This window comes from Cydia splendana, chromosome 1 (assembly GCF_910591565.1).
Source record: "Cydia splendana chromosome 1, ilCydSple1.2, whole genome shotgun sequence".
Classification (NCBI taxonomy): domain Eukaryota; kingdom Metazoa; phylum Arthropoda; class Insecta; order Lepidoptera; family Tortricidae; genus Cydia; species Cydia splendana.
This window is the reverse complement of record NC_085960.1, coordinates 33,150,473-33,409,612: the sequence shown is the minus strand read 5'-3', so window position 1 is coordinate 33,409,612 and position 259,140 is coordinate 33,150,473. Positions and strand designations below refer to the sequence as shown.

Genomic DNA, 259,140 nt, shown 5'->3' with positions numbered 1-259,140 from the left:
CTTAAGTTCTTATAAAACTGAATTTAATAATACCAACATCCATTGTGAAACAAACATTTTATCCTCGTTTATGTAATACTTGTAATTGATGTTTTTACTAAAATCATCATAGCTATCAAATTTTCCCAGCAAAACAACAAAGCACCAAAGTCATTACATAGTATAGGTTTGTTCATGGTAATATTATTAGGTATAATGGGGGTTCCGCGGCATGGGCCCCGGGACAATAACCGTTTCCTTGCCAATATTGCTTCCCGACCATCCCCTTTCTATTTAAGATCATCTGTTTACTTTTTAAAATCTCCATTGTGTTTCAATTTTCTTTTTACTGCTACATTATTAAAGGTATCTCTATCTTGGCATTACTTATTTAAATGTTCAATTGTGTTTGGTGCGAGACTTCAGTTATTAATTATTTTATATAATTTAACGTCAGGAATTTACCTACTAAAACACAGAAAAATTCTCTTGTATAATAAAATAACAAACATTAAAAATCTTGAAATACTAACGAAACAGCCGTTGTAAATAAACATGAACAAACCAATTTTAATTCTTAATTACCACGCCAGAACAACACCTGCTTTCCTACATTCTACGAAATATGTATTTATGTTAACAACATCACAAGCAATTAAGAATGGCAAGGGAAAATATGAATACTTACCGTTTTAACAGACAGGCTAAAATATTTAAAGACTCCCTAGGTATCTGAATGAATTAATGAATGAATGAATGTTTCGCTAACGCTTCGGTCAATAATAGGGCATTCAACTATTAACCCGTAAAGCGGTATAAATTTTATAGGTATCAGTGAAATACGAAAAATATTCCAAATATTCTCTTCTACGTAAATTTCGCATGATTGGTTCTGTTGCCATATTTCGCAAAAACGAATTTTGCGCACGCTAAGCAGCTGTATAAAGTACCAGTTTTTGAGTAACATTATTATTGCCCGCCCCTTCCATACTGCAGATGGAGATAAAGTTAACGACGCGAAGATAAAACGTTTCAACACGAAAACAGCCGTAGATTAAACCGTAATTGTCACTTTTACCGCGTTTTACACTTTATGTTTGATAAAAGGGAGTACAGAAGTCAATTTGTCATAAAGTTTGATTGCAAAGACGACCGGTCTGGCCTAGTGGGTAGTGACCCTGCCTGCTAAGCCGATGGTCCTGGGTTCGAATCCCAGTAAGGGCATTTATTTGTGTGATGAACACTAATATTTGTTCCTGAGTCATGGGTGTTTTCTATGTATATAAGTATGTATTTATCTATATAAGTATGTATATCGTCGCCTAGCACCCATAGTACAAGCTTTGCTTAGTTTGGGGCTAGGTTGATCTGTGTAAGATGTCCCCAATATTTATTTATTTATTTATTTATAAAAAACCGGGCAAGTGCGAGTCGGACTCGCGCACGAAGGGTTCCGTACCATAATGCAAAAAAAAAAAAACAAAAAAAAAGCAAAAAAAAAAACGGTCACCCATCCAAATACTGACCACTCCCGACGTTGCTTAACTTTGGTCAAAAATCACGTTTGTTGTATGGGAGCCCCATTTAAATCTTTATTTTATTCTGTTTTTAGTAAGTATTTGTTGTTATAGCGGCAACAGAAATACATCATCTGTGAAAATTTCAACTGTCTAGCTATCACGGTTCGTGAGATACAGCCTGGTGACAGACGGACGGACGGACGGACGGACGGACGGACGGACAGCGAAGTCTTAGTAATAGGGTCCCGTTTTACCCTTTGGGTACGGAACCCTAAAAAGTACCTACATTAAAATAATATAGTCTTGCGAACTAATTTTGTCAGTCCGCGGTATTCGGGGATTCCGAATGATAAAATAATTTTACAAATTTACCTTCTAGTGGGAATTGTCTTAGGATGTATGCTTGTATGTACCATTTTGTAATCTTGTGTGTTTTCCCCAGTAAAGAAAAAATAATGATATCCCATCAAATGCCATCAAAAACATAAATGTGAAATGTGAGCAGGGAGAGTACTAATTATATAAACAGTAATACCAAAATGAACAATTTATTTATTATCTATGTGTGTACTCCAGAACTGAATGTAAAAGTTTTATTTACGATTTTACGAATACATAAAATATTTTGATCTTTAAATATCGTGTGTTACTTAGCGGCACTTTGATGTATTAAAATCCATCGTGTGAAAAAAAATATTAGCGATTTTAAAGCCCACTGTGGCTTAAAACGTGAAAATGTTTTTAACAAGGCTTAAGTAAATATGGAAATATTTTTTCATGTTATTACATAACTAAAAAAAAAAATACCAATCAATACAATGTTATGGCGTATCCAGATTACTCAATTTTTTCGCCAACCTGATTCAATTGCCCGATCGAATCAGGAGGTGCGGACGCAAATACCAATTTGGCTCGCCGAATTCAACCGCCGATAATGACCGATATTACCGATAAAATGAGGTGCGGACGCAAGAATACCAATTTGTGAGGCCAGTATTTTCGTTCTGGGGCATTTTTTCAATTTAGAGGCCTCTAATATCACCATAAATCTAAAATTGGAGATTGACGCCAATTTCATTTCTGATCAAATCGACTGATTTGATCAGTCCCGTCTGGATACCACTTTAATTTTATTTAACCCTTTACCTACGGGTGTCAACCAGAGTTGCCAGTACGGCAACACCGCTGCAGTACGGGTGTCAACTATAGTTGATCGAAGTAATGGTCGTGTTAAACATTTTTAGGGTTCCGTACCCAAAGGGTAAAACGGGACCCTATTACTAAGACTCCGCTGTCCGTCCGTCCGTTCGTCCGTCCGTCCGTCCATCCGTCTGTCACCAGGCTGTATCTCACGAACCGTGATAGCTAGACAGTTGAAATTTTCACAGATGATGTATTTCTGTTGCCGCTATAACAACAAATACTAAAAATAGAATAAAATAAAGATTTAAGTGGGGCTCCCATACAACAAACGTGATCGTTGACCGAAGTTAAGCAACGTCGGGCGGGGTCAGTACTTGGATGGGTGACCGCTTTTTTTTTTGCCGTTTTTTGCATTATGGTACGGAACCCTTCGTGCGCGAGTCCGACTCGCACTTGCACGGGTTTTTTTTTCAATCAAAACGCTTGTGGCCTGGTAATAGCGATCACATTATGCACTGGGATCAGTATAGATACAAAGAAAAAAATATCATAATATTTCGGTAGATGGCTCTGACATAAACATAATTTTAAAATTACCGCTTTTTTGCTGGCAACTGGAGTTGACCCGTACTGCAGAGGTGCTAATAATTGAACTCAATATGGCGGACAATAGTGTTGTTTAAAATTTCATCGACTTGTTTTCGATATGAGAGTACGGCGTGGGAGTGTTATTTTTAGTGTTTTTACCGTTTTTGGTACAAATATTGGAATTTAAATGCCTAAATGGCCTCCTAAGCATAGTCAGTAAGTGATCCTGTCTACGAAGTCGGAGCCGTCGGAGGTCCTGGGTTCAAATCCTGGTAAGGGCATTCATTTGTGTGTTCATAACAGTTATTTGTTCCTGAGTTATAAATAATGTATTTAAGTATTTATACAAGTACATAACTATATATTTATATATATCGTCGTCTATTGCCCACATCACAAGCCATATTGAGCTTACGATTTGTGTAAGATTGAACCATAATATTTTTTATGTAAAGATAGTTTTAAGGCCGAATGTTTAAACACGTTGCGTTTTTTAACTTGAAAGCGTGTTTTCTTGCGGTGGTTGTTGGCTATTTTATATAGAAATCGATCCAGTAGTTTGAAAAGTACCTATCAGCTCTTTTCCAAAATGACGCAAGGCATTTTTGGTATAAAATGCAATTCGTTGGCAAATAGCGTAGGGGGGTTTAATTTTTTTTATTGAATGGTTATTTAAATATTTAGGTATTAGTTCTAGTTATAGTCTAAAGAAGCGATTTTACCACTAAATATTATGATAACTCCCCTCCAAAGATTTTTAGACAGCCATAACTGTTAGCTGCATAATGAACGCAGTGACATGTGCGCGAGAAGCACTTCGCAAACAGTATCTGAAGCACTTTAAGTGATTATTCAAATGTGGATCCCCCTCTGCAATTATGACATTTGATGTGCTCTTTGGCTAGGGCAAGAACAGCAGTTGAATAAATTTAGTCAATTTGACACGGACTTCTGTCGCCATATTTACCTGATCATAAGTAGGCCTTATAGCTTTGGCATTAAGGTTTAAAAAGGGGTAGGCAAATCAAGGTAAGTACAAACGAGGCGGAGGGGCGATGCCGATACTCGCGCCATAATCCACGCACCACAAGGGTTCCGTCACATTATTACAGACTATATAACGCTAACAGATATGCCACTCTACGAGTATTATGCATTATTATGTGCTTTGACGCTTTTATTGCATTTTTAATGTAATGAAAAAGTTTGTGTCTATCTGCGGCATCGAAGCTCTTAAACGGGTGAAGTGATTTGGATGTGGTGTTTTTTATTTGAAAGCAGGTTTTCTACCCGTGATTATTAGATATATTTTGTTAAAATGTTCATCCATTTCATTGGGCTGGGGTTTTTTATAGGAAATAAACATTTATCCTACAAAAAAAGTGTTGTCAGGCACTGAAACTTTTTCATAAATTAAAATACATACCTTTTCATCCGTTCCACTGGTGACCGCAGGGCTGACTCGTTCCTCGCTCAGCGCATTGGCATTGCCATCCAGCGAGGAAACGCGGCCAGTCAAGTGCCAACGGCATAGGGAAAATTAGTAGATATAATTTAGACCCCATAGGTTAAGATAGGTTTAGTTTAGTTTTAATCTGTATAAGTGTGTGATTATTGAGATTTTACAATCATCATCATCATCATAGGTATATATAAAATTGAAAAACCAGAACGGGATAAAAAACGTCGGAAGAAGCGAGATAGCGCCTTACAAATTTCAAAAAAAGTTTTTGACACGTTTCTCGAATACGACGCACGTACATATGATAAGAAAAAACTGTTCCAATCTATTATCTAAATATGAGAATAGAACTAGAGCATAAAAACTATTGCTTTCGATGCGTTTTTAATGTACAATAAGCAAAATAAATTTTCATAACAATCTTCATTTTACGACGATCGGCCATTTACGGCAACTCTCGGTTGGTTTCGTTTCGGTGGTGCTAAGTTCAAATAGTACTCTCTCTCATTACATCATTATTAACTCTTTATTTCATTTACGCGAGCGGAGCCGCGGGCCCGTCTAGTAAATAAATAATAACGTATCGCATTGCCCTGTATAGGTAATCTGTGATATAATTTCCCTCCAAAGCCCGTAATTGGGATACCGAACGCCACCCTCTGTATAACTATTGCGCTTTTATTAAGCTCACCATCTCACCAAAGGGATACTCATAATTTAATTATTTCCCCCAGATAACTTATTGCGAGTAGGCAAGAATTATTCCGTTGGTTGGTTTAATTGAAATGAAAGGTTTGCTCAGAGAAAAAGGGGGTTTAACATGCTCGCTTTTTTTTACTACAGTTATAACTATTAAATAAAAAAAACCGGCCAAGTGCGAGTCGGACTCGCGTTCCGAGGTTTCCGTACATTACCCAATTTTTAACAATGTATTTTTTATATGTGAGACGCGAGTGAATTGCCTTTAAAAACCCGTAGGGGTCGGATCAAAAACCAAGTAATTAGTCCGACTCACGCATGACTGCATATTTCTAATAGGTTTTCCTGTCATCTATAGGTAAAGAACTATTTTGTATATTTTTTTCAAAATTTTAGACCCAGTAGTTTCGGAGATAAAGGGGGGAATAGTCATTTTTGTCTATTTTCTTATATAACTTCTAAACTATTTATTTTAAAATTACAAAAAAAAATTTAGATTCTCAAAATGAGCTTTTTCATTTGATATGTTACACGATATAGTTTAAAAAACATTATTTTTTAATTTTCTCATTTACCTTCCAAAAGTGGCCTCCATGTTTAAAATTCATTTGTTTACGTAAGATGTCCGTCTTTGGGTCACGACTTTACATATGTGTACCAAATTACAACTTAATTGGTCCAGTACTTTTGAAGAAAATGGGCTGTGACAGACGGACAGACAGACGCACGAGGGATCCTATAAGGGTTCCGTTTTTTCCTTTTGAGGTACGAATACGGAACCCTAAAAAAAAAAAAAAAAAAAAAAAAAAAATTTTACACTAAAAATACGTGCCTTACATTTTCGAAAAGAGCTGATACTCTTCAAACTGCTGGGTCGATTTTTATCAATAATAGCTAAGAACCACCGCAAGGTAACTCGCTATCACGTAAAAAAAGTCCCATCGAAATCGGTCCATCCGTTTGGGAGCTATGATGCCACAGACATACATTGGCGTCAAAATATAACACCCCTCTTTTTGCGTTAAAAATAGACAAATACCTACAGTGAGTTCATACATTTTGGGGGTTAAAAATAGACAAATACAGTGAGTTCATACATTTATACCACTTGATACTTGCGTTTAGTGGCAAATGTATGAACACGCAATAAACACTATATTAATGTGTAAACAGGCCGCAAAGGAAGGAAGCTGCACTTGCCCCGCAGCCACACTTATCCGTATTGACTTTAATAAAGTTAAATTGCATGTTCAGATAATTCTGAGCGCTTTGGCCGCTCATATACTTATAAAAAAAAGATAAAAGATATTTATTTATTTATTCGTGACGTTCACAAAACATATAAACATATAAACATAGAAAAAATCACGAAATGCTGAGGTCCATTTCGTGATTTTTTCTTTTCTTGCTGTTGTTGTCTGTACATGTTCGTATATGTTTTGTGAACGTCACGAATAAATAAATAAATATCTTTTATCTTTTTTTTTATAATGTTAATATCCAAACGGTAATTCTCATCAATAAAAATTCTGCGGTCTAATTTCCGCGACCCATACAAAATGTATGAAACGAGTCGCGGCAATTAGAGGCAACCACAGAGATATTCTCAGATAATTACCCCAGAGAGGTAAATGGGGACTACGTTTGTATGGTAAGGCGGTTTCGGGGGGTCGTCCACTTTCCTCCTAACATATATATGCAATTAATTATGTTCCGGCAACCTTTAATAAATAATATAACAGAAGTTATCGGCATGTTCGGGACTAATTAGAAACTCAAGGGTCTGCTTAATAAAGTGGTATTACTTACATTATTTATTTCCGTATTATGTATATTCTTATTTCATTATTTCCATGGCATTTTTCCTTTTAGGTTATGCAACAGCCGTCATCAGATATAAGTATATGAGCGGCCAAAGTGCTCAGAATTATCTGAACATGCAATTTAACTTTATTAAAGTCAATACGGATAAGTGTGGCTGCGGGGCAAGTGCAGCTTCCTTCCTTTGCGGCCTGTTTACACATTAATATAGTGTTTATTGCGTGTTCATACATTTGCCACTAAACGCAAGTATCAAGTGGTATAAATGTATGAACTCACTGTATTTGTCTATTTTTAACCCCCAAAATGTATGAACTCACTGTAGGTATTTGTCTATTTTTAACGCAAAAAGAGGGGTGTTATATTTTGACGCCAATGTATGTCTGTGGCATCATAGCTCCCAAACGGATGGACCGATTTCGATGGGACTTTTTTTACGTGATAGCGAGTTACCTTGCGGTGGTTCTTAGCTATTATTGATAAAAATCGACCCAGCAGTTTGAAGAGTATCAGCTCTTTTCGAAAATGTAAGGCACGTATTTTTAGTGTAAAATTGTTTTTTTTTTTGACATAATGCGTAGGGTTTTTTTTTATTTTTAGGGTTCCGTATTCGTACCTCAAAAGGAAAAAACGGAACCCTTATAGGATCCCTCGTGCGTCTGTCTGTCCGTCTGTCACAGCCCATTTTCTTCAAAAGTACTGGACCAATTAAGTTGTAATTTGGTACACATATGTAAAGTCGTGACCCAAAGACGGACATCTTACGTAAACAAATGAATTTTAAACATGGAGGCCACTTTTGGAAGGTAAATGAGAAAATTAAAAAATCATGTTTTTTAAACTATATCGTGTAACATATCAAATGAAAAAGCTCATTTTGAGAATCTAAATTTTTTTTATGCTAGCTGTAAGGCCAAGCGCGCACTACGATTTTTTGTCGTGCGATTATTTTATTGCACGTATGTGTTCATATGTCAGTGCGCGCAAATACGACAAAAAATCGTATTTTTACGGAAACTTACGAAAGTGTCTTGCTATTTCAGTCAATCTCGGTACATGAAGTACTGACATTGAGTGAACTAGTATGGCAGATACGAATGATTCCGAGAAAATACGTTGGAAAACAATTATGCACTACATCCGTATATTCTCTTTGGCTGCTAGCGCCAGCGGCGACTGAAACTAAAACTGCCTGCAAGCAAGGCATAACCTAAAACCGGCCAAGTGCGAGTCGGACTCGCACACGAAGGGTTTCGCACCATTATCTATAAAAACGGCCACCCATCCAAGTACTGACCCCGCCCGACGTTGCTTAACTTCGGTCAAAAATCACGTTTGTTGTATGGGAGCCCCACTTAAATCTTTATTTTATTCTGTTTTTTAGTATTTGTTGTTATAGCGGTAACAGAAATACATCATCTGTGAAAATTTCAACTGTCTAGCTATCACGGTTCGTGAGATACAGCCTGGTGACAGACGAACGGACGGACGGACGGACCGACAGCGGAGTCTTAGTAGTAGGGTCCCGTTTTACCCTTTGGGTACGGAACCCTAAAAATGGTCTAGTCGCACCACGGGAAAACATAATCTGAAAGAAAATGGCCAAATCAATATTTAATTAGGAGTAACAAAACTCATTACCGAGAAAATATTTTACAATTTGCTGTATATCAATTATCAACCCCTTCGTTTGATTTTTTTTTTGAATTTTTAATTATTAATTAAAAGAGTCAGGAGAATATGATGGAATTTATTAGTCCTGACGCTTACCTATAATAATCGCAAAATTCCAATAAAGGGGCATAGCTATGGTTAACATTCTTCAATTTGCATATAATTTTTTTTGTCATGTAAATATCTCGGGCGGAAAATGGGAACTACGTTTGTATGGAAAAGCGGTCGGCCCGTTTTCTCTTATGGCCTCATTTTCGCAGTTTATCGGCCGAATATTTTGTTTCCTGGAGTTTTATTGGCTTCCGACTAGAGGTTACACCATTTACTATCGCATACAAGATAATATAAGATAAATATCTTATCTTATGTATACAAGGTGAGCCCGAATTACCCGAATAACTTTAACCAAAGATTACGCTGCCTCATTCGAGTAATAAAAGTTATATGTATAATGTATAACATGTAGACGCAAAACACTTAGTTAGTTTTCGAGATGTTCACTTTAAGGCACTGCACTGTACCCCTAGTGGGTTATATGGAATTTTGAGTTTCCAAAACATCCCGCTTGGCGCGCTGTTCAAAATCCCATACAAAAATAGACATAACGCAAACAAACGCATGTCACGCTATCGAATGAAATTTACACTAGGGGTTCTGTGTAGAAAAAAATAGTACCTAAACGAAATGTAATACCTACGTATTTTGTTTCAGGAAATTACTAAAATTAGAAGGAAACAAAAGATATGGCGCGCTGCGCGAAACTTGCGATGGAAGTTATGGCCGTCGGACGGGATTATATCATTTATCTCAATTACTCTGAAAATATACACCTACTTTTAGAATTTTTCTCGTTAGATCTACGGCTCTCAGCTAAATCACTAGCTGTTTTATACTAAAAGTATACTACTTTGGTATGCAGGGTAACGATATAACATTAAAAATAAATGAAAAATAGGCTTTTTTCCCGTTACTTTTCCTATCGAGCCAACTTTCAAAGGTTTGGTTAAAGTCGGCCCTTGCAAATATATAATTTAGATTTCGTGTGATTATTGTATGAAACGTAAAAGTTCAACACTATAAACATTTTCGTTAGCTCTCTCTTAACAGACTTCCAATAAGCTTTTGACCACATCACATACATACATACAAACTGCCTTAATACTCAACTTACCATAAATCCGTAGTTGCTCTGTTCCATACGGAGCGAATCCTAGGAACATCGATCGTTTGTTATCTTGGTTCCATAAGTTGTTCAAATATTAATTCATGTTGCAGTTGTAGGGATTTGTGTGTATAGGGTATTTGACTGTATTTAAAATAAATTATTTTACATCATGCATGAATAAAGCACTAGAAGGTTAATAGAGAAACGTACACAGCAGTTATTTTTAGACACAATCACTATTTTAAAACCCGTATAAAACTATAAAGAGTAGGTAATTTGATTGTGACGTCACATGCTAGTGTTTTATATAAATTCCATTGTACCAAAATCATTTTGACAGTTCGAAAAAAGAAACTGATTTGACTAGTAGTAGTCAAATACCCTATTGGGACCGTGCACGACGACAGCGCCACACTGCGATTGCAACTATAGGCGTATTATTGTTACAACTATTAAGCGAGAAGTAAGTAAACATTGTAATAATGTCAATGAAAACTACTGGACGGATTTTTATGCGGTGTTCACCTATGTATAGAGTGATTCTTGAGGGAGGTTAGTAATCGTAATCAGGAGTAATCGCAAATTAAAGTTCCATTTCGAGCCATATAACTTGTATGAAATGTCAAAGACGCTAACGACGTTAGTGCCAATTTTTACCACCGCAAGCGCTGCGATCGCTTTACTTACCCCCTGCACTTCGCACGGTGCCATGCAATACAGATGTAAATAGTGCATAATTGTTTTCCATCGTATTTTTACGGAAACTTACGAACGTGTTTAATTATTATGTAGTTTTTAGTATACTTATTAGACATGACTCAATTTTGAATTTTAATAATTAGTTTTAAATTAACATTATATACCAATTGACATTTTTGACATAAACTGTAAGCACCTAACATTTTTTTAAGCATGAATATTTAATTTTATTATTTTTAGTGACATATAATTTGATCATTTGCTATTGACGTTAGTAAAAATTATATAATGTTTACAACTATTTATTAATTTAAAATGAAATAAGATATTGTTAATGGTACCTACATACATACAAACTCAATCCTTAGATTTAAGAATATTGCCGTGCCCTACCAGGGCCCATGTGAAACATCTTTGTATTACCTATGTAACACCTGTGTACTTACCATGGATGCAATAAATATATGATGATGATGATGATGGTGTCTTGCTATTTCAGCCAGCATGACAAATACGAACGTATCCGAGAAAATACGATGGAAAACAATTATGCACTACATACAGATACTCGTACATACGGTTTTTCGTAATTTGGTACCTACGGTTTATTCTATCAAGTTGGTCTATCACCACAAATAGATTTCAATATGCTTTGTTTTTCCGAACAAAGAGGTTTTGCACTAAAATTCGGGAGCGAATCTCAAACAATCTTCGTCTGATATCTGAATTTACCATTTCTGTGAATTCGGTGTTAGACTCAAGCGGGAACATAAATAAAAGCAATTTCGTTGTCTACGGCACGCTAAAATAAACAATGGGTGAGACCCCTAAAAGACCCCTAAGCAATAATTACAGTAAAAAACTTTAGGGTGAATGCGGCTACAAGATGAGCATCCCTTTATCCCCCTGTTATTCGACTGTGCAATATAAACATACATAGTCATCTTTCTAAACTGCGAAGCGAAGGGGTTCCTTGTTTAATAAAAATATCGATGAATAAATATGAGAAAGTAGATTTATATACTTTTATTTTATATATTTCAACGTCAAAATACAACGTCAATATGAAAATAGGTGCCGTCAAGTTGTCTGTGTACATTTGGTACAGATGTAGGTAGTGCATAATTGTTTTCCATCGTATTTTCTCGGAAACGTTCGTATTTGTCGTGCTACTTCAGTCAACCTCAGTACTTTTTGTACCGAGACTGACTGAAATAGCAAGACACGTTCGTACGTTTCCGTCAAAATATGATGGAAAACAATTATGCACTAGATCTGTAAGTAGGTACTTACAGAGCCAATATCGTGAATAAGGCCAAGTTAAATGCTGTGTTAAAGATAAAGTAAAAAAGGTTTGCTTGTTTTAGTTGAATATCATCACTAACCTCAAAACTTCATTATGTAAAGTCGAGGCCACGCGAGTCCGGCGCCCCAGACGTGTGACGTATTCAAAATACGTCATAAATTATAGAACAGTACCCTTACCACGAGTTACTGACAGTACAACGCTGACACATACGCTAACGTCTAGACGTATATACCTAGTATATACTTAACTTACTCTCTATGCTTAATCTCGCTCGTACTGACATATTAGTGCGACTGTGCGAGCGAGATGTATAGAAAGTAAATTACGTAGATGTTAGCGTATATGTCAGTGTTGACACCGTCAGTGACTCGTGGTACGGGTACAGTTCGTATGCACTTGCCAAATACTCGTACTCACTTAAATTTTCATTCCGACGGTGGAAAGGCAAAACCTTTCAAGCGACACTTAGGTCTAAATTCAGTTATATAATATATAACATATTATTTCGTGGCCAGATCTTAGACTTGATCATTTCATGATGTGGCAATTATTTGATCAAATGATCGGATTGTGATATATATCATTGAATTACTTCCAATTTTATAATTAGGCATTTTCGTGAGAAGAGATCCAATAAACTTTTTTCTAAAATAGGTAAATTTAATGTTTTTTTTCTACTCATAATCACGAGCTCTTTCGATCCTATTAGAAGAAAAAAAAGAGACCCAGATTTTGTTTTTCCAATCCGTGTTCTATTGATAGGTGAAAACCGCATTAAAATCCGTTTTAGTTTTTGAGTTTATCGCGAACATCAGACAGACAGACTCGGCGGTGGACTTTGTTTTATAGGATGTAGTTACAACAAATATTATTTATTAGTAACTTTATTTCGTTGGTTTTTAATGGCAATATGAAAAAAAAATATTGAACATACAAATGCTTTGATTAATAAATAAACGAATGGAAAATTGAAATGCAATATACTAATTTCCAAAAACGAACTTTGCAAAGCTAACCAACGGTCTGAAGTACCACTCATTAACACTTTCGATGCCGGGCGCCCCGTTTCCAATACAAAATGAACACATACGTGTTATTGGCAGTGAATGTGTTAAGCAAATGTAGTGTAGTATAGAATGCTGACACATCCCTTAATAATTAAACTATCAAAACCGATGTTTTCTCAGACCGCCGAATTCGCATCGCACCATTCGCACCCTTCGTAGCCCTCCCCTAAACGACTCACGCTTGACTGGTCCATGGTCCATGTCTCGTTCTAAATAACCACAGCTGTGGTGTTAAAGTTAGCGGGTTCTACTCAGTAAAAGTCGAGGGCTGAACTTAGTTTAGTAATTAATTACAGCAATTAACAAACGAGGATCGTGTTTTTGTGTAGTTTCATATTTAAATCTAAAGTAAGGCTAACGTACCGAGATATAAATAAAACCAGCCAAGTGCGAGTCGGACTCGCGCACGAAGGGTTCCGTACCATTTCGCAAAAACGGCAAAAAAATCACGTTCGTTGTATGAGAGCCCCGCTTAATAATTATTTATTTTATTTTGTTTTTAGTATTTGTTGTTATAGCGGCAACAGAAATACATAATCTGTGAAAATTTCAACTGTCTAGGTCTATCACGGTTCATGAGTTACAGCCTGGTGACATACAGACGGACGGACAGATGGACAGACGGACAGCGGAGTCTTAGTAATAGGGTCCCGTTTTTACCCTTTGGGTGCGGAACCCTAAAAAACAATCTGAACTGAGGGTCTACTGTGAAAATGAAGCTTATTTTAAAAACTACGAACTCTAACTACTAGAAATAAAGTATAATTTTGCTAATGCTGTAATTCTGTAATGCGAATGACCAAAATCAGAATGTACCATAGAATATGTATTAGAATGGACCAAAAAATTTGAAGCGATAGATTAAAGGTTTCACTTTAAAAAATCTTTCGTTGTAGGTTTTTCCAGACCGCCTAGTCATCAAACCATCAAATCGCCAAACATCGGTGTTCCCCTAACGACTCACGCTTGACTAGTCCGTGTTTCGTATCTTTTCAATTTGGAAACACTCGCAGCGCGGGGAGCTGTTGATATTTCAGTGTGGATACCCATAGACTACTGCCGACGGACTCCGCTTTAGGAATATTACATTTTGTAATATTTATTTATTATTCTTGTTATCGCTGGCTGTTCACACTGCCGACGAGTACTATATGTAAAAAAAACCGGCCAAGTGCAAGTCGGACTCGCGCACGAAGGGTTCCGTACCATTACACAGAAAACGGCAAAAAAAAAAACACGTTTGTCGTATTTACTGCCCCACTTCAATATTTATATTATTTTGTTTTTAGTAGGTTTTTGTTGTTTTAGCGGCAACAGGAATACATCATCTGTGAAAATTTCTACTGTCTAGCTATCACGGTTCTTGAGTTATAGCCTAGTGACAGACAGATAGACAGACGGACGAACGGACAGACGGACAGCACGTCTTAGTAATAGGGTCCCATTTTTACCCTTTGGGTACGGAACCCTAATGAAAGGTTGATTACCCCAACACTTTTACCGTGCCAATTCCCCGTGCTGCATTTGTACCAATTATGAATTTAATGGCAAAAAGGATTTTTTGTAGAAAATTGTTTGATGTCTGGGGCAGGCCAACCATGAAGCAAGGTTTCCAAATCTACTAAATTCTACTACAAATACCTACCTTAATACCTAGACAATTGGCGTTATTCAAAAACGTCTGTCAATCTAACAAACGGTTGATAAGCATTTGTCCGTCCGTAATTTTGATATTTCTGTTTGTTAGAAAAACGAATCTATAATAATTTAACAGAGGTTTGTTTGTAAGAGGTTGTTAAGTTTTATGAATAAGGGTGTGGTCTATATTTAAATTCATTAAGGAGCGGTAGGTAAATACTGCCAGCAATCAGGCAGGGAAGTGATCTGTGAGCAGCCCGCGGGGAATAGAGGGCGACAAGGGACCCTCTGCTAGTGCGGCTAAACTATCTATTGCGTAGACGATCATTTGATAAAGAATATTACGAGGGTAGAGTTGCAGGTCATATATGCAGCAGGGAAGTGATCTGTGAGCAGCCCGCGGGGAATAGAGGGCGACAAGGGACCCTCTGCTAGTGCGGCTAAACTATCTATTGCGTAGGCCGTAGACGATCATTTGATGTTACAAGGGAAAAGTTGCAGGTCATATATGAATAATAATTTCGAATATTAATAATAAATAATAGATACCTATTATAGGACAATTTTACAAAGTTCGATCTAGTCCCACAGTAAACTCAATAAGGCTTATGCTGTGGATACTAGACTAGAAAAAGAATTTGCCCTCCCACAGAAAATGGACCAGCCAAATGAAACAGCCAAATTTTTTTTCGCGATTTAGGGGTTGGTCCCGTAGTAAAAGTTGCTCAGTATAATCCCAAAACCTCCCTGGCAACGGAAATGCACTTATTTGTTGGCACACTGGCACCGTCCCACCTCCAACGGACTACTGTAAAAGCGGGCGGAGCGGCGGAAAGCGCCGAAATTTTAAAACGTAACAAATATAAGAGCCTCGGTAGAGAGTACCATTTTGTACCATTTGGAGTTAAAACTCTTGGTCCATGGGGTCCCAGCGCGCATAAGTTGTTCGCAGAAATCGCGAAGCGTCTGGTTGACGTAACTGGTGACCGAAGAGCTGGCGGCTACCTCGCACAACGTATCAGCATTGCGATACAGCGAGGAAATGCTGCCAGTATCCTTGGTACAATGCCTCAAGGGCCTATTTTAGATTTAAGCTAGTTATTAATTTCGTTTAGTAGTACCACTGTATATATATTGTTTGTTGGCCACCCTGTATATTGAAAACATCGAAAACTCAGGAACAAGGATTTCTGATAAACATTAAACACACAAATAAACGCCGTCACCGGGATGCTAACCCGGGACCTCCTGCTTCGTAGGCAGGGTTACTACCGACTAGGCGAGGAGGTCCTCAATGGCACAATTTCACACGAATCAGCCTACTCTAGTGTCACAGTAAGCACAAAAGTTTAAAATTGTAGTATCACTCGCAACGTCTCTGCTTGATAAAAATTAGTTGAGTTAGTTGAGAGAAAGGTGATCCAATATTTGGCATAGTGTGCAATGTAGAGCAAATTTCAGGATGTCAATGGTGGTTACAGATGTAGAGCATAATTGTTTTCCTTCGTATTTTCTCGGAATTCTTCGTATTTGTACCTCAACCTCAGTACTTTTTGTACCGAGACTGACTGAAATAGCAAGACACGTTCGTACGTTTCCGTGATAATACGAAGGTAAATAATTATGCACTACATCTGTATGTCATAACCTGAAATAGATGTCATCCCATGTGGCCTACGGAATTTCGCTATAGCGAGAGAGATGGTGCTGCCACCTATGAACTAGGGACCAAATCAAATTATATTAATAAAATTTTTGATTAGTATTTTAGTATAGTACCTATATTAGTATTACTACGTAGTCACACTTCTATAATATAATGTGGTGGTTATGTCGACAAGACTGAGAAAAGATGACGTGATATCACAATGGCTTGTAATGATGATGATGATGATCAGAGATGTGACTTATTTGTAATACTTGTATTTAAAATGCAAATACAAAATGCAAAATACCTATTTTGTATTTTGTATTTAAATACCTTTTGAAGAAAACTATTTTGTATTTTACCTATTTTCTATTTGCAAAATACAAAATACTTTATAGTAGGTAATGTAGATAGGAGTTACAATCTCTTCTGATGTTACAATCCTGGCAACTCTTTCATTCTTTTAACATGGAACTGTTGAATCTGTCTAAACAGATTACACGTTACTAACAACGTCGCACATGACCACAAGCGTAGCGAGTGGTTAAAAAAGTGGGATCTTGAGTGTTGCGAGGGTTTCAAGGCACGAGAGGAAAACATACTTTTCTGCCCTGGTGTAACTAACACAAACGAGACGTTTTCATCACATTAACGAGAGGCATTATACTAGCTGTAACACATTACAAATCTAAATGCTTTAAAAATTGGCCGTTAAAAACCATCATCCGTACATCCTACCGGTTAATATGAGCAAACAACTAGAAATTTTCACTTTAGATAGAGGACTGATTTCAAAGAATAAAGAGAGTCTTTTCAACTCGGAAATTCCGAGTAATACTTTTTCATTCAGACTAGGTATTTACTACTCAGAGTACCTTTTATCAAAAAGTATTTGTATTTTTAAAAAGTATTTTGAAAATACCTATTTCGTATTTTGTATTTCAAATACAAATTCCAAAACTATTTTGTATTTTGCATTTGAAATAGTATATCAAGGAAGTATTTGTATTTTGTATTTAAATACTTTTTATAAAGTATTTTTCACATCTCTGATGATGATGCATTCCTGTTATCCCTCATTAGGGACATAGGGCTCGCAGAAGAATCCTCCATTTGTCACGATCCTGAGCGGCTTCTTCCAGCTCTTTCCAGCCGAGTCCAGTTGAGCCAGCCTCTTTCTCAACTGATCGCCGCCATGTAGTACAAGGCCTCCCCAATCAATCCCCCCAATGCATTGATGCAATGGTTCAATGGCTTGTGAATGTTCTCCAAATCATGAAAAGTCGATTAATAGTAGTAGTAGATTAATAGTAGATTAAGGTAGGTGCCTACAAAGTACAGCACCTATTTAAAATATTTCAATAACCAAGCCCCCCCTGGTATAATCCCGTAAATCGCGAAGTTTTATATACTTTCCTTTCCCGAATTTATAGAGATGAGGATCCTTTCATTTGCATCGAAAGTGGCTGATCTGGTATCCTTTACGGGCGATCACAAAAAATGTGCTCGCATTTACATTGATGTGTTGGAATATAATGTATTCATAAATTTCACTACCCTTTCCTAAGAAGAGAATGTGCAAATTAGCCGACGGGGCTGAGGCGCTGGAGCAAAAGTATGTCTAGAGTTAACGCATTCACTGCCAGGGGGCGTGGCCTAGGAACAAACTTATATGACGCTGAACGCACATGTGCGTTGGGGGCAGTGAATGTGTTAAAGCTGTTAGAGTCAAGAAAAGTCTGCAGCGACTTTGATAGCACACGCAGTGCAAGTGTTATTTTAAACGTCAAAGGGGTTGTGCACAAATCACGCGAGGTGTTTTCGGCTACTTTTTGACCCCCCCCCCCCCAACCCTTTGGTGATATTTGGTGAGGTTTTTGGCTACCCTCCCTCCCCCCACACAACCTCACATGTATTTTTTTTTTAATTTTCATTCGACCTAATTTTAAGATAAATAGTATTGTATATAGAAAATCTTGTGTATTTTTCTATTTTCGTTAAATAAACTCGCTATTTTGAAGTGCAGGGGGCCGATTTTTGAATTTCGACCGCTCGATTTCGTGTATTTCGTTTAATAATATCTCCACTAGTAGGCATTTAAATTCTACTAATAGAATTGAAAACGAGTGGTCAATACCACTCGATTCCTAATTTCTATCGCTTGTATTTCAAAAATTAGCATTTCGCCGTTTTCCACCGATTTTCGAGTGACGAAAATGAGCGATGGAAATTCAAAAATCGCCCCCCTGAGTGAAGATTTATGTTTAACGAAACCGAGAAAAAGTATCTACTCATGTGGTAGGTTTTTTAGTGTTCCGTACAAAACTTTGTTCACGGAACACTTATTTTTCTTAGTTTCGTTTACTGTAGAAAAATACACGTGAGGTTTCCTTATACCCCCCTCCCCCAACGTGACCTATCGTGGTTTTTTCGTGACCCCCCCTCCCCCTATCGAACCTCGTGTGATTTGTGCACAAGCCCAAACTTCTATGAAATTATGACGTATAAATAACACTTGCACTGCGTGGGCTATCAAAATCGTAGCAGACTTTTCTTGGTTTAGCTCTACATACTTTTACTCCAGCGCTTCAGCTCAACAAGGGTTGAGCGGAGCGGTTGTAAGTGCGTTGCTGGCCTTTAAGATGGAAATAAGCTCTTTTCTTGAAGGTTTGAAGGTCGTATTGGTCCGGAAATAATTATAAACGATAAATTATATTATACATTTCATCGACGTGATAAACATAGTCTCGTATATGATTTAATATTTCATTGCCACTACGTATAGTTTCTACTTTTTCTTCTTCAACAACACCGCTAGCTACAAGAAGAACTTCTTCTTGTAGCTGTAAGTAGCTGTGTTGTAGCTGCTTAATGGTATCGGAAGAATTTACAATTCTCTCTAAGTCGGTTAAGGTGTTGGGGTAAGACTGGAGGGTTATCCATAGCTGTCGAAGTACCATCCGACTCCATTTCGATTGACGCAGAGGGCAACCTAATAGTTTTGCCCTGGTTTTGTGTGTCTATCAGTGTTAACCCTAGACCCCTAAAATATTCGCAATCGTTCTAAGAAAAATAAGATGATAAGTAGCTTTTCCCCTGTTTTCTACGGAATGAAATATAAAGAAAAGGTTAAAAGAAGAAGAAGAAGTCTGTCTCACCCACACACCGGAGCGGCGGACGGATCCGTATAACTGCGATAACCGCGTAAGGCTTAAAATATTTCGAATTAGCATCATGCAGAATTTATATCCTGAATAGTAGGTTTGTTCTAAAACAATTCCGAAAGTTCCTAAATAGCTGTATAATAAAGTCTATTCAGAACAAACTAATTTAGCTGATTTAGCAGGTGCATTGGTTTAGTAGTATTGTTGTTTGTTGGTTCACATTTCTGTAGAATTAAACAATGCATATTAAATTATTTCATTAATATTCAATTATTAGAAAATACCATACATAGGTACACTACAATAATATGTACTGAACATAGCACGGGTCGCGCCGTTTTAGAAAATTGACTTTTAAAACAATGTTCGGCTCATTTGCTGAGCATTATATAAGTATTTATTATTTAAATAGCAACAATATCACAGCAAAAACTGTATTAAATTATTAATTTTTTTAAAGTGAAGTTTAAATAAACACCCGCACTTCCACAATATCGAATAAAACATTGAGCAATTGGCATTGACCCACCATCAGGTGTAAGGGCCGATGCGACCACAGAGAAGTAAAATTTAAAAAATTGCATTTATATTTATTAAATAAAGCATCTATACAAAAATAAAATTACTTTACACCTTAGGGCACTCTGTAGGGGCTGTTTTTTTCCATGGGCCATCCAACGTCCTATATCGGATCGGACAATGCGAAAACGCTCTAAAGGATGACTCACGCTAGACCGGGCCGTACCCGGGCCGATGCGTCCGACACGTCATTTTCTATGATCAGTGATCACGTGGTGCTTTCCATAGAAAACGAAGCGCCGGAAGCTCCGGCCCGGCCCCGGCCCGATCTAGCGTGAGTTACATATAAACTAGAATGCATCGTAAATTTGAATAAGGGTACATTGTACAAAATGGAGGATTTAAATCGAGCAGTGCTCCACTGTTAACTACCGTTTACTGTTATCAGAGGCTAGTGAATATAAAAGACATACAACGCCGCAATTTACAAGAATTTAGATGGGATGAAGAGTCTTTATATATTACTCTTTGATGTATGTATACCTCTTACTGCACACAAAAAAAATGTTTCGATAGAACTAAATGTACCAGTACGAATATACAGAGTGTCCCTAGCCATTGGACAAAGCCGAAATGTACATATGCATTAGGGTATTTAGAACCAGTATACAAAGTATCATAGCAATCGGTGTAGCGGTTACGAAGAAATTAAAAAAATACGATTTTTTTACTTTGGAGCAACCTGTATGTGTTAGTAGCTCCTGAGGTAATAAATAGTATGTAACCTTCTTCGACCGTTTTGATAATCTTTTTTATTTATGACATTAATAAGATTCTGACTTTTGACAAATGTCATCATTGCTCTACATTTTCAAACAAATTGTCAAAAGCACTGCCAACTGAAAATTTATTTTTTTATCTTTTGTTCTAATTAAAAAAATATTACCGTTAGAGCATTTCTTAGAAGTAACCCTACGTGGGATTTCAGGGTTTGTCCAATGGCTAAGGTCACGCTGTATATAGGTACATGTCTTTAACTGGAAGGCATTTTACTCGTGCTTCTTCTGTCGTCTACATGGCCTGTGTATCTAGTAATGGGGCATTCCAGAATGATATGGTTGATGGTCTGATCTGGGTACCCGCAGATACAGGCAAGGCAGTACAGGAGCTCCGTCCCCATTTGTACCAGTGGTGGCCGCAGTTGCCAACTCCTGTTCTTAGGCGGTTACACTAGCGCCACTGCTAAATAATCGTGATTATTTAAATTTAACGACAGGTATTTAAAAAGGGGGTCCGCTACGTACTGTATTGTGTATTTAAGTACCTTTTGAATGCATTAAACTAGTTTTTATGTTGCTGGATTCGTCAATCTATGCGTCCAAAGTTAAAACGGTCGTTTTTGTTTTCAGTTCCTAGATCGCTAGTGTGCACGTTGTGAGCTCTTAAGAGCGGACCACACCTGGCGGGGTTCCTTGAAACCTGCAGAGCAGAGAAGGGGTTCGCTTGGTTTCTGAGGGCTTCCCATTCTGCAGTCCATGCCCTGAGGGTACGGCTGGTCAGGGAATTTCCAATCATTAATGCAGGGGGGGTTTCGGGATTTAAGGCGTTTTCTTCCTAAGCCCTCGAGATCTTGGTAGGTCAGAACTACAGTGCGCTTTCGCTAAAACGCGTTAAAGGCATTTTTCTCGTTGCAGGTGCGCAAGGGCTGCTAAGAGCGGGATACCTTAAATTGGCCCAAACAGCATAGCGCCACCTACAAAAATGATGAGGCACACGAACCGCGGTGTTCTGTGGAGCTTGTCGGTCTTTTCTATTAACTAGCCTCATTTACCCAGTTCACAAAACGTTTGCCCTTATCTCCTATAACTTGACCCCTAACTTGGCAATAAGCAAACGTAGCTAGAGTCCAGAGCTTCAGACTTATTTTGGCGTAGCGAAGCGATCGGTAAGCTCCATAACTGTTGCGGTGCAAACTTTTTTGGCGCGTGCTCGGTTTCCAACGTTTATTTGCGGGTCGTAACGAAAGTTTAAGCCACTAGATTCAATTATTCAGCAACAATGTAGATTCGCCAAAACTATTAATTTTTAGCTGAATATTCGTGAGAGTCAATTTCTGTCATTGGCTTTCGTTTGGTCCTTACGATTTAAACGCGACACAGTGTACCTATTTATATTCGTTGAGGTCAGAGACATACTTTGCAAGGTAAGTCATCATGAGGCCTTAAGGAAATTGTAAAGAAACAAATGATATGGCGCGCCGCGTGACACTTGCGACGGTTAGGGTAGATATGGCCTTATTTACTTATTTACATTTTGAGACTAATTATTTTATCTTAAGGCGCTCTGATACTCGAGTTTTACGTTTTCAAGGGGGTGAAGCAGACGCAGCGATAGAATAGGCAGAGGGGCACCCCGCGCGCCCCGCCGCACGATTCCCGCACAACACATCTACTTCCTTATTCTGTCGCCATCCTAATTCTGGTTTGTTAGTTCCGAATTTTTTTCCGGAAATTTATATTGAATAAGGTTTATATATTGAAGAAATAAATAAAATTGACATTGATTATAGGCTAATTCGTATTTTGATGACTATTTAATGAAATTTACAATGGTGGTAAGTATAGATAATTATATGTAGGTATACAATACTATAGTATTCCACAGTAAAATAAATATCAATCATTTCTAATTACAGTTAATTCCACGTTGTTTTATCATTCATGTGATATAATAAGCTTTAGAAATCGATACTTTTGGGTTCAATTGGCGTAAAGGACATTTTGGCGAAAATGAGTTATATATACAGTTTTATTCAGAATTCCAAGCGCTTTCGTTCTGTATGGTTAAAATTTCAATATCTCTTTAAATGTTGCCATTTTTTTACTATGATTTTGGAAAAACATCTTAGCTCAGGGGGCGTAAATGACCAGTTATAAAATACATAGTATAGTAAAAGTAATTATTATAAATTGTTTTGATATACATAAATAAATAGATATAGATGGTAGGAACAGCAGTGATTCTGTTGAAGAAATTATAAACAAATAAAAAAAAATTGTTTTGTGGCTAAATTTTTTTGTAAGTACATTACGCCCTTTTTCTAATAAGACAACCATAAAAAAGAGGCGTAAAAGACACCCTTCTTAAAAACAGACGTGTTTTTTGGCGTAACGGACATGCTATTTTCGTACATAAGCATTGCATCATAAGTTCAAGCAATCAGTTCAAAAGAGCTCAAAAAGTTAAGAATAAGCCATATACAGACATCCGTTTACTCAAACAAACAAAAAGGTTTGATTTTTTTTCTCAAAACAAAACCGTTTTTTAGCTCTCCTAAAGATCGCGTTTTGTCTGTTAAACCCTTTGAGCCTACGGTAGTCGATGTGTACCGTAGTTGGTAACGAATACACCCCGAATTTAGAATAAAAAAGTCTGAGTATGTCACTTACGACCCCCTACTAAACAAGACTCACTAAATTATCAAAAATGTCATATTGTTTATCATTCGGACAATATTTTATTGAACTTGCCGAGTTTGTTAGTATGAATGTACTCGTAGCTATCTATGTACCTATGTTTATGTAACCTGAGAGATTTAACTAGTCTTCAAGTGTGGTTTCATTTAGATAGATTAACCACAATGACATTGTAGGACAAAAGTTAGATAATATCGATACCATTGATAAAATATGCTGCTGTCGATCGTCCTATAAGTTGTCAAACACAGTCCTTAATAATCCCCTATCCTCCTAAGGCCCAAGGTCCTACCCATAGCATTTATTCAGTTCGATGAAATTTAAATCATAATAATATTCAATTGGAACAGTCGTTCAATTTTCAATTTTTTTGTAATAATGGATATTCTTGTATAAGATGTATGTGAAAGCTTTTTAGTACTAGTATTTTTATTCAATAGCCTTACCACGACTTTGACACTGACATATTCGCTAACGTCTGCGTAACTTACTTTCTATACATCATCGAGTATCTTCTTTTAAAACGATTATGAAACAATTAAATAAACGAATTAATTTAAACCGATTTGGTCATTAAATATTAATTACTTCTTCGTCCAGATACGTTTCAAACTTTCTAAAGTGCTTGAAACGAAGTTTTTTTTTTATATCAACGAGTTATTGTAGCCGAGCTCATGCAATGATAGAAATAATTAAATTACACACAAACAACCACTTCCACTGATCAGGGACGAATAATAACAGGCATAACATACTCGTAACCCTGCGCCCGGTCAAGCTGCATCTCCGATGATAATCGGGATAGCGAGGCGATGGGCAGTCGCTTCGCTGATACACCTGCCTTGTTCTCCTAATCAACAAAAAATGCGAATCAGAAAGGTACAGAGTGTATTATGCACAGGCTAGTATGTTGTCGCAGGACTATAAGAGATTCCACTGCGAGTAAAATAACGATAGTTGCTGAAAAAACCTGAGCTGAGGTTTCTAAGTTAAAGGGCAAACATTACATTTTAGTAATAAAGGACCCATAAAACTATTTAATAATTTGGTATTATAGACCTTTACGCCCATGAATAAAGATAACTGCGGAAAAAACTCTTAGCGTAAATGCTTTCAAATTTAAGGACAAACATTAGGTACATTATAGTAATAAAGGTCCCAGGAAACTTTTTATTTGATATTATACACCGCTACGTCCATGCTATTTGTTTTGAATTTAGAGTTTAGATACTAATTTGTGGTAGTAAAAGTCCCAAATATTAGAAAAGTCCTGTACAACCTAGTTCGCTTCATATACTTATGGTAAACTCATTTTTAGGGCGGGTTGTAAAGGGCAAGTAAAATAATATCAATACTAAAATATGTCCTTTATGACCATCTTGACCATACGATATGAAAAATCATCAAGACAAATGAAGGGCTTAAAGGACGACAAAAGACATGTGAGTCATTTCCAACAATATTTATATTTAGCGGTAACCTTTGCGATAACATCTTTGAACATGTAATTTATAACTGGTCATTTACGGTCCCTGAGCTAAGGTGTTTTTACAAAATCATAGTAAAAAATTGGGTCGTAAAGGCAACTTTTTAGGAGATATCGCAATTTTAACTATGCAGAACGAAAGCGCTTGGAATTCTGAATAAAACTGTATATATAACTAATTTTCGCCAAAATGTCCTTTACGCCAATTGAACCCAAAGGTCGATACCTTATTATGAATGTCACAAGTTTTCCTAAAATAGTCAATATTTTTATATACCTATATACAGAATATTCTAATAAATGTATTGACAGTGCGCTGTTATTATGTCAATTTCATTAAATTTATCTCTAAGTGAGTTTATATGGTTCATTTTATACATACATACATATAATCACGCCTATTTCCCGGAGGGGTAGGCAGAGACCACGGATTTCCACTTACTACGATCCTGACATACCTCTTTCGCTTCCTTCACTTTCATAACATTCCTCATACACATCATTTTATATATTGTTCGAATAGCCCTCTTCTGCAGAACAAAAATTGTAAAATGGTATTTAGAGTTAGACGAAGAAAAGTCTGCAGCGGATTTGATAGCCCACGCAGTGCAAGTGTTATTTTAGACATCAAAATTCTATGAAATTATGACGTATAAATAACACTTGCACTGCGTGGGCTATCAAGATCGCTGCAGACTTTTCTTAGTTTAACTCTAGTAACTATTCGGTCGTGTCAATGTTACAATAGTATCTGAACGGTTGCTCCTTCTGTCTTATGACATAATGCTATGGCAGTTATGAAAATATACTGATCGAGTTGTTTTCACATCGGTTAGCTAACGAGTTTTGCTCACTGCAAAAGCTGCAGAACTCTGTCTATTCGAAAGAGCAGAAATATGGGGGCCCCACTGGAGTTTAGAATCTAGAGTTATACCATGAAAAACTGTAGGTACTATCAACCAATCGTAATATGGAGCGCTTTAAAAATTGGCAAGCGTCCGACCTCCAACGCGTCCCGCTCGGGACTGAGCGGCGAGCTGGCAGCGGGGGCGCGAGTAAATGGTGCCGTGAATTCGTAAATTTTGAGTTTAAAGTTATATGTGTTACGAAATTAACAATATTAAACCCGACGGACATTACATCATTACAGACGTTTATTTTGATGTGATTTTCAATACATCAAGAAGTATAATATTGAAATGAAATGAGTTCCTTGGAGCTTGGGACGGATGTTGGTGTGGGATGCTACCTGCGTAGACACACTGGCACCGTCCCACCTCCAACGGACTACTGTAAAAGCGGGCGGAGCGGCGGAAAGCGCCGAAATTCTAAAACGTAACAAATATAAGAGCCTCGGTAGAGAGTACCATTTGGAGTTAAAACTCTAGGTCCATGGGGTCCCAGCGCGCATAAGTTGTTCGCAGAAATCGCGAAGCGTCTGGTTGACGTAACTGGTGACCGAAGAGCTGGCGGCTACCTCGCACAACGTATCAGCATTGCGATACAGCGAGGAAATGCCGCCAGCATCCTTGGTACAATGCATCAAGGGCCTATTTTAGATTTAAGCTAGTTATTAATTTAGTTTAGTAGTACCACTGTATATATATTGTATGTAAATAAATGATTAAATTAATGAGTTTTAAGGTAGAAAATAAGGGTATGTTTGGATTATTTTTCTATCGAGCGAAGTTTGTCCAATTATATAACGCGTACCCCCCGACGTACTTACATAAAGGTCCCAAAAATAACATATATTTTTTTCACGTGTTTAATCTTTGCCGTTTCTTAATAAAATGGCATTAAAATTAAGAGGTTACCTCGCCTTAAATACTCTGAAAATTTATAATTCCGTTTAAAAATTTGCTCGTCAAATTCCTCGGCTGTTACACTAGCAATTTATACTAAAATAATACTGCTATGCTATGCAAGATAACGATATATAAAGATATAAAACTGAAAATAAATGCAGATTAAATAGACATGTTTTCTTGAAGTTTTTTCTATCAAACAGAGTTTAGGTAACCTTATAAAAGGTTTTGGTTAGGGTTTGGTGGCCTTTCAAATATAGTCTAGTTTTCGTGTGATTTTTTTCATGGCATTTGTAACGACGAATGTGTAAAATTCAATGTAAAAACTGCGTTATAGTTTTGCATTAGCCCCCTCAAAATCTTGCTAAAAATAATAATATTATTTTACGCATATTTACATGAGGAGCGACGTCTCTCGTAGCTGTAAAATAAAATAAGATAAGCAAAGTGGGATCGACATTTGCATTTGTCGCAGCTGAAATCGGGGATCGTGTCGTCGGCAACCTCTCGAGGATTGCTGCACGCTTTCAGACCAGATCTTGGAGCTAGGCGAGGTAAATATACGAGCATAATATCTAGATTGTGAACAATACTACGGGAACCAATCCCGCAACCCCAAAAAAGGGACATTTCTCACGTTTCGCCTGAATCTGTACGGCTACCACGAGCATGGCACTAACGTGACATTGACATATTTGTTGACGTCTGCGTAACTTACTTCTATACATCTCGCTCGCACTAATGAGCCAGTACGAGCGAGATGCATATAAAGTACTACCATAAGTTACGCACCACGGTATCGAATATGTCAGTGCCTAGCTCGTGGTAAGGGTGCTGTCCCCGGCCCTGATTTAAACTTTCCCGATTTTCGCACATTAAATATTTACTTTAACTTAACTTAACCGCGTATAGGTAATTAAACTTTAATATTACCTTCGACGTTTCGAGGATAGTATTATCCCCGTGGTCTCGGAGAAAGTCTGGCTAAAGCCGGATTTACATTTGTCTGTCGTGTTGTATCGTGACACATCAAAAAGACAATCGGTCTCATACATTTATTATGGCGTGTCTGACGTTGCGTGAATCACGACACGTCAGACAAATGTGAACGCAACCATATTAAATGTATGAAACCGATTGCCTTTCTGAAGCGTCACGACAGTTGTGTTGACAACGCAACACGACAGACAAATGTGTAGCCGGCTTAAAGTTGACACCGCCATCTTCTAGTTCTATTAGCTGCGCGAGTTTTTTGAACTAAGTACCCGCACTTGGTCTTGTGTATCCCATATTGGCCACAAGACAGGGATTTCCGTGAGAACTTCAAAATGGCAACGTCGTCCCGAGAATTCTTTTATGTGGTGTAAAGCGTAATATTGATAGCTTATTAAGCAGAAATGTAACGTGGAAGTATGCACCTAATGAAAAATTGTCTTGTAACGCGTTTAACCATTCCTTAGTCAACACCCAGGAATCCATCGTGATGGCTATTTGTAAAGTCCAGCTATCACTTTACTAAAAGCAACTACCGAACTACATCGCTCTACGCGCACACATTTGACCTTGGGAAAATTGTCATAAATTTGATGGAAGCAATTTGAAAAGCGGAAGAATCCACAAGACAGGCGCCACTGTCACTCATAAGTCACACAGCCAATTCATTTCAGTATATTTTTTCCCTATTACGAAAAGTGTTACTATTTTAGGGTCAATTTTTGAAGAGGGTGTTTATTCGACATTTGTATGGCAATTTTTTATTTTTGAAAAATCTGATTTATAATCATTGTTTTAGGAAGGGTTAACAACAAAAAATATACTGTACGAGGCACCTCTGTACTTTTTATAGTTAGCTAGATATGGACGTTTAAAAATCGACATTTGTATGGCACTATTTAGCAATCGGACCCGGGTATGTCCTAAAACTACTTCCAGGACCCGGGTATGTCCTTAAACTACGTCCAAGACCACCGGTGGACGGGCAGCAGCGTCCCTCAAATTCGGTGTATTCGACTGCGATCGCCAACCCGCCTGCCAAGCGTGGCGATTATGGCATACACCCCCCAAAGGGGGAGGCCTATGTTCAGCAGTGAACGTCTTATGGCTGAGATGATGATGATGATGATTTAGCAATTTGTAAGGCGTTTTTGACATGCACAAGGCATTTTTTCGACATTGTATAGCAGTATCAACATATATGACACTATTTATTATTTTTGTTGCATTATTTATAAGACCCTGACGACATTTGTATGGCACCTTCTCGACATCTGTATGACACTATATCGACATTCGACATTTGCCACAATCGACATTTTTACGGTCAAAATAGCCGTATAAATGTCGCCATACAAATGTCGCGACATGTCGCCAATAATATTTTTTAGCGATATTTCCTACACAATACAACCGATTCACTTATTTATTTTACTATATATTTTAACACTGTATTTGCAACTATTATTATAAAATAAACATTTTTATTTCAATTATGTACCAACGTATTAAGCGTCCATACAAATGTCATTGTAGTCGTACCAAAATATAACGAAAGATATTCTTACCTGTTTTTAAATAAATTAAACTGTTTCCGCGTCCACATTCGATGTCAATCGATGCCCAACTAACCGCACTATTACGTCGTAAATTTAATCTAACCGTTATTCAATAGACAAAGAAGATTATAGGGGGTATATTTAAGTCATAACAAAACAGGTGCCGCGCGGGACAGCGATAAAAAGGCTTCCCTTGTTTTATTAAATAACGCATTAATTTATCAATATGATTAAATCAATTCTCTAGAAAATGCTCTTTATAAAAATACAAAGCTGTTTATAATACGTTGCCTACATCCAAAGTTACGATTTTTGAAGCTTTCTTTAGCGGCGCTGAGCACTTTTAGAGATGGGGAAAAAATGTTAAACTCGAGACAGCGTAAGGCGTAACGCGTAAGGCGTCTCTCCTCTCTTTCTACCGCACGGCGAGAATGTATGCCTGAGCCTGCTGTTTCATGTAGGCGGCGCAGGGCGCTTGCGTGACTTTATGTTATGAGTGACGGACAATGTTATTCACCAAAGAATTTTAGTCATAACGTATCATAATCAGGTCAATTATTTAAAACTGGACTTTTATATTAAGCAATAAAGCTCAATGTTCTAATCTTGTACGGGCTGAAATACGAGGATCTCACAGTTACATTCTAACTTTATATCACTCCAATATAATTCAATAAAGCTACATCTTAATGAAATCGCTAATAAAAGTGAACTCTAGTACTGGTGAATAAAACTCAAAATATCATGACCAAATATATTTAGATGCGAGGTCTGCAAGGTAACTTTAAAATTTCTATTCGAATTTTAAACAATTAACGCTACAAATTTAAGTTCACTGGCCAGCAATTTCGGAACTAAAGTTTTTCAATAGAAAGGAGGATGGGTCAATTATACATAGTGCTGCAGACATTTTGGACTAGTCATTGAGTTTTCACTTCTGTCGGCACTCCCGGAGTGCAACCCGTTGTTTTTTTTAATTGCGCTATGCCGCCATTGGGACACGCGAAAAAGCGGCAAATTTCGCCGTTTTGGAACCAGAAATGCGATTTTGTCAGAAACAAATAATATTTTAGGTACAGTTGTGCATGATTTTTAAAGCTTATAATACATTGAATGAAAATATACATACCCAGTCTTTTAGTCCTATGGACTTCGAGTTTTAGCCGTGGGACAGCAAAACATGCCTATTTGAAAATTGACCCTTTAGATTCTTTTGAAGTGAAAACTTTTTTAGCGGCGCTGTGCACTTTTTGTGATGGGGAAAAAATGTTAAGCTCGTAACAGGTGTCACGTGACCGTAAGACGTAAGACGGACACGTGACCTGATCGAAAAACTGTTACAATGTCATTGAGTTTTTCTTTCTTGATTTAAATGCCATCTAGTGAGTTTCCCTCTAACTGGTACTAATATAACTCGAGTACTAACAGTGATGTGCTTAGGGGTTTCAAGTAATGCGACGAAATAACGCTAGATGGCGTTAACCTCAAATATACATAGTGCTGCAGACATTTTGCACTAGTAATTGAGTTTTCACTTCTGCCGGCACGGTTTTTCTATTAATTATTAAGGTTCCGTACCCCAAAAGGAAAAAATGGAACCCTTATAGGATCACTTTGTTATCCGTCCGTCTGTCCGTCTATCAAGACCCTTTAGCTATCTCGGGAACGGGTGGAGGTACAGTCTCTCGAAGCTGTAAATAAAATCAATCTTCTCAGTTAACGTGAAAAAAGATACGGCTGTTTATGCCGCAAATAACGTAGATTTCGACACTTTCAAGGGAAACAAAATTTATATGGTAGGTTCCTACATACTAGTTTCCCGTTGACCTAAAACTATGAAATTTGGCAAGTACCTAATATCGGCTTGCACTAAAAGTACCTACCTACAGGGTAAAATCTAAAAACTATAAATTTGTAAAAAATATAAAATAATAGCTACCTAAGTTAAATTTGTACGGAACCCTCGGTGGGCGAGTCCGACTCGCACTTGTCCGGTTTTTATTTTGCTGTATTAGATAAAGTCCTATTGTAAATCCCTTATTAAATATCCCATATCAGCCTGGGCACACTTCGCTTACTTAATCCCGAAAATTTCCGCCTACATTATCGAGATTTCAGCGTGTCACTTACGCATCCTGAAATAAATTGACGTGTCCTTACAGACACGAGGATGCCATTAGGTACGTTACGTTTTTAGGGTTCCGTACGCAAAAGGTAAAAACGGGACCCTATTACTAAGATTCCGCTGTCCGTCTGTCCATCCGTCTGTCCGTCTGTCTGTCACCGGGCTGTAACTCATGAACCACGATAGCTAGACAGTTGAAATTTTCACAGATGTAATCTTTTGCCGCTATAACAACAAATACTAAAAACAAAATAAAATAAATATTTAAGTGGGGCTCCCATACAACAAACGTAATTTTTTGTCGTTTTTTGCATAAATGTAAGGGGTTCCGTACCATATTCGTGCGCGAATCCGACTCGCACTTGGCCGGTTTTTTTATATTTATATGGTATATTGTTTTGTTTTGTGTGTTCTTTTATTGGATCATTTGAATTTGGAACATCTACTAACTGAATGACATATTAATTTCCGCTACCTCAAGGTTGTCTGGAACAGACCGAGCGATAAGACCGCCTGTTGTTATTTTCTATATGATTGAGGTATGTAGGTAGGGAGAGATTACACATTTGTGGGATTTTCGGGGTGATCGCCGCAGAAAAGTTTCACTTTCTCAGAAAATGGTTTTGAAAGAGCTTTCCAACAACATCCCACAGATGTGATGTGCTTTTTTTTTTCTAGTTTTTATTTTGTCACAAAGATACGAGTACTTTGCCAAATTTCAGCTTTCTAGTGCAAACTATCAAACGCAGTTTGAAATAGACCTACCATTAAAAAACTGTCGCACGTTGCCTCGCTCGTTGAAGCTCCTTGTTAAGCTGGGTCCAGACGGCTGTAACGTGTAACGTAATCCATCGTGTAATATAACACGAATTCTGCGTGTGGACGGCACTACGAGCATTACATCAGTCGCTCGTGCCGGCTTCATCGCGTGTCGGTTCTTAGCGCGCGTGCACACGTTCACGCTTATATTACACGTACTCTTACATTACACGTTACACCCGTCTGGATCCGGCTTTATGGAGTGAAACATATCCACCAATCTGATAAAATACCTACCTGAGTTGATAATTTAATATAAAAAATATCACAATAAGTGAAAATGCGATAAAAACTACTTTCAAGGCTGCAAGACGCCACTAAGTATCGCGCACATAACGGCCTGGCCACGACATTGGTCTAAGGCGATCGGCGGTAAGTCGCAAAAACAATAACCCGGCGACGCATAATGCATGCCACGAGCCTTGTCGCCGAGCGGCAACGCGCGCGGCGTGCACCGGGCGACCGGCGGCGGCGGCGAGCGGGGCGGCGCGCGACTCGAACATTAGTATCGGGCAGCGCGGGCGATGCCACGACTTTAGAGCGGCGCGATAGGCCTAGGCGGCGAGACGGATCGCGCGGTGCGATGCGGAACAAAACATTTTGTTTTTTTCTTCGAGCGACATGGACACGGAAGCGTTTATTATTGAAAATTTAAATCTACTTTCGCGTATTTAAGTATGTTGTAACGTCTCCACACTCATTCTCGTGTACTCGTTTTTTTTTGTGGGTGATTTCTATACACAATATATAAAATACTAAACTAGATGTAAATAAATTTGTCGTCCTATATTTAGCCCATGCACCCCTTCTCTTCTGTACAAGATGCTATTGACAAACAATTAAATATATTCTAGGCACTGAAGTGCCACTTTTGAAAATTTTAAATACGACTACGTCGCAGCCGCTCCTAGTCGCTGCCGCCGCTACTGAAAGTACGTGGCATGCCTGGCGGTCGCTCGCGTTTGCCGCGCCGCCGGCCGCCCCGCCAGTCGCCTTAAGCCCCCTCCAGACTATGCGCGAGAATCGCGGGCGAAGCCGCGAACGCTAGTGTGGCGTCGATTTCGCAGATTGTTCACGCCTTCGCGCCTTGTTCTCCGTTTTTTGTCGGTATTTCGGCCCGCGTCAAAGGAGACGCGAAGCGCGAACTTGCAAGACTCCACATTACACACAATTTTGGCTCTTCTGTGGCAAGATAAATATTAATTATATTACGATTATATTATATTAAGCAGCTATATTTTACGGTTTCACAAGAAAACAAAATGGAAAAACAGCGAAATCACGTATGATGCCATAGATAACTAACAGTTAAACTCGATCAGCTGATGCTTTTCCGCCATCTTGCCGCAAACCAAACTGCGAAATCGCCGTGAAGTGTGCGAGTGTGGAGTCATACGTCAACTTCGCGATATGTTCGCTTCGCGACGTCGCGCCGCGATTCACGCACATAGTCTGGAGGGGGCTTTAGAGACCAATGTCGTGGCCAGGCCGTAAAGGAGTGCAAGTTGTAAACAATCACCGCAAAGTCGGAAAACTTCACGAAATATCTTGGAAGTTCCCATTCTGAAATATGAAAATTTCGTTGCCCTTACAAACGTGATTTTTTAAAGATTTTAATAAATGTTGAACATTTATCAAAATGTCTAAAGCGTTTTAAGCATTTCAATAGTTTCAGTATTATGTTGAGTGATTTCTAGGAACCCGATTGCGAATATATTTATAATAATTAATTAAACTATAAATGCTCGTAGAATATTCGTGATATTATCGGAATAAAATGAATTTACATTTTTCAAGTTTAACGTGCAGCTTAAAAAACAGATATTTTGTTTATTTCATTTAAATACTTAAGTCTTCATTTATTTCAGTGCCTAAAATTATTTGAATATAATGTTTAAGGGAAAATAAACAGAGGTACCTATAATTTAATTTTAAATTTAACAATTAGGTAAGATTAGACTTCTTAGACAAGACAAATATTTGGGATCTAATTAAAGTACTAAGAAGCTAAATACTACTAAATAAGATTTTTCGATTAGGTAGGAGTAGGAGCCCTATTTAATTCAGATTTAGCATTATTTTTTGATTTTGTTGTGATACGACCTTGTAAATCGCTCACGCTGCTTGTTGCATGCGAAAAGAAGTGGAAGTCGTGCCCTGTTCACATCTATTCCAGTGTCATTCCAGTACATGCCAAGATGGCAATCGTTGATAAAAACGCCAATCGAAACTTATAATGTTTGGATAAAGTCACGTAACTTTTTGTGGTATCTCTCATCCCGATACATTTTTTCCTTTCGTTTGGTTTGTTAGCAATACACGCAACGGACGAACGGCTTTATATAGCAACTATATTTACACTACACTCTGGCGTTGTTGACATCAATAAAGGTTAGCTCACGTAAATTGGTGCACGATTCGCCGGACTCAAATCGAGCGGTGTGAAAATTACCTTTACAACTGCAAAATTAACCGGCTAATACAAATATGTTGTAACGGATTTCCGATATTTTGACACAGTTGCAAGTAGCATCGTCATTGCATCGTTGCCTTGGCAACTAATCACCATCGCCAACGCGTTTATTAGCCCTTGTTGAAGTGGAAATAATGATGACAGCAATGCCAAAAACAGCTTCTTTCAATTCTGTCGCCGGAAGGCACAAATTATTTTTTCAGAAATTGAGTACTTATATACTTCTTAGAAAGGCTAAGTGTCATAATCTCATAATGTCCAATTTTCAATCAAATGGTCATTTGAACATTCTTTCACATTAGAAATTTTTGACATTGTGACATCTGGCCATTAAAATAGGCAGTTAGGAATTATAAGTTTGACTTAATAACAAAAGGACATTACGACACCTAAACTTACTGGCAGTAGGGTACTGCGACTAAGGACGTTCTGACACTTGGAAATATATGCCCCTGATATTATATGGCACCTACCTATCTGTCGATAATAATTTTATTGTTGAGATAAAAGAGCTCATCCTTAGCGTAAAACTTGATATCGAGATCTGTAACTTGGTGACTAGCATACCATACCTATTCTACTCGTATTAGTAATCGCAGATCTAATTTAAGTGAAATATATCAAAAGCAATGAAAATGGGCACTTTATTTATATCTCCATAAAAGTACCTAATCTATTTTCAGTCGTATTGAGTCCAATAAGCGCCAATGAATAACGCTATGACAGCGCCAAATTGCCGCACATGAGTATTAATTTAGGTTTTAAAAGATAAATGCGCTTCGCTGCCAGTCCAGTAAATATTTCAACAAACGCAGCTAATAATAAAATTTAATACACACTTAATGCACTAATAATTATTGTGAGTTACTTTTATTCATAGGCATAAAAGCGTTTTCACATACCGATCCGATATCGGTCATGGTACCTGTTGAGGCCTAGGCTCCTTTCTAGTGGTGCAGGGATGCCTAAGTGGATCTTCAATGAAGACTTATTATTTTAACTTGTGTACAAGATATATTTGTAAAATTAAATTAAATGAATACAAGTAAGAGTTTATCGTTCAACGTATTTTGGAAGATTGCCGTTGGCTGCTGTCGGCGGACGTTATACAGGGTGGAAAGGCACGACGATCCTTCCCGGAAGTATTAGGTCGTTTAAGTGATACAGAGACTATTGGTAATGGTAAGAATCGTTAATTGAGTAAAAAATAAAAATTGCAAAAATACTACTTTTTAACTGTGGTGATAACCCTATAGCATGTGCACATGACGGCTAGATTAAGGATCTCCGTCGGGAAAGCTCGGGACTTTACACTTTTTTCCGATCGTTGACAGTATCGCAATGATGTATGAATGACGCATAAATGTCAAATAAATCAAATGCATGCAAAAATATTACAAACAATTTTATTACTTTCTTAGATAATTACTTTTTTCCAATATTTAATACTATCTTCTTTTCACATAGGGTGTTCAAATGTACCTCCGTGTATTACAACGCCGCCGCAGCCCGTACCCGAGTATGTCGATGCACATGCGATATAGTGTATGCTCTTCGTCATTTATCCTCCGCAGAAAGCACCAATTAGCCTTTGTCTCATTTCGTCCGCAGTTTCACATTCCGTTTGGTTTGGTACACCATATCTTTTACACAGCCCCACAAATTTAAATAGCCACGAGCATCTAACATTTTTATTTGAAGAATATGACATTCAATAAGTATAGTTCAATGAAAATTTAATTTCAAACATCAGACGTCTTGTCTATTTCCTACCACGCAAGAAGGTTTGTTAGTTTGGTATTGAAGAAGTATTTATTCTTGATTTATTCTTAGTATTTAATTTTTGCAAGTTCATTTGGTGCAACTAACACAACCTACTTGTTATTTTTAATTATTTTAGATAGTTTCCAATTATTCGAAAATAATTTTGTGAAACGTGTTAAGAAACTAAAACCTTTTTATCAGTCAAGGAAACCAGAGATATTTATAAGACGATTGCGTACTTTTGAGTGGTTGTCAATGTCACCATTTGAACTGTCGTTGTAAACAATGTTGTGGTTAGTATTATTAATATTAAGGAATAACATAACTATTTCATTCAAGTATTGAACAAGTGGAACCACTAAGAAAGCGAAAATCCTGCAATGATTCTTACCGTGCTGTAAGCAGACCTAAAAATGGTTAGATGGCAACAAATTAGCATAATTTCCTGTCGAATACTGATTGTTTACAAGTAAGTTCATTGACCCTGTCACCTGTTAGGGTTAGAACAAAGTAGTTTTTTGCGTGGATGTTTAAAAGGTCATAATTTAGAAACGGTTGCCCATATTAACATAGTTTCTATGGAGAAAATATAGAGCTTAGGCTAAACTATCTCCCATTTCCGGAAAGGATCGTCGTGCCTTTCCACCCTGTATACGCATCCGATCGTTGCCGATCTTCGAATTTCGGACGCAATCGGCCGTCCATGACGTCACATAAGATGCGTTCTGAACAGTACCTATATTATACGACCACAAAGAAATACCTACCTAAATTGTGAATAATGTCTTTTCACTCGTAAATCCAATGTATTCTTTGAAAACTGTAAGAAAGTTGCATTTTATCCACAAGAGTGCCACAGTAATTTGATACAATCAATCTTGAGTTGTTTCGTCGTGTTGGCCAGTAGAATTGACTTTTAAGTGATGATTTTGAGTGATAAAATATTTAAGAGCGTTTATTTGGTTTTATTTTTGTAATTATTTTAACAACTGAGAGCGCCCGTATTCGCCTACAAACTGTCTTCAGTTTGACGAAAATATTATACCGGGTGTGGTCTGTAACATGAGCAAAAAATTAAACTGTAGGCTGTACTCCTCATTTGTTCAGCGACTTTAAAAATAACTTGTGGTTAGATTTTTAATACACTTTAAAGTTTATTCTAAGACGCAATGTATTGCGAATTTTGTTATGTTTAAGGCGTGACAAGCAACGTCAATCACAATGATATGGCGTGGCGATGGCGTCCATTGAAGATAATATTTATTTTGTATGAAAAATAGGGAGTCTAAATACTTCATAATTTTTAAAAGTTGTTGAACAAAAGTGTCACCGTTTGAGGAGTATACAATCTATGTTTTAATTCTTTGCTCGTGTTACAGGCCACACCCGGTATAGGTACATAGCCCTAAGCTTTTTATAAATAAATAAAATGAAAAATTAAAAAAAAATGTTCGTTGTGATGGAACCAAAATTTAAAAAAGGCCTGTCTTTGGGTCTCATCTGCACCATGGAGATCTATTAATTAGCTCGACAGCGATATATTACTTAAGAGGCTGCTACACGGACGGTGAAGATTGATACGATTAATATTAGGATTTTAAATTGTGCGCTTAACTCTTCCTTTGCTGAATAAAAAACATCTAGGGCAAGCTGCGGTAAAAATAAAAGACGAACACAATGTAAACAGTAAATACTATTACCTGAATTATAGTACCTACACATTTTTTGAATCATAAGTGTTTAGTGCTTATTAATGGAAACTACTTAGTGCTTTTTAAATAAAATACTGAGTAATGTTCATGCAAATATAGGTAAATTTTTATTATTCAATATTGAGCTAAACATTTAAAATATTGAACACTCGATTCAAATAAAACGAGCAATAGCACTAATAGAGGTACATTATATATCACTGTATCACGTTACCGATAAAAAAAAATCACTTAAACCGAGATAAATTCGCAGAATATTACCTTTATTTGAATAAAAGGTCCGTTTATGAACTTTTCAATACACTATACATTTTAACTTTTTGTACAATTCGTTTTTTCCAATAGTACATGATATTTAAATTAAAACCTTATTGAAGACTGTTCCCGAAACCGCTAAAAGCGATGCACAATTTTATTAAAACAGAATGAATTTAAAGGGGATGAACGTCTAACATTTTCCTAATATCTTACAGGCCTTTTGTAAAATCTAAATTCTAATTAGTACCTACACATCTGATATCAAAGATTTTTATAAAGCGGCCGAATAACTATATATTTCATTATTATTCACAACGACGGGACTTAATCGCGTAATATATATATATTTTTTTAATGTTGTGCCTTATCCGCATTTTACTATAGGATACTTAACTACACCCTGTTAACAAAAAAAAATCACAAAAGTGTCATATAGCCAAAACTTTAGTGTTATGTCATACCTACATTGGAGGTTTAACATTTACCAACTCATAAAAAACGGATATGGCAATAATAAAAGTGCTTTTATTTCATGATTACCAATATATTCATAATATTTGGTACTAGGTATAAATAGTAAACATACGTGCCTAAATGATAAATAAGTTCAATATTTCCTAAATGTAAAGCTTCTCGATAATACATTTTTTGCTTTGTATCGCTCTCCTGCAAACCAATGTAAGTGTCGTAAGTATGGTACAAACTACAAACGTATTCTCACCCGATTACAACATGTATCCAGGATATAACCAAATTGAGAGCAGAGGCTTGCACATTAACGGTAATCGGTTTTACTAAGTTAATCGTATTGCATTTGTCAGGTTCATTAAAAGTTTAAAACAGATTTGCCCGGCTCTTAACAAGGGTATAATAAACAATCGGTTTTCAGAACTGCCGGACCATGTAAATAGGTACATATTAAACGTAAGTGGTATGGGAAAAACAGTTTTAACTTGGCATTTGGTGCCAAGGATATGGTGAACATTTGAATGAGTTTTCGAATTCATTCTGCCCATGAATTCGTCTGTATGGGATGATGAGCGGGCCTCAAACTACATAGGTATCAAAAGTCATGCTGGCGCTTACCTCTCCCAGCGTATATGTAGGTATAGGTATCGATGGCAACACAGAGGTAACGCGGCCAGCGTTATGGGCTCGACATTCTGGACAGGGTGTTCTTTTTATAACTTAGGTAGTAAGTAATACCTAATTTTAAGTACCAATCCCGGCCGACAGTCGAGCTTGTAGCCAACGTTCCAAATATAAATTTTGCACGACTCTAAGAACACAGACAATAACAAGAATAAGGTACCTAAAGGCTTGTAAAGGTGTTTGTGAACTCGGCCGTTCAGCCAGCATCAAATATGGCCAAAGTGGCCAAATATATCGGAACAGATGTTAACTTCTACCGTAACACGAACACACCTATTGTCATACTCAATGCCATCATCACCATTTGATTCTGAAATTCGACGCTAAACTCGCGTTTAAATAAAATGTTTCCCATTACTCCATTTTATGAATACTTACCAAAGCACCTTGTTATTTATCTGATAAATTGTAACTCGTTTGGGGATTCCATTCAGCAAATTGCAATAAACACAAATGAAAGGCATTCACACGTAAAATCAATTTATTTATACAATTCATAATATTTACAATTGATTTCGTATTCGTACAATACATGTAAGAGATTACATCAAATTGAATGTCTTGGATTTGTAAAATTACTTACTTAAATATAAAATATGGCTTATTTTCGTTCTTTGACGTTTATCGTAAAGTAAGTACTGTGGAACCTTAAAACTATTTATTTGTAAAAATATACAAAAAGCTAACTAATAAAAATAAGTAGATTCAATGTAGACTTTATAGTCGAAGAAATGAAGAAAGCAATTAACTATAATCGCTTAGTGCCACCCCACACTAGCGTCTCTCGAGCGTCGGCGTCCAGTCAACTCTATGGCCGCTGGTCGACGCAACGTTGACGCAACTGCGCAGCGACGCCATTTTCCATAGCGCTGACTAGACGCCGACGTTCAAAAGACGCTAGTGTGGGGTGGCCCTTATTTTTAGAGACGAGTAAGGTCAGATCAGATTTGATATAAAATATAAACTAGCGGTCACCGTATAAAATGTAAGGGTTATCTCTATAGTGATGCGTTTTTTCACTCTTTATTTAGACTTTAGAGGAATACAGTTCTGTATGAAGCTTAGCAGTCTTTATTCACTCGTCTCTAATATCGTGACTAATGCACGCAAAATATATAATGGCGTAAATTTTATAAATTATAACGTATTTGCGTTACTAACATTTGAATACAAAATTGGCGCGACGCCGTTTAAGTCAACCGGGATAATTACGACTATGGATTAAATTTGCGTTTTCTAAAAGTATAAGGTAATGGATAGATGCATTTTTAATGTGAACGCATTTAGTCCGTCTCGCTGTCGAAAGTTTGCCACGAATACAACTGCCAATACACTGATTTTATTTTTTTTATTTTTAAGAAAACGCACTTATGCCATATACGTTCGTACTTACCCTCGTTGAGCTTATAATAATTAATAAAATAACCTTATAAAGCACTCGCCTATAATACACCCACACGAATGTTTAATATAAAAATCAATTAATTGAGCTAAAGTTATTACAATGAATGCTATTAAACCCACACGGACTTTACGAACCCAGCATTATGCGTCAAAATTTAAAATGAGCGCAGATCTTATTAATAAGTTTAATAATAGGGATTATATAACTATAATAATACGTTAACACGTATTATGTGATAAATTAATTAATACAATACAGTACACATGATTGTGTTGTATAGAATAGGTAACACATAATAATATCGTGGCAAGATATGTGTATTAAGTTTCAACAATATGTCTAGTTGAAAATTAATTTAGAATCTTATTTACATTTACGATTTATACCGATAGTTATCTGTTTTCAGATCATAATTCATAGTTGTTTTTATTGATTACTTATTCGATGATTTCGTAAAGTAGAAGGTGGCGTTAGTGTGTAAATAAAATGTTACCATTTTAGGGTCCCGCTAGTAGAGTTAGACCAAGAAAAGTCTGCAGCGATTTTGATAACCAACGCAGTGCAAGTGTTATTTTAAACGTCAAATTTCTATGAAAATATAACGTATAAATAACACTTGTACTGCGTGGGCTATCAAAATCGCTGCAGACTTTTTTTAGTCTAACTCTATTGGACATTACAGTTTTTCTTTAGCAGGCAAAAATACGCACGGTCGAAAAGAGTTTATTGCCCAATTCACAAAGAGAATATCACTGGTTTATCTCATTTTATTATGATATTCAGCGTGAGTAATCAATATAGCTGTCAGCGCGGCATATCTTCAAATAGCAATTTTGGGCAATCTCTGACAAATAATCCCAGCGACATTTAAATTAAATTTTACAAGAAAGAAATGCCTACGCTGGTGGCTGTGAGGATTGAAATTAGAAATATACTTTGAATAACGACCCGCTTGGCATTCCTAAAGATTCACAGTACACAGTACCTACAGATGTAGTGCATAAATGTTTTAAATCGTATTTTCTCGGAAACGTTCGTATTTGTCGTGCTACGTCAGTCAACCTCAGTGTTTTTGTACCGACACTGACTGAAATAGCAAGACACGTTAGAACGTTTCCGTGAAAATACGATGGAAAATAATTATGCACTAGGTACATCTGTACAGTCGTCATCAGATATATTGGAGCGGCCAAGGTGTTCACAATATCTGAACACGCCTCTATTGTCAAGGTACTAGAGTAGAGTGCCTGTTCAGACATAATTTTAATTTTTGGGCACCTTGTCCGCTTCGTTATAGGTATCTGATGGTGAATGTGCCTAGTTGTGAGATATGAAATATATTTCATTTCGAAAAGTTGGTTAAAACTGGAATTAAATGAACAGTGATATTTTACGGGGATGTTAACATCAAATTACATATTTATATAATTAATACTTAATAATTGTATTTCCCAAAATAGCGTTGTATTAAATAATAAACTAAATACCGGTTAATTTAATGTAAAATATAATTGGTAGCTAAAGTCGGTTCCTAAATTGGCCACAAGGTCAGGCTACAACTGGGTCGGAGGCAGAGCGGGCTTTACAAACTTATTAACTAACTTCAATCCAGCCGTAAAATATTAATTAGTTCTAATTTACGCTTCACAGGCAAATTAAGCATTGGATTATTAACCCGTCAGTCATAAAACTTAGGAAACTTTTCTTAAATTATCTTTCTAATAAACATAATTCTGATTCGAATGACAAGGAATTCTAATGATAGAGACAAACTTGTTAGACTTGACACACTTTTATGAATAACGCCACGAAGTCTCTAAAGAGTATTAGATACTTATTGGTTTTAACAAAGAATGTCTTGAAATAATTGCTCAATGCAGCTGCCAATTCAAACACTACACAATCCAATCTGTTAAGTTTACATGATTCCCTTTCCACTACCGTAAATAAATTTTGTATAATTTGTATATTTGTGAATTACATTAGCTCGCTGTCTAACTTCATTATAATAAGACATTATTTGCTTTATTATGCTAAAGGACTCAGCCTTTGTCAGGATGGCCGAGTTGCAAATTGTGTTAAATTGATTGTATCCTCATACAAAGCATTCGTGTGGGTGAATATAGACGAAGTTAACGGTTTAGAATCGTCATAACTAGCTAATAATTTCAATAAAAATATACTTTATTTCACATTACATTTAAGGTGGGCCCATTTCTAATATTTAATGATGTGAAGTATTAAACAAATGATCCCTAGGAGGCATATGGGATGAAATAAGAATATTACGATGGGTAGAGCGTTGTCTAAAGTGAGCGACAACTTAGTGCCAAGTGTGTGACAACTTAGTGCCAAGTGAGTGACATGAAGGATTGTGAAAATGAGAATAGAATGATATCCAGAATTAGGTCATTATATTTAATCTTGTACTCTACACTTTTTTTCTAATTTAGGAATTTTTATGTTGAATAACGAACAGCAGAATATTCGATCCTAATAGAACTAAAAAGTGTATAATAAAATGGCCCAATTATGAATGAACCATTACAATACAAATCTTACACTTTTTATGAAATGAAGTTATTTTATTTACTTTATCAAATCTAATCAGTTTTGCGACAGGAGGGGCACAGAATAGCGTCGCGTGGCAACGCGTCACTCTTGACGTGTTCTATCGCTCACCGTGGACAACGCCTTAGATTAAAGGAGTGTTCACACAGCCGACGGGATGACGTGACGCTTGATGTGTTTGGGTTAAGTTAAACACTTGTTACCACACATCAGAGACCGACGTGTTAGCCACAAAGTATCTCTTATTCTAAGTACACATCTAAGGCATGAATGGTCATGTACTTGTACTGAATTCTAGTCCCAACCCCATATATTATGTGCGGCTATGTGCTCAGTCCTTTAATGGAAATGCTCTTTTTGGCACATATTTGGACAGAGGTAACACAATAATGAAATTATCAAATTGTGCTTGATATTTGTACTAAGTAATTATAATGAGCATTAATTTTACAGAGTACGTATCGAATCAACCTGTAATGTAATTAATTAAGTGCTTATGTCAATTGGTTGTTTGATGGCTAATGAGCAGTTAATGGCGTGAAACTTGTGCACATTATAAATAATTTGTGGATTTCTAAGGCTTATTTTACATATAAGTCGCCCAAGCCAATTAGATAATAATGCGTTAAGTGCTTGTAGCTTACAAAATATTGTATCACTGACGGATATGTCTAAGATATTTTAGAAAAAACTATCCCGTTCAAGTTGTCTAGTTGGCTTAGTAGAGTTATAGTGAGCCTATTAAAAACAGTTTAATTTAAATATTATATGTGTAAAAACTTGATACTCAGAATCGTTCCGCCCGATCAAGTTTTTCGTATATTATCAAGATCGAAAATGTTAGCGATTCTGAGTAAAAAAATACAAAATTTTGCAAATCGGTCATTTGCATGAGTGTCGGGCAACGTAAAATTCCAAAGGCAGTATGCAGCGACCGCAGGCCAGTTCAAACTTTTGCAGCAACTCCAGCTTTTGATAGCACGGAACTTGCGAGCGCTGCTGCTTAATTCACTTCATAATTGGACTTCCAGATTTTAAAAGTTAAAGTACTGTTTTAAACATATAACTTGGAACTCGTTGCATAATCTTAACGTATTTGACAAGCGCAAGTGAGTTAGTGCTTCCGTTTTAAAGTTGCAATAATGTATTATGATTGCGGGTGAACATGAGATCAAATTCCTAACGTACGTCTGAAGCGGCAATAACATTCTAGAATTTAATTTAACTACGTAAAAACTGGTTGAGACAGTATAAATAGTGCACATTTTAATATTACGTTAGTGGCAGTTTCTTGAGTACAAACTATAAAAAGTATATAAATATAATATCATTTTTAGCATCGCAGGTAGTCATTTTAATTCGCTACCTCCAGAAAAATAAGATGGCACTCAAGTTAAGATCAAACAAGAGTATTTAAATCAAATGACTAAGTTAAATTTATACACCAAAATGTTATTAAGTAGTCGGATTGACTCACTGAATAATATCAGAAAGTAGAATATTATTTTTAAACATAAACAAACACAAATTGAACATTGACAATCGATCATACATCGGATTCTAGGGGGCAAATTGTATGACTGATAGGGATCCCGTCATACAATTTGCCCCCTAGAATCCGATGTATGACATTAAACATATTTAAAATACAGCTGCCTCAATAGAGAATGACAAGAAGACTTATAATTACGCATTATATTTACACATGTGGAAATATGACTTTACACAGTTTAGATCAACGTATCCTAACAAGATCTTAGACGGAAATGAGACAAATAATTGGAAAACCTATCTATCGTTACAGCTATGACAGTCTTCACCTCGTGCGTCACATGACATCGAGACTGACGTCTTAATAAATTCAATAGTAAGCTCATTAACGCAATCTTAACATACCTTTTCTTAACTACGGCCCTGTCAGACGAGCGTGGGCCGCTCTGTTGTAATCCGTACCCACACTTTTATTTTATTTTAATGAAAATTGTACCTACGTAAATTGTCTGCCCTTTTTTTCTTCAATTAGCGTCAAAAGAACTCGAGATTCTAGGAAAAAAATACATATAATGTCCAAAATTAAAAAAAGTAAGGGTAACGGTTTAGAACGACCGACGCGACGCAGACCCCAAACTACACTAACTAGCCCACTTACTCTGATCATAACATTAACAACTTACAAACTAAATTATACCTATAATATCAGCTCCGCCATCTTCTAAAACTTGAAGATTTAACGGGAAATATACATCTGTAATTTAGATACTACGATAAAAGAAGGTAAATGTACAACCTCCGTTCAAGTGATGTATACTACAGACTGAGCCTGAATTATTCACAGGATTAACATTGTTTATGATGTGACCAACGCTTAATTACGTATTAATAATGAACGAGCGTGTACACAGGGTACCCGGGTACCCGAGAATGAGTTGGAATGGCTGACAGTCGGAATTAATCCCGTTGCGTCGACGATAGACACTTCAAAATTAAACAAGCAAACAGGTATCTTAAAGGTGCGTCCCCTAACCGCTTACGTACTACATAATAGTCACTAGTGCACGCAATAACTTGGCGTTCCTTTCGCTGTTTGCGAATGACGAGCGATCATTGACATGTATCTAAGGACGGGTCTTACGGGCAATAAGTATGGGGCCAGTACAGCGGTGTCACGCATACGAATTCGAGCAAATCGTGCAGTCTAACGCCACAACGCGATTCTTTGATGAGTTCGCATCGCGCGGGCGATTGGTCGGAACCTAAATATACCCTAAATGTTGCAACTTTAATGGGCTTTCGACGGCAACCATTCCACGCTCACCATTAAAATACCTATTTCATATGGCTTATCAGTCTCGTTTGATAGTAACACAGAAAGAGAAATTTGTTGCACGTTACGGCTTTGCTTTGTGGGGTGAATTACGTCAACCACGAACAGAAATTTCCTCCGATCCGAAATGCCTGTAAAGTTATTCGATTGTACGTATTTATTCGCTCAGAATAGATTTTGATAATAAATTTGTATTGAATTCACAACAAGCGATCGCCATATGAGGCGTCTTATCACAATTGACATAAATCACAATTGGGCATGTGGACACTACATTATAAAGCTCGTGAATAAAAAATCTGACACTACCAAAGGATTCGTGACACAACTGTGGGCCAGCGGGCTTGGACGGCAGTTACTTGCGAATTAAAGTTCACATCAACCCACGATTGTAGCATAAGTCCGGTGCTTACGTAGCTCCGGAGTCAAACAAATATTCGTCTGCAACTTAGTCGCGGACGAAGTTACGCGCTAATGCTAGTTAGGCTAATTCAGCGAATTGCCTCGACATTTGTGAAGCCCAGCGTTCATTCAAAGACACAAGTGATTATGTTGTTTTTGTATCCCAGATACCTACCAACAAGACTGTTCGATTGGCCAATCTAACTAATTTTAGTACAAAAGCTGACAAATTAGGTAGTAGATTGATCAAAAGAACAGTAATTTTAATATCCGAAACATAAAAACACAGCTTATCTCGTAAAAAGGTTTAACAATGATCATTTGACCAATTGGTATATGCGCCGTACAAAGCAGCTTTCATTTACCGTGAATGCTAGGCTTACAGCGGGCAGGGTCGCCATGTGCGGGTGGGGGCTACACGATGATCTCGCGGATGACGCGGCGCGCGCGCGAGTTGGGCGTGGAGTACCCGGACTCGAGGGACTCGTCGTAGCTGAGGGACAGGTGCGGCGGCTTGTCTTCACCGCCTGCTTCGCCGCCGTACGACTCTGGGAGGCCGCTCACCTCATGGTAAGGGGATTCTGAAAATAATACATAAGTTAAGCTCTTGTTTCTGCCGTATCAGAAACTGGAGAGAGATGGCATTCTTGCCATCCGAATAGTTACTCTACCAATAAAGGGTAGTAGTAGTAGTAGTAGAGCCATTTATTCCAATAAATATTACATTTAGTTTACATAATATACAATTATTATTATTATTTTATATAGATAGATTTAGTATTAATAATATTTTCGATTTAGATTATTGTTCCATGCATTAATATAATAGTTTAATTTTATAAGTAATTTAATTATTCTATTCTATTCTATTTCTTAATTATTTATTGAGATGTCCATTTGTGGACATAGGCCTCCTCCATCGTGTGCCATGTATTTCTGTCCGTGGCAATTCTCGTCCAGGCTACGCCAGCCACGGCCTCGATGTCGTCCCGCCCGATAAAGGGTAGAGTGCCTACTTTAATCTGTTATTGGTAATCATTTTGTTAGTACCCAGCGCATCTAACATGCTCCAATATAAGTACGAACGAGTTGCACAGGGCGAGTGATGTTAAATTGAGATCAAATTGACGTCAATTTGTAAATTCGATTACCTATGCCTCCTGAGCTCATAAATTCCGGATGAAGAATTTAAACATACATATATACCTACTCAAGGCTTCCATACCTACTAAGCAAGCAGGAAATTGAAATTAAATTATCATTTGTGTTTTAAATAGTTTTTGATGATCATTAACCACACTAACACTAACTCATCATCAACTGCAGCCACAAATTATTATCGTACATTAATTATTCTAGTTACAAACCCATTAAACTAATTTATTTAATGCGCATTTACCAAATCACTTTACTACCAAATATTATGAATTTATAAATTGTCTACTCAACATTTGGATTACCAAATACTAACTTAATTATTTTAAATTACAGCCCAAGTCAGATTTGTTTAATTTTCATTTCCACAAAGTAAATCTTGAAACCGAGTATTGATTTAAATGCTTTTAAATCAAACTAGTTGAATATTAAGAATGTTCCAAAAGCAGAAAATCATTTTGAGAAATGGTTGGATAAACTTCTAGAATAGTAATACGTTTCCTGTAAAATTTATGAATATTAATTACTTACTTAATAGTCTTTAGATTGACACGCTAAGCAAGAATTTATTTCCAGACTTTGGTCAATCAATTGAAGGGATGTTTACAAAAACAACATAACTGCTTAGAGCGGTTGAAACTTTTTTAAGAACATTGTTAATCGTTTCAGGTGTCAACCAGTGTAGTCAGTTATGTTGTTTTTGTAAACATTCCTTCAATTGTTACGTATCTTATTCTGATGAAATAAATTCGACATTCCATTGTATTTTGAATCTTTATATTGACAACTCAAAATTACAAACGGTAAATCGTTATTTTGTATCGATTGCCATAGTCAGCAATAAACACGTTTTTCTATTTCGTTCCAGTAACAGCTTTGACACTTCAGTCGAGCCGGATAACAACGCGCATGTTGTGAGCGTCAAGCTCGGAATTATGTCTGAGTCAGTTGTTAGCGAAATATCGGCTAGATCCTGCATTTCTCACAAAATACAGCTACGGATTTGTAGGACAAAGCTCGAAAACTCTAGAACGGTCCTGAAATTTAGTGTGTATGTTAGTTACTTTTTAATTTCCACGCCATTTGACATATGGGGACCTCGAGGAACCTAGGTTTAAGGTAATAACGCTAAATCTAGATTCAGCAATTATTTTCTCTGAGCTGTATTTTTTCGCAGAGGTATATAGGACGTTTTTTGTGTAGAATAAGCTTTAAATGTTGCCCTAGACCATATTCTCATAGAATGCCTAGATTCAGAGTACCCAAAAGACGAATTTCTTTAGTATGATAAACAGTGAGGATGTCCACAATGTTTATATCATACTAAAGAAATTCGTGCGTCCTTTTTTCATGTGAAAAAGGGACGTTTAATTAACATAGGTACATACCAAATTTCTGGACAGTTCTAGAGATTTGTCCTAGTTCAATTATGCTAATGTTGAACTAGCTAATTTTAAACGGATGTCATACGTCATTCCGAGGTATCTTCGAAAAAACATTCGCAATCGCAATAGGTTGCTCCGTTTTGCACACAAAATAGGCGCAATATTATGAGGTCGAGTTGCGGAAACCAAGCCGCGAAAACCTATTAGGTTGCATCTCTGCTCCATTTATTGCTTTCTAAAGAGACCTTAAGCCCTCACCTATATGCTGTTGCTTCTTAGGCTTGTGCACTTGCGCGTAGGGGTCCGAGCAGTACTCCTGGCGGCTCGGGTTCTGCGAGCGCAGGCAGTCGGCGGTCGGCGCGGGCAGCGGGTACGGCGCGTAGTCGTCCATGGCGCCGTAGCCGTGCGCGTCGTAGCCGTAGTGGCTCTGGCGGTCGAGCACCTGCGCGAAACAAATGACAATCGTTATTACTTTTATCTACACACATATCATAAATTCTCTATGATGCCTTCAAAATCTGTAAATAATGGCCCACATTACGATAAACTGTTTTGTTACAGCAAATTTCTTATCTGTGAAAATGTGGTAATAGCTTCATTACTATATCAAAATCGATTTGGTAATAAAATTCAAATTTCGAACAACTCTGAAAAAAAAAAGCAATTTGATTTGACCCCTATTCTAATATCAGTTGAGATGACGTTTTATTCGAAATCAAATGACAATTGCATACAATATTGACAAATCTCGCTTGTAAGTTGGTATCGGACGATATGGTAATCGACCCCGACTCTAGTTTGTCTCTGAATTAAAAAAAAAAACTACGGATGCGTGACATGCGTGAAAAAAGTTTTCATTTGCCGCCATTTGACGTACAGTTTATCTTTTAATTAGTGTGTAGTAAAAAATAATTTGATTTTGTTGTTTTTAAAGTAACTATAACAAAAGTTTCGTGTAAAATGTGCGATAAAGATATTTCGGAGACGCCACCTCATATCCGCGAGTTCCGCCAGAGAGGAAAGTGCCCCAATGTCGGTTGTAATATGAGGTTAGTGAATATATCATAGAAAGTTTATAATATGTGTGTAGATAAAGCAGTGTATGTAACTGTACATAATTAGGCATTAAAACACTCGTGTGATACTATTATGAAACTCATTTCATTCGTTTCATAAACCCACACTCGTATTTTAATGCCTTTCATTATGTAGCAGTCACATAAACTACTATTACACAGTACTTTGGCGGCAGGTTAAAAACTAGAGCAGAAGTGGTTGTTCTATAAAAGCATTAGATATGCCTCGGCTACGAACGCACGCTCGCCGATCGGCGTTATGTTAGGAGTAAGGAATTATTGTAACGTTACTACGCTCCAATATAAAAGAGTCGGGCGAAGCTCGACATACGGGGCACACTGGACCCCTTCGGCGCCCTCATACTAAAACAGAAGAGTAAACAGACGTAAGGGTCGCCGCTGCGCGCGCTTCAATTTAATAGAGTCGGGCAAAAGCCGACGTATAGTCCGACAAGAAATTCTAGAAAAATATTAAGGGCGCCACATGGCAACAATTTAGTATGGGAATATTTTAGTTCCATTTTATTTAATTTCTACTATTTTATTTACACACCTATCATAAACCCTCTATTGCCTCTATGATGCCTTCAAAATCCGTAAATAATGCCCCACATTACGATAAACTGTTTTGTTACAGTAAATTTCTTATCTGTGAAAATGTTGTCATTTGGTTAATGCATTCGAACATCTCTGAAAAAAAAAGCAATTTGGTTTGACCCTTATTCTAATATCAGTCGAGATGACGTTTTATTCGAAATCAAATGACAATTTGCATACAATATGGTCAAATCCCGCATGTTAGTTGGTATCGAGCGATATGGCAATCGACCCCGACTCTAGTTTGTCTCTGAATTGAAAAAAAAAAATACGGATGCTTGACGTGCGTGAAAAAGTTTTAATTTGCCGCCATTTGACGTACAGTTTATCTTTTAATTAGTTTGTAAGTAAAAAATAATTTGTTTTATTGTTTTTAAAGTAACTATAATAAAGGTTTCGTGGGTAGGGTGTACGGGTTCGCGCATATTACTTCGATCGTACTTCAATTGATGAAACAAAAAATAACACTCGTTCTCATTTTTGGTGCTTAAAGATGCTCGTCTTAATTAAAAACTAAGTGGGTACCCCCGCAGGTAATAGTGAAGATAGCAAAATTCAAAACTTCTCATAGACTGAGCTGCACCAAACTTGTGTTTTAACAGTTCAGAAACTTCCCGCTTATTTAAATATGTTTTAATCCGTCAAGTGTTGACAATTTAATTATTCAAGTTTAATTCAGATTCTATGTTAGCCGTTTAACAATTAAAGTTTCCTTGAAATTTAAAGTAAGGTGCAAATTCATAAGCAAGGGAGATACTAACAGCCGGTACTAGATCTATAATATCGTATATGTACATTTATTCAAATAATTTATTAGCTTACTGTGGGACGGTGTGGGTGTCGACCTGTGTAAAATTGTCCTGTAATATTTATTTATTTACTGTTCTGTGCAATGTGCATATAATTGATAATTTTAACAAACATTTGCAATTATGTATACCAAATTGTATTGTGTTTACCAACCGAGAGTATTATGGTTCGACTAAGCCGCTCTCGCGAGCCTGCCAAAGTTTCAAGCGTTCTAACAAAAGTGCCTATATAATAACGCAAAAACCTTATGCAGCTGCCTTTTCATCGTTCAAAGGTCTACTCAGTTTTCCAATACTTCTCTTACTCTCAATTTGCTAAAAGTCTAGTGCTAGAAATACAATCGAAAACTTTTCAGCGAGGAACATTAAGAAAGCATTAGCTCTAGAGAGTTGGGAATACAAATCTATATTATTTTAAAATACGAATATTGACTTTGTCTGTTTATTAACTTTACCTAGAGCTACCGCTGAGTTAATATACTTACTCAATATTCTATAGAGGATTCGGAGTCATAGGAAACTTTTTGAAGTGAAAACTTCTTTAGCGGCGCTGTGCACTTTTTGTGATGGGGAAAAAATGTTAAACTCGCGACAGATGACCTGATCGAAAAACTGTTACAATGTCATTGAGTTTTCACTTCTGCCGGCACTCCCAGAGTGCAACCCGTTGTTTTTTTTTTTCAGAAACAAACAGTCTTTTACAAAAAGAGAAAACACAGTTTTTCTTAAGTTTAGACCTAAAGTTTCATTAATATTTTTTAATATTTTGAAACAGCGAGTAAGTAATTAACAAATTACACTAAGATCAACACTACGAAACTTGTCCTAAAGGGGGTAAAATTTTGGTAAAATTGGAGGGGGTACAATTTTGGTAAAAGTGGAGGGGGTAAAATTGGGGTGTCATTTGGATGCGACCGCAGCAGCGTTGACACGGGCGATTGAATAGGATTATCGTCATGTTCTACGTTCTTTTTATTACCGTAGAGCGTTTTCACACTGTCCGATCCGATACCGGATGTCGGATACGACCACAAGATGTAAAAATTTAAATGCGCCTTTTAAATGAAACATGATTTAATTAATAATATGTTTCTGCCATGTTCAACTGTATAATTATTTGTTTTATAAATAACTTTTAAGCCCTTTAGAGCGTGTAAATTTAATATGGATAATTATTTAAAATAAAATCTCATCACTATTTGCGCAAACAAACATTTTCTCCATTTCAACACGTTACATTAAATTATTACAGTTTTTTTTTACTGGAGAAATGCGTTGTTTGCGGCAATATTATTAATTACTTTTATGAGTCAAATTAACATAAATTATTCGAAATTCGTATCTGATCAGAAATGTATGCCAGCATGAACTAATTATGCGGTAGATTTTATCGACATACACGTATAAGTAATTAAGATTTTAACTAATTTGACTTTGCCGCAAAATATGCATATTATAAGTAAGCATTTTATTGTAAACAAAACACTATCTATATCTAACCCTTTAATGGTGATGAAAAAAAAAACACGATTCAAGCCTCATCGTCATCGCCTCCTTAAAGTCCTAAAAATTCTACATAAGAAAAAAATACAAAAAGATGATGTCATTTTTGCCATTTGTTAACAAAGGGTTAATATAAAAAAATACAATGTTTATAATTTTATTATAGTCGAACTTCACTAAAAAAATATTATTTTGAAAATAAAGATAGTTTTTAATTATCCGATCCGATATCGGATGTCAGATAAGACTACAAAAAAGTATTTTTTTTAATATTTCATTGATTATTGTTTGTTGCTCAAAAGAAAGCGTTAACGCAAAGATAAAAGGGCTCGGTCATTTTATAGCAGCTGTTTTTCTCCAAGGGTCATCCCCATCCGATATCGGACCGTACAATGTGAAAACTCTCGTATTGGGTAAAAACAGTCGAACAAAAACGCACGAAGTCGCGGGCTAAGGCTAGTCTAATATACAGGGTGCCTTTGTTATCACTGACCAAACTGAGGGGTGAATATGTAGGTCATCCTGAACAACTTTTACTATGGGGCCAACCCCGAAATCGCGAATTAAAAATTAAATCTAAATCTATTGAGGTAGGTAAAACGTTAAACTCCGCGCTATCGCCAAATCTCCCGTCGCAAGTTTTGCGCGCCAAATCTTTTGTTCTTTCCTAATTTCCTGTTTGTACCCTGAAGTCTAAGAGCATTTAATAACTGGAGTCGCCTTTAAGAGCTTACCCCTCTGCCGAAAACCTTGCACAACTGTGCAAACTTTTGTATGGACTGACATGGCTATTTGTACGTTACGTAGAAATCATGTAGAAATAGCAATACATTTGACGTCCCCTGCCCCGCAAAAATTGGCAGACTGTTTTTTACAGAAAATGACAGCCATGACGTCTCCAGTTACTAAATGCTCTAAACCTGAAGTACATGTGTTTAAGTAAGAGAAAACAGTCATATACCTAGGTAATACGCGGTCTAGTAGGCGTAATATGTACCTATGTATACATATATCATTTGCAATCGTGTGGTGAGCAAAACATGAACCAGGTCCAGGTACTGACACATTAATGCTCTATATCGGTACAATATTCACTCAGATGCTATTTAATTAATTTGAACACGAAATCAGTCTTGTGGTTAACGAAAAGCGCGCGTGTTTGAGTTATAGGCAAATAGGTATCTGATTTGATTGATTTCGCCCGACCAAAATAGACTTAGGTACATATTATTAACTCTAAATGAGCAAGGAATTACTTATGAACGAGAAAGCTCCCACATTGGAATCAGAAAGCTGTCAATTAAATGATTTGCCAATAAAAGACCTGTAGCCGAGATAAATTGAGAGCAACTTACATAAATCCAGCAGCACCTTGGCGTACCACGTGGTGGTCTATGTATGATGATTGGGAAATCCTCTGCTTTATCGACAGCTGCATATATCCATAAGGGGCACTGGGTCACTAATTAGTCTCTGGTTGATTTTCACTTAAATCGCAGCGACGGGAACCGAAATATGAATTATTTTAATCGGAGCGCGGGTCGAACGCGGCCATTTAGTTTTGACGGCGGGTGAAGATCTTTTATCCTCGCTAGGTGGCGCGGTTGTGTCGCGCCGGAAGGGCTTTTGAGATAAATGCAGTTGCCAGTTCAAATATCTAGCTACTACACGAAAATATATTCTTTCCTAATTGTGTTGCTTTGTATGTAAGAAAAATACCTATTTAAATATGCATAGAAAGTAATTAATACTAATCTGTTCCTCTACGGAACATGCCGCTCACCTTAAAAGCACGTAGTGTCTTTTAAAAGAACATGCGAAAGTTCAACAAGATAAAGAAACTTATACCTAACTTAAATGCTAACATTAAAAGTCGTAACGATTGTAGAAATTATTCTAAGGGTAAGGGACAGACCTTAACTACGGGTCGTTTGAACAATGTGTTCCCACTTTTTAAAGTTACGACGCGAATAACGTGATCAGTGCCCGGATGGACAGCATGAACGCGCGCGAGTTTCCACTGTAACGGCGGCAAGTGGTCATCGCATACCACAACAACAGTGCCTTCACGGATGGCGGGACCGCGATCTTGAAGCCACTTTGTACTCTGCTGCAGTTGATGGAGATATTCACGACTCCATCTACGCCAGAAATGCTGGACAGCTTGTTGTACCCAGCGCCAGCGCGTAAGACGACTAGGGTTTTCGTCGATCAAAGAAACGCCCGGTAGGGCCGTTAAGGGCTCGCCGATTAAGAAATGAGCCGGCGTAAGAGGTAACGGATCGGAAGAGTCTGAACTTAACACGCAGAGAGGACGACTGTTAAGTACCGCTTCGATTTGACAGGTCAGCGTGTGCATAGAATCATATGTTTGCGTCTGTGTACCTATTACGCGATATAAATGGGTTTTGAAACTCTTAACAGCCGCTTCGAATAGTCCACCGAAATGGCTAGCATACGGTGGCTGAAAATGCCAAGTTAATCCTTGTTTTAAAGTTTGTTGGTTGAGAGCGCTCATGACCGAATCGTTACGTAAGAACGCGTATAATTCTTTAAGGTAATTATTACAACCAACAAAGTTACGTCCGCAATCGGTATATATATCTGTACAATATCCTCGGCGGGACGTGAAACGTCGCAACGCAGCTAAAAAACCTTCTGTGGAAAGTTCGGAAACTAATTCAAGATGTACAGCCTTAACGCTCATACATACGAAAACCGCAACATAACATTTTATTATTTTTGCATTACGAACTTTATTAGCGCGAACGTAAAATGGCCCGCAAAAATCGCACGAAGTTTTACTAAATACGCGCGCGGGGCGCAAGCGGACCGAGGGAAGCATGCCCATGCGAGGTTGCACGCGGGTAGGGCGTGCGCGGAAACATGGAATACAACGATGCACGCGTAGACGCACAATATCGCGACCTGAAATAATCCAATATCGCTGTAAGAGCGAGTTTTGCACGCACTGCGGACCGGCATGCAATTCGTGTATATGAGTATCGTCAATAATAAGATTTGTAAGAGGATGTCTTTTAGGTAAAATTAATTGATGTTTTGATTCATAAGGTAAAAATGATTTATGAATACGTCCGCCGACGCGTAATAATCCCTCACTATCTAGAATAGGCGCGAGACGCCGCAAACGTAAGGAAGGGGATTTATTTGACGAGATATTTTTTATGTCGTCTTCGAACACTTGTGACGTTCCACGGGAAAAGGTACCTTATGAGGGTTTCTAGTTTCGGAGATATGAAATGTTTTGTAAAGAGGTGAAAAAATGCTCAATTTTTTTTTATTGTGTGATCTGAAACCTTAATGCGTAACGTTTGTTTACCTGTTTTTATTTTTGTTATAAGTTAGTTATAAGCCTAGTAATGTCGTCTCAGAGTTTAGTAGAAAAGGTACCTTATGGAAAAAAGATTGAAAATTCCCAAAAAAACTAGTCAATACGGGAAAAGAAGTTTGGTAGAGAACTGTATTAGCATTCTGCAAAACTAATTTGATAATTTCAGTTCTGGTTGGGGCGCCTCGCAAATATTATAACCGTACATAGACCGACATCACAATCCAAGTAGCCTGCTATTATACCAAAGTTACTCTCGTCAAGTCTTTCTTAACTAGAATAATCTTCATTTGGTTTGGTCGCATGCAGTAAATCAGCCATTGGTTTGCTGAAAAATGCCAATACCCGACGCATTACCTTATGGAATATCTGAGGTCATTGAACCTCAATGCCGCTTATCTTCAATAGCAACCGAAATATATTATTGATAAGAAATAGACGATTTATACCAGGTTAACCCCAAAATATTATTAGTTTATCCTAACTGTTCCATCATCATCATCATGCCTCATCATGTAACTTAATCACAAGGTACCTTTTCATTACATACAAATTATTGGTCTTTTTTAAGATTATTATGACGAAGAACTAATTAAATTTGGGGCAGTTTAATGTAAATTAATATTTTCTATTCATAAAAGATAAACTGTAATATGATTGATACTTTGTAGTGATGTATTATTAGATTTATTTCCATAAGGTACCTTTTCGTAAATGTATGGAGCAAATACTGTTATTGTTATGTAAGTTTAAAGTGGCATAAGGGGTTAAATATAGTATTTAGTTGGGGTTTTAGGATTTATTTCATTTCAATGACAGAATTTCTTTCATATGTGCTCAGAAAAATTGATTGTGTGTCACATTAAAAGTAAAAATATTCAATTTTGTGATTTTATATGAAAAAGTCAGAAAATACATTTTCACCTCTAAATCGGTATTGTTTTTTGCTTAAACTGTCTGTCAGTGTCGTTTTCTAATAGATAAAATTTAAATCTTGAGAGCTCATTGCAATCAATCGTGAAAATGAAATAAAACTTTATTTTCAAGAGATTGGTTAGTATACACATAAATCAGTCGATATCAAAAGTTTCTATTTGCATTACAGAACAAGTCGCAATATTTTTTAAATCTCAAATATATAAGGTATTATTATTTGTAGTCAACTATGTAACTTACTTCAGGAACATAGTTTTTTAGGCGGCTAAACTTAAAACTTCTCTATCGTAAAGTTGCTCATTTCACAACATTATTTTCAAAAAATCATATCTCTGTAACTACGCAACCTAGAAGGTTGATCTTTTGTGTTATCGATAGCTTATCTATTGTAGATTACTGGGGTATGCATAACTCCATACCCGCCATAAGGTACCTTTGACCGTGGGACGTCACACTTGTTGTTGCGTAATCAATATAAGTCGCTTTAATGCAAAGTGGTACTCTGGTACGGTGATGTACTCAGGGAGCGTTTGTTTATGTTTTCTACATTTGTGGTAGAAACGAAATATTAATGCCGTGACGCGTACTAATTTACCTAGCGACGAAAATCGCGTAATAAGAGTATCATCGTCCGGGAAAGTAGGCAATGTGGAAACACATGCGCAATTAATATTTGTTGATTCAATTTTATTACGTTTTTCTTCCGTTGTGTTTACTACCGGTTTTTGTATAGGCCAGGAGTCGTGACTTTGTTGGAGCCATGTAGGACCATGGAACCACAAGTCATTTTGTACGAGCGCGGCGGGCAGCAGACCGCGCGACGCCGGGTCAACGCTGTTGTCAGCTGACGGGACGTGACGCCAGCATCTCGCCGGGACACGGGACAAAATCTCACTGGTGCGGTTAGAGACAAACGTTTTCCATTCGTGCGGGGGTGACTTAAGCCACGCGAGCGCGACGGAACTATCTGACCACGCGTACACTTGATCGGGGCGAATGCGATCACCGTAAATGCGCATTACTCTTTCTATCAATTTTGACAGGATCACGCATCCCATTAATTCCATTTTCGGAATAGTAAGGCAAATCCGAAGTGGAGCTACGCGGGTTCGAGCTATGACTAAATAAGTTTGAACCTTACCGGTATTGTCCGTAAGACGTATATAAACACAGGCGGCATACGCAATTTGACTTGCGTCTGCAAATCCGTGAATTTCGATTGAATCGAAGTCGTCAGTATTAAAAATATGACGAGGAAATGAAATTTGAGATAAGAGCGGGAGCTCGCTAACAAAACTCGTCCATGAGTTAACTATATCGATAGGGGCTTCGGAGTCCCAAGGAACCTTTGCTAACCATAGCAATTGAATTAAATGTTTGGCAAACAATGTCACCGGAGATAATAACCCGAGTGGGTCGTAAATTTTTGCAATTTCCGAGAGAATAGCCCGCTTCGTACAGGCCCGAGAAGTACTTTGTACTTTGAAACTAAATGAGTCTGATCCCGGATTCCATTGAAGTCCAAGGACTTTGACCCCTTTGTCATTTTCCATTTCGGCAAAATGAACATTTTCGCGCCGCTCACCATGAGAATCTGGGGATCGCGTAACAGCGAGAATAGCTGGCGAGTTACTTTGCCATTTACGTAATTCGAACCCGGCCGTGGCACAAATACCTATCAGCTCCTGCTGCAGAGCGAGAGCCTCGGCTGTGGTATCTGCACCGGTTACCACATCGTCAACAAAGACGTCATTGAGTAAGACTGGGGAGGCGCGCGGGAAACGCTCACCTTCGTCGTGAGCTAGCTGTTTAATTGTGCGCAAGGCGAGATAAGGGGAACTACTTATACCGAAGGTAACGGTACGAAGCCTATAATCGCGCAGAGGCTCCTCGGGCGATTGGCGCCAAAGGATGCGCTGAAAATCTCTATCACTTTCACGCACAAGAATATTGCGATACATCTGTTTGATGTCGGAACAAAATGCAATGTTATGCACTCTGAATTTTAGAAGAACGTCAACAATGTCTAAGTGTAACTTAGGACCTGTTAACAAAGTGTCATTTAACGCGTGTCCACTTGTCGTGCGACACCCAGCGTCGTAAACTACGCGTGTGCGTGTAGTTTCGGAAATTTTTGACACACAATGGTGGGGTATGTAATAACTCGCGCCAGCGGGGGGGTTATCGTCCGCGAGCTCCATGTGGTTGAGATCCACGTACTCCTGGAGGCAAGCGTGATAATCCGCCTTCAACTGGGGGTTACGTTCTAGACGGTATTCCAATTTATGGAATCGTGCTAGGGCAATTTGCCGAGACTCGCCGAGCGGCGGTGCATCGGGCTTGAATGGCAGAGCGACCACGTATCGCCCTGTTTCATCACGCGTATGCGTCTTTTGAAAAAAGGATTCGCATAGCTTTTCTTCGGGAGTGTAACTCCGCAACTCTGGTACTGACTCCAGCTCCCAAAACTTCTGAAGATTGTCGTTGTCAAACGACGTAAAGCAAGTATGGCGTGGAGTCGAAACATTGGAAGTAAAGTTCACTTTACCTCCTAGCAAATAACCAAACACACTATTAATTGCGGTGGGCGTGCCAGGTTTACCTCTGACAATGCCATCGCGAACAATATCCATGAAAATGTCCTCGCCGAGTATCATGTCGACCGGCTGAGGTTTGTGAAATTCAGGGTCGGCTAAAGCGAGTCCCTGCAAATGAGGCCAATCAGCGAGAGGTGCTAGTGGTACACTAGGCATTTGACGGGTTAACTTCGCCAGAATAGACGCCTCTAACGGAATGATTGGATTTTGTTTGCCCTTAGGCGAAATTGAGCACACGAAGGTACCCCTAGGTTCCAGCGGCAAGTCGCCGACACCGACCAGCGGTTCGCTAACATGTTGTCGCGGTAAATTGAGTCGTTGCATACACGATTCTGTAATCAGAGCTGCTTGTGAACCCCCATCTACCATACATCGAATCGTCGCAACTTTGTTGCCTTCGTAATAAAGGTCAACCAACGCTGTTGATAATAAAACCGTGCTAGGTTGTTTCCCTAAACTACCTAAACTCTGTTCATTCACGCCGTGAACTGCTGACGGGCTGCTAGGGCCGGGCTGCTCCGTAAGAGCGAGCGAGACGGCAACTGATTCCGTAGCTTCATTGATAATCGGCTGCGGAATGTTTGATTCTAAATGAATTAAAGTATGATGTCGTTTATTACACTTACGACATTTAAAACTTGATTTACAATTCCTTAAGTCGTGCCCGGGGCATAAACAATTGTAACATACATTATTTGTTTTAACAAATGCAAATCTATCTTTCACCGATAGGTCTAAAAATTCTAAACATTTATTGAGGGAATGCATTCCTTTACACTTCAAGCAAGCTCGAACCTTATTTGTATCGACATAAGGTCGACTTTGAGCTGACGCCGTACTTGTTGCAAAAACACGCTTGGGTGTTATTTGATTTGAATTTATATTTGTATTATTTTTACTACTTAAGGAATTGTTTCGAGTGGACTGTGTATGGGAAACTGAAATCATCTGTTCCGCTGAAAGTTCGCGTTCGAGGAAAGTAATTAGGCCCTGAACTTTAGGTATTTCGCCCGGGTTGGTTAAGGAACGTTCATATTCTTTTCGCGTATTCACGGGAATCTTACGTAATAATAAATTTAACAGAACGAAATCCCATTCCTTAACCGGAAAATCCATGACTTCGAGCGCCTTTATATTTTCGTGATAAACATTAAGTAAATTTCTCATGGCAACAGCTGATCGCGCGGAACAAATATCTATATCGAACAACTTATCTAGATGTTGTGATGCAATAATTAATGCGTTTATTGTCATAACGGGATTTTAGAATATCGAGCGCAATTGCATAATTACTTTCCGTTATGGGAATTGATTTAATTAAATTATGTGGCTCGTTTTTGACAGAAAGGAGCAAATACCTAAACTTCTCCGCATCCGTGTAGGCATTGTTATTGTGTACCAGCGATTGAAATAAATCGAAAAAGGCAGGCCAACCAGTCGGTTCGCCGTGAAATTCGGGAAGCGATAATTTTGGTAAATTTCGACGATCGTTGCTAAGCGTTTCGTTGGGGGTAAGCGCGCGGCTCGCGCGACGCCTTTCTACGTCTACCTCCTTTAGGTTATTTAAATGTGTAACTATCGCGTAATACAAGTCATTAAAATCGTTACGAACCTTAATATTGGCTTCTTTGTTGAAGCTTTGCAATTTAATTAACGCTTTTTCGATTTTAGTTTGAATCTTAGTAAACTTTCGCTGATGCACTGTTACATCTGTCGTTCTTGAACGAAATTGATCTGTATTTGTCGCTGCGAACTGTAACGTTCTCTTTAATTCGTCGAGAATTAGATCTCGTTCGAATATGTCTTGTGTAATACACGATGTGTCGGCTTCAGTATTGCCGTCTGTAGGGTTAGGAACCATTTTGCGAGACAAAGATGGCGACAATGACAATACTAAATTGAACTACAAACGTGTCTAAACGAAAAAACTGGGTACGAAATACCGCAAAAATCGCAAATACAAGAGCAACACAACCAGAGAAAGAAAAATCCGGATCGAACGGATCAAAAAACTATGTAGCCGAGATAAATTGAGAGCAACTTACATAAATCCAGCAGCACCTTGGCGTACCACGTGGTGGTCTATGTATGATGATTGGGAAATCCTCTGCTTTATCGACAGCTGCATATATCCATAAGGGGCACTGGGTCACTAATTAGTCTCTGGTTGATTTTCACTTAAATCGCAGCGACGGGAACCGAAATATGAATTATTTTAATCGGAGCGCGGGTCGAACGCGGCCATTTAGTTTTGACGGCGGGTGAAGATCTTTTATCCTCGCTAGGTGGCGCGGTTGTGTCGCGCCGGAAGGGCTTTTGAGATAAATGCAGTTGCCAGTTCAAATATCTAGCTACTACACGAAAATATATTCTTTCCTAATTGTGTTGCTTTGTATGTAAGAAAAATACCTATTTAAATATGCATAGAAAGTAATTAATACTAATCTGTTCCTCTACGGAACAAGACCTATACATCAATTCCTTCTTCCTCGCGTTATCCCGGCATTTTGCCACGGCTCATGGGAGCCTGGGGTCCGCTTAACAACTAATCCCAAGAATTGACGAAGACACTAGTTTTTACGAAAGCGACTGCCATCTGACCTTTCAACCCAGAGGGGAAACTAAGCCTTATTGGGATTAGTCCGGTTTCCTCACGATGTTTTCCTTCACCGAAAAGCAACTGGTAAAAATCAATGATATTTCGTACATAAGTTCCGAAAAACTCATTGGTACGAGCCGGGGTTTGAACCCGCGACCTCCGGATTGAAAGTCGCACGCTCTTACCGCTAGGCCACCAGCGTTTCCACTATACATCAATATTAAGACTAATTGGAGAGGATGAAGCCTAAAAAGTTATGATGCCTTAAACTTTAAAGCATCAAAACTTTTTAATGCTTTAATGAAAGCATCGATCATGATATTCATGATTATTGATTATGAGGTATCACTTACGAATTTTAAATTAGAACTGTGAAGCCAACTGAGGAGCTAGTTTTCAATGACACCCATCTTCTTAACCTTAATGAGTAGGTAACGGTCATATTGCTTACTTTATATACTTAAACTTGTTTAAGGTAGGTATCAATTTGTCGCTTACCGACAAACGAATTTTGCTTGTATCTTTATACGAATATCGTGTCAAATTTATGACAATCGACAAAGTGGTGCCTAAGCTCTGCGTAGATTGCACCTTTGTGGCACATACAGTAAACAAACCACATTTACACATGGTCTACCGCGAAACAAGAGAATCAAAATTTCGTTATCTAATCTCTCTATCACTCTTGCATATTCGAGCGATAAAGAGGCAGATAACTAAATTTCGATTTTCGCGTTTACCGGTAGGCCCTTGTTAACAAACCGCCTTGATGCATCAATGTCATATTTTATTGTCTGTGAAAACTTGTCAAAAAACAGTTTAAGGCACAGTATGTATAAGTTAGTCTATGAATTTACTGAGTCGGTAGTGCTGCACTCTGGCGGCAGAACATTGCAGTAATATCCCCTTTTTCAACGACAGCAGCACTACCATTCATTTTACTATGGAAATTGACAATAACACCGAGGCGTTTAGTACTAGTAGTGCAGCTCCGTTCAGAAATGGAATCTTACCCTATGATTGAAAATGAGGTTAAGTCAGATTTTTATTTTTCTGACGCTTCTTTTTTTGTAAAAAGTTATATATGGCGGATATTGGCAATTTGGCATAAAGGACTTAAGCGCCTTGATGGCACTTAAGACTATCGCAAGTAAGCTGTGATAATGACTCAATCAACGAAATCTTTTTAATCTTTATATTTTTTTAGCTCATATCGAGGTCTACAGCTCACACAACCATTATATTTAATTTACGGACCTGGTGAGGCGGGTGTGAGTGCATGGCGCCGTTGGCGGCGATCATCTTCATCTGCCACAGCGAGTCCTGTGAGTTGACGCTGCCACCGTTGTTGCTGTTGGTGTAGCTATTCTCTAAATAGCCCATGTTCCCTGAACACAAATATCTGTACTGACCTGGTGAGGCGGGTGTGAGGGCATGGCGCCGTTGGCGGCGGCCATCTTCATCTGCCACAGCGAGTCCTGCGAGTTGACGCTGCCACCGTTGTTGCTGTTGGTGTAGCTATTCTCTATGTAGCCCATGTTCACCCCTGAACACAAAAATGTAAGGTTAGAGTGGGACGCAAAAGTGTTAGCTAAACTATAAGTGTACCGGGTGAAAAGTACGAACGATTTTACTTAAAATGTCATAATTGTGACACTCAAAATATAATTTTGTAGTTAGATGACATGACTCTGCACTCTCTCTGCATGTCGTCATAGAAGACTTGCGCCATTAATAACTAGGTACAATTTGTTATTTTTTTTACTACTCGTAAGAGTTACTTTTGAGCCCGTTAACCGACAAAGTTATGGTGTCTACAGTAAAATTAAACGTCCAATAAAGACAACCAACAAATATAATTGAGTCGCTTAACTTAAAACTCGGATAAATTCATCTGGCAGATTATGCCATTTTGGTATTAAGAAAAGGTAGCTTATGGTAGATATTTGCTGAGAGGGTCGAATGGATTTACCCGAGTTTAAAGTTAAGCGACACAATTTGTATCCAATTTACTGATTTGATAAACTGGTTAAATCCATTGACATCTACTAACCGACTTTTTCGAATAATTATGCTTCTGCAAACTTTAACATGTGGTTATTTGAGAAATTATTCGACCGATCGAATTTAGTGATAGAATATCTTAGTGATAGGTAGGTACTACAAGATAGTGTGCGAAAGTCTTTCGTCCAGTTCCAACCGGTGTATATCATTATTACATAAAACAGATATCTATTGTTTCCCATAAAGTTTTAAGTCATAATGTATTGTTTGTCCGCATTTTTGTTAGTCATAATTTGTTTTTTTTTTTTTCAGAAGCGCGTTACTTTTCAGTGTTGCCATAAAACAAACCTAACCTAACTATAGGATAACCTTATGAAATCCTGAAAAGTTAACGGTTTCAGTTTTACATTATGACTTCAAACTTTATGTCAAACAAAGAGACCCTACATAAAACATTTAAAGGACAAAAGAGGACACGGGCATGCCAAGCTTTAATAAAAGGTACACACCTTTCCGTCTCACGGTGTCTGTGGCTAGTCCTCGGTAGCACAATGGAAAATACTTAATAAATGAACACATTCATTTAATTTAAAAACGATCTCCACAGACCATCTCAAACTAGACGGGGCACATAAGATAATCGAGGCCATCACACATAGGTAAAATTTTGTATGGGAGTGCGACAGCTCGTTTCTATTGCGACCACAAAGAAGAACTTATGTAATTATGAAATATTTACACTAATTAAGCTTAACCCTTTGACCACTAAAGACGTTAACTGACGCACGCGGCTACAGCCCAATATCAACCTTCGTGCATTCCGACAAGGTTCGACAAGGTTCCGACACGATCGGAGTGGCGTTGAAAGGGTTAAGGAATGTAACTGGGCTGTCATAGTATAAAGGGACCCACTGATTAACAGTCCGCCGGACTGTATCGGCCTGTCAATTAGAACAAACTTTTGACAGTTCCGAACAACTGACCGACCGATACCGTCCGGCGGACTGTTAATCAGTGGGCCCCTTAAAATGGTATAGAATACAACTCAGTTGTGCTACTCGAATCGTAGCATGTTACAAGTACAATTGCGCCTATGCGTGGTGACCTCGTGCTCTTTGTAAACGCTTCATAATGCGGCGTCTGTATCTGTGCTCTGTGACCCTCCCAAAGAAGTGTACGGAAGCGAAAGAGATTTGAGGCTTATTTATTATATTTGTCAAGGAAGTCACCGTGATCTAAATGTACTTTTCCAACTAGAGTGAATAGGCTACTGAATCAGTGAACCTCGTCTGTGACCTTGTTGACATTTGCGTTATTATTTGACATTTAGCGCAACCTTTTTATTGAAGGAAAGCATCGTGAGATTCGTGAGGAGCTCGGTGTACTGTCGTCTACACTTAAGAGGAAAGGGGTTGCCGCTCAAGAATTGAATTTTTAGTACGTTTGTATGGAGATACAAACGTACTAAAAATTCAATTCTTGAGCCTTATTGCAAAGGTATAAGACTCACCTAAGGTCAAATAAGAGTTGCAGTTAATATCAACCTTAGAGCATTTAATAAAGCGGAGTCGCGTTCGCGTTTAAGAGCTTGACCCCTCTGCCGAAAACCTTGCACAGTTGTGCAAACTTTTGTATCGGCTGACGTTTATCTGACATGGCTATTTGTACGTTACGTACAAATCATGTACAAATCTACAAATAGCCATACATTTGACGTGCCCCTCCCCCGCAAAAATCGGCAGACTGTTTTATACAGAAAATGACAGCTAAAGCGTCTCCAGTTACTTACTAAATGCTCTAAGATATTAACAAGGTACCGTTTCCCGTTTTAAAAGAAGGGATTCAATTTCGTAATAACTAGTGTTTACGGCAAAATTGTATGGTACAGTCAGCCCAATAATATCGTATGAAAAACGCACCAAAAGTAGGTATATGCCACCCTCGAATACTTTTCCAAATAGAAACATATCTCTACATTTCGCGCTCAAGAGTTAGTATCTGCCGCAGTCAATTTTTTTATACATATAGGTACATATATCTTTTTGTTAAGCGAATAGAAAATGGTAGATATTTTTGACGCTTACTCTGATACGTTACTTTTGATGCGGACTTGATCAACATTGCCTTCTATGCTATACCTAGCCGTTCTTGAAACACAAGTGATTGTCTACCAAACCCCTGTCTCAAGTTATTAATAATGGTTAGGTCCCATTAGCTATTATGATTCATTATGAATAAGGCATCAGCTGTTTGGCGGAAAATTACTATTACAACCAAAATTCACTAATTACTACCAAGTTAAGAGCCATATTAATAATAATAACTGCACGGCCGACTTCGGCCACGGCGACTGCTGTCAACTCCGATGAACCATATTGAACCGAACAAGGTCTATTTTACAAGCTTTTATTTAGTTTCACCTGACCGTTGTCTGTCTGTAATCAAATCTTGCAAGTTTAATTTGATCCACTTCCCGGTTTTCGATTGAGCTGAAATTTTGCATGCATGTATAAATCGGATGACAATGCAATATTATGGTACCATCGAGCTGATCTGATGATGGAGACAGGAGGTGGCCATAGGAACTCTGTGATGAAACAACGCAACCTAATTGAGTTAGGGGTTTTTAGAATCGTCTCGATGAGTATTAGCTGTCTGTCGTAAGAAAAGTACAGTCAGCGATAAAAGCTTGTACCAAAAATGAAATTTTTGCCAAAAACTTATTTGTTTAGTTTTTTTTTGCAATGCGCGAGTTTTTATTGTCAACTGACGATATCAGAATTATCATTTTACAATACAAGCTCGGCAAAGTAAGTGCTAGGCAATATCGATCAAGTTAACTTCAGTCAAAATGAGGAAGTACAAAAATACTTACAGTCAGTATTAGTCATGTTCTGCGGATGCGACTGCGGTGGCAGTTGCCCGTGAGGCATCGTCTGATGCGGCGCTAAATGATATCCGTAACCACTCTGCGACGCGTATACAGCACTCTTAGAATCTTCCATAGCTAGTGCTAGCTCCATAGAATGTTCTAGCGCCTTATTCTCCATCCCAGAACTAGGATAGTAAGGCGGGGGCGCCTGATTCTGAGGCGTCACCATCGCTGGTCTCATAGAATCCATCTCATAGTCTTTAGCTGTCTCCTTCTTGTTTTCGTTGCGTTTGCAACGGCAGAACACGAAGAGTAGACTTAGGAAGAGTAGGAAGACTAGGCAGGAGATGAGGATGGCGACGAGGGTAGCTGTGCTGAATGATGACGCTTCTTTGATGTAGGGTGGGCCGACTGTTGAGAGAAAAAGAAATATGTTAACGCGGTAGACAAGGTTTAGTTTTATACGTTGACTAGCCTATGCCTACGTAGGAGTTAATACCGCCTTACCACGAGTTTGACACTGAAATATTCTCTAAGGTCGGCGTAACTTACTTTCTATACACCTTGCAGCGATATGTATAGAAAGTACTTACTATACATACTATACATACTTACTTAAGTCTACGGGCCTTAGTTGCCTGATAATAAATGATATTTAATTTAATTTAATTTAACTAAGTATGCTTATAATTTATGAATTCATAGTATATTAATTAGTATTTATTTTGTAAATAGTAGGTAGTGATATCGTTTTAATTTTTATTTTATAAATCCTGCACCTAACAACCGTCTCTTTTTGGCCCAATGGTTGTCTGGTAGAGATGCCTTAAGGTATTAAGTCCGCCATTTTTACTTATATTTTTATGTGCAATAAAAATTTAAATAAATAAAAATAAATAAACAAAGTACCTACGAGTATACGTAAGGGTTAAAAAAATAACTTTCTTGTATAGTTGAAATTTTTTTATGAGCTCTCATAGTCCTAAACGACTATATGTCTTTTACGACTAAATATAGGTACTAAAGGTATGTACATACATGAGACAGCGTACCTATACATTTTTTTATACACGCGACTGAACCTGCGACCCCGTGCAGGAATTTCTCGTTTCTTTAACATATTACTAGATTAGTCAAAGCCCTGGCTTTAAAGTTGCACGGAGTCTTTAACGTTACGCTCCAACATCGTTAAAAAAATTTGTACAAAAGGCGAACTTAATGCCAGAAGGCATTCTCTACCAGTTAAGAGGGAGTTCACGTAAAATTGCAGTTTTTATCATGGGCTATGAAAAAAATCACTCGGAAACTAGACTAATAAGTATATTTGCAAGAGCAGACTCTAAGGAAAACCGTAAAAGATTGGCAAATTTTCATTCATTTTCAATTGTATTTCGTTACCCTGGATACAATAGCAGTATAATTTTAGTATAAAATAGCTAGTGATATAGCCGGCGGATTTGACAAGCAAAATTTTAAAAAGAAGTATACTTTCAGAGTTATTGGGGTAAAACATTAAAAACCGCGTGATCGTCGAATCTTCCTTTTCAAGTTTCGCGCGGCGCGGCGCGTTATAATTTTTTATACTTTCTAATTTCCTGGCTTTAAGCCCCCTCTTAACACCGCGCAATTGACAGAGACATTTAAAATTATTAACATACACTGTTACCTAAAGAGCGAAGTGCTAAAGTGCATCATATGAGCGTTTTAAGCCCGTCACAGAGGGAGCGATAATATATCGGCAGATATCTTAGAGTATCGCTAAGCACCACACACGCTAACGATACCAAAATATATATCGCTCTCTGCCTAGCATCTACGTCGTGAGAGAGACGAAATATACCAACATATATCGTAATATACCGAGCTATAACATCTTAAGGTATCTTAAGATGCATTGCGATAAGATATCGTTAGATAGGTAATTAGGTACCAAAATATATATTACAGCTTCGTGTGTGGGCTCTGTCAAATAGCACGTAATAGATATCGTAAGATGCCTTATCTTACGATATATGTGTTAGAATGTGTCTTCATAAACTAAATGAGTCTTTTTTTATAGGTATCTGCATAAACGCACGTGGAACAAGTTTAAATGTTTGAATAATATACAGCTTTTGTCCGCGTGCGTGATGCCGTCACATTATTTCGACCTTGCTGCTGAATAGACTAAATTTGTATCAGTGCTTATTCTCTTGACAATGTATATCGTATGAACTTCTCATAGTTTCATTTTACGCCCAGATCTAACAATATGCCGATATATTATCGCTTCGTCTGTGACGGGCTATACTGTAACTGTTTCTACTTGATCAAGCAGGATATACGCCCGGGAAGCTAGTAATTCTGTCAATAACAATTTATCGTGGTCTATGCGACCAATAACTCAAATAACACTATTACAATCGGAATGGATCAATGAATGCTAAATGGTCCGGAAGTCTGGATCTATTTCTAGAACCATTTAGCATTGAATTAATATCAAAGCTCAAACTGAAATTTGAATTTACTAACTAGTTTCTGGCCCGTCTTCGTTGTTAATTTCTCGTTGCATTTATCTAAATAGATAATAGAAAGAATAGAATGGTTTTAAATCGATAAGCAAGGTTCGGATTTTTCTCTTCTTTTGTAAGAAGGAATATTGTAACATACTTTCTGTGGACAGTGCAGTATACAGTATACCTATAATCTATATGTAAGTCTCTTAAAAACGTTACTAGCACAGTTAACGCAAAGCATTGTAAGTTATAGCCTGTCCGATTTCTAAGATCAAGTTCGCCATAGATTTGATATACAGCAAGCGTGATGGGCACCTTTGCGTCGGGAGCAATGCGGGGTGGGTTACTCGAATAGTTAATAAATACCTAGGTTTTTATAGTTTAGTTTAGGTTTAGTTTTTTTTATAGTTAAGTTTAGCTGTATGTCTTCTTATGTATTTGATAATGCATTTCTCTGTGTAGTTAGGATTTTTAAATTTTAGTTAGTTTTATACTTCATCCACAGTCTATAAAACAATACAGTCATTCGACGAACCCGTCTATAGCCTGTATCTTTAGATATTTAAATAAAAGTAAACAAACAATTTGTACATTTTCGGGTAGTTATCACATTTATTGGTTAACCGACCAATTACAAAACCGCCTGGATCAGTCATTGAACGGTCTGACTTTAACCTACATTATTTGATCATGTCATGTTTTCATCTACCCTCAATTAGCATAAGGAGCCATTTGAGGGTAGATTTTATTTACTTTTATTTAAATACCTAAAGATACAGAGTATAGGCAGGGTAATCGTGCTACTCTCGGTACTACTTACAGGGCTAGCGTGTCTAAGTGTAATAAGCCTTGGGCAGTTTTTGTGCTTCAACTATAGATAAAGCGTATTACCTAATGATTTTACGATAACATATCCTGGGAATATCTCTCCTTAACTTTTCACCTCCTAAGGGAATCTCACGAAAAATAAATTCTATACCGTCTAACTTAGGCGACTGTCAGACCGGCGGCGATCAACGAGAAGCGATGAGAATTTTTTTTTGGGGCAACTGCTTTTCATAGAAAAATAGGTACTTGCGAGTAATGTAACTCAGCGACTAATCCCTACTAATATTAGAAATGCGATAGTTAACTGTGTCTGTCTGCCTGTTAACTCTTCACGCCTCACGCCCGATTTAGAGGAAATTGGGTATGCAGATAGTGGGGGTTCGGGGAAGGACCAAGGATAGTGTTTATCATTCATCATCATTCCACGCAGACGAAGTCGCGGTCAGAAGCTAGTATTAAATATACTATTCTGTAAAACAATCAGTTATGTCAGATGCCAGAAACACCATCATGGTTGCGATGTATACGCAACCCCAGTGTCAGGGAGCCGCTTAATTCATACGGGATCAAAATGTACCCGTACGTTTCTTGCCAGAAAGTAATCAATCGCTAGTCGCTTCCTTGCCGCCGGTAGGACACCTGCTTTGCTCACGAGGGAATGTAATATGCATATTGCTAAGTGCTATAAACATGAAAACATACATCACCGCTGACAGCTGATAAAATGTATAGCAATTTCCATATTTAACGATAAATATACAAACATAATATGTGACGTCCCACGGTCAAAGGTACCTTATGGCGGGTATGGAGTTATGCATACCCCAGTAATCTACAATAAATAAGCTATCGATAACACAAAAGATCAACCTTCTAGGTTGCGTAGTTACAGAGATATGATTTTTTGAAAATAATGTTGTGAAATGAGCAACTTTACGATAGAGAAGTTTTAAGTTTAGCCGCCTAAAAAACTATGTTCCTGAAGTAAGTTACATAGTTGACTACAAATAATAATGCCTTATATATCTGAGATTAAAAAAATATTGCGACTTGTTCTGTAATGCAAATAGAAACTTTTGATATCGACTGATTTATGCTTAGAGGATATAACCAACGGAGACGCCATGTCTAAAATTTTCGGTACAAAATAGTCTGCCGTTTTTAGCGGGGGAGGGGCACATCAAATGTATAGGTACGTCATGTCAGATAAACGTCAGTCCATACATATGGTTGACATGTGGTTGACCATTGGCCGCCTATTTTCGACAGAGGGGAACGCCTGTTAATGGCGGCTCCATTGTTAATTACTCCGAGGATTTATGTGTATACTAACCAATCTCTTGAAAATAAAGTTTTATTTCATTTTCACGATTGATTGCAATGAGCTCTCAAGATTTAAATTTTATCTATTAGAAAACGACACTGACAGACAGTTTAAGCAAAAAACAATACCGATTTAGAGGTGAAAATGTATTTTCTGACTTTTTCATATAAAATCACAAAATTGAATATTTTTACTTTTAATGTGACACACAATCAATTTTTCTGAGCACATATGAAAGAAATTCTGTCATTCAAATGAAATAAATCCTAAAACCCCAACTAAATACTATATTTAACCCCTTATGCCACTTTAAACTTACATAACAATAACAGTATTTGCTCCATACATTTACGAAAAGGTACCTTATGGAAATAAATCTAATAATACATCACTACAAAATATCAATCATATTATAGTTTATCTTTTATGAATAGAAAATATTAATTTACATTAAACTGTCCCCAATTTAATTAGTTCTTCGTCATAATAATCTTAAAAAAGACCAATAATTTGTATGTAATGAAAAGGTACCTTGTGGTCAAGTTACATGATGAGGCATGATGATGATGGAACAGTTAGGATAAACTAATAATATTTTGGGGTTAAGATGGTATAAATCGTCTATTTCTTATCAATAATATATTTCGGTTGCTATTGAAGATAAGCGGCATTGAGGTTCAATGACCTCAGATATTCCATAAGGTAATGCGTCGGGTATTGGCATTTTTCAGCAAACCAATGGCTGATTTACTGCATGCGACCAAACCAAATGAAGATTATTTTAGTTAAGAAAGACTTGACGAGAGTAACTTTGGTATAATAGCAGTCTACTTGGATTTGTGATGTCGGTCTATGTACGGTTATAATATTTGCGAGGCGCCCCAACCAGAACTGAAATTATCAAATTAGTTTTGCAGAATGCTAATACAGTTCTCTACCAAACTTCTTTTCCCGTATTGACTAGTTTTTTTGGGAATTTTCAATCTTTTTTCCATAAGGTACCTTTTCTACTAAACTCTGAGACGACATTACTAGGCTTATAACTAACTTATAACAAAAATAAAAACAGGTAAACAAACGTTAGGCATTAAGGTTTCAGATCACACAATAAAAAAAAAATTGAGCATTTTTTCACCTCTTTACAAAATATTTAATATCTCCGAAACTAGAAACCCTCATAAGGTACCTTTTCCCGTGGAACGTCACATATATGTTACGTAGAATAAGCTTAAACATTTGATCACGTCTCAATTTCCACCCTGTATTCTGTAGAGTATATGTTTACAATACAATACTCTTTATTGCACACCTCACATATAAATGTACAGTTTACAATAAATGTACAGTAATTATAAACAAAGACAATAGAGGTAACAACAGGCGGTCTTATCGCTTAAGAGCGATCTCTTCCAGACAACCTTTGGGTATCTGCGACAACAGAATTAGAATAGTTTAGTTTTGTCTTTGACTTTTATGTTTTGTGCTTATGATTGAACAGATTAATAAATCATTCCTAGACCAAACTAGATATGGTTGTTGTTTACTTTACAAGCTTTTATTTAACTTGGAATCATTGTTTGTACATACCTAATATAAGTATGTTTGTTCGGGTCATATATTCGATTTAACTTACACGATAGAATAAATAATAGTAGGTACCACCCACCGTACAGAAAGGACACTTCGTACAAAACAGAAGTTTGACAGCGATTCATGGACGAATCATGCTAGGATAGTCCCTTTCTAATGTATGGCACTATCCCTTTCGGCTATTTAGGGTTAAATATCAAAATTCAAGTCATTGTTTTATCTGTGGTCGTGCAAGCAAAGCAACGTCAAGTTCTGCCAACGTCGGAGCAATGCTGAGCCGAACGGAGCCGAGAATGAAGAGTGTCTCCCACTCTCCCCACTGCTTACATATAAATGTAATAAGTTGGGTGACAATGCAATATTATGATATCATCGAGCTGTTGACTGGGGGGTGTCACTACGCAGTTTAGGTACATTTGGCCGGCGCACCTCCCGGGCAGGGCAGGCGTATGGCAGTGCAGGCCGCTCGGCTCGCACGATAGTCAAGAAACAATCCCGATTGATTGATAGTCAAGTGCCGCTCGCGCAAAGAAGATTCACGGTTCTTGCGCGGTTATAAGTTTCAATTTTGTTGCAGGCGGCGAGTATAGGTATAATTTTATACCTAAATCTGACTTCTGTGAAGGAGTGAACTTTCTGTACGGTAGTACTATTAGTTATTCTGTGCTGTTGATGGACACAGGAGGTGGCTATAGGAACTCTGTGATAAAACAATGCAACCTGATTGTGTTTGGGTTTGTTAGAATTGTCTCGATGAGTATTAGTTGTCTGTTGAAAGAAAAATACTATCAGCGATAAAAGCTTGTATCTAAAATATTTTTTTTTGACAAAAAACTTATTAAAATTCTAATATTACAACTTACTGTCAGCCTCAGTATAGTCACTGCAGACCTCCTGGTTGACCTGGAGGCACAGCTTGAGCCGCAGGCGAGGGTTCGGGTCCTCGGGCCGGGGGCCACGGGGGGCCGGGGACTCCAAGACGGCCTCTTGGGCCGTGGACGCGGCGCCGGACAGGCGGAGGGGTACTGTGTCTAGGACCTGGAAATACGAGAGCTATTAAGAACTAGACCGCAATATATTATTATTGTTGTATTATGGGCCTTTTTGAATGTCACATCAACCAGCAGTGATCTGATATTACGATAGTGTAAATGTAGATTTTCTAGTGACTTTTTTCTTTATTTCTCATTCTGTTTAATTATAATATTAAGTTTGAGTGATAACGTGTTAGAGTTCGCTAGGTATCATTAAAAAGTTCCTTGGGCTTTGGATGTAGGGATTTTTCCAATTAAAACTGTTAGTTAAAAATGTCACCGAAAGTTTAAAAACATGTTGTCACTAGCGTTTGAACAAAATTTTAACATAGGTTCCTAAAAACGCCTGATTAATGAGCTTAAGGATCATTAAGGAATTTATATCTTTGCAGTAGTTGAGTCCCTTCGTGTAAGGAACTGTTTGTGAATTGATCCCACCTGCCAATGATGGTTAGGCTGCATCGCCTCCGCGACTCCCACTAGCGGTAGGCAAGTGGGCCCGACGCTGAACGCCACGGTCCTGGAGCTCGGCTCGTAAGTGACCTGCTCTGGCGCGGGGATCTGGACCACCTTCGTGGTCACTGTCAGCTCGTTGGAGTAGTTGCTCTGTACCTTCGTGTAGGGAACTGTTTGTGAATGGAGCTCACCTGCCAATGATGGTTAGGCTGCATCGCCTCCGCGACTCCCACTAGCGGTAGGCAAGTGGGCCCGACGTTGAACGCCACGGTCCTGGAGCTCGGCTCGTAAGTGACCTGCTCTGGTGCGGGATCTTGTCTACCTTCGTGGTCACCGTCAGCTCGTTGGAGTAGTTGCTCTGTACCTTCGTGTAAGGAACTGTTTGTGAATGGAACTCACCTGCCAATGATGGTTAGGCTGCATCGCCTCCGCGACTCCCACTAGCGGTAGGCAAGTGGGCCCGACACTGAACGCCACAGTCCTGGAGCTCGGCTCGTAAGTGACCTGCTCTGGCGCGGGGATCTTGTCCACCTTCGTGGTCACCGTCAACTCGTTGGAGTAGTTGCTCTGTCCCTTCGTGTTTACGGCTTTCACCTGAAGCAAGAGGGAGATAAATGTTTGGAATATCATGTCTTAGCAAAGGAAGTAAGTAATTCTTCCCATAGCTTACATAAATCAATGTGGGAAAGACCGTCTATCAGGTAAGGCCGTCTATAAACTCTTTCGTCACTTCTAACGGTATAGGAGAAGGAGCGAAGCTCTTGCTTTCTGACTGTGTCTGAGCGACGTATGTATACAAATAGGTGAGTTTTTGCCCTATGATGTCCTTCGCAACCAAAAAAAAATATGACGGTCTTTCCCACATTGACCTTATAAATCTTATAATGCTTTCGACGATAAAGTAAGTTCCGCCTTCATCTAGGCAATGTTTGTATAAGAGATGGAAATTCAGGTAGATTGCACACGGCGTCTTTTTGCAGTCCAATCTTTGTTTATTTAGAAAATTTCTGTATAGCTAATATACTGTATCGTTACAGCAGAATACAATCTCGTTTTAATAATTCTTTGTCGACGTATGCCTTTTGCCTGTGACAGTCACAAGAAAAATGCGCACAGGGACCCCCTTACTCATAAAACATTACAAGTCTCAATTTTTTTTATTTTTATTTATCCCTTTCTTACAAATACATAAGTCAAAATGCTGATTAAGTGAAAAGAAGGCCTGTAGCGCGTTTATGAATAACGTCATAAGTATTTCAGGGGGTTACGTACACACACGCCGCGATTCGGGAAATGAATTAGAGATTCACTAGATGTGAAATAGTGAAGATATTTATCGTTACTATATCATATCTAGTTAATCTCTAATTCATTTCCCGAATCGCGCCGACAGGCTACACTTTTACTGCAGTTTGTGTTCCGCAATCCGCGACTAATGAAATCTTGCCCTCAGTTAGCTGCTAGAGCGATATACTTACAGGGCAATGTGATCCATATTTATTTATGTGGCCCATATTTAAGTGCGATGATGTAAAAATATGGCCCGATTCGAAACCCCCTTTACCAAAAGTAGCGAAAAAATCGCATTATTATAATCGTTGCAAAAAGTCGCCGCGTCCGTTCAGTGCACATACTCAAGCGTGTCCAAAACTTAGCAAACGAACACAAAACATTATCCTGATTGAAACGACTACCTCTTTCTATTTAGTATTGGATGAAAGAGACAGAACATTGTTGACTTGTTCCTGTGTATCGCCTCAGTTAGGAGAATGGTGAATGGCAAAAACAAAAGACGAATGAACAGCACGCTCAAATGGTTTACCTTGAAAGCATATGTCAGATGCTGTCGGTAGCGATATGGATGGAAAAGAAAATAAAATCGTTAATCACATACATCATCAGTGGCTGGGTCTCTAACATTACTAGTTATGGGTCTTTCCTGTGGACATCATAAACTAAACGAACACTAAAGACTAATTTTCTTGCTAGACCTAGATCATTTTCAGATTGCACGAGAAGCGATATCGGAATATCGGATGTCGGATGGAAGTAGTTAAAATGAAAGATATATGTGTTTTTCTGTATTTATTTATTCATTTAATAATCAATTACTAAAAACGATAAATAACGCAAAAAAGGCGGACTTGATGCCGCATGGCACTCTCCTGCAGCTGTTTTTCTCATACCTAAGCGCCTTCCGACATCTGATATCGGAAAGGCGCTTCCGATAATTTCAGCCATGTCGGAGCCCCCGCCAGCTGTCGGACCGATAATATTTATTTGTGTGCGTACCTATGTGTATGCATAATGAACCTACGCGGATGTGGGATCCTACATCCGATCTCGGATCGGACAATGTGAAAACGCTCTAATAGGCATGTTCCAACCATAGATGGTTGTAAGTACTTCTTAAAATTTGCATGACGAAACAAGTTAAAAGTTTACAGTAACAAACTAGCAACAGTCGCAACATTGACGCCCTTGGCCAATAACTATGAGTTACTCGTATATATGTAAAATTGTAAATTTTAGCTTAATAAAATCGGCCCCTAATATATTAATTTTATCATGATGAGGGGCCAACTGTACCTTTAATTATTTTATGTTTTCGAAATGATCCCTAATTCCATTTCACCCGGTATACTCGATACACCTACTTTCAGAAAAGTTGTAGAACTCTCCGATACCTATCATTCATAGTTAGGTACCCAGTTCGTTCCGTTTCGAGAATTTGACGAAAATACACACGGGGCACATTCGGCCCGTTTAGACGGCATTGATCAATTGGTTTCGAGTTCTTAACTTGTGTTTGACAGAGATCTATCGAAATTTTGACCTCGAGATTGTGATTTGTGATCATCAAAGCTATATTTGGATGGTGACTGCAGCTGGATTACTGCTGCGGCGCTAACGCGGGCGCTGTCATTGTCAACTTCTTTGATAAAAATGACATTTGATAATAGTAGAGCGGCCGCACAGGCTTTAGGTTAGTTTTCGTTCATGTCGTCTCGGATATGGGTCAATATGGTATCGATGCATTCAGTGTAATGTCCTGAACACAAATATATGAGGTGACAAGCGCGAAAGTGGTGGGGGTAGTTGCTGTGACGTTCTTTATTACGTACTAATTTTTTCTTTCTTTTAAACATACCATGTGGGGTACCAAATGAAAGGGCTTTGTGAGTAGATCAAATATACAACATACTGTTACATTTTCAGTACTCGGTCTAACTAATTATTAGAAAACGTTCAATAATTTCACAATCCACAGTTGACTTCGAACTGCTCTAAATTGAAAATGGCTGAATGGATTAGTCCAAAATACATTCCTACCAAATGACTGAATATCCTCTATATAATGTTAAAATTAATTAACCAGATATATTAAAAAATATGAAAAGTACATCAAGTTGAAAAAAAGTATAATTCTCTGTTACATTAAACCGCAACTATTATTCTTCTTCTTCTTCGACCTAGCGTTTTCCCGGCCTGGCGCCAGGGTCCGCTTTCCTGCTCAGTCTTCTCCACTTTGCCCGGTCTTCGGCATCCTCGGGTGTGAGATTGTTCTCCCCCATGTCCGCTGTCACGACGTCCAGCCAGCGTTTCTTAGGCCTACCGCGTGATCTAGGGCCTTGGACAGTGAGATTGAGGCATCTATTTCCGACGTAGTCTACCGGTCTGCGGCGTAAATGGCCATACCATCGGAGGCGACTTTCCTGCAACTTATCCGCTACATCACGGATTCCGAGGCTGCCACGGATGTGTTCGTTACGTATGCGATCTAGTCGCGTAACGCCACACATCCATCGCAACATCTTCATCTCCGTGACGTGAAGCTGCTGGACCGCAACTAACCGCAACTATTATTAAAACAAACAAAAAAACCCGACAGTTTACATATATTTTTGAAATGGTCTTTTCACTAGCTTTCATTTGGTATCCATATTGCTATAGTAGATAAGAAAAAAAAAACAATCCCCCCTCCCTTTTTACATTAGCGGACGCCATTTTTAAAACTTATATAGCCTACTACTCACTAGAGTCGCACCAAGAAAAGTCTGCAGCGGATTTGATAGCCCACGCAGTGTAAGTGTTATTTATACGTCATAATTTCATAGAAGTTTGACATTTAAAATGACACTTGCACTGCGTGGGCTATCAAAATCGCTGCAGACTTTTCACGGCCTGACTATACCACAATTCTGACGAATTCGCATTTATTTCGCAATATATAATATACTCGCAAAGTATGCGCATTTTACGGTAGATGAACTTTTGTTGACCTGTCTCGTTAACTAAGTATATATGTCGCAGTCGGATCGTATAATCCGCCGTATTACATTACGGCTAGCCGTTTTCAAAAACAGGGGCGTTTTGAAATGCGGCGGTTTAACGATTAGCCGGATTGAATGCGGCTGAATGAGAATCGGCCGGAATGTATTCGGCGCCATACGTTCTTCAACACGGCTAGCCGCAATGTAATACAGCGAGTCATTAGCCGCCGCTTTGACAGTTTTTAGTTCCCATTTTTAACACCCGTGGCGCTGCCTGACAAACGCTGGGGTGTCCATCAAATCTGGAGTTCGTCGGACTGTTTCTTTTCAAAAAACATTTCCTTCGTAACTTAACTAGACGGAGCCCCGCCTATTTCTGACCGGTTTGCCCTTTCGGGCATCTGAAGCTACCTAGTGAACCTAACCTACCTACCTATTGATTTAGTGAGACGTCCGTGAAAACATTACACTTTGGGCAAAAAAACGTAGGTAGGTAAGTAGGTTAGGTTCGTTAGGTAGCTTCAGATGCCCGAAGGGCAAACCGCCCAGAAATAGGAGCCCCGCTTGCGGGGCTCCGTCTATTTAAGTTGTGAAGGAAATGTTTTGGAAAAGAAACACATGTAGTGCGGTGGGACCATGGTAAAAATAAATTAAATTGCAAACATTGTCAAACTCCGGTTACGTAGGCGACCGAAAGAACTGGTCACTCTACAATCTAAAATAGTAGTACGATGCGGCTAAACGTAGGCCGCCTCATTGAAGAACGTATCGCAATGACAATCCGGCTAATCGTCGAACCGCCGCATTTCAAAACGCCCCTGTTTTTGAAAACGGCTAGCCGTAATGTAATACGGCGGATTATACGATCTGACTACGACATATACACAAATCAAACAAAATACCCTTGGTAATTTGGTTTCAATGGGGCAAGGATATTCATCATACATACAGTGTACGCTATGGCTATGCCCCGTAGGGCACGAATACGGAATTTCAGTCAAAGCGGGCCCCCAGATCACTTCATTAATAAACCCTATATTATTATATAGGGGGTATTCATTTGGTACCTACTAGCTTCTGCCAGTGACTTCGTCTGCGTAGGATGATGATGATCTACTCACAAAGCCCTATCATTTGGTACCCCAGCACACGGTATGTTTAAAAGAAAAAAGTAAATAACCTTGTCCTGCCGAATTTATGACGTCACAGTAACTACCCCCACCACTTTCGCACTTGTCATCTCATATATTTGTGTTCAGGACATCATACTGAATGCACTGATACCAAATATACCCATATCCGAGACGAAATGAGGGAAAATCGATTTCTAGAAGACTTTTCGAGAAAAGGCCAAGCCACTAGAAGGGCAAATATAAATTCATACGGAAACTAGACTATATTTCCGAGGGCAGACTTCAAGAAAAACCTTAAAAGGTTAAAGTTGCCTCGATAGAAAAGAATCACATAACATGTCTAATTTTCATTTGTTTTCAATTGTAAGTATATCGTTAACCTGCTTTCCATAGCAGTATAATTTTAGTATAAAATAGCTAGTGATATAGCCTAGTGATTCGACCAGCGAAATTTTAATCAGAAGTATACTTTCAAAGTTATTGAGATAAAACGTAAAAACCAGCGCGATCGTCAAATCAAGGTCAAATCTTTCTTCGCAAGTTTCGCGCGGCGCGCCGTCGTATGTTTTGTTCCCTTGTAATATCTTGGCTTAACACGCCCTCGACAACGCGGAGTCTAATAGCTACCTCTGTGCACGGGGCTAGCATATTTCTTCCGCTTTACCTAATCTTATAACTCTTTGTGCATTCTCTTGTTTACTCTAATAATACAGCCTTTTGATCCGGAAATAAAATACTATGATCCCCTTGACCGGACTGAACTGTTGTTGTGTGGCATTTAAGATTTTTAATCTATGTAGTATAAATAGTTTTGTGATGATTTTACTGTTGTTTTTAGTTTGCCTTTGAGGCCCAAGCTTTTAAAAATCTTATATTTCAAGTTACTTATTTAGGTATTTACATTATAAATACCAAAGATTACTTAATTGATAAAAAAAAAATGTATCTACAATATAGATTTGTTTTGGTGAGTTTCCGATATTTCGGAACAATTGCATTTGCTATCTGCAAATCTGCATGTCAGTTACTCCGTGAAGATGGTATGTGCATTTGTGCATGTGCAATTACGCCGAAATATCGGGAGCTCGCCAAAATACTTCGTTTTCAATAGTACGTATTTTTAATCTTTGTATTTGCTTACTGCGCAGTGTTTTGAAATAGTACATTATGTATTAAGGGCGGTAAACAAGAACTTACGAACGAGTGTGAATTGACACATGTTAGGACAGTTTTTCATCACTCGTTAGGAAAAAAACGGAAATAAATAAATTCTGCCTAATTTCGTACTTACTTTACAGTCCTAGGTTGAAATTTACAATTCAAATGAACCAAAAAGCTCGCTGTGAGCGAAATATCTATTTTTGTTTTTAAAGTAAGCTGGTAGATTGACTAATTACCACAATATTTCATATAAATTCATATTAATATGAAACCATTTACCTACTAATATTGCTGTCAACCATTGTTCGAATGAGAAATGTTCACACCGTACGCTGCATTATAGCGTCCTGTTTTATAAGTGTTGTTCTTCTTGCTCTTCTCAAAGTGACGCATTGACGCTGTAAACAGCGTAAGTGTAAGTACAGCCTGAGTGGACGCTCGAAGCGGAGCGTTCGGCGGGGCGTGCAGCTTGGCGTCGGGCTCACAAGTGATTTGAGGAGCGTTCCGCTCCTATACGTTTGCATTTGTTTAACATGCACGCCGCATGTCCAACTCGAGCGTCCACTCAGGCCTTACACAGGCGTCAACCATACGAGTAGACCTATATTGAACCAAGTTACATAGAGTAACTAGGATATGGAAAATATCTAAATAAGTGTCAACGTACCTTGAAAGAGTAAGAGTTGTGCTGATCCAACCTCGTCACATTGCACGGATTGGAGCGCCCGCAGTCATACTCCATCCAGTCCTGTGCCGCCGTGCGTTCAGCCACGCAATCCGAAGCCCCCGGGGCGCCCGGGGCTCCCACACGCCTGTATCTCACGAAGTACTTGGTACTTGACAGTCCCCCGTCGAATCCAGCCTCCCATTGAAGGGTCACGTAACTAGGGCCGATTTTTTTACTAGCGAGCGCTTTAGGCGTTTCGGGCGCGCCTTTAGGTTGTAATTTTATCTGTGGTCGCACGCTGCCTAGAGAGTTTTTGACGTTGCAGTAATAATCGCCATAGTCCTGTGGTTTAACATTTCTTATCTTTAGCACGCTGAAGTAGGAATCGTTGTTGTCTGTGCTAGTGTTTATTTCATAATGTCCGTCGGAAGACATTTGTAGTGGGGCCGTGTTTGAGCCGTAGAACCATTGGAATTCTGGCTTGGGATACGCTTGCACTCGGCATGAGATTTCGGCGACCTCTTTTACGTCGTATGCTACCTTTTTTTGTTGCTTGATGGGTATTGGTTCATCTGTTAGAAATAATCGCAACGATTAAATAAAAGCATATAAATTAATGGGTGGAATAAAAAGAGAGAAAGTTATTAAGTGTGTAAGAAAACATCGCTGATCTGACTTATGTATGACATCATAAAATAAAGAAATTAAGCTATTAATTCCTTCATATTTGTGAATGGGGTTGGCAACTGTCAAAGGTTTGCCTAGATGGCACCATCATAGCTTGCCCCTTTTTCTATGAGATTTGGCTTAAAGAGCTGGCATCCAGGGTATTAAAAAAACAAAAATTTGACACAATTCTAGGGATTGACGGGGCAAGCTATGATGGCGCCATCTGCTAAAAACTTCCACCGGCCAACCCCATTAGGTAGGTATCATCTGAACTAGAGCCCGATTCAGATATAATATTTTTTTACAGTTTTGATCTTATTTTGATACGACCTTGACGATCGCTCACGCTGATTGGTGCATGCGAAATGAAGTGAAACTCGTGCATGAGATGGGCGCCATACACCAAGACGGTCGTCAAGGTCGTATCAAAACCAGTTCAAAACCGTAACCAATTGTTAGTTTAGAATCGGCCTAATTCATTGCATTCTCGTCGTAGTATAGTTTGACAGTAACATAAATAGGCTTCAAATGCAATTATAAAGTTTAACATACAGTGACACAATGAAAAGTTTAGAGCGTGCAAGTTTCAGCATAACTAGATAATTAAAACTTACGCTCTATCCGCAGATGCATAGTGGACTCGACTTTCTTGACTTCGTTCTCGAACGTACACGAATATATCCCCCTATCCTCCGGCAGTAGGTCGTTAGTGCTCGGTCGCGTTTTTCCGTAGAATCTCAGCGTGCTCTGCACGTTGTAAACAGAGTTTCTGCCCTCTGTGATATCAGTTTTCACTTCGTACAAGTTCCCGTCGAGTTTAATTTCGGAGTTGTCTTTGTACCACTTGACGTTCGGGCGGGGTTTGCCGAGCGCGCTGCAAGTTACGGAGAAGTCTTGCTCGCCGGAGGGCTTGGTCATGTGGGGCTGGAGTTTGGCTTGGAATCTGGGGGGCTGGTGGACTTCGAGAGTTACGGAGGCGAGGTCGCCGTGGCCGAGCTCGTTGGTGGCCTGGCAGTGGTAGACGCCTTCGCTGCCGAGGTGCGCGCTCGGGATGGTGTATTTGTTGCCAGTGGCGAGCACTTGGGGCTTGGCGTCGGCAGAGTCGATGTCGCGGAACCAGCGGTATTGGGGCGCGGGCCAGCCGGGCGGACGCGCTATACAAGTGAGGGTGACACCAGCGCCCTCCTGTGCTACTGGTCGGTCGGGGCTGACGCGTGCGGGCCCGGGCTTGTGTCGCACCAGAACAGCTACAGACGCACTGCTGGCGCGCTCGACTCGCTTCCCATTGGTCGCGGAGATGACGTTGATGGCGCGGCAGACGTACGTGCCGGCCATGTCGGCGTTCACGCGCGTCAGCAATAAATCGTTGCCGTCCTGTTTGAAGTCAGGTTTGCCTTCCATGGTCCATTCTATCGATATGGGTTCGGGATTGGCGGACACTTCGCAATGGATCTTGACGGTGCCGCCCTCTTCAGCCTCAAAGGTTTTGGACTCGACGGTGACAGTGGGTGGATATAGGACGTCGACGAAGATTTCTCGCTCGCCGGAGCGCCCAAGCCCGTTGTCAGCGGAGCAGGAGTATTTGCCTGCGTCCTGCACGGTCACGCCCTGGATAGTGTGAGTGAAGGAGTTGGATATAAATTTGCCGTTCCTCATCCAGGTCACGGAGTTGACTTTCGGTTTGGCGTCAACTTTGCACTCCATGGTGGCGCTGCCGTCGAGTTCTACTCGCAGCGGATTTTCTGGGCCAACTTCGACTCGAGGGAAATCTGTAGACAAAAAAACATTTGGTTAAATATTGTTTGTTAGGACTTCAAAAATACTTACAGTAATTGAACCTCTCAGTTTGAAAGAACGCTTTTAGACGACCTTTAAATGCAGACATTTTCTTCACAGGTTTTACACATCTCATCGTTGATCGTCATTAAACTCATCAAAATAAATAATAAGTAGGTACCTAATCTAATCATAAAAGAACATCTTGACGAGTTTCAACTCGATGAGGTTGCATTTATTTTATAAAAAGAAAACTAACAAAATCGCAAAAGAAAATTGCGAATCACTTTACTTTCTACCCTAATTCTGTAAAGGATACATAATACATATTTACATATTTATAGAAATGGGCTTACGTACCGGCCACTAAGTACAATATTCTTATTGCTTTTTGATTATTCGTTTTGATAAAGGAGGTAACTGCGTGTAAGTGCCTAATAATAGCCGGCCATTTTAGTAATTCGTATGTTTTATACCGGGTGTGGCCTGTAACACGAGCAAAGAATTAAAACATAGATTGTACTCCTCAAACCGTGACACTTTTGTTCAACAACTTTTAAAAATTATGAACTATTTAGACTCCCTATTTTTCATACAAAATAAATATTATCTTCAATGGACGCCATCGCCATGCCATATCATTGTGATTGACGTTGCTTGTCACGCCTTAAACATAACAAAATTCGCAATACATTGCGTCTTAGAATAAACTTTAAAGTGTATTAAAAATCAAACCACAAGTTATTTTTAAAAGTCGCTGAACAAATGTTGGTCAGTATGAGGAGTACAGCCTACAGTTTAATTTTTTGCTCATGTTACAGGCCACACCCGGTATAGGTATTCTAATACTTATTTTGTTTTGTTTTATCATACACTTATGTATATGCTATCAGGTTATTTAAATAGGTAAGTATAGTCGTATCATCGAGAGCGTGGAATTGCATATGTAGTAGTATTGTTTGTTTACAGGCATTCTATATTTGAATTTTCTATTTTCTTGTACTATCAGCATACAACCACTACAAATGCAATTCCATCTTCTCGATAATTCAACTATAGTTTCTTATACACATGTTCAAACCATTTTATATTCATTGGTTTTTTAGTGTTGTAGCTTGTCTTAAAACAAAGTATGTACAATAGTTCATTTAAAGTTCCAGGGTAGTTATGTAAAAAATAACCTAGATTCGCTCTGGACCCACGTCCCTGTAAATTTTTCCGAGAAAATTTGTTTAACGTTAAAATATTATTATACATCACGGAAAAGTAACCACAAGCAAAATGAGTGCTTAAATAAGCGTGGAGGATGCTTAAAATATAATACACTTTTTTATATTTATAACTAAAAAGTGGTAAGTAGGTAGTTATTCAGAGTTATGGAATAAACTCACGTTTACGAGCGTGTATTTTGAGATTACCGCGTTATTTTAATGTAATACTTATTTTTCATAGTAGGTACTAATACTTCTTTATCATCATCATCATCAAAATTTAAGAGCATGGCTCTTGTCGGTGGAGTATGCGCCAGTTTTCACGGTCCTCGGCCAGGTTTTTTAGGTCCCTGTAAGACACGACATTTGCTTTTGCTTTTAGTAGAGGTATATTCACTTCTTTATAGAGGTATATTATTCTGACGAAAAGTTGCCCGAGTCCTTACTATACATACAATATTATAAATGAGAAAGTACTTTGTCTGTCCGTCTGTTAAGTACATCTTCATGCTTAAACCGGTGTACCGATTGAGATGAAATTTGGTAGGTATATAGATAGTTTGTTCATACACTGTCAACTGTCAACATTGCCATCTTGCATATTGTCAACTCGTTTGGAATGTTACGAGTATCTTAGGCTAGCGACCCGACCCGGCTTCGCACGGGTTACACAAAACCGTAACAAATTATACACCTAAACCTTCCTCAAGAATCACTATATTGATAAGTGAAAACCGCATGAAAATCCGTTTAGTAGTTTTCGAGTTTATCGCGAACATACATACACACAAACAGACAGACGCGGCGGGGGACTTTGTTTTATAAGGTGTAGTGAGCTACTTGATGAAGACATTATACGGCCTTGAACGTCAAAATATTGACGTTTGACGTCATAAAGGTATTGATGAAGAAATCTAAATTGACGAACTACTACTTACCTACCTACTATATTTACATTCATGTGCATGCTCGTTTAATAGCCTTTGTACCGGCATTGTTTAAAGAGGGTTCCTTATATGTAAATTTGACGTCATATTTATATAGGACAGAAAAATTCATAGGTAATTGTGTGTTTTTAGTTTTAAGATATATTTTGTAATAATATGTATGCTAGTTTTAAGGTACCTATTTATCTAAGGGCCAATATTTGCCTGAAAATAAAGTAAATAAATTCATTCTTTCGTTCATTCATACGGTGGTCTATTATAATTATATCAATTATATGACTCGTACGTTTATATAAATTAAATTTATTTAGTAAACTGTAAACACAATTATCGATGAAGTATGTAAATACACATTTAATTTGTAGTTGCAATAATTATATGGCTTTTCCGCAACAGAGGGAAAATAAATATACGCTCATTAATTACGAATACTTGGTAGTTTATCCCAATGGAAACTGGCATAAAATATGGAATATAATGCCATATTTCTTTCCCCGCATAAAGCGCATACTTATACATCGTGTTCACTGCAGATTTTAACTATCGCTACCGATGATGGCTAATTAGAGAAGTGCTGTATAAAGTTTATTCAACAACTGTTTTTAAGTTAACACATTCAATACCACTAAGTGCTACGGGTTACGCTCGTAGCGCGTAGCCACGGTTTCGTCGTATGTAGCGCGTAGTCGCTACGAACAGTGTACCCGACAGTCGGGTTCTTGGTGTTGAATGTGTTAATACTAAACCACATTTCAGATTATTTTATGATCGAATAACGCTATAGCCTGTATCTTTAGGTATTTAAATAAAAGTAAACAAACAATTTGTACATTTTCGGGTAGTTATCACATTTATTGGTTAACCGACCAATTACAAAACCGCCTGGATCAGTCATTGAACGGTCTGACTTTAACCTACATTATTTGATCATGTCATGTTTTCATCTACCCTCAACTAGCATAAGGAGCCATTTGAGGGTAGATTTTGTTTTTTAATTTTATTTAAATACCTAAAGATACAGAGTATAGTATGGTATCACTCAACTATGGTCCGGTACTACAACAAGATTAAGTTCAACACGTAATTAAGTAATATTAGCAATGAGCTATTTAGTTTTGTCAGCGTTTTTCCTTCCATTTATACAAATATTTAGCCATAGAACTAATTTATTCAAATAATAGTTCTACCTAAACAAAGTTATTTGAGTTAGTATATTTTGAACCATAGCTGCCGCGTTTGGACTTTGGATTATAGTTAGGTGATTTTACAGTAACGATTCTGAGTGAGGTTGTGAAATTAACCCAAAAGAGTCTAGATCTGTAGACGGATTTTTAAGTTTTTCTCTAAAACAGCGAGTGTTTAAAAATCTTAATTCCTATGCGTTCATCGCAGCATGTCTAAGTTTTGTCGGTCTACTCCATACCACGGTGTAGGATCAGAGAGTTTAGTAATAACATTACGAAATAGAACGCAACGTCCGAGAATAATTACGATTATCTTGTTTATATGAATCGAGCATTGCTAGTAATGGGATAAGGGCATTTCCCAGTTCCCATGTTACTGGGAATAAGGAGACTTAATAGACTAGACTCCATCTAACTTTACAGCGATTTGAATAGAACGAAGTGAGAGAGTGTCATTTTATTATAATAATTATGTTTTTTTTTCTATAACAGGGAGTTACATATGTATATTATAAACATCATAGTTTCATAGAAATTTGACATTAAAGATTGGCCTGTAAATTAAAAGCGGACGGAGCGGCGGAAAGCGCCGAAAAATTTAATCGTAATAAATATAAGAGCCTCGTTATACACATATTACGCCCGGAGGAGGTAAAGTCTCTCGAGACCAAAAGGATCCTGCAGCTATTCGAAGTTGCAGGGTTGGATCGAGAGTTGTAATAGGTGGCGATCACAATAGATCAGGAATGGTCGCAGTGATACATAGGCTTTGGAGCCTTATATAGCCCCTAATGAAGAAGAAGAAGAAGAAGAAGAAGAGCCTCGTTCCTTAGAGTACCATTTGGCGTTAAAACTCTAGGTCCACGGGGTCCCAGCGCGTCACTTGAAGAAATCGCGAAGCGTCTGTTTGGCGTAACTGTACGGTTACCATCAGTTTGTCACTGACATAAACGCCGTCGAGAACGTAATTTACTTTCTATACATCCCGTTTGCACTAATATGCGAGTGCAAGCGAGATGTATAGAAAGTAAATTACGTTCTCGACGGCGTTTACGTCAGTGACAAACTGATGGTAACCGTACTGGTGACCGAAGAGCTGGCGGCTACCTCGCACAACGTATAAGCATTGCGATACAGCGAGGAAATGCCAGCATACTTGGTACAATGCCTCAAGGGCCTATTTTAGATTTAAGACAGTTATTAATTTAGTACAGTTACAGTTTAAATATAAATGTAAATGGTGACTGAATAAATGCAAAGAATGAATTACGTACGTACTTACGTATATTAAAAGGGGAAATGGGGAAAAGTTTCACATCACTAAACACAGCCATGTGGCGATCGGGCGGATGTTTCCGTGTGCTACATATACACGCTCCTTACAATAATAAATCTGTAAATACCCGCGGATCAAGCTCCGAGCAGTTTACGGGTTATACTTTGGATTTCTCCTTTTATGTTTCGTAATAGTGCATTCAATTTTTTTTTATTATACACATATGATCCATTTATTTGTGTGATGAGCATAAATATTTGTTCCCGAGTCATGGGTGTTTTCTATGTATTTAAGTAAGTATTTGTAATAAAATCAATGCAAAACGCCGTGGCGCACTAGTGGCGAAAGACAGGGGAGGCCTTCCGAGCAGTGGGACACAATATAGGCTACAAAAAAAAAACTTCTATGTTAACGCAAAAAAAAAGTCGCAGCAAAAAAGTCTAAAATAGTTATTTGCGTGATAATCTGTGTATTTTTGAGTTCATTATTTTAATTGTACAAAAAATACCTAAAATATAGTATTTTTATCAGTTTTTATCAAATCTTAAACTTTATTTTAATTAAATCATTATTAAGAATTCATACTCGTAGGTACGGAGCTCGTACGCGGTTTGGAACGATGCGTTCTGAAGTTTTTCGGGGGTCTATAATAAACAGTCAATATACCGTTGAATGTCGTTTGAACTTTTTTTCGTCTGTTTCTTTTTGCTAACAGTGTGAAAGGGACAGAGATAATAGAACCCAAGTATTTCGAACTCGTTCATGTTGAAATGACATTTGACTATAAAGGTCACTTGAATGTCATTTTGTCTCACTCAGTGAGCAAAATCGCATTTTGCTCACTGTTTTTAAGAAGCATAGTACCCTTGTTCGAGCTGCTGAGGTGAAAACGTATATTTCGACACTCCCAAGGGAATCAAAATTTATAGGGTACTTCCCGTTGACCTAGAACTATGAAATTTGGAAAGAATTATCGTCATACACTACAAGTACAGTAAAAAATCTAAAAACTATTAATTAGTAAAAAATTAAATGTAAAATTTGCACGGAACCCTCGGTGGGCGAGTCCGACTCGTAATTGGCCGGTTTTTCCTTTAATATAAAAACACAAATTAATAATTCAATAAATAAAGGCTTGTAAAGTTTAACGGGTACGTAAGTGACTATGACTACATAATTTAGACCTTTCTCCCTTTGGATCAAATTTCCCCTGCAACTTTAAATGGAAACAACAAATAAACAGGAAGCCTACGCCTGTCCGTCATTTATTATACACAAGTTGTTTATTTGAGGATAGATGGGCATTTCATTAAGACTGCGACCCCGCCGTAATTTCCTTGACATGAAATTTTGGACTATAACTTACTTTAAAATGAACAAATACTGATTAAAATGAGGTGGATCGTGAACTGTCATCGTTTGACATACATAACCTCATAGTAACAAATCGTTTTGAAATTTCATAAATATACTAAAGAATAGCTGATTTGACTGGTTAGGCTTCTCGATCTTCTCTTCTTCTGTTTCGATTATGATCTTAGAAAAGCGGACAGACTATACACTAGTATATTAAAAATCACTATAATTTTGGAGTTCAATTTTCCCCAGTCTCCCACCAACTTTAAATAGAAACATACAAACAGGAAGCCAATTCTTATCCGGTCATTTATTATACACAAGTTATTTATTTAAGCATAGTTGGGCATTTCATCAGTCCGAGTTGTACATCAATCATGTCTGCGTCTGCAGGATACCGAGCGAAATTTATTTTATCTGAGGTTATTCGGCAATGCGTTGCGTTGGTGGATTTATATCGAACATGTATTGATCGGGTTATTTCATCTGATGGACCGGATTTTTGACATCAGCCGAAAGACGTCCACTGCTGGACAAAGGCCTTTATGGGGTAATATATTGTACGACATTTATGGGTACATTTCTGATTTTACTGTAAGTAAATGGAATAAAATGGAAGCTAAACTTTAAGAAAATATGGTTGCACTTGAGTATAGTGCGCTAAGTTTATATTATTTTTGCTTACTGCAAAAAACTTTTACAGTACATTTCGTGTTACTTTCACTTCCTGTCTGGAAGCACTTTCCGTGCCTATGTCGATAATTGGAAGGGCCGTATGTACTGTAAGACGTTGTACGAATAAATTGTTACAGAAGCAGGATTAAATCGTCTAATCAAACTGTCACTTTAGCATCTATGACATAAAAACAAGATTGTAATATCACTTGCCTGCTTGCCAATCTCTATGGCGTCTTCAACTATAGTAACATTGTAAGTTAATGTAGGTTCTCGGAGTTTTATAGTGTCACGGACTAGCAATCCCAATTCAGCTAAGATATCTAGATACTCGACACTCGTATACTCTTTATTCAATTCAATTCATTTCAGAATTTTGACATACCAAAGCTTAGCTGTGGTTATTCATCAAATTATTAGGTATGTATTTTCCGTAATAGGTATTAATATCCAGAGAGGAAATGGAGAAACGGCCGGTCGGCCTGTTAATGACTCCCTCTTTCCTGGCACTTAATGACGAAATTCTATCAAAAATTGGCATTATATTGGCATCCAATATACCTACTTACATTCCGAATACAGTTAGAGGTAGAATATTGTGATCTCGCGATATCCCTCATCTGTCGTCGCGGCAACATAAATTACTTTTCGGGGGGTGGGGGGTTACCTGGATGCCCTTTCGCTTCGTGACTCCATTTTCATTACACTCACTTTTCAACTTTAGCAGTTTACTTTGTTTGTTTGTCAGAAGTAAACAGGCGAGTTTTTCAAAATATTCTATCCACTAAAAGAAATGTTTGCATAACAATAACTACATATGTTGTTGCTATTGTATAGTCTGTCAAGCCATTAACGTCGGTAGAAAAAAGCGGCAAATTCAAAAAAAATATAGGTACCTACTTACCAGATTATACCCACACATAGAAAATTTGAATTTCGCGTCTTTTTTAATTACTCAACGAGTTCCAGGAGGAAACATCGTGAGGAAACCGGACTAATCCCAATAAGGCCTAGTTCCCCTCTGGGTTGGAAGGTCAGATGGCAGTTGCTTTCGTAAAAAACTAATTCTTGGGATTAGTTGTCAAGCGGACCCCAGTATCCCATAAGAAGTGCCAAAACAAAATGCATGGATAATGCGAGTAAAAAGAACTGACATCAGAGAGATGACACGTACTTGTCCGTACATGTATTGGCACGACCGACAAGCACGATAACTAAATGACATGATTGAAATATCATTCTGATATCAGTGTACCTACATAAATACATGCTTAGATACTTAAATAACATCCATAACACAAGAACAAATATTCGTGATAAACACACAATAGTTATTTGTTTCACTCGGGGGCAAAGTTGTTGTTTAACCGCTCGTGCTAATATTGATATCCGAGCAAGCGAAAGATTCCAAAATTGAACCACGAGCATACCGAGTGGTTCGAAAAATGGAATCTTGAGCGTTGCGAGGGTTTCAAAGCACGAGGGTTAAACAAAATTTGCCCCCGAGTGAAACGCAAAATTTTTCACCACACCAACCCGAAGCAAATATTAAATGTAAAATATGAAACAAAATCAAATTGAAATGAATATTATTAAATATTTATCATCCAAAATCATCATTTAAAAGTCAATTTTACCAGCAAACATAAGAAAACGACTCAAAATTTGCATTTGATTACTTTGCCTCACATGTGAATACTTTGCTATCCGTTTTTGAAGTGCAAAGTAAGCCTTTCCGAGCTGGTGTGGTGAAAATAAATGTCCTTACTAGGATTCGAACCTGGGGCCTCCTGCTGCGTAGGCAGGCTCACTACCAGGCTAGGAGGACGGCAAAATAAATACCTATCGATATTTTTTAATATAAATATAAATGGTCAACAAATCGCTGCCCTAATATTACAGGGTTCTACATATGTTTCACTTTTATCGAACTGAAATTTGAACATTGTCATAGTGACATAAGTCGAATTTCAACTATCTTGAAAATGTAACATAGAGCCCTGTAATATTGGGCCAGCGAAATGTCGTAGAAGACGCCAAAGACGTCAACTGACGCGCGCGCGTGCAGCCCAATATCAACCTTCGTGCATTTTGATAAGGTTCACAATGACGCGCCGCGCACTATAGGCGTGGCATTCAAGTGGATATCTCGTCGTGCATTGTAAAAGGTCCCTCACACCATCCAGTCAAATTTAGGTGCCTGACCACAACGACCTCATAAAGGGGACCTACGGTAAATATGCATGAGATCTTGGTAATATATTTGCAAAGTACTATCTATGTGAAATAGGTTTTACATTATTGAAGACGGTATGAGTGAATTTCTTGGCTGAATTATTTAGGTTTCGTAAAGTAATCGAAAACCTTTTTGAATCAACATATTTTGATGCCTGGGGGCCTAGACAAGATAACAATCGTACATCGACAAACGAAAAGTAAAACAGATGCTACGAAGTAACGTGATATTTGCTTTGCCACCCTTGTGGATAAAATTAAACTTTCTCATCAGATTTTGAAGAATAAAGAGAGCCTTTACAAGCTGGTGTGGTGAAAAAATATACTATTTAATAATTTACGATATTCCTTCGCGGCTAATTGTCTTTATTACTACCAATTATTTTGAATCCCTTTGGGTACCTTATCAAGTTATCAGCATCAAGTGTCTAACAGCTATTGGCTATTAATTGGGCAAAATTAATATAATTAACGCCAGCCAACGTGACTTCAATTTTGCTAAAATGATGACCTCTCGGCTTGTCATGTTTCAGCTACGAAACGACGATAATAATATAATTTATACCTCCATACAGGGTAAAATGGGAGACGGGTTCGGAAAGAGCAAATCTTTTAAAATAATTGAATGGGAAAAAGAAATGAATCCGTCGGTTCCTTCTAGCTTTGGTTTTGTATGTTTTAGATGCACTTTTTTATTTTATCATTGTAAAAATGTTAGGTAGGTACCTAACTTAAAATCGAAGATGAATAAAGGAATAAAATATTGGTACTGGTGGGCAAGAAACACCCAAAAACCATTCGTTAATGTACCACACAGTTAAAATATGTAAAAATGAATGAGAAATACAGTAGATTATTGTATAGTTAAGAGGAAAGAGGATGGCCGCTTCTCCATATAAACGTAGTTCCCAGTTTCCTCTCTGGATACTGACACTATGGAAAATATTTTTACATAATTGGATGATTATATTAACCATACCTATTAGCTAATATGTCCCTAAGTTTGACTTTTTTCGAATTTTTGTTTATTGTAATAATTAGGAGCGAAAAACAGGTTTTATACAAATTTTTAAATGCTCCTTCCTTACTCTTATAATAATTAAAAATTCAAAAAAAAACCAATAGCTGTGGTTGATATACAACAAATTGTGTCAAAATATTTTCAATAATGTTATTATCCAGAGAGGAAAATGAGGACTACGTTTGTATGAAAAGGCGATTTCGCGCGGGTCATCCACTTTCGTCTTAATGACGTGGTACGTAATAGTGGTAGGTATTAATCAATTATCCGCAAATCTGTACTTAATTCAGCCAAATATCATTCTCTGAATACCTACGCAATGCAGTATTGACAGGCACTAATGGAAATTAGCACGGGGATTTGCCTAAGTCGTCCCAAGCCCGCACAGCTCGGATTACCCTTAATGCCTGAAGGATTTCACTAGAACCCTGAATTTACTAAGACAATATGCATACGCCGGCCACGATTCATGAGCACGATCAATCTATCAATATTAACTGTGACTGTGACACATCTCAGAGGCTTATCCTTAGGGGTCATCCATTAATTACGTCACACGTTCAGGGGGAGGGAGGGGTCAAGAAAATGTGACATGTTGTGACATGGGGGAGGGGGGAGTCACAAACATTGTGACGTCACTTTAACTTCATCAGTAACCGAAATTTTTTTAATATTTTTTTATTCGCTGTACAGTTAAATAATGAGTTTTTGGAAGTAATTTTCGTTCCTAATTGGTTTTGTGTTATAAAATGACTAATATTTCTTTTACCAATAATATTTTTTTATTCAAAAAATAATGCCGAGTTAACAAAATTGCCTAAAATGTGACGTCACACCAGGTGGGGAGGGATTTGCAAAATGTGACCAAGTGTGACAAGGAGGGGGGGAGGGGTCAAAAAACCTAGAAATTCGTGTGACGTAATTAATGGATGATCCCTTAAGATGATAGTGAACGTCGCTCTATTGTATATTAATCATAGCTGTATAGCTAAGATTATTTTGGATTTTTTAGTTACTATAAAAGTTAGGAGCTTTTAATAGTTATTTGTTTTACAAGGGGGCAAAGTTGTTGTTTAACCGCTCGTGCTAATATTGATACCCGAGCAAGCGAAAGATTCCAAACTTGAATTCGAAAAATGGAATCTTGAGCGTTGCGAGGGTTTCAAAGCACGAGGGTTAAACAAAAGTTGCCCCCGAGTGAAACACAAAATTTTTCACCACACCAACCCGAAGCAAATATTAAATGTAAAATATCAAACAAAATCAAACCAAATCAAATTCAAATGAATGTTATTAAATATTTATCATCCAAAATCATCATTTAAAAGTCAATTCTACCAGCAAACATAAGAAAACAACTCAAAATTTGCATTTGCATGATTGCCTCACATGTAAATTACTGATAGCAAAGTGCAACTTTGCTATCCGTTTTTGAAGTGCAAAGTAAGCCTTTCCGAGTTGGTGTGGTGAAAAAAAATATAAGGAATTTGTTTTTGTCTTTTAATAATAAAAAAAATCGGACGAAGAGTTATAGCTATGGTCAATATGCCTACCTACATCAAATTGTATAAAAATACTTTTCATAACGTCAAAATCCAGGGAGGAATATGTGGACTACGTTTGTATGGAGAATCAGTCGTTCCTTTTCTCTTTAAAGGGGCCCACAGATTAACAGTCCGCCGGACGGTATCGGCCTGTCAGTTAGAACAAAATTTTTACAGTTCCGAACACCTGACAGGCCGATACCGTCCGGCGGACTGTTAATCAGTGGGCCCCTTTAAAGGTGACAGGCGGTGTGCGACCGCAGCAGCGGTACTGCTCAAGCGTGATCACGGGTGATGTCACTGTCAATCTTCTTGATAAAATAAGTGACGATTGAACTTAATTGCGACAGCAATGCGGGAACGACAGGAACTTGCAGATATTCGATTAATTGGATTGGATTGGATTTGGGTTTTGTATAAATGTATCGTTCAGTTTTATCGTAATTACTTAATCGACATCTTTTTTTAATTTTACGGTTTGTGGTCACCACCGCATTCAAGCCGCATTTTATTTGCAAGAGGAAATCAAAAGTTGGTTATCAGTGCAAGTAGAGTGAATAAAAAAAAATCTGATACCATACCATTTATAATATTAAAATTTGAGCGCTAAGTAAAATATCATCCTGTAGTCACCGTGCTGGTCCAGTGTGTGTAATTAATTAATTATGAAAGATGTCATGTGCTTCGTTTCGTGTAACAACACACTAATTAGCAAGAGCCAACAATTCATCTTTAACATTAAGATTTCCATTTTGCAATTTTACCATGTTTAATATGTACTTATTTCGTTGGAGGCAAACAAGCTTGTATGCGTGAGCAATACTAAGCTATTACCGTAGCCTAGAGATGTTTGCGACTCCAGTATATATGCATGAGGGGTTTATTAATAGGTATTAATATAATTTACTCAATGGCTGCTGCTCGACGCAACGTGTGGGCAACTGCGCAGCGACGCCATTTTCCATAGCGCTAACTAGACGCCGACGCTCAAAAGACGCTAGTGGAGTGGCTCTTCAGTGACATGAAGAATACTAAGTGTAAGGCCTGAGTGAACGCTCGAAGCGGAGCGTTCGGCGGGGCGTGTAGCGTGGCGCCGGGCTCACAAGTGATTTGAGCAGCGTGCACTAAGGCCGCTCCTATACGTTTGCATTTGTTTAACATGCACGCCGCACTAGGGTGATTCACTTTTGTATGGAGAAAAAAAAGTTGTAATATTTTTCCAGACTTTGCTCACCGATGGAGTCTCCCCACACTAAAAACTATCTATTTCAATTTTCAAAAGAATCAAATAACGTTTAGAGGTTGCACAAGTTGAAAAGGTAGAGTGAGAACCCCATACATTGCGTGAAAATTAACTATGTTCTTAAATGGCAAAATATAATGAACTGATACTAAAATCGCATGAGAAAACTGAATTTTGCGTCTAAAACACGATAAAAGCAAAGCAAAACAGGTGGAAAAACCGAAAAATCTTAATTAGAACATTTATCGAGTAACCAAAATCCAAGTTTACTACTAATTTTAAAATTTATTTATATGTAGAAGGTTCAGTATCACTCTACTCTCCACTTTGATGGTAGCCGCTCAAACTATTTTCTACCCTCCGATGTAGAGTCGTTGGTTATTTGAAAAATCTTTGTTGATGTTGTGCAACCTCTAAATGTTGGCCGATTTTAATTTTTTTTAACGTATAATATTTTTATATCAGTTAGAACAAGAATTCGAGCAAAGTCAGATGAAAATCGAAAGTTCGGAAAAATGAAACACCCTACGCCGCACGCCCCGCCCCGCTGCACGCTCAACTCGACCGTCCACTCAGGCCTTACACTAAGCAACATTTATACAGCAGCTAATACCTGAGTGAACATTTACAATCATCTTAAAATAAGTAATTACTATAATGTAACGGAGATGTATAGTCTCTATGGTTGAATTTGGAATTTTAAGTTAGGTACCTACCCAGAGTTAGATTTTCAAACCTCGAGAAAACCTCGGTATTGTGGTGGAACGAAATAATTTAGGTCACAAAGGTTTTGCCGTGTCGCGAGTAATCTCATTACCTGTTGCATTTTGTCGGCTTCCTAATACCGCATTCAGAAAAGAGAATCAGAGAGAATTCCATACTATTATACCTATTATATTATAAGGTACATAGATTAACTAACAAGTAGTAACTTGCAAATTGGTCGCGTATATGTCGCTAATAATTCATAGTTAAGTCAGGTCCCCACACCACTGAAACCGGCGCCACGGATTACCGCGGCATTATGCTGAGCTGAGTGGGACTGAGAACCCTATTTAATCGTCCTGTTTTTTATGTCTGCATGTTTTCTTTTTACTATGTATTATTGTGGCGGTGAATAATAGTTATTTAGGATGCAAATGCGCAAAGTAGGAAATTCGCAAGAGTGGTGATAAATTATAACACGACAATTACCTATATTGTTCAACATTTTACAGTACATACATATGGCACTTTAAATTTTCGACATAGGCACGGAAAGTGCCTATTCCCGCACTAGTGCGGGTAAGTAGCACCATAGGTATTGAAAAAAGTGCTATCAGATCAGTTTTCAAAATCTCTGCCGGCGGAACGCACTTTACCTTAACGATTTAGTATTACCGGGCCTTAATAAAGCGTCGGTAAATCCTGGGAGTTTGTATCGGCTTCTCGAAAGTTCGCGACAAAGTCAACAGCGAACCGGTTAGAATAATTAGAACTTATAATAGGCTTGCCGTTATTGGTAAAATACAAACAACTTAGCTACTTAATTCGGATAAGTTACTTGCCTTAACGCCACTTGCACCATCTCACTAGCCCCGGGTTAAGCGGTTTAACCGTTAACCCAGTGTGAAATTGTACTGGTAACCATGGTAACTCCAGGTTTAACTGGTTAACCCCGGGTTAGTGAATGGTGCAAGTGGCCCTAACTGACAAAACAGATAAAGCTTGCTTATAAAGCTGGAGGTTCTGGGTTCGAATCCGTGTAAAGGCATTTATTTGTGTTCAGAAATACTTTTTCTGGACGATAGTTTGATTAACTCACTGATAGTTTGAGGTAATATTTTACAAAAGGGTAGCGACAAGGCACCTAATACTACATTTTTCAAGAAATACAGCGAATATAAGTTTTTCATAAAAAACTTGTATTTGCTCTATTTCGTTTGTTTTATAAACTGGAGCTATATGAACAAATTCTGTAATTTGTTTTGTAATTTGTTGTTGCACGTAGTATTAAAATGAGAACGAAACTCCGTATGTATGGGAAGGTGAAATTCGGCCGAGCTTGCTGCGGACTCTTAAAGTCTCAGTAAAATGTACCCAAATCGCAAACTTTCTACAGTAATGTTTTTAATCCAAACCCCAAAGGCAAAGGGACATTAGTGAAATATACAGGGTGGGGCCTGACAGGTAACACAGTGTAACACGAGCAAATAATTAAAACATAGTGTTCACGGACCTACTAGCGACATCTATCGAAGCTGCGACGACAACTGCTATACCACTCCTCTACGTGCTCATCTTGCAATTCTTGCAAACACCTTACTCGCTGCATTTCATATTTAAGCTTACCTATATAAAGCCATTTTTCGTAATACACGAAATTCTACAATCTTTTTTAAATAAAAAACGTCTTGATTGAATGGACCCTGGAAAACCACCGACTCCTGCGCACATAGATTGTACTCCTCAAACGATGAAACTTTTGTTCGATGACTTTATTTTTAGTTCCATTTAATTTAATTTATACTATTTTAAGTCGCACTGTAGGTAACTATATTCGCAATACATTGTGTTTTAGAATAAACTTTAAAGTGTATTAAAAATCAAAACACAAGTTATTTTTAAAAGTAGCTAAACAAATTTTGGTCAGTTTGAGGAGTACAGCCTACAGTCTAATTATTTGCTCCTGTTACAAGTCATTTATATAAGTAGCTAATAAACAAATGTTGGTACATTTGAGTACAACCTACAGTTTAATTTTTTGCCCCTGTTACAATCCCCACCCGGTATTCACATGAGATACCGGACACCCACGGACTTCGTTAACCAACTTTTAATCCGTATACCGAAGTAGGAATGGTTTTCCTCTAATTGTTAAACTCCGCACATACTAAACGACTACTTTCCGAGTGGATTAAACTTTCGTTAAGTGCTTAAATGATTAGGCGTTTTAGTAGTAACTTTAAGGCTTAGGTGTTAAAGTGTGACTTGCGCAAATTCCGGGAACTATTTAAGATAAAAGGAAACATCACGTGACGTGACCGCTTTCCTTTACAAACGCCCCCATCCTCCCCAAATATTAACATGACTAGACATAGAAGTTTTAGTGGGACGACGTCCTTTAAAGTCAGCCCTCCTGCCTAGTACAAACAGCAATACTCCTAACTGTACATCGGTGGACCTTATTACAAAAGGCGTAAGGTCCACCTGTACATCACAGTTATTAACAGTGTACGCGATGGTACGAAGCAGTGAATAGTGCTAGAAACAGCAATCCCAGAGCGCAGCCGGCAGCCATGGAGGAAATGTAAAGTCTCCGCAAATAACCTCATCAGCCGCAAGTCCCCCCCCCCACCCCTCTGCGCTGCGCTGCAAGGACATGAGCCTGCTAACCTATTCGTATCGCTAGCGAGACAGGTTAAGAAAACCAATGTAAAGGCCCCTGTACACAATGGGCCAGCGTGCGCCAGTCTGGGGGACGCATTTATGCGTTAGAGGGAGCAAGTGATATTGCTATCTCATTCTACCGCATGGCTGCGTCCCTTGGACTGGCCGGCGCTGGCCCATTGCGTACAGGGGCCTTAAGGGCCGATACAGACGGCATAATTTGTATGGAAAATGGACGCAACTGCAACGTCGGCGTGCAGTTTCCATACAAGTTGCAGTGCGTCTGTACCGGCCCTCATGTGGTGTGATCTAAAGACGTACCGTAAACCCCCCCAAGTATGGTCAAGTAGGTACATACTAACTACAACCGTGGTCCAGAAATTCAATACGTAATTAAGTATGAATACCTAATAAGTATCTACATTTCTTCAACCAAAAACGTCACATTTGACACTGACAGATCAGTATCATATCGGAAACAGATCCAATAACTAAAATTCGAATTGGCCTGTATAGTTGGGCGGTTAACGGTAAAATTTCATAGCGACCGATAGGTATATCGGTCGCTATATGTTACCTACCGGTCAATTTGTTGGTGTGAGATAACAATTCCTAGTTTCTAGGTTGTTTTAGGTTCAGTTTTATTTATTTAAACTATCAAGCGATTAATTTAATCAATCGGAAATACGCATTGGGATTGCTTTTAAAGAGGCATTGTTCACGTCATGAGAACAAATTATTTCCGAAACAATGAATACAATAGGAATATAAGTATCTTTTAAACGCAGTAAAAATATCGTTAGCACGATCCAGACATCGCTACAAGTTTTAGCGACATCTACCGACACATTTGACAAACTTTACAAGTATGCACGCAAACATACTGGTTCTTCTGAGCAGTGATTTCGAGCGATCAGAATTACACTACAAACAGAACAAACTTGCCCTGTAAGAAAACAAGAATCGTGAAAGGGCTTTAAAACGTGCTTTGTTCTACTTCCGAGTTTCTGCCATATAATTAACTTACAATCAGCTTGGCTGCGTAATTAATATTCATTCGGACAAGATATGTGGTTAGCCGATCGTGAATTAGGTATTATAGGACTAATTAGCATACCTGTGCTAACTCGGGGCACGAGCACTAAAGTGATGCTAAGTATTAAAGTTTTTTACCTTAAGTGGCTCAATATTAGACATGATATTGATCCTGTTTACAGTACCATAATTTCCAATAAGCAAATGCATAAATATACGTCAATAAACTTTAATAATAAACATCAATTAGTATTCGTCCCCCGAGTTAGCACAGGTACTTGAACGCAACGCCTATCGTGTGCGGCGTCATCGTGAACCTTGTCGGATTGCATGAAGGTGGTTTTAGGGCTGTAGCCGCGCGCGTCAGTTGACGTCATTGGCGTACAAATTGATAATGAATTCGTTTTCATGTGACATGGACTTTATTTCCAGCAAACTAGCAGGACGCCACTGCACTTAAATACGGAACAGGTATTTTCAAACTTTTTCTCACGTATTTTTCCTTTTACCGATACCTATAAATGGATCAAAGGGCCTACCGCGAACGACGTTCTACGTGCTGCCTCTCTGTCGCACTTGTAAATTCGTACGTAAGTGTGACAGGGAGGCAACACATCGAACGTGGTTCGCCGTAGACCCTCAGATCTTCATTGTCTCGCTACATTAAATTGCACGTTGCCTTGTTACGTATTCAGGCTCACAGGCTATTTTTTCCACTAGGCTTGTGCCTGCTCGGTCACTACAGAGAGCGCTCCGCTCTCGGTCAATCGGTCAAACGAACTAGTTCGGTCTTTTAGTTCCTTTAGTTCAGTTCGGTCTTCAAGAGCTGGGAATGTATGAATCGATTTTACAGTAGTTTTTTCCTAAATGTTTGGCAACTGAATTACGATTCAAGTTGTACGATATTAAATGACGATTAAACATCAAAAAGCTAGACATAATAAAATAAAATAAAAAATACAGAAAAAATATTTGATTTTTCTTCATACTTTTCAGGTTTAGGACTGTTTGTCACTCTTTTATCTCGTTCGCACTCGTGCCAGCGTCATTGTGAACCATTTCGTTCAGTCTATTTTCTGTTTCACTTATGTCAAGCGCTCACCAATCCCACTGAACTAAAGGACCTAAAGACCGATTAAGAGCGTACAAAAAGATTTAGTTCCTTTCGGTCCTTGATGGGATTTCATTCTTAACAGTTCTTAGTTCATGACCGACACAAGCCTATTTTCCACAACAGTAATGCGGCTGCAGTTGACGTCCAAACGTCACCTGTAATTTGTGTCACTTTCGGGTCTCTAAAACGGAACTCTAAAAAATGCTGCTCTGCGTCACTTCCAGCATTTCTAAATCATAAGATACTTAAGTATATACAATGGATACCTAATGCGACATTTTAAACTCTCGCGTTTTGTACACATAATTAATGTCATTAAGCGCCACTTGCGCCATCCCACTAACCCGGGGTTAACCGGTTAAACCGTTAACCCAGTGTCAAATTGTACTGGTAACCATGGTAGCTCTAGATTTAACCGGTTAACCCCGGGTTAGTGGGATGGTGCAAGTAGCCCTAACGAGTCTAACGCGATTAAATTTCATTATTTTACCTTTTTTCCGATGTTTCAGCCAGGTTGCACTAGCTGCGGTCAAGGAAGACCGCTTACTTATTATGGTCCTCCGTGACCACAGCTTATTCTTGACAAGAACTTTCGGTAATTCTTGACAGGAAATGAGTTCTGTGCCGGAATTTAGTGACAATTGTCTTGTTTCTTGTGATGTGACAATTGTCATTAGCTTCGCAAAATAAGTACTTATTTATTGGCGATATAATGGAGGTTTTTTTATTAAAATGTTGGTGCCAACAAGCACACCGCCCGTCCGATGGTAAGCGGTTACCGTAGTCTATGGAGGCATGTGACGTAAGTAACAGTGATGTCGACAATAGTCGCACCTTCACCGTGGTGAAATAGGGGCCAGTACTCGTGTAAATTAAAAATAATAACAATTATTTAGCTTTGGGGGTGTAACTGGGCTATATATAAAATAAAAAGTATAGTATAAAATGGTGTAAAATACAACTCGGTTGTGCTGCTCAAATCTTATCAATTTACAAGTAAAATTGCACCATGTGTGGTGACCTAAATAGTGCTCTTAAAACAAAGAAATGATGAGAAAGAAATGCTCAAGATATGATTTAACTTCACAAAAACTAATAAATTCTTCTCCACGAGTATGAAGGTATACTTCGCGTACCTGCCGCGCATACCTAACCTACTTACCGTGAATTACCTTTAATAATCATAATATATTTAACTATGAAATTGTATAAATCTGAATTAAACCTTAGTAAATTGAGTAAAAATATTTACAATTAAATTCAAAACATAGATATTAAATACTTTGATGGATATAGTTATACATAAATGGTTCTTATTAGAGACGCTCTTAATTACGCTACAGCAAGAAATGGGATATTTTCTGAGGCAATGTACAGAATTCGAGGCCTGCAGGCTTCATAAAAACTAAATGAAATAGCGTCGCAGAAATCGCTGAGCGAGTTGACATTCTTAATGCCGCGAGCGGTTTTTGAATAACTCGAAATGAGATTTAATTATTTATAGAAAAAGGTTTATCTAGTTGTAAAGTCTTGACAGAATTAATAATTCATTCTGTTCTTCTAATTAGTCTTTTACTATAAGTTCAGGGCACGCCGTAAGCAACTTCGTGATTTAGATAAACGTAGGTAATATACATCAGTACTACCTATCTAGGCTGCTCGGCGCTCCGCATAGGTATCGCGTATTTTAAGACGCTACTACCATAAATTTACACATATTCGCATATTTTATACACGGTGGCAAAAAAATAAGTGCATTACCGTTGCCAGGGAGGTTTTGGGATTATACTGACCAACTTTTACTATGGGACCAACCCCGAAATCACCAAAAAATAATTTACCCTCTCATAGAAAATGGACCAGTATGGAAGTATAGTAGACCATTAGATCACTCACTATGTTGTAACACTTAAGTAAACTGTATTAAGATTTTAATTAGTTGATATTGAGTGATTGAGTATGGTAACCAGTGTCATAACAGGTCATGGACTTTTTAACAAACATCTTTTTATAACAGGTGTCACAGACAGTCCCCTATGCCGTGGATGCATGGAGGAAGAAGAAACAGCCTCTCACGTGGTGTTGGAATGCAGCGGATTGGCCCCATACAGGGCAAAACATCTCGGATCCCCGAGTGACCTCCCCGAGGTCCTACTCAACATCAAAGGTCTGATAGGATTCCTCGAGGAGCTGGGCTGGCAAGACTAGTCCACCCCCTATCACGCAAAATAGGCGCAAGACGTCGAGTTGCGGAAAATCGCCCGAACTATACAATACAATAGTTGATATTGTCTATTCATATTTAATGTTGCTAATGTTGCTATACCCTCTCAGGGGTCATGTTGAGACTGTACCTAGCTCTAAGCTATAAATAAGCATCAAATGTACACATGAAACGCAATATATTTTTAGGGTTCCGTACCTCAAAAGGAAAAAACGGAACCCTTATAGGATCACTCGTGCGTCTGTCTGTCTGTCTGTCTGTCTGTCTGTCTGTCTGTCTGTCCGTCTGTCACAGCCGATTTTCTCCGGAACTACTGGACCAATCAAGTTGAAATTTGGTACGGATCAACAGTTTAGAAGTTATTCAAGAAAATAGGAAAAAAATGACCATTCCCCCCCCCTTATCTCCGAAACTACTAGGTCTAAAATTTTGAAAAAAATACATAAAATAGGTCTATACCTATAGATGACAGGAAAACCTATTAGAAATGTACAGTCAAGCGTGAGTCGGACTTAATTACAGTTTTTAATCCGACCCCTACGGATTTTTTAAAGAGATTTCACTCACGTTTCACATAAAAAATACATTGTTAACAGTGCCGGATTACTTAGAGTAGTAGTTTTCTTAGAGTAATTGGTGATAATTTTCTGATAAGATAATCATTTTAAATATTTAACGGTCTTACCTACTTACGAGTAATTGTAAGGTCAAATTAAAAATAATGTTTTAAAAAAATGTTAAATTGAGAGCTAGCTTAAAGATTTTTGTACTCGTCGACTTTAATGGTTGAATTAATAAAGACTTTGTAACCAATAAGCAAAACAAGCACGTGCTTAGGGCACCACATTCAGGAGGGGCACCAAAATGCCAGGTTGAAAAAGGTGAACAAATTTTAAAATTAGGGACAGACACATCGTTTTTACCACACGATTTTTTTTAGCTGTCCAAAAGCTAATTTGCAAAAATAATGGCGCGTAATTCTTTGGGAAACAATCGGTAGCAGTAGAAGAGTCGTGATTACATGCATAGATTCGATTTCAACCCACTCTTTTGCGGTTCGGCGTTAGGTCTTATGCGAGGCCTTCTGCCTTAATTACACTTGGGCGTGGATCCAAATCCAAGCTTTCCTCTTTCGCAGCTAGGCCTACTGCCTTTCTCACACTTCGCCAATTCAATTCCAAGCTCTGCTTTCTTGCATATTTTATGCATGAAAACAACCTCGAATATCGAAGCCTATTAAGAAATATCGAGCCCTATGCGAAGCTAAGCTGATAGAAAACTGTCCCATCCCTTCTCTGTATGAAATCCTGGATTCGCGCCTGGTTGGGACTAAAAGTAAAATTGCGTTTGTATATCGAAAAAATTTCGCGCTCGCTTCGCTCGCGTTTTCAATAACTTTATAAGGTATGATAAAGGTGACATTCGGGTGGCGACTGCAGCAACATTACTCTGTTGCAACGTTACTGCTGCAGTACTGTCAACTTCCGTGATAAAATGATGTGACTGATTTCCATACTAAAAGTAAAAATTTACAACTGTCTATCATATTGCGTTTTTATATCGAAAAATTTCCGCGCTCGCTTCGCTCGCGTTTCTATTACTTTCTAAGCTATAATAAAGGTGACATTCGGGTGGCGACTGCAACAGCATTAGGTACTCTGTTGCAACATTACTGCTGCGGCACTGTCAATTTTCGTGATAAAATGATGTGACTGATTTCCATTCTCAGCTGTAACGCGGCAATGAACTTCTCTCAATTTACCAAAAAATCAATGTAATCTTGATGACCCGAGGGAGAGGGGGCACCTAGAAATCCTTAGGGCATCAACATATCTTAATCCGGCACTGATTGTTAAAAATTGTGTAATATACGGAACCCTTGGAACGCGAGTCCGACTCGCACTTGGCCGGTTTTTTTAATGACATTGTGGTATAGTTCTAAAGTATATAGTACAGGGTGGAACATTTCTAGAGACTGAGCTGAAAGGATAGTGTTATCTAAGTGATCTACAATCGAGTTATTATAATCGTAAAGCTGGATTTAAAAGTAAAACAAAATCATTAAAATGAAATATTTTTATATCAGTGACAACCCTACAAAGTAATTTACATTTTAAATTGACACATGTCATGTCTTTCAATAGGATCTACTTGATAGGGTTGAAACATACCTACAGATTTTCGCACTAATGTTTAACAAAATGTATCTCAAAAACGGTTAGAAATATTAACGTGATCAATAAGTGAAAAATAAAGTACGTAGCCTGAACAATTCCCAGTTTGCGTAAAATCTTCGTTCTTTTCCACCTGATATAAAAACTGTTGGACCAGAATTACGCAGTGGGGAGCAAAGTAGGCATATTTCGAAAAAACTTCAGTAAAATGTATTTATTTAGGTATTTATTTATCTTTCAGGATGCCAGTGCCGCACCGAGCTGCAGCAAACATTGGCCGAGTTACAAACTTTTACTCTGTCGAGTAACCGCAGCAAAATAAAACAAAAATGTTGATGAAAACTTTACACGAGGCAGACGAAATTGAACCCTATCGTGATGTAAATAGAGCTGACTGCAAACTGGTTAACCTTAAATATGGCGGTGTCGAATTTAACCTGTTAGCGCCACTTGCACCATCCCATGCATGGGTTACCATGGTTACCAATACAATTTGATACTGGGTTAACGGTTTAACCGCTTAACCCCGGGTTAGTGGGGTGCAAGTGGCGCTAAGTAAATTCGTCTCAAAGCAAGTATACTATGGAGTTGCCACATGCGCGTCCGTGAGGGACGCGTATCAATGCGACGAAATTAAAAACACGTTTTAGCATTCCTGACAACATACCAAAAACAACCTACGTAATTTAGTCGGGTTCATTGTTGCCCACCAACACAATATTTGTATGTACTTACAGTTGACACTAAGCTGAATAGTAGCATCCAGCTGCTGGCCCTCCGGCATAGCGCGGTTCCAGACTACGCAACGGAACACAGCGTCGTCGTCGTCTCTTGTCGGTGTGAGTGTTAAAGTCGCTATGGTGGGCTCGGCGCGTGTGCGAGCGTGCGTCATGTTGGCTTCAAGCGGGTAGGTTGAACCGTCGCGGTACCATCTGTGGAAATAAAATCATCATTAATATGAGAAAATATTGAACGTACGTTTAGGAATGGCCAGAATATGCACAGAACCGGAAATATTGAAACAAGTGGGGGTAGCCTTTGCTTAGCGGTACCGTAGTCTCTCATTAAGAATAACGTACATACCTACTACCTAAAGGTTCCGTCACACAGGCGCGTTTTCCGGGCGGGGCGTGAGCGCGGCGTGAGTGTTTTATATGTAAAAGCGGCGCGCCGCGCTCACGCGCCGCCCGCAAAACGCGCCTGTGTGACAGAGCCTTAATACCTACATACTTAATTCTACTTTAATGCAAGTGGTGACATTTATCTTAGACATAGAGGCAGGAAACTGCGCAGAATCGGGAAAAGTGACGTGCTCACGTTTCGGAGGCCAAGACCCTCTTTGGGTCGGTCACTGAGCCATATTTCTATATAATATAAAGCTGCAATTAGTTAGTTATAGAGGAAGGAGAATTAGAGATTACCGGCCAAGTTATATAGAATAAAGGGATTGCCAGCCTCGTATTCCTGACTGACCTCGTTTTACTCGCTCGTCCCATTTCCCAACTTCTAGAATAAATTACTGTTTCATCTGTTTTAGGAAGCGGCCACCGATTGATTAAATTTTCATCTTTACTTTGCCAGATGTCAGGGTCATGTCAGAAAACCATAATGGAATTGATTAATATTTGATGATGATTTTGTATTGGCCCATTAAATAGCAGAGCGACCGCGTCTATATATTATTTAAGTAAGTAATAATTAATGTCTAGTGCAGGCATTACGTCTACACCGTGGGCTTGAGTAACCCGACAGATTTAAACCACGCATTCGTGAGGTAATAAGGAGCAAAAAATGTTAAGTATATGAGTTTTAAATATAAGAAAAATCGAGCCTAAAAAAATCAACCACAAGTAGGCGTGGTTCCACAGTTCCTAGCAATGTGCCAAAGAGAATTTTCAAAATATGTAAAGTTCCCAATGAAATTATTGAAGTGAAAACTTCTTTAGCGGCGCTGTGCACTCTTTGTGATGGGGAAAAAATGTTAAACTCGTTAGCAGGTGTCACGTGACCGTAAGATTCGTAAGACGTAAGATGGACACGTGACCTGATCAAAAAACTGTTACAATGCCATTGACTTTTTCTTAATTGACTTAAATGCCATCTAGTGAGTTTCCCTCTAACTGGTACTAATATAACTCGAGTACTAACAGTGATGTGCTTAGGGGTTTCAAGTAATGCGATGAAATAACGCTAGATGGCGTTAACCTCAATTATACATAGTGCTGCAGACATTTTGCTTTGCACTAGATGGCGCTGTTATTAATATTTTGACGTAAGACGTAAGACGCTTCGTAAGACGGACACGTGACCTGATCGAAAAACTGTTACAATGTCATTGGGTTTTCACTTCTGCTGGCACTCCTGGAGTGCAACCCGTTGTTTTTTTTTTCGGCATATTTTTTTTTCTGCACGTTAGTTGCTAAGCCTTCTTACAGTTATGTATTTTGGATTTCTATGACACTTGAAAATATACAAATGTTATACCGGGTGTGGCCTGTAACACGAGCAAATAATTAAAACATAGATTGTACTCTTCAAACGGTGACACTTTTGTTCAACAACTTTTAAAAATTATGAAGTATTTAGAGTCCCTATTTTTCATACAAAATAAATATTATCTTCAATGGACGCCATCGCCACGCCAATATCATTATGATTGACGTTGCTTGACACGCCTTAAACATAACAAAATTCGCAATACATTGCGTCTTAGAATAAACTTTAAAGTGTATTAAAAATCAAACCACAAGTAATTTTTAAAAGATGCTGAACAAATGTTGGTCAGTATGAGGAGTACAGCCTACAGTTTAATTTTTTGCTTGTATTACAGGCCACACCCGGTATAATAAACAGTCGTCAACCGTTAAGAACATTGCGTAATAATCTCTAATTTGAACAAGAACTTTCCAAGTGGAAACTTGCATGAGAAAGGTTTCCAGAAATTTTGGAAATTTTTAAAATGTTTTGCAACTTGCACATTGCTAACAGTGCCACGGTAAGCTTAATAATTCAACGGAATCTCATTATACGTTTTATTACTAGAACCTGTGCCTGTACTATTACATTAAATATTGCATCGTATTTTATTCCTCGCCTTTGCATCCGGGATATATCCTAGGTCTCCCTAGACGACCTATACATGTAAATAGCATATAAGTTACGTCGCCGGGCAAAGCTAGCAGTCGCATATCCGGGTTTAAGTGTCACATAAAACATGAAGGGTGCAGGATGCATGCGAGATGGAAATGCAAACGTAACTGCACTCCAGTGTGCGAGCGTGACATCGCTTAATATAGTATTTTCTCAAATGAGGTTTACGCCTAAGACCCTAAACTTTTAAGAAAAGCCATTGTTTCTTTTATGCCAGCGGTTTAGCTCCCGTATTAGCCACGTGCCAAAGCAACAATGTCCTTTAAAAAGCAACTGTATTGTGATAGTATTAAGGTTCAAATATATTAATTAATATGCGGGTTCGCCTATATTGATGTGGTCGATCGTACATTACCAAAACATGTTAACTCGTATGAGCTGTTACAAAGATTTGAACCTTAATACTATCACCATACAGTTGCTTTTTAAACGACATTGTTGCTTTGACCGGTCACACAAAAGAAACAATGGCTTTTGTTTAAAAGATTAGAGTTTTAGGAGTAAAAATCATCTGAGAAAATTTATACTATACACCAGCTTTACTGCAGCAGTATTGCAGCGCGACATTAATGCCGACTGCATTGCTACCGCAAATGTCAAAATTAAGTAAGCTCGATTTAAAATGTTTGTAAAGCAATTAATATTTAGGTACGGAGTCAAAGAATGTCCGAACAAGACTGAATATAACTTTAAATTCTCTAAGCGCCACTTGCCCTGGAGTAACCATGGTTACCGTACAATTTGACACTGCGTTAAGTCGAATGATCTTTATATGTAACTCGTATTTTAAAGAGATAAGAAAACTTTTAAAAGATTGATAGCACAGAGAGGGCTGGCAGTTTTCTCTCGCAGCGCATCAGTCTTGCAGTACAGCGAGGGAATGTTGCCAACATCTATGGTACGATACCGTGGGGGCCTTTTACGATTTAAGTTAAAATTAGTTTTATAGTTTCAATGTTACACGTGCATAAGTATTACACTAACTATAATACAAATACTAAACTTAATTAATTAGTAACTAGCTTAAGTGTAGACATGTGTCGTTCACGAGTGAGCGATTTAAATGAACTAGGTATATCTTTCGATCGAACTCACTGACTCTTCAACTCACTGATGATTGAACTCGCTCAGTAACTCATTTATCTCGTGTTCCTTGCTCGGTCTTTCCCACTCATTCGAATGAGCCGGCCGAGCGTGAGGAGCGAGTGAAAAGGTGAAAGGTGAAGGTTTCGGAGGATCTATATCTGAATCCCTAAAGTCTTTTCTCCTATCTTTGCATTCCCTAATATTGTTTGTCATAATGATCAGTTGTCCTAACACTAAAAACCCTAATTTTGGTTTCCCTAATTATTGATTACTTATCCTAATGTTATTAAGCATGTTTTCTTTTTTGCGAGGGTCGCAGTTCTAAACCTAACCTAACCCACTTTTGTGACAGCAAGTTCTAAAACCTAACCATTTTTCAGAACCTTACATTATGGAAAATAATCGTTATGACAATTGATTGTTAGGGCATGTGCCCATTAGGACAAACCAGTTAGGGCAAGTGACTTTAGGACAAACGTTGTTAGGGATTCAGAATGACACCCGGTTTCGGAGGTGTCGGGAAAACATGGCGTATCGTGTGATTCGCCATCTTGGTCGCACTTATGGCTGTGTGTTGATTGATTAACACCTCTTTTTACTCATGTGTGAACAATATACCTAGGTAGTCTAGAGATCCAAATGAGTGATATATGTAAATCACCGCGAGCGAAAGATATGAATTAATCTATTCAACTCAGTGAAACGTTTTGCGCGTCTCTATTAGATAAGTAGCTTAGCTAAAAGCGACCAGGGGGGCGATTTTTTAATTTTGAGCGACCGATTTCTTACTCCAAAATCGGTGGAAAACGGCGAAATGCTATTTTTTGAAATACGAGCGATAGAAATTGGGAATCGAGTGGTGTTGACCACTCGTTTTTAATTTTATTAGTAGAATTTAAATTAACGAAATAATGAATATTATTGAACGAAATACACGAAATCGAGCGGTCGGAATTCTTAAATCGGCCCCCAGGCCCAGACTGACAAGTGCCGCAAATACTCGTTCTTGAGGAATGAGTTTGCGGCGCTTGCAATGGAAACGTTGGGCCTTTACCATTTATAAAGAAATAGTAATATTTGAAACGGAACTCCTTTTCTTGGAACTAATAACGACGTGCAGTCTTGAGAAATAAGCGTAAGGAAGTACGAATGAATAACTTCAACGTCCTTACCTACTTAGATGTTTTTCATATTTCTTCAATTTCTTTGATATTTGAACACATCAGAAAATGTGTTCATTTCAACTTAAAAATGTATGTACCTACATTGTAAAAACAAAACAAGAGAGCTACTTTATACATATTAATATAATTACCAACGAAAATTATTTAGAATACACCGTTTGTACCTAAATGAAAAAGTAAAATAAAAAGTATTGCCCTTAATAATGTAATTGTGTCTTAAAAATACGCTCTTTTGTTATTCAAAAACGGAATCCTAATAGTTTCGTCATGCATGTCCGTCTGTCTGTCTGTCCATACGTCACAGCATTTTACTTAAAAAATATTGTTTTTTTTTTGTTTGAAGGTGTGAAAGCACGGAACCTACTAGAGTCGGAACACTCGGAACCGAACATACAAGTAGGTAAACTCTGCATGGCATTTTGCAAAAACAAAGTGTGGCAATGTCATCATTAATGTCAATTTTCTATAAAAATATGATGTTTATCTATCTATCTAATCTAATACCTTTAAACGAGCAATTCTTGTTTATATATATATATATATATATATATATATATATATATATATATATATATATATATATATATATATATATATATATATTTCGGGGATCTCAGAAACGGCTCTAACGATTTCGATGAAATCTGCTATATAGGGGTTTTCGGGGTCGAAAAATCGATCTAGCTAGGTCTTATCTCTGATAAAACGCGCATTTTTGAGTTGTTACATGCTTTCCGAGCAAAGCTCGGTCTCCCCGATATCAATGAGACAATGAGAGTCCCTCGCTTTGTTCTATTCAAATCTGTGCAAAGCTACTATAATTACCCTTAGACTGACTCTAATCTTCGTGGTACAACATGCACTTAGCCAAATAATAATTACATTATAGCTTATAAAATTATTCATCTTTTTAATAACTGAAAACCCTCCTAAAGTACGGTGTTAGTAAATATTTTAAGCCTTGTAGAGTGGTTCTCGCAGTACTGAGCGTCCTAGGAATGGCGCACTGCAGTTGTCCCGTGCTCGTTCGTTACAAACTACTAATTAGTATTAACAGATGTTTTTAACAATGCTGTGTTGAACTTGAGGTTTAAGCGTGTAAACTATAATAGGATTTTATGCATCTGTTGCATAAGGTTTGATATCTTTAAGACCTACTTGAGTACTTATATGCAATAGGTTGTATGTATTGTAGCTTTGTGGTGTGAAGTAGTCAGAATGTCAGATTATTTAAGACAAATGATTAGTAGTTAATTGAGGCTTACGACGTTTATTAATACGTGGGTTATTAATATCTTAATTTCGTTTATCTAATTATTATTAAGATTCCAATTAATTAATTTCATGTGATTGTGTAAACTGTACACTACTAGTACATTCGAAAATATATTTACAAGTTTATAACGTTTGCATATCATTCTATTTCTTCACTTCTAATACCCTTTACGGCTACCAGTTACCACCAGTACGGCTACCACCAGTTTTGACATTGACATAACGCTCACGTCTACGTAATTTACTTTCTGTACATCTCGCTTGCACTAATATGCCAGTACGAACGAGATGCATAGAAAGTAAGTTACGTAAACGTGAGCGTTATGTCAATGTCAAAACTGGTGGTAGCCGTACAGTTTGACACTAACGTATTCGCTAGCGTGTGTGTAACTTACTTTCTATGCATCTCGCTCGTACTGGCATATTGGTGCGAGCGAGATGCATAGAAAGTAAGTTACGCAGACGTTAGCGAATATGTCAGTTTGGCACTGTTAAGGCAGTCGTGGTAAGGCTATACGACGGTAAATGTTCTAGCTAGATAAAGTACAGCTAATATTAGGTGAGTTCTTCATTGAAAAAGTTCACCTGATATTAGCTTGACTGTACATATATCCATTCTTGCTAGCTTTTTGTAGTTCAGTGCAATACCTAACTAGGAATTTCTAAATGCGACGTTGCCGCTATGTGGTGTCTAGACATAATTACTCACAGACAACCAAGCACTCGCTCAATGCATATTTGTATTTTATAATAGTTTCGAAATATTTTATGATAGATCTCTACTTATAAATGCGAAAGTATAGTTGACGAAGTATAAAATGAGCCGATCGTGTTCAAACTTGTTCGAGAGATCGGCTCACTTTATATTTCGTCAACCTTAACTCTGTCTGTCTGTTACAGCTTCACGCTTAAACCGCTGAACCAATTTAAATGAAATGTGGTATGCATATAAGTACGAGGCCCGGGGGAAGGACGTAAGATAGTTTTTATCGATCATCATCATCATAATACACAGACGAAGTTGCGGAGAAGAAGCCAGTAAATTTATACATTTTAACAATAAATATCTGGGAGACCGAGCTTTGCTCGGAAAACATATAAAAACTCAAAAATACGCGTTTTCCCAGAGATAAGACCTAGCTAGATCGATTTTTCGACCCCGAAAACTCCTATATTTCATCGAAATCGTTAGAGCCGTTTCCGAGATTCCCGAAATATATATAAACAAGAATTGCTCGTTTAAAGGTATTAGATAGATTAAAAAAATAATGTTAAGTTTTGCCTCAACATTGCTCACGAATGTCACGACTAGATAGCCTTTTGCACTCTAATTAAAAATTTCATTGTTTGTCCAAACAGCAACACTGTTAACTGTACTTCAGTGGACCTTGTTACAAAAGCATAAGGGCATAAGGCATAATAAGGGGGCATAAGGCATAATAAGGGGGCATAAGGGCATAAGGCATAATAAGGGGGCATAAGGCATAATAAGGGGGCATAAGGCATAATAAGGGGGCATAAGGCATAATAAGGGGACATAAGGCATAATAAGGGGGCATAAGGCATAATAAGGGGGCATACGGCATAATAAGGGGGCATAAGGCATAATAAGGGGGCATAAGGGCATAAGGCATAATAAGGGGGCATAAGGCATAATAAGGGGGCATAAGGTCCACCGATGTACAGATAACAGTGTGGGCGCTGGTATGGAGCTGGACTGTTGCAATGGAGTATTTATTTACGTAGTTATTAATGTACAAATACCTTAGATATAAGAATACTAACGTAGAGAATAAGTTAGAGAGCTATTGATTATGTTACTAACCATAGTAACCATGTATTATGAATCTTTGTTATTTGAAATAAATGATTATTGATTGATTGATAACTATATACATATGTCTTGTATTAATTATCTCTGAATGATGATTACAAGCAGAATTAGCAGATATAATAGTATTAGGTAGCATTAAATGTTATTACAATTACAAATGATATGTCAACCTGTATAAAGTATCTACAAAAAATAACGTGTCAAAAGATAAAATAATATTATTTAAATTGGGGTTCAAAAATGGCTATATTTTGGCAGAAGACTCACAGACAGCTCTAAAAATAGCCTATACTTTACCTTATATTTCGGACAGCAAAGGCTTTCAAATGTATTTTTATAAAACATGCAAATCACATTTATTTTTTCTAAAACAAGCGAAACTTAAATAAAACATCAAGTTTCGGGCGCAGTGAGAGGCTTCACAAATATAATTTCATAAAATACGCAATACGTATTAGGTAGTTTATTTTTAGCAAAGCTTTTTAGGATTGCTGTAATATAAATAAAATATAAAGCCTTTTACTTTTTGCAAACAGTATAACTATGACTCCACATTTTTACATACTTATGTAACTTTTTTATTACCTGCACTAATTCGTACTTACTTATAATTTTTAAAACACTTTTAACAAAATAAAAATATAATAATCTGTAAAAGCCCCTCCGCAGGCAGATTGCCGATATCACACGTTAAGTCTGGAACAATTCCTACTCAAATATAGTTTGGCAAACCAATTATGCAGCAAAATACAAGAAAAAAGTCGCGAAATTCATTTGTATGAAAGATTGAACCTTCGCGCGTACATTTACAAATCAGCAGCCTTTTTCTACGGCAAAATAGGTTTGCCAGACTATATCAACTCCAGAAATGGTTTTAACCATGTTTCTGGCTGAACGATGCGGGCGCGGCGTAAGTATGTAACTTGTACAACTTGTACAGGCGTACCAAACTACCAAACGAACGAATTTGAGTCGAGTAGTGTTACCAACATCGCAGTTTTATAATTTTGTTAAAATTCAGCTGGCTCTGTGAAGTTGCGTTCGCTGGTACTACACAGTGCCACAATTTGACGTGTTAACCTAGAAAGGCCTACTATAAAAAATTTCGCTATTTGAAATTTGAACCTTGCTATAAGCATATTAAGTATAGTAAATATGGACGAATTTAAGAATAAAAAAATATGTTTAAGAAAGAAATAAAACAAAAGAAATGTTACTTTATTTGGTTCATGACGGGTTCTAATTACATATATTGAAAAGGAGTACAATTGTAAAGCACAATTATGTAAAACTTCAACGCGCTCTAATTTATTTGTATTACAATTTCTAGCAAAAGAACTAGTACCGGACATAGATATATGTTACTTGCTCATGTCAAAATTCAAGTCAATTCAGAATGTCGTTTTAAAACGAGAGCCTAACTTCGATTGTATGGCGGCGGCTACGTTCTTGTGACTTAATAAAAGAGTATTTGTATTTTCCGTTTCTACGTTTCGTATACCTACAATTTGGCCGAATAGGTATGCAGTTAACTCGACTATCTAACTATGTAAAACATTCTAACCATTTAAAACATATTGCGTCTGTAAGCTCGTGCAAAATCCTCGTATAGTTTAACTACGTGTAACTACTGGGCAAAGTACTCTGACCCTCGTTTACAAAAGGCATGTATTATGTACAACAATATGTACATATTCTACGGACATGCGTAAAAAGGAACCCTTAGGCCGGTTGTAGACGTCCGGTATTTTCGCCGGAAAACGGACCGTGTTACGCGGCTACGTCTAGTTTTGTATATGGCTACGGACAGCAAGACCCAAGAAAACAAGACATCGTCGCCGACCCCAGACAATTGTTTGGCGAAAACAACGGACGTCTATAACCGGCCTTATGGTGCGACGTCCATCCGTCGGCAACAGCTCTAAATATCTCGAGAAGGTAAAAACTGTCAACGTGTGGTATGGCTACTTATCTCCTCCAAAGGAGTTAAAAGGTTGGCAAATTTAGGCATTGGTGCCTATACCATGTTGTTGTTCTTATTGTTCTTCCATGAAATGTAAATATAGAGTAAATGCATGTTAGTAATTAAGTATGTATAGTAAAATTTGCAGGCAGAATTGTGCTGAACAAATTACATTACGATATAGTTACAAATCCTAAATGTCCCTTTTGACGAGGTATGCGATTTTAGCCGACGATTTGAAAGCTCTACTATATTAAATTGATTGCTCTTTAGCTTTTAGCCAAACCTAATGAATGGGATATCGGGGACACGTCATTGAATCAATTTTAGAGCATTGCCTATGCCCAGCTTCATCAAAGACCTATTTTCCGGTATGGAAATACATACATTCGAATGGACGATCCGGACGATCGTCATAGATACGTCAATTAATAGATCTAGAAACGATATGGATAAGATATGTCAGTGTCAAAAGTGACGTTTTTGTTTGAAGAAACGTAACATTTGACACTAACATATTAATTTTAACCAGCTTCAGCCCCCGATTTCGTTCGTCGATTTCGCACGTCGTTTGCGTGGAATGATGATGATGATTGATAAGAAACTACACTCCATATGTCCTTTCCCGGGCTTCAAGCTATTTTCATACCAAATTTTATCTAAATTTAAAATAACTCTAGTATACATTTCATTCGATAGCATGATGAGACGTACGCGTTTGCGTTAAATGTCATTTTGTATGGGTTATGAGTTGCTAAACCGTCCCGCTTGGCGCGCTGTTCAAAGTCCCATACAAAAATACACATAACGCAAACGCGAACGCACGTCACGCTATAGAATGAAATTTATTAAGAGGTTCTGAAGTCACACGTCACACAATGCAGTTTTCAAGTTGCCATTATGTAAAGACATAAGATAATTTAAGCTGCATAAGTGGTAGTTTCATTTCCACTTTGCAGCAGAGACAAAGTCAAAAGGCAGCCATTCCGTGCATACTGCGCAAGTTTTTACTTGTTTAAAATTAACTTTAGTACCTGTAAGCAGACGGTACGGTACACAAGACGCGCAAGTTCTTAATGCGTAAATGGTTTCTTGCTTATTCTTAAAAGTTTGAGAAGTGCATGTAGAAGTAACGTGACTTTTGAACACTACGCGGAATTTGTGAAGTTTGATTTTCATTTCATATTTCTAGTTTAAATTTAATTTTAAGTTTTGGATCGATGTCACGATTTGGTTTTCTGTCATGTTAGCATCTTACATGCAATACCTTCATGCATACCTATCTACATCTACAGTATAGGTATTCCTCATGTACGGTCACCACACAGGATTGTTATGCCATTTAGGGTTCTTGTTAAATTGGAAATTTTATAGCGTAAGTATTGAACAACCAATTTAGCTAGATCCCTAAATGACATAACAATCGCGGAGCGTGATGGTACTATAAATGAAAAGAAATGTTTAAGAGCTTTACCTAGAAATTTGTGTTCAAGATAAATACATTAGATAGCTACTCTTAAGTGGCAGATTGGCAAACAACATTAGCATCAAGCGGTTCCCATTTTCTTTGTACTTATAAGTAATAAGAAATAAATACCTACGTACATTACATACATACATTATATGTAGTACAATTTATGCACAGGGAACTGTAAACTGCATACCCAAATTTTCTGAATAAAACACCCGTATCAATTAGGTATTTTACAAATAAAAAGCAAAATCTCTTGCTTATTTCCTGTATAATGGGGACAATAATCCGTTTAAGCGCAGGTCAGCGAGTGCTCTCTTAATTGTCCAGGGAAGTATAGACAAAATTCATTAACAGATTATATTAGCAGCGCCTCGCTTGAATAAACAAGTTATCAAATTATTATTCGCCATCTTTGAAGCCAGGGCATTGAAGGCGGTTTTCCCATAAATCTAATACCATTATCTCGCGCTGTTCATCCCTACGCATCATTGATTTCATTATACGCACTTGCGTCTGTTCGACTTGAGCAAGGCATTTGACTTCGTGTGCCATGTTATGAAACTTGACTTGCGTTAATAAGTAGTATGTACTTATCTCTCACAGAAATGCTGCCTTACTTAAGCGAAAACAACAATGCTATTAAGTAACAAAACTTCAAATTTTAATAATCATAAAATTATTTCATACATAAATAAGTGGCGTACCTCAAGGTGGTATACTGGGGCCGCTATTATTATTAGTAAACATAAACGATTTACCCAGCACCCACAAAATGCTAAGCAATAAATAATTAGACCTCTCGCGTATTAGCAGACCCCTAATAATGGGAACAATAATCCGGTTAAGCGCGGGTCGCGGTGTCGCTACACGGTCGCTAGTGCTTCCTAATTGTCCGGGGAAGTATCGACGGCATCCATTACGGCTTCAGCTCGGCCGTTGTCATAGATTACAATACTCTACAGTAAGTATGCTACAATGACACGATTCTAAATAATTACCGCGTGACGTATTCGATCGCGATCTAATACCAATAATTTGATGTAGAAAAAAAAAGCGGTTAAATAATTGAATGTCAGTAAAGTATTTATATTTTTAAAAGATTAATTTGTGTGTCGTTGTAGGTATCTACAAAACACCTTGCAGTATGTTATAAACACCATGTTGTAAGTAGTAGTCCCTGCGGGCGCAGCATGGTTCCATTATTATCGACTATCACTATGCGCGTCCCTTTCGCACTTACATACTTGTTAGAACGTGACAGGCATGGTGACAAGCGATAAAAACGCGACCGTGCTACGCCGCCTGGTCTTGTGTAGTCATTGTGTAGAATACTCTGGCAAGCCAACTAAGTCAGTAGACTAAAGGCGCCAATTTTAAAATTTGTATGTGAGATCGATCGAAGGATAGTGACTACATTTCTCAAATTTGCCACCTTTTCCTACTGACAAAGCAGGCTTGCCAAAGCATAGAACAATATTGTGTCGAGATGCACTTACTGTGTTTACTTAATCTAACGGGGCACTCGGGGCAGTGAGATGAATTCAGAAACTGTAAGCTATCTCGAAATTGGCTCCCTGGTAAAACAAAGTAAGCAATCTTTTCTTTTATAGTTCCTGATTTTCCCTCACTGCCATATTTGGGTCCGGCTAACGTTGTTCTTTTGCGGCGGGTAAAACGAATTGGGTCGTGGACGGCGGTAATAATAGCAATAAATCCAGAAACATATTTTCTGAGAGTGGTGCAGCTAGTACTACGTAATCTGTGATTACGGTTCCTTCCAACTCTAATTGAATCCGAGTCACTGCCTCCATAAATTTTATCGCCCCATTTAGGTCCCGTTTTTTATCTGTTACCTTCTTTGTCCGCCGTTTTTATTTTAATACAGCGTTCTCGCTGTTCAAAGAAAAGTTGGCCTTTACTCACTTTTCTGTATTGATTAAAAAGCCGTATGCTGAGGTAATTTAATTTCGTTGCTGAATGCGTAATGGTTTTAATTTTCATTTATTATATCGCTCTGATTTTCTTCTTATTGGGAGCTCTATTTGAGATAAAGTTAATTAAAAATGGAAATACTCGTGAACGTCCGTTTTGTTTGAGCTCAAATTATTAAAGGAAATTAAAGTTATGAGAGTTAAGAAAAAACATCCTGAATGGTATTTAAGTAGACTTGATACAGAAGTAGATTTGATTAAAACAGCTTAATATCAAATTTCGTGCATTCCGACAAACGTACACGGGCGGCGTTCAAAGGGTTCCCAAAAGGCTTGGTATGGTAACTACTCGCGCACGATTGCCGCGCGCGTCCTGTCCGCGAGATCCTGATGCACCTTGAAGACTTGAAGCATGATTACAGGGTCAAAATTATTATGAAGCTGAAACTCAAAGAATACTCACTTGACAACAGGTTCCGGCGATCCCCCCGAGCTTGAGCACGCGAGCTTGATCTCCCTTCCCTCTTGCGCACTAGCGTGCGCGCCAGGCGAGAGCAGAGGCGCACGAGGGTGCGTGAGCACGACCAGCGCGTGCGCCTGTGAGTGCAGCGTGCGCCCCGACCCCCCCGCCTTCACCCGGCACTCGAAGCGTCCATTGTCCCGCTCGTACGACACGTTTGACACGGACAGGTCGTAACGCCCCTCAGCCGGCGCGAACGTGATTCTGAAATTAAACGGCACATTAAAACTATGCATATTTCCCTTTTATGTTCGCATACGGGGTTAAGTTGTGGGGAAATTTAGGTCATGTTCCGTTCAAAAGTTATTGCGTATCCACAAAACTATTTCCTGTTTATATTGTTTATGACTGTTGTCTAGTATTGCGAAGCTTTAGATTGTGGACCGCTTATATTTAAAATTTTATTTTATTCCTCATTTTATCAAGTGTTTTACCCAGTTTTATTGAGTTGAGCGCGGGGTCAACTAGGCAATCTAATACTTTACTACAGTATATTTAGACTACAGTTAAACGTAAATATTTATTATGGTATTCTAGATTTCTAAATTCGGGAAAGGTATTCTCAACAATAAGAGGCTTAGAGTTAAATTTCCGGTTGGATTAGATCTGGAAAACAATCTAAGATTATCTATATTTTTACCGTCTTGTAAAACGAAAAGCTCGACTCCTAATGGCTGTTTAGTCTCTTGGTAAATCTGCTACATATTATTTCTCATGGGAGACGTATAACAAACAGTATTCTGAGTTTTGTAGAGGTAAATTGATAAACAGGAATAGCGGAAATTAAGTCCAACTTTCAATTATAAAGTATTTTTAACGGCTGTAAATTTTGACGTTAACATCTCATTGGCCAGTAAAATTTGATCCAGGAATGAAATAAAAAAAATCAAGCTGGTAATCGTCTTAATACCTTCATTTGGTTCTAAATTAGTGTAATCCGAGTTTGCTCCATTCCATTCCAGGAGTTATGGATTATTTTTTGTTTTTTTTTTTCAGTTTTTTACTTGTAGTTCAAAAACGGTATGTCTTACGGCAAATTTGCTCTAACCATGATAAAAATTGACATCTGAGGATCCGAAAGATACCTTAATATGAATTCGTAGGTAGTCAAAGATTGTAAAAAATAGCCGCCACTTTGAATTCCTTCCTTTTTTGTTAAAATCGTGTAAAAATCCGAATTTTTTTTCACCTGTGTCTGATCCACAACAACCTTGCTGGTAGTGACATTATAATTGATGGTGGGTTCCTACTACATCCAGTGGTTTTGTCAATCCAAGGTAAAATCTCCCAAGGCTCCCAAAATTTATCCACACCTCCTGAGATGGAGCAAACTCGGATTATACGCATTTAGGACCAAATGAAGATATTAAAATGATTCCAGCTTGCTGGGAATTATTATATGTATAATAATATTAATAATTTATTCACAAATTAGATCCGTTATATAATATTTTTTTTAGTGTCCGACCGAAACATGTTTTTTTGCCGAAACCGAAACCGAATGTTCGGCTTTGGCTCTAGTTTCGGCCGAAACCGAAACCGAACCTTTTGTAGACTTGTTAAAATCGTTGAAAAAATGTCATAAAACCGCTTTTACACACATATTATGGGGCTGTCAACACCCAATGTCCTTGAAATTGATGTTACTTAAGCAGTTTTTTAAGAAAATTACTAGAGTTAGACCAAGATAATTCTGCAACGATTATTTTATTTTAAACGTCAAAACTTCTATGAAATTATGACGTATAAATAACATTTGCACTAGTTTCACTGCGTATGCTATCAAAATGATTGCAGAATTTTCTTGGTCTAACTCTATTCATTCACCAGTCAAGCCAACATGTAGATACAGGGTCAAAGAAAAACGCGAGCGCAGCGAGCGCGAATTTTTTGTTGACAATATCGCAAGGCCGGCTACCGATCTTCACCTGGGCCTAAACGTCCGAAGTGCCCCAGTGAGGCGAACTTTCATGCGAAGTCAAAGCCGTGCTTCAGGCTTCAGGATAAGTAGTTGAGCACAGACTCCAACCAATGTCCATTGTATAAAAAAGCGAGATACATATTTCCTTGAGCGCTGGTGGCCTAGCGGTAAGAGCGTGCGACTTTTAATCCGAAGGTCGCAGGTACAAACCCCGGCTCGTACCAATAAGTTTTTCGAAAGTTATATACGAAATATCATTTGATATTTACTATTTTCTTTTCGGTGAAGGAAAAACATCGTGAGGAAGCCGGACTAGTCCCGATAAGGCCTAGTTTACTCTCTGGGTCAGGGTGACCACTCTTTACTATAACCAAAATTCCCTGACTTTTCCCGGTTTTCCAGGCGTTTTTTCAAGTTTTTCCCTGACCATAATCTTAAATGTAATAAATATAAAATATATAATTGGAATACATTTTTGAGTTTTTGCAGAATTATCTGATAGCAAATTACAATTTATCAATACAATGAAATAATACAAAAACGGAAATAATAAGAAGTACCTAGTATCTGAATAGCTCAGTTGGTAAGAGCGAAAGCATAGTTAGACGGAAGTCGTGGGTTCACATCCTACGTCAGGTGACGTTTTTGTACTGTTTCATTGTATTTATAAATTGTACTTTGCTATCACAGTTCATACAACAGTTCATACAATCACCCAATAATTTATTTATTTTTGTTGAAAGCTGTACAGGAAAAACCAATTGAAACGGTACAGAGGACTACTGAATTTATTGGATATTAAATGTATCATATAATATAATCCAGCGAGAAATACTAAAGGGAACACTTTATACCGACCTTAATCGTATTAGTAAGTACTAGACTTCAACGTTTTGCGTATTATGGTACCAAAGCGACGAATTGAGAAACCTAATCTTTTGAAGTCGGTTAAAAATCTTTAGTGTCCGACCGAAACATGTTTTTTTGTCGAAACCGAAAATTTTGTAGACTTGTTAAAATCGTGGAAAAAATGAAATAAAACCGCTTTTATACACAAATTAAGGGGCTTTCAACACCCAATGTCCTTGAAATTGATGTTACTTAATACTTAAGCAGTTTATTAAGAAAACCTATTTGTTTTAATAAAGCAAAATAAAAAAGAAATTAAAATTCATTATATATTAAAGACCGTGGTCGTACTCGATACATGATTGAACGAAATAGCCCGATAAAAAATAATAGGGAGTACTTATTACTGCAATGTTTTGCCGCCAGAGTGCAGCACTAGTGCACATACTAAACCATAAGCGTAACTTATACATACAAGGCCTTAAACAATTTTTTGATATAAAATAATAACAAAATCTATTGCAACTTGGTAATCTGTTTTTCCAATAACGCTTCTTTGGCAGCTCCTTCGAGAATTTTTCGCCTTTTTGTTTCTAGTTCTCTGACCATTTCCGCAGTTTTTCTTTTTTCTGCTCTGATTTTCGCCTCTGGACTTAAATCTTCCATCCTTTTGTGTAGCTGCTCCGTGTACAAGGAGTGAGCATTACGAGCCGCGTGGATCATTTTTTTTTTATATTTATTTTGTCTATACTGCCGTGGTAGGATATAGCGTTATCTATTATTAACCTATTTAGCGTCAGACGTACGACCCCAATATCATAGAAAACCGCAAATCGATGTACAGGTTAGCCGTTTGGCACACGCATACTAGAGGTAAAAATAAAATTTTTGACCCGCAGTTCCTAAAAAAATTTGCTGAGTCATTGTTTTTTTTATGGGATAAAAAAAAATTTTAGAAACAAATACGATATGGCTTATTATTTTTTTGTACAATATACCACTGATACGTGATATCGATATCCTCATATCTAACCCCAAAAAAACAATTTTAAAAATAATTTCATTTAGGTTTGTTTTTAATTTTTCATTATTACAGTGACACGGTACTACTTCAGTGCCTATTTTACGAGACTTATGGAACTGTAGTAGAGAGGTATTTCCCGTTGGATATATGGATATTACGTATCATTTTATGATTAATATGCACCGTATCTGCAGTACAGTTCCATTAAGTTTCGTAAAATAGGTACTGAAGTAGGACTGTATTCACTTAGTATTATTGAAAAATAAAAATAAAAACTAAATGAAATTATTTTCAAAATTGCTTTATTAGGGTTAGATGTGAGGATATCACGTATCATTTGTGGTATATTATACAAAAAAAAAATCAGCCATATCGTATCTGGAGAAGCTCAAACTTGGTATGTTTTGAAAATTATTTTTGTTTTAATCATAAAAAAATGGCTGAAATGTAATGATGTGGTATAGTTTTAGAATCGCCTCAAAAAGCTCTTTCATATGATACCACACACAATAAGTTTCGGAAAAAAAATATTTTCTTTCCCATACAAAAAAACAATGACTCAGCACTCCCCTCCTAAGGGAAATATTTTTAGGAACTGCGGGTCAAAAATTTTGTTTTGACCTCTAGTAGGTATGCGTGTGCCAAACGGCTTATCTGTACATCGTTTGCGGGTTTTTAAAGTGAACAGGTTAGCACATTCACTGCCCCCGACGCAAATGTGCGTCCACCGTCATACAAGTTTGTTCCTAGGCCACGCCCCCTGGCAGTGAATGCGTTAGACTAATTATAGTAGATATAATATAATGTTTGCAGATGGTAAAATTAATATTTTTTTATTATTTTATTATGTACTTATATTATGTACATACAGAGACAATTTTTATTCCCTGACCTCCATTAAATTTCCCTGACAATTCCCTGACTTTTCCATGACTAGCGGAATTCCCTGACTTTTCCCGGTTTTCCCGGTTTTCCAGAAAGTGGCCACCCTGTGGGTGCTAGTGCCTACGCCAATTCTTGGGATTAGTTGTCAATTTGACCCCAGGCTCCCATGAGCCGTGGCAAAAATTCCGGGATTACGCGAGGAAGATGATGAGTTTTCTTATTATTCCTTTGCCCAGGCCCAGTAACATGCGACAGTGCTATCTCATTTACTCAGATACAATTAGACAGTGTGCGCGATATAGGTATTAACAGCCTCTTAAGACTGCGTCGACCGTCTAGTGGCGCCCTCATTAGTGGAATTGTGTTTTATACAATTAATAATAATAATTAACCAATTAATTTCTATACATGTATCAGTATATGTAGGTACATATTAATATTGTTGTCCTACTTATTCCCCAACTTTTGGTCTTTGTCACATAGTTTAGTTTCATAGTACGAAGTACCATTTCGTAAGTTTCGGCCCGGCCGAAAGGTTCGGCCGTTTTTTGGCCGAAACCGAAACTACAGCCGAAACATGATTTTTTGGCCGAAACTGGCCGAAACCGAAACCGAAACCGAACCTTCGGTCGGACACTAATTTTTTTGATCTAGCTTGACTGGCCTATTAACTGACGTGGGCAGCAGTACTACAATTGCGTAACTTTGGAGCTAGAGTTCGCCTATAGGCTATAAATGGATAATAGAAATTAATTTTGTATGGAAATGTCATAATTTAGTTAAAAGGTACAGTTGAGGTGTACAGACGAACTAATCAAATCAAAATCGAAAGGATATGAAAAGCATAAAATTAACATTTAACTAAACCAACACAAAAACGAAAAAGATGCAAAGCCTCGTTGGCACTTTTAAAATCACTACTAGACTTGATTAGTACCAAACCCCGTCACCCCGAGCTGGCCAAAATACGTAGCCTTTAGTACATAACTTCGCCTTAACTAGCATTTAATCATAATTCAGCTATAAATTGTATCATGGGATTCATGGGTGTAGATATTCAACATTTAGGATTTGGAATAAGTTTTAGTATAATTTTCACAATAAATATAGGATAGGTGTGAGGATATGTGACGTCCCACGGTCAAAGGTACCTTATGGCGGGTATGGAGTTATGCATACCCCAGTAATCTACAATAAATAACCTATCGATAACACAAAAGATCAACCTTCTAGGTTGCGTAGTTACAGAGATATGATTTTTTGAAAATAATGTTGTGAAATGAGCAACTTTACGATAGAGAAGTTTTAAGTTTAGCCGCCTAAAAAACTATGTTCCTGAAGTAAGTTACATAGTTGACTACAAATAATAATGCCTTATATATCTGAGATTAAAAAAATATTGCGACTTGTTCTGTAATGCAAATAGAAACTTTTGATATCGACTGATTTATGTGTATACTAACCAATCTCTTGAAAATAAAGTTTTATTTCATGTTCACGATTGATTGCAATGAGCTCTCAAGATTTAAATTTTATCTATTAGAAAACGACACTGACAGACAGTTTAAGCAAAAAACAATACCGATTTAGAGGTGAAAATGTATTTTCTGACTTTTTCATATAAAATCACAAAATTGAATATTTTTACTTTTAATGTGACACACAATCAATTTTTCTGAGCACATATGAAAGAAATTCTGTCATTCAAATGAAATAAATCCTAAAACCCCAACTAAATACTATATTTAACCCCTTATGCCACTTTAAACTTACATAACAATAACAGTATTTGCTCCATACATTTACGAAAAGGTACCTTATGGAAATAAATCTAATAATACATCACTACAAAATATCAATCATATTACAGTTTATCTTTTATGAATAGAAAATATTAATTTACATTAAACTGCCCCCAATTTAATTAGTTCTTCGTCATAATAATCTTAAAAAAGACCAATAATTTGTATGTAATGAAAAGGTACCTTGTGGTCAAGTTACATGATGAGGCATGATGATGATGGAACAGTTAGGATAAACTAATAATATTTTGGGGTTAAGATGGTATAAATCGTCTATTTCTTATCAATAATATATTTCGGTTGCTATTGAAGATAAGCGGCATTGAGGTTCAATGACCTCAGATATTCCATAAGGTAATGCGTCGGGTATTGGCATTTTTCAGCAAACCAATGGCTGATTTACTGCATGCGACCAAACCAAATGAAGATTATTCTAGTTAAGAAAGACTTGACGAGAGTAACTTTGGTATAATAGCAGTCTACTTGGATTTGTGATGTCGGTCTATGTACGGTTATAATATTTGCGAGGCGCCCCAACCAGAACTGAGATTATCAAATTAGTTTTGCAGAATGCTAATACAGTTCTCTACCAAACTTCTTTTCCCGTATTGACTAGTTTTTTTGGGAATTTTCAATCTTTTTTCCATAAGGTACCTTTTCTACTAAACTCTGAGACGACATTACTAGGCTTATAACTAACTTATAACAAAAATAAAAACAGGTAAACAAACGTTACGCATTAAGGTTTCAGATCACACAATAAAAAAAAATTGAGCATTTTTTCACCTCTTTACAAAACATTTAATATCTCCGAAACTAGAAACCCTCATAAGGTACCTTTTCCCGTGGAACGTCACAGATTATTGACTTAATTTTTTTTTACTTTTTTTACGCCGATCTTTTTATTGTCAATTCAATGAATATCTATTTTTCTTGATAAAATTAATATGTGAAGTCCCGCGGGGTAAAGGTACCTTATGGCGGTTGGCGCTTACGATATTATTAACGCCGCTCCAATATTATTGCGGCGCTATACGACGTAAGCGCCAGCCGCCATAAGGTACCTTTTGCCGTGGAACGTCACATATTATTATTTTACATGGGCGAAGTTGGCACCAACGGCGAAGTTAGGGTTCCATACGTTAGATACTTTTGCGAACCCTGATTTTCAATGAATTGCAACATTGATAACGGGTTTGGTTTGGTGATACAGTCAACTGTAAAAATGTGGGTGTACAAATCATCTCAAAAATAATAACTCTTATGTCAGTGAATTAAGAACTATGGGACATATTATTGAGTAAGTTGTCTACACCCATATTTGTACAGTTGACTGTACCTCTTGTCAAATTAACTTTCTTAGATTTTTAGTTCGAATGCCGCCCAGTTTTAAAAATTTCATTTAGCGCTATGGCCTCCACAGTGGGCACCGAGGAAATCCTAGCGCAGCCAATTTGAGCACTGTTTCCGTCGCTGCGAGTCGACCAATTAGAGAAAATTGTCGTTTTTCACTTTAATTATAGTTTTTTTTTTATTGACAGATTTTATGTCCACCGGCTGTACACTGGGACTAATAGCAGGGTTCGTTCGGTACATTAATAAAACAAAAATTACAAAAAGTTCATTTCTCTCGTAACGATATCGGGTGTTCAAAAATCGAAATTTGGTTGTCATCTTATTGTGGGATTTGACAAAAGTTTGTGAATACCGCCACTATACTACCTATAGAGTTTACTCACAGCGCAGATTTTAAGCTTATCGATCGTTAGAACTAAGTTTTAATTAGCTACTTATCCTAATTATGATAGTTGGTCTCGAATGGTGTCATTGATAGCGAGTAGCGACATTGTCGTGGTCGCTAGCGTTGATTACCCAGTAGTACGTGGGGATTGTATATTTTAGAAAGGTACTGGTAGTTAGTTTCAAGTAGCGTGTCCTTAATGGCGACATTGTCGTGTACGATAGCTGTGCTTCGCACTCAGTACATGTATGACTCGAAGGAGCGTCACATTGTCACCAAGCGTCGCCGGAATTATGCACTTTATAGGTGGTAGTTAGTCTCGAGTGGTGTATCCTTGATAGCGACATTGTCGTGTCTTCGCACCCATAATAATTGGGTGATTTGCCAGCGCAGCGAGTGGCTCGAAGGCGAAACGCCATCGCTCAAATTATGAATTTTAGCAAGGTACTTACAGTACTTACTGGTAGTTGGTCTCGAGCGGTGTGTCCTTAATAGCGACATTGTCGTGTCCGCTAGCGGTGCTTCGCACCCAGTAGTAAGTGGTTGATTCTCCGGCGAATGGCTGAAAGGCGAAGCACCAGCGGAGCGTCACGTCACCGAGCGTCGCTCGAAGCGAAACAGTAGCTGCAATAGCGAAGCGTCACGTGCGTCTCTCGAATTATACACTTTTACGGTACTTACTGGTAGTTAGTCTCGAGCGGTGTATCCTTGATAGCGACATTGTCGTGTCCGCTAGCGGTGCTTCGCACCCAGTAGTACGTGGGTGATTCCCCAGCGAGGGGCTCGAAGTTGAAGCGACAGCGGAGCGTCACATCGTCGCCTTCGCGCGCGTCGTGGCTTTCATCTTCGGCGCCCGCCCAAGTGACCGCTGAAACAAAGTGAAGTTTTGTTAAACAATTTGCATAATAATGATTCTAAGGGCCCACATACCATACCAGTTCGCCGGACTATATCAGCCTGTCAGTTAATCGCAAAAGGTGACAGTTCCGAACAACCGATAGGTTGATATCGTCCGTTGAACTGGTAATCTGTGGGCCCCTTTAGATGTGGAGCAACATAAATTATTGACATAAGCGTTAGGTCTCCGTTTCAGCGGATGCAAAATTGTTGTTTCCTCATGTTGGCTGGTAAAATTGACATTTAGGTAAGTGATGATTTTAAATGATAAATATTACGTTCATTTGAATTTTATTTGTAATGTTCAACAGTTCGTATTTTGCTCGCGTTGCTGAGGTGCCTGTGGTGATTTTTTTTGTATTTCACTCGGTAGCAAGGTTTGTTTAACTTTCGTGCCTTGAAACCTCACAACGCTCAATTTTGAAATCTTTCGCTTGCTCGGGTATCAATAGTAAGTGGCACGAGCGATTAAACAGCAACTTTGCCCCATTGTAAAAACTTTTATTGACCAATCACAACTTTTTTATAACGGAAAAGCCGCGGGCGGGGTATAAATATAAACATTTTCGGAGAAGGGATAAGTGTCAGTGATACGTCTCAGATGACTGTCAGTCATATTTTCCGGTTCCGGTTTTCTAAGTCAAAAATGTACTGAGACCTACGTCTATGCATATTCCAGCCATACTCTAAGTGTGTTCCGCGGAACCCTAGGGTTCCGTGACACCCCTGCAGGGGTTCCGCAAGAATTTAGAACACTATGCTTTAGTTGCCTCGAAAATTTTTACTATGCCGCCACCGCCGATACCTACTTGTGAGCGCAGTCCCGCAGTGTAGGGTTTAATCAAGTATTTCGCTTCCGAAAAGGGTTCCGTCAAAGAAAAAAGATTAAGAACCGCTGGCATATTCAATCGCTGAGTTTCATAATGTACAGGGCAACAGACTATCTACTTCAGCAGTCTCATTTGAGGCTACGATATTATCTTTACTTATGTTACTACATAGAGTTAGACCAAGACAAGTCTGCAACGATTTTGATAGCACACGCAGTGCAAGTGTTATTTAAGCAAGGTACGTCATACTTTCATAGAAGTTTGACGTTTAAAATAACACTTGCACTGCGCTATCAAAATCGTTGCAGACTTATCTTGGTCTAACTCTATTTCCTTTCTACATATTACCGACGCTTCGCCGATACAGTGTTATGTAGTAAAGAACCAATTTTTCGGGTCGCCTATTAGTACCTATTCGCAGCTGTGGGTCTCACACCTTCGTAGACCTTTTTGCCCTTTTCCGTGAGTACAAATTTATTTTATTAGTTTATGTTTCCCTTTTTGTACTGCTGAGTTGTTGTCATGGGTTGTCATTAGAATTTTCCCGTTCTGTTTTATTTTTCAAGCTTTTATTTAACCCTTTTCTAAAAGATATATATTTCCCACCTACGGCACTTCAAACATGACTGTGTTCTATTTTCGATCGATGAGTGACTGACATTAGATTGTCAATTTTAAAATGTCAGCCTGGTAACGGTTAACCATAGATGTAAGTAAATTGAGGTAGATATGGTACCAGGCGCGCGATTGTGAGCCATTAAATATAGGTTCCGGAACCTATATTTAGTTAGTCGTATGGGTGACGCCAACCTGTCAAGTTGTCAAAATCGTTGGATCAAATTTTAGTTTTGTCAACTATGAACGTCACACGTCTACATAAATAAAAGGTCATTGCGGTTAACCCGCAATGTTTGTATGTAATATGTATGTTCGGGTCAAATCTTGCAAGCTAAATTTGACCCACCTCTCATTATTCGATTGAGCTGAAACTTCACATACATATGTAAGTTGGGTGACATTGCAACACTAAGGATGACTCACGCTAGACCGGGCCGGGGCCGGGCCTGAGCTTCCGGGGCTTCGTTTTCTATGGAAAGCACCACGTGATCACCGATCAGCCGTCATAGAAAATGATATGACGGACGCCCCGGCCCGGTCTAGCGTAAGTCATCCTTTATGGTAGGTACGATCAAGCTGGTCTGATAATGGACACAGGAGGTGGCCGTAGGAACTCTGTGAGAAAGCAACGCAACCTAATTGTGTTTGGGTTTGTTAGAATTGTCTCGATGAGTATTAGTTAGTTGCCTGTTGAAAGAAATGTACAGTCAGCGATAGAAGCTTGTATCAAAAATGAAATTTTTGACAAAACACTTGTTTTAATACCAAAAGAGGGTGTTATAAGTTTGACTGATATGTGTGTGTGTCTGTCTGTGGCACCGTAGCCCTTAAGCGCGTGAACCGATCTGGCTGCGATTTTTTTTAATTAAAAGCAGGTTTTCCAGCGTTAGTTCTTAGACATGTTTTTTCAAAATCCATGCATCTGTTTCATTGCGATGGGGGTTTTAGAAAATTTAAATTTTACTTGTTTAGCGATAAGTAACGCTTAGCAACGCTTTCCACAAAGCAACCGACAGGGAGAAGTGGAGAGCCGCCATAGGACAAATTAGTAAGCGGAGTCACGATCCTCAGCAGTGAGGGACCGACTTCGAAGAAAAAGAGCGATAATTACGCTTGTTGTTACAATTATTATATTAAACATATTTTATAAATTGCCAAAAACAATCAAGGAAATGCCTTTCAATTTGTTAAAAAGCAGAATCATGAAATACTTTGTTGATCATGCCTCCCATTCATTAAATGGATTCCTGTAGCTTAAAAACATGTTTTCGGATGTAAAATGTAAATTTGTAATTAATACCTATATTGTATCGTATACATATAACAAATGTTAAAATTTCCATTTAGATATGTACTTTGTAAAACATGTAAATTTTCAAAGCAAATCAAGCAAAGGTATACAAACTTAGAGAAAAATAATAACTGTAATAATAAACATTTATAGTAAACATTACAAATCATACCCAAGTGAACGCTATTAAATATTTAAATGTATTTAATTCAAAATTATCTCTTAAAAGTCAATTCCACCAGCCATCATGAAGGAACATCTCAAAATTTGCTTTAATTTTCTTTGTTACTCTTGTGGATAAAATGCAACTTTGAAGAATGAAGAGAGCCTTTCCGAGCTGCCCGCTATCATGGTCGCATTTTTATCACGTGTCATGTCATGCGTCACTTTCGCACTTACATACTTGTTAGAACATGACAGGCATGATGACAGATGATAAAAGCGGCCAAGTGCGAGTCGGACTCGCCCATGAAGGGTTCCGTAGCAGCAAGTAACATAATAAAATTGCGGTTTACGATTTATTACGTCAAGTATTAAAAAAAAATTACTTACTAGATCTCGTTCAAACCAATTTTCGGTGGAAGTTTGCATGGTAATGTACATCATATATTTTTTTTAGTTTTATCATTCTCTTATTTTAGAAGGTACAGGGGGGACACACATTTTACCACTTTGGGAGTGTCTCTAGCGCAAACTATTCAGTTTAGAAAAAAAATATATATTAGAAACCTCCATATCAATTTTGAACACCTATCCATAGATACCCCACACGTAAGGGTTTGATGAAAAAAAAAATGTTTTGAGTTTCTGTTCTAAGTATGGGGAACCCCCAAAATTTATTGTTTTTTCTATTTTTGTGTGAAAATCTTAATGCGGTTCACAGAAAACATCTACTTACCAAGTTTCAACAGTATAGTTCTTATAGGTAGTTTCGGAAAAAAGTGGCTGTGACATACACGGACAGACAGACAGACAGACAGACAGGCATGACGAATCCATAAGGGTTCCGTTTTTAGCCATTTGGCTACGGAACCCTAAAAACCTACCATCTAACGGGCTAACCCTACTGGCGTGGTAAGAAAATATTTACTCACATAAATTTGGTAAAAAAAAACAGAAACAAGAAACAAGGCGAGCGCAAGTTCAAAACTGAAATATTGAAAGGTATTTCCGCAATAATAGCACCATTGTTTCACAGGTGTTGCGCTCTCCGAAAATACCTCCCAAGCTGCAATTTCGATGCATTTGCCCTGTTGTTTTAGTGTTTATGTTGCCTGAAAACTGGCTTTCATACCCTTACCATTAGTGCGCGAGTTCCTCGTTTTATTAAACCCGATTTCCAACTGAGTCTATCGCGAATTTATTTTAACGATTTTTTTCTGTCTTGATACATCGGTAAATAAAGGTAATAAAATAAATTCGTGAAAGACCCCCGTTGTAAATGTCATTTAATATGTGTTCTAAACGCGAAAGTTTTAAATGTTATATTTTCTCGTTTTATCCTCAATCCGCCCAGAGGCCAATAAAAAAATCGCCATTCCATTTTAATTTGAGTCTTCATTTCTCCTAATTAAAATTACATTTGGCTAGGCAAGTTTTGATGATTTGTCTAGAACTCTAGATGATATCAAGTGCAAAAAAAAAAATTCTCTATGGGGCAGGTCGCCCAAGTCGGCCAAACCTCCATACAAAAACCGCCATTTTTTCGCGTCAACAAAAAAGATTTTTCAATTTTTGTTGCAGCTTGTAAATCGAGATACATCTTTATCCGCCGTCACTATCTGATGGATGCTAACTGTACACTGCAAGTGAACTTGGTAATCTCTTATACGAGTACGTCTATTGAGAATGACGTTTTTGTGTTCCCGGCGAAAGCTTCCAACCATGTTTTACCACGAGGTCGTACACGCTAGCGACTACGTAAACTCAATCGTAGTAATTAATCGAAGTACCAATTAGCTGTGTGAAATGCACGACGCTGAAAACTTAAGAGTTACCAAGAAACGATTTTGATAGCATACGCAGTGCAAGTGTTACGCGATAATTTCATAGAAGTTTGACTTTTAAAATAACACATGCACTGAGTGTGCTATCAGAATCGTTGTAGAATTATCTTGGTCTTACTGTACTGTATTTTCAAACTATTTTAAAGCTTTCAACTGTCAAATTAACCAATGTGTGCTGATACAGGGCGACGTCACACGTCACATTTGTGCACAGGCGCCATTATGGTTAAGACTGTCCACTATACTTTTTAGGGTTCCGTACCCAAAGGGTAAAACGGGACCCTATTACTAAGACTCCGCTGCTGTCCGTCCGTCCGTCCGTCTGCCACCAGGCTGTATCTCACGAACCGTGATAGCTAGACAGTTAAAATTTTCACAGATGGTGTATTTCTGTTGCCGCTATAAGAACAAATACTAAAAACAGAATAAAATAAAGATTTAAGTGGGGCTCCCATACAACAAACGTGATTTTTGACCGAAGTTAAGCAACGTCGGGCGGGGTCAGCACTTGGATGGGTGACCGTTTTTATAGATAATGGTACGGAACCCTTCGTGTGCGAGTCTGACTCGCACTTGGCCGGTTTTTTAGATGTGGGAATGTTTACGTTATGTTATTTCTACTCATCATCACGAGCTCTTTCGATCCTAATAGGAGAAAAGCTGTCCCAAAATTTGCATACATTTTTAGTTCGCTCCGTTCCATTACCGTCATACTAAGTCTATGAAAAATGGTGACGGAATGGAAATAAAAATCTTGGGACAGTTTTTTTCTCCCATTGGGATCGAAAGAGTAGAAATAAAGTTTTAGGTACAGTTGTCATCAAATATCCGAACAAGGCCCCTATTTTCTAGACGTTAAAGTGCATGTTCATATATTTTTGAACACCTTGGCCGCTCCGATATATCTGATGGCGACTGTACGAGCTAAACGACTACGGCCAATCCAAACTCATGGTAAGGGAAGGCGAAATCTTGCTCCGTAGTCCGTAACATCGAGAAAACGTTGTCAGCTTTTGAATAAATCGCGGTTTCATGTATAAATTTATTACTTTATTGCCTGGTTGGAGGACTTTAATTAACTTTTCACCACACCAGCTGGTAAAGGCTCTCTTGACTGTCCAAAAACTGTCGAGAAAGTTGTATTTTATTCCACATGTGATCAAAGTACCTACTCTACTGCAAATTTTGAGTTATATCCTTTATGTTGACTGGTCGAATTTACTTAAGAATGATAAACGTTCTTTTGAATTTTTTTGGTTTGATTTTGTTTGAAATTTGACAGTTAGTATTTTCCTCGCGTTGGTGTGGTGAAAAACTTTGTGTTTCACTCGGTGGCAAAATTTATTCAACCCGTGCCTCCAAGATTCCTTCGGGCCTTCAAAATTTCATACTTTTTTGAGTGTGAGTGGGTTCAAATTGTGCGTCCATGTTCGCTAGCTAGTACCATAGACAAAACTGCAAGTTCATATTAAACATAGGAAAAATAAAGATAACGACGGGCTTTCTTTGGTGTACGTAGGTATACCTTATTTTAATGTTAACTGGTAATGAATGCGAGAAATTTTTACTGATGTGTAACTTGTATTTTCCGGTCAATTGAAAGCTACTTTTGCAGTCTAATTTGTTTTTTATTTAGTTAGAAACCAAAAGTCACTAATGATAGTAATAATGCCTTTTTTACCTCGTAAAGGCAATGCAAACAAATCACACGAACGAAACAGCCGCTTCCATACAATAGGGATGTTTCCGTATTTAAAATAAATTATTTCTAACCACGCACGAAATAAAGCACCACATAATTATTAGAAAAACATAGATAGCAGTTATTTTAATAAATCGGATAGAAAGATAAAAAGTAGGTGAGTTGACCGTGACGTCACTATGTAAGTTTTCATATAAATTCCATATTAGCAAATCGTTTTGACAGTTCTAAAAAAGAACTGATTTGACTAGTAGGAGAATAGCCTATCTTACGCTCTCATTTTAAAACGACATGTTTAAACTACGTGAAACTTGGCATGTACTTAACATTGGATATATCTATGATTCTATGTATGGTACTAAGTTTCGTTGCGTTATGCAAAGAAAATAGAGCGAGTATAGAAGTTTTATGTGTAACACGTACTTAAAGAGCAATTCCATAATATAATGAACAAGCAAGTCCAGTCATTAAATTTAATGGGTTCATTTGATGCAATCACTTCTCGATTTGTTATCGCATATACCTATAGTTGCGTCACATTCCGTTTGATATGTAGAGGAATAAGATCCGAGACGCATACGAATAAAATATAGGAAAACAAGCAGGTTGACCGGAGGGCTGGTGTCGAGGACTAATAAGGTTTTCTATAGTATTTATATTTTTTATACCTTTTGTATATTTGTCATTTTATCGAACGAGCGAGCGAAGCGAAGCGAAGCGAAGCGAAGCGAAGCGAAGTTCTTACATTCGACTTTGAACACGCGGCTGGCTACCGGCACGTCCCGGCATTTCGATGTTTTTAAGCTGAACTGTCAGAAGATAGTTTGATACTCAATAACTTAAGTAAATTTGTTCTAATTTAAATGACATTGGGTAAACGTGTAGTCGAGGGCATTATATTTTAGTCATTAAATTATGAGCAGGCCCGATCAAGGGGTTATTAAGCTAGAAGAGCTTAGAAGGCCAAAAAGCTGTTTGTGAGAGGTCTTGCTATTCTAGTCATTTTATTTGCAAGAAACATGGTCGAGTTTAGTATCAAATGAAAGTGCTCGGTTTACACTTTTATAATACAGTTTTTAAATTTACTATTTTGAAATAATTAGCAAGATAAAAATAAAATAAAATAAAAATAATATAAGTATTTGACAGGAAATATTTCGGCTTAGCACAGATACAGTTTATTTTAATCTCTATGGTGGTGACTTAAATCCAGGGGAGGGACAGCCGTATACAAAGCCTTTATTCGAATAAATAGCGCCATCTATATTACTTAACGCTAAACTTTTTTTTTAATATCGCTTCAGTTTATTTCGTCAGAACGTCTTAAAAGTCTTGTATCCAGGGCATGAAACAAACAGAAAACATCTTATAGAACAGATTGTTTATGGCCATCGTTGCCATGGAGACGATTGTCACAAAAACAACTTTGTTAAATTTTATAAAACTCAAAATATTATAACACCGTATTTATTGTCTGTACTACGACAAGACAGATAAATAATAGTACATTATTGTCGAGGCTCGGAAGTAGCTACTTGCAGGCTGAGGATTCGTTTTAAACGGACGACCTTGGGAGTCCGTTTAATTGAATCCGAAGCCAGCAAGTAGCCTTCCAGCCGAGTCATATATAGTGCTTTTCTCAAAAATGGTGCAACAAATATAAATATCATAGAAATATTTTACAAAAGCAACTTTCTTACGTATATATTTTCACAGAAAAAAGTAGAAACAATTGAAAAAATTAGCTTTGCCGCCTTTTTATTTTTTTAATAAAAAAATAGAAGTGTATTTTTCTGCCGAAAATACGCCAACCTATTTGAGACAGCTAAATAGTCGCGGTACTAATCATCTGTTTGGCTGTTTAATGGGCCTGTGCCTTCATTTGATATGGCCATTTCAACTTTTAAAAAGTTTGGAACTCGACAAATAATGGAATTTGTATGCAACATTGCAGTCCCAAAATCGAGACTGCAATGTTTTTAACTTTTTAATTTTTGACTGACCATAAACTACGCGCTTCGCAACCTATTTTTTAAACGGCAAAGTCGACTTTGCCGTCCATTTTTGAGAAAAAATACTTTCGGTTTTACAATGTTAAAAGAAACAAAGTTTTCATACGCCATCACAGTTGCTGAGAACTTTATTATCAGAAAATTCAGAAAAAATCATGGCGGGCATGGTATAATAATATACTCCGCCTGGTACTCCATTCCCGTCTTTTCTAGGTCACCTAACTGACACGGGCCTACGTCATGATGCGACAGCGCTATATGATAATATGCGATAGCGCTATATATAGCGGCCATGTTGTTGTGACGTAGGCCCGTGTCACTCTGGGAATGGAAGACCATGTTTTATTAGACTATGATGGCGGGTACATTCACAACCTGCTGCGTGTAATTGTGTTTCGTGGTCAATTGTGAGTTATTCCAGCCGTGTATGATAGGTACTTTATTTACTTTTAACAGTCAAGTTAAAAGTACCTAATCTGTTTTCGTGTATTAATAAATATCTAAGCCTTTCTTCAAAGTAGGTGCAACAAAGTCAATCGCTATATAATTTTTGGTTAACCGCGAGGTCTCATTTCGGGGCGAACTACTAGTTATATTGTTTTTACATTTTGTTTTCTAGTTGTCAGTAAATGCTTGATGTGATGGCCTTTTTGTTCGCTCTCCGCATTACCTATCGAATGGTTTTAAATGTCCTCAATTCCTGGACAGCTGGCCTATATTTCGCTTAGCGGATAAGCATTGCTATCCAGAGGGGCAATGGTGCCAGCCTTCTGGGCACCCTACAAAGTGATCAAGACTTGGGGCATTTTTTTTATTTATACCTAAGTCTTTAATTTAAGTTTTTTATTATGTTTCTGCCCATTCGTGTTTTGTTGAAAAATAAAGTGAAACCTGTGACGAAATCGTAACTGAAAGAAGCCGTACCTATTACTCGTATCTCGTACAAAAGAATTTCTTGGAATATTTATTGAAAAAGGTCGTGTTTTGTCTACAAGCAATGCTATGTTTCATAACAATTTGGGACCAATAATTTTATTAAATGTAAAGGAAATTCTAAAGCCTTGTAAAGAATAAAACTTGTATAAAACTAAATCAGCTAGTACTGGATATTAGAGACTTTCAATCTCTTATTAGATATGTGATGAGAAATGGTGCGTGGTGGGGGAACTATAAGATGACACAAGAAAGAAAAGATGACACGCAAGGCATTTAAACAAAAGCAAAAAATTTAAACTAACACTATTTGACAAATACACAGAATAAATAGTACTACCGTACAGAAAGGAAACTTCCTACAAAACCGAAGTTTGACAGCGGTTCAGGGTCGAATCATGCTGTCCCTTTCTAATATATGGCACTATCCCTTTCAGCTATTTAGGGTTGTCAAAATTCAAGCCATTATCTTATCTGTGGTCGTGTACGCAAAGGGACGTCAAGTTGTGTCAACCCTAATAATTGCTCGGAGCAATGCTGAGCCGAGCAGAGCCGAGTTTAGCCGAAGTCAGGAGTTTCGCACCCCTGATAAATATCAATAGTAACACTAACACCCAATATCCGCCAGGTCGGCGCCAGTCGTGGGTTTAATATAAAAACACTAAAGTAAAGTTCGTTACCGTGACACCCATTCCCAGTCGTCGCAAGCGCAGATATTCCAAACGCACACAAGCCAACCCCTCAGACTGCCCCAGTTTAAGAGCGCTCTTCAACTGTTAAGGGTCGCTATAGCACGGTAACGCTGGTTTATCCAAGTGTTCGACTCTTTGTTGTGAGCATGCGTTAGAAATGTGCGCAGGCTTGGGCGCGGTCAATGACATGACGCGTGCGCAGCCTGCTACCGATTAGGGACACCATTATCTGCGCCTGGCTCGGGATACTCACCTTTTCTTTTTACTCTCCTAAGTTTTCTATAGTATAATTTGAGTTTTCTACCATTTTGTACCATATTTGATCCCTAGCGGGCAGCGGCTTTCATATTGATTGTTACTGTGACAAGGTACGAAATGGTATAAACAATTTACTTGACTATTCAATCTTCTCAATAGGGTATTTGACTGACAAATCAATTTTATTTTTCAAACTGTCAAATCGATTAGCCACTTAGCCACTATGGAATTTATATGAAACACAGAACATGTGACGTCACGGTCATGTTACCTACTCTTTATAATATGTAGTTCTATCCGAAAATAACTGCTGTATACGATTTTCTGCTTTATTACATCGTCCATGGTGTGAAATAATACATTTTATCTACACACATATCATAAACTGTCTATGATGCCTTCAAAATCCGTAAATAATGGCCCACATTACGATAAACTGTTTTGTTACAGCAAATTTCTTATCTGTGAAAATGTGGTAATAGCTTCATTACTATATCAAAATCGATTTGGTAATGCAATTCAAATTTCGAACATCTCTGAAAAAAAAAGCAATTTGATTTGACCCCTATTCTAATATCAGTCGAGATGACGTTTTATTCGAAATCAAATGACAATTGCATACAATATTGACAAATCTCGCATGTAAGTTGGTATCGGACGATATGGTAATCGACCCCGACTCTAGTTTGTCTCTGAATTAAAAAAAAACTACGGATGCGTGACGTGCGTGAAAAAAGTTTTCATTTGCCGCCATTTGACGTACAATTTATCTTTTAATTAGTTTGTAAGTAAAAAATAATTTGTTTTGTTATCTTTAAAGAAACTATAACAAAAGTTTCATGTAAAATGTGCGATAAAGATATTTCGGAGACGCCATCTCATATCCGCGAGTTCCGCCAGAGAGCAAAGTCGGCTGTAATATGAGGTTAGTGAATATATCATAGAAAGTTTATAATATGTGTGTAGATAAAGCAGTGTATGTAACTCTACATAATTAGGCATTAAAACACTCGTGTGATACTATTATGAAACTCATTTCATTCGTTTCATAAACCCACACTCGTATTTTAATGCCTTTCATTATGTAGCAGTCACATAAACTACTATTAAATACTTATAGCCATCATCCGTGTTGTCCCAATATAAAATTAAAAACCGGAATAAAGGAATTTATTCGAAGCAATACTGTATTAACAAGTACCATCTAATAAATTGGAGCTACAAAATATCGTTGAAGTATTTTGAACAAAGAAACGTTTTTCTCAAACAGGAATTTTTATATTCTCAACAAAACAACAAGCAAATGTAATACTTTGAATTTGATACGAATTTGTAGGTAAGTACATAATTCATTACTTCGACACTTTTGTTTATTGAATGGAACAAACTTTTAAATTAAGGAAATATTTGTTTGAAATGTTGAGTAAGTCTAAGAAAATATCTCGGTTTAAGATATTGTTTGTCTTTTTAGGGTTCCGTGCCCAAAGGGTAAAAACGGGACCCTATTATTAGGGTTCCGTGCCCAAAGGGTAAAAACGGGACCCTATTACTAAGACTCCGCTGTCCGTCCGTCCGTCTGTCCGTCCGTCCGTCTGTCACCAGGCTGTATCTCATGAACCGTGATAGCTAGGCAGTTGAAATTTTCACAGATGATGTCTTTATGTTGCCGCTATAACAACAAATACTAAAAAGTACGGAACCCTCGGTGGGCGAGTCCGACTCGCACTTGCCCGGTTTTTTTAATTACGACATCATATGAAATATATTTTGTTTTACATTTTTTTTATAATTAATTTCATTCATAAATAAATTACTAATTACAATATTAAAGTTCGTAACCATTTTAGTCATACAAAAAACCGATTTGAATGATACAGTGAGAATTGAAAGGAAAGTGGGGCGCTGTACCGAAAGATCAAGGAAACGAATCATCAATAAATGTCATGCATGATGTGATTACGTCACCACCTAACGTTTGAACACTATATCACCCGGTAACATTTTTAAGGGGCCCACAGATTAACAGTCCGCCGGACGGTATCGGCCTGTCAGTTGTTCGGAACTGTCAAAATTTTCGTTCTAACTGACAGGCCGATACCGTCCGGCGGACTGTTAATCAGTGGGCCCCTTTACAAGCTTTTATTTAACTTGCAATGTGTACCTATGTAAATATGTAATTGTACCTATGTTTGTACGGGTTAAATCTTGCAAGCTAAATTTGACCCATTTTCCGACTTCCAATGAAGCTGAAAATTTGCATACATACGAGTATGTAAGTCGGGGGACAATGCAATATTATGGTACCATCGAGCTGATCTGATGATGGAGACAGGAGGTGGCCATTAATATGAACTCTGTGATAAAACAACGCAATCTAATTGTGATTGGAATTAGAATTAGAATAGTCTCGATGAGTATTAGTTGCCTGTGGAAAGAAAAGTACAGTCAGCGATAAAAGCTTGTATCAAAAATGGAATCTTTGCCAAAACCTTATTTACTTTGTGATTTTTGTGAACCTCTTCGTTTTTAAATGAATGGTAAAAAAACCATTGGCGTTATTCATAAACGTCTGTTATGCTGTTTATAATCGCTTGTCCCTATCTGTAATTTTTACTTTCACGTTTGTTAGAAAGAGACAAAATTAACAGAAGTTTGCTAAGTTTTATGAACGAGGGAGTTAGTTTAGGTCACTCGCGCATTGAGAATCTTTCATAAGCGCATTGAAATATGCCTAAAACGAGGAAGTCAGATTACTTAACTTACGTAACTTTGAATAGAATCAGGCGTTACTTTGCGGAAATCCATACTAATTAAAACCAAAATATTACTTTGCTAATCCGCGAAAAGATAACGTGCTAGTCAATCAGTGCTAACCCGTTATACTTACTTGCGTATTTTTACATGCAATTAATATTCCCACCCTCCCACCGCAAAAATAAATACGCAAATAAATATAACAAACCATATATATATCATATATTCTTTTGGTGGTGGTTTGTTATATTTATTTGCGTATTTATTTTTGCGGTGGGAGGGTGGGAATATTAATTGCATGTAAAAATACGCAAGTAAGTATAACGGGTTAGCACTGATTGACTAGCACGTTATCTTTTCGCGGATTAGCAAAGTAATATTTTGGTTTTAATTACGTAACTTTTGTATTTTCATTGAATTCACTTCAAAATACGACATAAGTTACGACGCGTATCCTAAACAGCTTCGTAGATTTTGGTGTAGCGTACTCTTATCGAAAGCGTGCTTTTAGACCAGCTTACCCTAATCGGGTAAGCTCGGTTTCTGCGAAGCTCTCCTAGCTCCGTATCCGTGGAAATCCGAACGGACGGGAGCCCTACTTACCGACCAAGTGTGCCGGCGTGCCGGCCCTATCGCGTCAGCACGCCCACAACTAACCTTGGAACTTGCTAGGTGCTAGGTTATACGAACTTACACGAAATGTGACGTTATCTATAAATAGGGATCTTATTGTCGATGGCGATTACGCCGTTGTTAACGATGCTCCGATATAAATACAATGCCGCGCGACTAGGGTGGTTCAAAAAACATTTTTTTTTTTTCCGGCGGGGCACCCCCTTATTTTGTTACACTTATTATGCTGATAAAATACACCAAGTTTCGTAATTGTATCTCAACTACAAGGGGGTGCTCAACCACTTTAAAAATTTTGCATGTTGTATGAAAACCGAATATTTTTCTGAATTTTATTTAAGTAGGTATCTGTTTTCACACTATTTCCACATGTGATTTATAAGTTTTGAGGTAGAAAAACATTTCTATTTCTATTTTTTATAAATTTTCACTAGTAAGATTTTTTTAATATCATCTAAAAAATCATAAATAAAATAGAAATACAATGGTTTTTTACATAATAACTTTTAAATCACTCTTTCAAATAATGTGAAAACTACTACTTACATAAAAATCTAAAAAATAACAACTTGATTTTTTTGGATTTCATACAACTTTTTTCTTATGTGTCGATTGTTTTTTTATCGTTAGACTTGGATATTTGGCTGGTTTAAAGAGCTCCTCTGGGTGGAAAAAAACGAAACGAAATCCCAATCTGGGACATAAATAATAGGTCGGTATGTATGTAATTTTCCGTTGAGCTAATAAAGAAAATGCCATACGTTTTCGTAACTTAGTGGAAGATTTTTTGGACATACGGTGAAATTGCGCTTATTATGTTCAGAAGATGGGAACTCTTCACCAAATTTTATCAAAAGCTGACGAAAGAAAACGACAACAAAATAAAAAAGACTCCACTTGAGACACTGTGCGGCTACCACCAGTTTGGCACTGACATTTAATAAACGCTAGCGTGAACGTAACTTACTTTCTATGCATCTTGCTCGTACTGACATATTAGTGCGAGCGAGATGTAAAGAAAGTAAATGTTTACACTGTCAGAGACTCGTGGTAGGGTACTGGTGTATGTGTCATGAATAAACTTATAACCGTTTTTGTATTGAAAGTGGAGCTGCAATTTTACACAAAAGTTTACTGAATAACTCCATTTTTTTCGTGTTTTTTCGGCGGTACGTTTGCAAATGATTTGATGAATTTGATCGTTATATTTACGTCCGGTGTTTTACGTACCTATGTATACAATGTTCAACGTTTTTGTACAAACATATCGACGATTTTAAATGTTTTCGAACTGTACATACACATCGAATATTTCGGACGTTTAAAGTTATTTCAAGCGCAATAGTACAAACGTAATATTTCTATCGTATCTGGACGTAATATTTGACGTAGGGCAAACCTTGGTTATTCGGTGATAGTCAGTTTTAATGTCTTTTAGCCGCGTTACCTGGTAATTATATTACTTGAAACCATATTACACCACATTAGTCACATCCATAGTATCTCTTAAACATTGTTTTAAGCAATAAAATTACCGGGCAACTCGGCTAAAAGACGATAAAACTGACTATCACCGAATAACTACGTATCACCGAATAGCCAAGGTTTTCCTACTTATCTTAAAGTTCGGATCGGGCCGTTATTTAGTATTGTAACACATATAAGTAAGTTTTCGCAAAGCTCGTTTAAAACTTAGATACATACCTATAAGTCCTATAACTGGGTTTTCTATCAATGTATGAAGGTAGCGTACCCTGTTCTATTTCTGTATGAGCATTCAATTTAGGCCTACAACACAAAGTTCGCAGACTCCTCACACAGACAACGCTGGATGGATAGAACTCGGATTGAAAGCCAGAGAAATGTGTCGACGCCTCAAGATAGACTCGTCAAACCGGGTTTAGGTACAACACAAAGTTCGCAGACTCCACACACAGACAACAGATACCTACAACTCGGATTGAAAGCCAGAGAAATGTGTCGACGCCTCAAGATCAAGACCCGTCAAACCGGTTACACACGTGCGCGAGTTTCGTTCGCTGGAGTTGTCCGTATACTTAGAATAGGTCATTGGAATATTTGAACTCAAACTTTGAGCTTGAGAGGATAGTGGACTGGGCGCACAACTTTGGAAACAAATCAAATTATTTTATTAAATATTTTGATTTGTGTTTTTTTAAGTAGTCACACTACTAATACATATATAAATTATATACTGAAATAGTAGTTTGAGTAAGGTCATTTAGCATGCACTTTAGTCTCAGGCGATGCCGCTTAGCACGATTGTTCCTTAGGTCAAACAAAGTTCATCTGGCCCGGTAGCCGGGTGATCGTACCATGCAGACCCCCCAAAAAGGGGGGGTGAAAGGGTCGGCTCCCCAGGTCCAATCTATGCTATATTCCTTCCTAGTTAAGACATTCCTTAAGGCAACTAGGGCAAGTTATATATCATTTTCGTATAATTCTTAGCCCAACCTTACCTTTAAAACCTTGTCAGTCTTACTCTTTAGAAGAGCGTAAACATGACAAAGTGTAAGTAGGCAAAGTTGCGTTCATGTGTGCGTGTGTTATTATGTGTGCCCAGTTAGTAGGCCACCGAAATATTTCGAGAGGCTGCCTCGTCGAGCCTCAGTGTTGCCAGTCGACATTTAAAACATGCCAGACGCGAGGCGAAAAGTTGCTAAACTATATTTTATTTTATAACTTTTAGAGATAAGAAACAACTACATAAACAATGAACAACGAAAAAAAAATACTACACTCCAGTAGAGTCTGTGCGGAAAGAGAAGAGTCGTGGAATATCCTGGGCCCCATACATTCCACGACTCCTCTCTTTCCGCACAGACTTTAACACCTTATACTCAAAACAAAGTCCTCCGCCGCGTCTGTCTGTTTGTGTGTTTGTTGGATGTTCGCGATAAACTCAAAAACTACTGAACGGATTTTGATGCGGTTTTCAGCTATCAATAGAGTGATTCTTGAGGAAGGTTTAGGTGTATAATTTGTTAACCCGTGCGAAGCCGGGGAGGGTCGCTAGTTGAGAAAAATAAGTGTTTACTAAAATTATACAGATTGTAAAATTTGGTAGTGTAGCCTTAAATCGATTCTGGCACTGACATATTTGCTAGCGTGTGCGTAAATGACTTTCCATGCATCTCGCTCGTACTGACATATTAGTGCGCGCAAAATGTATAGAAAGAAAGTTACGCCTAAGTTAGCAAATATGTCAGTGTCAAATTTATTCCGTGCTCGTGGTAAGGCTACTGTACAATACGAAAATGCAAACAAAATATCCATTTCAAAAAGTACACAGGTGGCAGTAACTTTGGATGTAAGGCAACTTCAAATCTTGCTAAATGTAGCATAAAAGTTGCCAAACTGGCAACCCTCGCCTACACCCTCGCAGCAATTACCGCGTTACGTGACTTTTCGTTTTTAATTTCTTCACGTTTAAAGCATCCGTGATTTTTCTCTAATTACGTCTGTGAAAGTTTTTATAAAGTTGTACTTTGCTGTTAGTATTTTTTTGCCTGGATTTCTCTGGTGTGCGACCGGACATCGCTATATACGTGTATACATACTTAATGTTCCGCTTACTCGTACACACCATCAGAGCAGCGTGCGGACATGGATCAGAGTGATATCTGCGGTAAAAGGCGGGAAGTGCTTGTTTGCAATGTTTGTATGAAGGTATTTATGTATGTTCGCCGTTCGGGTTAAATCTTGCAAGCTAAATTAAGCTGAAACTTCACGTACATATGTAAATTGGGTGACAAATGTGACAATGCAATATAGGGTACCATCGAGCTGATCTGATGATGGACATATATAGGAGGTGGCCATAGGAACTCTGTGATAAAACAACGCAACTTAATTTGGGTTTGTTAGAATTGTTTCGATGAATATTAGTTGCCTGTTGAAAGAAACGTATAGTCAGCGATAAATCTTGTATAGAAAATGAAATTTTGAAAAAAAAAAATATATCTTATACTTTTAAACGAGCAATTCTTGTATATTTATTTATATATATACATTTCGGGGATCTCGGAAACGGCTCTAACGATTTCGATGAAATTTGCTATATGAAGGTTTTCGGGGGCGAAAAATCGATCTAGCTAGGTCTTATCTCTGGGAAAACGAGCATTTTTGAGTTTTTATATGTTTTCTGAGCAAAGCTCGGTCTCCCAAATATTTTTCTTTATGTCTTCTCGGTAAGTTTATTAGTAATACTTATATAGCATTACTAATTTTGTTATTTCGTGTCGAATGGTATAAACCCTTCGTTCCACACAATGGGGACAAGTGGGTACTTACGAGAACTTTATAGGCTATAAAAGGAGTGAATTGCCTCAAAGTCCCGATGCCTAATAGACTTTAGTAGGTACCGGTCACCGCCATTATTGAGCAATCAAGTAAAGTACCTTAGGACGCTTTTAGTGCGTTTACCATTATGTATTTTTTTAATTAATACAGTCAAAACCATATTTTCAGGTAAGCCTTTGAACGTCTAAGACGTCAAACTGACGAGCGCGGCTGCAGCCCAATAGCAACCTTCGTGCATTTCGACAAGGCGCGTGCGATTTGCAATACATTACGGCATTTGGTCGACCGATTGAATTCGTTGCTTCTACTCTACTGAGCTAGGCGAGAACTGAGACACCAGCGCGCCGCTCTCCCACCTCCGTCACCGGGCACGGCATTCTCCTGCCAGCTACGCGGTCGCGGCTGCCGCTCTCGCATTGGACTTAATAGTCATTTGCGCAAGTGCCGCACTCTTATGGACGCTGTTTAAACCATCATCTTATCGATGTTACAGGCCAATGATGATGACTGAGCTAGCCATTATCTAAAATCGGATGGAGTAACCCGACAGATTTTAAATGAAGTCATAAGGAGCAACAAATGAGTTTTAGTCAAATTTGTAAGTTGAAAACGGAACAAACAGGAAATTGCATGAGGTGCAACGCTGTTGTTTCAGGTAAATTTGTTGACTTGATGCGATCGGTTACATGTTGTGATTGTGACGGACGAACGTAGGTAAACATCAGGTAACCGCCCGTGGTGGTTGGCTCGTAGCGAACTGGCCTACCGCTAACCTCTTCATTCCTTCGTCTATTTACTAAAGTATCATTCTATGGAACTTGCTAACTATGTAAACAAACCGCCATATTGAAATTGTCTCTGAGTGATGAATTTACTAGAGTCGGACCAAAAAAAGTCTGCAGCGGATTTGATAACCCACGCAGTGGAAGTGTCATTTATACGTCATAATTTCATAGAAGTTTGACGTTTAAAATAACACTTGCACTGCGTGGGCTATCAAATCCGCTGCAGACTATTCTTGGTCTGAGTCTAGTGACTTTTGTCCGAATATCTTTTGAACCGACTTATGAAGAAAAATTGTTCAATTAAAGTGTACCTACCGCAAACCCTTGTTTAATACTTCCAATATACCTATTCTTGAAAAATTGTTATAATTGAAGGTGTTTTTGAGGTTTTGTTACTTGCATATGGTTTTATTGATATCTATTGGTTATACGTCCTATTCATCTATGTCCAGAGGGTAGAAACACGTTGTATATGGGTTTGACTCTAACTACACACATTAGGTACTAATGAGCCAGAAAACTTAAATCTTAGCAAACATTGTCCCTTGTAGGCGACCTGTTTTCAATGTTTTCATAATAAATGTGACTCAAAATGTACACATATTCGGTGGCGTCTCTACTCGTACTATTTACCTACCTCTCTATTGCTCTTAAATATTCGACTATTAAAGGGACGGTCCCGAAAGGATCGTGATACGTGATGCAACGTGAGCTTCACAGGGCCCATTTTTGGTTCGCTTTCGTTTTTTTCGTCATATTCCGATAAAATTTGGTGAATAAAGTTCCCTATTCTGTACAATATTAGCACAATTTCCTGAGTTACTAAAACGTAAGGAATCTTCGTAATTCAAATATTTTTTTTTGCAAAATTGGAATTTCGTGTTTATTACACCACAAATGAGCTCTTCAAACAAAATTACCAAATGGGCAAAAAACTACAAGAAAAAAACCGGCCCTTTTGCTATAAAATTACAGTACGAGGCTTCAATAACCTAGACTATAAGTCAATTTTGAAACCTATAGTTGGTTAGGTAAGTATAGGAACGAGGTCGGTTTGTTCAGTGGTTTATGAGCACACAGGCAAAGTGAAGGTTCGTACTTGAATTCCCTTGCTGTCGCTCCGTCCGTACCCACATAGTGATGCGAGCGGATTCCACATCATTGATATGATTATTGCTGCTCTTACAGACTCGGTCCCCTGTTGCCTGTTGCTTTTACTCCCCTTTACTTTCAAGGACTCAAGCAGGGATGTTGCGGATGCAGACTTTTTGACATCCTCGGATGCGGATGCGGATATTCAAATGTAAGCCTTTGATGGATGCGCATGTCAAGATTAGGTACTTAAATAACGTCAAATATTACATTTTAGTAATTTTTATATTAAAAAAAAAAGAAAAGTTTAGTATTTGAGCAAGAATAGGTATAGGTCGGTGCGTTATTTTTAATAAACACTATAAACAGTAACTTGGCTGACTTTTCTGGATCTAGACGATTTCGTTATAGGTAATGACGAAATTACCTAGCACTTTACGCCGCCGCTAAGACTTTCCTGTACCTACCAACTTATTCGACATCCGCATCCGCATTAAGCTCCGCATCGATTTTATGCGGATTTTGAAAATAATGCGGAAGTTCCGCGGTTGCGGATGCGGATTCGAATATTCGCAACATCCCTGGACTCAAGCTACAACGTTCGCGGCACGGTTATAGTTGGGTATTTACGACCAAGAACAAATCAAGTTCAGCTTTTGAAATCTGAATGTTGCTCCAGATTTTACAATTTAAATTTGTGCAATTTTCTAAGTCTAAGATCTAAGGTCTAAGGTCTAAGATCGGCCAGGTTGGAGAGCAATCCAAGAAAACGCAACTTATGGCGGTCACGACCCTCAGTCATGAGGTTACGACGAAGAAGAAGAGAATTTTCTAAGTATAAATAGGTAATTCTCGAATTTAAATGTTAAAGCCTTACACAAACAATTGATATTAAATAGGTATCTCGAGTTCGATGACGTTCATTTCCATTTATATTTGGTTTTTCGAAGAAGCTAATAAACGAATACCGTGAAATTTTAAAAATACGAGCGGCGGAAACCATAAAAATAACCATCGATAGGATTACACGAAAAAATTGATTCCGCATTTTTATGCAGAAAGCAAACTGCCATCGACAAACTGGAATAGGACAGTAGGGCTAAGATGGTCGGCTCTTTATCATTTGTCACCATGCCTGTCACGTTCTAATAAATATGTAAGTGCGAAAGTGTCGCATGGCATGACAGGTGATAAAAATGCGACCGTGATACCGCTTCTGACTAGAGCTCTAAAATTAAATGACCGCGCGGGAATTTTACGGCGATCGACTCACACTGCACGTTGTAATGATAATGTATAAGTAGAATTTTATTTTAGCCAATCAAAACTTTTATTGACCAATCACGACGTTTTTTAAATAGTGGGAAACGGTGTATCGGGTATTGGGTAATATTCAAAGCTGCGAACGGCTTATATTTTTTATGGAAAAGGGACAACTTTCAGTCACACTAGCGACACGCCCCGGCTTCGCACGGGTTACACAAAACCTTAACAAATGAAATACCTAAACCTTCCTCAATAATCACTCTATTGATAGGTAAAAACCGCATGAAAATACGTTCAGTAGTTTTTGAGTTTATCGCGAACATACATACCTACACACAAACAGACAGACGCGGCGGGGGACTTTGTGTCTGTGATGTGTCTGATAAGTGTCAGTCATAATTCATTCACAATGAACCGTTTTACTAAGTCAAAAATGTATTGAGAGTTGAAAGCGCAGACTATTATTTAAAAAAAATCCATAGTTACAGCCAGGGACCGGAACCGGTTACCTTAACCGGGGTTTTTCATAGGGTTATTTTAGAAGTGGTTATAAAAACCCCTACCATAACGGTAACCGTCTGATAAGGTAACACTTTGATTCGGTAACCGTATCAGATCGAGTTAACCTCGGTTACCGGTAACCGAAATAAAAACCCAGTCGATTCAGTTACCTCATAATAAGGTTTTGAACCAGTTCAAACGATTGTAATCTTTACGCACACTTAAATTGAACTTATTATTGAATAACCGTGGTTGGCATGGGCGGTCTATTAAGTCTCCAGCACAAACATGTTTCTTTGTCGGTAACTTCGCTTATTGTCAATTCAAACAATATTGTACTTTGACTCCTTAAGCTAAAATTGAAAACATTATTGGGCGATTACAGTATTATTTTGGAGCGACAGCCGCAGCGCGGCCATTCCTTTGTTTATCTTTATACTTTTATACCTGTGTGTTCCTATTGTTTTTGTTCATTTCGGAGCAATTCTAGTTTGGAATTTTTAGAAAAGGGCTTCCTGCAAGTAAACACCATCCTATCCTAGCAATATCTGTTATTGTTTAGTTATATTTTTAATGCTACTTAGATATTATTTTTCTATTTTCGGGTTCAAACTTGGTATGTACCTACAGATTAAAGACTGATTTAAGGAAAAAAATTAACCTAACTAGTAATTTTACTGGTAGTTATAGTTTATCTTTAGATAGAGTGATTAAAAAAATCACGTTGTGATAAAGATACATGCGTTAGCGGATTGTGGTAGTGTGGTAGATATTTAACCATTGTTGACAAATGACATAATACCTAGTTATTATGAGCTTATTTTATAATAAGCAATTACTTTTAAACGTTTTCAGATGCGGTAAGTTGTGTCAGCTAAAAGTCGTAATTTACCTTGTTTTGCTTAATGCAGCGAGCAGAAAAAATATATATTATCTATAGCAGTGATAACCTTATTTTAATACTTCAAATCTTTCATTAATACCAGAATTCATTATATTTATTAAGTATCTGTAACATTGGAAAGGTGAAATAATTTTGATTAAATTAAATAGATACATACTTAGTAAGCAGTGTTCGGCATTCAAGAATAAAATCATTATTTGAATAAGAATTCCTAAGAATAAAATCATGTTTGTAATCATGATTTTATATTCTTAATAATATTCCTGGATTAAAATGTAGTCTGGGTGCCGTATAGATAGAAGTAAATAATAATAGTTGTCTAATTTATACGTAATTTTATTCAATAAAATCTTAAGAATTTAATTTACTGCCGCATAGTCTTTGTATTGGTCGATACCCGTATTGCTTTTAATCTGATAACTAAATCATCAGGTACAATTCAGCTGATCTGCTCGGATGGTGGATAGCGAAACACTTCAATGGCTCACTGTGCCTAATTTAATGTAAAAAAATAAAATACCGGCCAAGTGAGAGTCGGACTCGCGCAGGAAGGGTTCTGTACCATTACGCAAATAAAACCGGGCAAGTGCGAGTCGGACTCGCGCACGAAGGGTTCCGTACCATAATGCAAAAAAAAAAAACGAAAAAAAAAAGCAAAAAAAACGGTCACCCATCCAAGTACTGACCACTCCCGACGTTGCTTAACTTTGGTGAAAAATCACGTTTGTTGTATGGGAGCCCCATTTAAATATTTATTTTATTATGTTTTTAGTATTTGTTGTTATAGCGGCAACAGAAATACATCATCTGTGAAAATTTCAACTGTCTAGCTATCACGGTTCGTGAGATACAGCCTGGTGACAGACGGACGGACGGACGGATGGACGGACGGACGGACGGACGGACGGACAGTGAAGTCTTAGTAATAGGGTCCCGTTTTACCCTTTGGGTACGGAACCCTAAAAACAGCAAATAAATCATGTTTGTTGTATGGGAGCCCAACTTATATATTTATAATATTCTGTTTTTAGTATTTGTTGTAATAGGGGCAACAGCAATACATAATCTGTAAAAATGTCAACTGCCTAGCTATCACGCTTCATGAGATACAGCTTAGTGACAGGCAGACGGACAGCCGAGTCTTAGTAATAGGATCCCGTTTTTATCCTTTGGGTACGGAACCCTAAAAAATATGTTTTTAAAGGTATGATAAGGAATAGCTCGATATGGTGTATTCCTATTTCTCTCCGCCGGGCACAGATGGGAATAGGCACTTCATTTAAATCATTCCCATATGTCCCCACCTCATGTATCGCGGCGGTCGCGTTGGGCAGGAACAAATGGGGAAAGTATTCATGATTTTTTGTTTTCGAATTATGTTTAGTATGTAGTTTCAGTGTCCGAGTTACTACCGAGACTCTGTGTTTTTAAAAGTTCAGCTGATATTTAAAATTTGTACTCATTATTAGACGGAAATGAATAGGTATTAATATCGTTTGATACACCGCCTACCGCACGTGTTTAGCAAATGCTGACAAAAAATTCACCACGCCACGACTTAATCTTATTGTTATTGCCAATGAGTAATAAATGACGGTCTCAAGTGGAAACACAGCAAATAATACAATACAATTCATGCTGCGATCTGCGCCATTCTGCAAATCTAGTGATAAGCGTAGGACTATTTTCTTACCTGCTGTAATTTGTTATCTCATTCACTTTCCGTAGGTGTGAAAGAGATAGCATACGTAAAGACCTCAAGGCTGATAAGAATAATAAACAAAATACATACTTAATTGGCAAAGGAATATACATTGAACCATCATAATTATAATTTCGCAGTTTACTTTATATGTAGTTTCATTATCAAATTATCATCGCCGTTTCGAAGGCTCCAAAAAAATGTACATATCTATCACAATATAATCTTTTACGCTAAAAAAATTCAAATCAATCCGACCGTTGAAAAGAGGGGTGAAATTCATTTTACTAACTTTATACATTGTACTACGAAAGTTAAATTAATTGAGTATAACATTCTAATTTAATAAGACGTTATTTAGAATAATCCTACATTAGGAATAAATATTCCGTTTTTTATTTTTCATTTACATAAAAGTGACATGATTTATTAACTTTCATTTTATTTTAAAATAACGAGTGCAAGAATTATTCTAATTCAAATCTATTGGATTAAGAATAAAATTTCTGTGTTTATTCTTCTTCGTATTCAAGTAAATTTTAGCCCAACTTAGTATGCTTTCTACATTCCAACAAAACTTTCTTCTACAATTCACGGGATTTTTTTTAAACCCGAAAGAGTAAAAGGATATAGGTAGTAGTAGGTAGTAATGTATGTAGTATTTTTTTAGACTCCGCTGTCCGTCTGTCTGTCACCAGGCTGTAACTCATGAACCGTGATAGCTAGGTAGTTGAAATTTTCATAGATTATGTATTTCTGTTGCTGCTGTTACAACAAATACTAAAAACAGAATATAATAAATATATTAAATAAAAAAATATATATAAATAAAATAAACAAAATAAACAAAAGAAACAAAATAAACAAAATAAACAAAATAAACAAAATAAACAAAATAAACAAAATAAACAAAATAAACAAAATAAACAAAATAAACAAAATAAACAAAATAAACAAAATAAACAAAATAAACAAAATAAACAAAATAAACAAAATAAACAAAACAAACAAAACAAACAAAACAAACAAAACAAACAAAACAAACAAAACAAACAAAACAAACAAAACAAACAAAACAAACAAAACAAACAAAACAAACAAAACAAACAAAACAAACAAAACAAACAAAACAAACAAAACAAACAAAACAAACAAAATAAACAAAATAAACAAAATAAACAAAATAAACAAAATAAACAAAATAAACAAAATAAACAAAATAAACAAAATAAACAAAATAAACAAAATAAACAAAATAAACAAAATAAACAAAATAAACAAAATAAACAAAATAAACAAAATAAACAAAATAAACAAAATAAACAAAATAAACAAAATAAACAAAATAAACAAAATAAACAAAATAAACAAAATAAACAAAATAAACAAAATAAACAAAATAAACAAAATAAACAAAATAAACAAAATAAACAAAATAAACAAAATAAACAAAATAAACAAAATAAACAAAATAAACAAAATAAACAAAATAAACAAAATAAACAAAATAAACAAAATAAACAAAATAAACAAAATAAACAAAATAAACAAAATAAACAAAATAAACAAAATAAACAAAATAAACAAAATAAACAAAATAAACAAAATAAACAAAATAAACAAAATAAACAAAATAAACAAAATAAACAAAATAAACAAAATAAACAAAATAAACAAAATAAACAAAATAAACAAAATAAACAAAATAAACAAAATAAACAAAATAAACAAAATAAACAAAATAAACAAAATAAACAAAATAAACAAAATAAACAAAATAAACAAAATAAACAAAATAAACAAAATAAACAAAATAAACAAAATAAACAAAATAAACAAAATAAACAAAATAAACAAAATAAACAAAATAAACAAAATAAACAAAATAAACAAAATAAACAAAATAAACAAAATAAACAAAATAAACAAAATAAACAAAATAAACAAAATAAACAAAATAAACAAAATAAACAAAATAAACAAAATAAACAAAATAAACAAAATAAACAAAATAAACAAAATAAACAAAATAAACAAAATAAACAAAATAAACAAAATAAACAAAATAAACAAAATAAACAAAATAAACAAAATAAACAAAATAAACAAAATAAACAAAATAAACAAAATAAACAAAATAAACAAAATAAACAAAATAAACAAAATAAACAAAATAAACAAAATAAACAAAATAAACAAAATAAACAAAATAAACAAAATAAACAAAATAAATAATGTAAATAACATTCATAAAATGAATATTATTAATCAAATAAACTACATTAATAAAATGAATATTATTGATAAAATAAATAACATTAATAAAATAAATAATATTAATAAAATAAATGAATTATAGTAAATAAATAAAAAAGTAAAAAAAAACTAAATTAAGAAAATTAACAAAGTTAACAATTAATAAATTAACTATTTTTTTCTGTATTTTACTGACGGCACATCACTAAATACGGATGTAGCAAACCTATAAGCAACCGATAATAAAGGTTACCATAACTGAATAAAAACCTGTTAAAAACCCCTAACAAAAACCCTATCGCGATGGGGTTTTGAGATTAACTCGGTTAAGGGTTAGGGTTACCGTTTCAATAAGCTTACCATTACAATCAGGTAACAGCATGATAGGGTTACCGAATGATACGGTAACCGAATCGATTGGGTTACCGAATGGATAGGATTAAGCGTAAAGAGGGGTTTTCCGGTCCTTGGTTACAGCAATACACTTAATAATATGTAGTTATAAAACGATCACTATTATCACACTGCCGCGGCCCTCACCCGCGTGTTTACAAGACAGCTGCGTCAGTCCTGCGGGTATTATTCTTTTCGGATATTATCATTTATCAATTTTATCATACACCGGGAGGGATACAAGGGATTGTCACGTGATGCATACGTACGTGTGATAACAGAGATTATAGGTAAAAAAAACTTTAATAAGCGTGTAGGTAGTTATTAATATAAATATTTGTGACGCAATCTATGAAAAGGGACCTTATTGTCGATGGCGCTTACGCCATTATTAAAGATGCTCCGATATAAATACAATGCCGCGCGACGCTGTGCGGCGTAAGCGCCATCGACAATAAGGTCCCTTTTCATAGATAATGCCCCATTTTTTATAATCACTACACATAATTACATACTCTACACATACCCACATACTCTACATAATTTTTTTACTTCAATCACTCGCCATTTCATATTTTATTACAAGCTTTTATTTAACTTGCCCTGTAAGTATGTATGTATGTAGGTGTGTTAGTGTGGGTTTAGCATACATATGTAAATTGGGTGACAATACAATATCATGATGACATGGAGCTGATCTGATGATGGAGATAGGCGGAGGCCACGGGAACTCTGTGATAAAACAACGCAAACTTTGTCTTTAGGGTTAATAGAACTGTCTCGATAAGTATTAGGTGCCTGTGGAAAGAAAAGTACAGTCAGCAATAAAAGCTTGTACCAAAACAAAAACTTATTTATCAGCAATGCCACTGTCTTTATCTTCTGAGGAAACACGTATTTATAATGGAACTCTCTGATATTGCATCCATTTGTGATTCTTGCTCCTCTTTCATTGTATGTAAGCAAACATTTTTCCATTCTTCCTGAGTTATTACACTCATTCTTTCCTTCGCTAAACTTCCTAAAACTTGTAATATGTGACGTCACACGAGTAAAGGTACCTTATGGCGGTTGGCGCTTACGCTATTATTAAAACCGCTCCAGTATTATTGCGGCGCTATGCGACGTAAGCGCCAGCCGCCATAAGGTACCTTTTTCTGTGGAACGTCACATATACTCCTATCTCTTGTAACGCTGAAAGAAATGTTTGCTAAACAGTAACAAAATATTGTTACCTACTACTTATACACAAATTGAGACTTGCGAATTATGTTTTACACCGGCCAACAAGTCGGTTTGTAACTTTGTAACAACAAAATCGGTTGTAGGATATCAATTTTTTTAACTTATGTTCAGTTATTTTTTTAATTAGGTACTCAATGAGTTCGCCAATTTTTTTTTCAGTGTACTAATGTAAAAAACCATATACTATACTGTTAGATATGTACACTATGCATGTGTGAGTGCGCGCCGCTGTGTTTGTATTAACTTGTTCTGTACTTAATGCATAGAATAAATCAGTGTTAAACTGGCTCGCTTGTTTGATGGTCGTGCAACCTCCCGTAGCACCCTTTGCGCAGATCTAACATATACCTAAATCCTATATCCAAAGGAACTAGACGTCATTTAATACAATTACTAGTGTCACCAGTTTACACTGTAGGCCTGACCACAGGCTTTAGCAAATGTTTGATTTCCTTCCTAGATCAAACCCTGTCGGACTCGGCAAATTATATTAACTAACCAAAGCCTTATCCCCGAGTAGGCAATAGTTGTTACCACATTTACACACCCTGTAAATACATATAAACTGAGATCAATTCTCGGTCTAGAGTAGAGATGGGCCGAATAATGCTGGTGTAACTGAATCCGAGCGCTATGCTATTAGCAAAGAGAATAGAGTGTATAGAGACGGATTGTCAAAGTAAGTTATGTAGCCCCTGTTACACTGAGACAAAAAACTAACAAAAACACACTTAGAATTACAAAAATAAAACTTAATCCGGGGACAAGGAGAGTCAACTAATAGGAACAAATTGACTTTTGCAATTTCCATTTAGTAGGAAATACAACTTCTATATTTGTAATTTGAAGTATGCTAGAGTAATTTCAGAAATTTGGTTTTGTTATTCCGAGAGGTGCTTTAGCAATATCGGAGGTGATGACGTCATGGGTGAAAACTAACCGTTTTGTAATTCTAAGCGCGCTTTAGCAATATCGGAGACGATGACGTCATAGGTTTTACTAAACTGTACTGCGATTCCAAGCTAGCTGTTGTTATTCTAGAGATAATGATGTCACAGGCAAAAACTAAACTGTTAGTGAAGTATTTTCCAGACGTTAGTGAAGTATTTTCGGCATAAGGTTACAAGCCGCACTAAGTGCTTCTGTCACTCGGTAAATTCGGTAATAAAGGAATTGCGCACAGAGATCCAAATTCGGGAAGTCCAAATTCGCAATCGGATTGGCTATTGACACTTTGACAGCCTTTAGACCAATATTTGCACATCCAAAGTTGTATGACACGAAATTCAAAGCATGAAGGGTAATTTGACTGCCTCTGCCACAACAATTAAGGCTCCGTCACACAGGCGCGTTTTGCGAGGGGGCGGGGCGTGAGCGGGACACGATGCGGGCGCCGAGCGCGCCGCTCTCATCGCGTCCCGCTCACGCCCCGCCCGGAAAACGCGCCTGTGTGACGGAGCCTTTAAGGTATATGGATTTACGAATAGACTACACAGGCATTACTGCTAGCTTTATTGTCGCGCTGCAATACTGCCGCTAATGTCATATTTTACATTTCTCGATTAATAACCTTTTAACCGTTTCCTGCAGCAATAGCATTACTTACTACACCTATTTTTTACATTTGCGGCAGCGACGCGCGCGCGTAATGTCGCGCTGCAATACTGCCGAATAATGCTGGTGTAACTGAATCCGAGCGCTATGCTATTAGCAAAGAGAATAGAGTGTATAGAGACGGATTGTCAAAGTAAGTTATGTAGCCACTGTTACACTGAGACAAAAAACTAACAAAAACACACTTAGAATTACAAAAATAAAACTTAATCCGGGGACAAGGAGAGTCAACTAATAGGAACAAATTGACTTTTGCAATTTCCATTTAGTAGGAAATACAACTTCTATATTTGTAATTTGAAGTATGCTAGAGTAATTTCAGAAATTTGGTTTTGTTATTCCGAGAGGTGCTTTAGCAATATCGGAGGTGATGACGTCATGGGTGAAAACTAACCGTTTTGTAATTCTAAGCGCGCTTTAGCAATATCGGAGACGATGACGTCATAGGTTTTACTAAACTGTACTGCGATTCCAAGCTAGCTGTTGTTATTCTAGAGATAATGATGTCACAGGCAAAAACTAAACTGTTTGCAATTCCTCCGCCCCTAGCAAACGGGCGCCGCGAGAGCATGTCGCGCGCGTGGTAGCTACCCGTCTCTATTTCTGTCTGTATGAATAAAAAAGCATTTGGTAGTATATCTCTGTACTAAAGAGGCACTATAAAAGCCTGTCGAGATATTCTACCCATTCCTTTCTTATTCATACAGTCAGAAAGAGACTAGTAGTTATTACGCGCGCAACATGCTCTCGCGGCGCACCTGTGCTAGGGAGGTTGGAATTGCAAACAGTTTAGATTTACCTATGATGTCATTATCACTAGAATAACAACAGCTAGCTCGAAGTTGCAGAACAATATATTCCTGTAGACCCCAACTACACAGTAGGTCGCGGGTTAATATGTCCATGGCCCACAATATATCCTAAATTTATTATTTAACTTAAGTATGTTTTAAACAAAGAAGACACGAGACACGCCCGCCCGACATCCGACACAATACTAACTCTAACCAAATGAACGTAGCAAGTAGTAAATTTTACTAAAATCACTAACATTCGTTTCGCTGTGTTGGTATTACAAAACTCGTTTAGTGATTGGTACAACAATGAACATAAACACAACAAGTCTATCTACTAAATACCAGTAAACTTTGTAATGTCGCTATAGTAACAACTGAATTGTTATTTTAAATGGGGTAATGTTATTCCCGCGAACTCGTTTTTTAGATATTACAAAACTATGTAAGTGAGACATTTACTAAAATCATAACTTGAAATCACAGATGCTTTTTACCAAAAATCACAAACTTTACTAGTAAAAATCGGAGAATTTTAGTAGTAATAAAAATGGATTGTAACAAATACTGAACTTTGTTTAATGCTCCATTTACTAAAGTCTGTTTGCTGAAATTAGATTTAGTATTACTGAGCTGTTTGTAGAAATAAATAAATTTTACAGAAATAGTGAAACTTCCATGATTACTACTAAAACTTCATTTTTTCCCCCAGTACAGAACTGTTTATTAATTCCTGGTGATGATTTTTCTCTCAGTGTAATTAGAACGCCATTTGACTTTGATCCTTATTCTTTCACTGATAATATTAACTTATTAAATATTAATATTATCGACCATCTACTCGACTATAGGCCAAAGGTTTAGTGCAATCTTTTCGAGCGATGGCGCCATAACCTTCAGCCTACTCTCGAGTAGATGGCGTTAATATATATATTTAACAAGTTAACACATCGGTGAAAGAATAAGGATAAATTGACAAATGGCGTTCTAACAGTTTAAATCGTCTGTCGACAGGAGGCAGTAAATGTACTGTAGCTACATAATTTACCACGACAGTAACTCTCTATTTCAAATTCTCTTTGCTATTAAGCATAACTCACAACGCTTTGACCGGCTCAAAGCGTTCAAAGTGGTAAATATAATATACAAAAATATACAGTGTATATAGATAATATATTATGTCCTCATTTTATACATTTCATACACGTGTCACCGATTATCATCATTATTATTAAAGAAGCAAGCTCGAAGCAAAAATGAGGTATTTCGAGTGCTTATCGTAACCCTGACAACGCAAATTGCCATTTACGAAGGATTTAAAAGCCGCGAAATAATAAAATACAAAATTCTTTATTGCACACCACACATACTCGTAATATAGTATATAATATTGACAATTCGTCGAGTAAAACATGTAAGTTGTCTGCGTGGAAAATACATTCATGTTCGATGATTTCACTCGAAATATGTTTTTTTTTTTTTTTTTTTTTATTTATTTACACAAAAGGTACATGCTCATAAACAAAATTTACAATATCGCCAAACTGTAACCAGTTTGTTGGCGAATGAAGCGCTCACTTAACTAATCGAATCATGCACCTAAACAAAACAATTAGTAACTTAAACAATAGGTAATCCTTATTATAATATAAAAAACTAACATGCATAGATGTGAGTAAATACAATACTTTTATCCGTTACACTAGAAATAAAATTCTGAACATAAGTAGGAGCATTCCACGGGCTGTCCCGTACACGCATTTTATTTCCTGTGTTGCGACTTTTTCGGCATTTAAAGCAGGCGATTATTTTTCTGTGCATAGTTTTGACCATTTGTCATAGAAAAGGAAACTCTTAAACTTATACCTGCAAATCTTCAGAAAATTCGCGCTTAGTACGGGACAAACGGTAGACAATTTCATGGAATGCTCCAGTAAGTAAATGAGTCGGTGCTTTGATCAACACGGAAGAATTTTGAATGATGTGATGCGGCTTTGATGTCGCGGCGTACTTACATACAAGAATTGTATAATTGTGGTCTGTTTCACCGATGTCAGTATATTTACCTGTAAAAAAAACATGAGTTATAGTCTGTCAAACAACTTTGTCAGTAGAAAAGGCGCGAAATTCAAATTTTATATGGGACGATAATCCTTCGCCAGTAAAGTTGCTCATTATGACCTATATATTCACCCCGTAAATTATTGCAGGTAACTAAATTTACAACCTGTATTGTCATTTTGACAGTTCCCTTGCTCATAATGTGTATGTAGGCGGCCGATCGTAAGATCAGGCATATCGTGAAATTCCTAGGCATATCGTGAAACGTGAAAATCTTTGACTCGTTCCCTGAGTCGACGGAGCCCCGCGTAGCCTATTTCTGGGCAGTTTGCCCTTCGGGCATCTGAAGCAACCTAACGAACCTATCCTACCTATGTATTGGTTTAATGTGACTATCGTCAAAACATTACACAGGAACATTACGATCTGCCTGACCTTACGATCGGCCTACGACATGTATACGCTGTTGCGTCACGAACGGCTGCCAGTGTGGTCGTACAGGGTTCATGCCCTCAGATAAAAAAAACCGGGCAAGTGCGAGTCGGACTCGCGCACGAAGGGTTCCATACCATAATGCAAAAAAAAGCAAAAAAAAACGGTCACCCATCCAAGTACTGACCACTCCCGACGTTGCTTAACTTTGGTCAAAAATCACGTTTGTTGTATGGGAGCTCCATTTAAATCTTTATTTTATTCTGTTTTTAGTATTTGTTGTTATAGCGGCAACAGAAATACATCATCTGTGAAAATTTCAACTGTCTAGCTATCACGGTTCGTGAGATACAGCCTGGTGACAGACGGACGGACGGACGGACGGACGGACGGACAGCGAAGTCTTAGTAATAGGGTCCCGTTTTACCCTTTGGGTACGGAACCCTAAAAACGCATAAAAATACATTATTACAATCTATTTCTGTACAACATAATACAATAATGAGAGCTTTGTGCTCCAGATACTTAAGACACGTGTGCCACATGCATACTTAATGTGGAAATGGGAAACGGTGGGAATATATCGTGGGAGCATGCGGGTTGCGGGCGACATATGTTGAAGATGCGGCTTACAGCTAAGATGTTGATACTAAATTTAAGATGATTGCTAAAATCAGATGTTTGGAGGCAATGACTAGCATTGCACTCACGAGAACTTTCCAAAGTTGCGAAACTTTCCACATGAGAATTTCTCGGTAACTTCTGAGAATGTTCTCGAGAACGAGAATTTATTTATTTATCGTAGTTTATACCATGAATATTCACGATAGTTTAGGTGTAGTCCTTACCCCCAGAAAATTCCGACTTTTGGTCTACCGCTTCCGGTCAGAAAAATGTATGACGGCCCGGCCAAACGGTCAGACCTAGGTGGGGGGTGCTCGACCAAATGTCATAGAGGGACCCTGGCAGTTTTTTATTAAATATTACATATTTAGTTTCAAATGTTTAGTTATTTTATTCACCGAGCGATTGCTACAATCGACGAGTAGACGTTGAAAAATATTACCGTGGGCGAAGAACATTGTAGCAATATTTTCTTTTAGTAAAAGACTTATTTTTATCGTACAGGACTCACGGGACTTTTTATTATCCAACGCTCATTCAAAACTTATAAGACATCTCACAAAAATGCCTAAAATAACAAAAAGTGCCTAAAGCTTCTAGAAATTTGTTACTTTTGACAAGATTAAGATCATTTAAGTATGTACATACTTTCCCCGCCAAATATTAACAACGCGCTCACTGGCGTATGACCTTTAACCGGGCTGTGACTACTAGGAACATCTGCCGTCGTTGGATCTTACTAAGTGCCAGTCACTTTAATTGGACTAATTTTATCACGTTTATACCTACTTATAACTTTGGTTTTAAACCTTATATGGGTATTCAGATATAGTTAAAGTGAAGACGAGTAAAATCAAATTTGACTCACTACACCTCATAAAACAAAGTCCCCCGCCGCGTCTGTCTGTTTGTGGGTTTGTATGTTTGTTCGCGATAAACTCTAAAACTACTGAACGGATTATGATGCGGTTTTCACCTATCAATAGAGTGGTTCTTGAGGAAGGTTTAGGTGTATAATTTGTTAAACCGCGCGAAGCCGGGACGGGTCGCTAGTAATAAATAAATCTAACGGCTTATTGTGATATGTGTGACTTAAATTTATCATGAATTTGCTAATTGAAATTGCTTCCCGCTGGGTGAGTATGCTCAAACAGTTTTAGAAGTCAAGAACGAATCAAATGACATCTCATTCATCAAAAATGTTACTATTTTAGACGATATCTACGTCGAAACGAATAATACGGCACCCACCCAGCCAAATACATACACATCAGACTACCAAAATCCCCTTTTGGCTCTGCTTTATCGGCTCAAAATTAGTTTTCAATTAAAACACAGTATTTTCAAAGCTACCACCTGCATTGGCCTCCAGTTTTAAAACCCGTAACCAATTTACCAATAGCCGTCTGTAGATATGGCCGTATATTCTCCATGCTTTCCGCCAGCGCAACTATTAGACAAACCAGTGTAGAGTGACCTTAAGAAGCTTAAGATCTGTGGCAACTGTGTCGGACACAGTATTTATAGTGTTGGTTTTTTTTTTTTTTTTTTAATTTATTTAGGCTCACAAAACAGGTTACAGTCATTGCGTTTACATGCATATTAGAGGCGTACAGCGTTCTGAACTGGACTCTAACCCTAAATATGTGTGCACATTAAGAACAAAATTTACATGCGATAAATTTGTGTCTAAATATCAAATAATCATTCAAATATGTCAAACTTATGGTATCAAAATTACAAACAGTTATAAGCATAAATCATGTCAATATTACATCGTGTTAGTACAAGTGAGGAGAGACATTATTAATATTATTATGAAAATTACAATAGAATAACAGAGAATTACAATATCTAACAAAGTGCTTTTTTAATGCTAATTTTGAATTTAGGTAGATTATTATTAAAGATGTCGAGAGAAGGATGTTCAGCAACTGTGTCGTTGTACAATCGACACATTCTGGTAACCGGATTATAATAAGATGTGTTGTTTTTGAAAATTTGTAGCTGGAAAATTCTGTGTGAGGGGTTTCGTGTGTTTATGCGTGTAATTAGGTTAAGTTGTGAAAGGAGGGAAGGACAGTCAATGTATGAGTGAATGATTTTATATAGAAACAATAACTCGCTGTATTGTCTCCGCGTCGACAGATATGGCAAGTTGAAATGTTTAAGCCTACTGGAATACGATCTGTATGTGCGACCAAGCTGAGATCTATAGCAAAGGATATTAAGGAAACGCTTTTGCACCCTTTCCATGCGATCAACGTGAATTTTGTAGGTTGTTGGTTAGGTTTTTCAGGAATTCTTATTCGAGAGGATTCTTTTTCTTCAGATTTGGATGGCGATGTAAGTACCAACGGAGCGGCAGCGGACAATAACGAGGCTTCGTGAATTCATGATACATCCCCCTTCCCCCTTAACTTTTACGAAGCGTTAATCTTATCGAGTTATCGTCCCGAGGAAATGACTGATGTGTACAGTCACCATCAGTATATCGAAGCGGCTGAGGGGCTCAAAAATATCTGAACACGCACCCTAAAGGTGGAAGTTCGCGCCGCGACAGAGACAAGCGACCTAGACAGAAGACCGCGACCATCACTTGACCATAGGTAACACATAAGCGACAGTTCGCGAGGAGACAGAGACCTCTCGTGTCTCTGTCGCCTGTCTCTGTCTCGCCGCGAACTGTCGCTTATATGTTGCCTATGGTCAAGTGATGGTCGCGGTCTCCGGTCGCGGTCTTCTGTCTCGGTCGCTTGTCTCTGTCGCGGCGCGAACCTCCAGCTTAACGCATTGAAAACAGAGGCGTGTTCAGATATTTGTTGGCCGCTCCAATATATCTGATGGCGCCTGCACCTGGCCCAGGGTCTAGAATTCTCATTAAAAATGGAAAATAATAACGTTTTGGCTTTCTTTTTTAAATAGAGACCAAGCCTGCATTGCACTCTGAGGCTTTAACTCGCCGCTGCCACGGTAGTAAAGCATCCGACACGTTGAACTAAAATCGTCACCGAATGCCCCGAGCGGACACCGGAGCTAGAGCAAAAAAGAGGCGGGACGATCGGGCTACATTAGGCTGCGTTTCTACCAGAGATGTGAGAGGATGCGTAGCGAGGGATGTATTTGTTAAGAGCCACCCCACACTACCGAGCGTCGGCGTCTAGTCAACTCTATGGCTGCTGCTAGACGCAACGTTGGCGTAACTGCGCAGCCATTTTCCATTATGGTCTAAACTCTAAGATCCGGGATATATGGTCGACCTTCACCGATACGTCTGACGGATGAAACTTATATTTTATGAAAGAAAATATGTTGCTGAACATAAATAAATAGGGTTGCCTAAAGAAATATGGCCAAGACTATTTTAAATAAATTTTCGAAAAAAATGTTTTGCTTCTAATTTCACCGACTTGTCTGACGAACGAAATAAGTTCGAATGGAAAGTATACAACTTGTACAACATGAATCAACTAGGTTGCCTATCTTTTTCATGTCAACATATTATGTGGTTGCCGTGTGTTTATATTATACAGGTGAGTTTATATCGATAATTGCACTCATCTGGGGCCGATTTTTGAATTTCGACCGCTGGATTTCGTGTATTTCGTTCAATAATATCTCCACTACTAGGCATTTAAATTCTACTAATAGAATTGAAAACGAGTGGTCAATACCACTAGATTCCCAATTTCTATCGTTCGTATTTCAAAAATTAGCATTTTGCCGTTTTCCACTGATTTTCGAGTGACGAAATCGAACGATCGATATTCAAAAATCGGCCCCCTGTGTGACCCTTGAATTATATATCAAAATGATGGTAATTTTATTGCAAATACAGTGATGTATAGGCTTGCCTGCGCAAAAATTCTGGGAAAACGCGAATTTTTGAGTTTTTATATGTTTTCCGAGCAAAGCTCGGCCTCCCAGATATTTAATTCTTATGAGCGCGTCTCGTAAAACTAAGCACAGTTCTTTACACTAATAAAACTCGATCTTAGCATAGGTAGTCATTATTTATTCCGTAGCATAGTTACCTACTTATAATAGTTATTATGAGACACACTCTTGCCATGAGGATTGTAGGAGTAGGTAACGCATCCGGCGTACTCGTATTGAACTAAAATTGTCACCGCGCCCCGAGCGACGGTCACCAGAGCAGGTAGGAGCAAAAAAACGGGATGCTACGCCGAGATCGGTATGTAGCACGAAGCTTTTTATAAGTATGTATCTCACTGACATTTCTCTGTGCAAGAGGGGCCTAACGGAAGATTGTAGTTATTATATTAAATTTTTAGTTTGACTCGCTTTAATCAAGGACAAAAGTTGTATAGTATGTCATATCATATGTCTTTAGAATGCCCCACGCCTGCCACCTTTTTACACTGTTAAAAATTATGTAATTTTACATGCAAAAAAATTACGTAAAAATTTACGAGAATTACGTAAAATGTCATATTTTTCCGTAAATTTCCCAGACTTTTCGGGAATTTTACAGGATTATGTAATTTTTTTGCATGTAAAATTACATAATTTAATTTAAAATTACATAATTTTTAACAGTGTAGCAGATGACTATACAATATTCTTATAACAAAAAAGCACAGTTCAGAGAAAACCTGATTGTGAGGAAATGCGAATTAGAAATTATGATTTTACTGAAAACACTCAAAGTTTCAAACTTCCTTAAGAAGTAATTGAATATAGGTAATGTTACGAAATTTTCTAATCCTACGACTTATTTATTTAATGGTTTCGTTTCGTTTTCGCCTAAAGGATGACTCACGCTAGATCGGGCCGGACCCAGGCCCACGACTAGCCAAAAAAGTCAAACGTAAAGGCATAGCAGCCATGGCTATATAGGCATAGCAAGCTTACCTCAAATTAAGTAAAAAATATTTTCCATAACGTTAATATCCAGAGAGGAAAATGGGGACTACTGTATGGAGCAGCGGCCGTCCCCTTTCCTCTTAATTGGTACCCAAGTCAGGGGTACGAAACTCCTCCCTTCGGGCAAACTCGGCTCCGTTCGGCTCAGCATTGCTCCGAGCAATTATTAGGGTTGACACAACTTGACGTCCCTTTGCGTGCACAACTACAGATAAGGCTTGAATTTTGACAACCCTAAATAGCCGAAAGGGATAGTGCCATATATTAGAAAGGGAGAGTATGATTCGTCCCTGAACCGCTGTCAAACTTCGGTTTTGTAGGAAGTTTCCTTTCTGTACGGTAGTACTATTATTAACAAGCTTCTAAGGTCGACCTGTATGTAACTAACTGTAATGGAATCTAAGGTAACTAATTTAACCATCTTCCAAGGATAGCGTCATGAAAATTGGCAGCTGTATGTAGTTCTGATGACAATACAATAATATGGTACTGTCGAGCTGATCTGATGATGGAGACAGGAGGCGGCCATAGGAACTCTGTGATGAAACAACGCAACCTAATTGTGTTAGGGGTTTTTAGAATTGTCTCGATGAGTATTAGTTGTCTGTCGTAAGAAAAGTACAGTCAGCGATAAAACCTTGTACCAAAAATGAAATTTTTGCCAAAAACTTATTTGTTCTGTGCCCAAGTGCACTGTGTACTTACCTGAAGTAAGGTTGAACGCGAACAATGATCAAAGATGTGCCGATGATTGATAGCCGCACCTCAATTTACGGGTATATATTAATCAATCAGCAAAATATCAATGTCAAATGAAAACGATCATTAAGGCGAAGTTCGTGTTCTTCTCTCAACGACTTTTTTTAATAGTAGTTTATGTGACTGCTACATAATGAGAGGCATTAAAATACGAGTGTGGGTTTAAGAAACGAACGTTAGTGAGTTTCTTAATAGGATCACACGAGTGTTTTAATGCCTAATTATGTACACACTACTTTATCTAAACACATACTTAAAACTTAAAACTAACTAAAAGATAAACTGTACGTCAAATGGCGGTGAATGAAAACTTTTTTCACGCATGTCACACATCCGTAGTTTTTTTTAATTCTAGACAAAAGAATGAAGTCCCTATTCTCATGTCACTCGAGATCAAACATCGTGCGGTTTATATTTAAAAAACATACTAAATTGACGTTTCGTATCGATAACTGTTTTAATATCTATGGATACTAGAATTTTGACTGCTGAGACCTACTTGAGTTTTGACTGCTGTTCCAAATTTAAACTCATAACCTACAAAAATCTATAACGTTATGTACATTAAAGTACAAATTTTCCTATTACCACAGATAAGAAAGTTCTCATAGTAAAATTGGTTGTAATAAAGCTTGTCATTTCCTACGGTTTCTGAAAGCATTATAGATCACTAATGACATGTGTGTAGATAAATCCGTTTTATGAACCTATACACTGCACCTTAATTAATATAGTTTTTTTTTTAGCAGATACGTCTGCAAGCGATACTACAAATTTTAAAATTAAAGGAAAAAGGGAATAACTCACCGCTTCGGGCAAGACTCGAACTTGCGACTTTTTGGAACACCGGTCCAACTGAGCTACCGAAGCTTACCAGAAGCGTGTGAATTAATCCATTACTAAATTAATATAGTATTATCAAACCCCGTTATCAATGTTGCAGTTCATTGAATACTCAACATTTAGGATTCATAATAAGTTTTAGTATTATTATCATAAGAAAAATAAAAAACAACGGGTAGCACTCCGGGAGTGCCGGTAGAAGTGAAAACTCAACGACATTGTAACTCAAAATATTAATAACAGCGCCATCTAGTGCAAAATGTCTGCAGCACTATGTATAATTGAGGTTAACGCCATCTAGCGTTATTTCGTCGCATTACTTGAAACCTCTAAGCACATCACTGTGAGTACTACAGTTATATTATATGTCATTATTATAAAATTTTATTAGGTACGCTACCTCACTGCTCAGCAAAGGCTTACATACGATACCTTTGAAGCGTTTGAGACACTCAGATAGGACAGGAAAGCGTTAGGTAAACCTAATTGCATTCCTCTAATCTGAGTTCTCAATTCTCAATTCAACACACATTGAATTCCTATGAAATAACATTCGTAGTTAAAGCCACCCCACAGCGTCTCCCAAACGTCGGCGCTAGGCCTAGGCTGCTGCTCGACGCTGACTAAGGCGCCGACGCTCAAAAGACGCTAGAGTTAGACCAAGAAAAGTCTGCAGCAATCTTGATAGCCCATGCAGTGTTAATTATACGTCATATTTTCATAGAAGTTTGACGTTTAAAAAAACACTTTCAATGCGTGGGCTATCAAAATATCTGCAGACTTTTCTTGGTCTATCTATAGTGTGGCGTGGCCCTTAAGGCTGACTGTACTCAGCTTCATCAAGTATGAGGTGCTCATTAACGCGACGAGTAACGGTCGTGACCGTTCCGTCGTCGACTGACCGGGTTACGCTCACCCAAGACCGGTCGAAGTGGCGGGAAACAGAACTTTTAGTAGTTTTTAATTCCTACTAGTTTAAAGATGGATTTCAAATGTTTTTATTATCAACCTTATTGGTCGTGAGCGTTGCGAGGGTTTCAAAGCTCGAGGGTTAAACAACAACTTTGCCCCTTTGTAAAACACACAAAATTTCACACCAACCCGAAAAAAATACTAACTGTAAAACATCAAACAAAATCATGCCAAATCATATCCAAATGAACGTTATTAAATATTTGATCATTGAATGATCATTGAATGATGATTTTGAAAATCAACATTTAAAAGTCAATTCCATCAGCCAACATGAGTAAACCACTCAAAATTTGCAAAAAATTACCTTGCCACACGTGGATAAAATGACAACTATCTTATCAGTTTTTTAACTTATCAATGCAACATTTACCAGCTGGTGTGGTGAAAAAAAATTTTTTTTTATACAGGCATAAACAAACAATGATTAATTAGACCAAAATTCTGAAAAGTTAAGCCCAAATGAATTTTCTTTGTACGTTTCCAGTTTTCCACTTCAAAGTGCTTTTTGTTGAATGAATGTTGACTTAATAGCCGCCATATTGTTGAAATGTTGATACTGTTCGCCGTGTTGTTGATTACATAAATATGTCGCACAATGGGTGAGATATCAAATTTTATTATTCGTATCCCTCACATTGTCACAATTAATTAATGTTAAAAGGTTACGTTTAAAGTCGACCAATTCAAATCCAAATGACCGTTATTAAATATTTATCATTTAAAAGTTAATGCTACCAGTCAACATAAGAAAACAACTCAAAATGTCCATTAGATTACTTTGCCACACTTGTGGATAAAACGCAACTTTCTCATTAGTTTTTTAAGTGTTTTTGAACAATCAAAGCTGGTAAAAAGTTAAAAACTATGTTATTACCAGCTGGCGTAGTGAAAAAAAAGTATTCAAATGTCTAAATTATTTACCTTATGGCATATGGAAATAAATCAAAAAAATTATATATCATCCCTGGGCCTCGTTAACAGAATAAAAGGCCTTATCGAGCAGCCGTCGTAATTTTATTTATATAAACGAAGATCCAAGTAAATGACGCCCTATTCTTCATCCCAATGGTGCGTCAATTTAGGTGCCGATTTTCGTCAGCGAAAAAATAGTGACAGACGAATTTGGACCGTCCAGTAGGCATGAATAATTTGTAAGCCTAGAATACACAGCAGCAACGGCGACGTGCTAAAACTGCTAAGTTTAGCAACTTGTGCAACAAAAATTTGCCAGTTAGCAAGCTTTTTCCGGACCTACATTTTAGCACCTAAAAATGTCTAAATATATTTTATTTTAAATTTTTACAAGCTTTTCTTAAGGCTTCGTCACACAGTCGGGTTTTCCGGGCGGGGCGTGAGCGGGGCGCGCCGCTTTTACATACAAAACGCTCACGCTCCGCTCACGCCCCGCCCGGAAAACGCGCCTGTCTGACGGAACCTTTAGACTTGCAATGTTTGTATGTATGTTCCGGTCAAACCTTGATTAAACGCACTTCGCATTATTCAATTGAGCTAAAACTTCACATACTAATGTAAGTTGGTAGAACAGCAATATTTAAATCTGATGATGGACACAGGAGGTGGCCATAGAAACTCTGTTATAAAACAACGCAACTTAATTGTGTTTGGCTTATATTTGAAATTCCAAGTTAGCAACAGTGCCGCTGTTTCCCACGACTCGCGATGTTGTCATACATTTTGCATGATTCCATTTAAGATGCATCGCGTCCTCGTCTTTATGAGTCTTTCTTCTAAGTCTAGTCTTTCTCACAAGACACAAAATAGTAACAGAAATACTTTATTGGAAAACTGTGTACAAAAGATGTCTTTTTATTACGATAATATTGAATAAAAATGACATTGTGTACGAGGGCAAACCTTAGGTTATTTCGTATAAAAGGCATTGACATATACCTAAGAACGAGCCTTACGGGCAATAAGAATGGGGCCAATACAGCGGTGTGCGTACGAATTCGCGATTAGTTGATGAGTTCACATCACGCGCGTGATTGGTCGCAACTAGTTGCGTTAAGGCCCCCGTACACAATGGCCCAGCGTGGGCCAGTCTGGGGGACGCATTTATGCGTTAGAGGGAGCAAGTGATATTGCTATCTAATTCTACCGCATGGCTGCGTCCCTTGGACTGGTCGGCGCTGGCCCATTGTGTACAGGGGCCTTTAGCACGATTGGCTCGAATTCGTGAGTGACACCGCTGAACTAGCACCATCCTTAATGCCCGTAAGGCCCGTCCTTAAATATAATATGTCAATGGTAAAAGGGTTATACACAAATAGACTAAAAAAAAGTCGTTTTGTATCCAAATGATACCAAAGTATAAATAAAATATGTTAGTTAATAGATATTTTTGATCGAAACTATCCTTAACTACATATAGGTACCTAAGCGTGAATTAAGGCCAACAGTTCGGCCGTAACTACATAACACCTTAGATGTATTGGCCAAATTGTAGGTACAATAGGTACTTAAAGTTACATTTACAGCCTTCCAATGGCCCTAATCGCTTTGTAAGAATACTTGACGAGCAGCAGTTGGTACAGTCGACGTCAAAGATATGTTTACACTTTTGCTCTTACTCCTTTGTAATAAGGCGAAAAATGTAAACATATCTTTGACGTCGACTGTACACTCGCGCTAATTACGAAGGAAAACCCGCCGTAACGCATATACGAGTGCAGTTAGCCCAAGAAAAGTCTGCAACGATTTTGATAGCACATGCAGTGCAAGTGTTATTTTAAACGTCAAACTTCTATGAAATTATGGTATGTAAATAACACTTGCACTGCGTATGCTATCAAAATCGTTGCAGACTTTTCTTGGTCTAACTCTATATTTTTCAGGTACAGCTACTGGTACTACCTACTGCTATTAGGAATAGGAAGCAAATTAAATTATTTTTATAAAAATATTTTAATTTGTGTTGTTTCAAATAGAGACAATACTATATACATTATAAACCAAAATAAATGTCATATCATATATAATGAAACAAACCGGACATACAGAGATGAGATACAGCCTGGTGACAGACAGACGGACTGACAGACAGACGGACAATGGAGTCGTAGTAATAGGGTCCCGTTTTTACCCTTTGGGTACGGAACCCTAAAAAATTACAAGGCCACATTTCATGAAATGATTGATTCTAAGATCTGGCCACGACATATCTGTATAACCTCGTAAGGCCCACCATACAAAGTTTCCCTATTTTTAATTTGAACCTTGTTGGACAGTAGATTACGGTGACTTTCGTTTGTTTTAGAAAACAATGAAACAAAAGAAATGCAACTTTATGCAGTATTGGAAAGGTTCAAATTAGATTGAAACAGAGTGTACATTGTAATGCACATTGGGCCTTACGAGGATAGGTGGGAACCAAGAACTCTATTCTTGCACTATTTCTAGTATTTGTCTAGACGCCGCTTGGCACTAGCTACGGGATAGATCGGATCAGTTTGACCCAAGTCACAGTCGTGCCAACTTGTATTGTCTAGACAAATATGGCACTCGGTTTGAAACTTGACAGCCACAGTCCCAGATATCCCAAAATTCAATCTAAAATGTTGTTTATGGAGAAAATGTAATTTCATAACTGAGTATTAGTACTGTATAAGAAAATTATATCACAACCTCATTTAAATCTTATAACATGATAGTATTGACAGGCGTGGCTCACTCCGCGATTTCGTCGCTTTGCTACAGGCAGACTACAGTACGGTTACCATCAGTTTGTCACTGACATAAACGCCGTCGAGAACGTAATTTACTTTGTATACATCCCGTTTGCACTAATATGCGAGTGCGAGCGAGATGTATAGAAAGTAAATTACGTTCTCGACGGCGTTTATGTCAGTGACAAACTGATGGTAACCGTACAGGTATAGCTAAAAGTACATCCGTTTAACCCCAATTTTGGGGAAAGCCATAAGCCGCGCGTGGCGCTGTCGCCACCTAGCGGCCATATCTGTGGTGATCGTAACAGACGCGTTTTGTTAGAGAGTGAGTCTTCTGTACCTAGTACTATTATTTATTCTGTGGTATTGATGGTATACTTTAAATCGGCATATATCAACAAACCTAACACATTAATAATCTAAAATATAAATTTTCGAATTTTGGGGCAAAGTAGGTAGATATTTTATGGTAGTGCCATTGACTAATCCGCTGTGGCACTCGACCTAGCAACAATTTAAAAGCAGCGTAAGGATAAATCACAGAAAGGATAAAAAAGCGATAAGTCTCTAGATTTAATTTCCAATTTGAAATCCAATGGTTTTTAATTTCTTATCTTCCTCTACTGGGATAATTGCAAAAGCACATAGCCAGATTAATCCAGCCATATTAATAGAATCTCGGAGAATTCATTTACATGGCAATGTTCGTTATTTAATAAGGAAATTTATTTTAAAATAAAAGAGGAAGCACTCTGAAACTAGCTCTGTCCATACATAAACTTTTTGTGTTTCGAGCCTCTGCAAATTATCCTGAAATTATATTTGAAAATGTAATAAAACAGGTAAAGTCACTCCCAAACTAATAATAAAATATATATGGGGCAATATCTATGAATTGTCGATGATCCTTATTGTCGATGGCGCCTACGCCGCACAGCGTCGCGCGGCATTGTATATATCAGAGCATCGTAATTGCGTAAGCGCCATCGACAATAAGGTCCCTATTCATAGATAACGTCACATATATGTAGAATCCGACCACGCTAAGTTTTCACGAAACATGCTAGGTCAAGTATGTCCCATAATTGATTCCGTAAAGTAAAATACAAATAGTATAATACTATAATATATATATAATATATATATAGTATAATAGTATATTACTATTTTTTGAATTTTCAGAAATGTGGTCAAAGAGTGTTTTACTCGTAAGTACAGTCACCTGCAATAATATACTACACAACAAAGGCCGCAAAAATATCTGACACGATGTTATTTATAGAGCCATAAGAGCGCGTCACATATTTTTGCGGCCTTCGAAGAGTAACATATTATTGCAGGTGACTGTACAAGTTTTTAGCAGTATACTCGTATCGTATAGGATATGAAGGCGAGAATACACGGCATTGTTGCTTTGCCACGCGCCAAAGTTGGAAGCTTGGGCTCGTCATAAAGAAACAATGGCTTTTGTTTAACAGATTAGAGTCTCAGGCTTAAAAATAATTTGAGAAAATGTATACTATACCCAATTCTACTTTCTTCATTGCCAACGATGCAAACTTAGCGTAGATGGAATTTTATTAAATTATTCCGATACAATGTAAATATATTCAGTAGCCTGCGTAAAATGTAAATACAATATCGGAAAGGAAATTATTTGTTTTGCTAATGCACACTTAGAATTTCCCAGTAATTAAATAAATACATTACAAATTGTAGGTTTAGGCAAAATGCTAATGATGATGGCAGTTAAGGAATTTAGATTAAATCTAAAAGCTTTTTAATCGTTTTTGCCGTAATTAATATTGTACCATACCAATTTTATAAATGTACCATGTATGTAGGTACAATTGTGACAAATGGTTTTTTTTTTATCATTAGGAAAATTAATAATTGCTATGTGGCAATAAACGGCCAAGGTGGTATATTCCCATCGCACACAAGGGGCACTATAGGCGAGCAGACGGCTAACGGGCCGTAGCCACGACTTTTTTTTTAATTGATTTGTTTCCTATATTGATGGCAGGAGAAAATTCAACCTATGCCGCCGTGACCGTGACCCGGGTAGCCGTGTGGTTTTGGCATCTGCCGCGAATGCATAGGTCGCTGGTTTGCTTCCAGCCCTGGGCACTCTGCCTTGGTCACTTCTTCTTTCGTATATGACATCTATTTCAGTTTAATTTAAATAATAAGATCTGGATGCCACAGAGATAGAAACAACCAGGTCTAGTTTTCTCGGTTTACCAACTGAAATGGATCTGGGATGGCCATGTCTCCCGCATGCACCCACAGAGTTGGGCAAAAATAGCCACGGCGTGGGTACCACAAGATGGGCGAAGATCTGGCAGGACCCGGCGGAGATGGCGGGATGACCTGGACGCATATCTCAACGGCTGGCCGGAGATTGCTCAAAACCGAGACGGATGGAGATAGAGGGGGGAGGCCTTTGCCCAGCAGTGGGACACCATATATTAGGCTAGTAATACAAAAACAGTTACTCCATATCAAGGTCTCATCATGATTGTTTCACTGGTTCGTTCGCGGTCGAGCCAGCAATGTGAACCTGATCTGGAAAGTAGGCGCAATAATAAAAAAAAAATTATACGCAACAATATAATTGCCGGTTTAATCAAGTCCCCGCAGACTGTTAATTGAAAGTTGGCGTGTTTGAGGGCCAATTCATATCCATATGAATACTCCTTTAATACGGGATCGGAATTAATTAGGTCAAATCTGCTAGGTACAGTAGGTACATACTTTTCTCAAAAATGGACGTCAAAGTCGACTTTGCCGTTTAAAAAATAGGTCGCGAAGTGCGGAGTTTATGGTCAGTCAAAAATTAAAAAGTTAAAAACATTGCAGTCTCGATTTTGGGACTGCAATGTTGCATACAAATTCCATTATTTGTCGAGTTCCAAACTTTTTAAAAGTTTAAATGGCCATATCAAATGAAGGCACAGGCCCATTAAACAGCCAAACAGATGATAAGTACTTATTATTATAATGTTGGTATCGCGACTATTTAGCTGTCTTAAATAGGTTGGCGTATTTTCGGCAGAAAAATACAGTTCTATTTTAAAATTTAAAAAATAAAAAGGCGGCAAAGCAAACTTTTTCAATTGTTCCTATTATTTTCTGTGAAAATATATACAGAACGTTGCTTTTGTAAAATATTTCTATGATATTTATATTTCTTGCACCATTTTTGAGAAAAGCACTATATATGACTCGGCTGGAAGGCTACTTGCTGGCTTCGGATTCAATTAAACGGACTCCCAAGGTCGTCCGTTTAAAACGAATCCTCAGCCTGCAAGTAGCTACTTCCGAGCCTCGACAATAATGTACTATACATTTACTGTAGGTAATACTGCGTAACGGCATTGGCAGGCAAACACGGCGTGTGGTTAAACGATCACTGTGGCCTATGGACACGTAACTTCGAAATCATTCATACAAAACTTCTCCTCACTATAAATATGTGACGTTATCTATAGGGACCTTATTGTCGATGGCGCTTACGCAATTATTAACGATGCTCCGATACAAATACAATGCCGCGCGACGCTGTGCGGCGTAAGCGCCATCGACAATAAGGTCCCTTTTCATAGATATTGCCCCATATTTTCTTTGTATAGGTAGCAGTTATTAGCATCGAAAACTAGTACCAGACATACATAGATGAATGTTCATGCCAAGTTTCACGCAATTTTTTAAGCATATCGTTTTAAAATGGGCGTAACTTCGATTGTATGGGAGCGCCGGCGGGTTCGTGTAACTCTAGTATATACTTCTATAAATAAATAAATGGCAAACACACGTAACATCTTAAAATGTATAATACATTTGTTGGACAATTGCTAGAAATAGAATGCATATAGGTAATAAGTATAAGTAAATTAATAAAATGTAAATAAATATGTATGTAGGTATAGGTACAGTCAAATCTCAAACTAATTAAAAACGAATAATCTACATAATATATCTAAACAGGAAAAGCGGGAGCGATGGGCAGCGAGTTTTGAGTCAAAATGATCGATTACAGATCACTAGTAATGATCGAATCTATTTTTGGGTACCAATAAAAAAAAGAAATATAACACTTTTCAGTCAATAAAATTTTCCGGCTTCCATGAAATTAATTGCTCGAGTATCAAATTTAATAGCGTCTAAATCACGGTAAATGTCCAATTTAATTTTTGACTACAGAAACAAAACTCCAACTGCAAAATGTTGATTGTAAATTGGAGGATACTGTTAAACCTTGAGATCCTTGGCAACTGAGGGGTTAAAGTAATCGAATTGGGTGGTATTAGGCACAGACATATATTTGACCTAGTAACCGTATCTTTAGAACAAGTGAAATACCGAGTGTCCTAAAAATAGGACGGCAATTACTTATATTAGTCTAAAGGCTATTTATTACTGAACCGGGGAGCTCCATCTTAGGTTCAAAAAATACAAATTCTGAGCCTATAATATACGGTCATATTAATTGAAGTAGAACGAGTCAACCGTAGGCCGTTACGACAATTTTTTCGTCCTAAAAAGGAAATTGAGCCTGACGAGGCCAAGTAATGCAAGGAGGCCTTACTAGGCCAAGTAATGTAAGGAGCAATAAGTAGGTAGGTGAGTACTTATTCTAAGTAAATATTTTCCCAACAGCTAAAAAAAATGTACGGATGTTCAAGTTAAATAAAGGCATGCTAACCTGGCCATAAAAGATTGGATTTCAGAAATGTTGTTCATGATAGGTACTAATTCGTTAGCCAACAGGTTCAGACACGGAGATGGAACTTAATATGAATTACTTGAAAAATATTATAGATGTATATTTGTCTATGGTATTAGAATTAAGACGTAGATATTGTAAATGCTGGTGTAGTCTGAACCTGAAGGGTAACTTTATAAGGCAGAGGGAATGAATATATTTCCCACCAGATTTAGAACTTTATTTCAACGTAATATAGGGTTCAATTTTGCATAATTCGTGTCACCTTTTATGCCTTATAAAGGGTTAAGGGATTTGTGCGTGCATTGAGGCTCGCATATGTTTGCATTAGTTTAACACGGGCGTCTGGCCTCTGTTCGCACAGTTCGAGTTTGCACCCTAAGTCGTCTATTGCGGTATGTGTCTGTGACAGTATTAAGACGGAGCGGCGGCCGTACGGTCGGATAGCAGTTCGCAGTTCGTTAACCGCGCACTCCGGGTTAATTCTGAGCAAATTCTGATTTATTGGCAACAGTGTTATAATATAACTAATGTATTAGTTAACTGTTCTGAGGGATTTGATCGTGATGTTGACGTTGACCTAAAAAAAATAGATTTACGACTTATTTTAGTATCATAACTCTTGTTTTGTGTTTTTCAAACCGGCACAAAATTATCCATGTGACGGTTAGCGTGAATTATTATATACATAGCTATTTGAGTTTCGTGGGTGTTTATGAATATTTGTGTATAGCCTTATAAGTTATTATTATTTAGCTTACAAACCAACTAATCCCATAAATTCTTTCTCGTTCATAGGTACCTGAAAACAAACAAAAAACACAATAAGTTTTTGTTTCTTACAATTATACTTAGTTTTGTTCTTAAATTTAAGCTATCTATATAGGTACTAGGGTTGCCAACCGTACTATATTATATAGTATTGTACTATATTTTGGCTCTCTGTACTATATACTTTTGGAAAAATATATAGTACGCTAAAATACTATATTTCCGAATAAACGTATATTACACTTATTGTGTTTTTTTTTCGAATGTACTATATTTTTATTCCTTATTCTGAAAAATACTATATTCCACCAAAAAAAAGTTGGCAACCCTAATAGGTACTTCAAGTGGGTCAAATTTAACTTCCAAGACTAACACACTAACATACCTACATAACATACATACCTACTAAACAGGGCAAGTTAAATATAAGCTTGTAAAAATACACAAGTCACTCAACAGATGTACCACAAAACAAAAATCCCATCAAATTGAAAACCTCTTCCGAAATCATGAAGTCGGACGAATTAAGAGCATTACTTAATTTGAGAGCTTAACCGACGGTTAAGATAGGGCAAACGACATGAAAAACAAGGAAATTAAATTATACTTGCAAGGGCAGACTCCTAGCAACACCTTACCAGGTTAAAGTTGACTCGATATTTAAAATAAAATTCAGCCTACCCCTCTCAACCCCCTAATTTTGCCCCTAAAATCAGAAATAAGCGGGATGACTTATTCACAGTGTTAGTAATAGTACCTACTTGCTGTAACTGTTCACAATTTTAGGTACCTACATCAAACGGTCTTTGAGAAAAACGCATTTAACCGATTTGCAAGACCGAAGTGATCCCATAAGAGCCCCGTGAACAAAGTTTTGTACGAAGCTCTAAAAACCAAGAAAAGATGTCTAATTTTCATTTAATTTCAATTGTATATCGCAACAACAGCAATATAATTTTAGTATAAATAGTCATATGATATAGCAGAGGGATTTGACAAGCAATATTTCAAATAGAAACTCCCCCAGAGTAAAAAGTAACAAAAGTACTCTACCTGTTCAAGATCATAATAATGGCTCCAGGGCTTTAATAAAGCAAATAGGCCCGGAATGTAAAAGGTTGGCAAGTAATAAAAAGTTCGTTTCGTTCGGCAAACACTCAGGTAGCTATAGCTACCCTACACGGGAATATTCCGTGCGTATTTGCTCCCTTCATGTGATTGAGTAATGTAGCCCGTAGGTGAGTTGAGGTAATTTGATTAAAATAATTAATTAGGTGATAAAGGAAAATAGACAATATTAGTAGTAGTAGTAATAACTTTATTGTACACAACACAGGTTCACATAAAATTTACAGAAATACGGCCGTATTCGAACAATGAGATATGTCAAATACTAGATATTGAAACGATATGGATTGGATATGTCAGTGTCAAACAAGTGTCAAAAGTGACGTTTTTGTTTGAACAAACGTCAATTTTGACACTTGTTTGACACTTACATATCCAATCCATATCGTTTCAATATCTAGTATTTGACGTATCTCATTGTTCGAATACGGCCGATAGTATTGCGTAAGGAATTCTGTCTACCACAACCGATGTTTGACAGTTAGTAATATTATCCCTCTAAATGAGAGGAAGGTGTCCCAGTCCCAGACCTCCGATATCGGGAAAAGTGGCGTTATGCCTTATACCTACACAAACGCTTGTCAAGTCTAACAAGCCTTTAATATTCGTTTGTCCTTATCAATCATTTTAACACTTGTGTTTGTTAGAAAAGGACACAATTTAACAAAGGTTTGTTAAGTTTTATGAATAAGGGGGTAAAGTCTCTAGACGTAGTTGTACATTGTGCTGTTATCACAAATGTCTGAATGTCGAGCGAACGGTTGAAAATCACTACACCTTATAAAACAACGTCCCTCGTCGCGTCTTTCTGTATGTGTGTTCACGATAAACTCTAAAACTACTGAACGGATTTTCATGCGATTTTCCTCTATCAATAGGGTGATTATTGAGGAAGGTTTAGGTCTTTAGGTGTACAAAATATTAGGTAAGGTTTTGTGTAATCTGTGCGAAACCGGAGCGGGTCGCTAGTCTAAATTAAAACAGAAATAATAAGTAACTTTAGTGTATAGCAACAAACATTACTCTTAACTCGTTTAAATGTAAATATTTATCGGAAACACCCCAACACACTTTACATCAACAACTTTTAATATAGGTTTTGTGCCTATTCACAACGTATCGAGATGCCCGTATAACCGCCGCTGTGGTATTTAAGCAAAAAACCCACCGAGGGTTCCGTACTTTTTAGTCCTGTTTGTTGTTATAGCGGCAACAGAAATACATAATCTGTGAAAATTTCAACTGTCTAGCTATAACGGTTCATGAGATACAGCCTGGTGACAGACAGACGGCAGCGTAGTCTTAGTAATAGGGTCCCGTTTGTGGGTACAGAACCCTAAAAAGCTGCGTCACGCGTTTGCGAAGGATTGTGTTTGTACCACCGCCCACACTGTTAACTAGAGATGCCACGAATATTCGGCAACTATTCGGTATTCGGCCTATTCGGCCACTTTGCCGAATATTCGGTATTCGGCCGAATATTACCTACTATTCGGTCGAATACCGAATACCTGTTGCACCTACCTAAAAAGAAAAATTACACAAAATTAAATAACTAAAAACTAGTTAAATACCAAGGTACGTTTTTGAGCATTTGTTGACACCAAAATATTTCATTCTTATCATGGGTCTGATTTGATTGATTTTACCTACATTAATTGATTCTGTTCAACATAAAAATATATCTTAGCAAACGTTGTGATTTGTTGGCGAACAGTTTTCATAATAATTGTGACGCAAAATGTTCGCATGTCATGCCGAATATTCGGTATTCGGCCGAGAGGGGGGGCCGAATACTCGGTATTCGGCCAAATTCACTATTCGGGGCATCTCTACTGTTAACTGTACATCGGTGGACCTTATGCGTTTTGTAATATGGTCCACCGATGTACAGTTATTAGAAGTGTTGCTGTTTGTACAATCGCCATTAGATATATTATTATAGGGGCGATCGAGATGCTCAAAAATATCTGAACACGCACTCTAACGCCTTGACAATAAGCGCGTGTTCAGATATTTGTGAGCATCTTGACCGCTGCGATATATCTGATGGCAACTGTACGTGGCGACTGGTCAATGGGGTTGGCCGGTCGATTATTTTACATACCTATATGACGCTAACATACTTAATAGGTTTACCTGACAATCCTACGAATGGTGTCCGATTCTTTTTTTTTTCTAGCGTAGCGAATATGTCAGTGTCAAACTGGTGGTTGCCATAAGTTCTTAAGGTATGCATAAGGTACTTTTACCCGTGGAACGTCACATATTAACAAGCTTTTATTAGGTCGACCTGTATGTAACTAACATGTAAGGAATCTAAGGTAACTAATTTAACCATCTTCCAAGGATCGTAGCGTCATGAAAATTGGCAGCTGTATGTAGTTCTGATGACAATACAATAATATGGTACTGTCGAGCTGATCTGATGATGGAGACAGGAGGTGGCCATTAGGAACTCCGTCATGAAACAACGCAACCTAATTGTGTTAAGGGTTTTTAGAATTGTCTCGATGAGTATTAGTTGTCTGTCGTAAGAAAAGTACAGTCAGCGATAAAAGCTTGTACCAAAAATGAAATTTTTGCCAAAAACTTATTTTTTAAGTAAACTGTGCAAACATAACTGATTGCGTCGACGAGTATTCAAAATTCTAATACAGCGATTATTTCACGCTAAAAATAAAAACGAAACTTGGAAATATTGTCCTTGCCAAAATATAAAATGATATGACATCATGTCATACAAAGTCAATAAAAAAAGTTTTGGATCAAATGGATTTCAGCATGACTATATATAAAGCTTTTATTAAAACCCGTCGGTCAAAACACACATATGTAGGTAGAATATAAAATGAGATAGAAAACCTGCGGGCTTAGCAAGGTTGTACGACAAGGTAGTTATCACGCAATAGGTGTGGATAAAACGGCCGTTATCGTCGGTTTTATCGTCCATACTATGGTTGCAGACGATATATGGAGTTATCCACATTTGACAGCGGTAGATGATAGAAGACAATTTGCATAACATGGTCGTTGGATAAGATGTGGATAATTTGACAGATTGTCCCATTTTGACAGTTCAACTTAGTTAATTTTAACTACGTGCTTCTTAGATGACGATAAGCCTTGTCGTGAAAGCAAAAGTAGTGAATAATCATATTTTAAGGTATAAATTACAGGTAAATATCAGTTTTTCTATGATTATATTGAGAGTTATTAGTTACAATGTTCCGCTGTATATAATATTGTCAATATTTTCTTCGCAGGGAAGTCAAATTTTATTATTCCTACTCGCGGCTGCTGTTGAAGAAAAATATCGTAAACAGCTTTAAGAAACACTTGCAGCCCATTTGATATGACGGACGAAGAGTTTCGGCATATTTACAGAGTGCGTAAGGAGTGTGCAGTGCATTTACTTATGTGCCGAATTTAACGCCGAGCTTCAAAACGGTGATGGGTTACCTACCAAAACATCTCAAAGGTAAAGCTATAAAATTGCAGTGTTTCTTATAAAGTTAATATGTATTCTATGCATAGACCCTATTATATTTGAAATCATTGATTCTATGTAAAACAGACGTCTTAATGACAATGCTACTAAACTCTTCAATACTAGGTACCGGCCTCATTATTATATGTAAAAGTTAGTATGTTAAGATATCTGTTGTACAATCTCTTACTTATGCTACTAACCTACTAACAGAGGTTACTTAAGCTACTATTTACTTCAACATTCATATCCTAACCTCCGAACCTAAGGGGGAAAATCTACTTGACAAAATTAGATTTACAGTACCGGTCAATAACATATCACCTTTGTGTGTTTTTGTATGAACTTGTAGTAGGTTAGTTTGTAGATTTCATATTTTACTAGTCATTTTATATAAATATGCATGTTTTTCCAGAGATGAGACCTAGCTAGATTGATTTTTCGCCCCCGAAAACCCCCATATAGCAAATTTCATCGAAATCGTTGGAGCCGTTTCCGATATCCCCGAAATATATATACATATAAATAAATAAATATACAAGAATTGCTCGTTTAAAGGTATAAGATATTATGAATACTGAAATACTGTGAACTACAATAAGAGACTCAGCATATTACTAAAAAAGCTCTTTAAAAATAATGAAGTTGACCATACATTAAAACAAAAAACTCTATGAAAAAATCATTACATAGACCAATTTTTCTCATCGCTGGACAAGGAATACTACTAAACTACCTAAAGCTGTGGAAGTCACTCACAAATATAAAAAAAAGTTATACCGTAAAAGCATGGAGGTGATATATTATTGGCCGGTACTGTAATTAGGTACTTATTTGTTTTAGGTTCTAACAGTATACACCACACCAGCGGCACACCTACACCAGCAGCAGCAGCAGCAGCTGCTGGTGTGTAACAGTTACACCTGCTAGCTGATGGCAATTAACTACCAACGTGGGACTAGTCAAGATCATGGCTTGTCCATTGGAGCACTACTGACTGGATTGGCCACACTACTGTAAGCCTGAACCTCGAGCAGTTTGTAGATGCTGTAAACAGAAGGTAAGTTCTTTTGAGCACTGAATTAAGTATTAGACATAAAAAACTGTGACTTTCCACAAGGACTGTCTTAGTAACTTTTCCTTTTTTGAATAAGTATGAGTGCGGCTGTATTATGCATTGAGATATGTACCTACCCATTGTTTGATAGTTATGTATGATAAGTAGTTATCTCTGGGATATATAATCTGGGAATGCAATACTTATTAGGTTTAACTAAGGCACCTAGTTCTAATGTGCTGCCTTGTTTAATGGATATTATTCCTGGCGATTGTTTAGTATATATCTTGAGTGCACTAGACTGCACTCATGTGAAAATACTTACTCCATCGCTGCCACATGAACCTACTTTTACTTATTTCCTTCTTTTTCTTCCAGAAAACTTCTCGTGGATCAAGGGAAAAATTAGAGAAGACACTCCTAAAAAACTTCCTAAGCATGCAAGCATGCACAAAACCGGCTCTTAATAAGCTTAATAAATACATATTTCGCCTATTACTATGTTTTACTATCACACAAATACCTACCTAATTTACCTATATTTCTATACAAGTAGAGACTAGTAAACATTCAAGACGGATAATCTTCACACAGAACACCATTCCCGGGCATGCTTCAATGTAGGTGTCACTTATTCTTATTTTTCATTTTAGCCTTATGCGTACAAAATTTGTGATATTATAGCTTCTAAATGTAAAATCCGACTCATATGCAGTATAGTACAATGAAAGCATAGGTAATAAAAACATTTTAGGCACGTTCTTACTTAAGAGGAAAGGGAGATGGCCGCTTCCGCTTCTCCATACAAACGTAGTCCTCATTTTCCTCTCTGGATATTTACATTATGGAAAATATTTTTACATAATTTAATGTATATTAACCATATAGCTATGCCCCTACGTTCGAATTTTAGATTATTGTAAAAATTAGGAGCGGAAGACAGATTACATACAAATTTTTAAATGCTCCTAACTCTTATAATAATTAAAATAAAATAAAAAAAAGAACAAATGTAGGGGCATGGCTGTAGTTGATGTTGATATGATATACAACAAATTGTATCAAAATATTTAATGTTATTCTCCAGAGAGAAAAATGTGGACTACGTTTGTATGAAAAGGCGCGTCTTAACGACACGTCTAGTGAGTCTGGCGGTCAAAAGGTCAAATAAAAATATTCCTAAATGCTCTATTATGCTAATAAGTCTACTTTAGTGACTATAACTGCGGTCAGACTCAATACGCCAATAACTAATGTTGAATATTAAAAACTATGTTAAATTCCATTTAGGTAGATACAAGAATGACAATTCTCGTCACTTGTGGTGTTGTGAAGTCTTTTTTTGTTTACTAAACTCTATAGATAAGTTAACAATTTCGGCTCTGTGCTAGAGAGAATATTATAAATGCGTAAATAAAACAACTATTGCCAAGAAATTAAACAAAGTTTATTTACACATTAAATGTAGGTGTACAAACAAATCATTCACTGCCGTACCCGGTGTGAAAGTGCCCATCATGCCAGCAGCTTTATCGCTGGATTACTATGAACAGCTTTTGTACCAGGAACGTCTCGGAGCGAGGGCAGTGGTAGAGGATATGGCGCCCGGGGCAGGCACCAAATTTGCGCCTCCCCCCCCCCCCCCCCTCCCCTCTCCGAAACGAAATGAACTAACGAAATGGGACCAACCCCTAAGTCGCGAAAAAAATTTGGCTGTTTCATACATTTTGGCTGGTCGAAAGTCTATGGGAGGGTAAACTCTTTTTTTCGCGATTTCGAGGTTGGTCCCGTAGCAAAAGTTGCTCAGTATAATCCCAAAACCTCCCTGGCAACGGGAATGTAATTATTTTTTAGCCATCCTGTATAGTGTATAGGAATCCTCAGTAGTCCACATATCGATGAATGTCGTCGATAGACAACATGTCACAGATATGCAGCAGCAGCTATTGAAGCATCAGGTTCCGTCAACTACGGCTCATATGCGCCAGCCGGATAAAGGGCTAGCGATCCACTTGCATAGGTAGTCTATTGGACAGTCCATAAGATGGTAACTTCGACAGGAGACCCCTAACGTAAAAGACGCGCTAACACTGGACACAACTCTGAAGCACTTGGCCCGCTCGCCTTATAAAACGAAAGCATAGCAACTCCCGCCGAATATCCCTCTGCTTGATAGAAGTTTCTGGCATAGAGTATTCACACTACGGGATGGTGGGCGGTAGGGCGCTACCGTCGTCTTTCAAGATCGAGTTCGATGCAAAAAGAGTTTCTAAAAGATCGTCTTTCTCCCTTTGCGCTGTGGGCCAGATTACCATCCGCATTTCACACTTCACAGTGGTGGTAAATACGACTGACAAAAGTTTCCCTGCTGCCTTTGGCAAGGCGGAGAGGTAGTCTTTAGCCCATTTTGGCGCCCCCCCTTGGACGTCGCCCGGGGCACATTTATTGCTATTTCATAACTGCTCATCTATAAGTTTCGTTTCCAATATAAATAGAATGCTTAACGGTGTAGAAAAGATCAACATTCCTCTCAGACCTCCAACAAAAAGGAGCCAAACTGAAAACCAGCGCTGGACGCCAGTCTAGCACATGCTGAGCTTGGTACCCACGGCCAACATGTCTTGCTAAATGTAATTACCTATGTATAGAGTAGACAATAAGTTAGTACTTAACCTAGAATAACTTAGTACATACTTAACATAGAATTTATATGTAGGTATATGGTTTGTATTCCTAATATTTTTTCTGCCATCAACTTATCATGTTTTGGCAATGGAGCATTCCATGAAATTGACTACCGTTTGTCCCGTAGAAATGCAGATTTTCTGGAGATTTGCAGGTATAAGAGTTTCCTTTTCTATGACAAATGGTCAAACATGCACGGAAAATTATTCGCTTGCTTTAAATGGCGAAAAAAAAAAGTCGCAACACAGGAAATAAAATGCGTTTGTACGGGACAGCTCGTGGAATGCTCCAATAAAGTGGCATTCAGAGTGTAGCCTTGAGGTTGCCAAGCTAAGCAACCAAGTCAGGTGTCACGGTCTTCAGGTCCTCAACAGGCCCAGGGTATGAGTGTCCGGTTCTCAGGCGGCACCAGATTTTCCGAGGAAGGTCAAACCCTTTTCGTTTTTTAGTTGGGTCAGATATACAGCAACTCCGAGCTGCCGAAGCTGACCATTCCGCTATCCACCTATCCGAAATATTAAAGCTGCTCAGGCTCCCAGCTGTAGCACAGGGTCAGGGTGGGGTTATTCGTGATATTCTCAGCCTCCCTCTTCAACGCCTTGAGTCGTCGGATGTGAGGAGGGGCAATGTGACTCAATGCCGGCAGCCAGTGGCGGTTGTAGATCGGATAGTGCCTGAGATGCATCGCATGGTCTCGTTGAGCTTAACGTCCAATGTATGGGTATGTGCACTTTCAAGCCTCCAATATGTCATGACTGAAACAGAAACAAATTATATTAGATGAGGTCAGGCGCAGGCTAGTACTTACAGCGGTTCATTGCCAAATTATGTGAAATTAATGTCACTTTTAGAAAGCTCTCGTTTTTAAGCCAGGGGGATTTTTATGTTACAGTTGTCCGAATTATCGATTGAAAATAAATTGAATTTTGTTCTAGTAATTATTTATCCGTTATTAAAGTTGTATTATGTATCAAGTGTAGTTCTGTACCACGATATTCTATACGACACAAACATACCCACACACTTACATAGGCTGCTAAAATCATTCCCATAGTCAGGTATAGGTACAATAAACCATTTTACCAAACACAAAAAAAAATATTCCAGCTGCCAGCAGTAAAGAAACCAGCTTCTACTCCCAAGCCCTAACAATATAAATAAGTTTTTAGCAAAAATATCATTTTTGGTATAAGCTTTTATCGCTGACTGTACTTTTCTTTCAACAGGCAACTAATACTCACTAAGACTCAGACTCAGACTCAGAGTCCATTCTAACAACACCAAGCACAATTAGTTTGCGTTGTTTTATCACAGTGTTCCCATGGCCACCTCATATCTCCATCATCAGATAGGCTCCATGTCATCATAATATTGCAATTGTCATCCGATTTACATATTGTTATGTAAGTATGCAAAATTTCATCTCAATTGGAAATCGGGAAGTGGGTCAAACTTAGCTGTCAAATGTATATGGCCAGCTTTAGTGCTAACATAACTGTTCCTAGTATTCCTATATTACATATTATAAGTAAGAATATTGTACTAGTAGGTATTATATTATTTTATAATCTTAGTAGAATAGGTACTAATACAATTTATTTGTATTGAATAAGGCCGGCGCCCCACTGCTGCGCACGCTACATCCACGGCCCACGTTTTAATACAAACCGTGGGCAAGCCCACGAAATTTTGTATAGGAACGTGGGTCATGTACATAGCGTGCGCAGCAGTGGGGCTCCGGCCTAATACCGTCCGAGAAATGGGCCCCTGCTCTACAATATATATCGCACTCCATCTATCTGAATTTTATCTTCCCTCAAATAAAAGAAAGATAAAGGTCGGTTATCCAAATATTATGACAATTACTTAATTACAATTGCCAGTCACCTGTTCGGCAGCGCTGCCTTCTTGTAAGTCGGAGACGAAGATTCCTCGGCCGGCTTCCGTGTGCCGCCCCTCGATGATCATAATGCCCAGGCCCGACGGACCCTGGAAAAGAAGATCATCATCATTAACTTAAGAGTTACTAAGTAACTTGTCGGTGGAGTAACTTCCAGCTTTCCCTATCTTGCACATAGCGTGCGCAGCAGTGGGGCGCCGGCCTAACTCTTGCAGGGAATTTGTAAGTTACTTGTGGGTATGGCTACTTTATTTATTTTATAAACTTTATTGCACAAACATATATAATTACGTAAAAATAGCGAACTTAATGCCAAAAGGCATTATCTACCACCTACTAGTCAACCATAGAAACAAATATGTGACGTTCCACGGCAAAAGGTACCTTATGGCGGCTGGCGCTTACGTCGCATAGCGCCGCAATAATATTGGAGCGGCGTTAATAGTTAATAGAGTAAGCGCCAACCGCCATAAGGTACATTTACCCGTGGGACGTCACATATAAACACTAAAGGTTGGTGCAAAAACCAATCAAAAAGCAAATGCAATAGGTATATCTTAGATATACATACTAACATAAACATACATATATGTTATAAAAATAAATGTACTAATATGTATATGGGATGATAGACACTAGACGAGACATTTAGCAGATGACTACCGAGCATGACTACTCAAAAAACAAATTTTCTTGGAGCTTGTCTTACAGGTAGAGGGAGTGCATTCCATAGATAGGTTGCCTGAACGGCAAAACAATTAGACATAAAACGGTTATAAAGAGGAAGGACTTAAAGTTTAAGTGAGCGGGAGTTCACATCCGGAACAGGCATAAAAACTAAATACTTATTAATAATATTTTATCTTTATGTCTTAGATTTATGGCATAAAGTGTGTCTTTTTCTTTGTCAATAAACTTTTATTCTTGCTACAAAACTAGCTTCTAGAATATACAGTGTAAAAAAAAAATTTTTTTTTAAAGTGAGGTCTACGGGTTTCAAGGATGTTAATATTTGTTAGAATGCGTATGCACTTTTTATGCAGTGTGAATAAATGTATGCATAGGTAGTGTTGTAGTGTAACTTTTACACATCATTTTTGCCAAATCAACTTCCTGAAATTATAGTAGTGATAGAACAGGTTTTTAACAAACTTTTGTCACTTAGTAGAACATAATAGATAGAATGAGAAGAAATAGATAATAAGTGTCAATAATATTAAAAGGCACCAGAAAATTTTCATGATTTTAGTTTAGGAAAGGTGTACTTACATATTCAATCCTTTCTTCTGGATCTTAGAAGTTATGTGCAATGTGAAGCATTGCATTTTGTATCTCTGGCTTCCGAGAGGCTCATGGATCTCCCTGTAGGTGTAGGCGAACAGGGGATGCTGAGTTATATATATTTGGCTAGCATTTTCTTGTGCGCCGAAGCATCGTCTGAAATTAAACATATTCATGACAAAACCAGTTAATGATCAAACGAACTATAACTTTTTCTATAAATAAATTAGAGAAACTTACATTTTGGGTGGCATTTCCTTTAGTTCACACAGCAAATCAGTATTTTTCTTCGACTTAGTTTGTATGTTCACTAAATTCACTGAATCATGCGCGTACGCGATGCTTGTCAATGTCAAGTGAATTGTCAGTTGAGAAAACACGATTATCCGTGCATGTTATAATGTAAGTCAATTTGTATAAAGCTGTCACTCATTTAAACATTTTTCAATTTAGAAGTGTAGTAATAAAACTAACTATTCGTTTTCAAACATCGTCCGACACACGTCCGACATTTTAATAAAGCCAGGCATTAAATGGATTTTTCATAAACTCTAGGCATAGACAATCGTGGTCACTTACGAATGATAGTGGATAACTTTATACGATATCGACGTGGTATTCTTATCGTAGCCCGTAACCATGTTCAGCAAAACGATAAAAATACGACTATCGTTAAAAGACGACAGTAGATTCCACGCGCAATATGATATAACCTTGCTAAGCCCGCTGGAGGGGCAATCGATTTTCAAAAACCTGTGCTGGATTTGATACTGATTTGAGTCTCAGTTCGACTCTCTCACCCACGCTTATCAAATTGAAAGGTCAACGCCGCAACAGTAGCGCTGCAGTAACGATGAAAAAGATATGTCAGTGTCAAAAGTGACGTTTTTGTTTGAAGAAACGTCACTTTTGACATATCGTATCTAGACGTAATCTTGTTCGAATCGGGCCGATATTCGCTAGCGTGAGCGTAACTTACTTTCTAGGCGTCTCGCTCGTACTGGCATAATAGTGCGAGCGAGACGTATAAAAAGTAAGTTAGCAGATGTTAGCGAATGTCAGTTTGACACTACTAAGGCAGTCGTAATAAGGTTATGTAAATGTAAGTACATATGATGAGTGCTACGTTCGCCAACAAACAGTCATGCAGTTTGGCAAAAATTATGTATGTATATTAAATAATAGGTAGGTACTGTACAATTAGTGTTCCGTACAAAACTTTGTCACGGAACACTTACGGGATCACTTCGGTCTTGCAAATTAGTCAAGTTTTTTTAGAGTAATTAAAAAAAATATCAGGTTAAGATCAACTTTTTAAGATATGAATGTTTCGCCTGTTGCGTCCGCTGCTAAAATTCGGCTTAGGTAAACATGAAAGTATCTCGCAAACATGACAGACAGAAGCTGAACAAAATTTAATATTTCAATTCAACATATACTCGTAGGTATATACTCGTAGGTTTTTGTTTTCACCTATGGTACCTATAGGTACACTAGTGGCTCTGTGAGCTGTAGACCTCGCGAGCAGAGCTTGAAATAACATGGTGCTAAGAGCTTTAAATACACCGTGTTTTTTTTGATTTCCGTTAATTTCAAGGGTGCATTCCTGAGCTTAAATCAAGTAACTTTCTCAAAGACACCGATGTTCTAATTAAGTCCATTTCGGAGATAATCCATAATTTATTTTTTTACTATAAGGCCTCTACAAGCGTGTACACTTGCCTTAGGGCCGGCTTACATATTGATTAGTGTTTAGAATGAGTTCATACATTTGCTACTAAACTTAAGTACAATCTCGGTCGATTGATGTACGAAATGACATTGATATGTCACAGATTTCAATTGTTTGGTTGAGTTAAATGTAATGCCCGTGTTACAACAACGCTATATGCTACATTTAATTACTTTTTAAACAAAAAAAAAAAAAAACAAAAAAGAAAACAAAAAAAAATTTTTTTTTGAAAATTAACTATGCCATTTAGTTTTTATAAACGTACTTAACTATACCCCGAAGTTAACGGAATTCAATAAAAACACGGTGTATAGTAAATTAAAGAAAAACAATACGAAATTTATGTGTAAAAAAATACAAAAAGTTATAATATCCCAGCATACAATTACTGGGGATCGAACCCAGACCCTCTGTGCAAACAGAAAAAGCGAACGTTTACAAACTGAGCCAAATAGTTCTTAGATGGGTTGACAAAATTTAGCTACTCCTTCTCAAATTAAAATTAGTTAAAATTAAATATCTAAATACCGCCTAAACCAGCGATAATTTTTTTCTGCATTTTTTGCTATTAACTCTGTAAACATGTTTCAAAAAGAAAAAAGTCTTATGATATCGATACGACTATTTGTTTAGGCGCCAGGTATCACGACTCCGCCATTTTTTAAAATTTCCAAAAACCGGATTGACAAAAAAATTTTATTTAGTCATAAAATTCGGTCACAAAATTTCACGAGAATCGGTTAAGAATTGCGACCTGTAGAGGAGAACATCCGGACATACGAAAGCAAAATGCCCGAGTCAAAACGTAGACCTTCGCTTCGCTTCGGTCAATTAAGGTAATTTTACTCACGTATTTTTAGTCACCCGCGCGACATGTTTCGGAGAGCCTAGGTCTCCATTTTCAAGCACTAACAGTGCATGAGATACCTGTTAGGGCGTGTGCACAAATCACGCGAGGTTCAATAGGGGGTTAGGGGGGGGGTGGGGTCACGAAAAAATCACGACAGATCACGTTGGGGGAGGGGGGTATAAGGAGACCTCACGTGTATTTTTCTACAGTGAACGAAACTAAGAAAAAATACCTTCCACATGAGAAGATACTTTTTCTCGGTTTCGTTAAACGTAAATTTTCACTCCGCACTTCAAAATAACGAGTCTATTTTACGAAATTTTGGAGCGCGTGGCCTTGACCGGTCGGATAGAAAAATTTGTGTACAACCCCACTATTTGTCATAAAAATAACTCGGTAATATAATCTTAATTAGGTATATTTTCACTTAACATAATTTCTCTGATTGTCTATCTCAAATCTTTTGACACTTGAAATATGTAAACGGTACCGTAACCCCAAATAAAGTGGGGTGTTAGCGCCGGATGCGAAGGGGTGAGGGGTGTGAGGGGTGGGGGGAGGGGGATGTACGGCCGACCGCCACATGTTTGCTTTTTACAGACTCCGCGGTAGATTAAATACTGGACGCGATATGCCACTCACGTACGGGAATTAGATTTGCATTTTTTGTAAATAATTAAGCTGAATGAGGCCATTTTATGGCAAGTGTTTTTTTTTTTGCTTTATGTGATGTATAGATATGAATGATGTGTGCTGCGTTAATATGTATTATACGCAACAATATTAAAAATACGCAAATTTCCGTTCTTAATGCTACTAATAGTAGTTTCTTGCAATAATACATGAACATTCTATTTTTTTTAATAAGTTTTTTTTATAGATTCAGATTGAATCAATTCATAGTAATTAACAAAAACCTAACGCCTGCCTAATAAAACGGACATACCTACACATAAACTTGACAGACATAAATAACAATGTACAAAATTATACGTAAATCTATATGAATTGACATGGTATAAGAATAAAGAATAATCCTGAATCTTAGGCTTTATTATGCTAAAATAAAACTATAGGAAATAATTAAATGTCAAAGACAAATTTATGACAGTATAGTTACGTATAGTCTGTCAAGCCATTTCCATTAGTAGAAAAAAAGCGGCAAATTTAAAAAATGTAGACGCGAAGGGTTATCGTCCCATAATAGAGACTTTGAATTTCGCGCCATTTTCTACTGAAAAACTTGTTTGACCGGCTATACAGGGTGGCTAAAAAATAACTACATTCCAGTTGCCAGGGAGGTTTTGGGATGATACTGAGCAACTTTTACTATGGGACCAACCCCGAAATCGCGAAAAATAAATTTACCCTCCCATAGAAAATGGACCAGCCGAAATGTACACAACAGCCAATTTTTTTTTCGCGATTTCGGGGTTGGTCCCTTAGTAAAAGTTGCTCATTATAATCCCAAAACCTCCATGGCATCGGGAATGTAGTTATTGTTAGGTTAGGTGCCTTGTATATTATCGTCAACATTTTGTGGTATATTTAATCTGTGGCTAAGCGCTCTTCGCTCCGCGCACATGGTGCACCGGGCCATGCTCAAGCACCAAAAAACACTCTAGCCCAAATTCCAATTAGCCCCACCCTTATTACCTAGGCCATAGAGTTCAATGAAAACGTAAGTGGGTAACACTGAAAGTTCTCGCACTTAATCTAATCACAACTTCCCTCACTTTAGCCGGGAAGGCGATAAATTAACATTTCACTCATTTTAACAACTAGGAGAGGACTAAATTCATAAGTATCAGCTTGCGGTCCCTTGAATGCTTATGAGAGCAAATACTAGTCTGAAGAAAAGATGTTCGTTCTTGGATAACGCAAAATTTTAGTTTTTTATTGAATATATATCAGTGGCGGCGCGTCTAGATTGTTCGTAGGCAAGCCGTAGCTAAGTTGACCTTCCTTTTCTTCGAATGTTTAAAGAAAATGGCCCAAGAGCCTGAATATCAGACAGTCCGCCACTGATATATATACGTTTTAGCTGGGGGAAATGCTATGAGAGAAATCAAACGGAAACAAGACTATATTTGCAAGGGCAGACTCCTACCAAAATCTTTAAAGGTTATATTGTTCGTTCGTTGTTCGTTCGTTTTAAGGATGACTCACGTTAAACCGAGCCGTGTCTGGGCCGGAGCTTCCGGCGGCGCATCGTTTTATGTGGAAAGCATCACATGATCGCCTGGCATGTCACAGAAAAGTAAGCGCCGGAAGCTCCGGCCCGGACACGGCCCGGTCATCCTTTAATTGTCTGGTCGTAGCTCTATGTATGCATAAATTGATTTTCTTAAAATGCTCCATTCTAAACAGTTTCATTCTATAACACTCCTGTGATGTGTATTAACACCTGTTGATCGTAACAAAAGGTTTCTGAGTTAAAAATATTCGAATAAAATTGCAAAATATCATTTTAGATAAGTAAATAACTAAACAGAATATAAACCCTTCCCAGTGCTGTGACGTACGCGTTTGCGTTAAGTGTCATTTTGTATGGGATTTTGAGTTTCAAAAACGCCCCGTTTGACGCCCTGTTCAAAATCCCATACATACGTTACATAACGCAAACGCGAACGCTCGTCACGCTATCGAATAAAATGTACACTAGGGGTTCTGGGAGTAATATACATGAAAGTTTAGGCTGTGGTACTCACATTATACCAATACTAAGAGATACATAAAATAGATTTTCTCTGCATATTGCAGGTTTTCTCGAGATATACCCAACTAGCAAATCTATGTGCTATAAAAGTTGAGAGCACGTTTTTATTTTCGCTTTTTGGTGCTATAAACGGTGTAAAAACAGTCGAGTAAAAGTCCTGTAAGCGTTTACTCAACGCGAAAAGGCGCACTTATACAGACTAAAAGTGTTATAAAAATCGAGTAAGCGCTGTATAAGAAGCAAATCGATGCTGCAAGAGTGGAGTAAAAGTGGGTAAAAGCGCTTCTAGTGTTTTAATAGCAACGATAGTGCTTTTATTCGACTGTTTGTTCTATAAACATTAGCAATTTACTATTACTCAGTGAAAGTGTTCTATAAAAGCAGCCACACTGCTTTTTCTCAGCAAAAATGTTTCGTAAAAGTAGCCGAATTGCTTTTACTCGGCATTTTAAATGTGTAAGAGTGCAGTAAATGCTTTTATTCAACTAATATGTGCTAAAAACGATCTCAGGTAAGCGATTATATTTCAATTATTTTATTAAGTTTGAGGCCTAATCGTCTTCACGTGTCTAATAAAACAAAAAGGTACTTAAGTATTTTTTTACTGCTGTCATCCATGACATTTATTTTTACCGTGATTGTGTATATAAGTTTTTACTGTCTGTAAGTACACGTAATACAGTAAAACCTAGCGCGAAAAATACTTTATTGATAAAACCAAAGGCACTGGTTCATATATATTCATGGGCCGCCTATTTTCTTATATTTCAATAAAAAAATATTAATTAAAATAAGTAAAAATTTGCTTACACGATCTAGTTTCTGTTATATCTCATTAATTCGACTATAAGTCGAGTAACTGCGTTTACTGCTACACTTATAGCACATGATGTCGCCATGTTTATGGATTTATAGTCCGGTGGCCGACTGCATGAAACCCTACCTGATAAAAAAATAGAAAAATCCTACTCTGTAGGGGTAGCTGACTTTTAGCAGCTTCAACTGCTCTTGGTCGGCCGTGGCTTAACTTGGCAAATTTTGCGCAAGTGGCAAAAAAGTGGTACAAATATTCATAAAAAAAAACAAAAGTGGTCAGCTACATCCTGTGTTGGCTGGTTCCTGTGTCCGACCGAATTTGTGGTACCACGTGAGCTACAATTTACCTCATCGACAAATAGAATGTCACTTGTATGGTAGGATAGCTGCCATTGACATTTTTTTTAATGCGGACGGACTGCAAAAGCTGTCAGGCTAAGGTGAGACCGACCAAGACATACGTCAAAAAATTTAATGTAGGTATTACAATCAGTTTTTTTCATTCTATTTTTCGATGAGGTAAATTGTAGCTGTCACGTGGTACCACAAATTCGGTAGGACACAGGAACCTGCCAACACAGGATGTAGCTGACCACTTTTATTTTGCTGTCCTCAATTCTACTATACGATGGGTTTTTTTTTGATGAATTTTTGTGCCACTATTTTGCAATTTGCGCAAAATTTGTCAAATTAAGCCGCGGCCGACCAAGAGCAGTTGATGCTACTAAAAGTCAGCTACCCCTACAGAGTAGGATTTTTCTATTTTTTTATCAGGTAGGGTTTCATGCAGTTGGCCACCGGACTATATTGAAACGACAACATGGCTGACTTGTGCTGTTAATGTACTTCAAAACTCTTTAAAAGTACTCTAAGCTGAATACAGTTTGAATAAAACCTGTAAATACACTTCAGCTCCTATAACAGCGGTTTGAACCCCATTACCCAAATTATGATATAAGCGCGCTGTTACAGCAGCATTGTTGCCAAATGGTTATTGGATTGCTTTTAATAAGCTTTTATAGCAACAGAGAAGAGAATTGAGTAACAGTTGTATTAAAGCGCCTTATTCAGACAATTAGCTATTCTATAGCTGTTATATGATTTTAATAGAACAATTATGCTGAATAAAAGTGATTTAGTAGCGCTAACTCAGCATTTATTAAAAGGTGGAATAAAAGTGCTAAAAGATAGTGCTATAAACGTTTATACGACATGATTATAGCACTAATTAGCGAAAATTGCTAAATAGTCGAGTTAACCGCTATTATACGATATATTGATGTTTCAACAACCGTAACTCGGCTGTTATACGATTACAGGCTGAGTAAATCAATTCTTATACGACTATTTTGCTAGTTGGGTATTCCGTCACCAAAAAATAATAATAAACGTATAATAATAACATTAATAAGGCAGGCGTCCGGTTTTTTACCCCATAGCTCAGTACTTAGTCCATCGCTTTCACCCAATAACCTAGTTCATTTTAGATACCATCAACTCTCAATAGCCCTTACACCCTGGCGGGTGCTGCCTCTGCGTGCGTCCCATGACACGGGTAAGGGCAGCATCCGCTCGGTGTACCCCTTACATTTCATTAAAGTGTCAAAAGGGCCTCTACGTGTTGGCTTCGGCTCCGCGCACGCCTCCCAAAGGTCCGGAACACCATTGTTCCGTGATGGGAAAGACATTAATAGAATCAATGAAAAACAATAACGCGAAGGATTTACCCACATTTACTTGTCGGGTGTTGACGGAACGGAACCTCATATTTTCCACCCCTAAATCAGTAAAATATGCCAGTTAAGCTTAACCCTTCCCTTTTCTTATAAAAGAATAATATAGCAAAATTACCTGTCAGTTATATTTATGTATCTGAAAAGAAACGCTCCACGAGGCAAAAAGTTAATTTCTTTACAGACTTACAGTAGAGATGGGCTGGATATTCAGATTTTACCGAACCGAATACACGGCCGAATTATTCGATTCATCTATAATATCTATATCATTTTAATAAACCTGAAAACGCTTCTAAAAGATTAGCAGCTAAACAAACAGATCAAAAGGTAAGGGCAAATTAATTTCCAACGGCGCGATTCGGGAAATGAATTAGAGATATAGTGAAGATATGTGACGTTCCACGGCGTACCTCATGGCGGCCACAATAATATTGGAGCGGCGTTAATAATAGCGTTAGTGCCAACCGCCATAAGGTACCTTTTGCCGTGGAATGGCACATATCTTTACTATTTCATATCCAGTGAATCTCTAATTCATTTCCCAAATCGCGCCGCAACACTCCAATTAATCAAAACATCTAACGGATTCAACATGTCTTATCATGTGTTTTAATAACAACGGGAAAATGTTAGGTACATTTTGATGAAATCTGATGAACTTATAGTCTGTCAAACAACTTTGTCAGTAGAAAAAGGCGCAAAATTCTAATTTTCTTTAAGACGATAACCCTTCGCGCCAACATTTTTATGATTTGCCGCTTTTTTATACTGACAGAAATAGCTTGACAGATTATAAAAAGGACATCAAATTTTTCAGTGCTTCAACAAGTATAATATAAGGAACATAATTGACGAATATTCGGCACTTTAACGGAAATATTCGGCCGAATATGATCATTGGAAAACTTTCCGAATAGGTATGCCAAAATCTATACATATAATAAAGCTGAAGAGGGTCGAAAGTCTGTACATGGAAGATATTCGAAAAAAATTTGGCTGGGGATACTTAGAATTGATAACAGAACACGTTCCAACAGTTTTTAGAATTTTTGTCTGTTTGTCTGTTTATCTGTTTATCTGTTTGTCTGTTTATTTGAACGCGCATCACCTGAAAACGGCTGAACGGATTTTGATGAAAACTTTACTAATCTGTCGAGAAAATCCCCGGCCAGGTTATAGGCTATAAAAATTCAACCTCTAAAAGGGGGGGTAGCCACAACACTCGATTGACTTAAGTTTGCCCCTGAATCTTATGGCGCTACTTAGGAAAGAGGGGCAAACTTTTTCGCGCCTGGTTGGGACTAAAAGTAAAAATGTACAACTGTCTATCAAATTGCGTTTTTTATATCGAAAAATTTTCGCGCTCGCTTCGCTCGCGTTTTCAATTACATTCTGAGATATGATAAAGATGATATTCGGGTGGCAACTGCAGCAGCATTACGAGTACTCTGTTGCAACGTTACTGCTGCAGCACTGTCAATTTTCATGATAAAATGATGTGACTGATTTCCATACTAAAAGTAAACATGTACAACTGTCTATCAAATTGCGTTTTTATATCGAAACATTTTCGCGCTCGCTTCGCTCGCGTTTTCGATAACTTTCTAAGACATGATAAAGGTGATATTCGGGTGAAAACTGCAGCAGCATTACTCTGTTGCAACGTTACTGTTGCAGGACTGTCAATTTTCGTGATAACATGACATGACTGATTTCCATACTAAAAGTAAGAGACTTGCTTTCGGGCTTGCGGCCAGCCGATTTTATCGACATATGTTACTGATTTTATAGCGAATTTTGCTCTCTTGCACGGCAGATCCGTCGGCCAAGGCGAGTTGCTCCTTAGCCGCGATCCTGAGACCTAACTGTCTCACTGTGTCTGTGTGTGTAACTGTCTGTTAGGTCTCAGGGGCCCCGTGAAAGCCGTAAACTAAAAGCATCCTATCAAGTAGCGCTTTCGAGTGAAGCCAAAGAGCGAGCAGTAGAAGAGTCGTGATTACATGCATAGATTCAATTTCAAGCCACTCTTTTGCAGTTCGGCGTGAGGTCTTATGCGAGGCCTTCTGCCTTACGGCAAAGTTGATCTTCTGCCTTAATTACACTTGGGCGTGGATCCAAATCCAAGCTTTCCTCTTTCGCAGCTGGGCCTTCTGCCTTGCTCACATTTCGCCAATTCAATTCACTTGGTCAATTCCAAGCTCTGCTTTCTTGCATCTTTTCTGTATGAAAACAACCTCGCTGAGACCCTTAAATATCGAGCCCTATGCGAAGCTAGGCTGATAGAAAACTGTCCCATCCCTTCTCTGTTTGAAATCCTGGATTCGCGCCTGGTTGGGACTAAAAGTAAAAATGTACAATTGCGTTTTTTATATCGAAATATTTTCGCGTTCGCTTCGCTCGCGTTTTGAATTACATTCTAAGATATGATAAAGGTGATGTTCGGGTGGCAACTGCATCAGCATTACGAGTACTCTGTTGAAACGTTACTGCTGCAGCACTGTCAATTTTCGTGATAACATGACGTGACTGATTTCCAGACTAAAAGTAAAAATGTACAACTGTCTATCAAATTGCGTTTTTATATCGAAACATTTTCGCGCTCGCTTCGCTCGCGTTTTCAATAACATTCTAAGTTATGATAAAAGTGATATTCGGGTGGCAACTGCAGCAGCATTACTCTGTTGCAACGTTACTGCTGCAGCACTAACACTATCAATTTTCGTGATAAAATGATGTGACTGATTTCCATACTAAAAGTAAAAATGTACAACTGTCTATCAAATTGCGTTTTTTATATCGAAACATTTTCGCGCTCGCTTCGCTCGCGTTTTGAATTACATTCTAAGATATGATAAAGGTGATATTCGGGTGGCAAATGCAGCAGCATTACGAGTACTCTGTTGAAACGTTACTGCTGCAGCACTGTCAATTTTCGTGATAACATGACGTGACTGATTTCCATACTAAAAGTAAACATGTACAACTGTCTATCAAATTGCGTTTTTATATCGAAACATTTTCGCGCTCGCTTCGCTCGTGTTTTCAATAACATTCTTAGTTATGATAAAGGTGATATTCGGGTGGCGACTGCAGCAGCATTACTCTGTTGCAACGTGACAACGTGACTGCTGCAGGACTGTCAATTTTCGTGATAAAATGATGTGACTGATTTCCATACTAAAAGTAAAAATGTACAAGCTGTCTATCAAATTGCGTTTTTATATCGAAAAATTTTCGCGCTCGCTTCGCTCGCGTTTTCAATAACATTCTAAGTTATGATAAAGGTGATATTCGGGTGGCGACTCACTGCAGCATTACTCTGTTGCAACGTGACAACGTGACTGCTGCAGGACTGTCAATTTTCGTGATAAAATGATGTGACTGATTTCCATACTCAGCTGTAATGCGGCAATGAACGTCACTCAATTTACCAAAAAAATTCAATATAATCTTGATGACCCTAGGGAGAGGGGGCACCATGGTCTAGAAATGCTTAGGGCATCAAAATATCTTAATCCGGCACTGGTCGTTTGCGGAGTCAAACGATTTGGGACTCGCATTTTATACGTATTACCATGCCTTCCCGAAAAAAATCGAATGATTCGCGAAAGTCTCGCAACGCATTGAGGTTACAAGGGGCACGTAGTCTTCCTCAGGAGTCTAGGAAGAAGACCACGGTGAGTGGCGCTCTAACCAGACAGTCCGCTTTGCTTTCGCTCGCGCGCCTATACCTTACTGTATCGTCCGATATACACCTACTACTCTGTCGTTTAAATCACGTGTAAAATTTGAATAATTGCGAAAAAAACTATTGTGTAGTTTTATTTAGTGGTACCTAATTGTAAAATATTTTATCTGGACTACAGTCCTCTAGCATATCCATCTGTCAACTTTACTTCAAGTTCCGCCTCCAGGGGAGAGGGAGAGAAACAGAACAGACCGAATTCCACGCGGGCGGAGCCGCGGGCACAGCTAGTATCGAATAATTACCGAATATTCGGCCCATCTCTACAGTTCACAGTAGTCGTTAAATTCATTTTTGCTTCAATGTGTTCTACCAAAGAAGAAATTGCTATAATTTTAGAACAAGTCGCTTAAGAATGACCGCCATTTTTGACGGAAATTAGTTCTATGAACGGGCAATTCCTTTTAATTTCAAGCTGAGTTGAATCTTGTGTAAGATTTATAACTTTAACGTTTTATCTTATTAAACCAGTGACAACCAGTTTTATGTAAATTTGCGCAGGCGAAGAAAAATATTTGAAGGACGAATTTCCTATTAGCCCTACATCTATTACTCTTCGTTGTCCGTCGGACTAATTTATTATAATTATGCATAGTTAGCTTTTTGAAGCACTTGCAAATACTTATCTGCTTTGCTTTATTACGTAGCTAATATGACATTATATGAGTAAAAAATGTAACAATATCAGTATATATATTAAATTATATTATGTAGAACCAACTACGATGGCTGGCACAGTTAACTTGGCCTATCGTACACAGCATGTGCAAAGAGTTTAGCAATTGGTCAATTTTTTTAAGTATTGTAGTAGGCACGTCCTGTGGGCACGTCCCATTGCTGGTATACATCAAATCGACGAGAGAGCGAGCCCAATGGCCAAAAAAGTCGTTACATACCTAGTTCAAATTCCCATTTTAACTTACTTTTGAACTACTTTTCAGATGTATGGAGGTTTCTAGTTTGTTTTCTTTTACCGTAATAGTGTTCTTTTACCGTAATAGTGTCAGACATCAAAGTCAATACACAATAAGCAACAAGCTACCACTGTCATAGATAAGATAACTTGTTTATATTGTTCCAATTGTGTAAGTTGGACGCAACTTTTATATTAAACGATACAAGGGTAAACTCGCTGAAGTGTTTGTAACACTTCAGCGAGTTGTATGTATAGTCTGCCATCGAGTTACTTTTACAAATAGTGTATCTAAGATAACTGGGGCCCATTTCTCGAACGGTATTAGACTAATATTATTAGTCCATGAAGTGTCAAATCGTATGGGTTACCATGGCAACACACTTAATATTAGACTAATACCGTTCGAGAAATGGGCCCCTGGATTGCAATTTGGATTGTACCCTTTCAAATTATGGAAGAGCGGGGCCTTCTGCCCACAAGTATATTATAACCATATTTTAACCTTAAAACAAAGGTTCCAACTAGACGTGCGCGCCGCCGCGGCGCGCCGCCGCCATAAGGAGACAGCGCGCCGCCGCCGCCGCCGGTAGTCTAAAATTCGCGCCGAGACAAAACCCGCAAGAGGGTACAAATTTAAAATCAATGGATATAAAGCACGTGCAACGTGCCTAGCTTTAGCGTTCCGACTGTTCCGTTTTTTTTAATTCATTGCTTGATTTATTTTAACCCTTAAATCGATAACGTCACCTATACTGGACATCCCAAGAAAAAAATTCTGCACCAAATATTAAAGCATAGCGTTACTTTCCCCTGGTAGTGTACTTACACTACCAGCAGAGATATATATAACTCCGTATAAGATAAATAAAGTCTAAGAAAAAAACGTGCCTCGGACGGCCAAGGAAAAGTCATTCTCGAATAGATGGCGCCATTACCTTTGGCCTATTCTCGGCTAGATGGCGTTAACAACACCGTTTGGTATTTAACAATTTTAACACATATCAGTGAAAGAACATGGGTCAGTATGGAACAATAAAAAATAAGAATCATTTATCCGTAAACATATTTTGATTATTTTATACATTTTCAATTTTATTTTAAGTTTTAATCGTGTGTCGATAGATGGGAGTAAATGTACCGTGACTACAAAATTGACAATGACAGGACCCCTCTATACTATCTATTCTCTTTGCTACCAGGAAACTACGACTACTACCACTTGAATGATATGTTATTTTTAAGTAAGTAAGAAAATATTGGAAACCAGTGTGAACATAATCTTTTTGTCAAAGTCCTACAGAACGCAGAACTTGCAAGGAAGCATCCGACAGACTGACATTTTCCCCTTATTAATTTTTTTTTATAGAACAGTATTAAGCAGCGTTAAAACGTCTAATAGGTTACTAACTGGTCTGTTTTTTACGTGGCAAATTGGCAATATGATTTACATAAAAATGTTTTGTGTTTATGGGTAAAAACTAGTGTAAAAGGTGTAATGTCCATTATTTTGCCCATTGTCGATTAAACGGCACTTATGCTAAGTCCAATATGTTGGACGTTGCCAAGTATGCGAAGAGTAAAATTATAAAATTTTCTGGTAGTTTTTGTGGTAAATAAATTAAATAGAGGGATGTTAGGTGTTTCAACAGAGAGGAGATGGAGGGGATGGAGGAGTATCGCAACAGCCGCAATAAACATAGAAAAGGACAACCCATAACCACGACCACTCTGACAAGAGTGTACGACTAAGGAGGAGGAGGAGGTGTTTCAAAACGTTCTAAAAAGTCATTACTTGCGGTAATACAACGTAATGAACCAAATAGATTAAAAAAATATATTTTTATGGTTTTTTTTCCCTGTGGATGTGGTGTATGTGTGTGTATGTGTGGATTTGTTTTCATCAAGAGACAGACCCGATTTCATTTGAGAAATTTATTACGAAAATTTACATAAAAGTGCATGCATTATTGTAAAAACCATTGCTCAGATGTGACTGCTTCCTAGAATACCCCGCTAAGTTAGATTTAATGTGAAATAAATTACGTCAATGACTGGTAAAATTTTACCACCTACGAGATATAAAGTTATTGCAAAAATATAAAAATAATAGGTTTCACCTACTTAAATTCATTACATAAGTTGACATTATCAGGAAGTGTATTTCTAATTAAAAAATGCAATTATTCTATATTTATTTAAAAAACATGAACTGGACTAAAAATCCCTTATACACATACAGTAGGTAGGTACTCTATACTCGCCGTGTCCAAAATACTGGACGTCTTTCATTACGCGACGTATCTTTTTATTTACACCGATCATAGCAACGTCCAACATACTTGACATATGTTTTTTTCAACATTATAATTAGATTTTTTTTCATGATTTTTCTACAATAAACCAAAAAAACGATGTAACACAGTTTTTTTTGAGATTTTTTCTCTTGTTGATTTAGAGTTAATCTTGGTTTTTCATTATACGTATATTGAAAAGTTGAAAATCCCACGCCGCCGGCGTTACGCCGCCGCCGTGGATTTTTTCGTGGCGCGCCGCCGCCCGATTTTTTTTTACCGGCGCGCACGTCTAGTTCCAACTTTATTACCTACTATTGAAATGTAAATTGTAACCCAAATAAATTATTTTTCATTTTATTCATAACAATTTGCGTTCAAAAACATTATCACAGCCTAATTGTTCTACTAGAGACAACCCTCTGTTAGTTAAGCTTATCGTCAATTTCTAGGAAACTTAATTCACATTCGATACTGAGGGCCTACCGCGAACCACGTTCGACGTGTTGCCCCTCTGTCGCGCGTGTAAATTCGTACGTAAGTGTGACAGGGAGGCAGCACGTCCAACGTGGTTCGCGGTAGGCCCTCTGATTGTATGTTTCCACTTATATGAATTTGTAGGACGATAAAAATTTTACTGATGTTTCCGAGTTGTTTTCCGAGTAACAGATTTTTTTTTGCTTGTTACGAAAATGTATCGAATAAAAACAGAATTTCCAAAAATTGCGAAGGTCCCATGAAATGTTCTCGGTATTTTTTCTGCACGTAAATTGCCAAACCTTCTTACAGTTTCTTCTATTACACTTGCAATAGACGCCAATGAGTGACGTAACGACTCTAAGTTCTTCTTCTAAAGTAACTAAAATAACTTGTAAAAATCGAGGTTAGACAGATAGCGGAAGATCAGAGGTCGTCGCCTCAGAGGGCCTACCGCGAACCACGTTCAACGTGTTGCCTCCCTGTCACACTTACGTACGAATTTACAAGTGCGATAGAGAGGCAATACGTCGAACGTGGTTCGCGGTAGGCCCTCTGACCCCGACTCGTACCAAAGAATTTCTCGGAATTTACGTACGAAATATCAATTGATAATTTTGATACCTATGTATGTAATTATATTGATTTTGACATTAGAGAGCAATGTATAAATCCTATAAGAGAAAACATCAGTGGTAATTTTTTCATACCAACGTTTTCGACATTTTCCTCTCTGGATGTTGGCTCTTAGATGTATATTTGTTTCATATAAGTTCAATATTACCAGTACCTGTGTTTGTATGTTTTGCCTTTTTTTTAAGCGGACAAATGAATGAGTCGTAAACAGACGCTGAGCATACAAAATCGGCAAAAATAAACGCAAAAATCAAAACGGTCAGACACAGATAATTTATTTCTCATTCCGTTTCCAACTTTCCAGAATTTCGTTAAAATTGGATCAGTTTTAGAGGACGAAAATGTCGAGAGCGAAACCTCGAATTCTGAGATTTTTAAGCAGGATTTTTCGCCTTGCAAGTTGTCCTTATCGCACTAATTTTGGGAGCCGCCCCCGTCAGCGAGACGGAGATATTTTCCAAATTTTGGGCACAGCTGGTATTTCCTCTAAAAATAGCCACAGCTGTAGTTAAATTAATATCAGATTATCGCTTGCAAGTTAACTAAGCAACAAAACTCAATCTACCGGAGAGAACGTGGCTCGCTGGGGTCGCAGGCGCAGCGCAGGTAAACGATCAAGTTTCGTGCGTGCGACGTTGCATGCTGCACAGAGCGGGACGGGGCGAGAGTGACAGGGACGGCGAAGGGCGAGGACCGGCTGAACAGGTAGGGAGCTGTTGTTGACGCTTGTCTAGTAATAGTTTAGGACCAGTAATTACTGTTATTTTTGCATATAAAGGAAAGCTATGTATAAAAAATACCTAGGTACAAAAAATATTTAATTTAATTTGAGGAATTAATAAGGGTTAATAGACTCTCTTATTAAGAAAGTTGACTCGTTGTTGAGTTTTATGCAATACTTAATTCTAAAAATTACTCAGTTGACAAAATTTCTGCAAGATATTAAGAACTTAGGAGGTTATTACTTATTACATCTATTGTGTTTCTTGTCACTTTCAGCAGTTTCAGCTGAAAACGATACAGAAAACTGTATGTTGTTTCCCTGTCCCTCTCAACAGTAAGATAGTAGAAAGTGTCCGGTGCAAGGATAAGTAGATCTAATTGGCCCATATAGAGGTTTTAGAATCTGTAAGCACAATATATAGTTGGTCAAACCAATTTGTCAGTCAGTAAGAACCAGGAAAACTATACTCATCCTTGTCTTTTGGGTGCTAGTACTAGTGTAAGATAAAGATAGTATGATTCTCTCTGTCTATGATTGAAATGAGACAGTCCTTTGACAAACTATACCTATATTTCAAACTGTCATTAGGTACTCATTATGCAATAGAATACAAATACTTTTTATAGCACACCTCATTAAAAGAAAATAATTATTAAAGAAAACAGTAACACAAGTAGAGGTAAACAAAAGGCAGTTTTATCGCTAAAATAACGATCTTTTCACCCTTTATGTAGCGGAAATCAATTCAATTAATTTTTTTTAATTCAGACATACATATCCATAAAATTGTTAGTTATTACATATTTATGAATTCTCAGAGATCAGTAGGTAACACTTAGCAGATCCGATGTCTCGGCAAGCTTAGAGAATGTGGCCCTGCAACGGCGCTGCGCGTCGCGGGCGCACCGCTCGAAATCACAAGCCAGATGCAACGGCAGCGCGGCGCGGCGTTATAAGTTTATAACTTAGTTAAAATACTTTAAGGGAAAAGACAAGATGCGACATGCAGGTTCTGCCAGGAGTCAGAGGAGACTGCTATGCACATTCTCTGCTCCTGCGGACCACTAATGTCCAAAAGAAGTACCTACCTAGGGCGACACATACTGGAACCCTATGAGGTACAGAACATTACGGCCCAAAGAATCTGGAATTTCCTGGTTTCAACGGGCATTAGTAGTGAACTTTAAAGGGGCCCACTGATTAACAGTCCGCCGGACGGTATCGGCCTGTCAGTTAGAACAAAATTTTGACAGTTCCGAACAACTGACAGGCCGATACCGTCCGGCGGACTGTTAATCAGTGGGCCCCTTAAAGGGCCGTCACAATAGATCACAGCTTGGTCGAAGTGGCACTCAAAAGCCCACAACGCCCCAATAATAATAATATACTTTAAGTGTCTTTTCTAAACAATTTTTTTGTCAAAATTTCGTTTGATTACAAGCTTTTATCGCTGATTGTACTTTTCTTTCCACAGGCAACAAATTTCATCGAGTCGATTCTAACAAGCCCAAACACAATTTGGTTGCGTTGTTTTATCACAGAATTCTTATGGCCACCTCCTGTGTCCATCATCAGATCAGCTCGAATGTACCATATTGCATTGACACCCAACTTAAGGCTTCGTCACACAGGCGCGTTTTCCGGGCGGGGCGTGAGCGGGACGCGCCGCTTTTACATATAAAACGCTCACGCGCCGCTCACGCCCCGCCCAGAAAACGCGCCTGTGTGACGGAACCTTTACATATGTAAATATTTTTTAGAGCGATTTAAGCATGAAGACTTGAAGAGGTAACAGACTAGACAGAGTAAGGTACTTTCGCAATAATAACATTAGTAGGGATCAGTAGGGATGTTGTGATGTTTACTGTATTGTCTATCGTGTGCAGAATGCATTGTACCTATTCAATAGGTCTCCTTTGACATACGCCATAATTACAATACAAGCTATTGAACATACACACACATACACTAAAGGGGCCCACTGATTAACAGTCCGCCGGACGGTATCGGCCTGTCAGTTGTTCGGAACTGTCAAAATTTTGTTCTAACTGACAGGCCGATACCGTCCGGCGGACTGTTAATCAGTGGGCCCCTTAACATTTACTTGAATGTGAACACACAAGGCGAAACTATTACCACAGGGCGGACACTCCATAATAATGAAATAGTTTTAACCTCTAGCCGCCCAGAGACCTATAAAAAGGTCTCCTGTTCCATTTTAATTTGAACTTTGTGTTGACAAAATAAAATTTCATTTTGCTTGGCAAGGTTTGACGTATGGGCGGCTAGAGGTTAAGGTAGCGTTCGGATTAATACTGCACCGTTGCTGCTGCAGTTACTGCCGACTGCGTTGCTGCAGCAAATGTCAAAACCAATGTCGCCGCCCGGATCTTTGACACTTACGGCAGCACACTTGTGCGAGAGAAGAGATAGAAAAACGTGAGTATTAAGATAAAAACGCATTTTTTGGAAATGATATCATTTTATGTGGGGGGTGGGGGGCATTCGATGATTTTAGGGGGGGGGGGGGCAAAAATTTATGAACAGCCCCTACCGATAAAAAAAAATTAAAACAAAACTAAAGTTTAATATTACCAAAATAAATTAATAGTAGGTACCTATATACCTCGTAAGTACAATTAAACGTCCCTAAAATTGTTTTTTTAAATATAAACAACAAAATAAACCAAACGTATTCATTTTCCCTATAAATTCTAAGGTTATCAATATATTAAACAAGCGGAAGGGAGTGGGCCTAATTATTTTTTTTCTTACATAGGGTTGGGAAGGGGTCAAATTCTGTCAATAATCGTCTTACATAATAAATGAATGGGGCCTAATGTGTGGCTATTTTGTATGAAACACTATTACTTATGAGGCACAAGGCTATTACAAACTTTGACAATTACTGTTATTACCGGTCAACACTCTTTTGTCCAAAACTGAACGACTCGTGCATAACTCCAGAACTAGGTTATGTACTTACCTAACTATTTCAGGGAAACAAAACAATGTGTTCCATACAAAACTTTTGTACACACGTTGCTTACACAAATAGAAACTTTCTTAGGGTTCCGTACCCAAAGGACAAAGGAAACCAGCTACTAAGCCGTCCATCTGGCTATTAGAGTTAGACCAAGAAAAGTCTGCAGCAATTTTGATAGCCCACGCAGTGCAAGTGTTATTTATACGTCATAATTTCATAGAAGTTTGACGTTCAAAATAACGCTTGCACTGCGTGGGGTATCTAAATAGCTGCAGACTTTTCTTGGTCTAACTCTACAAGGCACAAGGCTGTATTTCAAGAACCGTAAAATAGTACCTTTAAGTTATAAATAACGTGAATGTTTATTTGTGCTACAACAAGAATCAATAAAAAACGGGCAAGTGCGAGTCGGACTCGGCCACCGAGGGATCCGTACTTTTTAGTATTTGTCGTTATAGTGGCAACAGAAATACATCATCTGTGAAATTTTCACCTGTCTATCACGGTTCATGAGATACAGCGTGGTGACAGACGGACAGAGTCATTAGTATATTAGTAATAGGGTCCCGTTTTTACCCTTTGGATCGCCAACCCTAAAAATGAAATAAAATTAAAAAATACTTAATTCCCCTTAAAATAAATTTGTTTTATTGTATTTCTTGTAGGTATAGGTAACGGTTAAACGTAGGTACCACACCTAAATTCAACCGAACCTCAGTCGGTATGATAATAAACTAGTATGAATGCATAACAGCCAATTACAAAACTGGTCAAGCGCGAGTCAGATTTAAGGAAAAACTTTTTTTTTATTTGTAATGGTGTGTATCCGTATCACGAAGGAAACAAGATCGACTCGCACTTAGCCGTGTTTTGGTATTGACATACATTCTATATTCATACAATACAATACAGTAACGTGTTTTCGTACCGTCGAACAGTTGGCTGGCCAGTGACCATTGGTAAACTTTATTTCAAAGGAATAAGGTCTAAAACAACTACGTGTCAGTCAGCCTTGGTTATAAATGTAAATAGCAACATTGTGAAGTGCAATCGATATTGTACGTGAGAAAAATGCAGACTCGGATATATTGAAAACCTCTATACCTAAGCACAATAAGTAATAGTACCTAAATATTTCATACAGTACAGAATGGCCACACTTAGGGTTGCCTAATGTCATTTTTTGAAAAAGTAAGAGCGTGGTACGGGCGTGTGATGCGGAGGGATGAAAGTCATGTGACGAGAAATGTATTACGAATGAATGTGGAAGGAAGTACGGGGAAAGGAAAACCGAGGTGGATGGACTGTGTGAGAGATGATATGAAATGAACGCGAGAGAATGATGAGGGCGAGAGAGAGGTATGGAAAAAAAAACATGCTGCGCCGACCTCAAGTGAATGGGATAAGGGCAAGCCAATGAGGTCAGGATTTTTGGGTCTTTGTCAGGATTCCTGGGGGACTTGGAGTGTTAAAGGGGCAGGGGAAATTGATGGTTATGCTGTAGCTACAGCATATAGCGACGAGTTAAGGCACTAGCTGCCCACGAAAGGTTTTGGAAATAAGGAACTTATTTTGGGCGAAATGTGAGAATAAGACAAACGAATGAATTCTAAGAACAACAATAAACAAGAATTATAATAGGTAATGTAAACGTACTAGTGCTCGACATGCTAATGCCCAATAGATGACACCTTGCTGTCACCTCTATTGACAATGACTTAAGCTTCAAGATGACATGTACTGGGACCGCGTCGAGCACCAGTACGGTTACCTTATTTGTTTTAAAATAACGTTTATTCGTAGAAATGTTATAATGATTAAACATTTCAATGCCAAGGAGAAATAAAAGCTTTCTTTCATTAAGCGAAAGTTATACCTATTCGTAACAATCGGTCTGGGCAAGAGAGCGTGACTGACTCTAATTAATACCTACCTGAGAGAAGAAACTTGACTCGACTTGACTTCTGATGTCACTTAAATTAGCTACAGAATTTATCGTATTAGAGTAAATACTGTCACTTTAAAAGGTCCCAGGAAATTACTTTCAAATTACCTACGAAAAGAACGAAGAATTTAATATTTAGCTCATTTGTTTGTAATGTCACAGAATAAATAATAGTACTAGGTACAGAACACTCACTCTCTAACAAAACTCGTCTGTTACGATCAGGACAGATATGGCCGCTAGGTGGCGACAGCGCCACGCGCGGCTTATGGCTAGCCACCAATATTGCAATATTACCAATAAAGCGACGAAATCGCGGAGTGAGCCAGCCACGCCTGGTAATGTTAGCAGCACAAGTATTAAAGCGGTAAAGGTGTCCAAAACGATATGAACATCATCTTATTCTCCTAAGAGGCAAGTGGAGTAGTCATTTTCCCATACAAACGAACACGACTCTTTCCTTCTTAGTTTTTGACCCTAGAGCAATGTCTTTTTCAACACAGATTAATATTATCAATATCTGTGTCGGACTGTTACATAGTTATGCGTTTTTTATAGCCCTAGAGCACGTCAAACATTGCCTAAAACGAGAATAACGCGATGTCTGTTTGTTCTAAAACAATTGAGATAAAATGATTGGACAAATAGGGGGTATTACTGCAATGTTCTGTCGCCAGAGTGCAGCACTAAGCTAGCTAGTAAATCATAGAGTAACTTAAACATACTTAGGCTTAAACTGTTTGTTGACAAGTTTTCACAGACTATAAAATATGACATTGATGCATCAAGGCGGTTTGTTAACAAGGGCCTACCGGGAAACACGAAAATCGAAATTTAGTTATCTGCCTCTTTATCGCTCGAATATGCAAGAGTGAAAGAGGTTAGATAACGAAATTTCGATTTTCTTGTTTCGCGGTAGACCCCCAGATTGTGATGGATAGTGGTAGTGGCGCCCCCTAGGGGGCTATTCATAAATAACGTCATTTCAAATTAGGGGGGGGGGGGATCTGGACACCGTATGATGGTAGCATGACGTAGGAGGAAATATTATAATTTATGGACAGCCCCTAGGCAGTTTTGCGTAATATTCCCTATTGAAAAAAAAATAGTAAAGTGCGATAGAAATAACAGCTAGGTAAATTGTAAAACGACGATCGATTTTAAAATGAATCTTTTATTTTTTGAGTTAAATAAATGGGTTACAATAGCAGGTATATTTCAAGCGCATGAAATATTGACATAGGATAATAAAATCATGAAATTTTCAGGGTTCCGCTTACCGAAAAATATTGTACAAGACATTCAAATTGGCATTCCAGTCAGCCATTGGAAGACATTCCGTTGAACAACAAGTTGTTTGGTATTCATAAACGCGACGCGTCGAGCAACAGGGAGCGAGCAGACTGTTTTAATGATTGCTTCTTATATAGCGTATAAAATTATAAATATAGTCAACGGACTGGACTGTGAACATCGAATATAATAATTAATCTTTAAAAAAAAGTAAAACCGACTTCAAGTCTTCATCTACAGTTCCACTTTATCAAATGGCACTTTTTAATTGTGATATACATTCAAACAAAATTATATTTTTCCAAATCGGTTCACCAATGACGGAGTCATGAGGTAACATACATACAAAAAAAGCTCTTTTTTTTAAGTCGGTTAAAAAACTCGTTATATTGCTAGTTAGACCAAGATAAGTCTGCAACGATTTTGATAGCACACGGAGCGCAAGCCATCATCTTCCTCGCGTTGTCCCGGCTTTTGCCACGGCTCATGGGTAGGGCTTCCAATACCGGGATCCCGGGATCCCGTCTGTTTAAACGCATTTTTCAATACCGGTTTTTTTTAATGCATTACCGGGATCCCGGTATTTTCAAAAACAAGGAAAATGTGCCGATTATAACGTTTTAAATCCATTAAAATGATCAAATTCGGCTCATTCGATTAAAGAAGATCATTTAATTGAACCAAGATCTATGCATATGCGTTAGATAAATATTTGGTGATGAATTTTGATGTTCAGGATATGGTATTAATATAATTAGTTCTTAAAATTTTATCAAAAAGTAGAAAGAAATGAATTGTAGTATTATATGGCAAACGAATTTTTGGTGCCAAAATTGAATATTTATTGGCTGGTTTATTAGGTTGAACTAAAAATGTGACTGGTGAAGTCAACAAGGCGGATAAAATCGTCGGGTAACAAGCAAAAGTCACTAAGTACCACCACAAGTTCATAGCCGTAGTGAACCATATTAGTACTAAAAGAAGGTCGATTTATGTTTAAATTTTTTTTACTAATTAGTGACTTTTGCTTGTCACCTGACGAAATAATTGCCAACCTGGAGGGGGAAATGATAATTATTGCAGAAGGCGATTATTGCTTAATATCCTAAGCTAAGGACATACATATCTGGTGTTACAGTGAGCCTTTTTAGGGTTCCGTACCTCAAAAGGAAAAAACGGAACCCTTATAGGATCACTCGTGCGTCTGTCTGTCTGTCTGTCTGTCTGTCTGTCTGTCTGTCCGTCTGTCACAGCCGATTTTCTCCGGAACTACTGGACCAATCAAGTTGAAATTTGGTACACATATGTAAGTTTGTGACCCGAATACGGACATGTAACGTAAACAAATGAATTTTAAACATGGGGGCCACTTTTGGGGGGTAAATGAAAAAATGAAAAAAAAAAAAAAATTCTAACTATATCATGTTACATATCAAATGAAAGAGCTTATTGTAAGGATTTCAAATAATTTTTTTTTATAATTTTCGGATCAACAGTTTAGAAGTTATTCAAGAAAATAGGAAAAAAATGACCATTCCCCCCCCCCTTATCTCCGAAACTACTAGGTCTAAAATTTTGAAAAAAATACATAAAATAGGTCTATACCTATAGATGACAGGAAAACCTATTAGAAATGTACAGTCAAGCGTGAGTCGGACTTAATTACAGTTTTTAATCCGACCCCTACGGATTTTTTAAAGAGATTTCACTCACGTTTCACATAAAAAATACATTGTTAACAGTGCCGGATTACTTAGAGTAGTAGTTTTCTTAGAGTAATTGGTGATAATTTTCTGATAAGATAATCATTTTAAATATTTAACGGTCTTACCTACTTACGAGTAATTGTAAGGTCAAATTAAAAATAATGTTTTAAAAAAATGTTAAATTGAGAGCTAGCTTAAATATTTTTGTACTCGTCGACTTTAATGGTTGAATTAATAAAGACTTTGTAACCAATAAGCAAAACAAGCACGTGCTTAGGGCACCACATTCAGGAGGGGCACCAAAATGCCAGGTTGAAAAAGGTGAACAAATTTTAAAATTAGGGACAGACACATCGTTTTTACCACACGATTTTTTTTAGCTGTCCAAAAGCTAATTTGCAAAAATAATGGCGCGTAATTCTTTGGGAAACAATCGGTAGCAGTAGAAGAGTCGTGATTACATGCATAGATTCGATTTCAACCCACTCTTTTGCGGTTCGGCGTTAGGTCTTATGCGAGGCCTTCTGCCTTAATTACACTTTGGCGTGGATCCAAATCCAAGCTTTCCTCTTTCGCAGCTAGGCCTACTGCCTTTCTCACACTTCGCCAATTCAATTCCAAGCTCTGCTTTCTTGCATATTTTATGCATAAAAACAACCTCGAATATCGAAGCCTATTAAGAAATATCGAGCCCTATGCGAAGCTAAGCTGATAGAAAACTGTCCCATCCCTTCTCTGTATGAAATCCTGGATTCGCGCCTGGTTGGGACTAAAAGTAAAATTGCGTTTGTATATCGAAAAAATTTCGCGCTCGCTTCGCTCGCGTTTTCAATAACTTTATAAGGTATGATAAAGGTGACATTCGGGTGGCGACTGCAGCAACATTACTCTGTTGCAACGTTACTGCTGCAGTACTGTCAACTTCCGTGATAAAATGATGTGACTGATTTCCATACTAAAAGTAAAAATTTACAACTGTCTATCATATTGCGTTTTTATATCGAAAAATTTCCGCGCTCGCTTCGCTCGCGTTTCTATTACTTTCTAAGCTATAATAAAGGTGACATTCGGGTGGCGACTGCAACAGCATTAGGTACTCTGTTGCAACATTACTGCTGCGGCACTGTCAATTTTCGTGATAAAATGATGTGACTGATTTCCATTCTCAGCTGTAACGCGGCAATGAACTTCTCTCAATTTACCAAAAAATCAATGTAATCTTGATGACCCGAGGGAGAGGGGGCACCTAGAAATCCTTAGGGCATCAACATATCTTAATCCGGCACTGATTGTTAAAAATTGTGTAATATACGGAACCCTTGGAACGCGAGTCCGACTCGCACTTGGCCGGTTTTTTTTTTTAACTCAGAAAAATTAAGCGATTCGTAGTCAATAACGGGATCCCGGGATCCCGGTATTGATGAAGACAGTTTCGGTATTAATACCGGTATTGAAAGAAGTCCGGTATTTGGCAGCCCTACTCATGGGAGCCTGAGGTCCGCTTGGCAACTAATCCTGAGAATAGGCGTACTTAGGCACTATTTACGAAAGCGACTGCCATCTGACCTTCCATCCCAGGGTAAACTAGACCTAGAAGTTGCGGGCAAAGCTAGTATCTAATAAAAACGAAAGAAATACCTAAGTACTTAGGGCATTACAACGCCCACGCCCGTATTTTAAATGCTTTCATAAACCATTTTTGCATTATAATTAGTAGATTCCCGTTGCTTTGTGTAAAGCGGAAGAAACAGATTTTCTTAAAAGGATGCTGGAGTTTCAGCGGTTTTGAAGTTCGTTTACAAACAGATTATACCAAATTGCTAATTACGCACATTTACCTCGTTATGCCCAAGTTAAAAAAAAGCCACGCGAACCCGCCTACAAAACCCGCTCCCATACAATCGAAATAACGCTCACATTTTAAAACGACATGCTTTAAAATTAAATACATTAAACTTGACATGAACATACATACTTATCTGTCTAAGTAATATTATTTTCGTTGCTAAAAATTGTTATATAAAGAAAATAGAGCGAGTAGAAGTTTTGTAAAACTCCCACTCTTTCTTTTTTGAGACACTTACTCCGATAAATAAAAATAGTGTTCTTTTTTTAGAACATTAGGCAAGACGAGGTTAAATACCCTAATTATTTGGTCTTGTCTTATTTCATTGGTTTTGCGTAAGCTCCTGTTAAGTTTTCATAGAAATCCCTTTAGAGTCGGTCCATAAAAAGTCTGCAGCGGATTTGATAGCCCACGCAGTGCAAGGGTCATTTATATGTCATAATTTCATAGAAGTTTGACGTTTAAAATAACACTTGCACTGCGTGGGCTATCAAATCCGCTGCAGACTATTCTTGGTCTGACAATATGCTTTTTCAAAGAACCCAAATGTAACTTTTAAATACGGTAACCATGAATTAAAGAGGCAGATATAATTATAACAAAATGAAATCTGAGTTGATCTGAAAACGAGACATAATAAGAATTGAGGGGGAATCATTAACAATGTTAGTAGGAAGGTTTATTCTTAGCTCCGACGTACATACCTATTTATTTATGAAGTTACCAGAAGATATCTAATTATTTACCTGCAAAAAAGGAAAGAAACTTGTTAAAAACCTGTTAAAACCTACAACTACACCTACGTAAAATAGTTATTTACGATACAAGTGCTAAAAGTAGATGGCCATGGGGACGGGGAGGGGAAGAAAATGAGGAAACTCAAAACATGCGTCTAATTACTTTGCCACTCTTGTGGATAAAATGCAACTTTCTCATCGGTTTTTGAACAATCAAGAGAGCCTTATTTAATCAGCTGGTGCGGTGAAATAGTAGATTGTACAACAAGGGCATAAAGTGACCCATTTTTACCAGAGGCAATTTTTTGGTCTGAGCGAAGCGAAGACCAAAATAGTAGACGAGGGTAAAAATGGACATTTATGCCCTTGTTGTACACTCTGCTTTTCACTTCCATTGCGAGGAAAATATACAAAAAATCAAATATTTTAGGTTATTTTAACGTATTTATTCAAGACTAAAGAAAATTGTTCTTGGGCCGGTCGGAGGCGCGGGGCACGCCGATCGGGAGAGCGCCGGTCGGGGGCGCGCCGGCAGGGCTGGCAGTTTGTATTTGTATGGCAGAATTTGGACTTTATTGCTAAGTCAATAAGGGTCGTAATAGATGATTTTACTTTATGCTCTAGAGCATAATATGCGAATTTATGTCGTCTACGCACGACATAAAGGTGCAGTTTTTGAGCATGAGAAGTGAAAAAGATTTTTTTATGACCCGATAAGAATAATTTAATTCTCTAAACTAGGCGAATTAGCGAAGTCACAAACCGATTTCAAATTTTCACGCCTTTGAGAGGGTAAAAGCATGGTAAAAGTGAAACAATTTGTGATAGAAGTAAATCCAGTAAATCCGTACTTTACGTACGTTTACAAACATAACAAGATCCAATTACGAGGGATTATGAGTTTAGCAGAAAAGGTACCGGAAGAAACCCGAAACATTAGTAAAGGGCCCCTTTACCTCAATGTTTATTGTTTATACATGCGCACATAAAGAGTAGAATAAACACGTATTACATGTTTTCTATTTGCTCAGGGTTCTGTAGTCAAACTGAGAACCCTTAAGCCTTGGCCAAACACACGGCGCGACGCAGCGCTAACAGGTTACCGACGTCAAACAGACTGCGTCCCGCCGGTATCACGCCCCGCTTCTATCGCGCCCCGCGCCGCGTGTCCCCTTGCGTCCACGCGGCGCGTGCGCAGCCTGCGCCGCACGGACGCGGCGGCCCGCCGCGTCGCGCAAGGTCACATCAATCGGATCGGACGTTAGGCAGCGAGCGGTGCGCGCGCGATGAGGGCGTGTTGAGACCGTGAGGCCAGCGCGATCCGCGCGCGCGCCCTGTTTGAACAGGCATCACGCGGCGCTGCGTCGCGCCGTGTGTTTGGCCAGGCCTTTATTGTCGAGCGAAAGCTATAAATATTACGGTATCTATTTCAGATTGGGCAAAAATGCTTTCATATCCGAGCCCTAGTGTAGGTACAATTCGATAGCGTGTCGTGCGTTTGCGTTATGTCTATTTTTATATGGGATTTTGAACAGCGCCAAGCGGGACGTTTAGGAAAGTCAAAATCCCATACAAAATGACATTTAACGCAAACGCGTATGCCACGTCACGCGTCACGCTATCGAATGAAATTTACACTAGGGGTACTGACTCAGAAGCTTGAAATGTATAAACTAAACTTAAACTGACAAAAGTAGAAATCATCGTGATTACTTGATTAGGATAGGAGTTCCTTAAGGGGGGGGGGGGGGGCAAAGTCGATGAAAAAGGTAGTAAAAGGTATTCGTAAGTGGCGAAAGTTTTTGTATTTGTATAAGTTACTCTATGGTTTACGATAGGTATAGGCAGAACATTGTATTAGGTACGTCTTAATTGGAGTAAAAGAAAGATGCCCGCAATTTGCGAACTTTGGTGTTCGCGGTAGGCCCTCTGATCACATGTCTAACCCTTATTTTGCTCCAATATATTTTGCACAAAATAAAACAAGAAAATCGCTTTAGATTACTTTCTTTCTTTGGCTACTGAATGGACATTGCAGATTAGCCGGGGCAGAGGCAGACCAAAAAAGAGATGGCGGGATGACCTTGACACTGTTTACAGCGACTGCAAGAAAGGGGAGGAATATATAAAAAAAACTTACTTTCAGCGGAACCCAGTTTCATGTGAATATTATTGTTAACAGTTTTTATCAACGTCTACAAAATTGACACGTGTACAGAAAATCATTATGCTGAAAACGAATATCCCCTCATTAAGGATATTAAATTATGAATATACTGCTGGAAAACGTCTCGTTATACTTAATACATAATTAAATACATATGGCATGTACGGAATATTAAATTGATAGAATACTTTAAATGTGCCCAATCAATGTACTGTAGGGTCACGATTTAATAACGTGTATTATTTAATTTCTAAGTGTCAACTGTGAATAGGGAAAAAATAACACTTATACCAACTTATACTAACTAAACTAATGAATCTATTTTCGCATTCCATAAATTCTTGTCATAGAGTCTGGCTAGCCAAAAATTGTTAACAGATATTTCGTTGTTGTATCACTAATTGTCTATGATTTAAAAAAAAAGCTAAAAGCCAGTTGTCAATTTATGTCATTCATTCAAATTGTTTGCGGTTTATTTTAAATAATATTAATAATGTCTATACTGAGTGAGGTTCGTAAACTATTATTTAAGCTCTTAAATAATTACGACAATGTGCGAAGTCGACGTGTAGCGTTGTATAACGAAAACTGCAATGTTTACAACTCCTAAACAAATGTAAACAAATTAGGAGGTTGGTGCTCTATAAATATTTTGATACTTAGCATTTATCATATTTGGCATAGTACTTATGTATTTTTTTGGTGATGGATTAATATTACGGTATTATCGAGCTAGGTCTTATTTAAACTACATTTCATTTTTCGCCTTGTAACAATGGTATATGGTGAGAAAGTGTTAACATATGTTGACTGTACTTTACATAGTGGTAGAAATTATGTGGTTATTTCAGTAGCCAGACTCTACTCGTTGTTAAACATAAGCTTGTCTCTGTCTCTTTCGGTGTACGGGAGCTCGATAGCACGCGCAAATTATTCCCTTGCGCGACTAAAGGCAACTTGTACCATTAGTCACAAGGTGAGTGCTTCAATTTTGGAGCATGTATAGGTTATACAGATTTATATCTCATCTTTCAGAGCTTATATCTTTAGATATAAGATCATAGCGTCAGAAGAGTCGAAGTCATCCAATTATAAATGGACTTGACATTATTGAGGATGCAACTTCACATCGTTATAACTTTTTGATTGAATACTTTTGCTAAAGTTGCTATGTTTAAAAGCTTTTGTTACGGAATCTTGAGCTTGAGTAACGTTTTTAAATTAGGAAAGTGTTTCTACTTAATTGAGAAAGATTAGTAAAATTATTCCGAATTAAATTAAGAATGTCTTTGGACCGTTTTTGCCGCAACAGTAACACTTCCTGCAGCCGCTATCCGAATACAATTTCATTTTAAAGTTAGACCAAGAAAAGTCTTCAGCGATTTTGATAGCCCACGCAGTGCACGTGTTATTTTAAACGTCAAACCTCTATGAAATTATGACGTATAAATAAAACTTACACTGCGTGGGCTATCAAAATCGCTGCAGACTTTTCTTGGTCTAACTTTATTTATTTAAAGACAACAAGACGTTATGTGATATATTCACAAACGTATGTACTCATTTATGTACCAGTAAGAAAAGAAAACAACCGCATACTCATCACCTCAGTAATCAGATTAATATGCCGAGATTTAGCAAGGGAACGGGAACGGTACAATGGGAAAGATTGTGCGAAACGCGGTGGGAACGGGCAACAATGGCTCGTATCGAGTTCGGAGCGTGGTAACGTTGTAAGCAAACCATTGTCTGCTGGTAATCATGTTACTGAGCGATAGCTGACGGTTAGAGAGCGTTGGTGCATATACGGTGGTTTTCATAAGTTTCAAAACCATGGACAACAACACAACGATGTAACACGGAAGACAGTCTTAACTCGTTCACGTCTTTCCTGTGTTAAGAGAATAAAAAGCAATTTTGTAGGGTGACAGGCCGGATACATTATTTTAGTACTTGAGACTCAAACACGAAACACACGTGTTTTGTCCACAGTAGGGACCTTTTACTAAAATGTGCTTGACCCAGTGATCTTCAGTCGGAGCGCCCATAGATATTTTTTACTATTTAGCTTGATTTAGAGACCACTTGGCACATAATTTTACAAGTTTATAAAGAAAATGTAAGAAATGTCGTAAGCAAACTATTGTTTGCTGGTTCATGTTATAAAAACATGGCCTCGTCATAGAAACCAAAATAACACATGACTTGTTTTATTTAACTACGAAAAACCAATTTAATGAATATTATATTACCTCTTGTCATCCTTCTCCCTCCCTTACGTTCCGTTTCACGCTATCCCCTTACGTTCCATTCCTACTTCCTACATTTATTTATTTAAACTTTATTGCACAGTAAAAGTTGTACAAAATGCGAATATAATGCCAGAAGGCATTCTCTATATACCAGTATATTATGAGTTTATTTTACATGTTCTTAAAGCAAATGTAACAAAAGGTCGTAAGCAAACCTACTGAGCGATAGATAATCCTTTGAGAGCGTTGGTCTTCAGTAAAGGAGTCCAAAGAACTGTGCCATGCATGCACCAGCATAATTTTGAAACGAGAACTTTAATCTAACTACCCTAATACATGCACTTGAATAAAATCATAAAATGTACAAAAAGTCGTGAAAGTCAAAAGCATGTCCGGGCCGAGGCTTCCAACACTTTGTTTACTAATTATGACGGGTGATCGGAGATCACGTAATGATTTCTATAGAAAACTGAGGAGTCGGACGCCTCGGACCGCATCCGGGCCGTTCTAGCGTGAGGCGTGAGACATCCCTTTTTGAGAGACAGACACGGTTTGCTGTCAAACATCATCGTATTTTATGACCCAAATGCAATCAAAATTGACGCCTTTGGAATGCGTACTAAATTAAAAAAATTAAAATCTGTATAAACCTGGAATACTGTCTAATCTGTAGAAATACAGAGATGGCAAAACTGTGACTGTGACTGTATGCTGAAACTAGGTATTGCTTATTACTGGTTCAATACAACACAGACGGTGCCACGTAACTTGCTTATGGCTTCGCTTTTGTACGGCGGCGTGCATACATAATACATGTTTGGTTCTACTTAGACTTTTAGAAATGGCCCGAAGGCCGAATATTCGGGAAATATTCGGTATCAGGCGAGTTTTTCAATGTTCGTATTCGGTCGAATTATTCGGTTAAAGTGGCGAATATTCGGTTTTTTTTTGTCTTGTTGCGAGACTGTATAATGTAAGCTTCTCCAGAACTTTTCAAGTTACTCTCTGCCAGGTTACGTCTTCCCGTTGTCATTAAAACGCATGATGAGACATGTCGAATCTCAACCCCTAGTAGTGTAATTTAATTCGATTATTAGCAGCGCCTGGGAGACCAAGATGCTAAGCGTTATATCCGCAAGACGCGTCCTAAGTCCTAAGCCCTCCTACACATATACCCGCAGCTCGACTGGACAACTCCATCGCGCATCGTGTGACCGCATCTTCAAGACAAAGTTTGGTTTTGCGAGCCTCATTAGGGCATTTCATAATCCGGATAAGAATTGTTGATGGAGTCGCCAATTCGCCATTGCCGGGCAAGGAATGAGAAGGGAGAAATTTAATTCGATTGCGTGACGAGCGTTCGCGTTTGCGTTGTCTATTTTTGTATGGGATTTTGAACAGCGCGCCAAGCGGGACGTTTTGGAAACTGAAAATCCCATACGGAATGACACTTAACGCAAACGCGTATTACATCACGTCACGCTATCGAATGAAATTTATACCTACTAGAGGTACTGTTTTGATTATTTGGCGAGGGCTAAAATTTGTTTGCTTTAGTTAATGCTGCAATTTGCACCTGACCCTTGGCGTGGCTTGGAGTTTGGAGTCTTGTTTATTTTTAGGAATTTGCCTAAGAAGAGTAAGAAGCGGTTAATCTTTAGCTGCTAATGCAGGTAAATTGAAGCGTTTTCGAATGATTTATTAGAATTTATAGATGAACCGAATAGTTCCGCCGAATATTCGTATTCGTATTCAGCAAACTCCATATTCGGCCCATCTCTAGTTCCAATAAACAGATCATAATGTACTCCACGTCTCTGAGCATTGGTTTAGGCGTTATTATCTAATTATTGTAGATTATAGAAGCAATCAATATGTCCGATACAATAGGTAACATTAATTGATGGGCGTTCTCGTTTTAATTACGTCTTCAAAGCCCGGTTAATTATAGTCAGTAATAAAACAGAAAGTTAGATTTTAAGCACGTTTCTATTGTATCGAAAGTAACGCTTACTATCTGTATGGATATGCTGGACATGTGTATGGAATTATGGATATGTGAAAGTTTTTACTTCAATTTCAATTCGTTTAATACGGTGTAAACGTACATACTTACGTGTCAATTCAATAACATACAAAAATAAAAAATAAAAACACACACATCTAAAACTAATTAAACCCCACTGAATTTAATTTACTGAATTTATTACCGCATTCCATGCAAAGTCGCCGGTACAAGCTAATCATCTATATTCAGAAAACAATTATTTAGATACAGAAATCGCACGGAAGAAACCGCTGAAGGCAGAAATAGTGATCCAAAAGACTCGAGCCCTGTGAGCCTTTTTTTAGGGCTCGCCTCATTTCTTGACGCCTAAAAGGCTAAAAGCCTTTTTTATTTCATTAGTAAAATAGGCTTTTAGCCTTTTAGGCGCCAAGAGATGAGGCGAGCCCTAAAAAAAGAGCTAACAGGGCTCGAGTCTTTTGGATCACTAGGCAGAAACTTGTTTAAAACTTCGCATTCAGTAGAACTTTCATTTTTAAATTCAACTTCTGGTGACAACGTGAAACTAATTATTATCAAGCAGATACGTCTGCGATGCGAGTGATAATAAAAATGTTATATTAAAGAATGAATGGCACCAGGCGTATACTCAAATATGGAAGGAATGTAAAGATTCGGACCCTTCTTGTAACCTCAGCAGCTCAGTTGGTTAAGAGCGATGGGACTGGTAGTCGCAAGTTCGAGTCTTGCCCAAAGCAATTTTTTCCTTTAATATAAGAATTTGGTGTTTTTTTTACGAAAGTCACAGGCTTACAAAATGGAAAGCACCGCCGAAGCGCAGAGGCCGTCGTGCGACGCATTCATTAGCGAAGAGTTATGATTTCATCGCATGCGGCACGGGCATGCTGTAACCGTCGCCGGTCATGATACTATTACAAAACCCATTGTTATAACGATCTTTCGTTCAATCCGATCACGAGAGGCACGCGCCGCTCTGGTTGAAGCTTGGTCGTGTTGTGTCAATTGTCAATGTTAATGGTTGAGAAATTATATCATTTAACCAAAGCTTTGGTTTAATTTAGATAGGAAATTATGGTATTTGATGGGTTAATTTCAAATCATTGTAATAACCCCCGACGAAAAAAGTGGGACGTTATATCGGGTGGAACAGAACGACGGACTTTTATACAGACGGGGAATTGTTTAGGCTACGTACTTTATTTTTCACTAATTAATCACGTTAATATTTCTAACCGTTTTTGAGATACATTGGTTGAACAGTAGTGCAAAAATACTGTTTATTTCAACCCTAGCAAGAAGATCCACGAAGACATGACATGTGTCAATTTAAAATATAAATAACTTTATAGGGTTGTCACATATTATATTATATTTAATGGTTTTGTTTTACTTTTGAATCCCGCTTTACGATTATAAAAACTCGATTGTAGATCACTTAAGGCGGAATTCCACCAGTGTGCGGCACTGTGCGGCACAAGCATATATTCAGTACTAAAATGCTTGTGCCGCACAGTGCACACTATCCTTTCAGCTCAGTCCCTAGCAATGTTCCACCGTGTATAAGTTTAACGCTTGAATGTTCGATCTGAAAAAACACGCGTTTTTTTAAACAACGCGTCTAAATTATCTGCCGTCCTGGAATACTCTTCCAAAAAAAGTTCACGTTCTACAGTTCGCGTTCAAAGGTAAGGGTAAGGTCACAGTCAAACTTCTAACATATAGTCAGGGGTGCGAAACTCCTGACTTCGGTCAAACTCGGCTCCGCTCGGCTCAGCATTGCTCCGAGCAATTATTAGGGTTGGCACCACTTGACTTCCTTTTGCGTGCACGACCACAGATAAGATAATCACTTGATTTTTGACAACCCTAAATAGCCGAAAGGGATAGTGCCATATATTAGAAAGGGACAGCATGATTCGACCCTGAACCGCTGTCAAACTTCGTTTTTGTAGGAAGTTTCCTTTCTGTACGGTAGTACTATTAATTATTCTGTGAGGTGATACTATACACCTCTTTTTCTTAAATTATTAGAGAACGTCAAAAGTATCTACACTTTTGACGTGTAGTCCGATCCGTTAAATATTATGATGTCAGTTCAGTTCCATGAGTCACATAAACTGATGTCATTTAAAAATCGACTACTTACATCTAAAACTCGTCGAAGCTCATTTATTATCGAACCTACCTACCATCAGTTTGTCACTGACATAAACGCCGTCGAGAACGTAATTTACTTTCTATACATCTCGCTCGCACTCGCATATTAGTGCAAACGGGATGTATAGAAAGTAAATTACGTTCTCGACGGCGTTTATGTCAGTGACAAACTGATGGTAACCGTACAGGGTCTTGAGTTTCCAACGCGTCCCGCTTGGCGCGCTGTTCAAAATCCCAAACAAAAATAGACGTAAAGCAAACTCGAACGTTCGTCACGCTATCAAATGTAATTTACACTAGGGGTTAAAAAAAAAACGCTAATCGCTACGCTTTCGGCTCTCTACGGAAGACCCATTTGAAACGGTGAGTTTTTGCTGCGACTGTCGCACCCGCTTACCGCTATTCAGCGCTGCCTAGATACAGCTTGGCAAAAAAGAGTAGAAATTAAAGTGGCAACACTGTAGTGTCGTCCCTTTCAAACCAATTTATATAAGAAAACGGGTCTCTTTTTAGGGTTCCGTACCCAAGGGGTAAAAACGGGACCCTATTACTAAGACTTCGCTGTCCGTCCGGCCGTCCGTCTGTCCGTCCGTCCGTCCGTCTGTCACCAGGCTGTATTTCATGAACCGTGATAGCTAGGCAGTTGAAATTTTCACAGATGATGTATTTCTGTTGCCGCTATAACAACAAATACTAAAAACAGAATAAAATAAAGATTTAAATGGGGCTCCCATACAACAAACGTGATTTTTGACCGAAGTTAAGCAACGTCGGGCGGGGTCAGTACTTGGATGGGTGACCGTTTTTTTTTGCCGTTTTTTGCATTATGGTACGGAACCCTTCGTGCGCGAGTCCGACTCGCACTTGCCCGGTTTTTTACCAAGCTGTAAGTAAGATACAGTTGCAAGTTGCACCCGGTTCTTAATTGTGACACGGCTTAGTAGATCAAAAGGGTACCAATTGGATACGTTAATCATTACCACACTGATAAAACAAGGTATTGCAAAAACCGGCAAAGTGCGAGTCGGACTCGCGCACGAAGGATTCCGTACCATTACGCAAAAAAACGGCAAAAAATGACGTTTGTTGTATCGGAGCAACACTTAAATATTTCTTATATTTTGTTTTTAGTATTGGTTGTTGTAGCGGCAACAGAAATACATGAGTGAAATTTTCAACTGCCTATCACGGTTCATGAGATACAGCCTGGTCACAGACAGACAAACGGACAGACGGACAGTGGAGTCTTTAGTAATAGTGTCCCGTTTCTACCCTTTGGGTAAATGGGTACGGAATCCTAACAGGGCTTGAACCAAGGAATATTGTTAGTTTCAAGATTTTTTCGAATTTCGATATATAAAGGAAACTCGAAATGTCTTTGTCCTTGTATCTTGGGCAAACTACTTTCTTGTATCAAATAACTAGTTATCAAAAAAAAGGTCAGGTTTGTATACATACTTACATACGAGTACATATATCTTGACCCAAGTATGTAATAACAATCTTCTGTATCAAGGCCGCCTTCCCACTGAGGCGGAGACGAAGAGACGTGCGGCAATAAACCAATATGGTTTTCACACCACCTATTCGGAAAAGAGCTTTTTCTTCCCTGCTAGGAGGGATCAAAGTAACACTTTTCTGTTCTAGCACACAATTTTTACATTTTTATGCACATTATTTTTATAGCTTAAATAATCTGTTTAAGCATCAGATTTTTTTTATTTTCCTCATAGTTGATGTGAAAAGCAGTATGTGTCACACGGTATCAAAATTTTTTCGTCTTGGGCGTTAATACTTGTATCCCTCATTACGCTCAGGATTCTACTTTAGAATCCCTCATTACGTTCGGGATATTGTAGAATCCATCGCTTCATTCAGGATTCAATGTACGCCCTTGACGGAATTATATCATTTTGATCCCTTGTAACACAAACTGCTATTTCCATTTCCACATCTCTTCTCCGCTCCGCTGGACGGCAATAACTGCTGCCTGCTGCTGCAGCGTTGGTACAGTCACCATCTGATAGGTATATAGGAGCGGCCAACGTGTTCAGATATTTTGAGCACCTCGGCCGCACCGATATATCTGAAGACGACTGTACTTGGTACAGGGACGCGTACTGCTCTAGGAAAAAAGCATAACACTCAACCCGGATCCTATGCCAACAATTCTCCGTACTAACTACTCGTAACACTCTTAACTGAATAGTGAACCTTAAGTTTAAGCAATAAGGTTTATTTTCAAACAACATGGACGATGGTACTATAGTAGACGCAAACCAAACTGACGACCGGGGTCGTAAAACTTCTCATTCCCACTCACGTGGTTGTAGGTAGGGTGAGAGAGATGGTGATATGACCCCGGTCGACAGTTTGGTTTGCGCCTACTATAACCAGCACTTAGCTCACCATGGGTGAACCTTATGACATTGAAGTAAAGTTTATTTTCAGTTAAATTTACAGTACCTACTTAAGCGGGATAAAGGGTAATAAATGAAAATTAGTCCCATGTTTGTTCAACTTCAAGTAGCCTGTTGGGAAATCAAATTTTTTACCTTTTTTACACCGAAAAGTAAGAAGGTAATTCTGGAGTTTGAAGTTTATAATTATGTTAAGCTGCTGGTGGATTTTATGTTATATAGACAAAATAATAAATACGTAAACGCCACGTAAAGCTCGTCATAGACGGAGCGATAATAATATATATTGGCAGATATCAGCAGATGCAGAATGCAGATATCTAGTTAGAGTATCGCTAAGCACCACACAGTCCACACACGCCAACGATACTGTTTGCGCCACATATAATTTTTTTATTTTTTATTTTTTAGCCTATTAGTGTGTCCCACTGCTGGGCAAAGGCCTCCCCTCTTTCCCGCCACTTGTCTCTGTCTAATGCACACTCCCGCCACTCCACACAGAATGTATCTAGGTTGTCCCGCCATCTCCGTTTGGGTCTTCCTCTGCCCCGAGATCCATCCTGTGGGATCCAGTCCGTGGATACTTTAGCCCAGCGTTCTGGGTGCATTCGGCAGATGTGCCCTGCCCAGTCCCATTTCAGCTTACATATAAATATTATACCTAACCTTTTTATTATGTATTGTGACCTGAAAACCACAAACTAGTTTATCGTATAAATAAATCTCTTTCATAAAAGCAATTTACATATTTTTAACCGTTCTTCAATTTGTAGGTGCTTTAGTCTAATTATAACTATGACAACCTATAATTACCGTTCACAGAAATCCCAATACGAGTACAGTCGCCATCAAACATATCGGAGCAGCCAAGGCGCTCACAAATATCTGAACACGCCTCTATTGTCAAGGCGTTAGAGTGCGTGTTCAGATATTGTGAACACCTTGGCCGCTCCGATATATCTGATGGCGACTGTACATGACCTGAACATTCATGTGTGAATAGGCGGCATTAACGTCACGGACAGATAATGCCTATGTGATACTAAATTGCCTGGCCACTTTTCTTTTGATATAAGAAAAAGGTATGTCTATTTTGGACAGCAAAACGTGCTAAACGGGCGAAATTTTCAACATTATCTGAACACTTGTACTTGTTACCTGACGACCTCCCTTTTTATACGTCAGCCTGACGTATAAAAAGGAAGCTTGTTTTTAATTTTCACTAAGAGACGTTACCATTTTGCCTAATGTTCTAACTCAGCCATTCTCTAAGTGTGTTCCGCGGAACCCTAGGGTTCCGCGACACCCCTGCAGGGGTTCCTCTAGAATTTAGAACACTATGCTTTAGTCGCCTCGAAAAAATTTACTATGCAAAAAACACACTTCTAAAAACTATTGTTTTATTGTAGGGTTCCATCAAGTATTTCGCTTTCCAAAAGGGTTCCGTCAAAAAAAAAGATGAGAGAGAGAAAAAGAGAACCGCTGTTCTAACTCATAGAAAATCAACTTTGATAATATACGAACCTGTTAAGAGATGGCGCCACCTCAAGGATAGATCGCGCTAACGATGTGTCGACGTAGAAACATGACTACCGAGGTGCAAATTACCGGGCGATGTCACTAATGTCAATAGTCAAGTGCTTGTCTAGCTACATTCAAGTTATTGAACACCTTCCAGCAGTTTCGTTACTTAGCGCCACTTGCACTATCCCACTAATCCGGTGTTAACCGGTTAAATCGGACGTTAACCCAGTGTCAAATTATACTGGTAATCATATTAACTCTAGGTTTAACCGGGTAACCCGTAACCCCGGGTTAGTGAATGGTGCAAGTGGCCCTTAAGAATTAAACCGGTAATCTTAGTAAATTTATTTGTACTTATTATTCTTATTAAAATTACGGAGCTAAGGATGGTATTCCATCTGTCCAATATCGTCCAATGTGTATTGCGTCTCACATTTTGCATAATGAGAGAGTGAGACGCAATGACATTGGACAAGTGGAATACCAACCTAACTAACGTTTTCGTCTGCTACTACAGTACGGTTACCATCAGTTTGTCACTGACATAAACGCCGTCGAGAACGTAATTTACTTTGTATACATCTCGCTCGCACTCGCATATTACTGCAAACGGGATGTATAGAAAGTAAATTACGTTCTCGGCGGCGTTTATGTCAGTGACAAACTGATGGTAACGGTCCAGTACGGTTACCATCAGTTTGTCACTGACATAAACGCCGTCGAGAACGTAATTTACTTTCTATACATCCCGCTCGCACTAATATGCGAGTGCGAGCGAGATGTATAGAAAGTAAATTACGTTCTCGACGGCGTTTATGTCAGTGACAAACTGATGGTAACCGTACAGATGGCATTTAAAATAAACGCGAATAGAATTCGTGGTCGATGAAGGCTTCGGGCTTCAGACCGCATAGTCATAAACCGATCCGCTACGCGTTTGGCAACTTTTACAAAATGAGAACGAGTCGAGATGCGCACCTGCATACAAGCGCTATTACTATCGCTCGCATACACACAATCTGGCAACTTAAGTATTCAAGTTAGCAACTTTTGACGCAAATAAATGTGCTACTACCTACAACTTATCATACTGGCATTGGCAACTTATCTGAAATACATTTTAGGATTTTTAGGACCAAAAATCTAAAATGAAATCGAATTGAATTTGTTAACACCGCACTTTGTCATTGAAAATGTCATGCAGAGTTATCTTGGTCCGACTCTATGATCTCTCATACACAAATGGGTTTTAATAATAAAATATTCTTTTTCAAATTGCTGTCAACTTTTCCTAGTTCTGTAATATTCTGTATAGGTACACCAGAATAGGCAGTTTTCAAGGTCAAGTTACACTGGATTTCTCAAAAAGCCAAGTCTGCGCTCACGCAAGCCACTCAACCAATGAGAATACAGATACAGCCACAGACCGGTTTTTGATCAACACAAGATTTCACTCGCTATCTCAAATAGTGCGGGCATATAACACTGATCATCGGTAGACCTTATATATTCGGAGTAAGATGTAATCTCGGTCAAACTCTGTCGCCGAAAGACAGACGTCGATGCCTAACAACACTGACCATTGCTAAGTAGACCTTACGTCTTAGGAACAAGGTTTAATCTCGGTCAAACTCTGCCGTCGAAGAACAGCCGTTAATGCCTAGAACAATATTGACTGTTGGTAGATCTTATGTGGCTGGAATACGGTATATTATTGGTCAAACTACGTAGAAAGAAGTTTGTATATTTAGCACGATTCACAAAAAGTTACTAGACAAGTTTACAAATGTCCTCTCTGAATGGTTTTGTTGGTATGTGTGTGTGACGTGTTTTAATTGGATTCCGTTAACATAAAGAAAAGTTAATTGTTTTGGTCAAATTAACTTAAGGCACCTACGAGGCAAGATATTGTTTATGTTCTGTACCATGAGTTTTCATTAGTAGAATGATTAAAAAATAATACATATTAACGATAATTTTCTATTTGCAAACAACTAACAAAATATTTTGAAATCTAAAGAGCCACGGAGGTATTAAATTAGCAAATTCCTAACCCTTTTGTTTAATAACCTATATTATTGTAGAATACGCCGTACACAAACGTACAAAAACATTAGTGTTATAGTCCTAATCCTAACCTATTCCGCCCGTAATAGGACCGCACACAATGACAGGGTGAACGACATATACACTATACAAGGTAGGTACGAGTATAACAAACACCGTTACTTCTGTGAATAACATGCCGAAATCAAAAATAACATTGCATATGCCTAGCAGAGCAACCAGCCAGACGTACACAGATGTCCTTAAACTCGGAATACGAACAAAAAGTTAGGTACTATACTTGTCACCAGCCAGATGTGTTGTCTATATATGCACCCCACATTTCGGTTGGTTTTCGAAGGCCAATAAAAATAAATAAAGCAAGAATATTTAGCATTAATAGCACCTGCGAGCTTTGGCCTTCGATTTGACCAAAGACACGTCAATATCTGGACATAGACTCCGTACTAAATGACAGGCATAATATATTATCACTACCTTATATAGTATTTTTGCCATTTTTGTGTGTAACATGCAGGTATGCCAGCTAAACTAGGCCTAGTTCGCTTACTTTGTTAATTTATACGTAGTTCATATGTGGTAAGTACTTGCCATCAGGATAACATAACATACAGAGCTCCCGATGCTTGTTAGCACAGGTTAAAATTCCAGGGTTGTTTCTAATTAAACTTAAATAATTATTTTTAGTTTAATCTATTTATGTAGGCATGGCCTACTCGACATTGCACGAAGATGGACAGTATTTATTTTTTACTTGTCGCTTTGACTTGACCACACAAAAGATACCTTGTTATTTGGAAATAAACTTTTGAAAGAGACGGTACAAAAGTTAATTATTCTTAGTCGTCATCTCTAATCTAAAAACAGTTTAAATGTATTTTATGCGGACGAAACGGACAAAGACCACTGGACTAAGGAACTAAACATTTATTACACTAATTTTTGTGACAAACATAGATATGTAGCCATATGTATGGCTCTCACACTCTCACTGTCAAAAAGTTATCAGAGTTCATGTAGAGCCAAGCTTCTAACTCTAAATGTCCTAACTTCACAAACTTTACACCTTAGTCAAAATGTGTTGCTTGGCCGTTTCAGAATAGTAAAAAATAGAGACCTTCTTCTACTAACTTGGCTGCCAAGTTTCGATTCTTGTAAGGTACAACTTTTATCTAAATTCGATATTATTACATTAGGAACGCTTGTCTGACATGAAGAATGAACTGTCTGAGATGTCATTTCAATGTCAATAAACAAAAGAGGCCAATAATAAATAAATAGGTAAAAAGGAACATGTGATAATGATAAATTAAAATATAAAATGATAAAAGCACCTGCGTGGGTGCCACAACTTCGGTATGTTTCTATAGGTACTAGACACTAAACTAAAATGACAGGTTGACAATTAGGTAGGTAGGTTGTAGGTTCAGTCGACGTCCAAGATAATATATTGTTGGCTTTATTACAAAGGAGTAAGGTACAAAAGTGTAAAAATACCTATATCGGAAATCAACTGTACAGTTAAACCGAAATACATGTTGTAATATCATATCCGTTTCACAAAGTACGAATTTTGAGTCACTGCTATATTTGTAACTTATAAAAAAGTGTACCACTTATTATCTATTTTTTTTCTCCAAAAACGATCAGCTGTTGAGTTATTTCTACTTAGAAACACGAGTAAAAAAGTGTAAACAAAACACAGTTTTGTGTCGCATTTTCACATACGTTTTGTATAGACCGTCACAAAACTGATACTCAAATTTTTAACCCCAGTTTTTGAGTGTGGACGGGGACACTATTTTTCTTGTGATTAATCATAAAATTATTGATTATATTGAAGAGCGAATATGGTGAGTAATGGTTTACGAGTTTTACGACATATTCATTACTTCCATTACTGAAATGGTGCTGTATTGAGCTTATTCTGTTTCTGACAGATTAAATGCTCGTTGTTATTGTTGTTCGTAGATACTGTATTATATTAATTACGAATTTGGCTTTGTGGAATTATTGTATGTACGGTCAAGGGTTTTGATGTCTGTGAATTCAGTGCCACTGGGTACCTTGTCACAGCGACAATAATAGGTATGAGATTCCTCAGAGGCTTCCATAATGGATTTTCATTTTCATTGTTATATCGAATTTCTTGAATGTACCTTGAGTTACGTCTACATCTTGTGGCATCGCTCTGACCGCTCTTTCTAATTTTTTGGTGGGTGACTTTTAATGTCTAAAACACACACGTGTTAGTATTTATCCAAGAGATACATCTCCTTCTTTTATATGGTAAACGAATGTGATGCAGCCATACAAACCATTAAAAAACCGCGAAGTGAAATTCCAGGTACAATACCTACAGTATTGTTAATCTTCAATACCTATATTCTTTTTCAAATAGCTTGGGTACGGTGACAGCTTCAATCTGGCCCTGGCCTCTCAATTCATTTTTTCGTTTTAAGGTTATAAATTGTATAGAGATGACAGTTGTTACCATACCCAAGCTATGTGAAAAATACTATGGCTGCGTACTGCGTAGTTCGATTTTTTAAGGTGTCGAAATGTTACCTAAGAGTTGTTCCCATAACCATCGGACATCTTTACAAAGTTCTCTTGATATACCTAATTTAATATCACAAAATCAAAACGGTAAGGAACTTGATAAATTTAATACCCCATGACGATAGTAGTAGGAACTGGGCAGTATCGATAAACGCATTCCAGTGCCACTTATTCCAGTTCTCATCCAAAGCTAGGTTCGATAATTGGACCTGAAGTCTGGAATTTAACTGGATCGTGTGAAGTAGGTAAACCGGCGTTAAAATTAGCTGTCTAAAGCCGAATATTACAAAATTCAACCTTTAAAATGTGTCCTTGATTTGACATGACCCTAATAGTGCATTTATCATAGGAAGATAGGTACTTATAGGTATTTCGGTGCGAGCGAGATGCACTGAGGATAATGTCAATTCAATAACTTTAAAGTTCAAATGCCGCTCCAGTGATTTGCATATTTTTTCAAAATTTTATTCAAGATTTGCTAAAAGGAATGAAAGGAAGCCATAAAAATATTACTTAATCATCCGGGATTGACGTAAAAAGGTTGGTGAATCCTGGCCTACCTTTAGTGCGGGGAGAAAAGAAACCCCACTGCATTCAAGTGTCAGGGGTGCAAAACATTCATTTGCTGTGAGTGAGTTGAGTAGGCACCTATGCTAGATATAGGTATTTTACCTGTCTGCCTATTGAAATAACGCTCTAAAAGCTCTTAAAATATCAGTGTAAAATGCGGTTCATTATCTAATTCCATGATTACCTATGTATGCATTAAATAAAGCTTTAAAAAAAAAGGTTCTTCTGCTTAACTGTGTTTAAATTCGAAACATATTGAGGGAAGCCGCGATTAAAATGTTGTTTACATTAAAAGCTATAAAATTACGGTAATTATATTTAATTACTTACAGGAATTATTTACAAATATGTATTGCAATGCAATCGAAAATATTGACTGGTCCATGTGTGGTCATGGTTAACTTTTTGATGAATTTTTTAACATATTCCTAGGCCTTACTCACCTGTTTAATTAATTATTTTGTGTAACGAAAATTAGTCATACATTTAATTTCCATAATTTAATTGGTTCAATTGGGTAACGAACATAAACAATTAAACATATGATAATTTTCGATATACAATAGAACCATTATACTGTAAACTAATTAAAGGTAACCTTAGAAGTGTTTAACATCCATCTCATTTGTATTTACCTAATAAATTAGTCTCAATTCGAGATAATTAAAGTTTGTAAGTAGCTCAACAGTTTCTTGAACCAACTAAAGTCTAAACAAACATAAGTTTATTATTTAACAACGATGAATTAAACATGGCATATTTAGAAGTACCGTAACTTGGTACATAATCTACATCATCTGCAATCTACACGCATATTTAACAATCTACATGCATATTTTAAAAACGGCCGTTCTTCGTTCGTCACGCTAGGTTATGTTATGAAATAGACATTTTGTAATAATTTCCAATACAAATAGCTAAGTAATGACTTTTACCCGCCGTCTGCACTAACTATAAACATTCCTATATACATCCGTTTAGCAAATACCGAGTAATATTCAAGAAATTTAAAAGTAAGTGGCAACTGGCAAGGCAAGCAACGCGGTTGCGTTGCGAAGCGAGCCGTGAGTCTGAGTCAGTGGCAACCGCTTACCTGCACATAACAGGAACAAAGTAAACGGTGAAAGCACTCTGCTGGTCCCCATGGCGCTGCGGCAACTTTCTAAACAATGATTAACACTTCTTAAACAAATCCTACGCTCCCATCTTGCTTCAACACTTTTGTTTTTACTTAACTCCAACTTAACTGTCCGCACACAACACTGAGAACTCGTTAGCACTTTAATTCAACACTTTATTCCAAATTCGAGTCGCAAAACCTTTTGTTTCAACACTTTGCACTTATGAGAATACGTTATCTCATTTTCAAATTCCGTATGTAAACAGTTTAGCGCGAAATTTCAGCAACGTAGCAGCAGAGCGTACGTCACTCGCGAGCGGCGGTTGGCTCAAGGCTGACCTGATGCGCCGCTATGCGGGCGAGCGAGACGGTGATAAAAGCGGGACGAAACAAAAAATAAAGTTTACTGTGTAGTGGCAACAACGCGCCAACGCCATTACCTGACGCGCCACTGGAAAGTAGACTGGCGAGTCAAGCACTAGATGGCGCGGTCCGCCATCTTTGAATAAAACATGTGGCTTTTATCCACGCTGCACATCTTCAAGTGGTTGGCCCTATTGAACTATTTCTAGAGTTTGATAGGTTTAATGTACGCCGTTAGATTTATGGTAGTAGGTAATGGATTTCAATTCAAACAATTTTGTTTGTTCTAATTAATGCGTTACGTTTAATCTCCTTCAATTAATGATTCATTGTGTAGGTAACATCAATTAGCCACACAATTTATACCTACCATGGTCCATGTGTGGCTTTCGTTACACAGTGGAATGTATTGAAGTAAGTATACCTAGTGGTAAAACTAAAAACTACTTAATTTCGATGAATTAACTGTATTCTGTATTTTATTGTAATTTATGCAGAAAACGAAAGTTAGATTTTCTTACTTTATTACTTCTTGACGACCGGTCTGGCCTAGTGGGTAGTGACACTAGTGACCCTGCCTATGAAGCCGATGGTCCCGGGTTCGAATCCTGGTAAGGGCATTGATTTGTATGATGATACAGATATTTGTTCCTGAGTCATGGTTGTTTTCTATGTATTTAAGTATTTATATATTATTTATATCGTTGTCTGAGTACCCACAACACAAGCTTTCTTGAGCTTACCGTGGGGCTTAGTCAATTTGTGTAAAAATGTCCTATAATATTTATTTATTTATTATTTATTTATTTATTACTAAAGTTGGTAATTTACATGAAGTAAACGTAACTATCTACCTAGATAATAATTAAAAATAGGTATTTTTAAACAAGTTACAAACACGGTGTTGGTAATATATGTAGGTTATAAGGTGATTAATACCTACCTATATTTAAGGGGATATGTTTTGATTGCAGGACTTTTTTTTTCAATTTACTACGGGAAAACCAATAAGTAACGAGATTATAAATAATTTCATATCAAGATGGGGTGCCAACAACCCTATTACCAGGCTTGCACCCTCCGTCATATACTAAAAAAAGTAAATATAAATCGAAGATATTGGCCAAGTTTTCTTAGGCGTCACCGCGTCAGAAATCTTCGTGGTATTTGAAAAAGTAGCAACGTTTCGAATCACTTTGATCAGAAATTAACTTGATCTTGTTAAGTACCTACTTACAGTGTATATATATATATAAGAAGATCTCCACGAAGCTTAATACGCTAATTATTTAAAAAAAATTATTTGATGATACTGGTATCGTCCATATTAATATATTAGGTTAAAAACCGTATTAAACTCCACATTTAACCACTTTTAATTTTGACGCCGGCCGTTACTGAAAGAAGAGCCCTGAGAGAACGTGGTCTTGACACTGAAAGCGAAAGACAACGGTACTTCGAGCTTAACACCCAAGTGCAATGCCTTTGCAGAAGAGACAGGAATGCTCAAATTGATTCCATATGTGAGGAGATAGAGAGGACCAACAAAACAAACCACTCAAGGGATATGTTCCAGAAGATAAAACTCCTTACAAGAGAGAGGAAGTTGTGTTGTTGGACAATTGACGACCACAAAGGAAGAGCTATAATAGACCAGCAACAGGTACTGGAAGGATGGAGAAATTACTGTCAACAACTTTATAGTGTAAATGAAGACACAACTTCAGTGCAAAGGATGGATTTCAAAAAGAGAGAGCCCGACATTCTACTGCACGAAGTGGAAGCTGCGATTAACAAGCTCAAAAGGAAAGCTAGCGGAGGCGACGGAATCACTGCACAGCTGATCAGGAATCTAGGCCCAGAAGGCAATAAAATCCTTCACAGTATATGTAATAAGGTATGGAGGACTGGGCAGTGGCCTGATGACTAGACACAATCCATTATTGTTCCTTTGCACAAAAAAGGCTCCACACGTAAGTGTGAGAACTATCGCACCATCTCCCTCATCTCGCACGCGGCTAAAGTTCTGCTATATATTATAAACCGAAGACTGGAATGCTATATAAGCGGACAAATAGCTAGGGAGCAGGCTGGATTCGTGAAGAATAGAGGAACTCGGGAGCAAATTTTGAATATGAGGCAACTGATACAGAAAGCACGCGAATTTAACATCCCAATGGCTCTCTGTTTTATTGACTATGCTAAAGCGTTTGACTGTATCAGTTGGGCTGTTATGTTTAAAATCATGTCGGAGATGGGAGTACCGGAACACCTGACCTTTTTAGTGCAAAACCTCTATGCTGACGGACAATCGAAAGTCAGACTTGATGATGCGTTGTCTCATTCTTTTAAAACCGAACGTGGCGTAAGACAAGGTTGCATCCTCTCCCCGCAGTTATTCAACCTCATCGGCGAGCACATAATGCGAAGAGTGTTGGAAGGTTGGAAGGGTGGTATCCGAGTCGGTGGTCACCTTATCAACAACTTGCGGTTTGCTGATGACACCACTATCATTGGCGCAAACGAAAGTGAGATAGCGGAACTGCTGGAAAAGTTGGAGTCCGTTAGTGTGGAGTACGGATTAAGGATAACCCGGAACAAAACCAAACTGATGTTTGTCGACCGAGCGGGAAAATCCCAGAGAACGTTCGAGTTGCGCGAACTAGAGTCTGTAGAACAGTTTGTTTACTTGGGATCTTTGATTCGTAAAGATGGAGACTGCGAGAGAGAAGTGGTACGTCGAGCTCAGATTGCAAAGGCGGCAGTAACGCGCCTAGAGAAGATATGGAGGAATCGCAACATCTACCGCAGTACAAAAGTTAAACTAATGCGTACACTCATATTCTCTATCTTCCTATACGCCTCCGAAACATGGACGCTGAAAGCTAGGCTAAGGGATAGGATTGATGCATTCGAGATGTGGTGCTGGCGTAAAATGCTGGGAGTGTCGTGGACTGAACGCCGCACCAATGGTTCAATCCGAAGCCAACTAAAAGTCCTCACTCCTCTCTCTGTAGTCTGCTTGCGGAGAGCTCTTTCTTTCTTTGGACACGTAGCGAGACGAGAATCACACAACCTCGAGAAAATCATAATGATTGGCCGTGTCGAGGGAACAAGAAGTAGAGGCAGAGCTCCAACTCGCTGGACGGATCCTCTCCTGGAGGCAATTAATAGTGGCACACAGTCCGCACTTCATCAGGCTCAGAACAGAGCAGCCTGGAGACTTCTTATAGATAGAGCTACTTATGGTGGTCACGACCCTCAGCTGTGAGGATAACGACGAAGAAGAAGAAGAATTTTGACGCCAGAAAAATACTCCCAATTTTACGAAATAAATTCATAGTGACGATATCCTAAAAGTCTATTATCTATTAGTTACTAATTAGGTCTATTAAGCTTCCTAGTAAGGTGACAATAATGTCAAGTCTCGAAATGTACCGCAGGGTGTCTAAATTTAATGTGTCCTAATCTTCGTAGCTTATTATAGAGTCAGGCTTTGCATCCAATTAAGTGCCTGAAATTGTCTGAAGTGAAATTGACTGACGGGCATATATATATATGTATTAGTGGCATGGATGGCAGTGGATGGCAAAGGAATATAACGGATATAATAAACTGCCGAATCCGGCACAAGAACAGCCGATTCAACGGAGCCACGCCGTTTTGTCGCATAAATAGTGTTTAGTTTTTAAGTTTATAATATATATATATATGTATGTTAGTCTGTAAGGTATTTGTAATATGGGCCTTGTTGCCTGATTTAAATTTTAAATAAATAAATATAAATAAATAAATAAAGGATTATATCAATAAATAGAGCAAAATATCAGTGATATCAGTGTAGGTACGTTCGAATTGGCCTATTTATGTGTGGTAGGAAACTACAAGTGATGATGGTACTCCGCAAAAAATAATATAGTGACCTACTGTTATAGGTAACACATGTTGTAAATTTTGTTTTAACATGATAAAACCAGGTGCCTACTCCTAATTTTATAAACTTATACACTGTTTTCTAAAACTGTGTACATACCTACAATTTCGTCTTCATTTAAATCGATTCCATTGTGTTACGAAAATTAATCATATCCGTATAAATCTGTGACTAATATCGTAACACAAACTAATAAATACTTATATTAAATCGGGTCACTCACGTTTATAAAATAGGTACATAAACACAAAGTAAATAATTAAGGGGCTACCCGAGGTTTTGATCGATTTTTGACAAGTTTCGAATCGTATCTCCTTTTTTTGCACTACAGATAGAATTATAAGACAAACGGTTATCGGTTCTTCAATCTTTTATCTCCGGTTTTGTCTACCAGATTTTGAAAGAAATGAATACTTATTTTTTTATAATTTTTAAACATTGTCTAAAATACCACTTTTTTCGTATCTAGTCTGCTGTGTCGTTTCGTATCTATCTTACATGTACGAAATCTATATATTTGGGTTCGTCTTTGACGTCTCGAAAAACGTGTCTAGGGTTTAATTTTAAACTAATTAACACAAAATTTATGGCCAGAAAACCAGTTTTTTAGCCTTAAATTGTTCAACTTTGATGCGAAATATCTCGAACCCAATGCACTTTGAAGTAATTATCGGATATTATATTGCTTAAAAAGCCGTTGCTGTTAATATAATAAGCTACAAAAACATTAGAAAACTAAGGGATTCAGATCTAAAGTCATTGGCGTGGGGTAGCCCCTTAAATGTGGCCAAATAAAGGTCTTAAAACAGCATTTGCAAACATTTTGAATTTCACATACATATAATAAATTTCTACGGTACGGCTCTACTTAATAATTAAATCTAGAATTATAGATTCGAGGCTCGAAATTAATTGTAGTTATCTAAATTTAGTGTGTCCTGATAACTTCCTAGCTTAGATATTGTGGAGTCAGGCTTCGCATCCACTTAAGTGCTTACCTTGGCAAATTGCACGAGAAATGTTCACGTCCCACTGAAATTGATGTCTGACGGCTTAAACGAGCAGGAGCGTAAATCTATGACAATGGCGGACCAATATGATGTGATAAAGTGAAGTTATTAATATAAATAGCAAATAATGTAAACAAACCAATTTACCTTCATCTAATGTAAATGTACTAGTGCTCGACATGCTAATGCCCAATAGATGCCACCCTGCTGTCACCTCTATTGATAATTACTTAAGTTTCAAGATGACATGTACTGGGACCGCGTCGAGCACCAGTACGTTTACCTTATCTTTTTGTAATCTCGCAGCACTTTTTGTGAACAACTATGATTTTATCAAAAGTTTATATACCCATGTACTTAAATCTATTTATTTATTTATTTTAGAAATTTAATTCAGGCAACAAGGCCCATATTACAAATACCTTACAGACTAACATACATATGTATTTTATAAACTTACAAATAAACACTACCTATTTAGACGACAAAACGGCGTGGCTCCGTTGCATCGCCTGCTCTTGTGTCGGATTCGGCAGTTTACCCCAAATCAATAATAATATATAATATCAATTACATACCTTAAGCGCCACTTGCACCGTCCCACTACATCGGGGTTAACCCGTTAACCCAGTGTCAAATTGTACTGGTAACAATGGTAACTCCAGGTTTAACCGGTTAACCCCGGGTTAGTAGGACGGTGCAAGTGGCGCTAATACTTAAGTACTTAGTTAAAATATAGCTATGTTAATTATTAATACAGTGAACCTCGATAAGGAGAAATCCTCGCTAACACGAAATAAAATGCCATTTTCTTCCCTTCAAAGTCCAAAACCTCCATCCTCCATAACTTGAAATATTTAACCTCATTTTAAGACGAAGTAACCAACGATTCCCTTCAAGGCTATCCAGTACAAATTTTTCCATTATAACTCATAAAATTAAATTTTACCTCTACAACACGAAACAATATGCGCATTGTTTTGATCATCCAGAGGTCTTGATTTCGATTTATAAATCACTTTAAGGACCCATGCCAAATTTCACCTAAATCGGTTCAGTTGTATAGCCGTGAAAAGAGGACAAAGAGCTTGACAGGGTTAGGGTAGGTACTCTCACGTTTATAATATTAGTAGGTACAGTATACCTAGTAATTAAAGATGATTGATTGAAAGACATAAAGCTGATTATTCTTGACCGGTATTGTTACTATTTGGCTTGGCACCGACTTCAAACAGTTACGGATTAATGAGTAAAATATACATGAAAAGGATAATATTTTATTTTATCCTTTTTGAAGTCGGTTTGGAACTCAAAATAGGCGGAATCAGATTCTACAAATCAATAGTTGGGTTGGGTGGTGTTACGGTAAGTTAAAAATGTAAAGTAACTTAACAAAAATGCATAAAGCCGGTGAAAACCCAGCGACGCGGAAGCTTGTGCACTCATATAACAATTAAATCAGCTCTCGATGATCTGTGCCTTTGATCGCCGAATTCAACTGGTGCCGAAAAGCGCTGACTTTTTACTGAGCGCTCGTATGGTGTTGGACATACCGGTACCGGTAGGTAGGCAGGTAGGTACTCGTATTGATTTCGTGAAACTGAAACCTTTTACATGTTAAAGTGGATAAAAATGCAACTCTGTAAGGGGAAGCGGGGTAGATAGGCACAAGGGGCAGTTTTGAACACCCACACTAATTCCTTAACTAAAAACTTATGTTCACCTTCTGCAACACTAAAACGTGGCTTTGTATGTGTGAGTGAGGTACGAGCTTCGGTACATCTCTCCTGACAGCCGTTGCCGCTTGGTGCGTGAAAACGTGTTTCCGCGGTCGCATAGTAAATAAATTATGATTTTTTTATCGAGTAGTGGTGCGAAATTTTAGACTTTACCGGATGAACATCATAATGAGCGCTTAGTACGTTTATTCAGTAATAGGGTTGCTTATTATTTTAAAGTAATACTTAATAGTATATTTTTAATAAATTATTTTTAATTTATTTGACCATTGGGGTACTTTGGTACAATAAAGATTGGGGCAGTTTTGAACATATCAAAGTGCCCCTCTAGTGTATCTAAGTGCCCCTGCCAGTTTTTTGTTGTGATTTTTTTTTTTTTAATGAATAGTGCGAACGTACATAGAGAAAGAAAATTGACAAAGAAAAGTTAAAACAACCAAAGTAGCTTTTTGTCAAAAACTGACACTGATTTCATTAAAAGTTGTTTTTTGTACTGTTAGTGCACTTGCTGCTTAATAACTGTAGTTTGTTCTAATAGCACCGCAGTTAATAGACGTTTTATAATGTTTAATAAGTTTACTACTGGTCAGCTAACTGAGTTGATCTGTAAAGTGTGCTCTGGGGGGCAGTTTGAAACACTTACGGGGTACTTTGATTCACGTGCCAAAGTACCCCAAAATTATGTATCAAAGTGTTCCATGTAATGTATCAAAGTACCCTGCAGGTGGGGCACAATTGAACAAATCCCATTTTTTGTTAAAATCCATATATCTCTTTTACTGGCCATAAATTTAACAAAAAAACATATACTTTGTATACCTTAGTAAATTTGTCATCTACTAAGTACAAAAAAATGTATTTTGAATTCATTTTGGGGCCTAAAATCGATTTCAAAAAAGGGTGTACCAAGCTGCCCCGCTTCTCCCTACACGGCAATTGGCATGTTGATTTCCATTTTTACGAGGATTTTAACAAAGCGTACTAGATCATTTATAACTTTTAACCAAACCCCGTTATCAATGTTGCAGTTCATGGAAAATAAAGGTGGGCAAAAATACCCCAAATTCGCCATTAGTACATAACTTCGCCTTAAATCATAATTCCGCTATAAATTGTATGTATGAAAATACGCAAGTAAGTATAACGGGTTAGCACTGAATGACTAGCACGTTATCTTTTCGCGGATTAGCAAAGTATATTTTGGTTTTAATTTGTATCCTGGGATTCATGGGCGTATTCAACATCCTAGGATTTGGAATAAGTTTTAGTACCTCTACTTACAATCTTCATTATAAAATAAATTATAAGGTGAAGTTGGGGACGAGTGGCGAAGACGGTATTTTTAGTAGGTACCTATCCATTGAATTTCTAGGACACATTTTCTAATTAGTTCAAAATTACGGGGCCGTGGACAAGAAGAAAAAATACCGAATCGAACACCTCCTTTTTTGAAGTATCTACAAATCCGTAGGTATTTCTCTAGTTTGACTATTTTTTTGATGCATTTGGACAATCTTGATTCCTTCAAGCGTGACAGACTTAAGTCCTGGGGTAATTAGAGAAGATTCGAGACGAGATAATTTGCAAGATGATGGGAACATACCCATACTACGTGACCCATTTTTTACAATTTTTTTACCTTTTTCCTCCCCTCTGTGACCGAATGTAGTATATGCCAAGAATCCCGTCTCCCCCTATACTTTTAACATACTAGTAATTCATAATTTGCAAATACAAAGTTAATAAATAATAATTTGCGTCACTGTTGCCACCTGTAAGTTTAAAAAGCTAAATGCTGCGCGCTAGAATTAGACCAAGAAAATTCTGCAGCGATTTTGGCAGCCCACGCAGTGCCAGTGTTATTTTAAACGTCAAACTTCTATGAAATTATGACGTATAAATAACACTTGCACTGCGTGGGCTATCAAAATCGCTGCAGACTTTTCTCGGTCTAACTCTAGCTCGATAAACCTAAACCTTCCTTTTGTGACCAAGCGTGGTATTTTCAAGACCCCTCCTGAACGGGTCACGTAGTATGGGTTCCCTAGGTACCTAAGCTATTTTCCAGGCTGCTGAGAATCAAACAAAAAGCTACAGAAAGAGGTTTTTTAAGGTCACTCCCGCATACTTTTTATAGGGTTCCATACCTCAAAAGGAAAATACGGAACAATTATAGGACCACTTTGTTGTCCGTCCGCCGTCTGTCTGTCAAGACCATTTATCTCAGGAACACGTGGAGGTATCGAGTTGAAATTAAAAGTAAAACCATATAAGTACTAAGGTCTACAGCCCCTTGAAGCTGTGAAAAAATCCAACTACTAAGTCAACGTAAAAAAAAGATACTGACGGCTAGTTATGTCGCAAAAAACGTAATACGTTTTTGTTTATTTTGTCACTCTCAAGGGAATCAAAATTCATAGGGTATTTCCGGTTGAACTATGAAATATATTGCAAGTGATATCGTCTTAAGGGGCCCACTGATTAACAGTCCGCCGGACTGTATCGGCCTGTCAGTTAGAACAAAATTTTGACAGTTCCGAACAACTGACAGGCCGATACCGTCCGGCTGACTGTTAATCAGTGGGCCCCTTTACATTACAAGTACCTAAGGGAAAAATCTGAAAACACCGGTAAAAAATTAAAAAAAGTTTTACCGAGCAAGTTATACAACTGAGCTACCGAAACTTGCCAGGCTCGCACGAATTTTTCCATTACTTTCTTTGTTTACAAGCCTATCTAACGCAGACAGAAAGTATTAGTAAATAACTTTATAATACTAGCAAAGTGTAGGTACCTCATGCGTAACCTTTTGCCCTCAAGACACCGTAAACACATTTGCCGACGTCAGAGTAATGTTGCGCTGCGCGGGCCGTGATAATTACAAATGGCCATGTAAGGGGTCCGTAGGGGAGAGTCAGACAATTTCTTAATACATATTAAATATATTAAGAACGGGTCACTCACGTAGTTTAAGTAAAATATATTTAATACGTCTGTATCTCACAGAAGTTTTGTTCTTAATACATATAAAGAATGTTGTAAGTATAAGAATAAATTAGGCTGTAATAGACAGTATTTGTTTTACAAGGGGGTAAAGTTGTTCTTTAATCCCTCGAGCTAAATGTGTATTGATAAATTGATACCCAAGCACGCGAAAGGTTCCGAAATTGAACCGGAAATTGGAATGTGGAATATGAGGATTTCAGGCACGAGGGTTAAACCAAACTTTGCTAACGAGTGAAACACACAAATTCTCACCTTACGGGAAACTACCTACTAATTGTAAAACATTACAAAATAAATCCAAATCAAGACTGTTAAATACTTATCAACTTATCATTCAAAACCATCACTCAAAAGTCGATTCTACCGGCCAACTCAAGAAAAACTTTTTTTTTTGCAATTTACTTTGCCTTTCTTGAGTAGGTATAGAAAATCTCATTATATATGTAGTTTTTTGAAGAATAAAGACTTTACAAGTTGATGTGGGTGGTGATCAATACCGTCTTTACCATAAGGGCACACGGGGCCCGTGCCCAGGGCCCCCATCCTCAGGGGGCCCCGAAGGACAGACAGTAAAATTATATTTGATTACCCATAATAAATAGAAGGTCATAGTTGAAAAATGTTAGTTTAATTCGCATTCTTTACTTTGCAAAAGGGCCCCATATTCTTATGTGCCCAAGGGCCCCAGCATAGATTAAGACGGCTCTGGTGGTGATAACATAATTATAGGAAAATAGCCTGGAATAAATATTTTTTGCCCGAGTCCATCCTTAATGCAACATTGGCGAAAAGCCGCACTAGCCAATTTCTTTTTACTTAAAAGTAAAAAGAAAAACAGACGAAAGTTTGAACCCACCACGAACGTGCCCGTGCCCACCCTCAAGACAAAGAAGGGCCTGTTTACCCTGCCTTATCCTTTTGTTCATAGCCTTTTTAAAATTTGTTTTTTTTTTAACCTAGTCTGAGTCCACCACGAACTGGCCCGAGTCCACCCTCAAGGCAACAATGGCGAAGGGCCTGTTTACCCTGCCCTCGGCCATTTGTTCGCAGAGGCTGCCAAATATTTCAGCTGAACCTCTACGTTTTGCCGATGTGATTCATTAGGAGAACGGCTGTTACAAGGGACAAAGGTATACCTTCCTGTTATAATTGCCTAGCTCGTAGAAATACGAGGCATGTTTTTTGCAGTGTTGCCAGATCATTTTTACGTACGTTTTAAGCAGCATCCGTGATAAAAACGTGCCTAAAATCGTACTTTTTGTCAAACCGTGCGGAATTATCATATGAGCGGCCAAAAACGTGCTAGAATAATAGCGTAGAAAAAATAGTGACCCCAAAAACGTACAAAAAAATGTTATTAAAATCCGAATTTGTCATATAATTTTAATTTTTTTATTTCATGAATTTTATAATACTTTTTGGCTTGGTATTTTTGTACCGCACTATTTTACGCATTACTAATGTAGTAGTCGTTATTTAGTTTTACGTATTAGTGGATTATCAGTTAAAATCGCCCGTTACTAGTAGGTATTTTTTTTGTAATATAAAATTAAACAGAGTTTTACACTTGTTTTAGATCCGGACTGTGATTTTAGCTTTCACTGCTCTGGCAACACTGTTTTTAGGGTTCCGTACCCAAAAGGTAAAACGGGACCCTATTACTAAGACTTCGCTGTCCGTCCATCCGTCCGTCCGTCTGTCTGTCACCAGGCTGTACGAACAGTTGAAATTTTCACAGATGATGTATTTCTGTTGCCGCTATAACACTTGCCCGGTTTTTTTGAGGTGTATGTGCGCATGGGACTGTGGGTCTGTGTCTAAATTAGACCGGTGTTCCGAAAGGTCGAGAGTTCAAAGCTAGATGCCCGAAGCGATGAATTTTCCATTATTTACCCTTCTGGGTAGGAAGGTCAGATGGCAGTTGCTTTCGTAAAAACTAGTACCTACGCCAAATTCTCGGGATTAATTGCCAGGCGGCCTATAGGAGCCTGGGGTCCGGCTCCTATAGGCCGTGGCAAAAAAAACGGGATAACGCGAGGAAGATATGGGTAATAAATAGTCTATCCCGCGGGCGAGATAACGTCGCGACGCTTATGTGCTAAGCCAACAGGTTTACTGTCTAATTTTTATAATTTTTATAAACTGAAATAAATGTCATATACTAAGAAAAAGTGACCAAGGCCTCCAGTGCCCCAGGCTGGAATCGAACCAGCGTCCTCTGCTATCGCGGCAGGTGCCTAAGCCACCGGGCCACAGCGGCATAGGTCGAATTTTTCCAAGTATATGCACTTCTTACTGAAGGCTTATGGCGCCCCCATTATATAGTAGTGTTTCTACTTGATAAAAAAAAAACAAATTAAAATATTTTTCTGAAAAATAATTTAATTTGTTCAAATACTTCTATTAGTATTTTATAATTTTTCATCGTCGACGGTTCATTTAAGGTAGAGGCTGTTTGTTTGTGTGAGTGTTTGAGCGTTTGTGTGTTTGTGTACACGAATTAATGTTCCCATTTATCTCCAAAACGTTTCGGGCGAAGTGATTGCGGTTTTCCGTCGAGGGCGTTGATAGCCTAGCAAGGGCGTGCGACTGTCAATCCGGACTATCCGGAGGTCACGGGTTCAAACCCCGTCTCGTACCGAACTGCGGTTACTTTGAATCGCGGGTAAACATTGATCAATCAATTTTTGAATAAGTAATAGGGGTTTTTGAACGGAAGCTTAAGTATTTTATGATGTGGGAAGTTTAATATTTTGTTTATTACTACCTACAATAAATAATAAAAAAATTATTCTTCATAAACATTAGAAAAAAAGTCAGATAACTCTATTGTCGTTGAATCGAATAAATCTTAGCGAGCCGCCCCGATACCGCTTAATATTTTTTCTATAGAAATTGTTATAATAATTCTTCCATCCACCATTACACACGAATGCTGTTTGGCTCTGTAGGACTTTGTAAAGAATTTTTATATATTTCTCTGCATATAAGAATTATAGTATGCGGGGTGGAAACCTATGATCCGTGAAGGGGGACGAGTGCCCTAAATGCGTATAATAGCTAGTTTTATTGAAAGTAAACATTATTTTCGGCACTTTTCTTCATAAAAATGGGTTATAATAGGTACTTATATGTTTATAAAAGTTTCTTAAATGTTGGCAATCAAAGCAACTAAAATAGAAGAAATACTTAACCTGTTGTTTAATCATGAAAACAAAAATTGTGCAGGTTGACCCCCATTTTAGGCCTAAAATGACTGGCCTATGTTAATATGTGGCCTGTTGCGATTAACTGACAGGCTGATATCGTCCGGCGAACTGTCAATTTATAGGGCTCTGTCAAACTTATATCAGATCGTTGCCTGACGACTCTCAACTGCCAGTCTGTAGTCGCAGAGGTGGCGGCAGGCCATTACCGGCAGGCAATAATCGCTTATGTGAGTGGACGTTATTGGCCTAGGACGGCAGGCCGCCCGATAAGACCAGAGACTGCAGGCGGACTGGTAATCAGTGGGCCCCTTGAAATATATTTTCATAAAAATCCTTCTGAAAAAATATTTGCTATAGATTCAAATTTTATCTATTTGATAGAGATACATATATACTTGTACTTAACGGATACATCTAGTTTGTATACATATAATACTAGAATCATGATAGGTATGTCCTTTAAACTAAAAATTATACATTACTTATAGCCTATAACCATTGCTATAATCTAGCCATACCTTTTTAGTTATAGGTACCTACGTTATTTCCTATTCGCCATACTTCCGGCCGGGCCGTAAAATGACTGGAGAACTCATAACTAAACTACCCATACTCTGCGGACAACTTATAAAGTGTAAGGTCCTTTATTTATTTTCGATTTCCGGCAGGATGAAGATAGGATGGAATAAATACACCGATGTTGGACCCTCTATTTTGATTTCATACCGATCACGCGGCAGACCAACTTTTTAGGGTTCCGTATACCGAAAAATAAACGTTCTTAACTTTATTTTTGAACTTGCAATTGCGGCTCTTCAAGAAACCCTCACGAAATAACACTTAGCGCCACTTGCACGATCCCACTAACCCGGGGTTAACCGGTTAAACCGTTAACCCAGTGTCAAATTGTACTGCTGACCATGGTAAATCCAGGTTTAATCGGTTAGCTCCGGGTTAGTGGAATGGTGCAAGTGGCCCTTAAAGGATTTGGATCAGTCAAATCAACTTTTGTGGCTAAATAAGTATTGCATCCTCCTGAAACCCAGACCCAGTTGTTTTGTTGTAGAATTTGCAACCTTTTGTTAATAAATGAAAGTTCAGAATAGATTGAGGAATATGTACAAATATTTGTACCGTGGGTCTCAGGAGGTTAATGTTATAAGGTTTTACTATACCTATAGGCTAAAATTTTCTCAAGGATACTGGATTTAAGACTCCAAACTAGAGTCTCAGTGTTTCATAAAAAGATCCTCTTTCAAAAAGCTTTATAATCAAATTCCCTCTAAAATAATGGCATTAATATAATCACTTTGCCGTAGCCTGTAGACTGGGGGCGTAGCGAAAAAACTCCCTCTTAAATAGGTTAGTACCCGTATAATGTTTTAATTTACGGGCTACGGAGCTTTTCATGGCTACGAGAGTGCTACGGCGTAGCGCGGGCGTGGGCGGCGCACACTGGTGCCCTCTGGTGCCCATCTAGAAGAGTGGGACGCTTATTTTACTTTTATTAAGTAAATATTTCCAATAAGGAATTAGAATTCCGAATAATTTGTTATTTACAATTTACTAAAGAAAATTAGTGTACCTACGCACGTAATTAATACGGAAAAATACGTAAAAGAAAACTTAAACATTTTTTCGCTTAAGGATGACTCACGCTAAACCGGGCCGGGGCCGGCCCGGAGCTTCCGGTGCTTCGTTTTCTATGAAAAGCACCACGTGATCACCGATCAACCGTCATAAAAAATGACATGTCGGACGCCTCGGCCCGGGCCCCGTCCGATCTATAGTTCGTTTTTTTTAGCATTAGAAATAAGGTAAACAATCTTGATGCGTCTTTTAATTGAAAAACACATTTTAAAAATAAGTTACGGCAAATATGTAACAATTATGAATCTAATACGATCATTTCTATTCTCCTGCTTTCATAAGTAATAGTTATTGATTTTTAAAAAGCGTTTTTCAATTAAATGACATGCCAAGATCGCTTACCTTCTTTCAAGTTCTTTCTAATGCTAAAAAAAAACGAACTATAGCGTGAGTCATCCTTTATTCCATTGTGTCTCTAAATCAAGTCAAGATTAAAATAAGCAATAAAATAAGCAATGTCACACTTATCTCGATTTCGGATCAGAGTCGATTTTTGAAATTCGATCGTTCGTTTTCGTCACTCGAAAATCGGTGGAAAACAGCGTAATTTTTGAAATACGAGCGATAGAACCACTCGTTTTCAATTCTAGTAGTAGAATTTAAATGCCTAATAGTGGAGATATTATTGAACGAAAATAACGAAATACACGAAATTAAAAAATCGGCCCCTTGGACTAGTGTGTGTCGTATTAGCGCTCTTTTATGTTTTTGTACAGTCGGTACTGGGTGTCATTGATCTAGTCTTCAAAAAGCCTTAGAAACAACATAATTACAAACCTTTGTTGGTTCTCGGTTTTGGCTGACATCTTAATGGGGCACTGTAAATTGAATAAGAAATTAATACGCCCTTTGATCTTGCTTTCTGTAATTATTTTAGGGTGGCTCGATCGTGTATTCTCGTGTATTTTCGGCTACAAATCGAAAGTTTTAATTTATTACCCATTTTGTACCTTGTCACAATGACAATAGTATGTCTCTGGCGCCTTTCATATTGATTGTCAATGTGACAAGCTACGAAATGGGTCATTCATAATTTAATACCGTACACACAGCAACACTCTTAACTGTCCATCGGTGGACCTTATGCGTTTTGTAATAAGGTTTACGAACTGTCAGTTAACAGCGGGCGATGGTTCAGTCGAGGTCAAAGATATGTTTACACTTTTGCACCTTACTCCTATGTAACAAGGCGAAAAATGTAAACATATCTTTGACGTCGACTGTACCTACCCCATCGCAAGTATAACAATAATTTTCGCAAACAGCGAAATCGAATCCACACTCGCGTTCGCGGCTTCGCGCCTCGATTCACGCACATAGTCTGGAGGGGGCTTAATAGTAATGAAAGATACATGCGCGATGTAAGCGGTCAACTGATGCGCGGCGGCGATAACTGAGCGGGACTGATCAAATCGGTCGATTTGATCAGAAATGAAATTGGCATCAATCACCAATTTTGGATTTATGGTGATATTAGAGCCCTCTACATTGAAAAAGTGCCCCAGAACGAAAAGAGAGCCACTATGAGGGTGGCATTTGTAAAAACCCTCTATAAATAAAGAAAAATAATAATAATTGGTATTCTCATTTTGTCGGTAATATCGGTCATTATCGGCGGTTGAATTCGGTGAGCCAAATTGGCGTTTGCGTCCGCACGTCCTGATTCGATCGGGCAATTTAATCATCCAATTAGTAAACATCCGATACAACATTCAAGCGTCGATTGAGAAACTTTTTACTGGAGAACCCATTATATTCAATAAGTGATTTTTTTGACATAACTGTATAATTTATATATTTTGACATAACTGTATAATTTATATATTTTCATTCGGTAGCGTGACGTCACGTACCCTTTTGCATTAAGTATCATTTTGTATGGGAGCTTCCAAAACGTCCCGCTTGGCGCGCTGTTCAACGTATATTTTAGTTTATTTCTTTACAGGTTCATTTTTTACAGTTTAAATTATTTATACAAACACATAATAGTCTTAATCCACTTCCCGAGCGCAGCGTGGGGTATGCAAATGTGGGTGATGCAAATATAGGGGGCCTAATTCGACTTGTTTTAAATAAAACACGGAACATGACGACGATATAATAAATGTGAAATGTCATATTCGAGATTTGTCAAAAAAGACCACATCTTGAAGCACGATTTAGGCACAGGAGTCCATATATTTAGGATGCCAGAGGGGGCTAGCCAAGATGATTATTTTTGATAGAAAACGCCAATCGAAACTTAAGTATAATAGGTGTATGGAAATAGCCACTTTGACTTTTTCTCTGCAGTTGACTGTGTCTAAGGTACGTACGTATTGTATTAGTAAGCCACATTGAATGTCAAAAGTCAATCATGTATCAATTATGGTAAAAAATAATTTTCACCACACCAGCTCGGAAAGGCTTACTTGCACTTCAAAAACTGATAGCAAAGTTTCATTTTATTCACATGTGAGGCAAAGTAATTAAATGTAAATTTTGAGTTGTTTTCTTATGTTTGCTGGTAGAATTGACTTTTAAATAATGATTTTGGATGGTAAATATTTAATAACATTCATTTGGTTTTGATTTGGTTTGATTTTGTTTGATATTTTACATTTAATATTTGCTTCGGGTTGGTGTGGTGAAAAATGTTGTGATTCACTCGGGGGCAAATTTTGTTTAACCCTCGTGCCTTGAAACCCTCGTAACGCTCAAGATTTCATTTCTCGAACCACTCGCTACGCTCGTGGTTCAATTTTGGAATCTTTCGCTTACTCGGGTATCAATACACACGACACGATCGGTCACGATGGCACGAGCGGTTAAACAACAACTTTGCCCCCTTGTAAAACAAATAACTATTATTTACATACAAGATATATACTACTACACGAAATTAATAACTATATACCTTATCTAAAATAGGCCTCTGAGGCATTGTACAGTCACCTGCAATAATATGTTACTCTTCGAAGGCCGCAAAAATATGTGACACGCTCTTATGGCTCTACAAATAAGATCGTGTCAGATATTTTTGCGGCCTTTGTCGTGTAAAGTATTATTGCAGGTGACTGTACCAAGGATATATGCTGGCGGCATTTCCTCGCTGTATCGCAATGCTGATACGTTGTGCGAGGTAGCCGCCAGCTCTTCGGTCACCAGGTACGTCAAGGTAATATGTTAATTGTATCGTGTAAAGTGTAAAATGAAACATCATTTTTCCCCTGACGTATTCATACAATTTACGATGTCATGAGTTAAAAGCGATGTGGAACAACGCCAGGATAGCGGAAAAGAAAAACAAAGGGATGACACGCGATTCAAACCATGCACATTAATTTGCAAGCGTCGTCATAAAGGCCCTTTACCTCCGACAGCCGTGCGGGGGTTGTTCCAAATGCCTACCGAGCAGAATGTGTGACATAGCAGAATGAACTGCAAGAATGACGTCTTCACTGGTTTTTAGAGTTCCGTACCCAAAGGGTACAAACGGAACCCTATTACTAAGACTCCACTGTCTGTATTTAATTTTATTACATACATACATTCAATCTTGTCTTATGGGATTATACTGTGGGGAAACTCGACTGACTTTGAACGTGTCTTAAAAATGCAAAGCTATTCGAATCCTGGCCAATGCAAAATATAATGACACCTGCAGAGAACATTTTAAAACTTTAGAAATATTAACATCAGTATCGACATATATCCTGGAAGTTATAATGTATGTAAAAAATAATCCAAGTGAATTTGAACGTATCGGTGACGCAAGTAAACGACCGACTAGATATCCTGTGACAACTTAAGACAAACCGAATGCAGATTACAAATGGCAAAAAAGTGTCCCAAAATAATAGGGCAGAAACTTTACAACAAGCTGCCAAAAGTAATAAAAACTGAGACAAATATTAACACTTTTCGTCGTAAAGTCGCAAAACAGCTCCTACTTGACAAGACACTTTATAGCGTTAAAGAATACTTAAATAATAACTATTAATGTATCTATTAGTATCAATAGACTACTTAATTAATTAATTATTATTCAAATTGTATGTGTAATTGAAATTGAATTACATTTTTAATGTTTTTTTTATTTTTCTATGTTTGTAAAATAATGTAAATATTAGTTTAAAATATGTACCTAGCGTACCTATCTTGACGATCGCACTATGTGTGCATATTTTTGTTTGTATTCATGAAAATTTTGTATCGCTATTGAGAAATAAATCGTCGGGTGACAAGATAAAGTCACTAAGTACTATCAAAACATTAAAGTAACAATGCACTTTATTACACTTGTAACACGGTTTATTGTCCAATAATTTCAATGGTGTTAGTTAGTGACTTTTGCTTGTCACCCGACGAAATAAATCTGAATCTGAATCTGTCCGTCTGTCTGTCACCAGGCCGTATCCCATGAACCGTGATAGCTATTTTGGCTGATGATATGTCGATCGATTTCTTTTTATGTGAGAGCCAACATATTTTTCGCGATTTCGATGTTGATTCCATACCTAGTGAAAGTTACTCGTAAAATTTAGCTAAGGATTGAAAAAACATCCCGTAGACAGCTTTCGTCAGCCAGCAAAAAGAAAAAACCGGCCAAAAGCCTGTCGGGCCACTCAGTTCCGTAATTACCCTTCTGCTGTCACAATAGGTTGAACGGGCTTATATTTAATACTTAAGTATCATGTTAGCTGGCACGTCCCTACATACATATTCTTTGTGAGCGTCAGGATGGAGGGTGGACCTTTTTCGTGAAATATCTTGTTTCCAGGAGAAGTACACTGGATTCTATTAAAGGTACACTAAAGTACACCGAAGGTACAATATGTTAAAAATATTTTGTTCAAATTCGCTAATTTTCGTTTGTCGATGTAGTACAATTGTCATCTTGGCTAGCCCCCTTGTTTTGCCTTATTTAAACTCGCTGACCTCGGTAAGCAATGGGGAA

The 259,140-nt window shown here is 37.8% G+C and overlaps 1 protein-coding gene across 1 annotated transcript; it reads right to left on the bottom strand.

Annotated features, from left to right (window-relative positions):
• Positions 1–47,281: 47,281 nt before the first annotated feature.
• Positions 47,282–239,642, bottom strand: LOC134793939 (hemicentin-2). Its single transcript, XM_063765659.1, has 12 exons — positions 239,264–239,642; positions 131,140–131,326; positions 122,180–122,440; positions 108,555–108,751; positions 84,050–85,204; positions 82,767–83,338; positions 75,931–76,125; positions 74,905–75,079; positions 67,808–68,215; positions 64,341–64,474; positions 49,721–49,904; positions 47,282–47,503 (listed from the first exon to the last, which is right to left on the bottom strand). Exons 1-12 carry the CDS (start codon positions 239,313–239,315, stop codon positions 47,337–47,339), a joined length of 3,687 nt encoding a protein of 1,228 aa, XP_063621729.1. The 5' UTR covers positions 239,316–239,642; the 3' UTR covers positions 47,282–47,336.
• Between the last annotated feature and the right edge of the window lie 19,498 nt (positions 239,643–259,140).

Bases quoted from the DNA above. Each gene is read 5' to 3' on its own strand.
- LOC134793939 (XM_063765659.1), bottom strand. From the start codon at position 239,315: ATGGGGACCAGCAGAGTGCTTTCACCGTTTACTTTGTTCCTGTTATGT. The intron at 68,216-74,904 runs GTAAGTTGTAAT...TTCTCTCAACAG, and splicing joins TGACTATACTGAGGCTGACA to TCGGCCCACCCTACATCAAA. The intron at 49,905-64,340 runs GTCAGTACAGAT...TGTTTCGCGCAG, and splicing joins CCTCACACCCGCCTCACCAG to GTGCTCGACCGCCAGAGCCA.